The sequence below is a fragment of the Clinocottus analis genome, unplaced genomic scaffold (assembly GCF_023055335.1).
Source record: "Clinocottus analis isolate CAN_PGR_092001 unplaced genomic scaffold, fCliAna1.0.p SCAF_10, whole genome shotgun sequence".
NCBI lineage: Eukaryota > Metazoa > Chordata > Actinopteri > Perciformes > Cottidae > Clinocottus > Clinocottus analis.
In genome coordinates this window covers 11,102,503-11,390,860 of record NW_027175821.1, presented here as the reverse complement: position 1 = coordinate 11,390,860, position 288,358 = coordinate 11,102,503, and the positions used below count along the sequence as shown (strand labels likewise).

General features: G+C 39.4%; 1 protein-coding gene across 3 annotated transcripts; it reads left to right on the top strand.

Moving 5' to 3' along the window:
* The first annotated feature begins 117,171 nt into the window (after positions 1-117,171).
* On the top strand, positions 117,172-238,935 carry pcdh11 (protocadherin 11). 3 transcript variants are annotated; one of them, XM_068588398.1, is made up of 7 exons: positions 117,172-117,906; positions 123,483-124,049; positions 129,621-132,128; positions 169,169-169,228; positions 189,337-189,372; positions 195,615-195,813; positions 234,740-238,935. In XM_068588398.1, the coding sequence occupies exons 2-7, from the start codon at positions 123,510-123,512 to the stop codon at positions 235,198-235,200; spliced, it is 3,804 nt and encodes a 1,267-aa protein (XP_068444499.1). In that variant the 5' UTR covers positions 117,172-117,906; positions 123,483-123,509; the 3' UTR covers positions 235,201-238,935. The 3 variants fall into 3 exon arrangements, with proteins under 3 accessions (XP_068444499.1, XP_068444491.1, XP_068444506.1); XM_068588390.1 differs by having other exon boundaries at positions 123,469-124,049; XM_068588405.1 differs by lacking the exons at positions 169,169-169,228; positions 189,337-189,372; positions 195,615-195,813; positions 234,740-238,935 and adding an exon at positions 136,558-138,602 and having other exon boundaries at positions 123,469-124,049.
* Positions 238,936-288,358: the final 49,423 nt, after the last annotated feature.

Here is a 288,358-nt window from a genome sequence, read left to right as displayed (position 1 = left end):
CTTGTGAACCAATAGAAAAAACACCTGCTTGTTTGCACAGCTCCATATACAATGTACTTTCCCTGGCGTACACACAGAGACTGTCATACAAGTTCAAGAAGGCAAGCCAGTGGAAGATTCAGGGCAGTAGTTAGGATACGATGCTACCTAGTTCTAGCTAGGTCACTGATGCAGTTCTCATTACCCGGAACACCAACCCTACATACATACAGTATATGCACCAATTATTAAGGATATGTGTTGTAGACATGTTGTCATGAAGTTGTGTAGCTGCTGTGAGTCAAATAATCTGATGGAAGGAAACAGTAAACATCCATCACAGAAAGATAGTCCTGCGATTAGCTCATTTTTTGGGAAAATAGACAGAGGGACTAATTCACCAGTTTTGTTTATTTGTTTAATTCATACATAAATGATCATTTATGTTTTAGGGAGAGGTAAATCCTGTAACGAGCTTAATTCTTGAGGAGCACCTGCTGAGCACTGTGACTGCCTGGCTCAGAGACTTCATCTGGCAAGCAGAGCCGAAGTCGCTGCACTGTGTTCGGCGGATTGATACAGATAGTTACAGAGAGTAACTTCTCCTTAACCACAAATGACTGATCGAATGCGTTTCTGTGCAATTTTCTTGTGTTCAATTTAAACAACAATACACGATTAGTGAGCTTTTGAGGAGGAAGGCTTTTTTAAATTATCTTTGAGCCAGGCTGTTTACAGCTGCTTCTAGTGGAAAATGAGGGCATCTCTGCAGCATTTTGCACACTAAAGCAGTTGTCCACTATCCTGGTGATTAAACACGTTTGTTTGGCTGCTTCTCCAATATCCGTTGTCATATTCTCTTTCTTTCTCATAGCACAGGACACTTCATATATATCAATTTTTCATTTGATATGAATGCAGATATTGAGAGCAGTGTGCAGAAAATAATGTGGCTTATACAGATATGTCCACTGTGAATCTTTGAAAATCCCCAAATAAGACTTCACATCCCCACAGTAGTGCAAAGCATATAGACAATTTTTTATTCATGTGTTTTTTCCACCATCTGGCAGATATGAAACATAACACCTACTATACTATACTATGAGCAAACATGGCACAACACCACTGAAGAAGTGGTATGATAGGAGCCAGAGCCGCCCTACCGCTCCTATTACAACTGAGAAAAAACATGATTTGCCGTTGTGACTCCAGATTTAATAGGCAGCATATTGGGTTGGCACTGCAAGTGAATACCACATTCTCACAAAAAGCATGCAAAGCATCTCATTCCAAATAAGCTGAAATGCACAAAGAAAAAGTGAATTGCATCATTTGAACACAGTCTCTCAGGACGTTAATCTGTTTTTAAAATATATTCTAAATACAATGATTGTATTTGTTGATTAGTGGTTATCATTGAGTGTGAAAAGTTCTTGTTGGTGTTGAGTCGCAGAGTTCATTTGAAAAACATTTACTGTGGCACGTATACAATGTCACAAGTGGAGAGCTAAAACCATTGGCGTATTTTGCCCACTACCTGGCAAACCTCAAATCAATCATCCAATCAAGCAGAACAACCTTTGCCCATAAACGGAGCTGATAGCTGGAGGCAACTTTCTCTGCAAATTACAAACTGAGGCAACACATCTGAGACTCATGCAGAGTTGCTGCTCAGTATTTTCATTTCAATTTGCATTACTAATTGTTTTCTTATTTTTTTATTATCACTTGGAATGCTCTTGTTAGACATATTGCTCTGTGATTTATAATCTACCCATTATTTCATTATTTTGCAATCCTTTTAATAACTACACGAGTGCTGATTTGATACATACTCATTCACTGAATTAACCAAACAGGCCATCAGTTATAAAGACTGTGAAAAGTAACAACGCAATCTTAAAAAACAGTCTCTTCACGTTCCGACTATTGAAATAACCATACTCTGGCTGCACCGTGCGTCGTTTTGAGCTGAACTTTTGTTAGGTGCTGTGTTTCTAGCGATACCTGACGCTCACTTTAACATCACCGCAATGGATTAGAAAAAGCTCATTCATTCATTTGTTATGAGGAGTTATATACCTTCTGGAGAGAGAACACTTAAAGTTTCCCAGTACTTAAATGTAATGCAATTTCCATTATTACACTTCTGTTTTCTGTTAAAAAATTTGGAATTTTTTCTCATCTTCCGACCACTCAATCTTCATCCTTTCACACCCACTGATGAGAGGAGCTACCATATAAGGTGCCACCTGCGCATCAGGACTAACTAGCATTCACACATCATAGGTACAGCTACGGGAGCAATTTGGCGTTAAGTGTCTTGCCCAAGGACACATTGAAGAAGGACCCTGCTCTACCACTGACCCCCAGTAACCCTAAGTACTTCTTATTCATTTTATGAATGGTTATGTCTCCAGTTTGATCTCGAGCACACCGCTGTTATGACGTGTCACTCTCTTTACGCCAGAGTTGTCTTCCATCGTTACGGCCTTTGTTGAATTATTCCACTTTCAGCTTGACCTAACAATATATTTGGTTTTCAATTAATTAAAGGGAAGTTATGCATTCTGAGTGCTGCTTTTATGAACTGAATATTCATATATATGTTCTTTTCTTTTGTACTAATCCAATATTAAAATTTTGAATATTCGACAGCCTTATCAGTCAGCCTATTAAATTATTAGGTGGGATTGCACTACTGCCAATCGACAAGATGTCCTGAATTTAAATGCAGTATCACAATAAGAATGCTACTGTAAAAGAGCAAAGTGTGCAGGTTTTAAACAAAAATAATCACAAAATAGTTCAATGTTTACCAGAGAGGTTCGTTTAAACAGTGCAATGGAACGTGCCAATGTTCACAGATGCAAGACAAACAATCCACTAAGGCATTGTTGTCAACAAAACGGTAGCAAAAGCTTTATCTTTTCAAACGCTGGTGCCACAGTGAGGACAGGGCAGAATATGGAATTATAGCACAATAATACAGATTGGGTAGTAACAAGGTTAGGAGCTGATAGGATTTGAGGAGAACCTTGTGCTGCATTTCTGTGCAAGGGTGACTGGAGTATCAAGCCCTGGTTAAGAATAATGGTTTCCCTTCAGGAGGATGTGAAATTGGATTGCTCATACAAAGTGCTTGCTGAGGATAAACCTGTGTTATCCAATTATCCACCTAAACTACATTAAAAAAAAGGGGAAAAAAAAGAAAAGCGAAAGGTGTGGAGTCCTGGCAACATTGTTACTCTAGACTTGAATACTATGATAATAAACAAATAGAAAGCAAATGCAAAGTCATGGTGCCTTTATGTAAATAGTGAAAAATTACCCTGGAGAGCGTGCATTCATTTACTTTTCACATTAAACAACATAACAGTGGAGACGAGATGTCGTTCTCACAGTATGTCTGCTCTGATAACCTCCTCACTGCATGCCAGAACCAATGCAGATAGCACCGTTGCCCAACAGAGGGCAATAGTTTATTGCATAATGCATTTCAGACCGGAGCACATATTTATTAATTAATATCTCTTTAACGTTCACTTTCACAATGGTTATCTTTGCTGCAGCTGTTGATTTGTGTTAGACTGCTGACACTGACTGATTGATGCTACAGTATAAAAAGGAGAACAATCCGTGCTTGTAGATGTAATATAAAATACCTGCTCCACAACTAACATCAAATGCTTCAAACACATTGCTGCAACACGACCAGGGCCTTTTTTGACGTCACGAAGATGTGTCCACGGCAACACGCCCTGTTGCTCTGGCACATACTCACATTTTTTTTTGACTGTATTATCCTTAGTCAAGACAAAAAATAGAAATTCAGCCAATGACTGGAAAACTGCATACATCCCTGTATGCTAAGTTTCAAAGGGATCAAATCAAATGTCTTCTTTTATAACAATGACCATTAAGCCACAGTAATGATGTACATGGCGAGGCATTTGTAAGTTGCTTTTGCAGCTCATTTAGAAAAGGAATTTCCATTTCCTAATGAGAGTGATTCTCAATAGGAAATACAAAAGCCTTTCTACTTCTAAAAGAGTTAGTCAGCAGACATTTGCATAAAAGAAGCCTTTGATTATGATAGATATTGCCTGCAGTCTCAAAAACACTGGCCTGGGGTGGCTCTCCAGTCGGTTCGCCTCCAGTTATGGCTGATATTGTTCTCTGATATGAAAAATTATGCTCTGCTTGGTAACATGGAAGTGACTCGCTTTACTCATGTTCAAATTATTGAAGATGACATACTAATTAGATGGTAAAATAAACACTCGATAATAAAACTTTTTGTCGAGTTGTTGAGCATTTGCTTTCTACCACATGGGAGTGATAAGAGATGCAATGAGTTCTTAAATACAGTTTTATTATTGGCAGGATATATAAAACACCCGGCATGGGATTCGGCATCCAGACAGACTGACTGAAAAGATTAAAAGTGAGACTTCTAAAGTGGGAAATGAGATGAAAACCACTGGATTCTGAAAAAGAGAGAGGACCAATGAATTAGTTATCAACCATTACCGACAAAGTCTGCCGACTACATGCCTCTTAAAACGCAAAGAAGATGAGAGCATGTGGGTGGGTGGTTGGGCAGAAGAGGTGGCCGAAGGGTGGGTGTCAAGGGAATAAAAAATAAAATAGGAACAAATGGGTATGGGGAACAGTGCAACCAAAAGACGGCATCATAAGGGCAATAAAAACCCAACGCTGTGATATTTATTTTACTTTTTTTTCCTTCTTACTAATTGACAGTATCGTGGACCTCCCTCTGTATAATGGATTGTTGTTAAATACATTAATTAGTGTGTCTGCCGCTGTGAATACACATTTATTAAGAGTAGGGGGGCTTGGTTCCTGGGGAGCACAGGTCTGGCCCTGCCCAGGCCTTTGGCCCCCCCGCAGGAGCGCAAAGTGTTGGTAAAAATGCTCAGCCGGCAAGAGGAGCACCCTCTGTCAAGTATGATCGAGTGGAGAAAGGCAGTAGCGCTGCGAGGAGCTCTCTTTGAAGGGCGCCGCAGTAATGACCTGTCCTCACTGTGTGGCCTCCAGTGGTGCCAGACCCTGCCATTGCAATGCTGCTTTCAGATTAGGCCTGCGAGTGCCATGGAGGGGGGGATCACAGGCTCTGGGTCGCTCGCTCTTGTCACACTGGAGCACCAGGATCGCATTGGGCCTCTGACAGGTCTGGTGGAGGCGGAGGACATGGACGGGAGTCCAATCGCCCGTTGGCCCGTTGGCCCCTTGACACCCACCACCATGTAGACCCGTGATTCCCTGCAGCAGAGGGATGATTATCTGCATGACAGAGCCTGGTGCATTTGCAGCCAGTGACTATGATAGTCCCTGGCAGCAAGCATTTTTTAGTTCACTGTCTCATGCTCTTGTTAATTTCATGACAGGTTTTGCACAGCTGCAGGAGAGGGTGTGCGGTTGGATTTAATAAATAATATCACTTAGTTAAAACAATGCATGGGGGCAGATGTAATGAGAAAAGAAAAAGAAAAGGATAACACGGAAATCCACCACACTATGGAAAGGTTTTTAATATTGAATGTTTCTACTTCAAATTTTTACTTTGTTGCTCTTACCTGGAGGATAAAGCATACCGAAGGCTATGTACTGTAATGTGGAGGCTATACAATTCAAGTCCCTACAAACATTGCGTGAGCCCTCTAGAAGGGTGCACAACATCCTGGCAGCATGAAATTATAATGCAGCGACTCCTCTGCTGTGAGCAGTATTGTATAGAAGAAGTATAATGGAGTTTTCATACTGTGGGACACTGGGGAGAAAGCTGTAATCTGTTGATTTTTTACAGTTATTCAGTATTCTTTGATAAAGTACAGAAAAGTGGGAATGGATAACATTTGGTTCTAGTTTACAATGGTCATATTCATCTCATATTCCCTGATAAGAAAGAATTCATAGCAGCAAATCATCAAACGTGAAATGAAGAAGAGAAAAAAAAATGCATGTTCTGCAGAGTTATTCTGTCGGAATAAATCATAGCAATTAAATAATAGATTGTTGCATTTGAAAGGAAATGGGTTTATTGTGGGGAAGCGTCTCTGTGATTACAAAGAGATGAAATCTTTCTTTAGGAAGTGTTGTCACTTTGCCCAGGCTGCATATCCCAGACAGGTCATTGCTGGAAAATTCATTTTCCCGTGTCCCAATTAGAGCCTGGAGGATCCCAAAGCCCACTGTGATGTGACATGGCATCATCTGAGCTCAGAGGCAAAGCCCCATGCTGCACAACAGTGCGGGTATGAGCAGAGCATCAGCTTCTGATTATGCTCTCTGGTATTGCCCAGAGACAATCTGCAGTTCTTTTGAGGAGTTCTCTGGCTATGCAGATGTTTCAGTGCTCGCGAAGCCTGCGGTGATGGTGTGAAAGAGGACTGAGCCGCCACCAGGGATGGAGCATGTTTTCTCAACTATACTTTGTCAAGCGTTATTTTGCATCTCCGGCACATTGGAAGGCCTCGTGCTTTAGACTTACATTCAAATTTAAGACCCAGGAATTCAACAGGAGCTGGGCGGATCTTTTCCATGAGCAGTTGGTCTATCTTTTAAAACTGCTCACATGCGCTATTTTATTCAATATTACATGTGCTGCATGAAGCGAAAGGTCGGCATACTGTATTTCAAAGCATCAGTATATTGCTAATGTGTTAAACCATGATAACATATGCCATATATTAAAAATAATTAAGGTTGAGCTGCTTAAATGTTTCTCAACCTTTATGGTGAAACATCATTTCTTTGCTTGTGTTTGAGTTTAACGTCGCACTATAACTTGATCCTGTGTTTGCCAGCACACACTCAACTACTATTAATGTGGGAAACAATTACATTGCTAAGTGACAATGACAGTAACATGCTTTTTTATTGTGTCTTTGAAAAAAATCCTAAAATTTAATTTGTCTACGTGTTCTCCTTTACTTCCACCGGACCATTTGTTTGTTAATTTTCCAGCTCCATTTTCCAAAATGCCGCAGAGACCTTAAAAATAAATCATATTTAAATATATTCCTGTGCATGTTCAAAAGTTAAATCAGAAAAACGTGATTAAACAATGCCCACCAGTGACAGGGCTTTCTTGTGCATTGCTCTCATGTTGGTCATAAATAAACAAGTAATGCTGAAACACAGGAATCAGCTCGCTGAGAGTAAAAAGAGTTATTTGTGTCTGTCTGAACGATATCTCAGACAACATAAATGTGATTAATGTGGTTGACTAAAGGGAACAGTGTAAAATGGCATGCCACTAACAGTTCAAAAAAATATTATTGTGTAAAATGTTATTGTGTAGGATGCCTCCACAGTAAATGCTATGAAGAAGATTGCTTTACTACCTCAACAATGACTGAACATTATGACAGTTTGCAGTAAATGCTGGATGACATTTAAAAAGAAAAAGGGTCTGATAAACTGTGTAATGCATCTGTGTCAAGACTTATTGAATTCAAGTCAAGATTGTTTTATTTATTCTCATGAAGTTGAAGCTGATGATTAGGAGTGCAGTATTCATTATTCAGAAACTGATAATTGTATTACTCATATTAAGGTCTCAAGAGTGTACTCATTCTCAAGGCCAATAGAGTTCAAAGAGGTGAAAATGAATTAAATTCAAGTTAAATAGCAATGTAGGTCTCAACCAGCCAATTTATTAGTAGTGTCTGTCTTAGACCTACGCAATCATTTGACTCAAATTCATTCATTGAAGCTAATTTCATCTGGCACATTTGGCCTGGTGTCAATAATAATGTATTGGTACAAATTTACTGGCTTGCGGTGTTAGGAAAACAAACCATGCTGATCAAATAAAAGTCTTCTAAATCTATTTCCTGTATTCATCCTGGGAGGGAAGATAGAAGCAGAGTGCAGGGCGGCGATTGTAAATCCAGACAGTTACTGCTCGATACCATCATCGGGGGCAATGGAGGTATAAATGGTCCCAATAAAGGTTAGAGGTTTTTTACGGTTGTGTCTATGGCAACCGATTGGTTTGGGAACAAAATGTCTCTCATCATCTCTACTGTAGGGCTACTATACACTTCATAGCTTAGCGTTTCTTCACAATAACATCTGTAAATACTGCATGTTGCCATACCATCCAAGACTACAGTGCTTTACTGATGATACAGTAATAGGAAATAAAGCTGAAACCTTGAGCCCCTGAATTGCATTCCACGTCCCGGCATGTCAGACCACTTACAGTTTTTTTAATGTATTGTCTGGTGAACTCTGTGGGCTGATCTCGAGCTCCTAGCTATGTGGAACATGTGGCACAATAGCTAATATTCTTCCCGGGGCTTTAAGTGGGATTTGTAAGGTTGGGGAACACTAAGAACCACTAGTGGATTATGTGGTTGGGGAAATTACTTACCTGGAAATAACTGTCAAACCGGCTCTCACAGTGAGCTCTGACGATGCTCTGAAATATATTATGAAACGTTTGATGTATTTATTAAAGTGCAATCAAATGCTTTCTAGACCATGGAAAGAAAGGTGGTAGCAAGTCAACGTGTACCATCACTCATTCGACTGAATGTATACTGTGCGGTTGCTTTTCAACCCAATAGTGTTAAGTGATAGCATCACATTCTTTAGTCTATTGTTCTACATTGTTATTGTGTCATGCATAAATAAAATGCCTTGTCCAAACAGGCTCACAAGACACCATCATTTAGAGAAGGAGACCAGAATAGCAGCATCAATTGAAAAAAAATACTGAACAAATAAACCATCCAGATGTTTTTTTCAAGCTTAGTTCATGTCTTGAATTTGAACTGCTGTTTCATTTAATATCGATACTACTAAGTGCAACACAAGAGAACATATGATTCATTTCCAACTTACCCTTTTTCACACATTCACAAAACATGTACATCTGCCAACTTCAAGAAGCCAGAGGTAGAATTCTTACAATCTGCTCATAAAGCAGTGGTGTAGATTTCTCACTAACCATTTTTACAGATAATAATTAATTCTATTGTTTTATCAATATTTACAATAATACACCTCACTCTTTTTTCTTATGGAAAAACAAATACAATTAAATTGGAAATGAATTTAATATCATTTTTTTTCCCCCTGAAATTGAATGAATGTATTGAAAAGGCGTCATTGCTACCGAGCAAATACCTGCATCTTTCCATGCTTCCAGTTGCAGAATTTTACTTGAATCTTAGAGTGAAACTAACATATATACACATTAAAAAACACTTACAAATGACATTGTACAAGGCACAATATGCTTATAATACACTCTAAACTCTATGACATCAAAGGAGATTGAAGAACGATAAAATCCTTTGTTTTAGCCAGCGCCCCAAAGTGACTTGTGAGGAAAAAAAATAATAAAGTGTGTCAGAAATATGTTTTCATGTTATATACGTAGTGTTTTAACAGCAAACATCCTACCTGTGTAGAAGCAAAGTTGAAGAGAGGCTGCAGGCCAGTGATGCACTGCTTTTAAGGCCTTAATTGTCTCCTTTAGATTGAAAACTGATGCTCATGTTCTTCCTGTTTTAAAAAGCATTTTCTGCTGCACATCAGCCTTTTCTGTACTTTCCATTCTTACTAGCTTCAACTATTGTGGCTGCTATTGCTTGTCTGCAGACTCATTTTGATAGCCGCAGCTTACTGCCGGCTGTGTCCCGACAACTTGCGCATCAAATGGCCTTCAAACATACCCCAACACCATTAAAAAGCCAATTCAGACAAATGGAGAAACTTTGGCACACAAGTTGTAATCAGACCCAAAGCTTACGTAAAATAATATGTTTGAAAGAAAGTAAATACCGTCTCTAAAGATATCTAGCTATCCGTGAATCAAGAAAGTGTCCACTTTGGGTAAATATATCACAAACACAATGTCCAAACATAATTATTTAAAACTGTACTTAGGCCTAATGAATTGTTTTTGCCACAGTGTTGTATAGTTTCATTTGTCAGTTTGCCTCCAATAATTATTTTCGCAATCTGTAATGCAACAGCCTTTATTGGACTCAGAGTGAATATATGTTGAAAATATCTTATTTGGGTAAAACATGTTTTCCTATTTTATTACTGCTATAATTGCTTCACATCAGAAACATTAGATTAGAAGCCTAAACTCATCTGAGCTTAAAAAACGCACGAAACTGGAATTGGTGGGCGGTAAGACTGTGTGTACTGTGTACTGCCTAAACATAACTCTTTAACAAATTACATGAACGACAAATATTCAGGAGACGCATAATAATCACTTCAAGTGCCTAACATGACTCATTTGCTTAACAAGACTTGAGTGGTGGCACAATGGAATACATTAATTATTCATCACATTTTAGCTGGTAATTTGTAGGTGTTATGAATTTCTGCATCTGGATTATGCATGGCAGTTAAAAATACGTCGACGGTTACACAGTACACTCTGCAGTAGTGGATTTCGTCAACATGGCCTGTGGTAAATCCTTGGCTCAGCAGAGGCTACAGTTTATCACAAGCACAAATCTGCTTCCCTTTCTTACTTGATCCATTCACTGATACGCAAAGGAATTCAATCAGGCCAGGCTTCCTGACATAAAAAGGATTTCTGGTTGCAGTGGTGGGACTATAGTGCTGAACTGACTTCAATAGCTCGCCAGACCTTTAAGGATGGTCTTTTGTTGCACAACATTAAAGGTGACCCCGCGCCTTTATCCCAGTGATTGAGCAAGCACTAATGCTCATCATGGGTCTGAGTTGAAAGATTGCTTGGCAACGTCATGCGTCATTGAGAACACAATGGCCAGTTTCCTCTTATTTTCTCACTTTCCCACACAAATGACTGGAACGGTGTATCTTCCCTGATTTGAGTCATTATTATTGTTATGAAAAAGGGCAGTTTGTATAAACAAAGAGCTGGAACACGTTGAGTTTTCTGTAGGAGATCAAATATAAGGGAAATATACCTCCAGTTATTTAAGAATAAAAGTCAACACAAAGGCATTTGTGGACTTTTTAAATGATGTAGAGTTTCTGTCGAGCTACCTTTGGCCATTTTGAGTCATTTATCCGTTTAATTTGCAGAAATCACTTTTACTTTTAACAATTGTTACATTATTTGGGAGAGTCCCATATTTCTTTGTTAAGCAACAATAAGGATCATGTTTAACAAAAAACAGTGGGAGTACATCATGGAAAAGTACTTTCAGAAGCAGCAACATCGACTGGATATAACGCACGAGGTGCAGAACTGTCCATAAGAACATAATTCACAAGACACTGGTCTAAAATTTAAAAAATAAAGTAGTTGGGCATTTTAAGTCATGCTTTTTTAGATGACAAGAAATAATTTAGTGAAGAAAATCTAAGAAAATGTTTGCTTGGTATTTTTAGTTTAGCCTCACATGGAAAACATGATGAAACACTTAAAAAGCAACACCAGCAGACTACACAGAGAGTCATTCTTTACTACTAGAATCAAGTAATGTACCATCTACTTCTGTGTATTATACATGCATTATCAACAAGTAGGACAGCCACTGGCGATAGATGGATAGATGAACAAAGAAGGAAAACCAAACACCAGTGTGGTGACATCATCCGACACAGACTAGGTAAACTGCAGGGTTTGAATGTTGTTTGGCTGATTTTAGGTGATTGTGAGATGAGCAGGTCAACAAAACGTAGATCTCTATGTGTGTCTTTAGAATCGTAAAAAACTTGTATTTTCATAGTCGGCTCATCCCATGAGAATAGTTGCGAGTTAGACTAACAACTCCCATCGGCAATGACAGTGCTGGTAGACTACGGTTGTCTTTTCTGTTCTGTAAAGCATCCCTTTTATACTTTCCTTCCAGGGAAAAAGGATACACAGCTCACAGTAAAGCAGAAACTTCCAGCCTGTTTACATACCAGCCAGAAGTGCTGGCATTGCCTACAGCTTCAACATGAAAAATGTCTTTTCTTTCTACTTTTCTAAGTAGTGTGGCTTTCATTTCATGCCTCATATTTGGATTAAGCAGAACATGAAACTACATATACATAAGTTACTATTTCTATCATTTCTCCTCCTCACTGTTCATTCAGTAAACCTGTTAAACTTGACAGATCAGGTACCCGGTTCACCTCAGGAAGGAAGTTGCCAAACATTGTGATGGAAGATGGTCTATTTAGAAGATTTGCATGCCTGATTTGAGAACATGTAGTCTGCTAATGATCAAGCTCTGGTGAGCTGATATTCAAAAAGCCAGGTTTAGGAATTCAATTTGTCTTGACTAAAAGACGACTTCATAGCTGCAATTGTCCACCCTTGCCTTTGTTCAGACCGATTTCACAATAATACATGTATTTCAGCATTTCTCTGTCTTTCTGAAAATCATGTCGGTCCTTTGAAGGCCTTTTTGTCATTGAAAACGATAGCATGCCAGGTCATTAAGAAATAGCAAGCAGTGCACAGGGCACAATTTGAGGGCACATGCTGCATGCCAAAAAATAATTGAAGTTGATTGATATCAACTTTTCAATCAACTCCTCCTAACTTTATACACTTTAACAATGCAGATTCACATCTACGCTTTGACTCCGCTTGCCATTGCGAGATCACAGGATGTGGACTCAACTACCCATGTAGCTGCAGACCTTGAGCGTGTTCTGTGCTTGAAGCGTGCCTCATGTCCGTGGGGTGCTACAAATGTCAGAGCCTTGGACTGTTCTTTTGGCCAAAGGCGAGATTCCACTTTAACTCATAGATTTATTCACAGCGATGACAATATTTAACAATGGCAGTCATGTTGTCGTTAAGGCTTGCTCTCCCATCCCTGATCACACCATTTATCCGCTGAAATGTTCCTCCACCTCGTGCAAAACAGCAACTTATCTCAGAAACAGCGCCAAGTAGCATAATTTAATTGCATTAGGGCTTTGGCATTTCAAACTGAGTTATTCTTAACTTTCCCCTAAGAGATTGCATGCTGTGTGTGCCCTGTGAAAAAAAAAAGAAGATGGCACAACTTAATACAGCACAATTAATTTGCTCTATTAACATGCGATTCATTAACACACCATTTACTCAGTTCAGTTCTAAGGTCATAACATTGATGAACCACTAGCTACGAGGATACTGGCTGTGCATGGTGGTGGCACAAGAGTGTGATATAACCCCGCCATGATGTGCTTGAGAACAAAAAAAAAAGAGAAAGAAGTGAGTCTGGGGCTGAGGGGGCTACTGACAACAGTGCAGCAGCCGCTGCAGTGGCCACCATGCTGGCTTTATTAGTTTAGCGTCACCAGCTTCTCCCTGTAGAGAGTGTGTATGTGAAGTAATGCTTTTCCCGGGCCTGTGTGTGCGTGTGTGTGTATGTGTGTGTGTCTGGGGTGGGAGAGCATGTGCTCTGTCTCCTTGTATGGATGTTTGCATTCTCAACAGAAAAACGGTGCTTGCTGTACAGACATTATGCAGTTGTATTAATCTATTCTTTTGCGTATGTGTGTGTGAGGGCTGGAGTTTGTGTGTGTGTGTATTTGTGTGTGTGTGTGTGTGTGTGTGTGTGTGTGTGTGTGTGTGTGTGTGTGTGTGTGTGTGTGTGTGTGTGTGTGTGCGCGTGTATGTCAAGCCCTTTGATGTTCTCAGCCTGTTTCTCTGATGGACGTGATTTTCCAAGAAAATATACAGACGGTGACGCAAAGCCTTTGCAAAGTAACAGCCTGCAAGGACCAAAACAAAACAATAAAAACCTTTAAATGGCGAGTTCCACAACAATGCTCTATTATAGGGGGCTGACCTACTGAATTATAATTATTGTTTTCAAATGCCTCATTAGAATTTTCTGCAACCTGCAGGTTGGTTTCTAGGAATGGGGGGCTCACTGCAGCAGTCTTCCCGGATGTATATCTCTTAGGGGTGGAGACAAGGCACACGGTGCACTTCTTCAGGCATAAACACCAAATAAGAGAAAAGGTGGGGAAGGTGTTGCAAAATTGAACAGCAGCAATAGTAAATAAGGTTTATGTGGAAAGGGGAGAGCGTTCTTGCATCGGTCACCACGGTAACTGTGGATGTTGTTGATCCCTTGGGGAGGAAGAGGCGACTCTTTCTTCACACCAACACACTCTCACCTGCACTGCTCCAGCTCGCACTCTGTGTCCAATACTAATCTCAAGTGTTCAACTCAGATTTTCATTTCATAAACAGTGCACAGCATTGCTGCTCAATTAGATCAAGATTTATTTGGGGAAAATAACACTCAGGGAAATTTGTTTCACGGGGCACGAGAGTTCCTTGTTGACCAGGTGACAACAAAACTAAGAGACCTTGATTCAAGTGAGCTTAAAGCAGTCAAGCTGATATTAAACACGGCGTCGCTGCCAGGAGTGCCGCCAGAAAACGATCTTCTCTTCGAGACGTTTGCCAAGAAACTGGCGTTGGACCAGAATCACACTCTTGCTATGAATCTGAAACAGCAATTATTTTCAGTTTGCGGTGTGTTTTACCATGCGTACAGTGGTATATTTCCAGAAAACACAGATGGAAAAAATGAACTGTTAAGATTTTGTCTTTGTTTGATTCAATGACACCTTATTTGCTGTGATTTTGCTTCTATTAATATGTCATTGTCATGCAACAAACATTCCCCTGCTGAGGAGAAAATGGGGTGGCGATGGCGGGGTGGGGGGGATCCCTTAAAAAAAATTCAGCAAAGAGAGGGGAAACAAAATAGTCAAAAAGTTATACTCCGGCATACATATTTGACATAAAACTATGTGAAGTTGCCTTTCATTCGTAACTGCTTTTGGTTGGGATCAGCATTGACTGTCAAGTCAGTGCAGGGGAGAGCAAGAGGATACTAGCTAGTACAACTCCCCAAGGCGGAAACAAATGCTCCTCTTGTGTCCCTGTTGATCCCTCCCTGGTTGACATGTCCTGTTTTCCTCTCCAACTCGTTCAGCGGCTAACAGGCTCATTTGAGCCATTTCTACAGGGAGACGGGGATGTAGTCATTTGAATAGAGTTGCCTGGACCAGACTCGCGGTGGCATGGCTTCCTGCGCATTCAGGCCAATTCGTGATTGCCGTGCAGGGAGCCATTGTAGATTTCTCTACTATCCCTTTCAACCGGGACAAATCAGCCATTCAGTGAGCGTGTGCTTTTGAACTTCATGTACCCTTTGAATAGAATAGAAGAACGTGCCACAATAAAATGAGCCTGTTAAGCTATTCTGATGTAAATGATTGATGCATTTATGGGCAGAAGGTTGTGTGGTTTTATTATTACATTTTTAACAACAGGCCCATGTCTTGCTTGTGCTATTTTGTCATGTCTCTTAGTTCTGTCAGAGAGAAGAACTTTTGTTAAGTGCTGTCTAAACTTGCAGTTTTTCTGAGGATACTATGTGGAATGATGTGAAATGTAAAAAGAAAAAATATATATAGAGAATTCTATCTAAAGAATAAAGTATTTCTTGGTGTTTGCAGCATACCTGAATATATTATTATAGCATTCCCTGCACCAGCTGACCTAACAGCGCCTTTCTGCCCTTTCTATCAGTTTGCATTTCATCATACACTATACAAGCAGGGTCATATTGAAAGCTGTGAGCATGAACTGACATCCTGCCATTCAAAATCAAATTTGATTTCTCCAGATGTATCTTTGGAAAACAAATAAACTAGCCTCGAACATGGCCTGTCACCAGTTCTTTTGATTAATATTGTCTCTTTCTGATGTCTTTGGCTTTGGAGACGTGAATAACTGAAGGGACATGACAGAAAAATCCAACAGCTCAAAGTTGGGAGATATTACTTATATTCAGAGTATGTGAGATTAGTTACTGCATGTCACATAATTACAACACGTGACACCGGATGCATTTTCACCCATTTCACAAATAAAACATAATTATACGGGATTATGTAGTATTTACTATCTTGCAAGGAGCAATACACCAATATTGAATCATAATATTTATCATTACATCTATGGCAACACTAATCATTTGCATATGTATGCCATCAGCAACGTGGCAATTGTGATTCACAAGGTCAAAGCTCTGGGCCACACCTGCACACCTTAAATCACGGGATAATTAATTCATCACTATAATGATTCCTTTGAGATTACGAGCCAATGCATTGATACATTATTTATTATTGGAGGCGATGGAAAAAAACACCATTTTTGTGCATTTGGTTGAGGGACATAAAATTGCTCGCTGTTTAGAGCCTCTGGCTATGTTGTAATGAAAGTCCTGGCAGTCTAAATACATGGTAAGGAAGAATTGTGCTAAAAATTGGATTGTGGTATATCAGTGCTCATCTGACGATATGTTCTTCTTTCTGTGCCTATACGCTCGGCGTTGCTATGCTTTCAGGACAGGACAGGTCCAAATTAGACACAAAAGGTCTCTTATTTTACTCCTCTGCTCTGAGTTTACTGTGGGGGGAAAGCATTCATTTTAGAAATGCTGCTACATCAAATATCCATCATCGAGTCTCCTTGGGAGAGTGAAGTGATGATCCTAGGCTGAAGAGAGGTCCAGAAAGCTGAGGCATATCGACACATTTGAGTGCTGCATTTTAATAAAAAATCAAGTACTTTCAGGGTCATACATTTATTTTCAAAAGCTTTTAAGATTTGAGTTTTTCTCAAATCTACCAACTTTCAGGGATTTTCAAATTATGCTGAAAGCTTTGGGATATTAATGTTTTTTGGATCTTAAGATTTTTGTGCTCAGTGTTCGAAGTGCGTTACCTTGTTTGTCACATACTACAAAAATAAAAAGTTACTGTGATCTGTGAAATTAGATGGTACAGCGTGCCAGCATGCTTCTGCAGATATGACCTGGAGCCTCGGAGATAGGATCATTGAAACAACTGATTCTATTTCAGTCAGCATTGTTGCAGTAAACATGGCATACTAGCTTTCACTGATCCATCTCAGTTGTTTTATGCAGAGTGGAAGAACTATACAAATTCAGATTTCCCAAGCATATCAATTTATCTTATAAACATTCAACAAACTCATCGGAGCGTGCCCACGCTTTTATTATGGGTCTCAAACGGATTGCTGGAGAGAAAGCAACGTTATTAAAGAGAGTTCAGATTCAAATACAAGCATGTACTGTATATCTGTGTAGAATACTTACTGTATGTATATTAGCATCACACAATACTCTGGTTTCAACCCATTAAGCAACTTTCATTCCCTTACCTCCCTTCATACCTACAAGTCTGACTGTAGGGACATTAATAAAACAGAAATAAAAATTTGCAGCTTTTAATTGCATTGACTTTATTGCTGTGTTGTCATCACTAAACTTGAGTGCAACTTTGTTGCTTGTACTTCAATAATAGGCCAATAACGGATAACAGGCAGTACACACATGGCTTAATTGAATCTAACCGCAGCTTGTGTTGGCTGTTGCAAAATCTTTACTGCCTGCGATAGCATGTCTCTGAGTAACATGCTACATCTCACTGAAACATCAAAGGAGTATGGATTTTGTTGTTTTTTCAAGCCTAAACACATCATAAGTAATTGGTTGGTACATGTTTTAATGCAAGCACTGGCTGTCGGTGTTCAATCTGCTCAACAGAACAAATTACATGGAACAATGTCAGGCTGACTTGAGAGTCTAAATCTGGGTGCTCCAATTATTTGGGGTCATTATTGGATCAAAGGTACTTGCAATGTGTGTGGAGAGTTGTGCAAATGCATTTCAATCTGTGTGTGCGTAATCAGATTTGTAAAAGCATAACATTATCTTTTAAATGTGAACTGAGATTTGTGAATGTGTGTGTTTGCGTATCGGATTTGTAAATATGGAAAAAAAACAAATCTGCATATATATTTGCAAGTGTATTGAGATTTGTTTTGCTACAATAGTGCCCTCATGCAGAAAGCACAAAAACACAACTGAAATACACTGAACAATTATGTTTCTTTCTTGGGGCCATGATTTGCACTTTATGTTTTTCAAATGGTACAATAACTTTAAAAATGTTTGCCTCCCCTTAATTTATAATAGTTATAGTTATAGCAACAAAAAATTCTATACAGTTAAGTTTTACTTTTGGGACATTAAGTATGCTAATACGTTCTAATACTATGTTTACTCAAGACTTTTACACTGTAGTACTGCAAGGGCATTTTTTCACCACTGATTTTCAATCTTATCTTACTGACTGAAAAATACAAAAGAATTGACACAGTACCTCACTTTTTTATTATTATCTGTAGGCCGATGCAATGTGTTGTACACACCCTGTGGTCCGGGCCTGCAGTGACATGAAACAGTGACTTCACTCCAACAAGGCGGTGAGAGCTGCGTGTTGTTCCGATACGCCGACGGCCCATTAAGCGCAAACAAAAAGGAGACTGGAATGATGATTAAGTGCCTGGGCTGAGTTAAGGAGCAGAGATTAGCGGACTACCGCATCTCAGTCCTGTGAGAGGGAATCCAGCCTGACCAAAAAAGGCTTCAGCATAGAACTATTTTCATGATATGATCAGTATGTCAATAATTATTAAAAGTACGATCTCTGTGGGAAGCACACTCGCTCACACAAATCAAATGAACAGATTCATTGTTTTTTGTTTGAAGCAATTACTTTGCAGTCAGCAACAGTCAACCTTCTCTTCCCCTCTCTCTCAGCAACGACATAGAGCTCATTTTTCTGTAAAAATTTTAAAAAAAAAGATTTATCGAGAAAAGAAAGATGTCCAAAATCCACAACATGGTTTTATCTAAAAGAATATTTTTTTAAGTTTTGGTCCAGCCCTATAGTTGCAACTGGTTTCATCATTACGCTGTATTTTGGAAAAGGGGACACATTTTTTTGACGATAAACACGTTCAATTTAACCAATATTACACTTAACAACAACCACATTTGGTCCTTTGTCAGCCATGAAGGAAATCCCCAGACTCCCTTAAAAAAATCAACTCCGTTTTGTGAGTATTGACAACAAATTCATAATGATCAGTGCCTTGTTGTAAATTCAGCAAAACATAGGATATATTAAGAAATGTCTTACTTTGTGTAAAAAACTGTTATTTTGAGCCTTTGGTACAACCGCTTCAGCTTCGATAATCACTGCTTCAGCAAGATGCATAAACCATTCCAACCCATTTTCACATATGGCACGATTATGGGGGGGATCTCCTTTCAGCCAAGGACAGAGTAAAATCCCAGAGGGGACCCATCATGGATCGGTCCGGGCCCCATCGCGGCAGGAGGGGTAATTCTAGCTGGCCTCGTCTGTAAGCACTACTGTAATTTTTCTGGCATGACACATAACAAAGACAGAGTGCAAATAATGGTTTACTGGCAGAAGTGGCTGACATTCAGGGTTTTACTTTAGAAACCCCACTTTACTTGTGCCCTGGTGACATTGTTGAGTGAAACTTTGGTTTGACCTGCTTTCAGTGTGAGCGGAAACAAGAACAGTGCTCGAAGCCGTTCTTGAAAGTGACCTCTTCCCTTTCTCCCTATTTATTTTTTTATTTTTTATGATCCTTCTTTGTAAAATTTGTTCTTGCCCTTCTCCACAGGGAGGTCAAAGGGCAGAGTGCAGGGTCAGACATAAAACCTTGCACATGTAGGGAGGGATTCCGTGTCTTAATCGAGACACTTAAGCTGGGCAGGTCGCAGGGTTGATTATAGGATGGTCCCTCCCTCACCACAACGCCACCCTACTGACCATAAAGCTTACGATGACCTTTTGGAATGTCACATCCCAAACAGCACCACTCTGAGATAATGGGCTACACTGTCACCAAACTTAGCCTCAAATAAAAGCGAAAGCGTGACCGCAAAACAGTGCTGTCATGACAAACATGCAGAGAAAATGAAAATGAACCTGTGCTGGAAATGTTCACGCAAAACCTGACATGAACAGATCAATATTCAATCTGTCAATCAATCTAAGGCTAACAAGTCTATCAATATGCTGACACGGACAATGATCCAGACACTTGACCTTTTCCACGGCTTAAATCTCGGCACGGGTGTGTGAGAGGGTCTGACAGTCGAGTGCGTTGTGGCGCTGAGAAAGATGGGATGAATCACAATTTGGATTTCACTGACAGGGTCAAAAATGAGCAGGAGCGACGAGGAAAAACAAACTTTAAAGTTAAAAAAGATTACCATGAAATTAAAAAACTAAGTGGAGACCTATGCTCCCTAGTTGTAATAAATGCCCTCTTTTGTATTTCACCCCTTTCACAATATATTCAGTAAGCTGTCAAATATTTACATGTGAATGTGCCCACTGGGTAGTTTTGAGGTGATTTATAGCCACCTATAACAACGTGAATCTCTCTGGACAAGACCAATGGAGCTGTCTTCAAACCGAAAACAACCGCGCAGACACATACTGCCTGCAGCAAAAGTTTGATTTTTACTGTTGATGTAATGTTGCTATTTATGGCAGATCTTCAGTGTGCCAAATTGAAAGTGTGAGTATCAATATGCAATGCAATTAGAAAAAAGTCCGTTAAAAAAAAAGCAATATTTATTATCTTTTTTTAACATATATACATACAGAAGGGGCAGCAACTATGTACCCAGCTAATTCCCTCCAAACTCTGTTCAATCATTGTATTATTAGATAGTTCTCACAAATCACCCCTAAAAATGATCAACAGGGTGTGGACAAGGGGAAGGCAGATCCAATACGCGTGTGAGGGAAAAAGAAAACCCTCCAAAATTGACAAAAGGCATGCAGAAGAATATGATGATTTACCGTCAAAAGGAAAACTGGGCCATCATCTTCATCACTTTTATGTTTGCCTCCACCCAAAAGCCGCTACTTTCACCACAGTTAGACTTACACTAGTGTGCTTTGATTATTGTTTTCATAGCATATTCTAATTATATATGGGTAAGTGCATCCAGCCATTGCAGATATAGTTCATTGAGTGCATGCACTGACAGACACTTTGTCAATACAATTTAATTACATCATAACTATGCACCTGCACATGCCAAACAAAAGTGTTAAAAAAAAAGAAGGCAATTGTGTTCTTTTCATCAGCAACAAAGATAATGGCAGGAACAGAAGAATAGGATGTTGACGAGATTACAGTATTAACATGAATTTGTGCAGCTTTAATCGGGTGTTGCTATGGACTTAGTGCTGGCCAATTAATGTCATTTATTTTTTTCCAATCAACACGTGTACAATCACTGTGAGCTTTTCTTTTTCATTATTTTTGATGAGTTTCTTTGAGGCTATGTTTGTTGTTTATTGATTTCCAGCATGTGTTGCTGTCTGTTTCTTTCGTTCTTTGTTTCACAGAGAAATTGTGACCTTGAAAGTGTTTCTGTGACTACGTGTGTCTGAGCTTATAGAATCAAAGCTCTTTTAAGATAATATATCCTGATAGATGCTTTATATTACTGGGAGAGGCAACCTCTATGAGCACTTTGTAGCTCGGTCCTGTAGAACCTGTTCCTTACGAGAACCATTTAGATACAATGGCTCAGTGGACACACGCACACACGCACACACACACACACACACACACACACACACACACCAGAGAGACAAATGCAGGTAAATACCTGATATGACAGATCCTATCCTACTTGTGTAACGTAAAGAGGGATGGATAGGTGCAGGCCAAACAAAATATTAATACAGAGTTGTGGTTGTGAGTTTTGACAAGAGCTGTGGCGTTGCATTCATTCATCTTTAGCATTGCTTTTCCTCCAGGCCATAATATTTCTCATCAATCAGCAAGTGAGGTGTCAAGCGAGAACAATTCAGCACAAAGTGAATGTCAAGCTCTCTTCACTGCCCATTTTCCAATCTGTGAAATGACTGGCTCTCTGATGCTGATGAATATGTATTGATAGTGTAAAGACGGTATGCAACAGGGGCAGGACGACCTCACATGCTAATAGGATAGACATCTTCTCTCGGTGGAGGAACAAATGAAAATCTTGTCATCTGTAATAAGGGAATTTATATGCGTGCAACGATGTAAAAGTTAAACCCTTAGATACATTAGCAATGTCCCACGTTTAATGTAGCTTAATCACTGTTCCGGTACTGCATATTCATATATGAATTCAAAGCAACACGTGCACAGTTACTGTGCTTGTCATCAGGAACTTTGCCCTTAAACAGTCACACTGTACACGTCAGGGATGGCCTTATTGTTTAACTTTTAAATTAGCAAAGCAGAGCTTGTTTGCGTCTCTGCTTGATCGTCACTTTTTAATTATGTTTTAATGTTAACAATTAGTACTGAAGTGAGTCAGCAACACTTGATTTGAATCCTCCATAAACACGGCTGTCCCAATATGTTTTATTGTTGGAATTCAATAAGTAAAAAAAACACTTTCTTACTGTGGGAAATAGATGAGAAACAGACTGCATGTGTTTTTTTTTAGTAGACTCCATGTGTTTTGTATTTATTCTTAATCATCAAGATTTGATTTCTTGTGCAAAAATATTGGAAACTTCATCGTGATGAATTAAGCAACCCATAAAGATGAAAAAATCATAGCTTTAAGTAGACTTTGAACCGCAAGATACTCACACGCTGTGTGAATGACACATCGTCATGACTTATGCACTACCATCAGCACTTTGCAAAGCATATGAATTATTGTGCTGTTTACACATCAAGTTCTGCCAAACATCAATACTTTATTACCTGGGAAATTATTTGCAATCCATTTTGACGGTGATTATGCTGTTTGATTAAGCTAAAAGCTGCTGTCAGTGGACAACGACCCCTAACATCTTCAGCTGAAGCCTTCCCTCATATATCTCTGCATGGAGACCTGCAGTCTATTGCCCTGTCTCATTCCAAATCATATCTCTCCTTCTATTCGCTGTGGGTGCAGTGTTTATGTGGCAATCAATAACATATATTTTAAACCAAAGAGTAAATGTGTATCTCGGGATGGCCGTGGCCTTGACCGTTTCACGCACACCTAGTTATATGTACCATCATTCTTGAATTTGATTTGAGTGATCATTTCTTAGCTGTCAGCAACAGTACACTAAGGTTTCACTCATCACTCAGAAACACATAGATTGGAAGAGGAGGAGAGGATTGGTCCTTTGATGCTGTCACTTTCTTTTTACACTGCCCGCTTATTTCTCCCCGCGTCACTCCACAGAATAGCAAAGTAAGTGTCACCAGTGAAGTGTGGTCCTCTAACCTAACCGCACACCCACCGGTCCGCCCAACAATCCATCTCATTCATCCGTCCGTTCAGCCATGCAATATGTCATGTGCAAAAAAAAAAGAAGAAGAAAAAAAAAAGAGAATCTGACAATGACATGTCGACCATCTGTTACTCTGTTAAAATGGAAAATTCATTGTGTGTGACGATGGAGATAGTTGTTAAAGTGGAGGTTATGTGGTCCCGTATTATCTAATTCCATTTTAAAACATCAAGATATCCAAATCATTGTAGACATAAAACAAAAAATAGACATCTATCTACCCATCCATCCATCCATCTATCCATCTAGCCATCCATCTACATATCCATCTATCCATCTAATTTAGAGCCACCCCTCTTTACTAAGTGCCCCATATATATGATGTAATTTACAATTTCCTCACACCTTATTCCATCCCTGTGTAGCATGTTAGAGTGCTGTTGTCCAACAAGAAATGCAGTTTAGGTGGCAGTTAAAGATTAAGTGCAATGATTTTAATTCCATCAGGAAATGCTTGCTCTGTCTTTCTAGCAGGAGCAGTGCTTTTGATGGCCCATTTAATTTGTCACTGTTTCTCCATGCTCAGCCAATTTTCATTAGGTTGAGGCAGAATAGCCCTGGTCGACACGCTTACTAACACCCATTTCTTGTTGGCCATCATGTCTGAAACATAAGCATCCAGTTTGTATTCCTTCCCTCTGCCTTGGCATCTGCCTTGTCCGCTCACTCGCTCAACCATGACAGACCAAATCCCTCGCTTTTTGCTCATCTTCTCCACTTAACTTTAATAGTGTGAAAGAATAATTTGCATGTTTTAGATCCAGAGATATGAGAGAAATTGCAACAAAAAAAAAACAACCACAAACACGCACACACATCGTTGTCATCTGGTCCCAGAATACCTTACTGTTTTTTGTCAGCAAGGCAATATTCCTTTTCTAATTTTCCCTCCACTCCATCTGTGCTGTTGTCTGACAGATAAAGGACAACTCTTTAACAATGTATTGTGTTGACCAATCATAATATTCATTAAGATCTGGGTATATTCGAGGTGATTTGGTTCTTGAAAGAGAGAGGGCGGGATCTCCCATTGCACTTATTATTGATGACCACATTGATGATATGTACACAGCTCAGACAGTAAGTTATATATTTTTTACCCTTGCATAATTGTGCAACATCTAGCTACTCAGTGCTCTTAGTATCACTAATCTTTTGAATTCAAACATCACAGTAGAAACTGTACAAACTAAAAGTTAATGACCTAAATGTAACCTGAAATATAGGGCGACTACAACCCCATTTGTCATTTAGAGGTGTAACATGTTGTCAGTAGAGCGCAACACACTGTGTGCATCTCTTTGTGTGGTCAGTGTCATTTCACTGGACATGCCGTCCTTTAATTGTGCTGCGAACCAACTACACATCCTTGGTATGATATGTCACATAGTGGTCCTAATATTAGGACTATTTCCGTATGTCAGCACTAATAATAACTTACTTTATCAGAATCCCATCTGTGAACGTTAGGGAGACCGTTTCTGTCGAGCTTTTAGTGTTTCAAACTCCCGCGAGTAAAGCAAAGTGTGTTGCTAGTTGTTGTGAGCCACTGTGAGGAGGGAATGAAGCACCAAACTTGCTGGTTAACTTCAGATACTTTTCATGAAAATAATCAAGGTATGAGAATGTTGTTTAATGTTTCCAACGTGCTTTGGTGCAGACTGTATCATTGTTATATGTTGTAAAAAGAGGATTGCTAGCTAACCCCAATAATGTTAATAACATTAATAACTTTTTTATATACACAGTGCAGTAATGTATATGTTTGATATTGCTGTAAGACAATACAACTGTCAATAGTTCAACTCAAAACCAACGCCTTTTGTGAGTTATTTAAGGCATACAACATTTCCGTAACATGGGTAGATGTAAGCATCTCTATTGCTAGAATTGGTTTGGACTAGAGGCGGTACATACGATACAATTATAGATGTAATATACAAGTAGCTCATTATTGAGGCCATCCATGAACCACAATGGTTTCTTGGCAAATAAAACATACAGCCTTTGATCGTACTTTGGTGAAAACATATTTATCAGTCCACTCCTCAATAAACACTCTGCACTCACTGTGGACTTTTCTTTTCTTTGGTCCACTCACTTGGACACAAAAACAGCCTAAAACACCACTGAACAATAAATAAGCTTTATCATTGATGTTGGTCTGTTGCCATAATCATGCTTCAGAAAACTCAAGTCAGGACCAGAGGAGCGCGACAGCTTCGGGCCTGGCACCAGGCTCTGATTAGCAGGAGGAGACCTTCATTTTATTTTTACAGCCACGTTATAGACATGACACGTAGGCCATACAAAAAGCTCTTTTATGTGACAGCAACATTTTTTTTCCCTCAACATTCAGCTAAGGGTGCAGCAGGCGCTACTTACGTGACATGGTAACAACTTCAGTCATGGTTGCACAGTTATGAAATAACACCGTCGAAGTGCATGCTGGGTAAAGATCGCCCACTTATCATGATACTCCGTAACACAGGAGATTCTCCTCGACAGAGTTTGACAGGATGACCCAGCATGCAGTTTTCTGGTGTAATTTTATAAATGTGAAACCATGACTGAAGTTCCTATCCTGCTTGCCGGATCCTGAGCTGTTGCTGAAAAAAGTAAATGTTACTGCCTGCTGACGGTTATGGCAGTGTGCCACCAGTTTGACAAATGATCTTTACAATCACTTATAATTATTATTTGTAAAAAAATAAATAATTTAAATAATTAATATTTTTTTAAATATTACAATAATTATACTACTCGACGGGCCGGATTGAAACGGCCAACGGGCCGTATATGGCCCGCAGGCCGTAGTTTGCCCACCCCTGCTAAAGCCTAAAGTTTCCCCCTGGGTTAGAGCTTTGTGAGATAATTTGGGTTTGAGATTAAAATGTAATCCACAACAACAGAAGTTCCATCCTATACCCCTAACCTGGTTTTTAATCCCCATTTACATCTGTCTCAAAATAGCCCACTTCTCTTTCAACAGTGAAAAATAATGTGGAAGTTGAATTCAAACTTTTTGGTAGAAGTCACTTTTATGGTAAAAGATGTATTTTATGGTATTAATGTCATTGGCATGTAATCCTCTTTGAAACAGAGGCGAGAGAGTGAGGCAGAGGCATCTCATGAAAGCTAAGCCAATCCCATTGGGACTTTGCTAAAAACCTGGCACAAGTCTAACAAACTGACTAATAACTGCACCTTGCAGTTGGGGTGTTTCTAAGGACATCCAGTGTGTTGAAGGAGAAACCTCACATTCAGCAGATTACAGTAAACTCAACTCTTGAGGCTCAGTTTAGAGCTGATTCTTCACACTTTCAAACTGTAAAACTCTCCTTCAATACCTTCTGAAATTACTTTATTCACAATCTCGTTTGCAGACATAACCAATCATTACTGGGCCGAAGTGTTTCCATCAATCAAATGCATCTCTAATATGCAAGGGTCTATAAAAATAAACAGCATTAACACTCTGCTTAGCAAATAGTGAGTTGACTATTCCAGGAAAACAAAATGTGTGTATAGCTTTGGTCTGGCAGAGTGCTTATGCAGTTATACGCCATGGGCATGCTAGTAGGCAAAAATCCTTGGCTCCATTTTCCCTTCTACATTGAGCAGTGTATTGCAGCAGGCAAGGCCAGAGGACAAGCAAATATTGTCCATTTATTCTATTCACATGAATTATAGAATAAGTTCTGCATGAGCAGTTGAGCGACCCGATATATAAATTTGATGGGTAGTTTTTGCAGGTACAGAGTGAAAAGTGCATCATTCATGACAAATAAAGTAATAGACCGAGTATTTAAATAATAAAAGTGGCTATTATCTCAAAGCCCAACTTTGCCTCCTCAGAGAACAGTGGGGGTTTCTTTTGCCAAATGCAATTTCTAATGTTAAATATAAAAAGTATATATCAAACATTTTGTCATATAAAATGTTAGTGACATAAATTCACAAAAGGTTTCTATTAAAGGAAATGAATCAGTGTCACCGACAAATACAGTACGTTAAAGCAAGCTAGTACGTCATCAGCATATCTCCATAGGGAACTCAAATTGCCTCGTCCTTTGGAGTTCGAGGTGAGAAAAGATAGAATTGAAACCTTTCTCACTTTCTCTGCTTCACTGGTTCAAGATAACCATTGTGGAGACCAATGCTTTTGAAATCACTCTGGTTGCCCTGTAAGACTACCAATGCTGGGCAGTCTCTTGATTTAGGAGCTGACAGATGAAGTGAATACACACCCAAGCCTCACTGAGCCCAGAATAGACAGTGCATAACAAAAGAAGACCAGCGAAAGAAATCATAAGCTATTGATTGGTTGTATTCAATTACATTTGTAGTTAGTTGATGTCCATTCTAAAATTAAGATGTTTGACAAAAGTTGATCGTTTTCAGGAAACCTTGCTCACTGAGAGTCAGGTTTCACATTTCAATAATCTGAAGTGTACATGCACAACACAAGACAGCTCTTGAGACGTTTTCAGCTGTCTATCACTTGATTTAACACTTTCTTTTACTGGATGAGGTAAACGAGGATGTGGTGAAAAGAGATCCTAAATTGTCCTTTTATTTAAGTGTCCGAAACTTCAAAGAAGAAAAATGATGAACAGACCCTGTGCTTCAGTATGAGACTAGTGAAGACGCACAATGCCGTTTGGGACCTAAATTTAATCAATTCAAAAGCTGTTTTGTGGATGTTTTCAACAATGCCAGCCCAGGATGACAATGGACACATGTCAGTGTGCCTTCAGTCACCTTTTTTAATGAAAAACACAGTCCTGAAAAAGCCCATTATTATTTTTTAATATGTCAGACCGGTTGCTGAAATGTATATATGCATATTAAGAAATGAAACAGTGAAATAATCAGTTGTTTTGCTTGACAGCACTGATATGGTGGACAATCTTTGTTGAGGTAGGCAACACCAATGTCATTTCCTCTTGAATGAATGTCTGTAATAACAATTTAAATGTGCTTAAGTGTGTAATATCAGAACCAGTATGTTTACCAGCACTGTTTTTCAACTCGTGAGTCTCTGTCTGTGTCATCATGGCAAAATGTGGTCGTGGAGAAACCGTCTGCAGAAGCAAACTTTGCCAGTGTCTATGTATATTGTATATGGTGGAGAAGAGGCCATGCGTCCAGCCAATATACGGCACTGGCCCAAGTTTGCATGAAGGCTGGTGTGATCCCAATGTTTTTATTTATTTTGCTCTACCTATGAATGACACGTTTATGGTATACTGTTGCTCTGAAGTATGAATTTAAAGTGGGAAAGACTTTGTGTGGGAGACAGATTATATATATATATATATATATATATATATATATATATATATATATATATATATATATATATATATCCATCAGTCTTTTTATGTGAAGGAATAAGGTTAGAATATAGTTATGTAAGGGTCGGACCTGTTTGTGTCATTTTTTGTGCAACTCAAATGAATGGCAGCAAGGTATTTATATTCACCAGCATGTACTGAAAGCACTCTGTTGATACTGCAAGAGTCAAGTTGAGTTAGCAGGGAAACTTTCTTCCCACCTATTAGCAGTTGACTAATTGACTGTGTAGAAAATCACCACTAATGGGATTTGTGTGTGTTCAAAGCCTCAAAATTAAACTTTTTTTATGCACACTTAGCATGGCGAATACCAGCCGACAGCAAACGATCTGATAACTTGTGACAATTAAGTAAAAATGCACCTTTTGATTTCTTTTTCTTTTTTTAAATCATTTTTCAGAAAAGGAAAAAGGTGAAATGCCTGAAGTGTTCCTTTACTTCTCAGCCGCCTGGAGGGTGTGTCTTGTTGACTGTGTTTGATTGACAGCAGCTGGCAGGCTGCTGGAGTGCCGGTATGCAGAGAAGGAGAGACAACATAAACAAACTTAAGCTGTAGCTACAAGTGTTGTTGAAGAGGAAGAACCACACCAGCCCATCGACCCAAGTGGCATTTGTAGATATGTTTACAGGCTGTTTAGTAATGTGCTGCAGGTGAGCACCTAATTAGTTATCTAGCCTGGAAACTGACGATAGAAGGGCATTTTTCCCCGGTGGATGTTTGGTGTTGTTCAACAGCAGATATCTGCTGGAGCAGGAAAACATGCTTTTTATTTTCTGGTGGATTTACCGCTATTAATGTGAGGAAGTGATTCCAGTAATACACTAAAACACAGCAGCTGCTAGCTTGCCACGAGCACACTGCGTCTTGTTCACTAACTGGAATAGCCACATTATGCTATTAATTCGAGGCAATAAACTGGGTTATCTGAGGATACAAATTATTAATTAAAGTACAGATTATTTATTTAAAACACTAATCTACTAATTTGTGCACATTAATTAGTCATTTTGGATATACATTATTAGCTGTTATTCACCTACGATCAAAATGTTTATTTTAAAAAAAACAGACCCCATCCCTATGTTAAGTTGTGGGAATGTGTGCCATACATTACAATACACCACACAACATATTTAGCTTAGGTAGGTAACAATGTAAAGACATTTTATTGTGTAAATCAATAGCAGCTAGAATACTCCAGAATTGCATGTTTCGTGGCCATGTTGGGAGTTGAGAATTAAATTCTTTATCAGTAATCAGAATAGTATTTTGGGTTAAGTTGCAGGAGGGTAAACCTTGTAGTGTGAGCTGGTCTGGTGCTATCAGTGCTAGAAAGACAACATCTTCTCCTGTGTTTCTGGATTCATTAAGACTCTGGTGGGTTGACCTGAATCCATCTGGTTCACTTTGAGAAGAAATTTAAGAGGCTAGATCTATGAAAAACAAGTCTGTGCTCTATAGGTGGTGGGATGTAACAGCAGCAAGCACTCAAAGTGTGAAAGGGTGCTGCAGTCTCTTTTACCCGAGCCTTTCCAATCCAGAACGACTTGAGTGCTGTTAGCTGCGTCACCTTTACTATGAAAAATGTACAATGTGCATAATTAGAAGCTGTACTGGTTCAGTCCATCCACTGTTAAGTGTCATAACCAGTGATGGGAACAAGTTGAATTGCAACCTCCACAAAGCCAAAATGAACTTTTTTGAGAATCCTGAAAAACATTTTCTTGCATAATGTTATTTGTTAAGGATACCCAATAAATAATACAAAAAGAAAACAACACAGTCAGGAGGTTTTCCCACACTTTCCAGGATCATTTTGCAGATAAGAGGTTTTGCACAATGAATATATTCCATTCCATTCCCAGAATGTTTTTTTCTTTTTTCATGTCAGGGTCGTGGGGCGCTGGAGCCTATCCCAGCTGACATTAGGCAAAGGCAGGGTTCACTCTGGACAGGTCGCTAGTTTATCTCATGGCACATATAGAGACAGACAACCATGCACACTTGACCTGCTGGTAATTTAGAGTCTCCAATTAATCTAAGATGCATGCCTTTGGACTGTGGGAGGAAGCCAGAGAACCTGAATCTCTAGCATAACCCCTTTAATCAAGCAGTACTTTACCGTTCAGCATCCAAGATGCAACACAGGATTTTTCATCATTACCCGACCACCATCACTGGTGTGCCAAGATGCCTTTGCATTAAGAATTAAGAATGTAATATTGTTTCTCAAGTCCACACATAAGAGATACATAAATTAAACTAACAGCCGGGGAATTTTTGTTCCAAAACAGAGAGCGGGATAGAAATTGGGAGTCTTCTATACTAGAAACCCCACCACCTGCAGTAATCATTGAAACATTGGTATTGATCGAAAACTGTATAACACACCCTGCAGGTCAGTGTGAGGAAACGCACACAAAAAGGTTCGATGCATGAAAAATGCATGAAAATGCATAAAAGTAGTATTTGTTGTTCACAGCTGGTGCCAAATGCCACTTCTGCGCTTGTGTTGTTAAGCATTGTCCATCGCCTCTGGCTTTCCAGTTCATGCCAAAAGACTACATATGCGTAACGCCATGACAGGAGTTTGGGTTGATTGATTGACGAACACAAGCATACCCTGCTGGATAATGACCTCAGATTGGTCAATGTGTGTGTGCTGTGCTCTGACATGAATTCTGCAAAAACTAATCTGTTGTGACAAATGATGTGGTGGGAAAAGCCTTTCCTTTTCCCACAATTCCACAAAACTATACTTTTATTACACTTGGACGTACACATTACATTCCGTTTGACCTCACTGACTCTCCTCCCTCCCCTTTTCCCACCCCTCTCCGCACATGCTTTTACACACATGAGTGGAATAGAAAGTGACATTTTCCAGCAAGCTTTGTTACCCATCAGTCATTGTTAGTGTGTGTCATGGAGAGAAAACCCTCGGAGGGCAGAGGGAGTCTAAGTTGGAGTGGGGGACAGGGGCCTTTGATTGTTGGGAGGGGACAAAGGAGAGCTTGCACACATCCACCTGACATTGGCTGAAATTGGTAACTGATGGTCACCAGTTAAAGTGCGGAACAAAATGCTTCAATTTTAATGTTAAAATAATCTCATATTTCATGTCACTACATTTTTACCCTGATATAAGCAAGTTGAGTTAGCCACGGTGTCAAACATTTACTAAATATCAGGTCAGGTCGACAGCATATTAAGTTCTCTGCTTAATTTATTTTTTGCATCTTGCATACAATTCACAGCTTCGTTTTGTATGTATAGTTTCAATTTGTCACCTTTTTGTAACCATTTGTTAGTCACACACCCCTCGGGCAATCTGCTGATGTCAGACCATTAGCCAATTAATCATGTGTCACCAACTATAAAAAAGATGTAATGCGCTTAATTAGAAAATGCTCTTGTTTCGTCCATCCACTATTAAAAGGGTAATAACTGGTGACGGGATGTAACAAGTTAATTTGTTTATACAACCTACACAATAGCAAGTCACTTGTTTTCTTTCCTACAACAAATGATTGGCCTTTTTTCACTGGCATACCATTCCCATGTATCCTAAAACATACGGCATCGCTGTATTTCTGTGGGTCTTGCAGGGTGGATGTGGTTGGTCTGCCATATTTATAAGATCAGTTCATTAAAATAATATCAATCAAATTCATCAATGCTACAAGCCTTGTGCATTTAAGCAGTACCAACTGTCCATGGAGAATCACAGGCGCTCTCAACTCAATGCTTGAGGTTTCAAGTCTAAATACTTAATGAATGCATGAATACGTTGAAAATTGCCGCCCACAGTATATAATGTTTTTAATTTCATGAGAAAAACCATATCTTGATTCGTCTTATTCGTGATTACCACTAAATTGATGCATGTGTCTCTTTAATAAAGCATAAAAGCTCTCTAACCTCTCAAAGCCCACTTGGTTCTCTCACTGCTTCGTTAGCATGAGCAGCAGGCTTCTCCTCTCAAACAGTGGTCGACTAATATTGCCAAGTTACCGTCAGCAAATATTGGCAGCTTGATTGCTCCGATAGCCCCTTGCTTGTTCGTTCCTTCTGCGGCGCTCTCTCGCCCCTTCACAAGCGTGTACAGGTGTGCTTACCAGATGAGGAAGAGGGTGAGAAACAAATTTAAGATTTGAGAAGCAGGGAATCGAAGAGTCTTGTTTGCACAAATAACAGAGGAGGGAGGGGGAGGGAGGAGGATTTTGACAATAAAACACAGCGTCTTTGGATTTGCACATTGTTATCACAGCAGTGAGAGCGCTGTGACTGACACAAAGAAGACAATGCAAATCTTTACTTCTAAGCCCAGGCATCCTCAAATTCAAATTTATTTTATTTTTTTCCCCCAAGCCCACAAGTTCCATCCCTGGTGATAGCTACGTTTTGTTGGAAGGGGTGGGGGGATGGTCCTATTATTGAAAATAAATTAACATCGTTCAGCCAGTGAGACTGACACCCAGGCCATGTTATAATGTAAAATATGTTCTATAGTCAATGCATATGCACACTGCAATAACTGTAATGAAAATGAAGATAATAGTTCAGCCTGTAATGAAGATGGTGTCAGATTGCTGCCAGACCAGATCCTATCATCATTATACACCTGCAATAAAGTGAGTTTGAGGGAATGCAGGAGACAAGAGAGAAAAGAAGAAAGGAAAGATGAGAGGATGGATAATGATATCTGCAGCATCGACATTATTGTTGAATACATACAATCAAAGCCAGACAAAAATGGCCAAAGACCTGCTGAAGTGCCAGTACTTGACTCACCACTCTTATACCCCTCCATCCCTCCAGAATTCACTTTCATAGCGGGTGTACTAGTGCATAAAGTCTTCCATGGCTGAGACCTGACAGCCTCAGATGCCAAAAATCCATCTTCCAATGCAATTTAGCACAGAGGGAGCTGGGAAGATGGGGAAATTATACAGGACTCGAGTCAGAGTTTTAAGGTAGCAGTGGAGGCCCACAGACACATTTGAAATGATGGTTGCAAGGATTTGACAAGTCAAAAGTTAGTGACTCCAAAATAAAATTCCAGTCACTTTTTTGAGACCCTTGTGACAAGGGAGAGCATTGAGGTGCTGTCACCATCTCTTTGTTTCCATACGCTCAAGATAACTAGCTGTCCGAGCGATTTTCCTCTGAAGCCTTCTCATTTCTCACCTCAACTGACGAAATTGACAGAGATAAACTGGTGCCAATTGTTGAAAATCGACTCGAATGGAACCTTATTGTCAGTACAGTGTGAGACGGGTATGAAAAAGAAGCTTCATGAGTTTTATATGTTGTTGCATCTTTCCGAGTAGCGAATGTTTTCTCTCGTCTGCGTTGCTCATGGTTTTTGTGTGGCGTGAGCTTCTCTGTAGTTTGAACACAATTACAAAACAGTCATATGAATAATACCCCATTATTTTTTTCAAGTAACACATTGAAAAACAGAAGGTTCTCTGTTGAAATATACTTACTTTCACTGTAGCAGTGAAAAAATGTCTTCATACAATTTTTACTCATTACAATCTGAATTCAGCCTCTCAAGTTAAAGCAGCATCTCAGGTGGAGGATGTCCTTCAAAGGGAACTGTCCATAAATCTGTTCAGGAATTGCAGAAAAAAAAGACTCAATAGAGACATAATACATCAGGTTTATGTTTTCCATAACATAATGGCAAATATAGTGCTAAAGCTCAAAACACGTTTATCTGAAACATGGCTCCACGGCCAGTCCTACCGAGGAGCAAGATACACAAACATTAATGGAAATGTTTTTATTGTTGTGATGTATTTATCATTGATCGTGCCTCTTTTTTGCAGGATTCTATGTGTTTTAGGAGAGTGCTTGATGGTGTTCTATCATTTACATTTGGAAAAGGTATAATTTTAAGCTATCTCCATAATTTTGAGGATTTCTTTTAAAATATTTACTCAAATTATTTTTTTTATTAATTATTTAAACTATTGTGTACGCTCACCACATCGCAAGCCTTTGAATACCCTCCTCAGTGAAATATGTATTTTTATAATATTCTGCAGAAATGAAGGCGAAATGTCTCCACACAAGAAATTGTTGTTTGATGATGTGAGAAAGACGTTTTAAATATTTACTCCTGTGAGAAGTTTTGAAGAGATCTCTCCATTAATTCAAAGTCTGGATGCTTAAATAATACCAGTAGTTCATCATATTTTTGAAGGTGAACCGTTACTCATTTTCTTTCTGAAGGCCCCAAAAATGTTGTTCATTGCAGACAACAACTTAGCTGGTGTGAGTCCAGGCAATTACTGCAGATCTGAGCCAGAAAAACACATCACTTTACATCGTGGTGATAATGGCTGAGCACAAGTGGACTGCACACATCAATGATACAGCATGGTGGTGAATACATAACACTTACACACTAAAAACAAATTGATTACCCTCAATGGACTAACACACAGTCCAATGGCTGCTCACTTTAATATAAAACACAAGCTTTCCTTCTGGGGCTCAACGCAGCAATCTGTGAGGAAGCCAAGTGTGTGCAAAGTGTGCGTGTCCCTCAGAGGAACACATGGCCCAACTGTCAGATGCCAAAATGCCAAAAGCTTGATTGACAGTATTGTGTTAAACTGCATGTTTGAACTCATTAGCACATTAAGGCCTTGCTATCCCCCCCCCCCCTCACTTCCTCCACCCTTCCGTCATTGTGTATTAATGTTGTGCTCTTGACTCTTTCAACTTGTCACTGAATGCAGCACCCTTGTGGGGATATGGAAATGCAATGGCCATGCTTTAAAAAAAAACCCTTCCAAAAAGAGTCTTATCACTTGATTTAATGTATTGCCGCAAAGAAGAACATGTTGTATACTCTATAAATGTAACGTGCCTACTATAAATGCATAAAATGGTTCCCCTGTCCAGATAGACACAAGCACACACAAAGCGCATCAGTCAAAAGTCGACATGGGTTCTTTCTTCACAACAGCTGTAATTCCAGTCTCAATCATAGCACAGCGTTGAGAGCTCAACATCAGTCAAGCCTGCCCACTCCTATTCTCACATCTGTCACATCAAACAATCTTGTTGAACCTCAGGGTTAAAAAAAATCTTTCAATCTTCTATACAAAAAAGGTGGGCTGTGGATATGGAACAGTATGGGACATATAAGCATGTGTTTGTTGACAAAAGGTCAGATATCGGACAGAGGGGCAAAAATACACTGATAAATGCTAATTGTGGAGACGGTAACAGCTTGATCCAGCGCAGGTTACAAAAAGGGTTTGCTTTTCAAAAGATGAGAGCTTGCAATTTCCTTTTAAAGTTGTTACTGTCACTCTAATACATCTTTCATAAAAGTGATTGACGTATGCTGTTATCATCCTCAGAGGCATTCTAAAGAGGCCTGGTGGCAGTCTCAATGCACTCTTCATTTTTAACTAATAGGGACAGCACATGGTTGGAAGCTGTCGCCTTGTTGGTCCCTGATGACACTGATGCATTTCTTTCACAACTGAAAATGTGTGGTCAATAGCTAGCCGCAGTATATATTCCATACTGTAACATTTTTCTTTTTGATTTGTCTTTGAGCTAACGTCCTCTTTGGTGTTTTGTATCATCTGTGCAGCACACATTCATAGTGGTGTGTTGTACAATTCCAAAAAACAAGCTTGCCCCTGTGTTTTTTGCAACATGAATATTCTCATGTTGATAATAGACCTGAGGATGCTCAGGCAATTTAGTCCATTGAGTGACAAGAAAATGCCCTTTAGCATAATGAGACTTTGACAATTAAATTCCACTCTGACACACTTTTCCACCCAGGTTATAAATAATTAATTTTAAGAAGTAAGCAGTCAAGAAAATGTCACGTCTCATTTGGATGCACTGAGCGACAATGATGAGCCTGAAACATGCGGCTTAAAGGATATTATTGGAAGGTTGTTTGAGATATCCTGTTTCACAGTGATACCGATGTGTTAGTGAATCTTATTAAGAGAAGTTATGTAAAATGCAGTGATTCTATTTCTTCATTTCCCTGCTCATATTTTTCTAAAATGTAAACTCGCTTTTTGAGTTTCTAAATTGAAGTTTATGTGCCAGAGAAAATCCTCAAATAGCCAATAGTAAAGGACATACATGTCTAACTGATTAATTGTCCAGTTAGTTATGAATGTAATGTTAACACATTTGTATTATACTTTATATTGTTTCTCATTCTGTACCATTTTGTTTTCTAACATCACATTTTTCCTCGTAAAAAATACATTATATCATCAACTAAAATTGCAAGACTTAATATATATTCTCCTCTTACAAGGCTCAACAATTGAAGTTGTTGTAATCAAAAGCATATCAGCAAAGGATTTATACTGTCTTTCACAGTTAATTGTCTTCGTCCAACAATCATTCCTTGAAACAATCTCTTTCCCAAAGATCTTGGGAGTAGACTGACTGTATTGAGCCTTCACTATAGATGAACATCCGTCTAACCCTCCATTCAAACTCACAGTATGATGCAAGTCAATGCAAGTCAATATTTTACCGGATTTCACTGAAATTGCCATGCATGTCTTACAGGGTCAGCATACTCCCAAAATCCTGAGCTTTCCCTGCCTGTGTGAACGACAGATCCTGCCGTCCAACCCCTGCGATTTGGTGATGGAAATGTATTCCTCTTTCAGGCTGACATGGAGTATCATACAGGTCATATCAGTCTTTTGATCCAGCAACCATTAATAATCATGGGGCATGGAAAAACTAGACTTGCATATAGTCAGTCCCATTAATAAATGATCGCTCTGATCCAATTAAAAGGCCCTGCAAAGGAGGGTTTCTCAGGGTGTCCTCACAGAAAAATGTTTGAAAGCACGCAGGCCTGTAAATAATCAGGCCCAGGGCGATCCCGCCCTCAGTACCCAAGAGATGCAGGCTGTGTCAACAGCATGGCACTGTGCTGTCACCACATATCACTCCTGAGCCTTCTCACAGCCCTTAGTTGTGTGAAAACCTCACAGCCCTTATCATTTCCCTCCTTAACACTTCACCATGGTAGCCGTAGAGCATACACACCGAAGCCAGCCAACTATTCTGATTTTTAAACACCATGTTTGCCTGCTCCATTTGGCTTTCTGTTGTGTATTAAGCTGTGCAAACAGAATACAGCAGATATATCATCATGAGTACAAGTTGTGATATTGTAGAACTAAGCAACCTGCCCCATCTCTAATACCAATAATCCCCTAATTTTAACAATGACATGTGTCAATGTAATATTGTGATCAGTCACTGGTGAATGCATACATTGTTCTGATTGTGTCTCAGCCACTGTTCTTACTCATATCTTTAAGAACCTTCACAAGAAAATAAAACATGCGTGTGTTTAAGATTATAAGTAACGTGTCAAACTCTTTTTAGTTTACAAACATTGTCAACCTCTGAATCGGAATCACTGTGGGTTTAACGGCATAATGATTGTTGCACGTTACGCTTTTGTTTGGCTGCGGCTCACGAAGTGGCCCTTGAAAAAAAAGAAATGCACGGCGATATGAGACCCGAGAGGAAAATTCATGTGACTTGCTATCATTAGTGAAACGGACATGCTCATCCAGGTTGGCGTTTAGCTTTGTGCCTCAGGCTTGATGATGCCCTCAAATATGAGCCATTGTGTGTGTAGAGCAGGCTGTGACCTTCTTATACAGAAGCGATAATACTCCAGAACAATATGACGGAACATGGGAACAAAATTATCTTAATTAGGAAAGGAGCTCATTCTGTCTGACACCAGCAGAATCACCAGTCTACCAGTCCACTCTCCAGCACATTATTATCACGTAATGACTTCCATTGAATTAAACATGTCCGCCTAACTTTGAATACAGAATGAGAGACACTACTACAGTGGTTGGTGACACTGCGTTCATGCTGAGAGTGGGACATGAGCATAGAATTGTATTTATTTAACCAGGGCCATATCATTTGCATTTCTCACTTAACAAAACATGAACATCTATATGTTTAACTGTGAAGGACTGCCACTCAATTTGTCATTACTGCTGTGCTGAGAGGGACTTTGACTTTCAAATGAATCAAGTGAAGAAGTTTGTAATTTCTATAATGTGCCACAAGGTGCTGAGCAAACCCTGCAAGGTAAAACAATGAGATTATTTTTTAAATGTAATCATTTTGTTGGATTGACACATGAAGGACCTTAGAATTAAATATGAAAGCCATTGCACTTAACTCTATAATGACATTGTTTTCAAGGTCATGTGATAACTGTTATTAACAAAAGATGTTCAAGGCATCGTCTTCATGAGTCTTACGCCTGTGTTGCATTTTAAGTGTTGGACTGCTAGAAAGACAAATTCCATGTTTTTATCACAGTCTAACAAATAGACGTATCTTGACGTCACCCATCGGTTTGTGAACTGCCGTTTTGAATCCTTGATAGCTTGGATTTTGGCCGCCACCATCTTGACATTTTGCAACCAATGAACAGACGTTACCATCTTTGGAATACAGAAGAAAGATGAAGAGACGCTGCATATGTCTCTGGTAGTGGCGGCAACCTATCAATCACAGTCAACCCTTTCTGAAGTCTATTCTGCTTTTTGTTCTATCTAATTCGAGATGGGTTTATAACTTACGAAATGAAAATCATGTATACATCCAGTAGGAAGTAGGGCCCTTTTATCACATACTTAAACTTGTTTTTGCAACTAATGGAGTCGCCTCCTGTTGGCCAGTAGAGGGAAGGCAATTTTTCAGACACCTCATTGCTTCACTAGTCAGAACCGGAGGAAGCCACCTGTTTCAAAACCTGAACATAACTGCCACCAGGATTGGGGTTAATTAAAGTTTATAAAATTCAATTTGATAAAAAAATATATTCACAAATTGTAAAACCTTCAATGCAAAAAAACCACATCAGCTAACATATTTACAGGGATCTGATTGAGGAGAACGTTTGTTTACTGTGTAGAAAACACTACAAAGTTATCTTTGTTTTTCCTGTACATACTACGAGTGCAAACTCATTGCTATTCATGTAATACTATACCTGATTAGAAGTACACACAGTTGCAGGTTTCCAGTACAATTAAGATGCTTGCTCTTGATGACTTATTTGCCCTATATAATAATTGACATATCCCTAAAGTGCAAGCCAGGCATTAACTCAGGGAGAAAAATAGATGTATTTATTGATGAAATAATCATCAAGCTGCAGTTCATTAGACTCTACTTTATGTTTCGGTTTTAATTATTGGCCCTGGAAGATGTAACATGACAGGATCTTTAATCACCTGAGACAGAGGCTTGCTTGAAGAGGACACCTTGCTGACATGCTGGGCAGCGAATGTGTCTGCAATGCAGATTCACTGATCTCTATGACTACAAGTGTCACATCACCTTGATAATTAACAAAGGGATGTGTCAATTACCACCGGGCAATCGGGAAAGCCGTGGCTGCAGGTGGGTTCAACTGCTGGGGATTTCAGTTGCAGTTCAGGCATCACTGCTGCCAATGAAAGGTGTACTCACCTCTTTATATAGCTGAGAGAGGACCACCAGGACCAGCAGAATTCCCACAGCAAATATTCAAAGAAGGGCAAATTGGACTCAGCTCAGTGGAGCAAAGCGGGCACAGAGAGAACCCTCCTACTACCTTGTTGTGCACATGCATACGCCGTGTTTTCCATTCCCAGAGAGATAATCTGTATTTCAGCATGCTATGACTCACCTAAGACTAGAGGTATATGAAAAGACTGATAAATCTTAACCGGTTTTGAAATGCATTGCATCACGCGCAGTGATAGATTTCACAGGGAATCACTGTGAGATTTGTTTTTGTCTTAAATATTCTCGCACCAGAAAATGAGCTGCTTCTGCAGTCTGTACCTGCCACTGATGATCCTGCTGTGTCTGTCGATTGAGCAGGAATGCGGATGATCCAACATGAATAAGCATATATTAGTATGCGTTGCACTTCAAAATGAAGAGAAATAGAATTTGGGCAAAGCTTTGGCTGTAGAGACTCAGTTAAATGGGCACTTTGCAGTAGAACTATAGGGAAGCAGACGGGGAATGACGGTAATAGTGATGCAGTTACACTAGTAGTTTATTAGTTCTCGGAAAGGAGTTTCCAAATTGTTCTCTCTTTTAATGTAATCAGTGATTAGAATTTTGAGTTAACATTTTTGGGCCACTTCCTTCTAATCTGGGCTCTCATTTTGCTGTTGGCAATCCTCACCGAAATACATCTTTCCACCAAGATACACGGCATATGCGGGCTGCTAAGTTTGTGACCAAGCTTCCAAGATTCACAGTGGATCACATCACACTGTGGATCTCTATAGGTTTCAAGCACACTACACACTCTGTACGCTCGGCCATATTCTGGACTTACTCTTATCCTGTAGACTGCTGCAACCCCACCCTGCTTTTCATCCAGCAACCGAAAGTGCAACACAGCAGTGAGACATTTAACTCCAGTCAAGGATGACCTGATATCTGGTTCATATAATCTGAATGATCTGTGTGTGTTTGGTGCTTCGCTAACTTCCTCGACTACTCAGTGAAGTAGCTGCAGGTTGCAGAGGGCAGCTACGAGGCATTGTGTATCTCTACAAGCCTAGATGCATCACCATGGCACCAGTAAATTAGAGTAGCAGCGGTGATGTCACAGTTTTCAAACTGCAGGTTGAACAGTGTGAGACTTCTTCCAATGTCTGGGCTGAATTTTAAAAAAAAGGTCTCCGGTTGTTTAAGCATTTGCTCTATCTTATGATGCAGTGTGTTTTCGGGTGAAAATGTCGACTGTTTTTATTTAATAACAAATTTCTGGAATAAGAAAAAGTTTCAGTGAGAATCTGTTGTATTTCAAGCACTCATGGGTTCATGAGGCAGCTGTGTTTGGTGAAAAATTGCTTCCATGAAAAACCGTGCCATAAAACAAAGTAGGTTAAAATCATGCCTGGTTTATTTTTGTCAAAGCGATGAGATCAAAGTTGAAAGATATAAAGTTCATAGGCTTCATACACTTACTTCAAAATTAATTAAAATTTCTGAAGTAACTAATTAATTAATACATCATGAAAAACAGTAAAGTTGCATGTTAAGAAAAGGCTTATGGTTCATAGTTTTGCACATGTACAATTTTCTTTTAATGTATTTGGATGCAACTGTGATTGAACATAATGCAGAATATACAGCACAGATTACATGTTAAATAATGCATATCTTAATGAATTGATAGGTGACATCTTCATTTAGCTGATGGAGATGGTAATGAATACATGAGTAATCCTTAATCATAGTTCTCATTTATACACTGGTTAATATGTTGACATTTTAAGCAGTATATTTTGGTGTTTATATTATATTTTCCATTCCTATTTTATTTTTTCACAGAAATTGTTAAAGTTCTGTCTCTTTCTCTTTCCCGGTCTCAATCTCTCTGTCCCTTTCTTTTCAAACAATGTTTAATATTATTAGTTTACTGCCATGGATTTTTATGTTGGCTCTGACAATAAATCATTTTTATGAGTGGGCTCTTCAAATTCTTGATGACAACCAAGCAGACTAAGTTAATTTACAGTAGCCATGCAAGCACATAGATGGGCAAGTAGAAGCTATATAAATGGCCAGAGGTTATTACATACATAAAGTAAGCCTGCTGTGGACGTGATTCTTATTCATTGCTCCTTTTAAAAAAAAAAACAAAGGTCATTGAATGAATTCCAAACCTGGAGAGACGTTGTGCCACCATGTAGTCTGATAAGTCTTTGATCAAAGATCTTCACAAACTGGAAATATCTCACACTAGACATCATGTATATTTTCAAGCAGCTGTTGGATCATCGGAGAAGTTGTCAACTGGTTGTCACTAACAAAGACCACATCAATAGCGATATGAGTTTACAGATGTGTTTTTGTTAGATGGAACAAGAGGGTTGGATTAAGGAAGCAGAAAGGGATGAAGGGATGAATCGCCGAAGGGGTGCAGGAACCAAAAGAAAGAAGATTGCAGGGGTGCAATGAAAGACTGCTGGCGTCCGGTAGGTGGAGGGAACGGTGGAGGTGGAGACTCGTGAGTGGGGGCCGTCTCTTCTGAAGCTCTGGCAGTGCAGACCCCCGTTGACCCTGTAGTCATGTGGGAGGGAGAGAGAGAAATAGGAGGGGGAGGGATTCACAAACTATGTTTCATAAAAAAGTTATATATACATATACAGTGCAAGTTTCAGGATATATATATATATATATATATATATATATATATATATATATATATATATATATATATATATATATATATATATACACACACACACACACACACACACACACACACACACACACACACACACACACACATCCAATAGAGGAACAATGGAGGAACACAACAACCTTAGACTGTATATCTTGTGTATGGTCATCCAGCCTAAAAATAAAGGTATGAGGTTTGGTTCATGTTGCCCTCCTTCACACTATTGAATATTCTGTGACTATCTACACAACAATAGCAACTCATAAATTGTCAAAGACTGCAGTTTGTTAACAAACAAATAGCATGCCCATATCATTTTATTTCAGCGATCTTATTAGGAAAGTACAGCTAATCCTGTGTCTAGCTGCACTTTCGACTTACAACAACATAGAAGTGAATTCAGTACGATGTTGCATTAGTGGTAGGATCTAGCAGCAAAAAGCTAGCTGACGAGAAGGAGGCATATGGGAACGTGATAAATACGCTAAGTCATTTGAGTTGAATCTTTATTTAGTTCACGTATTGTCTGACACCTGTCTGCATTTTGAATGGAGGCCGCTAATCTGATTACCATCTGTGTGGGAAGACATTTGTCCGTGATGTTCCTCCATTGGATGTTTTTCACATTCAGTCAAGATTTAAAAACAGTAAAGTAAGAAATAAAGTAAGTCAAGATTGACCAAACCTGTTTCCTAGCGAGTCTATATAGGATATATGTTAACAGTAATGTGTGATAGTCAGAGAAACACATATAATTGACTTGAACTTGCGTGTCCTTAAAAGAAAGAAGTGTTGATGTACCAACTGGATATCTACTAATAATTGAGTAGACTTATTATAAGATGGCTGAGACACGTTAGTCTACTCTGGGGCTTGCTAGAAGAAAGAAAAAATGATTTTGGTCGTACTTGGTAACAAAAAACTTTGAGGGGAAATGTGGCACATTTCAGTGCTTTCCGAGCTATAGAGAAAACCACAGAACAACATGAGAAACATGCACTTCATCTCTAACAGTTACAAATGTGCTTGCTGAATAAACGACACAAGCCAACGGATTTGATATTTGGTGGTTTTAGCTGAGCTCGGCCACATAATATTTGGTTAAAACAGATTGCTGATGCTGTTTTCCCCTCCATTGTCCTCCATGAAGTTTGTTGTAATTAATGTCATGAATTTGAGTTAATGTGGAGAAAGCACTGCGTCGGACTCAGTTTATAAAGTAACCTTTTAAATGCACATTGATGTCAGCAACCAGCTTTGAAAGTGACATATTTTCCTTTTAAGCAAGTCCAGTGCAGTGGATTAAATTAATATGAAGAGCGGTTGATGTGAATTTCTAAAAGTAAGCGATACAAATGAGACAAAGTAATGCTAAGTATTACATGTTGAATTTGGTGGGATTATAGGTGGTGAAATGAGTAAATTTGGATATTTTCTTTTACTGATACCTACTTGCCATTCACAAAGGCAGACAGTTTACATAGTGGACAGGTCATTTCAAGAAAATGTAATGTTTGAGACATGAGCTGCAGTAATTTAAAGAAAAACAATTGACCTACTAGCTAGGCTAAGAGATGTCCATTCACACAAAGTGTCAAAAAAGAAGTATGACGTCGGCATCAAATTGAAGTATCACAATTTTCCAAACAATACCCGATCCTACCCTACAGTATGTACAGAAACCTATTAGGTCTTATGAATAGCACTGATATCAATTTGAATCAAGTCCCTCTTACATTCTTCTCTAACACTTCAGTGTGCGCTGTCCAGTAAACCAGAAAGCAATGAACTCATCTTAAGCATTTCATGTCACAAATCATTAATCATCCACTATAATTCTAAACAAATCCAGATACATTACAGAGTCCCCAGCTGAAGGCCTGGCTGCTTGCGAAGAGGAAAGCTGTATGTTTGTGGAGAACACAGCCTCATATACTCATTCTGCTTCAGGGGACAACAGTGAGCTGATGCAGTTTCCCATCTGAAGTGACAATCCTGACAGAATAAAAGTAATGGCAGCCTTTAACAGTGGGCAATGGATCTGACAAACATTTAGATGCTATCTCCCAGTTACAGTGAATTACTGCACTGCCACTTCTCCCACACCAGTGTAGCCACTGGCAACACCAGCCAGACATGTAATCCCTTTGGACAAGAGAGCACCTCATCAAGCACAGGCCCAAATCAAAGTAATTGACAAAAGCAGGGAAATGATGAATAGACCACGAGTGGATAACCAAGCATTTCATCGGAATAAAAGCTTTAGCTGTGTGAGCTGCCCAACGCAACAACAATGGAGATTTTAGATGTTGTGATTTCAGAAGTTAACATGGCCAGAGATGTACAAAATAAAAAAAAATGTAAATGTGTTTTTCTATTTATATTTGCCAAAGATATGATGTGTTTAATGAATATAAACAGTTATGTGTTAAAGTAAAATAAAAAAAACATATTTAATCTAATTTCTATTTCAGTGTTTGTCTTTTTTTAAAGATTGTAGTCCTGATAAATGTAAGCAATGAAGTATGAGGCGGAAATTACTTTTCTACTGCATTCTTTACTTTTAGTCTGCTTGTTACTCCACTGATTGAACCAAACAGTAAAGCAAACAATATTTCCTCATCTCATCTGTGTCCCCTCTGGGTAACACTCAGTATCTGGGCAAAGACTTCCTCACATACACAGCCCATTTACAGGTGCAATTTTATCCCCGCTGCTGCAGAGATAATTTTAAGTTGCTTACTTGATCATGTTTTCATATCCATTTTCATGTCTGCCTGCCCCCCCCCCCCCCTCCCTCCCGACAACACCCCCTTCTCCATGTCTGTCAGCAAGGCTGAAACTACATTTTAATGAGGTCAAAAAGTGCATAGCATTGAAGGGGATTTTGAGGGTCCTACCCCGGGGACATTTAGGCCATTTAAAACCAATTTCCTGCAATTTTACAATAGATTTGCATATTTTGTGTCCGTCACAACCTACAAAATTGACTTATTGTCCAAAAGCTCCAATCATCACAGTAGCCCATTGGCTCAGTAATTGCGGTGCCATTTGTTCCTTGAAGTTATTGTTCGCACCTCTCTAAAAGTTTGGCTTGGTGTGGTTACATAAAACATGTGTAATACTCTTTATGTAAGATGTATATGTATATGCTCTCTTGACATTCAGAGATCAACCCATGCTTAAGCCCAGTTTGTACTAAACATACAGTGTGTGCGTACACTGAACATCAGGCAGTACAGTACAGTACGAGTCAGCTCAAAGCTGGTGTGCTACATCAAACAACCTCTTCCCCAAACAAGAAGATCTTCATGTTCAGCTAAACTGCACCAAACTCAGAATATCAAAATCTTCATGTTCATTTCATTTTGTGTGAAATGTACACCATTATTGTATGATAGAATAATACAATTGCATTTACTTGTAACAATTAAAGCATGATAAACCACTGGTAAATAATTTACCATCCAATTTGACTGACCTCGTCTAGTCATCAGAAAGTGATCACATCAGTCTGTTGGTCATGCACCTTCAGGGTCAAGCCCTAAACATTACTTGTTAAACAGTGCTCGCCCCACTCGTGACAACATTCCTTAACAGCAGCGGTCCCCAACCACCGGTCTGTGGGTCCATTGGTACCGGGCCGCACAAAGAATGAATTACCGGATGCACGCGTCTGAGAGGGTCACGTGACACGTTACCCCAAAAATATATGTTTTAAATTTGCTGGTGTTCTGGATACAAATCAAATATCCCGCTGCCATTTCCCACATTCTGTCTTTGTGAAGCAGAGGTTAGGTTACGTAGTCGATAGGACATAACACATGTCGGGTGTCATTATCTCTCATCACTCCGAGACAGGACTGGCTCGTTGCAGGTAAACAAGCTCAGGCCTCTAATTTGGCGTAATGGTGAGTTGTATTTTTATGGCGGTCATATCATTTTATTACGTCATATTTATTGCCCACACTGTGAAGGCCGCTCCGTGAAAATATTGTCTTACATGAAAACAATCCGTGGTGTAAAAAAGGTTGGGGACTCCACAGGGAACCTTAAATATAAAGTCATTCTGGCATTTGCCTTCAATAGTAATCCAGTTAAGCCAACAGACAGTTACACCAAGTGCAGTCAATGAAATACAAATTGAATTGAAGCTAGAATTTGGATTAAAATACCTCTCCAATTATTTCCAAGAGATACCTTATTATAATTTAACTTAAATACATTTGCTTCTGATCAATTTAGTTATAGGCAAAGGGTAGTTCAAACTTCTCTCCAAACACCTGTAGCATTTACAGTATTAGAATAAAACACATTTAAATAATATATTCTCTCATGTTTTTACTGAATAAATGTTTTACAAAATGTTCATATTTGGCATGCAAAATGGTTGTGGGACTTGAATGACACCCTGAAGGTTGCTCCTTGGAAAGTGGAATGATGACAGAAAATAAAGTAACCTTGAAAGAGATATCCAAGTTTCCACTGTCAGCAAATGTAGAGATCACAGGGGGGTGAGGAGTCTCACTTGTTTCTCTGCCTCCAGTGTGGCTTTCATGCAATGTTTCACCTCATTACTGTAAATGTCCTCTAACAACTCAAGCAATCAACCCATATCTGTCTCTGTGAACGCACTGGTGCAGCAAGTTTGATACATTTTCCTTGCAAAAAGCTCCCGTACAGTTGCCTCATCTGCCCCAGTTTCAAAAGTTTCACTTGATGGTCTAAAATTGATGAGAGGGAGGACAAGAACCGTCAAAACAAAGGTTTTGAAGATGGCTCAGTTTATTTTTACATGCATGTTTGAAGGCAGAGCAAAATTAAATAAACTAGTTTACATAAAATGTACAAGCGCTTGTCCTTGAAAACAAAGAAGAAAACGGTCCAGTTTACTCATGTCCACATTTCAGTCCAGTGGTACCTCAGTCATAACTTCTGGCTTCACTAAAATAATCAACAACTCTGTCAACGGGTCAACATGTGTATTGGCTCTTTTAAATAATCATAATACTTATAGCAAATAAAAGATATTTCAAAATATCTTACTTCATGTAGGGGGGAAAATACAGAATACATGATGGCAAAAATAGGGCACCTCATCAATATGGTGAAGACTAATTTTGTTCTCCTATTATGATATTAATTCCAAAGTGGACAGATGGCACCATTTGCATGTCTACCAGCGCTCTTCGGGATCAAGCAACAATTTTGCACTTCACTGCAACTGGCTCATAAGAAGGTCATCCATTAAGTTATGCAAGGCTTTAAAAGCCTTTTCATGTATTATGAAATTCGTTTTGAAAAGGGGGCAGCATGTGTGTTCTTCTCTGGACGAACTGAAGCTGAATTACCACATTTAGTTGTTTTACACTGAAAAAGAAACAATTATTATAATACAACCATTAAGGTAGTCAGCCTTAAAATTTTTGCTTTATTCCAATAATGATACACTAGGTAGCTTAGCACACAGTGGGTGTAGCTCAGCAATGAACACAAAAACACACTGACCTTTGGAGACCTTTCACATCTATGTATACACTGCACCTATTTGGTGGCAATGTCAAGGACTTTGGATAATTTTCACTACAGAGGGGGAAATGTTTGGGGGCTCATCTTCATCTTTAATGATGCATAGTGAAATCTTATGAGAGTCACTTATGTCCCATAAAATTCCTGGACAAAGCTGTAAAATCAATGACCTGTTTTGTTACTTAATGAGTAGCTCAACTGTGGAAAGGTTGGACCTCTATGATTCTTGTGCCCCACCCCTTGAAATATAAACTTTGCTGTGTGGCATCAAACACGCAGTTTCATTATTTATTTATTTTATCTGCAAGCTTTGTATTTTCAATATTCTTTGAAACAACACTAGACTGTAGTCGATGTTGCAGCATTACACAATTCTTTTGAGGAAGTAGTTCTCAATTATCTCGATTATCATCAATTAAAGAATCCTTTAAAATGAGTTATTTAATACATTTTAAATTACATTTAAATGTAAGTTTATAAACTGAATTGTATATATTATATATTAAATCAGACACCAATGACACAGCACGTTTTTATTTCCTTTCAACCCGAAAACAGGTTGAGAACCACTGCTTTAAGGGATAAGGTATGGTCTTAGAAGCATTTTCCTTATTATCAACTGCAGCTCGAGATACTTTGCTGGTCATTGTACAACAGTGCTGTGGGTGTCTTCCATAATATTGTACCTTCTAATCTCAGTGGGGTATTAAAACTGGAATGATTGGTATGCAGCCCTAATGTGGGAGAGTTAAGAGTTAGGGGTGAGAGAAAGGATATAAAACCAACCAGGGGAAAAATTAATATGAGGCAGGGTAGTGGAACTGATAGTATTCTATAATGTGTTGGCACCGAGATTGGAGGAGGGGAAAAAAAGTCACAAAACATAAAGTGATGAAAGTTGTGGATTGTTTAGAACATTTTCTTATAGCACAAGAGAAAAATACCATGATGCTCGCTATTAAAGAAACTCTAAACTCCTAAACTGTTTGACAAAATCCAGTTCGTTAATTTTCTGGAAATACCTTATAAAAAGTGAACAAATAGTTTTTCTTTTCTTCTCTTTTTCAAACTTTCTCAGGGAATTAAAGGTACATAGTGAAGCTGTAGATCCAGGTGAGGAGTTATTATAAATTCCACCCCATCCTTGTAAATCCATAATCATTAACATCTGCTCGAGCTTTCTTTATTGAACTATTTCGCCCATGTGTGGTCCACTTATCCTTGTTAACTCCACTTTAGCCAACTCAGCACAGAGATCGAAGGATAGATAGAAAAGGAAAAAAAGGGAGAGACAAACAGTGAGAAGAAGAAAAGAAAAAAGGGAGAGACAAACAGTGAGAAGAAGAAAAGAAAAAAGGGAGAGACAAACAGTGAGAAGAAGAAGAAGAAGCTCTATTTGAAGTGTTTAGGTCTAAGCATGCTTACTACAGAGTTGGCTTACTCGCCTGCATTTTGTCCCAGGAAGTAATTCCTTAACCTACTCTTTTTTGACAACTGACCCATGGATTTGCTGTCTGGTTGCAGGCCGTCTTGAAATAATATCTATAATTGCCTCTCTACAATATTGATTCAGACAAGGTTAAAAAAAGAACACAGCATGTATATTGAGAATGTGTTGTAAATTAAAAACTCATAAGAAATCCCATTGACCTTGTTCCTCTGATGACTTAAAGCCACCTTTTTGAGGCAAAAACACAAACTGCTGTGCTAATTTATTGTTGGTAGTATCATTAACCGCAGCAGCAACTGTGGCACTCCGGCAGAGTCTCGTGAAGCCCACTGGGCCACTAGACACCCAGATGTGTCAAATCCCACATCATCCTGTGTGACCTATTGATAGCAAGCGACACTAGATATCAATGTGTCGCAGCTCCTGTCAATATCCACAACACCTCGGACAGGAGATGTGTCTCGGTGCATGCATGCAAAACAATCTCCTAATAATTACATTCATATGCAGTTATTTTGACATTACATTTTATGGGCCTTTTGCAGACTTGTGTAGATTTTGTGTAACACCATCACCCTCACAGTGTTAGCCAAAGGTGCAGATACCCACGTCGGTGGAAAATAATTTGCCTTTGACACCAGCGTCCTAGATTTGTCTCTCTATAGTCAGCTTGGACATTTGAATACACTTTGTTTGCTTATTTGTTCAAAATACATTTTCTGTGAATAATATAAATATATTGGTTAGTTTATGGTGGTATAATGTTTTAATGTTTAACACACTTTGATGCTGCTGGATCGACCAGGAGTCACATATGCATGGATGCAAAGTCGTTGTGAAAGGTATTATTTTGCCCTTTTGTCTTAAAACGAATTGTTTCCCGACAACCTATTATTGCTGCATTCATGAATGCCGAATACGTCAATGTGATGTCTCTGAGGAAAGAACCCCTTCACACTGGATACTAAGAACAGCGCATGTAAAAGCTTGAACTGACTACAAGCTGAATTATTTATGTGTTTTATTTCCTGGGGATAGAGAGAAGCAAAACATGCATTTATATATTTTTTAATTGTTACAAATTATCACTTAATTGTTTGACAGTTAAACTGGAATTATTCATCCATTCAACAAATACAGCATTTTAAGGCACGGACTATCGATACATCACAATTTTCTGTAATAGAAAAACCGTTGCACAATTCAACCTAAAAGCAATTACAGTATCACTGTACTTTCACACACTTCTCCTAAATTGCTTCTCAATTCAACAAAACACAAGCTTTGCGCAAAACACACACTGAAGTTTTCTCTCTCTCTCTCTCTCTCTCTCTCTCTCTCTCTCTCTCTCTGGTGACAAGGGCCATAACTAGAATATTATTTACTGGATTGGCAATGTTAAAGTTAATGTTGCAAAAATTCCCTTTCTACAGTCGGATTCCGGCTCTAATGAGGCAGCGATGATGGTTCTGCAGAGGAGACGGAGGAATGTCAAACACCTACCTCGACGTTCTTGTGTACCATCATTAGGGTCATTTAGAATTGCACTGCAGAAAGTGGCAGCAAAGAGCAGAAAGTCCATGAAAAATCACCTTGCGCCTTGCGAGTGCAAGGAGCTCAAAGTGTATTTGTATGTTCCAGAGGGATACTGCGGCCCGTGTCTGCCATTTGAGCTCTTAGTGCACACGAATGTATTGATTTGAAAGTCACTTCAGTGATCAGAGACACTTGCCGAGCAGCATTACATACCATGAAAGGTACTTTATAATACTCTGTAAGAGAGGAGGGATTTGTGCTGAAGTGATTTTCATGTTTTCTAACCGCTGCTTGCTTTTAGTGACATATATATTCAGTGTCATCGTGTTCGCGTTATACATTCTCTCACGGGAGAGAAAACCTTAAATGAAAAGTCTTTCAGGTATCATAATTTATGAAAATGTCTCCACTTGTTTGTATTAAGTTTGGTCCATTTGATCGTTGCGTGGCATTTTAAAGTCCTCTTGGAAGGCAGAGCTTTGACATCCCAGGTCAGCCGAGCTGTCATGACATTTTCTGCTGACAAGTATAATCTGGGAGGAGGATTGAGAGGCCGCTGACTGGCATTACAAATGACAAGCGGCTGGAAGAAAACACCTCTTGATGAAAATGTTAGCTGGACAGTCGGACAGTCCGCTACAAAGGTAATGTAATCTCCATCGCTCTTATCTCTTTCTTTTGGATTGACTTTGCGATTTCATTTTTCGATTTGCATTCTTTCCATTAAGTGCATTTGAGGATGGGAGCGACTCTGCTAAACCCCTGTGTGACCCAGGAATTCGACAGTTCAAAGTAAAGGAGGGCTTTAGGTTCTCCACTTTATATTCTTTGACAAGAAGTCATCTAAAGCAAAAATGGATTTTCTGTGACAAAATCTCAGTAAGGTGCAACCACACGATGTGTTTTACAGACATAACAATGGCACTGGCTTTCAACAACCTCAATTTCATCAAAATAGTTTGAAAATAATCAAAATGATCACTGACACAATTACATTGTATTCCCGTCAGATCTCATATTCCTTTGAAAGTGGAAGGCCTGGACCCCTAAGCCGCCTGTAGAGGACCCTCCCATTCGACACACTCACATTTCCTCAATTGTAATATTCCATCACCACGAAATTCATTGATATTTCGCTTCTGTTGTGGTACTACAGGTTTGAGGGCCATTCTTGTTGAAAACCTGCCTCTAAAACCAGCCCAAAAACTATGAGATCTGGGCCACGTAGGGCTTGAGTCAAACATGAGGCATGTATAAATCCTGAGAAAATGTCTGATTGATTTAAGTCGTAATCGTTAGTATCATTATTGCTCGTGGCTTACAAAGAAATCTTGTCTAGGTCACATGTTCTAGCATAACAAATTATCAGGTATTGCAAATAATTAAATCACTGTAGATGACATCTGATGAACAAAAATTGCCAGCATATCATTAATTACATGAAAGCATGGTATATCTGTTTTAAAGATCCACAGCTTGTGAATGTTTCACAAGTTTTAATAATGGAAAGGTCTGGTCTCCATTGCTGAAAGCTTAAGATCCTGTATTTCATTAATGATGATTTTAGAGCATTAAGAGGACGGTGCTAGTTCTGTATGAAGAGGACTTTGACGGGGAGTGAAAGTATCTGCATTATGATACAGTCTGGAAACGTTTCACCACTTTCAATAAAGCAGCTAAAATCCATATCCCAAAGCTTTCCAAACTTTTACCTGCTGGGATCTGTCAGAAGCATTTAGAGCTTTAGCCTTTACACTTCACAGAGAATTATACATGGGGGTTTTCAACAGTGTAGGCTCAACATCATACAGACCTGATACATCCATGTTAAATAGTTGTCAAGATTATCACTGCCAAATATGTTTACATATCTTGCCTTTGGCGGGGAGAGGAACATCTAAGCTAAGGTCTCAGTGTGTGACTTTGTGATGTCTCTGTGATATTGCTCGGCATCATGGGAACTCCTTGGCTGGTTGATGAAAAACTGCCAGTTCTTTCATTTTCCTCTCGAAATGCCTTGGCCGGAATTTCCCCTCCTCACTCTTTTCATGTTATCTGGGGGACTTGTGGCCAAAGTGAATGATCTTGCCTCGAGGCAACAACTTACACTTTCGGAAGTTTGAAACTTTTTACCAGCGAATATTTTAGTTTTGGACAGGTTAATTTATATCCTTGTAATGAAATTTAAAACCCATAGAAGACTGTACGTGTCAGCACTGTGAGTTTAATGTGCATGCTTTGTATAAGTGTGCTTGTGCCATTGTGTGTGCATGTATATCCCAAACACAATTTTCTTATGCCTCATATGCCCAAAAGCCATCATCACACTCTTTGTGTGTACCACATTGTCTCTGTCATTAGTCATACATTTCTATAAATATTCAATCAGCTTGACTAGCAGCCGAACGTCAAGTTCTCAAAAAACAATCTCACCTCCCTGTTACATTATTTATTTCTGTGCCCTCATATGAATTATTTTTCTTATGCCTTGCTTTTTTATGTTTTACTTTATAAAAAGTAAACATCTGGAAAATAAAAAACAAATCTTCAGGTTAAGAATTCAGACGTGTCTTTTCAACGTAAATGCTGCTCCAGACGTATACATGAAGAAGAATATTTTATTTATGTATGTTTTATTGCAACAAATATACAATAGGATAAAAGTGAATATATGATTTAACTTTGAAGGAGATCTGAGTATGTGTGTATGGTTCCTCATTCTTTCCTGCTTAACAGCCATTACTCTGTAACAGAGACAGACAAAGATGTTCATGTGTCATTTAGCTTGCCATATAAATACCTTTCACAATATGTTAAACCTTTGAATACGATTCACTTGTGTTTGCTTGTTAGCTCTTGTGCTCCATCATCAGTGGACCACCATTGTTAAAGTATAATATTCAGTCTAGCAGGTCATTATTCCCTGTCTGCTGTTCCTCATATTCAAAAAGCTATGTTCTTTTCATCATTCTGCCCATTTAAGCTTCATTTTCTCAAGTCATTTTTTGGTGATGAATTGGCCCCAACAGTGGCACTTCAATCAGGCCTGATTTTCTCTAACACATTAGAAAACGAGAGAGAAAATTATATGGAAATAAATCACATTCTGCTACTTGATCAGAACCAGAGTCTGAGCCTGAGCTGCTCTCTGCCTTGAGTCAATTACTCATTACACACGGCTATTGACCTTTCTTCTAACAGGAAGTTCAGTGAATATCTCTGCAAGGATTGTAATTGACAAGATGTCTCTTTTAATAGAAAAATGCCCACATTTCCTCACAAGTTAATTATAAATTCAATAGCGGACCCAACGGCCACGGCCACTGAGAAAGGTTAGTATAGACATTTGTACCTGCCAGACCACCCATACATGAACAAATTATTTATACCTGACAGGGAACCTATTAACACATGTACCTTTATGCCATATAATACTTGACAGTGTCACAATTTGAGAATTGACATCATTATGGAGTACATAATTCCAGGTGCGTGTGACACGCAAATAGACACTTGTAAGTAGTTTGTGCAGCATGAGGTAGCGTATATCCTGTGTCTGCATTCAATGTTAGACTGAGTAGGCTCGTCAGCACAGTGCGTACCTTACAGAGGGAAACTGATGTAATAATACAAATATTTTGTCTCAGATTTATGGTACAATTTAGAAGTGGCAGCACATTCCTCAACATAAGAAAAACATGACAAGTCCCTGCGCGTAGATCGGCACTTCATTTGCCCTACAACCTCTCCCTGCTGAGTAGCATGACTCACTCTGCCTAACAATTTGCACAAAGCAATTCATTCTTATCTATTGAAACATTTGGAAACATTCTGACAGGTTTAGTCCAAGGGTGCCGGATGTCTCTAAAATCATAAAACACCTCTCAACTAGAAAAACACAGATCGGTCGGCTGCCACTCGAAGCCGGACAGTTTTCAGCTGATTGGCAATGACCTGTAACAGTCTCATATTTAATCACCCCAAAATAGGGAAATAAGGAATAGTAAGCTTATACATCAACATTATTTATTACAAGTTATTTTCACACTAAAAGAAAAACATCCTCCTTAAGTTTGTGTGGTACTCCTGACTGAATGGCGTGATACAGGGCTCTGATAGCTGGCGCCCAACAGAACACTCAATCCGACACAATGCGCCGCAAGAGAACGTTTGTTTTTCCAGCAGCTCCATATCTAACTGAGATCTGTTTCTTTTACTGACTGAATGTCCGATTGAAGGTTGAGAGGCGAATGATCCTTGAAAAAGGAACTTTTCCTTTGACACCCTCTCTCCCTCTGTGTCTGAGATTGAAGCAGGTGGCCTACAGAGAACTTACTTGTACCTTTTGCTGTAAATTATAGTTCTTCGAAAGAAAATTTGAGGCAGAAAAAGATCGGAATCGGTAGGTCAGATATTTAAAACACTGGTATCGTCCAAGAAATCTCTAATCTCAACCTTCACAACCCTTTAGTTTATTTAAAATTATACTGAAGAGACAACATGAGGAGATTACAGATTGTGCATATTTAAATGCTACAAGCAAACCATAACAAAGTAGTTGATGGTGAATTTTAGCATACAACATGTTCCAATTCACAATTTCTAATGTTTTTTTTTTTTAGCAAATTAACTTTTTTTTCTATGATGGCAGTGCATTATTCTTAATCATAATGGATGCCACTTTGCTGACTGGCACCTCTGCATTCTTGTAACAGAAGAGGGTCAAAATAAGAAATAAAAAAAAATAGATGAGCCACAAGTATTTTCCGACAATTAATAAGAGACACAGAGGAAAACATTTAGCTATAATCACCAAAGATGACACTGAGCAATACTGCCCATGTCCATCGTTTTTCTTCTTGTTACTCAGAGACTTTTTAGCAAATGCATCAACAAATGTGAATTGGTCTGTAAAGTTTCTGTTGCCTCCTGTGTCTCACATTGTAAGATTCCATTCAGCTTTATCAAATATCCTGCTGATGGATATCCATGTCAACCTGCAGCCGTAAATCATCCATGCAATGTGAACTGTGCTCCATTTTTTTGTAGCAGTGTGGTATGGTTTACCATTACGGCAATAATTTTGATATTTGGCAGCAAAATCCAACTGGCACATGAATCAAAGACAGCGGCAAGAATAATATGATTCATTTCAGATTTGATAGCCACATTTGTCATATAAATAGTTTTGAGTGAATACAGATTGCCAGCTGTCCCTTGTGAAACAGTTTTATTTTAGTTTTACATAAACCATCAACCACAATGTCTTTTTATTGGCATGGATATTTAAAGATAGAATTTATGAACCCTAGTCAATAAACAACATTGGCTATTTACCATATTAAGTGACGTTTTAGTTGTCTTTCCAGAAAACAGACTTTGACAAAATCATATCACCCTATGATGCCATGCAAGGACATTGCAGGCTTTAACTTATGTCAGCTGAAAAAAGTTGCTGTGGTTTCTTCTCCTTTTTTTGCACTATTACGGGCATAGAGGGAGGTGCAACCAACCTGCAGAGCTATTTCAACCACTTTGGAGAGAAAAAAAGGTGTTTTATGGCGTTTCCTTTTTTTTGGTGACTTAGATTTTGTTTAAACCATAAGTCTCTTCTCGCAAGGGTTATGGTATTGTGGCAATTTAAATGAAGTTAAACAACTATGTGGTTGCAGAGATAATTAAAGTGCCATTTTTAAAAACTTTTTTTTTTCCAGATAATGTGGCGCGAGGAGACACTCCGTGGAGCAAGTATCCAACCTCGCCGTTGCTGTGTTATTAAGTCCAAATCAACAACCAGTCACATTTAGTTATGACAAAACAATCCAACAAAACCGCAGCACTGAAACACTGCACACACACACAAGACATCACCGGCGCAGCTGCACATCTTGCTGAGAGGAGAGGCACGGGACCAGCCCCAGTCCCGGCCAGCAGCAACAACAGCGCTGCTGTGGCTTGTATATGATTAAATACGACTTACGACGAGCGCATGCAGGGAAAATCCACATAAATACATGCTTAATCATGCCAAACATCACAATAGTGTGTGGGCTTTTTTCTCTGCGACACATATTTGGACGCATATATGAAAGAGAAGTGATGGTTCAATGCCACAGTATAGCGCGGCGCTATTGCTAATCAGGTGCCTCCCTAACAGCATGAAAGCACTGCAGCGGAAGGATTGTTTCAGGAGGGGACCCAATGCTCATGAACAGAATTGTCCAAGAACGGCTCCATGAACACGACTGTCAGCGTTCTGCAACACACTGCCCAGTCACAAGACTCCAATCCAATTGAGCATCTGCTGCATGAGAGTGAACATTTGGGGTAGAGATCTTCTTCGACTCAACTTGATGCCACTGTGGGAAGAAGCACTGGCAACATTGGCGGGCATCCCTGTGAAACCTTTTTGACAAGATGAGGAGGTTATTTCCTAACCAGCTGACACTGTGAAGGGGGCGAGATGGGATGTGAATGATGATTAATATAATATTCTAAGTGTTTGAACCATCTATAAATCAAGTGGTGGAAACACATCTTACATAATCAAAGTGGAAAATATTGTTTTTGTTGTTTTTGAATACAAAAAGTGTTTAATCCCCAATGGACTATTTGATATACTTTAAGAGATATCTCAAACTTTCACCAAGAAAGTGAAGATGTGGATTTCCAAAAATGTGTTATGTAAAGCTGCAAGTGTCTTGATTAAGAATGTACGTCTACATGTTTAAAGGGTAATATTTACTCATATCCAGTACTTCTGAATACACGACAGCAGCAATAATATGTGCTGTACTTTGATATTGTGATGACATCCAACAACAGAGACTAGTCTACTCTCAGTCATATACGTGTGGTAAAATGATGATGCATCATCAATTGCATACTCTAGAAATGCATCTCTTGGGAAGTTTGGGGAACCTCTTGACACGCTGTTTCCTCTTCATTACCCAACCAGCTGTTCTTCCTAATGAGCCTAAAGGCAATCTCTCGTTCTTTTTTAGCCATAAGTCTTGTGCAACTGGTGACATATAGTCTGTCCAGAGTGTGGACCAGCCACCAGAAAATGAAGTTTGTTGTCACTACCAGTTTGCTGGTTGCTCAAGTATTACTTAAGTGCAGAAAGAGGTTTCCTAAAATGGATTCTTAATACAGGCGGTGTGGAATGATTTTAAATATATGTAAATAATAATATCAATACATTATATAATATAAAATAAAAAAGATGACATCTGAGGAGTTTTCGCCATTTCTCTAAGAATTTGTATATGTTATACACACACACACACACACACACACACACACACACACACACACACACACACACACACACACACACAAAGCTCAACTCACTGCAACTTAAGAAAACACAGACCGAGACAACAAAACAAAATACGCGAGCACAAAAAAAAGAAGTAAAATTCACTTAGTTGAAAACATTTAGACACACTTAAACATTCACGAACCACAAACCAGAGAAACAAACAATGTGTCTGGTTGCAGTATGTTTCTTGTTTTTGATTGCGTTTTGTCACTTGGTTTTTTCACTAATTATATTGTGAAGCCCATCAAGATTCACGATTATAACAGACTTAAAAAGAAAACTTAAAAAGAAGCTTTGAATGTAAAAAAGCACATATTTGATATTTGTCACTGCTTTGTATTCCTAATTAATTTCCACAAATTGATATACATACATCTCCATAGTAAAAGGATATTTCCCCACACCAATGTTAATTAGTGTTAAATACTATAAATTACATTTTGAACTGATAATAAATGTGCAATTAATTTGCGATTAACTATGGACAATCTAATAAATAGTGGTGCAACAGATCATAAAACTTACAGTTCAGATCACGGATCAGAGTCACGGATCAGATCAGCACAATACTCATTTCCACTGAACAGAGCCTGAACGCATCATAATGTAACTAAGTGGAACCTTCGTTCTCCTGTCCAATAAACAGGGATTGGTCGATAACAATGTACGATTATTAGAGATCAGCAACAAGAAAAGCATAAATGCCGACAGTGGTCTGTTACACCACTAATATTATAAATATAAAGAGTGTGGCATATATATATACATATATATATATATATATATATATATACATATATATATATATATATATATATACATATATATATATATATATATACATATATATATATATATATATATATATATATATATATATATATATATATATATATATATATATCTGCCACACTTTGGTGTTTTTGCTGAACAATCACTTCTAATATGACAGAAAAGGGAGTATGTTGTCTTGTAAAGCGTTTAACAGCCATCTCAGCATACTGACACAGGAAATATAAAAGTGCACAGCCGCTTAAAGCCAACATCATTTTGAAACGTTCACACATGAAAAAGGTCACTTTAGAATGTCATGCTGAAAAATGATTTAATGACGCATTACCTTGTACCTTATTGTTTTGGTGCAGGCGATACTCCCTCATTACTGTTTACATACACAAGAACAATGCACAAAGGGAATATTCTCCTCTGTACAGTTTATCTTCAAAGACTGTATTGGGAATATTGACACCTGAGCAATGTATCTAGGTAGTCACACACATCTCTGCAAATTATCAGCACTGGTTCCTGACAGGGTGCTGCAGGTGTAGATTAGCTCCCACTCAGATTACAGCCGCATGAATCCTCATAGATAGAGTATGTACCCTGACGCCAAGTGAGTGAAACTGCTTGTGGTGTGCCAGAGGAGAATTACTCCCTGATGTATCACATTAATATGTGATAAACAACCTTGCATTGCCAGATTACAATAAATAATTCACTGCCCTTCAGAGGATGTGATATGTGCCTGCACAGATTATTTACAGCTTTGAAATCATTCTTTTAATCTCGAACAGCAGCCAAGGTGAACCCGGAGTAAATAATGCATGTCAAAAGTTTATTCCTGCTACATATTCTTTTTTTGTCTGACTACATTTTCTATTATTTTTTTTACAGAATAACTTGAGAAATTCGGGAGTTTGTACGCCGGGTCTTCTGTGTTCTTTTGTTTCTAATCGAGCTGGGGATAATTTGGGGATTATTTACTATTCTTGTGAGTTACTCTGCAGGGTTCATGCACGGTCCACAACGAACAGAAGTGTAGAAAGCTGAATACAGATACTCTCCCAAAGAAAACATATTGTGGTTTATTTTCAACAAAAAAGTGATCATTGGGTTTAAAAAAGTGCCTCTGAATTGTGAGTTGTAAATTGCGGAAGAAACACACACACACACACACACATATATATATATATATATATATATATATATATATATATATATATATATATATATATATACACACACACACACACACACATATATATATATATACACACACACACACACACACACACATATATATATATATATATATATATATATATATATATATATATATATATACACACTATGTTGACAAAGTTACACCTTAATGTGAAAGTTTCATACATCAGCAGACCTTTTCCCACCGTCCTAAAATTACTCAAAAGTGCTTCTAAACCAATTGGAAAAAATGAAAAAAATATCTCTTTCTGAAGAAAGAGAATCATCATTGTGTAGCACAAAAGTGCTAACACTTGTTATCGATGTGCTACATACTTTGCTAAAGTTAGCTTTAGCAAAGTAGGTTTTTGGCTACAAACATTTTAGAAACACTTCTATATCCTTTCAGCGTCTCCAGGTGAACAATATCACTTAGCGAAGGATGAAATGTAAGGTGTAATGACCATACTTATATAAACGCTTGTCCGTGTATGTTCTTGCTATGAGGCACAGATGTGCATTGTTAGTTCACTCCGACTCTTCATTTGGTCAGTTGCTACTCAACGGCTGCTTGAGGCCGACGCAAACAAAGTCCTCAAAACCACCTGCGACACTGGAAACCTGTGGCGTGTGTGTGTGTGTGTGTGTGTGTGTGTGTGTGTGTGTGTGTGTGTGTGTGTGTGTGTGTGTGTGTGTGTGTGTGTGACTGCTGGATGCTTTGATCTGAGGAAACCTGGTTTTCCACAGGTAGGATATTCCCCAAATATAATCATTGAATAGCTAATTTTGATATTTAAACACAGCTAAAAGGAAGGATACTTTATAAACGTAAAAAAAAATGTGTGGAATGTATTTTGTGCATTAGCTAAAATAACAACATAAAAAACGTGGTAGAAAGAGTGGTAGTTTTTAAATGTTCACTTATCACAAAGTGAATTCCCTCGCGGCTTAGACTGACCGGAGAATAAAATCAAGCCAGAGCTTTACAGCCTGCCAAAGCCTGAGGCTGCTCAGCTAGTTATATCACCCACCCAAAGAATCTGTAAAGCAAAGCATCTTTTCTGTTGCCTTTTTTTATGTACAACTCCGTTGGTTGTTCGGTGCCTTTAGCTACTGTGTTTTAACTTCAGGAAACACTGCTGCCATGTTTCAAATCTTTCAGATGGGAAGATTAGTGTGTTAATGCCTGAGGATTACAGTCAATGCTCCATCAGCAGTTCTCTGTCTGCAGCCATTTACCTGCATGCTACGAGTGTTCCTCTCTTCAACAAGAACACACAACAAGAGATTTAGAGATTTACAAAGGAGCAGGCTGTGTTGCTTTGTCAGGGAAATGTTTTCTTGAATCTACTGCTTTAACAGCTTGACAAAACTTTATGTTAATATATATATATATATATATATATATATATATATATATATATATATATATATATATATATATAAGTTTAGATAATGGATTCAAATTCAAAATACAGTTCAGTGCATCCAAGCAATGCTTCGCAATTCATTTGAAACACTTATCCGCCAGAAACACAGTTGGAGTTTCATTGAATTGAAAAGTTCCAAGGACATTTGCATACAAACTAATTCAGTTGCATTATCAAATGTGATGAAAAGCCAACAAAGGACATTTATCTAATTACAAATTAATTAGATTTATTTGATTAAGAGTCATCATCCTGGTGCACTTTGTTGTCATGGTGGCCTCTGTTCACACAAAACTTAAACTCACAAAAACATCCTTAGAACTTCCTCAATTCCTCCTTCTACTATTTGTGCGAGGACAGCATTGCAGCAAATTTATTTTCTCATCAATGCAATAATTAGCTCGTTCAACCATCCACAAAGTATAACTGGTTTAGCTTCATATGGTGTTGAAGGACATTGTAGAGGTGAAATATGTTTTATAAGTCGTCACCAGAAAAGCTGTCGCGTTGCTCACTAGTTCCAAATGCTTTTAATGACTGAACCCGTTAGTGTTGTGGTGAAACTAACTTCTCTTTCTGAACATCAAAGGTGGCTGTATGATATTATCACACAAGCCAAAGCCTGTAAAACATCTCATGAAGGATCAGGGTGGATCCTTTGGTTCCTTTTCCACATTAGCAAGGTCTGCAAGTACTGCATATGTGCAAGTTTGCATGATAGGTCGGACACAGTAACAATTAGACATGCCAGTCTTTGATACTTATTCATCAACTGCTGACACGAAAGATTAATTCCCTTTGCCAATTTTAATTAGTCATCTCTCATAGTTTGAGCAGCCTTGCTATTGCCGTATGTCTCTTTTATTAATTCACATAGGTTCCTCTAATGTCAGCATATAAAGTCTTGACAGGGGAGTCATGTTTCACTTGGGAGTAAGTCAGACGGTTATTAAAGGGATATCATTCATATTGTCAAGTGGTAAGAAACGTTAATTCAGCGTTTGAATGAAGGGAATCTTCTTTCATTATGTACCAAAGGGTAGTTCTTATGATGATAGGCATCTCGGATCTGGTTTGGTGGTGTATTATGTTGTAGACATTATTCTTTACAAGGCGCAAGGTGTATAATCTTTGTGGGACATCTTCTTTTGGCTCTGAGACTACTTGAGGAATAATGTACAGTGCATTCAAAACTTATTCTCAGCCAGGCAGGCCAGGCCAGGCCCTGCCACTTTACAAGACACTTTTCTGGCCTTAAAAACAGGAGAACAGTCGCATCTCCAAGGGCTTGACTCTTCAACGTACCGCCTCAAAAAATGATGACACTGTGATCTATGGAAAATCCCAGACCTCAGCATTTTTTTGTTCAGTGCAACTTGAATTTGATGGTAGCCTTTCACAGTGTGACAATACAGCACAGGGGGATCCTTTAAGAGTTGGGAAGGAAAAACAGGCCAGTCATTGTAAAAGCACACCTCTGCATCCAAACTGGTCATTGATCAAATATTTAGATTTAAGTGACTTTTCAGGTCGCCTTTGAAAGCATAGCATGTGAAAAGGAATATAAATCTTTCACAAATCGCCATAAAATCATCTGTCCAGTGCTTTAAATATATACTCCATGTGCCATTATTAATGTTTTCCATCTATTTATCATCTCATCATGTATCGTGTGTTTTAAGCCTCAGGGAACAGGAAGATGAGTGCTCTCTGACAGATGATTAGCTGTGCTTCATCCCCCAAGAATCCATCTTTCTCTAATAAAGGTAAAATTACTGCTGAATGGCTTTACAAGTCAATGTTCAGCTTTTTGGTGTTTCAGAATCCTTAACAAAATCTACTCTGGTGAAAACTATTATCCAAGAGAGAGCATTGTCATTCAGTGAGTCACCTTCTACAAGATTATTTCATCTTTGTGTCTGAACATTTGAGGTCATTCACCCACAGACGTTGCTACGGTGCATGTGATTTTAATCACTGAATTTCATTGAGAGAATCATACACCAAATGGATCAATGATACGTGCATGCCAGAGCAAAAGTTTCTACTCTTCTTCACAGCCGCTGCCAGGATAAGACGGCTGACGGCAACATCCATACAATCTTCAAGTACAAATACAGCTAAGCCGTTAAGCTGATGATTGGTGTGGGAAGTAACACAGTATGTAAGCAAATGACTTTGAGGAGGAGGAGAGGGCCCTGCTGATTTCTCAATTATACTTCCTCCTCAGGCTGGGGAGAGACAAAGAAGCTAAACTGCATCATTGACAGTCAACTGGGCCAGACCAAAGTCTTACCCTGCGGTATTGTGGTCCAAAAAAAAAACTCAATAGAGCTGATTCAATGTAAGGAAGGCGCACGATGCTACGGGACCACAAAGAGCAAAGTCACCAATTTGAACAATGCGACAACTCGCTTTAAAGATATATTTTGTGGTGCATGGATGTGGAATGATCTGAGAAATCTGAAACAGTTTTTCCAAGAAATAAACACACACAAGTATGTATCCTACGGTGTTTGTATTGCACAGGATAAATATGTGGGGTAAGAAAGCAGACATAAGGAAACCAGAAGACAAACAATCACCACATGACATACCTCAGATAGCAGTAGACACACGCAACCACTTGTTATTTTTCCATTTCTTTTTTTCATCAGGCCCCTCCCCAAAGGAGTAATCTGCACTGGAAACAGACGAATGAAATTTGACTAATGTTTTAAACATGCAGGCACACTGTAATAAACATCAGCATTTGCATTCATACTGTGGTGATAAGTAGGTTACACTAGAAGAGGAATACATCCTCTGCGGTGAACCATTTTTGTTAAATACTTAATGGTGCTGCCAGTATCTTCAAGCAGCACCTGTCCCCTTGTTTTGTTAGTCTGATTAGAGTGTGAAAGAGCTGTAGGGAAAAGGAATCAATAGGGAGCTCCCTGTAAAGTCAACTCTGCGTGAACATACTTTAGAAAAGGCATATTTGTTCCTACAGAGAAAAAGAAATCCACCACAAGTGTTTTTAGCCATTATCTCATCAGGTGCTAAAGAGCGTTAGCGTTGTAAATAAGAAAATCTACTGAATGATAATAGTCCTGAATTAGCGATCCAAAGCAGTGCCTGCATCAAAACAGACACGTCTTCTCAGTTTGTGCCTTGTGATGCTTGTCGGTGTAAAATAAAGGTCCTGTGTCCACCGCTTGTCAACTAAAAGGGCCCAAAGTGGGTTTTTTATGTTTCTGCGAGAAATACATCCTGTCAACATATCACCAGCCTAACCAGCATTGTATGATATGTTACCATCACTTGTTTGCTTTGTATAATCTATTTGGGTTACTATCTATTGGTTTCACACTATGAACGCCTAACGGAGGACGTCTGCTTCATACATTAGAGCAAGCGTGTCAAGGCGTACGCCGTACGAAAATAAAAGCACAACACTTACTCCACCCAGACAATCTGCTCTTACAAATTGCCGTTTAAAGCGCTCCGTGAGGCCGCACGGAAAAGGCGCAAGACTCAGCATGCGGCCGCATATGCTCTCTCCTCGTTGGGAAACGTTGAAAAAGAAGCTGGCACTTGGCGCCATGTGTCACAGGTCAATGTTAAAGACCAGTGTGGCATGTCCATGCCATGTGGTTATAACTCACAAGGTCCCACCCTTTATTGGTCCGGATGTTTAATTATGTCCTCCAATCATGAGCATGCATCCGGAAAGATAGCAAATGTGATGAAATGGCAAAAACAAGATCACACCCACAAAGCATGGTGAACCAAATACCTCAATATTGATTTTGCAACAATTCTGTAAGGTTGACGGTTAGTTAGCACTTTTACGCATATGCAAATTCTCAATGGGCGACTCCACCTGTGCTGAGAGGACTAGGGTTACAATATAGTAAGCTTTACTGAATACGTTATACTCCTGCCAATTGACTGATTACTGTCTGTTATTGTTTATATATTATAACAGTCACAGCACCAGAAGATACATTTGCATGGACAGAGTCAGCTATTGGCCACGCTTTAGAGTCTTATTCAAGTTTAATTACACACATGTGCCTTTGATATCCGGTGATACAGTGCACTGTTGCTATGAATAAACCAATTAATAGAGTAGTCATTTCTACCCAGAGATGCTCCCTCCATGTCGACACCACTTCAGCAGAAAAGTATGAAAAGGTTCAGCTCGAAGCCAGACTCTTAGAGCAGGAGCTTATTTTGTTTATTACATTCATAATCCCAATAGTAAAAGAAAGAATTGCTGTTGCAGTGTTTTTGTTGACATTAAACTGTGCCCATGATGCTTTGCGAATCTGATTTTAGAATAACAACAAAAAACAAAGTGGAAGGAATGAGACAGTAAGCGGTTTATCAGGGAGCGACCAGCATCTTAACCAGGTTTTCATACTCAAACGGGAGTTATTCTGCGTTATGACCAAGACCAGCTTACTACTGTAACTGGGCTAAGAGCTGCATTTTCATATAAATTTAGCAATGGAACAGCAGTAGCAACAATGAGCTCATATCCGAGATGTATGCAGTCCCACTACTAGAATCGTCTTTAAATGTTGCATCACTTTAATCCAAAACACTTCTTTCATTTGCGCTCTACCCGTTTAAGTGTGCAGAGACGTGCATTTGCTGCTATTCAACAAATCAAAATATAATTCAAGTGCACAAAGGTGCAGAATGGAAAAACGCAGCACCATTCAAACACCCGGTAGAAAGTACCTGCCATTCTCCCTCTGTGAAGGGTGTGGGAGTTCTCTCCCTCCCTGCCGAGCTCTTGTCTATTTTCAGTGATATAGTTTCCAAGCCAGCAATCACATAATTAAGGCCCTTCATCATATTTATTCATCCTCAAAGATTTCTGACAACCTACAACTGTTTTCTACCCCCACTGCTAAACCTTGTACAAACATGAATACCCTTGGCAGCATCTTGATAATTTGATGCATTTTGTCTCTGACTTGATTCATCTTTATGAGAGCAAAAACACTTGCTCACACTGTATATTGACAGTCCTAATTTACAGATGAATCCGGGATTGTTTCTGTCGTCTTTGGCAATGCACAATAAAGTTATGTCGTGCAGGACAAGTCTTCTCCATTCTCAGTTTGCATGTTCTGTAATCAGAAGCTGCTTCACTGAAAGCCCCACACTCAGCTGGCTGGGAATGGTTTCAGTACAAGACTGACCTAATAATTAATGTATAATTCCAGCATTCCATCAGAGTAATATGCTATCATTGTGCTTATTATTAAAAGTTTATAAGCCTGTGTCAATGGCCACCTTAAGAGCTTTCATATATTATTCAAGCAGTGCCCGGGAGCAACATAAAGCCAAGCCTATCAACTTCCCTCTCCACAGATGTAGGGTGTCCATCTGATGCCCCTGGCATGTGAAATATTGAACAAAGTTCATAATGGACTCTGTGGACGTCTCCAGCAACAGCCTGCTGACATCTGTGCATCTTTTATGTCTGAGTGCTGTGAAAAGTGAGAAAGAGACAGTATGTACAAACGTCTTACTTCTATCCTCAGTCAACCTCACGTAAATATGGAGACATGTTATAAAAGACAAAGGAGAGTCAAGAGTGAAAAGGAAGTCTGTGGCGGAATTGTGACCTCTCTTCTCTATGTTATTCTTTTTTTCAATGATCATGATGTAAGAACGTAGTCAATCATCGTTCTCTGTTTACGTAGTGTGGGAGTACTTTGCGTGGGATGCATGTGTTTGTGAAGCTGGAGCACGAGTCCAATCACAGGACAATAACTGAGTTGGTGGTGTGGGACAGCCTGGTCGAGCCGTAAACCCAGTGCAGATGCATTACAGTGCAGCACTTCAACCATCTGTGAAGCCATCGGAGGAAAGTCCTTATTTATATTGTCTAATGTAAACAAATTAAAACTCAAAGAGCAAGTTTGATATAATTAGTGTGAGTAGTTCACAGGAAAAAGCGGCACACATAGCTTTAATGACTGCTGGGTAAACGACTGGGCCTAAATAAATATGCAACGTTTAAAAATGAGAGTGGGTTCACTTCCAGTTTTCTAGTGTTGAGCGCCACAGTTCTGGTGGCTAGGCACGCTGCCAGCAGAAACTCATGAGGGTGTTGTGTCTCTAACAAACAAGCCCCACACAGCTCCATTCTTTGCCTCCTACAATTTAAAACACAAGATGGGAGAGTGTGCCAATGATAGAGCAGGGAGTGATGCCAGAGACTGCACAATGTGGGGGGGAGTGCTAATGATCAACAGTCCCTCCTAAAACACACAGCTGGAACGGCAAGAGACGAGGGAATTGTAAAAAAAAAGAAAAACCTGTCTCGTTTTAATTCATGAATCTATTAACTCTTAATTGTAAAAATGATGTCTATTTGCAGTATCTAACCGTCGACCTGTCTATCCATCTTCCTTTCTTTTTTCATAGTCTGTGTGTGTGTGTGTCTTTAAAGAACAGGCATTAAAAGTATGGGGACATGTTTGACAATTGTAGTTGCCTTCATCATTGAATTGAGAATTAACTCCATTTTAATTTCCAAGCGATCTGTTTTGTGTGTTTGTGGAAAATCAAATTCCCTATCGATGAACCCAAAATTGAAATTCAGCAGCAGCTCAGACTCCCGATCTTAATTGACCCCAGCCTCACCCCACATCACTTGTGTTTAGTCCTCTCTCTCAACAACCAGCTATTTAGGGCAATTATCCTGGAGGACACAATTGTTTTCCAAAACAAAAACAAAGTGAATTGCCTATTGTTATGAACAAGACACAATTTTCCAAAACATTTGATAAATAAAGGAATACAAAGTCCATGAGGCCACTGACACGTTTAAATAAGTGTTTGCTGAACAACCACCATTTACTTTGTCTGGATTTCTAGTAAATTACTACGGTGCACTAAAAGCAATTCTTGTAATTGAGATAAAGTTAATTAGAAACAGGTCTTTTGTAAGTTGGATACAATGTCCATGGTATCTATGCTGTAACAGGGACAGCCTTCAGAGTAGAGGGACTCCAGGTCTATTTCAGCCACTAAAGAAGATGTCTGTTGTGCTGCTATCATAATACAAAATAATATGAAATCCTCAGCTTCACACCAGCAGACCAATACAGTGGCTGGTGAATTTATTATGTTGATAAAGTTCTTGAGTTATAACATTCATCTGTAAAGAGCTGTATTGCATCTTGGTCAATCAATTCTGCGTCATTAAAAGTCACTCTGCTTGTTACTGTGTGAGATGCCTCCTAATATTGCATTTTAAAAGTCAATTACACAATCAATGAGGAGAAAATGTTTCAAACAGGATATTGAGAAAGATATGATGCCAAATAGTCAATATTATTAATGGGACCGTTGCTGTTAATAATATAGCTGTGTCCCCATGGATACATTGTTAAATTTAGTGAAATATGAATCTACTAAAGCCAAACAAGGATTCTGTGGCTGGCTGCAATAAACAACATAAACTGGTTGCACAGAAAAGTCTTTTCTTTAAAAAATTCAAGTATATAACGTTTTCTCCTCATCTTGGTCTTAAACTTAAAGAATCCCTTGAAGATAGTTAGGAAACACCTTGAGGTCCCTCTCTCTCCATCATCTTTATCTTATGGCAGAGTTTATGGTGATCTGTGAGGGCGTCAGGATGAGGCAGCGCACACCACTGTTGGAAAGGTGCCGCCCACGGTGAAAACAGCCACCATGCAAAAAAAAAAATGTATTGATTTACCAACCGTTTCACCAGCTTGACAGTCTCCTGTCTCAATACCCCAAAGACGACTCTAACGTCGAAACGTTGATTAATCATTAAATCGATATTTTGCGCTCGAAAATGAACGCATCCCGACAAGATATCGGGAGAACCCATTAGATACGCTTAACGATGAGCAATTCATTTTACACTATAGATTTCACCGGCCGTCAATTCATGATTCGTCCGACCTTCTAGACTTGGATAACTCTACTTTCCGCAGCTGTGCTCTTGCAGCCCATTTGTGATTAATGACTGCTCTGAGCTTTTATACTACAGGATCTTTCCGGTAGGTATTTAATTTACAGAGTTTCAAATGCATTTTACCCTTCTGCTGGGAGGCGGATCAGATAGTGGCGCACTTCTCTAATGTTGCCAGCTTCCCAGAAGTGTGCGAGTGTAAGCAACAAACAGTCTCCATGGAAACTAAAGAGGTTTACTGCTGTATAATCTCTCAATCTTTCAATGCAGCATATACACCTCAATGTTTTTCATTCACTAAGGAACACTTTTAAGGGATTCAGTGCAACAACCTCAAGCAAGTCCTTCAGCAAAGTAGAAATTATGTTAGATGTCAAACTTTGGGAGAACATTGAAGGTGTTTTGTTCAAACGGCCCCTCAAGCTTAAGAAAAAAAAAAAAAAAAAAAGGTTCTCCAAACTCTGCATGGTGGCTCTGTATTGGCTACGGTTATAACAGAGGTTCATACACTGTAGAAGTCAAGCTTCTTCCTGAGCATCACGTTTAATTAGTAGGATGGACTGGGGGTGAGGAATGAACTTGTGTTTAAGAGTAAGAGTGTGGTAGTGACACGCTGCTTGATCCCTGGCCCCAGTCATCACCTGAGGGAGTCCCTTTATAAGACACAGGAGGTGAGAAAGTCTACTGATTGCCCTCTGGAGGATCACAGTGGCTCGCCTGCAGGACTGGACATCTTGTTAAGGCTCAGTGGCTCACAGGAAAAATGAATAGCCCCCCACAGTTGAGTGGGAATTTCAGGGATAGAACCCTGGCTTTTTAACAAGCCAATCACAAAAGCCAATTAGGACTTGGGGATACAGAGATTCCAGGGCTTAGGGAAGTGAATCTCGCCTTGGCCGGACCCAGTCTATAACCTGGAGGAATGTTTCAGTGTTGTCTGCAGGAGAACAAACTCTGGATCAATCTCACCAGTGGACCAAATCAGATTTCCCTTGGTCCAGTGTGCAAAGACTGAATGCAACATTACTTTACTTAACTTAGTGTTTTGACACTTGGATCTGTGTGTGTACTTGGGTTTCTCAGTTTCGTTCTAAAGGACTGTTATACAGAATACAGTAAAGTATCGGTTTAATTATACAGAGTCATGCTGTTCTAGTAGTCAGTCTTGTATTCACATGAAAGCTTGATATGTAACGATGTGCAGTTATACAATATTTGATTTGACACAGATCACCCCTTTTAAAAACTGTCCTGAGGGTAGTAACATCATCAGTAACTTTTCTGCAAAAGTTTAACCTGCTGGGTATTTGTGATATCTTCTTGGAGATTTCTTAACCTCAGATGTCTCTACAAACTATAACAGAGGGCCCACTGGAAGCAGACTTCAGGACACACATATGCGTTTGTGGGTAGAAGAATTACGTTTCAATGTTTGCAAAACAGAAAGTTACAGTGCACAGAGAACACACAAGCAAAACAAAAAAACTAGGAACTAAACCATTTTATTTCTACCGTGAATTGTATTACTTTACTTACTAAATAATAAATGTGTTTTTGGCACACAGATTTAATGTACTACTAAATTGAACTGTTATGGACTGTAGTCACACATTCTGTAAGCTGTCACTGATACTGTATCAAAAAACAGACGTAGTAATGCACTTGCATACATCGGGGGATTCAGCTCCACACTGCAGGGTGCTGAGCCCCATTTTATGTATTCTGAATATACATCTGCAACCAGACTGAGCATTCACCCTGTGGTTAGAAAGTCTTGGGGGCGGTTCAAGTGCCACAGTTACTGTCAGCAGGTAATGCCTTCCCTGTGACGGATACCTTTCTAGAGTTGATTTTTAAAAGTCAGTTTGTAACAATTTGGCAGTTCTCCACCTCTTCTAGTGTGTGGTTGTTAATCTCTTCAACACAGTCTTTAATGATTGAACAATAACTAATAATTAATTAACTTCCTGCACTGCTAAAAACCGAATGCTCCTCAAAATGAAGCATGAACCTGTTCTGCACACAGCCCTGACTAAAGCTAATGGGGCTTGAGCAAATAAACAAGAATCCACTGTGAAGTATTCCACGAATCGCATGGCTACAGTGTGAGACTGAGTAGTTATAAAAGCAGATGAGAAGTCAATTAACTTTTGCTTGAGTACTATATTTTGGTGATTTGACTGAACAATATATAAAGCAGGGTAAATGTGGCATCCTCAACCCCTCTGTTTGATCTATAATAAAACTGCATAGGGGCTAAGAGCATACTTGGTTCTCTTTTAAGTCCCTACCTGCATAAATAATAATAATTTATAAGGAAGTGAGGCCAAATGGTCTGAAATCCCTAAAAACCTTAGAGCAGCAGCATTTTGGTGTTGGCATTACTAAAGTCTTGTTATATAAAGCATTCAGCAGCAGGTTTGTTTAAGACTCAAGGACAAGAAAAATAGTAAGATGACAAAACTGCTTAACACAAGACTTCAATCAATTTACCTAAATTATGTAAACACACACGACATACCATATAATATCACAGAGCATCCCTTGGTGTCTATGCTTTTAGTTCTTGTATTATTCAGTCTGATGTGAAGATGTGTGTCACAGAGACTGCTGCTGTCACCCCAACACAATTTAAGTGAATGCATGTTGTTTAAAGCAATGAAAACTGACATTTGGAAAGTTTAACATCAATGTGCCATTCCATAAATAATGTCTCAGTTACTCGTTATAATCAATAGACCACCATTTCATTGGGAAGTATTTCATATGAAACATAACAAGTTAACATGGCCACGGCTGTTCCATTCTCTATCTTCCGATACTCCTCTTTTTATGCAGTTTCTGATTTTATGTTTTTTTTTTTATTGCTTGGCCATTCCTCTACTGTTCACTAGACACCTTATGTCCCAGATCCCCTGATCTTCATACTTGTTGCCCATTCTTATTTGTTGGGCTGGGTTTAAAAACAAATCTCAATGATCCGATATTGATTCATAAAATCCATAGATTGATTTTTCAATACAGGAGTCACTAATGGCCGGGCCGCAATCTAGCTCTGGACCCAGACGCCGTTGTATCCGGCCTTTACGGCATTTGTTCACCAGTCATGGAAACACCGCGACCAATTACATGCGCTGTAAATCATATCACATGATGCTCCTCGGCCAATCAAATATGTGTATTTCATTTAGCGTCGCAACGCCAATAAGACAAACACACACACACACCACGGGAAGAGAGACTCAAGAGTTAGAGAAGTACGTGAGTCAAAGTCATTATTTCACATAGCGTGGACAGCGAGACCAGAGCCTTGAAACAAGAATGGACAGACTCCTTTATGGTCATTCTTCCCATGGACAGTTCAAAGCCAGTTTGTCTCATTGGTTCAGAGACCGTGACGATTATTAAAAGCGTCAATGGGAAACTACGCTACGAGACAGAGCACAAATCTTTTGAGCAAATAAACCCACTCGCATCTCAATGAAGGCACAGAAAACGATCAAACGCAGATCTCAATATGATTAGAATCTGCAGGGCTCTCAAGTGTCACGCATTGAGCGTGACTGTCACGCATTTCTGTCTTAAGTCACGCCCTCCCGCCACACATCGTATTTCTCAAGCTGAAAAAAAAAACAAAAAACTATGCTCCCCACCCCTTCTCTGTCAACGGCTCCAGGGGGATATATGTCACGCTTGCCTGTCTTCAAAAATGCACGGTATACCTATACTAAAAAAGTACCGCACTACCCGTACGTTAAAAACAATACGATTTTGCATATTTTAAGTATTGGTACTTTCTGAAAATAGCGCTTCCTTAAAACTGCTCTACTCTCTCTCTCTCATGCTGCATTCAGAGCGTGCATGGAGACGGAGCTCAGGGGGGCGGGGCTTAAGGATACCAGTATCATATTGTATGGTATCGTATCGAATTCTAGTATCGTATCGTAAGTATCGGTATCGTGATATTAATGGCAGGTATCGTATCAAAGTCAGAATTTTGGTATCGTGACAACCCTACTGCCCGGCAATTATGTTAACAGAGAGGGAATAGAGCTGAAGCAAGTGGTTTTAATTACCACAGATCATTTTTGTCCAAATGTCCTGTCCCTGGACACACAAAGAAAAGGATAGGGATATCGTTGTTACGGTTGGTTTAGGCAGGTCCCAAGAGCGGACATGGCAAAGTCAAGAAAGGCATTTTATTGAAGGATAGCTGGTGGTCTTGCAGAGGTGAACACAGGTAGCAGGGCTGGGGTGCATGCATGGGAATCCTTGGCACAAGGAGCAGAGGTGAGTATAAAGTCAATACGAGAAAAATCACAAAAATACTAACTTAGTCGTTGCAAGGACTTTAAAGTGACCGAGAGTCACACTACCATTGCGCTGACAAAATAATCCTGCCCTAGTGAGAGGGACGCCAGGGTATTTCAGTGAATGGGTTTGATGAGTGGAACGTGTACAGGCGGGTCAATGAGCCCAGGTGCTGGAAGCCACGCCCACACAGAACACAGAGGTGAGACACAGGGAAAACAGGGAAAAGCAGAAAAAGGACTGGGGTCACAGCCAAGCCGTGACAATCGTGGCTTTTTTTAATGACATCACTTCAGACCTGACTTAACTGAATTTAAAGCTGCAGGGCAAGGACAATTAAGTTAAATACTTTTTGACAGTCAGTTGTTACTACATAGATGCTTGTTCCAGACTTTTGCATCAGGATATTCCTTCTAACGGCACCTTGTTGAATTTTAATTGAATACCCCTGTTGAAATATACGCCTTTTCCCTTGCATGCGGGATGGCTAAAGAACCTCAATTGAATCTGAACATGCTGGGAGCTGCTCTGCTGAAGGCACCACCAAGCAGCAGGCGCCAGTTCATTTCAAAAGGGGGGAAAAGTGTGTGTGTGACACCGCACATTTCAAATCACAAGACCACTTTATGGCGTAGTTCTTCTCTGTTTCGATGGCTAAGTAAATGTAAGAGTATGTAAAGATTTGAATTGAATTTAAACCAGGTCTCTGCAATGTTCACAATGTAGTGCTGCCAGCATCAAAGTCGGGACAGGGGCGTAAAGTGTGTTCTTAATGTAAACATTAATATGTTTAATAATGCATCCAGTTAGAGGGGTCTGTGTACAATTTACAGCATTAGTATCTCTTTCATATCCAGGCAATATTTGTTTTGGAACTGAATCTAATCAGGACCTTGTCAATTGGAATAGAATTGATTCTGGAAATCAGCTACCTATCCCTTCTATCAGTGTTGATCTGTTGCCTGCCCTGAAGGCAGCTCCTAATTTTCAATTGGTGTGTGTGTGTGTGTGTGTGTGTGTGTGTGTGTGTGTGTGTGTGTGTGTGTGTGTGTGAACATGTAGATAGATATAGATAGATATGTACTTTATTAATCCCTCAGGTGAATTTTTTTTGTCAAAGTAGCGTCCCACATTTACAGACATCAACATCAATGGAATAAACTAAACACACAAGATAATGAAATAAAATAAAATAAAAAAAGAACAGGGATGGCAGAAAAATACAAAATAAAAATAGAATATATATATATATATATATATATATATATATATATATATATATATATATATATATATATATATATATATATATATATATATGTACAGTGAAAACTAATCCACAGATCTGGCCAGAGGTGATTTATTGAACGGTCGTATTGCCGTGGTCAGGAATATTTTCCTGTAGCGGTCCTTGTGGCAGCGGAGCGTGATGAGTCTTTTTGAGAAAGTGCTCCGCTGACCCTGCAGGAGCTGGTGGAGAGGGTGGTCCGGGTTGTCCAATATATCCAATGTATAGACAGTTTGTGTTGTTTGCCAGATTGTCTGTGAGCATTTTGTTTTAGTGTTCAAGCTATTTCTATTTTCATGAAACCTTCCAGTTATGTGCTTCCTGTTCTAATAACCCATTGCTGCTGTCACACCTTCCAGCTAATCCTCTGACTTGTTTTCTGCCTGCTTGGTACTGACTGTGATCTTGAACATGGACCATGTTAATTGCCTTTCAGGAAATCTTCAAAGTCAGTGTGAGCACTTTGATACACTAACCTGTTGCTAGGCTCATAAATGGTTACGAAAATGGCAACACATTTTCACAGTGTGTTAACACAGAGTGCAATGGATTAGTAACAGTGGTAGAAAGCCGAAAATAACAATACAGCATTCTAAAAGTAATGCAGACGAGCCTTAGTCAAAACCACAGGTAAATACCAGTCCTTTTATGCAAAATAGTCCATAGTGATGAATGAAACATGTTTACCCACCGGGGGAAAACGATGGAACTAATTATCAAAGTATAGTGCATGATTTCCTAATTTTAACAGCCGGGGTCCCACTATCATGGTGTCTGTGTCGTGTTAGGATATTGTATTCACCAGTGCCAATGTAGAGATTACAGACATTCTTAGCATAATCTATATTGTAGAATGTAATACTGAAGTACTTGCAGACTGGACTAAAGTTTTCTTAAACCCTTGTCGCTATGTATGTAATATATGTTGATGTAAAGTTTAATTTACATAAACTTTAGACATAACCAAAAATAATGGTACTGGCATCCGTAGTATGGCTCTTGATTGGTCATTTTTTATCCGTCAGACAGGTCCTTCTCTGTTATGCTTGGAGATTTCTCCACTGACGGTACTCTCTTTTGATGTGTCCCACAGGGGTCTTTACCAGGTCCCCTCCTATTTACCATGTACATGCTACGCCTGAGGCATGCAAAGACACAACATCCATTACCATTGCAAAATTGGATGATATTATATATTATATTAAAAAGTAAAATGCTGTCTCTTTGCCTGAATAGGCAGAGACCTATTGATGTGGCATATTGATATGTCCACTTTACACATGCATATAACAAATAGTCTCTAACATTAGTTGGGCAGACAAACTGTGCAAGGCAGAGAGTGAGAGAGAGAGAATGCTTGAGAGAGAGAGAGAGCTTGATGTCAATACAGTAGTAGAACAGTCTAGGCTACAGAATGCACAAAAATGTACCCAAACACAATAACAAACAGTGACGGCATACCAGTATAAAAGACAAACTGAAAAAAATGTTGGGTCAGTGCACCAGTAACTCCAATGAAATGTGCATCAGTAACCACACATATCGAGTGCCTGATGACAACACACTAGGAAAAGAAAGAAACAAAATCTGAGATATTGGTGTCAGCATACAGTAGCCTAACATCTGACCAAAAGACAATTCCAGAATTAAAAAAATATGGATGAATTAATGACGTATACAGTAAATAACATACTTTATGGTTGTACCAAATGTAAGTTTTCAGCTAAGATTGATTTTTTTTTTAAGAAATCTGACATGAAATGTCAGATGTCAGAATTGTGACAATGCTTTCGCTCGACTTACAGAAACAAATGCAACGTTTACTGTCATTGAATATATGTTGCGACAAACTATTGTTTGCAAAAATAGTTTGCCAGAAGGTTCTCAGAGGGTCTTACACCTTGAAATAAAACGGGGGTACCTTAAAACACTGGGCGCAACATGAAGTGGGTTTTGCATGCTGCGGATTGATACTGTTGGCCTACCTTGTGTACCCTGGACGCACATCACTGCACATAATTGTATGTTAAACCCTGTTAATGCCCTTCATCATTAAAATTAAGGTCTAATTAATTTAAATTTCCTGTCATCGAATGAATCCAAGTCATAAATAATTCTAGTCTGGGTGACTTATCTCATTATGTTAAAATCGGAGGCCATATTTTTGACTCAGAGTTGTCTTTTATTGCTCGGGTCAAGTGTTTCAGCCGTGCTTTGGCCAACTGAAACAAGTTAAAGAAGATCAGGTCATTCTTTTCATCTGCAGATCTAGAAAAGGTCATGCTTTATTCTTTCCCCAGTTTTGATGACAAATGCAATATTATATATTCTGGTATCAGCAGGCAAAACACAAGAATAACGCAAACTTCTTTTTTAAATCTTATCTTGAATTTCACTTAAAACCTTTTGTTGACTGCCGCTACTTCTTTTCTCTTGTTTTACGTCTAGTGTTTTTGATGTAATTTGCTTCTGCCAGTATTGATTTCATATTTTCTTCATACGTCATTCCTACTCTTAGTCATTCAACATTCTGAAAATAACTGAAAAGTAGTTTGTTGGTTCTTCATGCTCCCATTCATATAATACAATACAATATATTGTGTTTGAATCATGTCATCTCAGGCTAAACCTATTTATGATAGGTTGTGCATATGTATGAAATTCCTGAAAGCGACGAGCAACAAGTAACATGAGCTTGGAGCCTTTCCTGGTGATGCCACACCACATTACTCCCACTCTGATGGTGGATTATCCAAAACTTTGTTGTGGCCCATGAAACCCACTCAATCTTGTTATCGCTTATGCAGTAACATCTACTTAACAAAAGACTTCCCAAAGCCATTGCCATGGTTCAATCTTAATAGTCTTAGCAGAATTAGACTGAGCGCAGACACAAAAGGAAGATCACTCTTCCTTCCCCCACAATTAAAAAGAGATTTGGGGCATGACACAAATCCACTGTATGTTTACAACATGGGAGGCATGCTGAGTGTGCCTGTTTTACTGAACAGAGGAACTTTATACCAAAGAAATGTTGACATAAAACTGTGCCTTAATACAACTATAGGTAAAAGAGATAAGGAAATTAACATTTACAGGCGATAAGCTGATGTGACCCTGGGAATTTCATTTGAAAAAAGTATTAACCTATATTTTCTTCCAAAGAAACAAGCAGCAAATACAGGGTTGTATTTGACTTCAATTGAAGTTTGCTTGATTCAATGGCTGACCTTACGTTTCAGACCCAGGCCTTCAGTGACTGCCGTATAGTCCACATCACGGGCGGACTGTGGGGAAAAAGTGTTCCGGGAGTTAAGAAGAAGCAGAGGAACAAATAAAGACAGCTGTGCAATGAGAGAATAAGCCAACACCATTTTAAAACATGTAATGAATTTGTGAATATATATATATATATATATATATATATATATATATATATATATATATATATATATATATATATATATTAGGGCTACGCAGGGGGAGCTAAAAGGCAATTAGCACCTTACTAAAAAAGTGATCTTGTAAGTTTTCCCTTGCTTTTTCAGCAAATAAATCAGAGCGATAAGGAGTCCAGCAGATATCAGGGGTTTAGGATTTTGATGACGCATATTAGAGAACAGAAACTCGTATTTGAATATCCATTGAAAAGGTCATCAATGGGATATTTTTCCTTGAAAGGTTTGAGAGCAGCACCTGTTTTTTCAAGCACACACTTAAATAGGGGATGCATCAAAAGGACAGTGTCAGTCCTTATTTAACTGCTATACAAGGTCTGTCGTTTTTGTGTCCCTCTGTGCCATTCGGGAGAATTAAGGTTACTTTGACAGCTTTCAAGCATCTGTAGCCGTATTTGTCTCTTAATTTAATCAAAACATATTCACAGGTGCTGCTCTTTAGAATGTAAACCAGCAATAAAACAGAGGAAAACATGAAAGGGTGAGAATTCCCTGCATTTAATAAATAATCATTTTTATCATATACATTTAACAAATCTGCTCTGAACAAAAAGACAAATCCCGCAATGGAAACCAGGGACTGCTGATGGTGGTGGCTGATAATTCTGTTGGGACTAATCGTTGATGGGGAGATGGCGGGATATACTAGCGTGAACGTACCTGGTGGTGGGGATGGCTGATGAGGCTGATAGAATGATGAGTTAAAGATGAGTAGGTTCAGGGGTGCATAACAGCAACATGAATTAACTCAAGGTAGAGAGACAGTCATATTTAAAAAGAGAGAGCAGCCAGATGATGGGATAACAATGTAGGTGTGTCACTGTCCTATTGGAAAGATGTTGATGAGAACTGCTTATATCTCATTTGACAGCTGCAGACAATGACAACAAGGAAATGATGAGTCAGAAGACTAAATGGCAGGATGTATTCTGCCTAAGAATGCAAAAATATAGATTTCCTCACTGACATTTAGCTACTACTAAATATTAACGGTTTGAGGGGTTTGATTATACTAGAACTAAGACTGTACTTTAGTTTGGGTTATTTTATTTATTTATTTTTTACAGATATTGCAAATACTGTAACAATGCAGCACAACAAAAACTGCACAAATTACCTATAACTTAAAAAAAGCTCTTACCTTTTTCAAAAGCAATATTATTGTATATATTTAATATGTACGTAAATAGTATTTCGATCATATTGTGTAAACAGATAATTATATTGTGCTGCACCTCATATTTTCTTTGAATAGTGTGTGTGCGTGTGTGTGGGTACTCTACTAAAGTAGCCCGAGTGAAAATGAATTGACACATTAGTGCCGGGGCTCTTTAACGATTTGTCAAAGGAAATTAGAGCGACTGCTCTTTATGATGGTGCTGCATAGGAAAGTAACTGGGGGAGAATAATTCAGTCTCAATTCATTTTAAGCTGAAGGCAGGTCAGGGTTGAATGGCACCATTTGGCTTTCGAAACTAATGCCCATGCATATCTTGATTGCCTGAACAAAAGCGCAGGGTGGCCTTTATGGGTCCTGCAGGATGGGTGTGGGGAGGGCTGAGCCTGTAATGCTCATTGCTGGAGATGATCACTGACAGCTATAACCTTAAGGCACTATTAACACCAGCAGCAACCATCATTTGGTTATTACATTCAACAATGTAGTCTAATGGGTTTGCCATCATAGCTGCGCTACAGTATGCTGTCTTATCTGTGTAGGCAGTTGCTGACATCTTTGTTTTCCCTGACTGAATACTGCAAGCGACTGTATACTGCTTCTTGTGAAAACTTAGGGATTGTATATGTTGCTGGAATTAAAAAATGTTAAATGCTGTTGCATAATATTTGACTAAACAATTACTTGGCTGAAATCATGGTAAAAATATTGGCTAATGGTTTAGAGCCTAAACATTATATATTAAGCGAGACTATTCTCAAATATTTTAAAAGCAATCTGGGGTCTTGTCCTTTCTGCTTCAGCACATTTTATTTGGGAGACGAGCCATCTCTAAGAGGACCATAATGCAGTCAATGATTAGAGTCACCCTTCACATGGTATGGAACAAGACGGTATTGACTGCTTTCACTTGAGTGGAGTTGGTCGAGATTGACACACAACGCAGCCGGGAGGGGAAATAAGAAAACTCTACATGCTTTCTGTGTGCTTTGAAACATTTGATTTATTTACCATTTTTATTTACCATTAACAGTAGTTTAAAAAAATGTCCACCATCATTGCAAATACATAGTTTAAAATATAGCATGCATGCTCTAACCCAGCTCACTGACTCCTGTGGAGCAGCAAACTGATATTTTCATCTACTTGCTAATCAGGATTGACCCACCAAGGTGCACTTGTACTGCTTGTATGAATGATTATATTACTCAGCCAGCAAAGTCACACTAGAAAGAAACACCACCTCTTAGCATCTCTACAAAGGGAGCCATTGGGGTTGGGACTACAGCCTAACCCACTAGTGTACTGGGTGTACACCTCACCATAGGAATCCTACTGTCTTGGGGTGGTACATTCTAAAGATGGCCAGCAGTTGCTATTAATCATATTGACCAGCAACAAGATGGAGGCCAACTTTTTTTGCTGATCTTATATTAGGATGTTACAGTTCTGTCAACCACAGGTACCTTTAAAACACCGAAACCTTCCTTGTGCAGTGGACTAAGCAGGTTCAGCTGACCACACATACTGTGCTGTCTAAGAAATTACTTATCTTCTGCTCAAAGGAAGGTATTACCTGCTTACCTGCAAGCCATGCTGCTGCCATCCTGGCTGACATAGATACATTGAGCAGGGTCATGTTGCTGCTGGCAATAGCTGTGAAGAGGTAGATTTTATCCTGGTATTGTACCACCTCTGCTCTACTGAGGGGAAAGCAGAACATCTACTGACCAAGCTAACTGTAGTAGGGTCAGCCTACACCAAGATGTCTACTTCCACATAATCAAGACCAGAGTGGAATGTCTTAGATTTGCTTAACAGTCCATTGAAGTCACAAGGCTACAAAGTCTCCTGCCAGACTTACTCGACTAACTGCCAAAACATGGTCATGAAAGGAGCATGAAACACAAAAATGTTTGAAGTCTGTCTGAAACATGGGGCCAATTTCTGGCAGAGATCAATGTGCCGGCACAGCTTCTACTGTTGCTGGGATATTAACTGGGAGGTATTTCCATGGACAGTGGGGTAAACTGTGAAATCGAGTACAGGAGGAAGGGGGCCTTGCTGCCTACTTCAAGGTCATCATCTTCTGGACAGACAGCTGGATGCTAGTAGCAAGCACGGACTGTGGAGAAGCAAGGAACTTTGAGTCATCATCGTTATGCCAAAAGATCTTTCTACTGCTGCAGCTGATGAATTTAAAGAAACAGTCTGCAGTTGGACTCTACAGGCAAAGCTGTGGAGCCTGTTGGAGGGTGAAGCCTGCGTGAAAGAGATGCATTAAACGTCTATGTGATTAAACTCGCAATGTATGGCACATGGGGGTCTGAGTGATAATTACATAAGAATCAAGGCAGACCATATTGTGTAACGGCATATGAGGGTAATTGTAGGGAGAAAAAACATAATTACGGAGCTGCGGAGAGGGGTAACATTCAGAGAAATAGTACATTTACAAGAAAAAACTCACAAATTTGCAAGATTATAGTCATTAGTTTTTGAAAAAAAAGCAATGAAATACTGCGACGCAAAATGTTGAATGTTAAAGTCTGCCGTCTGGATTTTGTTGCTCCTAAATTAGTGCAATTATGGTATGGTTGGCCTCTGAACGAGGCGAAGGTCTTTAAAGATACATACATGTTTTCTTTCATATTATTTCTGTTCTTTTTTTAACAAACTTATACTAATACTGGAGAAGTTATTGGAAAATATACAATGAACAACTTCTACTCATGACTCCAGAGCACAACAGCTAACGTTGATACGATCTTGCTTCAAGCTACACAAGCTAAAATTCTCGTAACTTTACACTTACCGGGATTCTATAATCAATAAATATATAAAATGTTGTGCTAAAAATAGTTAAATCAACATAACTTAGAACAGATTGAATCCATTAAAGAATCGCAGCTCATTTGTCAATAATGTTTCATCTCTCTATAAGGAAGCTGACCTTCTGTCTCAAATTAGTGCAGGTGATACAGTCTGAGGTGTAATTAAAAAACAATTAGGAAAATGTGGCAAGCTAAGATCACCTTCACCTCCTCTCAGCAAAACGAGGTCATTAAGCATTCTGGATATAACTTTTAGGCAATAACCAGGTGTGTGTAGGCAGAAACCATCACAGTTCTTCAAAGCGCCACAAAGACAAGTATGTTTGAAAAGCATATTTTCTGCAATAAAAAAATGTGCTCTTTTTAAGCTTTGAATTTAAATTCTCTCAGAGTGAACAGCAGAGCCATAATAGATAAAATAGTTTAGTTTATTGTTTTTGGACCAGTAATGGTATTGTTCATTGCAGTCTGTATCTGTCTGCATTTGCACATGTGTGAAAATGTTGATTTCAATGTTTAAGATGCCTATCTTTAAAAAGAAAAATGTGAACTACAGAAATAATCTGCAAATTAGTCAAATGTTGTAAATCAGTGTTAGTCACAGATTATAATCCTCTAACAACATACTGGGCGTTTCTGCCTATTATTTTTTTTTTCAGCTTTTGTTCATTTGTTCACTTTTTTTTCACACTTTTCTGTAATATCCATATCAGTAACAGGTTGTTATTTCAGCACTTGTTTGCATCCAGGTTAAAGAGCAAAACAGATTATTTATTTGTGATTCACACACATTATTTATTACAAATTAAGCACTTTGAGAGTACATACTGATACTGATACTAGACTCTGTGTGTTAATACATATGCTTCTTTAGCATAACTGGACAATGAACAGCACCTACAATTATTTAAATCAGGAAAGACCAGTCGAGAATAATTGTTTATTGTCAACAGATGATATGTGATGATGAAGTGTCAGAGTCTTTGGCGCTTTGACTCTCCAGGAAGATTGTAATTGAGGAGCATCTGCCCCGTCAGCAACAAGATAAACCCCCCGTGGAGTCCAGACATGATGATGATGATGATGAGGCTGATAGAATGATGAGTCGATGAAGCTGATGGATCTGCAAAGATTCGTCAGTGATGGGGAGGTGGAGGGTTGCAAACAGCAACATGAATGAACTGAAGGTAGAGAGACAGTCATGTTTAAAGAGAGAGAGAGCAGTAAGTTGATAGGCTAACCATGTAATTGTTTCGTTGTACTTATTGGACAGAGGAGACCAGCTGATTCAAACAGTTGGTGTCATGATTGACAGCCCTGAGCAATGACAGCAGGTAAATAATGAGTGAGAATGCATGAGAAGTGATTGGCAGATGTATGAGAAATAAATGACGGGCTCAGGCATGCAAGAGTATGTTCTTCTGACTGAACTTACACCATAGCTTTATAAAGGCACATTCATATTACTTGTCAATCTCATGCATTGCTTGAAGGCATTTAACATTATCTTTGGAGACTTTGTGTTGAAATCAGCTTCCTTATGTCCATCCTTGAAATGAAGAGAAAAGGTTTTATTACTCCTCTTTTGTCTGTTCTTTTTGTTGCTGTCTTCATTCCCTCAAGCTCCAGTAAGGTCCATAATTTCACCGTTGTATCACACAGCCTTTTCTGTTTACTGGCAGTTCTTTTTAAATTAAAAGTCACAATCTGTCTGTCAAGCAATTGTTTGTGCCTAGTAGCAATAAAGTCATCAACTATTTTAAATGAAGATGCCCCCTCTTCCCTGTCAGTGCTCTGTACGATTAAATGGCAATTGTCTGCCAATATCACTTTGCATTAATTAGACTGTAGTCGGAATTTGGTGGAACACAACATATACCCACAAACATACCCACAAATTGGCTCCTGTGTTTGTGTCCGCCAAGCTCAATACACTTCCTGCACTTTCCAGTGCAGTTTTTCAATGTCACACTACTGCCTACTGGCTTTTTCTAATATTATACTGTACTGTCTTGTTTGACTTCGGGTTGGCGTACAGATCACAACTTTTGTCAGTGATGTGTTCATGCCCTTTAAGCCCCTATCCATCCACACAGTGTGACCTGCAGTATGCTGACATGACAGTGACATGACTGGTGTTTCACAGCGGGGGAAGAGGCCTACAGGGAAATCATAATATCGCTCTACTTTTAAAGTCAAACTTATTCTGACACTTTCACACATGAATTAACTGTTATCTGTTCTCACAGTAATTCACTGTTTTGTTCGGTGCATTTTGAGAACTCTGTGGAGTAAAATATAATGTAGTAATGATTATATTGCAGTCAAACCCAGTTAAAGTCTTAAATACTTGCAGAGTATGCCACACATGACGATACTACTGCAACACATTTACTCCTGTCGCATATTACTCAATACCTGAAAGCATAAACTTAAACATGATTGTATTGGTCTTCACAGTAACCCGTATGTGTCTGAGGGTCCACCGCAGTGGTTCTCAACCTTGTTTCAGTGACGTATCACCTGTGGAATTTTATTTTACCCCTAACCAGCAGAAAGCATTTTTGGTTGAAAAAAACAATGTAAAACACAGCGCTGAGCCATCAGTGTCTGATTTAATATATCATATGTACAATTGAGTTTAATATACCCTTTTATTGAATATTTATTCAATATTTTTTGCTATTTAAATCTCAAGTACCCTCGGGGTACTAGAGCCCCCATGTGAGAGCCACTGGACTAAAGAATGTGAACAACACGTCAGCGTTGTACAAAAGGTGATTGCATAATTATATCAGCTGCTGTGGTTATCACAAAATGTTTCCGGTTGCCATTGAATACAATTTGATTGTTTGCTGGAAGATGATAAACATGGAAATGTTTCTTTTTAACAGCGTACTGGTCTGAATAACATCATGATTTAAAAAGTCTTCACTAGTTTGGTGCATGAACTCAGGACGAGGAAAGCGCTTCTACACGTGTTACCACGCAAATGATGCAAACAGAGAAGCGCTGAGGATGTGAGTGGGAACAAGCAAACGTCTTGTGTTTTCTCATCTTCCTTTTCTTAGGAACCTATGTCAATGTAAAAGGATGCGCACACCAAAGACACTATAAGCTGCATCTCGAGGTTACAGAGCATCTGACGGATGTCAGGGTTGGTGACACGTATCAACCGTGTAGGATGTAGAATGAGTGGAAAACAACAGGTTGCAATTATGAAGTCAGAAGATCCACAGAGTTACAAGAAGACACAGGCTCTTGCGTCATGTGCTGCAGCCCAGTGGAGCCAAAATAAACACATTTTTCTTCTTACCAAACAAATAGAACCAATGTATTTTTCATTGTTTAATTGCCTTTCATGATAAATAAATGCTCTCAAATAAAATAGGCGTGTGTTTTGAAAGCATTACACTTTAATTGACTATGCCTTATCGGAGGCCATATTTTGCTGTGTGTGCTTTTAATTCCCTCAAAATGCCCCGCAGACTTACCATATTAATGTACAAATTAGGTTATCCTTCTTTCAAGGTCTCCAGCCTTAAATTAATATGACATCTTTGGCAAGGAAACCGGAATGGCTTTTAAAAGAATTTAATAAAAAGCATCACTGATGAAATTAGCTAATGCCCATTGACATTTTATCCTGAGCATTATAAGAATAACTGGATCCAGTGATCATATTTCCCTTGGTTCCTGATGCTACCGTCTTATAGATTTCAATTTAATTTGTAAGTGAAAAGTTCGTCTTAAGGTCAGGTGTGGCACCAAGGTTTATTTTGAGGCAAGCAATAATGCATCTATTGCATTTTAAAAGTCTTGGAAAAGGATTACCCCTTTTCTCCGGCAGTGTTAATCTCCCGCCAGCTTTGTTTTTCTGTTCTAGTGCTGAAATATTGGAAGCAATTTAATATTTCGTCGGGGTGATTGTCAGACTCAGACTGTAGGATTTCACAAGAGTCTCTCCCTGATACGATGATACATGACAATCTGATCTCCAACAAACATGTATTGTGTTCAATACTTTGGGCAACCAGCAATTAGGAAGATTAGGACACAACTGCCGTTTTCTGTGTCTGAATACGGTTTTAATCTTACATTCTCTACGCACTAGACAAAAACTAGTGCAAATCATTTTCCTTGTTCCATATCACATGTCAGCTTTAATGATGGAGGCCCACACAGAAGATTCCAGCAGACACAAAAGCAGTAACCGTACGTCTTGGTAAACCCATAAGAGCAGCAGCCTGTGAAACAAAGCAGCTTTTATTTTTATGTCCTTTCTTCCTCTCTGTGGCGGTTGGTAAAGTTGTGAGTAAATTTGCCATTAAAATGGCGGCAAGAACAATAGTTTTTTTGTGCTTCTCAATCCATTTGAAGATTTTTTTTGGTGTATAATAGCAGGCTTTTAATATGCCATGCTGTTGCTCAAGGATGGATGAAAGTGCTGCATTTTTATAACATTATTTATTTTGCCCACGATATTTATACATAAAAAAATGATGTGTTCTTCAGCTTGTTCACACTTTAAAGACACTATTGTTTCATTGTGATTAAAATAAATAAAGTCATGACGAATGTGCGAAAAAGGATACATTTAGAGATGCCTGTCCGCTGATCATTCATCAAATATCATACATGGCCTGTAATGATACACCTATGATGTAAGTGTCACCTTGTTTTTTAACAAGGTGACACTTTTTGTATGCCCAAACCTTTTGTGACAGTAAATAAGAGTATTGTTTTGAGTTAGATGACACATTATCTAGATATAATACTGCTTTACAGCATCTTATTTTTGCCTCGCTAATAGCCCTATAGTAACATTGTGAAAATAGTACAATTAGGTTTGTCATTTCAAATACAGAGAGAAAAATCAACAGATTTCTTTCTTGTATAAGACTTCAAGGAGACCTTATTAAAGCACACTTCAGCTGTATGGTTAGCTGACTTTGAGCCATCGAATCAAAGATTTTGACAACTCCCCTCTAAACCTGATTCTACAGTCACTGCCTCACTGAGAGTCCAATTAGTAAGAAGAAAAGCGTCTGACATCGCGGTTAAAAACAAGCATTATGAAATACAGGATAATAATACATGTTCAGCTCTCTAAAAGGGGTTTGTTCTTAATTTTTCAAAACAGAATTTGTATCTTAGCTGCACTATTTAACAGCAGTGATGTTGTCTGTATGTAGCAGTGGCTTCCAATGTGGCAACAGATTAGGTTTAAGAGGAGGGAAGGTAACTGATCTGAAACTAAAATGCTGAGTGAGTTTAAATATTTCTGGAAAGAGATAAATATAAAATGTCAGCTGCGAGTCTGGCAGTGAACTAAGACAGGAACGTTTGCCTTGGTTTTACTGACTTCTTTTGGGCTTTATTATTAATGACAAATATGCAAATATTAACACTGTATCTTTTTGGACAGTATTCCTGGCATATCATTTCTCATTTACTAGCTCTGGCAGCTGAGCCAAAATAAAACAAATTTGGACACGGTCGCTTGGCAAGTTCCTCCAGTGCCATCATTGACCAGAACAAACACAGTATTATCGTATAAAGCAGAGAAGTACTGAAGTCAAACTAGTGCTACAAATAATGATCTTTTTGACTTTTATGAGGTTGGCACAACACACCACAATGATATGGAAAAAGGCTCAAATTCCTTGGTTCGGAAGTCAGCTTTGTTGCTATCTGTGTTTTCTAGTTTTGGATGTGGGTTTCTTCCCTTGCTGCTCAGGCGCACTCCCAGTTGTCCATGTGTGTCAGTCGATGTATACGTCCTGCGATGGACTGGGATGGACCTTCTGCCCCGTGCGTGCTCAACAGCCAAACTCAACCCCTTCAGCAGCCAGACTCTGAATTGGAATGAGCCAGGAAAGGAAATTAAGGAATACATGCGATACTGAGGTATGATTCAGTGGTTAAATGAAGAGTGTGAAGTGACCTGCTGCTAATTCCCACATTGTTTATTTTCTCTCTCTTTTCCTGCCATTGGGTTCAGGATGGACACTATCCAATTGGGCTTTTTGTTCAAGTGTTTGTAGAAAAACAATTTAAATGCTCCATTCAACAGACAAAATAGCAACTATAAAGATATCCTGTAAAATCAAACACTTGTGCATACGTTTCTAAATATGTTCAAGGTTCTTGTTTCTTGGTTGCAAAAAGAAACCGGTATCAGCAATGAATAAATTACCTTCCAGAAAATCTTGAGCTCTGTCTCACTCTTCTGCAGAACAAGACAACACGTAATTAACACCAGTCACAGAAACCAAGGTACCCTCAAAGCCGTTATAATTGCTCATGTGAGCACATGCTCATCCGAACAGACAGATAATGTGACATTATTATTCTTATTATCACCGCGGCAGACATGAGTGCCTGAGTGGCTTGGAGTTCACAGTGAGGTAAGGGCTTTATTTCTACTTATGATGACCCGCAGAAAAAACACGGTGACAGTCATTTTGAGTGAAGAGAAACACCTGAAGAGTCTATTTGTCCAAATGTAATTATGTACGAAAAACAGAATGCAGTTAAAATACCACTTTGAGTCTAAGGGCGGAAGTCCTGGTGGACGGAAAGCTGTGCACAACTTTTTTTTAGTTATCACAGACTACTGGTTTTTTAGAGTGAGTTGAATACTTATAAAAGAATGAAACATCAAAATATGTCTCCGCCTAAAATAAATGAACTTTAGATGCTCTGATTAAAAATGGATAATCCCCAAACTTCGGTTTGATAATCCAATTAAAACTGCTAGCAATTATGCTCAAGGGTAATTGGCCTTTACTTGTTCAAGATTAAGCATGGATTTACAGTACATGTTTCAGGGCACTTTGCTTCAACAATTTTCTGAAACAGCACTTGATACTGAATATAACTGAAACGGCAAGAGAATAAATTCTTTGGTTCACAAAACAAAAACTCAAAAGTCAGCAAATTTGGGAGAAAACGGTGGACGTGATAAATAAAGTGGATCGAGATATTGGCATATTACATATCATTTTAAATGCACATTCAATGCAGGAGAGATGATCGAGCAGAAGTCTGGAAATATGTTCTTAAGGGCTGCCGCTCTTTTCAACTTAGTACAAATGGTCTGTATCATTTAGGGTCCATTCATTGAGAGGAATAAAAACATGTTTTCCTTGAAGGATCACTTTTTTGTCCGATATATATCTAGATATCTATATCTATATATCTATATCTATATCTATATCTATATATATATATATATATATATATATATATATACAAACAGTATATGACTACTGGTCCGCTATCAAGTCTGAGAAACAGTTTGCATTGGGCCCTGTTCACCAACTGTTCTTAGCCAACTTCTTAGGTCTTTGGGAAGATTCTGACATTCAACAATGTTTTCTTATTTGTGATTTGTTCTAGGGAAAGAACAGAATCTCCTTCAGTCCAGAGCACACTAACGCACGTCTGAGTGCTGACCTGTTTGTGCCTGAATCAAAAAGCTCGGGACAGAATTCCTCCTCTAGAAATGTTGTTTTAATAATTTGCTTACAGTAATCAAGAAGTCTGCTGACATTGTCCATTTGAGGTCTTTTCGTACACTACACACATGTAATATATATAGATCTAGATATATTTATATCTATATAAATATATATATATATATATATATATATATATATATATATATATATATATATATATATATATATATATATATATATATGTATTATAAACATGGTTTAAATAGTTGAAGCTGACACCACCATGAAGCTGACATAAGATTTTCTTCTGACCTTTCTTATGAACATATTTTAAAAAAGAAACGTAGGAATATATTCTTGAATAAGGCTCAGTGTAGTTCTGTTGTTCTATCTGAACTGGTTTGCAGATGTATTGTTGTTCAGCTTGTGTACACTAAAAGAGAAAGAAAAGTATAGCCAGTGGCAGACTAAGTAGGTTGCCAGCAAAGATGTAACAGGCCTCACAGTCACAGGGATTTTTGGACTCCAATCTCTTTTGGTTGTTTATGCAGGTCAGTTTCTACTTATTATTTATTGTGGGTTTTTTAAATTCTTTTTTTAGACATTTCAACTCGCTTGCAAAACGCAGATGGCAGGAAAACTGTAACCAGACGTAGAGTCCTCAGCATTACAGAATTTGAGGTCATCTTTCATTGCGCTCATCTTGCCCTGGTTTCTAAGGAAAGCGGAGGCCTTCATAATCTGCAGCAAGACACCAGGTGTGAAGGTAGTGGTAGATTCCAGAAGATAGATTAAAAGAAAACATTCACAAACAGAAATAACTGAAAAGAAAAAGGCCTCTGGGCAAATATCTGTTTTACACAGTTTGAGCCTCTGGGCCGCTCCTGGCAAGATACTCACCAAATGACAGCATTTGGTTGGTTATTTTGTGGCTTCGAGGCCATTTGCCTTCATGTGACAGGTTATGTATCCTTCTCCACATTCTCAAGAATTGACAGGCTTTTCTTTTTTTCTAAAATCAGCAGGGGATTAAATGACACACTGGCAGATTTGTTTTGCATTTGCCTTATTTTCGGTTTGAATTTTTGTTGTTGCTGGCTTTAGGTCAGCTAAAGGTCAACAACAGAAATAACCTTTAATTCCAAGTCCTCAGGTCATAGTACAGCTCATAGTCTGTCAAACGTCCAACCACAAGAATCACATTAATGTGCCAATCAAAAGAAGAGACAAGAGACTCAAACATTATGTCTGGTAAAAATCCACAAGTGAGAATTATGTGAGAATCATTAATTTCCTTTTGAAAAATCCATCCACTTGAGGCCTATTTTAATTACCAATCACACAATGAGTAGAGCAGATGCCTCTATAAGACCATCAGATAAAACGTTTCAAGAATTTCTTCAAACATTACAAAATCCAACACAGCATACATATTCACATATGGTGCCATGAAAAAAACACAAAAGATGCATCAGGCTGCGTGCACAAACAGCCAAACACTTGACGACTTCATAGAAAGCCAATAGTGGCTCTTAAATGGGACACTGTGGGCAGCAACAGTGACCATCCACCAGCAAAAAATTGAATCAGCGAGGCATTGTTCCTCAGAGAAACTCTTTCTGCCTCTGTGCTTCTGTCTTTCTGGGGACAAACATTAGATTTTATGACCTGGCAAAGGTTCCGCAAATACCTCCCCTCCAGTGACTCACTTACACCCATGCTGTCTGCAATAAACAGGATAAACAACATCCTGCAGCATGGAAGTATTTGCAACAGCATAGTGTGAGCGTTGTGGTAATTGGCCATACTCATAAAAAGTATGTACATCTACATAGGGATAACAATGATTTAACACTCTGCTTTCTTTACTAGCTCCTACAAACAAATTGCTGCTTTCTTACAGAAGATTATACAAAAAATATATAGATATGAAAAAAGCCATGCTGTTTTCTTTAGCAACTTCAGACGCTAATCACTCTTATTTTGGAGCATGAGCTCAAACGAATGTTTTAACAGGGATCAATCCATGCATTTAAACTCACAAGGAGTACATTAAATGCAGATTTAAATGCATATATACAAGTCTTAAGAAACAGACTCATTCTTGATGAGCAGCAGCAGAGTCAAGTGGTGAGCGAGCTCAGCCAGTCCATTCATTGCTATACTATTATAGCTGCAGATCATTGCCTGCTGTAGCTGGATAGAGAATCCAGCCAGCTGCTACTCAGCATCTGACATTGTGCTCCAATCTTGCAGTGTGGATGATGTGCCTGCGCTTCAGATTTCTATTCTCCTTCATGTAAATTAGATAAAGCTGAGACACACGCGTGATCGTCTCACACTGGCTTCTGCACATCTGTATGTAAACCAGCAGGAAAGGGCTCGGGCGTGTAGATCAGCCAGACGCACAGTAACCATTGTCACAGCTGCAGGCCGAGTCCCTTAGGGAGCTCTCCACCAGCCACCCTGTAAAAAAGTGCCAGAGCACATCTGGGTCCCAGCAGGAGCTCTGCAGTCCCATGATAGATTGTCCTTTGCTGCTAACCCTTTGGACTGGTGTCCTTGTGCATCCCTTTGGAGATTTACATTCAGTCTGAAATGCACCTGAAGCATTGGGAGGAGGGCGAGAAAATAGAGGATAGTGTGTGCATAAGTCTAAGTATTGAAGCAACGAATAACTACTTTGGCGGCAAACATATTATTAAAGGAGGAATATTTTATCTTTGGTGCTGATGATAGAGATTTGATTGTATTGACTGAAGGCCAAATATCAGTCTTGTAACAAGTGCATTTCATCACAATGTTTTTGTGTGTGTTTTTTTCATCTTTTTTTTGACGATTAAATAATCAAATGTGGCATGCTGTCCCCTGCCACCCATCTATGTAAATTATAATATTGTTGTGTCAGGAGTTTTTGGCCTTTAAGGACAAACTGTAAACATTGTTTACATTTTTATTGGAGTGTGGAAAGGACAAAACAAGGATAGCCAAATGTCATTCTCTCTCATCATTATTCTGTGCTGCCATGTGCCAATATCATCAGAGATAAGCAAGTGCAGAGTAATTGCAAAGATAACATTCATTTAAGCGAGCTCTAAGACTTTTCTGTGGTTCTTAATTGTATATGTACTCTGCAGAATGTCACTGACCTTCGCATCGCCAGTGAAACCATGAAAATGATAACTAAGTATCTGTGAGGAGCATTGTGAGAAATGATTGATTAAGGAGTCACTGCGTCTAAGTTATTAATTTACAAGAGAACAAGAGCAAAATTGTGGGGGATGTGCAATACAATTAATTGCAACAAATTAGCTTGTGTCAATTTGTTTGTTGTTTACTGAAAATCAAACTATGAAACAATTAATTGCCTTTAATCAAGAGTGTGTTCCTACATTAGTATTTTCTTTTGATATATTTTCAAAATAGCAGTTAACTGTAAGAGTTTTAGCAGAGCTGAACAGGTTGATTTTTAAGTATGCAAGGAAAATCGTAAATGGATTAAATAGCACAACATTTTATACAATTGCAATCATTGGACTGTGTGCATTGGGAAAATGTAGATTATTGTACAGCCAGAGAGCTGCCAGCTTGCTGCTTTTATACATTAAGTATTTATTAAAGGGAAAAGTCCAGTGGGGTTGTTGTGATCAGTTCATGCATGTGTTGTCTCTGTTACAAATGAATATTTTCAGACAAGAGCGCCATTGCTATTGGAAAATTCTTAAAAACAAAACAACATGAAAAAAAGACTTACTCAAACTGAACGCATAAAGGAGACGACACTCTTCAGGCAGACTGTTCAATCAGGAAAGAGAAAACAAGTAAACAAAAATGCAGATGTTTGAGTTAAATAATTCAAACGTCTTTGACATCAGTGCTTTTGTTAAAATCATGCAAAGATCCCCCACGGGGCGCCTTGGGCAGAGGGGCAAAGCAGCATTTACCACAATGACACTAAAGAGAGACACTATAGGTAAATAAGCTTCAATATTCTTCCCTTAGTGATCGCTGGTCGCCACAGGAGACTGTGAAGACATGCGTGCTAGTTCATTGGATAATAACTGAAAGGTGGAGACCCAGAGGAACAAAGGAAATCAGAATGTGATTTGTGATTTTGCCTGTCTGCACTAAATACTTTATAATGTCATTCGAGGAAACAGCTGCACCTCTTTTAAGCAAGGTCCAGGTCCTATTACTTAAGATTCTCAATACATTTTTATTTGAATGGAGAAAAAGTGTATGTTTTGTGATTGTCTAAGAGTCAAAAATGTCTCATAACAAAAAGTGTATCCTTTTCTTGTGACCTATCCTAAAATGCTGCACATTAAAATCGTCATGGCTATCTAAAAAGCAGCAAAGTGTTGCTTGTGTTCTGAAATGTTCTTTAGAAGGACGTGCATGCATATTCCGTGTGGAATTAACATCACAGGTTGTCAGAGGTGGGTCAGTTACATTCCCACTGTGAGGCGGCGCAAGGGTGTCGTGAAAAAATGTTTTAAAATAGCTAAGTGGATTTTGATTTGAGCTGCGCTCTTCCACCGCCAGGTCTGAGAAAAACACAGTGTATGTTTGTGCATCTGAATCCTCTTCCCTTCAACTTGTCTGGGCTTTGATTTCTCGACATATTCCCTTGCTGCGTTTTTGCTTCAGTGCTCTGTGCGCTGTGTTGTCTCCCATCTTCTTGTATCCGTCTCCTATCTCATCCCACATGTGCTTCCAGGCAACGCAAGGCTCACAGCCCGCTTTACATAAAGATAACATTGCTGAGTTAAACAGATGGGGTATAAATGTTCTCTCAGTGATAAGTATTAGCTTAGATACACCAAGAGATAGAAAAGATTATGCATAGTATCTTGAATCTTCTACAAAAAATATGAAATCTTGAGTACAGTTGGCTGAACATGTGCAGAATGCATGTTTGACGTGTTTCATGTCAGTATTTTCATCACCCACATTCCTAATAGGGGAACACTCGCACCCCCTCTGTTTGTGTCATGTTTGTGTCTCTTCTACAGCTAAAAGCCACATTTTACATAAGTGCTACTGTGCATCTGTGTGGTTGCAGTTGATAGTCTATATATAATATAGACTATCAACATATATAATTCTTCAACAGTAATACAAACTTGTATTTTCAGATTATAAAATACCCTGTTAGTGTGGCACTTGATCCACATTACGCATTACATTCATGTGTCTTGATCCACATTACACTCCTGAGACACTGTCAATCCAGAATTCAAGGGGATGATCTGTATTTAAGTTAATTTAAAAACATGTTTTCTGAGCATCACAATGTTCAGATTTGGTGGTAGTAGTGGTTAAGTGTAGATCTATAAATCTGAGTGAAAATAGGACATGTAATAAATATGTACAGTATCTACAGTGTAGCGAAGGCCACATTACACAACTGTCCTCCTAAATCCCTGCTGTGGTGGCATTTTTATTCAACACTGGTAGTTGCAACTTAATTCTAAGTGTTACTGAACTCCCTGTCAAACATTGATAAATCTCCTGGTTATACTTAAATCAATATGGGGGCAAGGTGGTGGGTGAAAAACCTTTATAATCCTTGCCCTCAGCAATCCTTTGCACGCAGGCCAATTTCAGTGTGGTTTTATCATTTGAGGCTGACAGTTTGCACTATGTTGAGTGGACCCAATCCATATCGTTTGATACCTCTCTTGGCCCACACCCATTAACTATTCCAATCAAAGTTGCTGGACTGTGATTTTAGTGTCAAAGGAAAACCTCGTTTGTTTATGCACTTGTAAGATATCCACATAGAATATCAATGTGGGAGGCAATTGAGCAAGTACTAATCAATTTCTGCTAACATAAAAATATGTAACACTCGCCTCTTTAACGACAGAAAATATGATTACACTCTTAATGTTTTCATTTAATTACTTACAAGACATAAAGCAATGACACAGAAATGATAATTATCTGTAAAAATATATATCCTTGATTAAAGAACATAAGACAAGCTACTGGACTATGTTTTTAATCATCTAGTCTTTGACTTTACTTTAGTGATTTAAGTAAATTACAGATTTTATAGTTTACAGATTGTTAGCATCATTTATAGCTTTACAATCATTGTAATGTAGATTCAGTGCCACAACACAATGCCTCATCAGATTCTCTCACAATTATGTCAATAGCGTCTGGGAGACGACTGTTGATATCTAGTTAGGCCTTATCTAGGCATGTACATTAACGATATATTTTACTGATGCTATAGTTATTGTTCCTTGTATTCTAACTCCAAAATAATCCCTTCTAATAAGTCTGTTATTCATCATTCCCAAATTATATGACATTAATAATTAGTTCTGGAAGTCCGACTGAATGATATGTCAGTCAATGAATAAAAATAAATTTAAAGTGAGGTAAAGTAAAATAAATTGGGGGATTTCAAACTATAAAATAGTTCACAATTCATTAGCTGTCAAAGTTATCAGTTATCAGCAAATAAAAGTGAAGGATTGATGTCAAAATAACAAGGATGTCTTTCAGTTTGACATTGGAAAGGCTAAAATGGGTCTTTGAATTATATATTTCATAGGACACAGCAGGTAGATCTACATCAAATAAAAAGCTGCAGCGGTTGGGCACAGTGAAAATGTCAAAATGAAGGAAGAATTTCATGTTAAATGTACTGACGAAGGGTCGGCAAGCCAAATATGTAATGGTGTGTTCTGTGATCCTTCTCAAACGTCTGCAGGACACGCTCTGATTTAAAATTGCGCTCCCCCCTTTGAGACTTTGTGAACATGAGGAGATAAATGAAAGCTGTAAAAAAAAAACATAGAATACTATTACGCCAACCACACATCACATGAAGTGACAAACACGCCTTTTCTCCAGATGTCAAAATGAGACAATACTCCATCTCTTCTGTCTCATGTAGATTATTTTCAATTGCTTTGAATGTCTTCAAGGCACTATATTGAATATCATTGGGACATCTTGTTAGCATTCCTCCGATTGAGGCCCATCTCACAGGTTGCGGGAGACAGAAACAATCTTGAGAAGCTCCACCTAGGCGGCAAGAAGCAGCATCAAATGCGTGAAACATCAGCACACCAACAGTTAGAGGGAAGCCTCAGGGACATGTATAAAATTGGATCTGCCATTTTCTGAAAGATGTACTGTTGATTTGATACTTTGAGTCCAGGTTTTGTTCCAGAGGATGTCCATAATGGTTGATGAAGATAAATTACAGGTTCTTTCCAGTAAAGGAAAAGAAAACGAAGTAAAAGAAGGCGAAAACAGATCTCAAGGACCACGGTCTGATCTCTCTATACATTCAGAAAAGACTGTCCATTCTGCTATGGACACAGAGCATTAGTCCACAGCTGAATGAATAGATCTGAAGAAAGGCTTATTAAAGGGTGATGTAGAGAGACATTAAAATCTTCATAGATTATTTTGGTGTCCCAGGACGGTTTGGTTGATGTCGGTGAACTTGCATCAGTCTTTCCCAAAGCTAGAAATCAGCGGCAGAGCCCTTGAAGTTGTGATGTCACTGGGCTGTAAAATCGGGGCTGCTTATTTGTGGGCGCTGACTGCGTGCAGACACTCAGTTGATAAAATTTTAGCTCTGTGAAGCAGAATGTGACCCTTGTTTGGGTACAACATTCTTATAACAGCACAAAGTCAGTATGCCATTTAAAGTCAGCTTTTACTTCAACGGTCCAAGGGCAAACAAATAACACGCAGTTTGGAAATTTCTAAAATGTGTGCCATTCCACTTTGAAAACCCCTACCATAAAATGAGTTTGCTAGCTGTTGTGTACAGTTGAAAAGGAATGTGATTCCTTTGAACTAGCCCAGTCCAAGTCAATGGGGGTTAAATTAAAGAGAGATGATGCCCTTATGATACTTTAAGCTAAGACTTGGTTATTCTTCAGAAAGGAATGTGTATACCCATGGAAGCTCACAGATAAATCCTTTTTTGTATGCTTGTGCAAGCGTCTGTGCCTTCTATAATTTTCAGTGCTGATGTGTTTGAGTGAGAGTCTGTGTTGTGGCTGACAGCCTTATTGGCATTTTCTACGGTGATTTCTATGAGCTTACTCTATTAGAGTCACAGAGGGCTTCCATCTCGTCCGCAGCAGCCTGCATGCAAAAGAAGTGTCCCCGGAGCCTCTGTTTACCAACCAAGTCGGATTCACTGCTCTTATAAGCAGCCAGGGTACAGCTCAGCTAACCAGCAACCCCCTCCAGTGTCCCTCCCTCTGCTCTCGCCACCAACACCCCCACACACCCATCCACCGGTCCTTGAGGCTTTTATTTTGTCGCACATCCTTAGTTTACTTTTCGTCAGAATCTGTTCTAAACTTTCCAGACTGCAGGCTTTTATGTAAATCTTGTGGCACAAAAAAGAAAGCCATGGTTACAAGCCAAATCTGCATCCATGAAAAAAGAAAGGGGGAAAACACTTCAAAGAGAATTGTTTTAGTCTCCAAATAACAAAATTGAAGAGGGATTTTATTGTTGCTTTGACAAAGTAGAGGGAGGGACTTCAAGAGCTTGTTAATAAACATTGAATACAAGCCATTTTGCTAGAGTGAAAAATGTCTTCAGTCTGCTTTAAACTAGAATTCATTAAAAAAATGTTTTAGGTATTCACAAGTTTGAAGAATTTGAACATGTGGCAAGTTTTTATTTTTTGAATGCTGTTCTTTATTCTTGTGCTTAGATATTCCCAAACAAAATATTTCTCACTGTGTGAGTGTGAAATACATGTTTGTCTCTAAGAATTGCTTCTTGATAAAAAAAACACAATCCAACACAAGACAAGACAACAGGGGATGTGTCCATCTCATGAGCGCACCTCTTAAGGGAAGAAACTTCTCACGGTTAATAAAGTTATTCACCAGCGCTGTACTTTTGCTGATATGAAGATGTCATATGTACATTTTTTCTATCACAAACATATTGTATAAGGGTAAAAAGAATAGAGTTCATTTGAAACTGTATTTAATAGGGTATGCCAGCATTTTATTATTAAATCCAGTGTATGGGAGGTAAGGTATGGGAACTCACAAGAAGATAACAACAATAAGGTGGCTGAAATGGACACAGCATGTTGACTTTTAGTTCTTAGTGAGGGTCAAGCTCCTCAGATACAGCATCCCAAATTTTCTATTGTGCATCGTGATAGTGTCTGTCATTGAACATCTCTTCATGGGTATTAAGGATGACTTTCCCCTTGAAATCAAGAAATACATTTTAAAAAATCATGTTGTTTACAAAAACAAAACTTCAAAATGGTACAAATTAATTCTACACTTCTAGAAAGCTTTGTTTATCACTTCTTTTTGGCAGCATATATTTAGCATATAACTCTGCAACACAAACTTGGCTCTACACAGCCCGGCCTCTCTATTTGCCCTTATTATAAACGTCTGACCTGGCAGCCAACACACAAAAACAATAAAAAAATAAACATCAACAGTCAGAGATGGCAGCGTACCAAACATGAAATCAGGACAAAAGTGATATCATCATTTTCATTATTCTTCTGATTTTTATTTTTTTTTTCTTGGCAAGAAGATGAATGTGAATTTACACTGAGCTGTTGTCTTGGCATTCATGGACTGGCACTCTGCCATAAACCTGGCATATTGCTGTCATTCTTCTGATCAGAAATAAGCTCGAAGATAGTTCAGTGATGCTACGTTAACTAGTTGGCACCCAGTGTTCGTATGACATTGTCACGAAGAAATTACTTTCCGTCTTTACAGTAGACGTCTGCTTGATAGTTCCTCTGTGCAACTTCAAAGCTGTTTCTCTTTCAGCTTTTGTCTGTCACCAAAACAGAGCTGAGTCACCGACTGTCACTTCCAGCTGCAATCTGTGGGCTCTCCAGACATGAAATCAATACTCAACATTTTCCATCTGATGGACACATACAGGGGACAGACACATTTCCCTCACCAAGACCGCACTTGATTGAGCCCCACTTAGATTGCTAATGTGACTGATGGACTGACAGAGACAGCTCTACAGGAAGTTACTGCGTGATCTACTGTGACAATCTCTTGCTGACAGCAAGGGAGTGTATTTGAATGAGTCTGTGCTGTTGTCTTCAGCGGCTGAATGCTCTTTGCTTGTGTGCTTCCCTTAACATCCTTTTCAAAGGTCAAACTCATGACATGTTGGAGAGTTTGGTTACAAATCCGGTCACATATCCAATGCTCTATTTGTAGTTTTTATCATTGCTTGTGTTGAAGAGACTCTCATTAACACAAACGCTCAACAAGGGCCCGTTTTTATTGCTTTATTTAATTGAGTCCAACAACAAAATAACTGCACACAAAAACATGAAACAATACAGGTCTTCATCTCAAGTGAAGCAAATGAATTGCAGAGTAAAATCCATTGTTTGAGACATTCATTAACTACAGCATCTGGCAGTGTGGGATGGGGCCAGGACTGTGTTGTTAAGTTACTTACAGGCAAGACTTTTCTTTGGGTTTTGTTTGTGCAAAAATGGAATACAGTTTGGCCCCTTGTAGGATTTTGTACATCAACATTTTGATATGTATGATGTGTACAAATACAGTCTGAGAAATTATCTTTGGGTGTTAACTAAGTTGCTCTGTAGCAAAAATGAGAGTACCGGTTTGAAACCTTTATACACTTTCTGTCTCATAAGTGGGCGTGGTCAATGCATATTCACCTCTCTCCCCCATTCACCTATTGGTGTTTGGAAGAGTTTCTGAACTTACACTTTGTCATTACATTTGTCATATACGTAAACTCGGTACTTGAAATTGGATTTAACCAAGTGGCAACATTCGGTTTTGAAGAGTGACGCCATTACATACATTTTCTTTCTTTCAAATGTCCATCAATGGGCAACTAATCTGGTTGCAAAAAGAAGTCATATTTTATGGAAGTCTATGAGAAAATTACCCTACTTCTTACTTGATTTATTAACTCAGGAAACATTATGAACAGTTTATGGTTTCAAGTCGTCTTCAATACAGCATGATGTTGATTTAGTAAATGATGGTCCCGTTTAGAGTAAAATAGACCATAAAGCAGAGGATGCTTTATACCGGGGCTACTTTGTGATTGACGGGTCATTGACGGGTCCATTGATTTAACTCATTCTCCAATTTGAAATTAATCAAATCAGTACCTATAGTCTTCTAAAGGGGCATGGAAGTGGCCAAACTCACTACTAAGGAAACTGACTCACAGTGGGGTGTGTACTGATGAGCCCCAGCGTCCCCAGCACTGGGGGCAGAATTCTTTATTTGAGGTCTTTCTCAGTCCACATTTACACATAGCCGGGTATTTACAGAAAGTAATATTTCTGCCCCTCCGTATTAAAAAATAACGTTGTACACACAAGATTGTTTTCCGAAAAGTTTCTGTTTACATGAACCCGCATGCCACCGAGCATCGTTATAACTAAGCCAAACATATAGCACAAGATTAACAGCATCCATGATCAGTAAGCAAACTGTGAACAAAGGACCCTCATATATGATGTGATGCATTTTTAGTTGCATACAGTGACATTTGAGGACCTAAAACTCTGTTTGACTTAGTGCACATGCAAACAGAGTTTTCATAGAGCTCCACTTTGGCCAGAGTTTTTATAAATGATCGTTTTCTTGATAAAAACCTCTGTTTTTGTGCAAATGAAAGGCCAAACTACATGAATATATAGATATATATCTATAGATATATCTATATCTATAGATATATATATGCGTTTTCCCTCCGTGTAAATGGGACTTCTCAAAGTCCTCGTACTCCCATGAAATGTCTCAGTTACCAGAGCCATTGATGAGACAAGGGAATGAAAAAATGCAGTTTGGCCTTACAAAACCATATAAGTCCATTTTACATGTTTATAACACAATTCAAAGATAGAATTTAACAAAAAACATGAATATGACTCAAGAGGACTAGGAAGTGACTTGAGAGAGAGCTCCCCAAGTTATAAAAATATTAATTTTCATATCCCTAGCCTAATACTACACGTGATCGCCGCACCCTTATGGAAAGCTTACGACCTACAAAATCCGCCAATTGCGCCAAATCCACTGTCAGACAAGCCTCAGCAAGATATTAACCACATTCAAGCCCAAAAAATGAAATATGACTTACTTATGGATGAATATGTATAGTTCACACAGCCTTGCTTGGTATGTATTCGTGCAGCTGCTTAAGCAGAGACACTCTGTTGTGGAATCAGAGGACTCCAAGGTTTCAGGAAGAAAGTTAGGGCATTTTTGCTTTCAGCGGACCTAAACCTACGGTTCTCGAAATCTGCACTAATTCAATTACGAAAAATATTTAGCTTCACTTCATCAAAGTAATACTTTGCAGCGATACTGTTAACACATAGTGCTATTTTATAGTAGAAAAAGCAATGATATTAATTAAAAAGAGAAAATACATTTTTTTTCTTTTCTGTGTTCTGTCATCAACCAATACACCATACATGTATACTGCTACCTTTAACTAGTCTCACAAGTGATTGAGGAGGTATTCTGTATTTAGCATGGGTATACAAAACCATTTGGATTTTTTGAGAAAATTGTCTCGGGCTTAACCGGTGTTAAAAAGATTATATTCTGTCTCTAATTTTACCAGCCCTGTGAGTCGCTGGCAACCTGTCCAGGCTGTACCCCACCTTTTATACAATATCAGATAGAATCCGCACCCTTGTGAAGTGGGTATAGTTTATGGATAGATGATTTCAGTACTTTAGGTTTTGACACTTTCTTAAGAGTGTAATACAAATGTCACACTTTTGAAAGTTTACGTAAAAATAATATATTACTGCATTGTAATTTTCGGCACAGTTCATCCCGAGAATAGGTATTTTGAGACAAAAGAACCCATGATTAAAAACACGTGTCTTTTGTGTTGAACAGGATACCAATGATTGTCCCAATTCCTGTTCATTGAATATTTATTAAAGTACATCTAAAGCTACTGAATATCCTGTGTAGCTTTGAAGGTGTTCATCAATTTCACCCACTTGGAAATTCTGGGATTTTACAATGAATGTCACATGAAAGGCTATAGGTAACATGGCTGCCAGTTGAGACTCGTCAGTTACATGGGTTCGTATTTATAGCATAACTGCAACAAATTTGGAAACATTTGTAGAAATAAAGAAATGTTTTTTTTTGTGTGTTGTGATATAACATCTTAGGTGCTTCATGCTGAAACACTGTCGTTTAAATGTCAGTTACTTGTTTAGTTTTAAAAAGTTTATCTACAGTAGCTGACATGATAAGAGGTTGAACCTCACCAGTGTTAACCTGAGAGGGAACCGAAGTGGGTGCAATGCTTCAGCCATGACGCCGTGGGTTTGGGCAGCATTATTTGCTGAAATTCCCCTATAAGTGCAGTGCAGAGTGGCAGCCATTAGCTAACCAGTGGAGCACACACTGGAACTCAAATACACTCAAATGCACACGTAGCCAGACTGGCTACATAAACAAAGCACAGAAGCTCAAATTTCAAATACACAAAGAGGGAGAGCAACTTTATTCTTTGCTTAAGTGGACATTTTCCATTACATCTTTGCATATTATATATTTGTTTGCTCCTTATTAATGGATTTTAGATGTGGCACTTTTGAGTGGACTGACTGACAGTAATTCTGTGGAAACTTACACTAACCAAAACTCTTAGCATTACATGCCGAATGTTGTAGGAACAGTGTGTAGGATTAAGCAGGATTTATTAACAGAAATATAATATTATTAACTAAGTTTTCTCTAGCATTTCACCTGAAACTGAGAATAATTGGGTTTTGGTTTGCTTAGAATTAGTAGTTTATATCTTTACAGAGTCCACCTTTGCGCCACAATGTTTTTACAGTTGCCCAGAAAGGAAAAACCAAACACTAGCTGTGGGTAGGGCCTGTTGTTTCTTTACGTGACTACATTCAAGGCCAATGTCGTTCTCTGTGTTTAGAAAAGGAGGGGTGAGCAGAGGCTTTTTCAGTTGGATGCAATCTGAAAGCTCACCACTAAATCTTACAGTCTGCTACTTTAACCAAAATTCTACTCCTCACCCTAATTTCAAAATGCTTTACCTTGTGGGACCAATGTAGACACAAATGGGAGTAAAGTTCCAATTATGTCATTGTGCAGTGCAGTAGGATGAATGTATTATGTAAAGATTTGTGTTGAAGATATACACATAATATTTTAGCTGTCACAAAGTAGCAGTATTATAGTTCAAACCTTTCTTTTGAATTTGTGCCTATATAAATGTATCATTCATTTGAGCTCCACACATCTTATGGTTTGGTACACTGGTGTTGACCTCAGAGAAATATGTACATACATTTACAACTTACAGTGATCGCCTTCTCAGTCATCTCCTAGATTTTAATAACGCATATTATCAATTCCTATGTAGGAAAGCAACACAGATGGCGTCAGTGTCCCTGAAGCCTTTTTTTCTGCCTACCGTAACAACATTCTCTAAATGCCATTGATGCGGACACATTTCATTCATTTGGTCATCATTGTCCTGGCAATGGCATTCAGCCTGCTACCCTCCCTCCATTCTGTTACCATTCCTCTCCCACTCTTCTGTCACCCTCCTGCTATTAGACCATGTCAAACCAATGTGGGTAGTTTTGAAAATGTTTCTTTTTTTCTGTTCTGTTTGGCCGTGACTTTGCACTAAGCTGGCATCATACAACATTGATTTTATCCAAGGTCCTAACACTCAGGAATAATCGTTTGCCTTGGTTAGCAGGCAGTGTGCTACAACCCAACCCATTAAGTCATACTTTTATTGCAGTTGCGTTCCAAAAAAAGACTTGTCAAGGAAAACATATATTTTACATGACAGTCTTTCAAATTTTGTTCCCATAATTTTGCCATCTTTGTCAATCACAATACAGGCTCTTTGAAAAACACATCAAGACAATAACAAAGATGTGTAAATGCCAGGATGGAAGTCAACACTGCAAGGACAAACAGAAAATACATCCATGTTCTTTCTTCACGCTCAAAATGGCCTTGACCACTCTCCTCTGTAGAGCGATGTACTAAAATGTGCAAGTCCTAATTTGGCTAATCAAGTTACTGTCTTTTCTCAAGGTCCTGAAGTATACTATGAACCAATGGGCATTCTCTCAGATTTTGCAATGGAAATAGCAACAGCATCTTCAGATGACTCACCCTATTTAAAGCTGTCCTTCCTGTCCAGGTTTCACAATGACAGGTGATCTTCATTTAGCCTTTAACATCTGCTCATCAGAGCTCAGCTACCGCTGTCCAAGGCCATCAGTGTCGTTTGGATCCCTAGTCTTGTACCTCACCTTAGGATCCAAGTGGGGTGATGAAGCTTTTAGGGGCATGTTGACACACACAACTCCATTGTCCCTGCCAACAACTCCATCTCACACTTCAGCTATTGTCAGGGAAATTATACGTGGGTGGAGGAAGGTGAGTGTTCTCCCTTCCTCCACCAGACAAGCCTCCACCTTAGTAGAATGTTTTTCTCTTGCAGTGGGAGACGACAGGTCCTTCTATTACTGTCTCTTGTAGTTTTCTATTTTTGTTTTGCACCCCTGCTGAGCAGCAATAAGCATTTAGTCTGAGGAGAACTGCTTTTCTCCCTCACTCCGTGCTAGCATCAGTCAGAGCTGGAGCAGGTGAACTCAGCCATTTTGTTGGAACCCTCGTCTTCTGACAAATTTCCCAGACCAGGCAGAGTGGTAATGCACAGACACTGAAACAAACATGCTTGTATTCTTCCCAGGAGAATCTCCGGACTGCAGAGTGACACCCCACTGTCTGTTTCACAAAGGGAGACTACTTGTTCCAAAATGTTTTATTTTTTTAGCGGTACAGCTATCTCTACCCATTTGCAGCCATCGGTTGTCAGAATAGTATTAAGCACAGACAGTGTGTGTCCTACGCTGTACGAGGCTTCAACTTTGTTTGGCAACTTCTTCTGACTCTGTTTATCTAATCCTTGGAAGGTTTTCTTCTGAGTACGAGTGGCAAGTTTCTTCATTGTGCACGCTGTTAAATCCTTTTTGGACTCTCTGTTCAGCAAACCTCTTTTGCTTCTCTTTATTTTGCTAAAATGTGTTTGTTTACCAAGAATCTAAACCGCTTACTGAGTTTTGATTTGCTGGTAACCTTTTTATCCATTATATCTTTAATAGCAGCTTTGTGTGGAAGATTTTCCATAAACACATTAGTATGTCATGTTGATGTCACAGTTAGTGGTGCAACATATCAGTCTCTCATTGAAGACTTTTCTTAGCCTGTCAGGGAGAAACAGCTTTGTAAAATATACACCATTATATGTGCAGTATAGTACCAAGTGTCACAAGAAAGGACTTATCATATTCTAAGGTGCATGTTACTGTATTTGTGGTCTCGTCTTGTGCTCATAGAACTAGTGTTACAATTTGTAACACTGGCCACACGTCTATCTTCTCAACCATAATTATCAACGGTTGCGGTAACACACCACTTTTGTGTTTCCAACTGCATGTAATATAAAGGAGGAATAATATATGTTTTGTATTGTTGTGACCACTCATTGGACAAGAACAGAATAAAACATTCCAACATGTTAGCATTTGTGTTAACATCATCAGTCAGTTAATAACTTAAGGCAAGAGAGATTCATTTCACATGTTACTTAACATTATACAGTTGTTCTTATCAGGGGGAGTGTAGACATGTGGATGAATCATTCATAATCAGAAAGAGTAAATAACTTTACTGTATGAGTGAATTTAATAAAGTCTTTTATGTGATTTTACATGGACATTTTACGGACAATTAGGAGCATTTTCCAATCTCCATTCTTGTTAAACACGGATACACTACATCAAAATGCAAGCACTGAAGCCACATTTGCTCCCATCATTACACTCCACCTTGAATTTAAGATTAATTGGATAATCATTTTTGCACATTTTAGCTGCTCTCCTTCTGCTCCCATGGTTTTAACAACTGCATTGTAGCAAGTGAAACAATAAAAAAGTCTTAAAGTTCAAGTTAACTGTGCGCTATTGGTAAAATGATACCTGTCCACCCAATTTCTTTTTGAAATGTTGGATTAAACATGCTGATTCTCTCTTAACCACACTCCTTGTCAGGCTATACTTCAATTTTCCATTGAGATGACACCACCTTAACTGTATTTAGTAATACTTTAACATCTTTGTGTGACAGTAGAGATGGAAGCAGAAACCATTTAATCATCTTGTGGGTCATTATGAACTGTGTTCATCATTAGTAACGTTCATAGATTAGATTAGATAAACATCTATAAACATACATGATCTCTCATGCAGACCTTAGATTTCTCAAGGAAACACCTTGTCGAGTGGGAGAGCCAGCTTCTCCAAAGAGAAGATAGTGGTCTGAAACCGTAAAGAAAAATAGTTTAAAAAAATTGATATAGTTATTTATAGAATCTGTTAATTACAACCTGATATCAGGCTGATGATCAAATCCAAGCATTTTAACCATAGTGTTCAGAAGTAGTTAGACTGATGAGAATCCTCTCACTGCTTCAGGGTGGGATATTCATGAGCCGATTATCGAAGTACAGTCTTCACGTTGGTAATGTTTGAATCAATATGTCTGCATTTAGCAGATGATGCCATCTTTCTGACGTCACCAAAGTTTATATTGATCCACACAGAGTGAGCCTAAGTACACTTAATGAGCAAAACTAAGCACATTTTGTATACACCAGAACATGATATGTGATGGTTAAACAACAATCACAATACTAAGTGAATTGATATGCCCAGTTTCAGGCAGAAAAGCTAGCAATAAGTATAGGAAAAACATCATGAATGGGCTTAGTTTAAGTATCTACACTTTAGTTTGGGCAGACTAGACTCAGCTCACATACCAGCTCCATCAGCTGATAGCATCTCAAGACAACCCAATCTGCCAATGAATCAACTGATTCCAAATATTGCATTCAATTGGTTTGTTCAAGCTGCTTTAGCCTGCCTACCCTTGCTGCTTCATCTGCAAGACGCTTGTAACCGGCTCCTCCTTTTGATGATGTGTCTGACCTAATGTCATTTATGTTGCCATGGATGTTCTGTACCCTGGGGGGGTCTTTGCTGCTGCTCTCAATGGATCACACAGAGACGCGTGGCAGGCGTGGCCGTTTCAAAAACGCCTCTTTGCAAGTGTAAAACCGCAGGAAATATGTAAATAACAAGGACACATTTCTTCAATGCAGACATCAAGCTTTTGCTGTTGCTCTGCTGTTCAATGAGGGGGAGGGAGAAATTATATAGTTCATCGTAATTTACCATCGGTAATATCAATGTCCGTTCCCACCACATCTACTGGCATCAAAACAGGAAGTCAGCGGTGAAGTAGTAATGCCCGCTTCTTATTTCGTTTGATTGGCTGCCTCGATCAATTGTAACATTGCTTTCCACTCTGCGTCGGGAGCTGAAAAGTTGAGAATCTTTCAACTTTCAAGCGTGCAGTGCAAGAGGAGCACATGGGACACAATGGTTTCTAGTGATGCATCTCAATTCCATTGTATGCTCGTGGCTGTGCATGGACCTCCCACAACACAGGCATGTCGCCAAATATACATTACTGCAGTAGAAATCAAAGTGTTCGGAAGTGGTGCTGACTGAATATAGGTCTATCAATAAAAACGTAGTATGGTTTAGGAAAAGAATCAGAAACGGTTTGCAGTTTTAAAGCTAAGGCTGTTAGTGTCACTTGAAATGCATACCATTATTCTTCAATGAGTTTGTGTATGTCTATTTGTCCAAGATTACAGTGATAGCTGCCTCGGATAGTTTTTCGATTCTAAACATTTTCAATAATTCCACAGTGCTGTAATTTGCAAAAGTCATATAGTATTGAAAAAAAAGATGCATTTAATAATTTCCAGTTGCTTCATTATATAAATGTTACTGTTAAGCCATTCAATACAGTTAAATATACTTTGTATAGTCCGAAATCACAAATTTGCCTCGCAGGCTGTGCAATCTGTACACAAAGTCATCTTCTGTCCCCGGACCCTCACACTAGTTCAGGAAAAACTCCCCAATAAAAACTTTAAAGGCGAGAAGAAAGTAAGAAACCTTAGGGAGAGAAACAGAGCGGGATCTGATGAAGATGGACAAAAGTGCAACAGATGTCATGTTTACAGAATTAACAGAGCTACAACCCATTCAATGCCTGACATGAACAATTAAAATGATAAAAGTAGGAGGCATGATGATAAAGTTACGCTGCCAATAATAATAATAATAATAATAATAGCAGTGGATGTAGTAGAATAATAAAAGCAGTAATGGTATCGAGAATAGTAATAGCAATGCAATTAATAATAATGATGATAGTAGCAGTGGGTGTCAAGCAGGACCACGATCCAGATAGAACTAAGATCCATATAAACCTGAGAGGTGAGAAAGCAGAAAGACTCCGGCGAAGAAGCAAAGTCAGTAATGTGCAATAATGGGACATGAGTTCATACAGGAGATAGAAAATCAACATTTTCTCTGCTGTCAAAAACTGTGAAAATATGAGAACTGACATTCATGGATATTTTCACATAAAACAAACCGCAATAGAAGCTTCAAATGTAAAAAACAACAAACAGAGAAAGTACAGCCGTAGTTGGTCCTGCTTCATGCTTCTTGTGTGGAAAGACGACAATCTGAGAGCTCTGAAGCAAAGGCGTCATTTATTTCTTGAATAACTGACGGTCAATCTTCAGCACCAAGGACAATTCTGAAGCCATTTATTGATACTGTGGTATGGTTTGAAACAGACTTCAACGGAGCTTTAAATGTACACCACAAACGGATCATCCTGAAGTAAGTTTGTGTGTATGAAACATGGTAATACATTTTGCATTCGTTAGTCCTGATTTGAACGTGAAAAGATTCCTGAGGCTTTTTTTGATGGGAGGGAAAATCTTCACGAGCAAGGACAAATGCTTTGTAACAGTCTGTCAACGGAGCTTCAAATGTACCCCACAGATTATCCTGCATTAGTTTGTCTGCAAACAACTTGGTAATAAAGTTGGCTTGTCCTCCAACTTTGGAATGGACATGTACCATGCTCACTCCAGACCCAGGTCGAGCTAGAGGGACTATATTTCCCATGAAGGGTGCGAAGTTGGGAAACTGATGCTGAAAGTACTACTTGCTGTGTTGACACTGGGATTTCCCCCCGGAGACACGATCACAGATGCATGACTTGATGAATAGATGGGTAAAGCGTTGTATGAGCTGATTGATGAGTTCAGTAGTTGGAAGTATGTTCTCTGTCAAGTCAGGGGACAATGTGTGCACTGCAACAAGTTAGCCCTAATCTGAGGCTCATGCTAGTTTAACATAAAAACATCATGGTAAATGGTTATTTTTCTGTAACTATCATAGCTTTGAAGCTTTAAAGCATGTAAAGGTTCTCTGTTTTCTCTCTACATAATACAGTCTGTTTCCTCTCTCAAGCCTCAAGCTAAAGAGCATGAAGTCTCAAGAGTGTGAAAGAGATGTCTGCACACATTGTCTTTGCAGTGCTATGTCTTTGGCAAAGGGGCATCCACAGTTAACAAGGCTTGCCTTCAATTTTACTCATCAAACAATGGGTGTGTACACAGCCCATTCAAGGCAGGGAAAAGGCAACACAACGTGACAAGAACATCAAGCATTCGGCCATCTGGGGAGGAAGAGTGCCAAACAATGACACCTTAGTGAATATGGAAGCACTATTCTTTTTCCCTCCTGTCACACCCCCAACAATTGTTAATGAAGGAGAAATATGTGTGAGTATTGATCTTACCATGTGTTCCTGTGACATTGGTTCGTGAAAGGGAAAAGAGCAACATGAAATTTTTAACATAGAGGGTAAAAAAACGGGCTTTTAATTTCAAAGACGGTGATTGATTTTAAACCCCTCCAACCACCCTTAATTCACTTCCGGGAAATGTATTTTCCACTTGCTTTTGTTGCCACCAGGGCCAATTCCTGACCTCACAAAGGCTCCTCATTAAGATTGAAATCTTCACCACATTAAATTTTTATTTGAAATCAATTCAGTGACCTTCACCATGCAAAGGCAAAGGCATTGTCAAACCCGTCCCGATTTGAGGCGCTGTGTTAAACGAGTGTTGCATATCTTGATTAATAAGTCCTCCGTGAGTGATTCTGACGAGGTTAAAACTTCATCATGTCCATTTTTTTTTCACTTTGAGGGATATGTGTGGAATGAAACTCCACCGAGGAGAGGGCCTCGGACTTGTGTGTGTTCTTACAATAACGGGTGAGCAGTATGAATTACCAATAGAAGTGGAAACAAGTTGAATGATTTTTTAAATAAACAACTCAATAGAATAGGCACCAGGCAGGATTAGTAAGACGTGCATAAAAAAACAAGCTTTGTATGAAACTATTCAAAGATCTAAGTGTTTTCTGGATGATAGAGAGTCATGTCGTTGACAGGCCGCTCGTACCCCAGTCCAGTTTCTGCTTTCTAGGCTAACTGCCAGCGACCTTTATCCTTTCTGCTTCTCCGTTACGCTCTTGCGCCGCTGCCGTGGCCCTAAAGGAAGGAAATAGTACTTTCTCACCCATCTTCTCACTTTGCCGCTCTCACCCTCTGTCTGGACAATGTGTCCCAGCTGACCCGACCGTGTACGGCTCGCCCGGGTGAGTGCGCCTACAACTTCTGGCGCCGCTTCCTTGGACCACCATCAGGTTCGGCTCTGCAGCTCCGTTGGCCTGCTCAATCCCGCTGTGTCTCTGCTCTCTCTATGTCTCTGTTCTCTGTCCTCTGGGGCTTCGATTTGGCCAGCAGTCGTACCCTGTCACTGTGCTCCTGCCCCTGGAGGTGTCTCCACAGGTGGGTTCAATTTAGTGGACTCAAACAGAAGCTACACACTAGAAGAATTCAACACAAATACATGCAAAAAATGCAACCCAACAAAGTTCAATCTAAATAATTATGATGACATGCAAAAAACAAAAACCAATATGATAACACAGCAAACCAAAATATAACTGCAATAAAATAATTAAAGACAGCAGCCCTTTCTAAAAGAGATTTTTTTTTTTATCGTATTTGCCAGTTTTTAATAGAAGCAATCAGAGTAGCTTTTCTTGAGGGTTATTATGTTTTCCCCAACTATGGTAGGAAGGAATGAATGCCCAAATGCACATGAATCTTTATTCAGCTGATTGTACAGGATACAGCCAAGAAAACCATTCTCGTCTGACAGTGTTGCCCTAGGCGCTGTTTCACAGTAGACAGATGGAAGGAAACATCACCACAGCGTGTACAATCGCCTTCATCAAACAACACACAAAGGCTGTTTTAACAGTTACTTCTTCAGAAAGAGAATGATTTCCAAGAAAGCGGAATTACGATTTAGGCATCCATCTTCAAAAGGCAACACTGTCATGTTGATATCTGTTGATGTTCTGCATGTATTTTGGAGCATTTGTAATATTTGTGTTTATTTTGAGCAAAACGTGACAGACAAAAGTGAGTAGGTGAAACATTTGTTCTTCTTTTGCTCTACAAATTGATCTTGCACTGTACTGCTACAGGAAGGAGATGTCTGATGTACGGGGAAAAATATCAAATTACTACTGTGTCATAATTCAGGTACATGTGTTGTCATTAGCTGCCACATTTCTCACATTTAGTTTATAACACAACACGGAACACATTTTAACACAAAGGCCTTATTTTGTTGGGTTTGTTGGCTGTACTTATTGTAAAAAAAGGTTTGGATGAATTGTTTTGAAAAAAACATGTACAAAAATAACATAAACATAACATAAAAATAAGTAAAAGTATCGTATCTGTCATGAACAAATATGACATGCCAAAAACCAAACAGAAGTCAATGCTTGTACATGCAATTAGAAGTTGAACACACATTTGAATCAGCTCTCATTTAACAATAACCTGTACCACACACACACACACACACACACACATTAATTTGCCAATGGAACATTAGGCGATGACATGTCAACTAACAATAATGGTGGTTCACAGTGCTGGCTGTAGTCTAATTGGTGTGTTGTTAATACATGTCACTCAATGCAAAACTCATTAGCCTCAAGAGTTGAGTGACTTTTGAGGTATACTGCCTCATACCGCTTTGGCCATGCTACAACTTCTGACTGGATATTGTTGACAGTGGTCTTCTCAGCAAACATGTTTTATGTCAACTTATGGCTGATTGATTGATTGAGACAAGGAGACGTTTCATGTTTCACACAATTAAAATTGTGCCGAGGACAGTTTAAGATCATGTGCAGGTCTCTGCTAATAATATAAATTAGAACGGCAACCCATACCCTTCTTTTAACGTGAACAAAATGATAGATCAGTGAGCATTTAGGATTTTTATAGTTACGCATCCCATGGCCGGCCAAGGTGTGGGTTTTAGTTCCTATATGGTGTCACTCACTGACATAATCAGGTACGGAGGTTTTGTTTTTTGTAAAGTTATTAAGTTAATGTTTCTGGGATATGTGTTAAAATAGTGCAGTCACATGTCAAAGTCTAGAAAGATTCCATAAAGTAACTTTTAATTAAGTTAAATTTATAGAAATGATTAAAAAGCTGAAACAAAACTTCAATATTTTTGTGTTTGCAGATTCCACATATTTTAAATGGTGGATAATATTTTGAGACGGATGCCCTCGGATTTGTATCTTTGTTTTCAGCCTCCGACATGATAGACTGTAATTGTCTTGGCTGAAGGATTTTTTTTCTTTGCTGTACTGCGCTCGACAAAACCACCGTCATGCACGCTGCATATTCATATTGTATGAAAAAAGTTCAAATATTATTTCATTCAGGGTATCTTTTTTCTGTCTATCTTGGGTTTCTACATCTTTTCTCTGAAATTCTACCTCTGTTGCCAATAAGGCAAAAGCAAATATTGAATTGTCCTCGCTCTGTCCTCTCCTTCAAATCTGTTCTTTCTCCAGAGATCCTTGAGAAAGTGGGAGAGAAAGAAACATACAGAAATAAATGGCACAATAAGAATAGTTTCAACTTGTGTTAAATCTCAGTGGCTCTTGGAAGTTGCCATGGATACAAACCCAGCCTGAATGAGCACGACAAAAAGACGTTTTTTCAGGATGTCTCCAACTCTTTAAATGTGTCTGCTGTATTTCTACACAATATTATTTGGACACTTTGCACTGCCAACTTTTTAAGTAATTTCCTTCTTACTGCTTGGCAGACACATTTACAATCCAGGCTCAAATCCTTAAGTATAACAAAAAGAAAAAAACATGGCAACAATTAACGAATTGATGAACAAATATGTTGATTCAGCAACTAGTTCATTGTGGTCTCTTTGGACAACTTGTGCTGTTAAGCTGAGGGATCATAACAAACCACAGGATGGTATTGAATCAAGTAGGCAAAGAATCTATCCTTTCTCAAAAACGTAATACACGGCGACCTTGCAATTTAGCTTGACTACCCCTTCCTTCAGCCATCCCCTTGCCCAGCTGTGCCACACTGATAAGATATATTAGTGAGTGTGCTCTTTCTTCCAATTATTTCTTTAACGTGTGCACGACAAGTCATGGATTCTGCGACACCACGTGTGATTGAAGGCAATGTTGAGAAAAAGGTCTATTTGATCATATCTTTAAAAAACAAAAGTAAGTGTTTCATCTCTTCATTTCCACCACTGAGTCCCGCAGCAGGGAGCCATTTTGATTCAACAATGTAGTTGTTATATTTGACTATTTGGACAGAAGACATGTCACAAGAGATGGCTTAAGTTGACTCATACTGATCAACCCTTTAAAAGAGAACAGTATGTCCCCTGCGTCTGCCACAGCATGAGATGTGCAATAGCTCTTCCATATTCTGATAATTCTAAACTAACTTTTAATGTTTTCAAACTCAACGATGAACTGTGTTGTGTTTCAGAAACGCAAGAAGTAGCTAGGGGGACATGTCAAGTTGGAACTATTTACGAGAACAAGAGTCTGTGGTAAGGGTCAGTGAGTGGACTTTTTAGCTCAACGTCTGCTTTGGTTAAGATGCTACAACATCATAGCCAAGGATTTATTTTTATGAATAATCAACCAACGGTGAAACAGTAATCTCCACCAGTGTTAGACAGGTTTTACACATTAATAGCTATATTTCAGTTTGGTGAATAATAGCAGCCCACTGATGCATCCTATAGGATTTGACACAGTGCATGTAGAGTTTCAGTTTATTATGAATGCCAAAAGTTTCTTCTCAAAGTTATTTCTTAAAATATCACAATAGCCATATGCATCATGCATGAGGAATTGTGAGCCTTCTGACAGATAACACTGCTTTATGGCTGTTAAAAAGAGGTCTGTGAAACATCCTCAGAAACTAACAGTAAAATTAAGAAAACACATATTGTTTGTTGCAATTTCCCAGCAGTCTTTTTTTTTCGATAAAAATATTCTTTGGCCTCAACAAAACAACAGTCATCTGGCCCTACCCCAGTCTCCTTGTCTTCAGGGATGAGTGTTGTGGCATGAAATGATGTGGGAAATGGTGAACAGGCGGAGAATGCTGTTAATGAAACCTTGCCGAGGGCTAAACTTGTTAAAATGCAAAGTTACAGCCATTTTTTTTGGTGATGGCAGAGAGTAATCAGCAGTAGCGTGGTGGTGGTAACGATGTGACCTTAGAGTGACCAAAGCCCTTCATGACCCCCATAAAAGCACCTGTTAGAATCTACTTTACACCCATTTAATTAAAGAGGAAAGTGACAACTTGATGTTTTGTGATCAGGGATTTTTGAGCTAATCAATATGTTGCGTCGATGCCTGTATACCATTGTGCACTTCAGCTGCAAGCAGACTTGTTGATGCTTCACCGCAATACGCTTTAAAGTCTGAATGACACACTGCAAACGTTTAGCGGTTTGCTGAATATCTGATTCATACTTCAGTATCATTTTAATGAGACATTTAAGTTACATTGTCAATTTGTATACAATGACATTTGCCTCAATTTTCCAAGTAATTTCTTGATGCCATTTCATCATTCCGTGCATTTCAAGTGTCCAAGGTTCATACGCTGAACTGCAATAGGCACATAGACCCCGGAATTAGGTTATTTGACACAATTTTATGCATAGAAACTATGGAAATTGTGAGCAAACCCATTATCAGGCTAATTTCTCTTCTGATCCATGATAAGAGCTCTGCCACAGCCTGTTGACACTCTTGGGATTGTCTGAAAATAAATTGAACCTTATCATTATTCCGAGGTGGCAATGATACAGTATAACTAATTGGAAAGGAAAAGCAAAAACAGAGCTCGGTATAAAAGTGAACAGTGCCCCCCTCTTGCTTTCAGGCGGATTTCTGGAGCACTGTGGCGGCTGCAAACAGCAGAGGCATCTGTGGTCCACACAGAGCTCGCCATCCACCTACATCTCAATGCGAGCAGCTCTCCAACGCAGTGCGGCTTTAAGAGGACCAGGGCTCTTAAATCTGCAGTTGGCTCCTCCTTCCGCCATGATGTCAGTCGGAGGGAGAGCGAGAGGGAGAGAGGTGGGCAGTATTGAGGAACTGAGTTCATACAATACTACTGAGACATCTACAGCTTAGCAGACAGATACGGTGAACCGCCTATCCCGACTCCTGTAAATGATGCTGCGCTGAAGCACACTTTGATCCAACTCCATTGGGGGGCGATGCGCTCTCTGCATCCCTCCTTCAAGAGTTTTTTTTGGGAGCGTGCACAACCTCGAATCAGTCAAAACAAGTGGTTATAAAATAAATTAGGCTTCAGATTTCAGTTTTTCATCAGAAGTCTATTTTTGCGCTCTCTGGATTGAAGTTTTACGCGCTGGTGAAGAAGCGTTTAACGCAGACGTGCAAGTGTGGTGCCAGCGTTTGTAAGCTGATAAAAAGAAAGAAAAAGAAAAGTAGGACTTTGAAGGCAATCGTAGGCTAGGGATACAAAGTTAATGTAAAACAAGCCGGGATCGATGCCTATCGTCGGCCGTGGGATTGCGAGCCCAAGACACCAGAAGAGGAATTACAGCGTCCCGTTCAATCAAAGTTGATCGCTGTGCATGATTTTTTTCTTCTCTTGCACATGAGGACCACGGTTTTTTTTTAGCGCCTGGATAAGTTTTTGTAGTGGATAAGATTTTTTTTTTTCCTACTTGCATTGCGTTTTGCTGCCGCTCCTGATGAGGATCCTCTTCCACTTCAGTTTAATTCGTGGCACTTCTCTTTTTGTAAATCAGTGATGTCTCCACGCGACGGTACTCACGGTTGATTTCTCATCACATTCGAGCGGAAAAGGTAAGATTTGCTCCAAAATCACGACTTTACTGTTGAGATCACTATGATGTTGTTGTTTTCACTTTCTGGTGGTCTGTGGCCATATGTGTGCACATGGCTTGGCTGCATCCTGAGCGCATTGTGAGGAGCGGGAGAGCGTCCAACAGCCTAATTTGTGTGCTCCGTATAAATTCAAATTGACGTTTCAACACCGGCGAGGACCTCCGTTATATTAAAACCACTCGGAGCAGCAGGAGCCGGGAGAAAATGGAGCGCTCGTCTACGGCACTTGGACAAATCACTGTGTTGCGATAGTGGGTCATTTTGAGGTTCCGTGGATTTTCCTAGAGCTGCTCCACAGATTTAACAGGCGTCCCGACGCACCTGATGTAAATAGAAATGATCCACGGACACGGTGCTGAGGAGAATCTAAGCCGAGCTGTCGCATTATGAGTGTGCGTATCCGCGCCGTTGGTCACGACTTCGGGCGTTATTTAGTTTTGCTTCACACTGATCGCTGGATAGATAGGCCTACTTTCCAAGAGCATCCAACTGCGGGGACTTGTCAGTGCGGGTTTCTCAGCAGCTTGGCCGTGGAGCTCGGTGCGTGGGTGCGCGGTAGCAGCGCGCTCCTGGTCAAGCGGTTCAGTTGTCACAGACCGTAACCTCAGGGGCTCAGTCTGTTCACGCTCAGACTCTAGGAAAATACATAAATATATTATTGTTTTTTTTCCTACCGGAAATAGTCACGTCGTAAATCCCCGTTGGCCTAAGGATTAACCGCCACAGTTGGTTGTTTGAGTTCCTAATGCATTATACCTGCTCACAATGCAATAGATTATGACTGGGCCTGCTTTTAAAGAGTCCCACAAGGACGACTGAGCTCCAGGTTTGCTGGAGAATTAAATCAAATGGTAATGTGAACCATCCCAAGGCGAGCGGTATATTTTGGCTTTAAGATGAGGCATTTATATTGAAAGAAGAGTCATTGGGTGAATGTATAAGTATTTGTTTGATTTTAAATGTACAATTACTATGTGTACATCCACATCCGCATTTCAATTAGGTACAAAGCAATTCATCAAACATATTGACTGCATAGGGATGTGTTTGGCGGTCAATAACCAGAAATCTGTATGTGCTGTAAAGAGTTCATGGAGTAACTGACTTGTAGCCTCAGAGATGCTTCCAATGTGTTGAAGATGTTGGTTGTGCTTTTAGTTTAATCTTCTTTGTATGTTTGGTTGTTCACTTTCAACCTCCTTCAACATTCTGCCTTCACAGTTGCATTTAGTTTATATAAAAAACTTGAGCCCATCTTTAGTTTGAGATCTTATCCTCTGATATCATGATATATTTGAACTTCCATGTTCACTCCCTATAAGCGATAATATATTGAATCTGACTTCCCACATTTGATTGAACCTACTTCAGAATGAGCACAGATTTTCCCTGAAATATGATCACATTGATATATATATATATATATATATATATATATATATATATATATATATATATATATATATATATATATATATATAACAATGATTTTTCAGTATCAGTAAATACATGTATATATATTAGCTATTAGTTATAATTAGTTATCGTAATATTTATTTTTTGTTCTTTATTTTAATTAATTGTGTGGTTTCTCTCATAATTTAATTGTCCATGATTTAAGAAATGTGTCACATTTTAATAAAATAAAATGGATTTTAAAGCTAAGTAAACATTAAAGATGATGTACAACTACACCAAAATGATCAGAGTTATATTTAGCATTAGGATTACTTCTGCATGTATGGACTGCCCTCTTGAGGTCCATGATTACGGCGTTGTAAATTAGTTCGTCATTTTGCTAATGCAAGAGGGTCAGAAATATTACTTAGCGGCCATTTCATTACCCAAGTAGTACAACTCTTCATAATCCAAGTCTATCAAAGAATGAAAAAAACTGCATGCAAAAAATTGTGCGACAAATTATTTGTCAACATTTAGATATATCAGCTATTTCCTTGATCCAAGATAGTGCGATGTGCAAATCCGAGTCAAATTTGAACTCTAATATATATATATATAAATATCTTTCATCAGTACTAAATCTACAGTTACCATTGTCAATGGGGTTGTTTAAGTCGAGCATCACTACATTTACAACCCATCACAATTGCAGGTGATATAGTAATGGTTTCCTAAGAGAAAACAACTTGTTTTCCTTCACCGTGTTAAGAGAAGTGTTCTCACTTTGTGGACTGAAAAAGCACTGACTGATCTTGACAGAAACCTGGTCTGTCAGGCTGTCAGCGATCCTTAAAGCTGTTAAAAGAGAAAAAGTCCAAGACAATCAAAAGTATTACTTCTACCAATGCCCTCTTTTGAAAATCTCTTTGGATCCAAAGGCAGTATTGATAGATACACCAGTGGTGAAAACCTCCCTTTGACAGTTAAAGGACTCCAAATGTCTTGGTTCCCAGCCTCAGACTCACTACACAGAAAGTTTCCAGTTGAGGGTATCTTTAGGGGTGAACGTAGGGGCTGACAGTAGCTGTATGTCACCCCTCTCACTGCTACCTTCAGCGGATGCAAACAGCAGGAAGGCCTGTCCATCACACTGTTGTGTAAAGTGATCCTGGGCTGGCCTGCTCCTCTTCACTGTGTCTCCCAAGGGGGAGACTTGAGTTTGCCTACTGGATTCAACCTGCTGTCTGCGGCTCAAAATAGCATTTCAGGAGACTAGTGAAATGTAAGCAAAGGAGACACTCTGACTGACACCTAGGATTTCTTTCTCCCTCCCTCGTACTTGTTCCCCCCTTCCAGCACAATTCCTCCTCTCACCTTGCCTATCCCTCATGGACAGGCGTATAAAGAGTTGTGACAAGTCAAACGCCATGCGAATGTAGGCAAAAGCACGGTTACGAGAAAAGAACAGTATTAAGTTAATATAATAAGAGTAAACAAGTTTGGCCATAATGTGTTGAAAGGTGAGGATCTTGCTTATAAAATATCGAAAAAAGAGAAAAAGCTTTATGTATAGATCTTCTACACTACACCACATGTGTATGTTCTATACCAGACAGGGTGTTTCTTAACATCCCATTAGCATTGCCAGGGTGTCTTTTGTGTTACTACATGTGTACTCCTGCGTGTACTTAAAAACAGACTACACCCCTTCATCCTGCAGAACATTATTGTCACTGATCAGGGAGAGGAAATCTAGATCATGCTTTTATCCTTTCTTTTTTTCACTTGGCTGAATCACATCCCATTTAAGGATGTAATTTAAACTTCATTATGCGTTGTGCGAGCTCAGCCTTGGACTGCCCGGCGATCATCACAGTAAAGCAATTGCTGCTCACTCTCAGAAAGATGCATACTTCAAAGTAAAGGGTGTCACAGTAACTAATGGGATATATCACATCACTATTTTGACATGACAGCACAACACTGCCTCCACCATATGTGAAGAAGGAATAACCCCTACACTGATCAATGTCAGAGCTGTTTTTTCATGTCCAACTGTTCTTTAATGAGTCTCATGTGACTGCTTTATGAAATGTGTGAAAAGAAAGTGTCTTTACAGGCTGCATGCATGCCTTGCAATTGTTGCTGATTCAAAATCAGCTTAATTAAATTCTTATTTTTAATCAATTCCCCTTTGTCGGTAGGCCGAAAGCTTCAATGGATAAGAACGCTGTTGCCTTGGCAATTTAGAAGACCCCTGTGGTGCAGTTTAGGTCGTCATACCTTTTCCACGGGATATTGTTTGACTCGTGTAAATGGAATGAAATTTAATAGGAAATATTATGATTCCCAAACAGCTATTTGTGGTCCCTTGTTAGTATGGGTACATATGCATTTTCAGCACCAGCTGTACATCGTTTCTGTGATGGCTGTCATACATTTCTGCCATACTTTGAAGAAAACGGACGTTTGATTTCAAGGCAGCTGCCTTATGAATATAAACCAATATGTTGAGGGAAATCATGCAGTTGATAAACACTCAGGGGGGTGGTGGACCTAAATACACAGTGGGATATGAGCAATGAAATTATATTAGTCGTTAAATATATTGCGCTGGAATACACATGGGGAGCTAGGATTATTATGAGAAGTAAACATAACTGTGTCTTGGTGGCTTTGCTCTGATTCGCCATTGCACACTTAAACAATCTAAAGACCTGTAATGTAATTCAACTGAAAAAAAAACACACTGAACATGAATATACTTTGATGATTACACTATATTACCACCACTGTAATGCCAAAAGCCAATTAAAGTATGCGTGGCCAAGCATGTATCGAGCGATATGTGATTGTGTTGAAAATGATGGAATTTAATTTATTAAAGATATCCAATAATTGATAAAAATGCATGAACGAATCCAAATAGCAAACTACATGCAGTGAGTCCATAGTAACTTACTAAATATGTCACTAACTGGTAAAAAGTAGTCAATATTTCATGCTAGCATGTACTGGCAGGAAGGCATTGCAGAGTATAACTCCTTCATCATCTTCCAATGACCTACTTGGGTTTTGGCAAATGGGGTTCTTGCCCTTTGGCAAGCATTTGCACTTATAAAACAGTTAAAGATTTTGTCAAACAACAGCATGAAATAAAGTAGCAACCAAAGATAAGTAGATATCTTAGTACTCTTCAGTGATGCTAAACCCATCTGCACAGGCTTTTTCTGTTAAGGATATTATCTTAGCATGGCTTGTCATTCATTCAGCACAAACTGTAAACTGAAAGCTGTTCATGTTGATGTTGGGAAAACCTATTCATCAAGATGTAATGAAGGTTATGATTCAATTTCACTAATTTGACTTATGCCGGCACCCGCAGTAAATAACACATTGTTGTCTCCTTCCACGGCAGATACTCTAAACAGCGCTGTTATCGTTCTGTGTATGTTTACACACATGGGCGTTCGAGTAATATTTGAGAGCTCAATTGTTTGCATTCAGAGCAAATGAGGGATTTCAATTAATGGCTGCTGTTAAGTGGCACTATTGTGTGTGGGTGTGGGTGTGTGAGTGTGAGTGTGTGCATGGAAGAACTGATGCTTAAGGGTCAGTTGGGCTGCCTCTAAATAAGCTGAACTCTGGATGCAAGGTGCAGTTTTTAAAGACACCGCTGCACCGCGTTGACTGACATTGATCCAGATATGAGTTAAATTTTGATCTTCATCACATTTTGTCAAGGTAGTTTGTGAGCAAGCTTCAAAGCAAATAATATTATCACAACACCGGATTGCTTTCATACTTAATAAAAATATGAAATGGCTTATTGGATTGATGGAATATGTGACCTACTAACCTTTACATGTCTGCTTGCTCAATGGATGTCAGCAAAGGTTAATTGTGTAAACCCGTCATTAATTTGCTCTGAAAGACATGAGCGCACATCCTTTGTATAACTCGTTAGGATGAACAGGTCATGTTGAAATGTCTCTGTGAGGGGAAATAGTACTAATTACAGCAGAACTCCAATGCCATATCATTTTGTGCACTGACATTGAATGTTCTGTCTTCCTCCCTTCTTTTTTCTCTCTCTCCGTCTCACCTCTCTTGTGGCAGAATTGCTGCTGTAGAAGTGAAGCTCCCATCCACTCTTGAGTATGGACTTAGCAAGTCAGGCCCATGCGTTGGTGGTCTTGCTCGCCTGTGTGGTCTTGCTATGTCAGGCCCAGGAGAGGGACTACACGGTGAAGGAGGAGCAGCCGGAGAACGTCCGCATCGGGAACCTGCGCAAGGACCTGGACCTCAACCTGGACCCCAACATCAGGTTGTCCTCACCGCTGCAGTTCAAGCCTGTGTACAAGACAGGTGACGTGCCTTTGGTGAGGGTGGAGGCCAACACGGGGGAGATCTTTACCACCAATCACAGAATTGACCGGGAGAAGCTGTGCGCAGGGGTCTTCGCTGAGAAACGCTGCTATTATGAGATCGAGGTGGCCGTGCTGCCGGATGAGATCTTCCGACTGGTAAAGATCCGCTTCCTGATTGAGGATGTAAACGACAACGCGCCCCTTTTCCAGTCCACTGTAATAAACATCTCCATCCCGGAGAACACAGCCATCAACACTCGATACCCGGTGCCCTCAGCATTTGACCCCGATGTCGGAATCAATGGGATCCAACATTATGAACTGGTCAAGGTGAGGCTCACCCCTGTTTCATCTCTCATGAAGAATGTGAAAATGAAGAGTTATTTGTTATGTTTCAGGTTGGCTTTCACTATCCTAATTTTGAAAATAAGTAATTATCAACTAGTGGTTTAGGGATTAAAACATGTAAAACATCTTAATTTCTAACTTAAATTGATATTACTGTATCTCACAATCCTCATGGCTGTTTGATTAAATATTGAATGAGTGAACAATATTGATAGTGAATGATACGGGCCTGAGGCCTCTACTGGTACAGTACAACATTACTGGTTTGCTTCATGGACCTAATAGAGTAAAATATTTTTTTTGTCTCATGAATAGGAATTTTAGAAAAAAAGTACAGAACAATTACATCGGATAAACTAAGGACCATTGTAGCAATATGTCTTGGAGAAACAATTACAAAGAGATAAAATGGTTGAGAAAGTATGAAATTAACTGTCTTTTTAAATAACTTGATGAAAGGCAAGCAGAATTGCAGTCTGCTCATAATATGGATGATCCTGACACACTACTATGCCTACAGCGTGCCATGAGTCTGATTGGTTGACTATTCACCAAGTCTTTACGATATTTACTGTCTTCAGGTTTTTCATATCATGTTTTGCATGTAACATAATTCAAATTCTGCAGTACAGATTCCCCTGTGAACCTGCTGTATTGCCAGTGTCGTGCTGTAGTGTGTTTCCAAAAAATAAATTAATTTTGACTTGCTGAATATATGACCTACTTTTTCATGAAGTAGAATATGTCATAAGGCCTACAATGTTTTATACCAGCCATTAATATTTCCATATGCTTTATTGTATAATGAGAGAAGACTATAAAGAAGTGGAATATTTCACCATGTACAGTAATATCAGAGAACACACATTCAAAAAGTGCACACAAAGCACATATTGCATGTACAATTTCCAACATGTTCCAACATCAGGTGCTGCACAAAGTAGATTTAAACATGTGAGAAGGAGAATACGCTATTTGTCTAATAGGTGTATCATGCAGAAGTAAGAAAAGCCTTTCTTCATCATCTAAATTATGCTTTACTAAACTGCAATGCAATGCTCCTTTCTTGCCCAATGGAATCAGCCTTAAATCCAGAAATGTAGGATGATATCATGCACTTTTCATTTGTAGTCTAGACAACCCTCGATGCGTTGTGGATAGATGGCTATCAGAGATGACATGAGCTCTTACAAATGAAGTGTAATTAAAAAGGCAGATGCAAGCACTCTGGAGGAAACCCTAAACATAATAAATAAAGAAAGGTTAGTGGATTTTGAGTGCACGGTGCAAAACAGAAATGACATGTCCATCTTGGAGTCTCAGCTGAAGTTAACAGTGGGTTGGAATGAACAGAACCGTTTCCCTCCGTGTCTGCCTCGAATACCAATTTACATTTTTAGTCCCACTGCCAAGGCCTCTTCAGTGCATCGTGAATTGTTCATGCCTGGAAAATCACCAACCAAATGTTCTGCTCATTATGATGATCATCTGCAATCATATTCTTTGCCCTTTTCACAATATAAAGCTTTCTAAGACCTTCGCCTGGACTGTGGTTGCATTATCGTATGCAGAGAATTTATCTGAGAGAATTCTCGGTACTGTGTCCTTGATTCAGTTCTTCTCATTATATTCCCATTGTACTCCAGATTAATGTCCTTGTGTTCCAGGTTCCATATAAGTAAAACACAAGGAGAAGCTTTAAAAGAACCAGAAACATGTTTAACCTTTGGTATCTTGTATTTCAGTAGTGCATTAGAAATCCAAGGGTTTAGTGGGGAAGGAATGTGCAAGCATTTCCTAGAATAGCTCTTGGCCGCTAAGCCACCCTTGGACTATCTTTGTATGGTCCTGTGAGATTTGTCTCAGAACCTCCCTCAGAAGGATAGTTTGTCCAGTTTCCTTGTGTTGTACACGGACAGATGCTGAAATTGCTACCATTGTGTAGCACAGTCAGACATTCTCAATGAGCCACCACTCCACATGTAGCATGCCGGAATTGTCAACATATAGAAAAACTGAAAGAAACATTGTAGCCTTTTTTTTGTACAACATTGTCCCTTCCCAAAGTTAAGAGGGACAACCTGTAATTTTATCCAACACAATGCTCCGGTATCACACATAATGGTGTAATCACACTTTAAGTAAAACGCTGCCATCAGTGCAGTGTGTGTAGTGGTGTGCTGCGTCACCAGAACTGCAGAAGGCGTCCCAAGAAATGGTCAAGGTCAGAGTTAACAATAACATGCATGGATGGAAGATGATCTGCAATGAAAGTAGATTGGATCACATTATGTATTCACAGGATAACACAGAAACATACTAAAGACTCTGCTCTTCACGTTGCATGGGACTTTGAGTGTTCACAAGCAATGGCCTCTTTCCTTTTTCCAGTGGTTTATAAGTTACCAGAATCACACACTACATTAATCCAAGGTGCATCAATGTCAGCATCTTTAGACACATTTAAGGCAGACATCATGTTCAAGTAGGTTCATGTTGAGCCATGTTCTACAGATGAAGTGGACGATGAAGTGGGTGTCCACATTTTGGTTGGGCAATCTGGAGGGCTTTTAGCTTTCACCTTTTGCCACCTTACCGAGCTCATCATTTCTTTCTGAAATGCACCTGAGATTTTTGAGTGAATGGAATGGTCTTTTTGCTGGCACTCCAAGCCTGGGCTTCAATAATTGTATTCCTAAACTAACGCTAACTTTGCATTTGAAGATACTAAATTTATTCAAGCTCACTTCCCAAGTAGCAAAAAATGTTTATATTAATGCATTGCATGCCACCTATAGGCAGTGAATAGGGTTTATGGACAGAGAGCTCACTGTCAAGCTTTCCAGTTTTCATTAGCATCCTATTTTGACACATTATCCTCTTCTAATGGCGGACAAAAAAAAGACAAACAATTCCCAGCTTCTTTTGTCTTAATTATATGCATGAGATCATGGCCAGGGGCAAAAGTGGTTGAGGGATGGAGAGGAAGAATGAGGGAGGAATGAGCGAGAGAGAGAGGGTGAGTCTCTATCAGCATTATAAAGAGGTGCTATAGTTTGTGATGAATAGCCCTCCCCAGTTAGCCCTATCCATGGGCATCAGCGTGACTAGAGTCCTCCTGATATATTCACAGCCCAATCTCAGTCCCCTCTTAGTTTTAATAAGGTCATCAACTTGACTGAAAGATGCATCCACTGATCAGGCACTGTCTGCAAAACGGGGTTCAGTGTCATCCCTCCCTCATCATCAGCCACCACTGTTCCTGTCAGAATCCCTTTTCATTTATATTAACCATCTCTGAATAGCTTGTGTACCACACACATGCCACATATACAGTGCCATGATCCCTCTCTGATTGCTGCCAAACCCAGTCATGTGGAATGATTGACAAGTCATCAAAGTTCAAGAAAACATGTACCTGTACAGTACATGTCTGGTGCAAGAGAAAACTGAATAATGGGCATGCTTTAAGCCGTTTAGAGAGCTTCGTCCTTCTCGCTCAGCCTTAGGGTTTCCAGTGAGTGATTCATGCTAGTATTTGGCCTTTTCTTAGCCTGCCCTAGATCTTATCACAATCCACCAGGCTAATTCTGCATTCAGGAGGAGGCACAGCCTGAAAGATAGCTACCTTCAACTTATTGAAATGCGCTGAGTGCCGTCTTGTCAGTTGTAAAATTGTGTGAAACCAAGACAAAAGCATAGAGGAAATGCTGGCTCATAAATCATTGTGCAGCATTCCCTTTGACACATTCTAACTCAACATCCTACTATTAAATCAGGCTTTGCCAAATATCAGTGCAGCAGATACTCAGATACTGTGCAGAATCTGTGAACTATTCAAACAACTGGGGATTGAGGAGCTCTGTGTGGATGGAGTAGTGCTTAGCAATAGAGCCCCCAGAATGTTATCATGGACCTTTTGCTGATGGCAGAAATAGTTCTGAGAAGTGCATGAAGATTCACCACACTTCATCCATAAAACAGTCCCTCAACATTTCCACACGTATTATATATACTGCTTATCCCTAAAAGACTTTTGCTTGCCAGAAGGATCACAAAATAAGGTCTGAAAGATCATTGCTGCAGTGTTGGCTGATTTAAGTAGTTCTGTCAATCACTGACATGTTGACAACATTCCCTTGGCAAGCAGTTTTTCAAAGTACATAATAATTTACATGCTGCAGCTGCACGTTTTCTTGTGTCGGCTACAACACTACGCTGGCACAAGGACGGTTCAAGATTGTAAAACCTACTGAGGACAATTTGGTTGAAATGTTACTTCCTTGAACGAGGAGAATGTATATATCTTAATCTCATTTGATAGCTGTGCCTAGACAGAGTAATCTCTTCCAACATTATGTGCAGCATGAAGCTTATCTCTTTAAAGAGGATGCTTTTTCTTGTTTTACCATGAAACTACTTCTGACTGAAAGAGCTTCAAAGGACTTCTTTGTTTCATAATGTGCATGCAGCTCATTCATGGGCTTGATCTTCTTCTTCTTTCCTCCCCCTGCGCTCTCTTTTTCTCCTTTTCTTTCACTTGTCTCCCTCTCTCACTTTCGTCCTTCCTTTCCTTCCTCTCTTGTCTAATTTGAAAACATGTATGGATCCATACCGTACCCCATCTGAAATTGTAAATATTAGTGCTAGTTTTTTGGGAGGAAGGCAATTACTCTTAACAGCCGGTGCCAGTTCCCCCGGTTTCTCATGGGGATTACTTATGCATTTGTTTTCAATTTCCTCCGGCTTTACTTTTGCCTAGATTTAGCCGTTCTTGAGCAAAAAGCCTTTCTAATATGCAGGGTTTTTCACTCCCTTCTCTTAATCTGTGGTGATCTGGTCTTGCAGTGTATTTAAAATGGGAGCTCTTACTGTTATGTCTCCATTTCCAGCGTTCTCTCTCCTATTATGAAGTAAAATGTTGCAGTGCTGCCTGCTCTATTCTAACTCAACACAAGATAGGAAGGTAGGAGGAAATCTCATAGTGAAGGCAGAACAAAAAGGAAAGGAGACTAAAGAAATAAATTAATCCCTTCAAGCAGTAGTTGCAAAGAAGGGTGCAGGACTTGATTTACTCCAATAGTTGGTCACATTTGTAAAATCATGAATAATTTGACAATTTCTAGGTTTCTGGGGCAACCATTATAAAGTGTAGGTGAGAAATTAGTAAAACAATCTGCTGATTAGCATGTTTGAAGAGGATTTTGATTAACAGGTGCCATAATGAGCGGTGCAGAGTTAATAACCAGCTGCCTTGTTTAAAAATATCCTGGGTCATTTAATTTGCTTTTTACATTCATCACTGCCTAAAAGCTGGATCTCAACAAGGCTTACAAACGAACCAGAGAAACCTAAGAAAAAAACTCAACGAGCTGTTTGGATTTCTAAGACGATTGACAAATCTACAATTTAAAAACAAAAAGCAGGAGGAAGAATGCCTAAGAATATGTCATACATCACCTTTTTGTTGTCGTTAACAAAGTGAAAATGTGAGTAAAATGTTGTCAGTGGTGTTTACATTTGAATATTAAAAATGTTGTCTTGTCTTTGCAGAGCGTCAGCGAGTTTGGCTTAGACATCATAGAGACTCCTGAAGGGGACAAGTGGCCACAGCTTATCGTTCAGCAGAACCTGGATCGCGAGCAGAAGGACACCTTTGTGATGAAGATAAAGGTAGAGGATGGTGGCAACCCTCCCAAGTCCAGCACTGCCATCCTCCAAGTCACCATTTCTGATGTCAATGACAACCGTCCTGTCTTCAAGGACACTGAGCTGGAGGTCACAGTGCCAGAGAATGCCCCCATGGGGACATCGGTTGCTCAGCTTCATGCCTCAGACGCAGACCTGGGTTCCAACGCACTGATCCACTTCGCCTTCAGCAACCAGATCTCTGCCTCAACCAAACGTCACTTTGCCATTGACAGCTCTACAGGACTGATCACTGTGAAGCAGCCACTGGACAGGGAGGTAACTCCTGTTCACAAACTCATCGTCCTTGCCAGTGACGGCAGCTCCACGCCCTCCAGAGCCACAGTGATTGTTAATGTAACAGACGTTAATGACAATGTTCCCTCCATAGACACTCGCTACATTATCAACCTGGTTAATGGGACTGTTCTGCTTTCTGAGAATGCTCCTCTCAACACCAAAATAGCTCTCATCACTGTCACTGACAAGGATGCAGATCTTTATGGTAAAGTAGCTTGCTACACTGACCACGATGTTCCTTTTCGATTGAAGCCTGTCTTTAATGACCAATTTTTACTAGAGACAGCTGCCCCCCTAGATTATGAGACGACTCGAGAATATGCAATTAAGATAGTGGCCTCGGATAGGGGGACGCCTCCTTTGAACACTTCAGCTATGGTTTTAATTAAAATCAAGGATGAGAACGACAATGCACCCATCTTCCCCCAGCCGGAAATCCAACTTTCCATACCGGAGAACAATGACCCCTCTACACAGTTAATAAAAATCAGCGCCACTGACGCAGACAGTGGACATAATGCTGAGATTATTTATACTCTTGCCCCTGATGCGCCTGACGGGTTTAACATAGACCGACGGTCTGGAATTCTCTCCGTTGGCAAACGACTGGACAGAGAGAAGCAGGAGAGGTACTCATTCACTGTCATAGCGAGGGACAATGGCTCCGCGTCCCAGCAGAGCAATGTCACTGTCAGGCTAATCGTCCAGGACCTTAATGACAACAGCCCAGCTTTCACACACCCAGAGTACAACTTTTATGTGCCTGAGAACCTGCCTCTCTACGGGACTGTGGGCTTAATCACAGTGACGGACGCAGATGCGGGAGATAATGCGATTATAACCCTGTCCGTTTTGAACGGCAAAGATAATTTCATCATCGACCCCCAAACCGGTGTGATCAAACCCAATATCACCTTTGATAGGGAACAACAAAGCTCCTACACATTTATGGTTAAGGCAGTCGATGGAGGGCAACCTCCAAGCTCCTCCTACGCCAAGGTCACAATCAATGTGGTAGATGTGAACGACAATCGCCCTGTGTTCGTCATCCCATCCTCCAATTACTCATATGACCTAGTGCGAACCACCACCACCCCTGGCGCAGTGGTCACCAGAGTGTTTGCCATTGACAATGACACAGGTATGAATGCTGAGCTGCAGTACAGCATTATCAGCAGCCTCATCATCACATCTAGGGTCTCCCCTCGAGGTCTCTTTGCCATCGACAAGACAACGGGTAACATAACACTGCAGGAGAAAATAGTGGCAGCTGATCACGGGTTGCACAGGCTGGTAGTCAAAGTCAAAGATCTCGGTCAGCCTGAGTCATTACATGCTATCGCACTTATTCACTTGTTTGTCAATGACACTGTGTCAAATGCTACCTTTATCCAAGAGCAGCTGCGAAAAAGTATGGAGACACCCTTGGATCGTAACATAGGGGACAGTGAGGTAACACCTCAAGCCAATGGATATGTGATTGTTGTCATAGCAATCATAGCAGGGACCATGACTGTCATTTTGGTGATATTTGTGACTGCCTTGGTGCGGTGCCGACAGACGCCCAGACACAAAGTGGTACAGAAGGGCAAGCAGAGTGGCGAGTGGGTGTCACCCAACCAAGACAACCGTCAGATCAAGAAGAAAAAGAAGAGAAAGAAGCGATCCCCCAAGAGCCTCCTCTTGAACTTTGTGACCATCGATGAATCCAAGCCTGACGACCCCACCCATGAGCATGTTAATGGCACACTGGATCTCCCTGTGGAGTTAGAGGAGCAAACCATGGGGAAGTACAACTGGGCCACAACGCCAACCACCTTCAAACCTGACAGCCCAGATTTAGCCAAGCATTACAAGTCTGCGTCCCCTCAGCCTACATTTCAAATCAAACCGGAGACTCCAGTGGCCCCAAAGAAACACCATGTGATCCAGGAACTCCCCTTGGACAACACGTTCGTGGTGGGCTGTGACTCACTCTCCAAGTGCTCATCGACTAGCTCCGACCCATACAGTGTCTCAGAGTGCAGCTGTCAGGGGGGATTCAAGACTGCGGGGCAAATCACCACCCGACAGGTAATTCATGACTTCCTTTTTAAACCCACCCACACTAGTCCCCACTCACACTCCCCTTGCTGTCCCATGGTAGGTGATGTGAAAGGGGGAGGGTGGCAGCATGGAGCCAAGGGATTTTCCCACACAGACCATGACCATGTCTACATGAATGTCATTTGTACTTAGAAATGAAAAAAAAAACACAATTTGTCCCAATTAATGCAGCAAACCTGTCATTTCAATGTTATTAATTGTTGTTTTCACCCTCCTTCATAAGCACTCATGATTGCATAATCATTTATAAAAATGTGCAGGTTAATTTCATATTCAAACGCTCGAGTAATGGCAGCAGTGCACTTACAATGGCTAGCTATTTTAATTCTGAGTGGTGTGTGGCAATGTAGTCTGATTTAGCACAGCATGGGCTAGGTGGCAGTGATTGAACTTTCTACTATTCGATGATGTATTTGAGGTCAGGGGTGAATGATGCTGTGTGCTAATATATTGGATTGACATGTTTAAAAACGGCATAGCAAAAAAAATAAATGAAAAAGTGATGTTCACGTCCTTAGACAACGTAAAACATATTAGTTGCTGTCTTAGCCTTTGCCAGTGAGGTTTTGTGGGAGAGAATGCTCATTTGAATGCCACCGTACAGCAAAGGGTTTATGATTTCGTAAGAGATATGTGCCAAATGCGAAGTGCCCCAATAAATAAAAGCTAGCGAGGGAAATAAATGTAAATCAGAGGTAAGGAGAGGTGGCCTTGCTCAGTAATGACTGCCAGAGCAGAGCACTGTGGGGAAGACTGAGCACTTCTCGGGGTAGAGGGAGGGGGTCACAGAGATCAAGGTGACGCAGAGCCTTGAGACCAATATACTTAAACACCAAGGGAGCAGTAGTCCATAAAAAGCCTGCTCCGCAGACGTTGAATTTAGCCAATAAATGCTCTACTTTAATGACCCCCTCCCTCCAATTATTGTTAGGAACGGCATATAAGCAGACATTCTTTACATTTTTAAAATTACCTCACAGAGCCTGTTATGACATCACAACAAAGATTTTCTGTAGTGATGTGTTGTAATTTACGTTGGAGAGGATACTGAAGATCATTTCATCCATAATACATGGCAGTATGTACAAGTTGATATTTGACCTGCTATCAGCAGCACAATGGACCTAATCAAGGCTGCGCTCAGGTAGCAATTTATTTATATGGATATGTCTCGATCCATATTTCCCCTCGGTGTCAAACTTCAAGTTCAATTTTTGTTGCCATTTTCCCCCATTTTTATTTCTCACTTATTTTTTAGGGTTTTGTTGTTGCATTGGCTTTTGTTTTTTGTTACTGTTTTGATCATAATTATCCCAACTGCCATTCATCCAATTCTGGGTCAATTTCATGATATTGCATCAATAATTGATTTTGTTTGATGAGGTGCTTGCTTTTGTTTGTGTCTAGCCTCATATTGCACACAGTTTTCAGATCTTTGGTTCGTGTCTGTCTTTTTGCTCCCAGTACGCTTCTGTGTGACATCTATAAGCATTCAAATTCCTCATGGCATAGTTTTGATGAATGACTGTTGATCCTGTGAAGTATTGTGCTTAGGATAATTTATGAAGACACCCACACAGAGTTGATAGTCATTCCCTTCATCCACCTTTTATTTAAAATCCTGGTTAAAAGCTATCTGCCATGGTACATTATACATAAGCCAGCTACATGCCCTTGGTACCAAAGATTAAATTCATAATGTGTTTATACGACACAGTGACGAGTTGTCAGGATGATTTCCCCCTCTTACTGGTAGTGACTGCCCTGAAATATGCAGAAATATTCAGAATGTGTTCTACAATTCTGAATTAGTTTCTGTCATGAATTTTATGCATCAAGGACTTAAATTGATTTTCACTTATGTTGCTGATCAGAGTGGAGTATTTTTGTCAAAATAATTTAAAAATCAATGAATATATGATTAGTAAACATCCTACCAAATCTTCAAGCTCTATTTGAATCCATTTATTTATAAGGTACTGTATACCGATTCATATCTCAAAGAGAGGTCAGGTTTAGTCAGTTTAATATTCTCATATTTCGGTGCCACATGCTCCCAGAATTTGAATGTTATCAAGAAAAAATATGGTCTCATTGGTTCTAGTCGCCAACCATATCATCAGTGATGTTAAGCTGATAATACATCATTTCTTTCTGTCCCCTTGAGCAATTGAAAAGTGAAGCCTCCCACTTTAGACATTAGATTTCCCACCAGTTTTAAGTGTGCTTATTTAAAGCCTGTGTCAAGGAAAAAAAAATAGCATAAAGCTTTGCTTGATGAGAATTGGAGGCTGCAAAGGTTAATTAAATGCACTAAAGGGTTAATCACTCGTAGTACAGTATGATTAAAATCACCGTAATTAGGTTTTGAATGAGGCTGATAAGAAGAAAAAAAGGCAGCCATCATTTAAGATTATCAGTGATGCCACGTACTATCTTTGGGGGAGTCATGTTCTCAGGATCCAAAGTAATGTCACAATAGATGACCAGCTGTCCTGTTTATCAAAGCTATTATAATTTCACTGCTGCTCAATTTCATCTTTGTGTTCCTTTAAGTAAATCTATTTTCAAAGTCTAAAGAAGAACACTTAAAAAAAAACAGCACTCCTTCAAAAAGTGTGGTTTGGGCTTTCATCTGAGGAGTTTAAAAAATAGATTTCTTAAGAGATTTTTTCAAACGTGGTTGTTAAAACAAAAGCTGCATTTGGTTTGTCAAGATCAGCAGTCTCTCTGTAAGCCTAAACCTAATACCAGAAGTCCAAAACTAAAGATCACAGGCGGGTCTTTGTGTTTTCTTTTTTGTTCATCAGAGTGACAGATGGTGCTTTAGGGCCTTTACAGTGATCTCTCTTTGCCCTACACTCTCCTACGCGCCTATGCAGCTGGAAATAACGCAAAGACTAAAAGCCTAGCCGTGGAATAACGATGCGGAGGGCACAAAGGAGGAGATGATTATGGTTGAAGGTCACCAAAATGTTTTCACAGACTTTACAGATGTAGCTGATAAAGAGTAAAATACTTCAGAGACCACCGATTTGTGTCACCATATGGCTTCATTATTCAGCGAGAGCTGTACTTGCAAACGCAAACCTCCTCCCTCCCCTCACCACTCTGCTCAGTTTTTACGCATCTCATCGTTTTCTTTTAACCCCTTCCCCTGTGATATTAGAGGTCAATCTGCCTCCAGTGATGAGGAGCTCTTGTGAGTGTATGTTCTTTAGCGGAGGGAGATCAAATGATTACCACCCTGCTTGAGTGATCTCAGACATCACTATGAATATGCAGGGCATAAAAAGGCTAATACATTCTTTTGTTTGGCACATAATTCTGGGCACACAGAGCACATAGGGTCACTGCTTAACAAAACTCCTCCTGTGACTCAATGTAAGAAAAGCTGCTGTTGGTGTTTTTGTAGTATCACACACACAAACACACACACACACACACATGCACGCACACACACACACACACACACACACACACACACACACACACACACACACACACACACACACACACACACACACATTGCACCTTTTCACCTTAGACTATTAGAGTTATGCCGTCTTTAGAATGCAATTTATTATATTATCTTCATGAAAAAAGATGACATTATAAAAGGATTGGCAGCATTGAACTCAACCTTTGCATGCCGTCATTTATTTGTGTGGGCGACGGTATGGGCCTTTCACACTAGCCACCCGTGGTCTGATGACGAAGCGCTTGTGCTGACTCATAATGGGTGCATAGCCAGGGGTAGAAGCCATGATTTCAAAAGGCTAACGAAGCTTGTTAATCAAATCTGATAGTATTAAATCTTTGCGACTGGCTTTATTTCATTTTACTATCATTGTTTTTTTCTTCTTTTTTTCTGTTGAGTCATTGCATCTGTGCGTCTTGCTAATGTAAGCACCATCAAGTCAGATTCTTCCTAATTCAGATATTGGCAGATGTGTTGCTAAACTCTTAGGAACAGCAAAATGTCATATTCTGTACATATCAGAAGACCCACTGGCAAGGGTCCGAAAGAAAGAGTGAACCCAAATTGATCCAAATGGCTTTTTGAAAGGGGAATGAAGAGTGCTGCACTAGTGTGGTGGGAGACAAAAAGACAAATTGGGAGTGATAATTGGATTGCATGCTCTGATAAGTACAGGAAAATGCACAAGCATGTGACACTTGTAGCATTCTTCAAGGAAACCTGACAAGATAATGACTTGATTGCCAGCCGTGCCTTGAAGAATGTTTTTTTTTAATCTTCTACACTCTCTTCAGAGATTTTTTATTCAGTGTTCAGTGTAGCCTCACACTGATAAGGCTACAGCTTAGGCTGCTCAGAGCTCGATGATATTGTAACTACAATCTCCCTATATCTGTCTGTCTCTCTATATTTCAGGAGACGGCACTGAAACCACCACACTATGGCACACTCTGTGGCACAGGTACAGCTCGCTCCCACAGGATTAAAATCAATCTCTAGCTCCCACTACCTAAAGCCAGAAAAAGAGAGAAAAGAAAGAGAGAGGGCAGAGGGAGGGAAGAAGGAAGGAAAGAACTGAAGAGGTGAAACAAGTACTTTACTGTCTCTACAGCCTCAAACCCCATCTCTTCATACAATCGAGAGAAAAGATGAACTTGGAGGGGAGAGGCGGATGGGGGAGGGGGGATCTCAGAAAAAAAGAGAGACGCTTCATGTTGCCTGGCTGAAACTTGACAAAGCTCCTCCTGTGAATTTGAAATGCTTTATTGAGTCGTATGCTACTACTTACCTGTGTCAGTGAGGACGATGCTGTATGCCCTGGACCCTCCTCACAAAATGTCCCTCTCCAGCACTCACTCTGTAAAATAGGTGTTAAATACAGTCAGTAGATGTGTAAATTATGTTTATATTTATGTATGTCACAGAGTTGATGGTGTTTATATTTATTGATTCCATTTCTTTGCTTTGTTTTCAAAACTGCCTGGTGGCCATTTTATTTTCTTACTTTCTGATTCTTGTGTCTTTTCACATTGCTCTCTGAGCTTGCTCATGGAAGTAATGACTTATAGTGTATTTATGCTGCGAGGTCTACAACCTGTAGGCTGCCATTAGTACTGAGCCCACATCACAGTGTACCTTTTCTGTCAACTTCGGCCTCTTTCTGTACCAAGTTTGATGCCACCGGTAGCATTTGTAGTGAAGAGTGTTGCCAACGTTACGGAGCAAGGCATGGCCTCACAGTACCACTTTTGTAGTGATTTACAACTGTGCTACGGGTCGCCATGCTGTTATTAGAGTGGGACGAATGGTCGGACAAGTTTAATACTTTGAGCTAAGCCACAATCACAAGGGACTAACTGCTAGGGTTATAATCAAAAACTGTTTATGTAGGGCAGATTTGAAGACCACTAAGCCTGACCTTTTGTGTTTTGCTTTAAATTTGGATGTGATTTAACCTGTGAGAATAATAATAATCCTCGGGCAGTCTTTAAAATAAGTTGTTGGGCTTGAGCAAAAAAAATACTTGACTTTATGCACATATTTACATTGACAAAATATATTTTCTGACGAGAAGAACATTGAACACCAAACTGAAAAGGAAATCCAGGCTTTGGTTTAAAAACAGCAATAACTTAACATTTGACAGAAAATCCACTATGGACGCACTACTTCTGAGCCGTTTTCTTCAGAGCATCGTTTTGCTTCCACTGTTTCTTCACCTATAAAATCATTATGGTACAGTTTGTCCTGCCTAGAATAATTTCTACAGTATACACCAATAAATGGCTTGATGGGTTAGCAGCATTGTTGTTCAATAGTCCTGTTAATTGGTAAGCTAAAGACTGCTTTGATAGGTAAGGCATAAAGACACCTACAGCACATACATATAACCAAAAAATTAGAGTCATTAAAATAGACGTAGCCTGTGTATTGAATTGGAAATGTACAGATGGACTCCACCAGAGGCCATTTCCCATCTTGTGAGAGAACTATATATAGTTAAATGAAATTACTGCACGGACTGCCTTTTTGATTTTGTCCCAGACTTAATATGTCATGGTTCTACAGACTATGTCTATTTTAAAGCTTCTAATTTTATGATTGCCTCTTTTTGAGGCAAGTTGTTCTTGTTGAAGGAGGTATATTCATGTAATTATGGTATAAAATGTATTCACTACTGCGTAGGAGCCACAGTATGAAATATACATAGCATCCTAGCTCTGTGTAATGATTAGATTTGCCTGATCTTTGGGGAAAAGAAGAAAAAAAACTCACACATGGGGAGAGCTTTTGTCCTTGTAAGGGAGACAGACAACCTCACTTTTATTCAATGTGAAGTACAATATGCACCTTACATGATCTTTGTAATTGAATTTGATTTGCCAGTGTGGAGACAATTGTAAATGTTTTGTTTATGTATGTGTGCGCTTCTGAAATTTATTAAAGTCTTTTGCATTGTATTGCATTTTTGACGACTCTTCTTATTCATTGCTTTGAGCATACACTATAGTCTGCATCACTCAGTCAGTTCAGTTTTCTGCACATTTGACTGTATCTACTTTATGAGAACAGTAAGACTAAAGGGATGGCACAACACACATAACAGAATAATCATTTGTTGTTCTCATAAACAGTTAGCCAGGAGCATATAGTATATGTCAAACAGGCTGTGTGGCCTGGAGATGTATATGTGCGGCTGCGTTGGTTTGGACACCATTAATTGGCCCATTTCAGCACTCGAGAAGCGTTTTTCCTGCTCTTTTACAGTTTGCAACGTACTTAACTTGGAGACTGAGATAGAGAAATAGTGTAGATATACATCGCTCATTAGGAACAGATTACAAATTTTAAAAAAATATGGAAATTTGGTTGGAGCACATCCTTTGAAGTGCACAGACATAAAACAGCAGAAGGAAAGCTTTTTTTGGAACCACACAATATTTTTTGGTTTCTCCTCCATGAGAGCTGATAATGATCATTTGATAATGATAACCCTGCTATTATGATGTACAGCAGTACACAAACACAGGGTGTTACACATCTGAGAGGAAGATTGATGCTGGAGGATGCAATAACTGCTGCTCTAACATTGTGTTATGCAGTGTTTATGCGGATTTGATCCAAAAATACAGACTTGAAAGGCATAAAACAATGCCAGAGAGGAGACAACTAGAAAATGTTTAATTGCTTATCAAAGTTACCTCATATTTTAAAACTGAGAAAGAGATAATCAGTTCCCTCAGGGAAAGCGTCCTTGGTGATTTGAGAAAATTATGCACAGTCGAGTCGAGCATTCTCTTATGGAGAGTGCATAAATGTCAGCCTTCTATTAATAGATAAATGTAAACCTGCTAAATGCCCCGTTCTTTCTTTAAAAAAAAAAAAAAACAGAGCTCGAGTTGATCACAAGGTAGTTGTATCTCTTTGAGCTAGATAAATTATGATTACCTTTTTCTTGTTCTTCATAATTAATTAATGAACTGTTTTCAAATGAGCCATAAATATATAAATAAAAAAACTCCAACAAAGCCACAGCGTTAATGAGTCTTAACATTTGTGCGTGAAGATAGAGTAGGCGATAAATGCATTCTCCTTCGGCTTCAGTGCAAAGTTAAAGGTGAGAAAGAAGGGATGGCAAGAAAAAAAGATGTCGTGGAAGCAGGAGTTGCTGGTTTAGTTTATAACAGAAAATGTATTTGTCCTTGGACCATTTTTTTGTTGCTCCTCTGTAGCCACAGAAATGTGCCGTTTTTACGGGTCTCAGCTTGCGCTTGTGACTTTGGTCATCTTACGTTAAGAGCATTTCCAGTGTTTTTACCATCTATAAAATGATTTTTAAAGGTTGGCCCATGGTTGTATTACAGTGTGTCACTGAGCAAAGTAATTTCAGAGTTCCTTCATGACATATTGATTCATGATTTAAAAAGTCGCAGTATTCAATTACATTGAACAGACCAGGATGCTAGTTATATATATTATGTTTGATTACATTTAATGCAATGATATGTCTGCAGATGGAGAAACATATACAGACCAGCACAGAAGAGCTTGCACAGACACACAAAGCAATATGCTGCAGTGGTGAGGCTATCCATATGGTCTTCATTAATTGTATTTTTCATTGTTTTTTTTTGTTTTTTGTTTTCACAATTTTCAGTATGGCTACTGGGCTTTTTCAGTAAAGCTTGTGAGACAGTAGTTTTCTGTGATATAAAATCTTCAAAGGCACTACAATTAATTATCAAGCATAAAATGTGTATGTTCAGTTGTGAATAATGTATTTTAAGATGAATAAGAAACCACATATAAAGTTTGTCATGTGGGAAATAATAGAAGTGGTGAAAGCCCAGTAACCTTCCACAACCTTGAGAATGCAATCAGTACAATCAGTACCTCACTCCTGTTACCAATTCTTCCCCTCTGATAAATGTAACATAAAACCAGAACCTATTTGTTATTCCATGGATAACACTGCAAAGAAGCTATCAAGATGGCAAAACCCTTTTTCCCCTTCACATTACATTGATTTTACAAGTCACTGACATTGTCCGCTGAGATCACAGTCATCTGCCGCAGATGGTATCAAATGACAATTACAGATTACAGATTGCAGCGGTTGCTGTCTCAGCTAACTTTTTTAAAAGCAATGTGGATTGAGTAATCTGAGCACCACTAAGGTTTAAAAAAAACAAAAACATTTACAACATTTCTCTAAATCTCATTTCTCATATCGTGTATGAAATCAGTGTTTGAAGGTCAGTTTCTTTTCTCCCTCTCTTCAAGTTATGAATTTGATAATTTTGGCAGCCACTTACACATTCATAAGATCCTAACACCTTCATACACAATCCTTGTGTTTTCAGTGGTGACATCAGATGTATTCAATTTCAAAGGGGCTTTATTGGCATAAATGTTTCAAGAACAATGTTCCAAAAGAATAAAAATACAGATTGATAGTATATTCTATGCCTGTTTAGGACGTGTGCTGATGAATGGTTTGTGTTCAGGGAAGAATGAAGGGGAAGGCAATAACAGCTTTATCATATATCCAGTTAACAGTAATGTTATGGATCAAACTTATGGAACAGAATAATTCATTCAGTAGTCATCTCTCCGATTACATTTCAACAGATCCCATCACACTGTGTTTTGTGTGTCTCGGCCATTTACTATCCCTCATGTCGGGGTCTGTTGATTCATATTGGGCAGCAAGATGTAGCTTGTCTCCTTTATCTCTTAAGTATTTTTTTTATTTTGAAGGTTCACGCTCTTTGAACTCTGAAATTACAGAAATGAACTTGTCAAAGTAAAATGGTCCTCATTTCATCGAATGTTTTACATTTCTCTAAAAGTGCTAAATACAGGATTGGGCGAATTTATATTGCTTTCAACATGACTCGTGGGCGTTACATTATTCGACTGTGCTCTGAGGGACAACTGCTGTACTGTGCAGGGCTAGTACATGTTGTAAGAGGGCCGGGCTTGTTTTGCTCTCAAGACTTTCTGCTAGAATGGGTTTATTTCAACCTAAATCAAAATCAAAGTATTTGTCCTTACCTTTAACAAAGGATATCTTTGGCCGATGCAACTTCTTGTACATGCATTCAATTTCTGAAATCTGTGTCCCATGAAGGGTGGAATGAGTAAATTAGCTTGCTAACTAACTAACCGGCAGCTTAATGAGTAAAATTGATCGACCTAATGATTCATCTACACACTTTACACCGACGAAATACACACACTATCGCCACATGAGTGACAACTTTGTTTAGGCTAATTTTCTGTAACTAGTGTACCAGAAATGCTGCAATTGTAGATTAGCTAACTCACCGGCTCCTAAATAAGTCACATTTCACAACTTTATCCCAGGTTTCATGCTCATCAAAATATATTGTTTGTACACTGGTCACAGAATAGGACAACACACGGCTACCACAAGATAATGTGCCAATCACAACGCATTAAGGCAGGACTAAATAGATCCAAATCCAGCTAACAGTGCTAACTGTGCTAACAACGCAAAGAACAGCAAAAGTATTGAAAGGGCTAATCGGAGGTGGGTTATTAGCTGTTACCACCAAATGAGCGCAGCACTTGCACAGTAGCAGTCATGCGCTAGCTAATGGGGACCCCTCACAAGCACAAACATGCCCTGCTTTGTGATGAAAACAAGGATAAACTACCCCTACACAGGGAGAGCGACTTCATTACATTTGCCATTCCTCCACTATATCTTGACGTAGAAAATAATACCATTATGGTGCTATTATAATACTCTAAATATCGAGTTTCCTTTATTCAAGAAAGTGGTATTTTGGCGTACTTCTACTAAAAGCAGTGTCTCTTGTTTAAGTGTCGTATGAATATGATAAATGCTTTAAATTGATCATTTAATGCTATGGATGTCTATGGAGAGGTCTAGGTCAATTAGCCCAGCAGCGAGCATACAGAGTATGATGTGAAGTTGTCCTGAAGCAATACTGACTGTTTAAGCAGGGGCTATTTATGCATGTGCTGTGCAGTGGAGCAGGAAACAAGAAGATGCTGTCTTTTTGTTGCACTCCACTCAAGGCAACACTCCACACAATTGCTGCCAAATCTCTGCCAAACTGAATAATTCAATCATCCCCCATAGCCACGGTGGTCTAGCTACCTTTGTGTGTGCAACAATCAAATCAGTGTGGAAGCCCGCCGAGTGGTTCTTTCTGAGACACTGAGTAGCTCCACAGCCCGGAGATTGTTTTCATTGAAAACAATTCTGTTGATTAAACGAGGTGTGACTGTGGAGCGGAGATCAGAGGAACATCGATTGCTTGTACAATTGTTTGTTCCTTGTTAAAAGTGTGATCTAAAACAGTAGTTGCTGATACTGTGCAAGGAGCATATGGTTTGCTGGTGTGCTTGCAAGACAGTAGTGTGTATCTGTCTTCCCTAAAAATCCCAGGTAGAGCAATCCACCGTGATCGTTCGTGTAGGATTAGGAACGCCCTCACAATTGACAGGCATTCTACATGTTTGGTGATGTACTTGCTTTGACATGGTTTTGCAAGTGCTTGATTGTTTTGTTGAGTAGATGTTACTCCAGTTTTTACATTAGGGATAAGTGAGCTTTACAAGCACTCTTTAGGAGACATCCGCTACCCTTCACCCCACCCCTCTTTGATCACAAGGTTTCAACCATAGTTTTGCCCATGCAGATTTAACACTAATCCCCCCCAAGCACACAACCAAAAAACAGTTAAAAAAAAAGGCAAAATGTATTAATACTTTTTGCTACGAGGTGTATTAGCATTCTGTGGACTCCTGCAACGGCCATATAGAGGTTATTTGCATTGGAATTTGCCCTCATTTTATCCTCTTTGCTAGACAGGTTTTCCACTGTATGCTTCAATCAATCATGCTGCTCAGGCTAATGAATGCAGTTTCCAAACCTAGCCACGTCTTACTTAGGGTCATTGTTCAATACTTTGTGGTGCTGTCAATATTGTAAAGCAGAGGCTCTTTTCTGAAGTGTAACTGAGCTGTATGACTAAATGAGTTTCAACAGTCTCAAATTATTGATGCTGCACTAGTTGTAGTGTGAGGCAGAATGCTAACATTATTCCATTCATCACAAAAACAACCATTCCTGAAAGTGTTGTTTTAACTCGAGAGATTAGGGTTAGGACAATGTCATGACAGGATGCAGTTGTTGCATGCTTGCATGTTGAAGGTAGCCAGACTGAGAGGCTGCAACTTAAGACATTGTCCAAGGAGAGCTGTGTCTGTTTCCTCCCTAATCCTGGTAATCCTTCTGCAGAATTCTTGATTTGCTTTTGTAAAAGAGATTGGGAGATGATTAAGATGCTCGTCCGCCTCCTTAGAATAGCTGATAATCTGGTTTGAACAGAGGACTCAGAGGGTATTTAGCCTGCCTTAACATTTGCCCAAGCAGATGGCATTGAAGGGGGAAGGTGCAACCTTAGCCCCCAATCCTCAACCCCCTCCCTTTTCTGCATGGTCCACTTTGAAAAAAAGAAGAAGAAAAAAAGAACAGTGGAATGATAATCAATGTTGTTTATTTTGCTGCTTGACTCTTTAAGTACTTTCAGCCAGATTATAGGCTTTTGCTGGGGATAATCGGGAGACCTCAGACAATTGCCTTTTTCTATCCTGACAGTATCCCCCACGAATGCGTAAAGAAGGCGATTTAAAGTTGATGCCGACTCTTAATTCCTGATTAGTCCCATTGCAAACCCCGTTAAAATTAACTGGACACTGCTCTAATCACTACATTTTAAACACCCTCTGTTCTGGTGCAGTGGACCAGCCATATCCAGACACGAGACGACATGCCATGAGTCATATCCCCATAAGTACTCACGTTTGAAGCTGCTTGTTGCTCAATGTGATGACACTCACACTACAAACCCAGAAATCTACTCCAGGGTAACTGTAACACTTCACGACTGAACAGTGAGTGTGCTGACTTCTTCTGACTACAGCTGAAGGCAAGCCCTTTCTCTTCTGTGTTGTGCAGTAAAAAGAAAGACACAAAGAGAGAATCACAATAGATGTCAGGACAACCCTTATTTGCTAGAGTTCACTTCATATTATTTCACTGTGGCAACTACAAGATGCAGTACCATGTCTTTTTTAGTAACTGTGGCAATGCAATACTCCTGATCACATGCAGTATGTAAGTATGGCTACATATAATCTATTAACCATTCATAGGGCACTCATTTAAATGCTTTGTGAGGAAAATTACCGTATATGATTACTTGCACGATAAAGAGCTACGTTATTTGTATTGGGTTTCTAAGCCCACATCTCAAACCTTATGCCTGTGGCTATTTTCTAAGCTTGGATTGGACACTTGCAACAAAAGAATTTGTCTGATGAGATCATGAGCCCATTAACTAATTAGAGCTTCCCATGACATAAGTAGGATGACTGGAGAAGGGTTTCCACATACAGAAGGACTATTTAACCAGAGCATTTGATGCTTTCCTTTGTCCTTTGTGCGTTTGTGTTCTATAACAGGATATTGTACATGGCTGTCAGGCTCAATCTGGGCCAGAAACACAAAAGACAAGCAGAGGCCCCAAATGCATCCCGCTCAAACATTTACACAGTGCAAGTTAATCCAGACGTACACAACAGCATGCTAATTTTCTTTCTGTGCTCTCACTCCATCCAGTGACAAGTAAAATGGTTCAAAGTAAATGCTTGAAAAGCACTCTAATGTGAATATCTGATTACATTCAAAGCAGTTTGCACAAGACCCACGAACGGTGCACGTTATAATTGCAACTCCATCCACAGCTTGATATCTTTGTGTCATAGTTGCTATGATTAATGCCGTAATTAGATTTTTTTCCTTGTCATCAGTGCTGTGCTTTGTAAGTGCTTCCTCATAATAGAAACACACTGCATGTCATGTGCTTGAGATGTGTATGCAAACTGCACATCAGCTTGGAGGTATGCAAAGAGCCATTAGCAGAGAATGATAGATGGTTGACCACAAAAAAACTAATGCTAGTCGGTGGTAACACACATTATACAGCTCCTTCTAATGGCTTGAATCTCTACCTGTATCAGTGTTAGGACACTATTGGCTCATTGAGTGGAAACCACAACACAACAAAACAAACAACCTTTTAACAAGCTGTTTACAAAGTTTTGATCAAGTCACTTTTCTCCATCAGAAGCAGCTATACTTAGTTTTACTGAATAGTATGTTTAATAGACACTATCTAGTAATGTAGAATATAGTTTTAGTACCCTGCATCATTTTCCACGATACAGTGGAAGTATAGCCAGAGCTTGAAACATGAAAGCATCACAGAATCAGATACATTTTGGAAGATTCTTCTAAAATAATGTGTGTGATGTTCACTGATGCTCATAAAGAATGTATGTGCATGAAGTCTTCAAAAAGAGCAGTAACTCATTCCCAGGATCAATCAGACAGATTACATGTCATTTTGACATTTTTTTTTGTTGCAGAGGTCTTTGTTGCTTGGCCAGACAGTCATTATGAAGTGAAATGGCTTCACGTCATGCTGCGCCATGAATTTTGAAGGAAATTGGTGCGTCCCACACACCCCTTGAGATGCCTCTTTTGCAGTTATGTCTTGGTTATAACTGAAACCTTTTTTTTTTAAAGACCTGACTTCATTTCCAGTTTCTCCCGGGTAAGGATATTGCAGTTTCTGCACTATCTTTTACAAGTAAAACCAATGAAACACAAATCTGACCACTTTCCCAATACTTATGGTTTATGGTCTTTCTCTGCAATAAATACATGTGTAGCCAAGCCAATGGGATTAGGATAGTTAGATCGGAAACACTATTAACCCATTTCATCACCTTATTTTCAATTTCCCTTCACCTCTTCCTATTTCTAAGATCACATGTACAGACTCCTAGGTTTTCTCCAAATCAGTTTTCCTCTGCTTGTGGTTCACTGTGATTGAGGTTACAGTCTCGGTTTTCAGCAGAAGGAAAAGTCCCAGGCATCCAGGAGAATTGCACATGTATTACAGACAAATTCGTGACATATATTATCAATGCTCTACACATACAGACAGGCGCTCCTTGTGATGGAGCACACGTGTTCAAGCCCAGAGGTAATGGACAACACTTCAGTGAATTGTGCCGACCTTATTGTATTGTGTGGATGATTGTGTTATGCTCCCTCAGATAATGACTGTGCCCTACTTTGACTTTGAGGCAGTGACCTGAAATAAGGCACACAAGTGAAATCCGAGCCTGGATGAACCTGAAAGTGATTAAGGTCACCCAGGCACACCACATTTGTTTGACCCCCACCGCTCGTGACTCACCGACCAATGTCTGCAAATCATTGGGGAGTCTTTTGTTGGATTCCTCCTTAATGCAAACATTGGCCATTTGACAATATTTTTGAAAAGTGTCAGGATGATTAAAAACACCTGCGAGGACAGACACAGATTTTTTTTTAAATTCCCTGTTGTCCTGGGAGGTGCAAGAAAGCGTGTTGTTTCCTTTTTACATGACATACGGTCTTTAGATTTCTGGTGACAAATTTAAAACAAGTTCACCTCCACAAGTAGCCAAGTCTTCCCACACATAATCTTCTGGATGCAACCAGTGCTTGCACACAGGAACCAGAAGACTCATATTTTCACGCTTCAGTTGGCCTCATTTGTTTTCAACTGGGCAACAATATGATATATGGTGTAATCGATGAGAGGTGCTCAGCATGCTGCTTCTCATGAGTCCAATACTGCCATGTACTCACTGTGGGTGCTGACTGCACAGAGGGAGAGTCACCGAGGTCACAAATAGTTCAAAGGCAACTATCAGTGAACGTGCACTGTAATGCAGATAAATGGCAATAAATCAATGCAATAAGATCAATGAAAATGTATTCATAGTTTCTTAGGGAATATGGAAATAGATCTAAGTATTTAAGTATGCATCACATACAGGCGAAATAAAACATCCAGTGAATGAAGTGCCTCAGATGATGCAACACTGAATCCTGGATTTGTTTCAAATTAAACTCCATTTGGCTCCTTGATACATTATTTAACATGACTGAATAGGCTGAGTTTCCCAGACCAGCTCTCATTGACATGATGCATATATGCCGTCATGCTTTGGGGGAAACATGGATAACATGAGATCATGTCTGCCTATTGAGGTTGATATGCACTGAGAGGATCTCTGGCATGTTTTTGTAACCTGCTATTCTGCTGAGGATCAGTACACAGCTCCTTTCCACAGCCATGATTCCCAGATATAAATGTTGCATCCTCTGGTGTGCATGTAAATCAGAGTGGGGGGAAATAATGAAATAATGAAGCAAACCTGCTTTTTTCAAGAGAGACCGTTGGGACCAACTATTTTTAGACACAACAAAAAGATTGCCAGGGGTGTCCAGTTTCTCCCGTTAAGTTATGTAGTTTCATCCACTTGTCAATGTACAGCCGCTTGTCTCAGGGCTTAGACACACGCTGGGAAGAAATGGAGGCCAGTGTCTCTCCCGAGACAATGTAAATTAAGCCTCTGTGGACTTCAATAGATGGATGTGTCCATGGATGGACATTCTGTCCATACTAATAGATGATGGACATTGTCAGTGAGTTGATTTTCACACATACAGAATGTATCCATTGGCCGCATGGTAACCCTGTATGATGACCCTCCTTGCCAGCAGGAAATGCTTTGTCACTCAGACAAATGTGGCAGATGAATACTCAGCATGATCCTGGGGTATTTGTCATCTGGTGTTCTCTTTCTAATGGGTTTGCTGCTGATGATCCAGGTCAGAGAAGGACAAAGGGCTCCACACCAGAAGTTAAGAACAGATTATTAAGAAGGATAACAAGACAAGACCTTAACCTCTCAACCTTGTAGATTTCACAGTGTAAACACTAATCTTATTCTCACTGCGTCTTTAGCCTTAACTCCCACCAAATCATTTCCCTTTAGTGCATGATGCTCTTTCTAAATTTCAAGGTTGTTACTGTCCGTACCAGGACATGCTTGGTTGTCCCTCCTTATTTCACTGAGGACTGCTCAACCATTGATTTATTCGTCTGGAACTGTGTAAGAGATGCATTCCCATAATTTATTGTAACACCATTATCTCCCACATATTCTTGATACAACATTTAACCTTGAAAATATGAATTTGCAGATGCAGCTAGACTGGATCTTTGCAAAGTCAGATATTTTCTGGCATTCTTGGCAAGGAGGAGAGGGCAGTAATGCTGCCATGTTTGCCTTTTGGAGATAACACCTCTGAGGTCATTTGAATGACTTGGTGTAATTTGGGTCATATGGCCATATAGCCTTAAACGCACAGAGCAACCAACTGCCTGGCCTGTGAGATATTTCCTCCCTGCCAGGTTTTTATTATATGCCTGTGTCTGGTTGCTTATGTATGTATGATCACTCCGTTGACTATTTCCACAGTGCAGAGTCCCACATATGGGACTGGGTGATAACACAAGGACCAACATGTACACATCAGCTTGGTTAAGTGTGAAAGTTAGAGCAATGTCTGTTCTACTTCTATAGGATGTCTCGTAAAAACATACTTCATGTCACGCCAATGGAAACCCATAACTGCATCTTTAACATTCAGGATTAGAACGCCTCCAAAAGTAACTGCCCTTGACTACTTTAAAGGAAACACATAAAAGGCAGCACATGTCAAGACACACATTCCCAGCAAAGTGAAAAATCCTGCCTCTTATCTGTTTGATTTTGCACTTAGGGATCTTTTTCTTCATCTTTTCTCTTCAAACATCAAGTACCAAAGTCATTTACATGTGCTGGGGGCAACCAGAGTTAAAACACAGACATACAACTTACTGCTGTCTTGAGGCTGTCTATGAGGAAAATAAGGCAGTTATAGGGATGGGTAAAATAAGGAAAATTAGAAAGGGTAAATTGAAAGGAAAGAGAAAAAGAAGGAAGGCGGAGGAGGAGGAGGAAGAGGAGGAGGAGAATGATGTGGGAAATGAGGACGTAGGGAGTGAGACGAGTGAAACACAGACAGGGTAATTCAATTTGACTAAAACTCTGTCGCTTCATACAACTGGGAGATTGGTCTAAACACTGGAATGAATTAAAATTCATGGACTACTGAAGAGTGAGCTGCCAGTTGAAAATGGATGACATGATACAGTTTTGAAGCAGGGTATTATTTTTTTTTTGCAATTACAAATAAATTAAGCTATTAGTTTACCTTAAATTAATAGCAGGAGGGTTCCCGCAGAGATATCTGATCCCATGTGTAACTCATTTAAGACTTGATTCGAGCCCCTATTGAGCTGGCAGGCAAACTGAAATTAGTGCAGCAGAGCATCTTAACTGCATAGCATTGTTTAACTCCTGCTGGCCGAGTGCCGTTTCTTTAGCTTGGAAACACAGCTGACGGTTCTGTACTTGAAAATCATACCTGTGAAGTATACTTTGGATATAAAAAAACAAAAACTTCTGGCATTCTTCAGTTTCCGCACTCCAATTTGTACGCTTACAAATTCATGAATGTCGTCTACTCAGTGGAATCTGGCACAGGAAGAACACACGCAGCTCGTAAGGCTTCCAAAACCAAATCAAAAGAAAATCCAGTGTTTGACTCCTTCCACAATATAAATAACTAATTTATCAATTGTGCTTAAAGAGGCATACAATGGGCAGAACAGAGAACATTGTGTAGCTGGGATAATCCCTTAGAAGATTTATCCTGACGTTGCCTTGAGGGGAATAGTGGGAGCAAGAAGCAGATCCCATTCCCGCCTCCTCTGTCTCTCTATCGCTCTTTCTCTGGATCCACAGTCACTATCACAGCTCCTGATCAGCCCTGTTTAGTTACATTGCATTGTGTTCTTTGATATTCCATTTAATCCATGAAGTGAAGAGATTTAGCCCAAGATTACAGTGATCCAATGAACTTCTAATGATACACTACTCATGTGTGTAGCCCTAAGGCATTTTCCACAATGCACATTTTGTGCACTTGTATGTTTGTGTGTGTTTAGTAAGGTGGCTGTCTTCCTCTCTCATGTGGGTGGACTGTTACAGGTTAGAGAGAGCGTTGCCATCGCTGGTCTGACATCCCCACAGCTTCCCTTGAGCGACTCAGGAGCTGCTGTAGGCTTTAATGTGAAAAACAAAATATTTTTTGTTTTGAGTAAAACAACAAAAAAAACGCATCTATATCCTCGCAGTCGAAATAAAATGTGATCCCAGACACCTGATTTCCTGTTCCGATGGAACGGGTTACAGGTTCAGACCAGCGACCAAGTCCAGAGTGGATTTGTTTTGTGGTCTGGCTGGTGAACCGAGGGATCTGATCTATAGGCAGAACTTCAACAAACGGACCACAGAATTGTAATTCCACCTTCAGACCGCCCGAGACCGTCTCGCAAATTTACCGTGCATATTCTAACGCAAGGTGAGACGCGTCGCCTGGCAACACAGCAAACAAGCCAGCATAGATTTAGACAACATCTGGTTGCAGTTCATGAATTCTTTCAGTGGGAGCATTCTGTATGTGCAATTACTTGAACCAATCACATGCAAAAGCTTTTTCAATCTGGCTCCCTGAGTGCTGTCACTAGTGATTACAGTGTGTGCTGTTTAGCAAAAGTGCATTTGCAGTTTGAAGAGCATCCCAAGATATTAGTGGCATCTAATTGCATTACCTGGAGGAGACTGATGGCGCCAGTTAAAATGGCTGGCCCCAGTTCAGGCTGTGTTGAAGGCAAGTGCTTCTTTACAGGTTATTCATACGTCACGTTTCTGACTGGAATCTTTTGTCGACTAAGTGATTTTCTGACAGCTTTAAGCTTCCACTCGGCTCACCAAATACCCAGACTCCCTCAGCGAGTGTACATCTTACTAATAATCCACTTTTATCCATGTGAAACTAAAACAGTGACAGAATGACAATGGAAGGTAACGCAGCCAAATTATGATTGCACAGGTCAAGATTCATATTCATTAACTTGTTTTTAATTGATTCATACATTCATTTTTGTTTACCTTGCAATAAAGTGTCCCAGCCCAGCAATCCATATTCAGGCAGCCCAGCTGTGAGGCTCACTGCAGTACTCGTCCATGGAAGCTTTTTTTTCATCTTTTCTTATTCGAGCCATTTTAAATCACCAGTGATCAAATCTCTGCATCTCTGTACCGATTCATTACACTGCTAATATTTTCTGCTTAATAGACTAAAATCTCCATATAGCTCTTCTTTGCCAAAGTAACAAAAAAAAATACAGTTTCTTTAGGAAACAAAAAAAGTCATCTCATGGGCAGCTCAACATCATTTTCCAAATGCCACAGGCAAATCCTGATGACTGAGAATACAATAAGATGAAAACTGCCAAGTGACCCTCACAGGATGTGTCTCTAGCACCTTCTGTCTCCCACTTCTAGATTTAGTAGCAACTGGAGGGGTTTTTACCTCACAGTCCTCACGTAGTCCAGTGGGACTCTCATCTTGGGAATAGCATGCGAGTTTTATTGAGCAGGGAGTGGCAGTGGAGAGAGACGATGGCCCTCAGAGATGCCTTGATGTTTTCCATATTAAACTGCGGAGAGAGAGAGAGAGGCTTAAGATCTCACTGGTGAAATTACTTTTTTATATCAAAATGCCAGATAAAATAGCATAATTATCGAGTCTGTGACATATCTATCTGTTGTTGGTGTGAGATTTTACCCCACTCCCACCCCTCCTCTCATTTCTACCCCACCTACACATTCCTCTCTTCCTCTTCCACCCTCCCTCTTGCCCCCTGCTCCCTCCCATGCGCCAGTACCCCTCTTACTAATTCCCCGACCTCTAACTCCTTCTTTTTTCTGCCTCACTTCCTACAGAGAGTAAAATGTCTATGGGCATTTATAGTCACATTAATATGAGCAAAGGATGTGGGGTAATAAATCGCTTTCTTTCTCCCAATGAGCCATAAGAAGTGGTGATAAAAACAACTTTTCTGTTGTTGTGCGCTTTTGCCTTGTGCAGTGAAAAAAATAAAAGCCGTGTTTGAAGTTCAGATTAGTCTTCAGGGAGTCCCACCTATTGGGACTGTTAACCTTTAGCCATTCAGCTATAAAGCAAGTGAGTTCCATTAAAATACATAATGCATGAAGTACCGAGATTGCATGCCATTGATCAGCACTTGAATAAATTGAGTTGAAATCCTATTAACATAACCAGTTACACATAAAGTGAGATGAACAAAGTGCAGTATAACACCTGCAAAAATTAGCCACCATCAGCCACAGTTTTGTGATGGTTGAAGTAATCAGACTAACTCAAGTCAATTTATAAATTAACGGTAATGAACCATAATTTCAGTTATATGTGCAATGGGTTGCTCCCTTCTTACCATTTTTGTTCTTTCGTTGCATTTAGGTAGAAGCTTTTGAATTTTTTTTTACACTGTGGGTTTGAAATGCTGTCATTTGGCAAGTTGTAGATCAAACATCCTAAATCCCTTTGTAATCCTCACCCTCAGAAAGATCTTGTCGATTTCTTTGATTTACAACAGGACAGATGGTGACAATGTCACAATGTCAGTTCAAATATGCCACAATGTAAAATGTTAATTTCTACCACGTGTATCGTTTTTACCTCTTCCTTGTTGTTTCAAATGAAACCATTTTTATTGTTGTTGTTGTTTATTCGTTATTGCCTGTTCTTTTGGATCAGTATGAAAAGTTGTCACAAGAGACACATCCTCACTGTTTAGCAATTTGGCATCCGAGGCAGCATCTTAACCGGTGGCGCCTGTCTTCTTCAGTGTGTGCATGTGAGTGTTTGTGGGAAGACAGATGAATCCCCCTCCCCCAACCACCACACTCCACTCTTCAGCATAAAGCATGTGCATCCTCTCCCTTTTCAAGCAATTAAGGGCTGTGCTGTCATCTTGACAGGTAGCCTCCATCTCTCTCAAAGCATGCGGGTCACAAGTTTTTGTGGAACACACATGCCATACCATTTCATAAAAAAACAATTTTCTGTCTTGAACTCCCCCTCTGTCTTGTATCAGGAATAATTAGGTCAATTAATTCAGGTGGATACCCAGTACAACATATGCGTTTTCAGATTAGGTGCAAGGGAGGCTCTGTCACCCGACCTCGTGCAGACTGGGAGATGACCCAAATTAAAGCACGCTTCCTCCCCACCCACTGCTCCCCCTTCCTCCTCAGATCCCCCCGCCAGCGCCCCCAAACCCTCATCCCCCACCCCCCTTCCGGTGCCATGCCAGCCTCCACACAACAATGCCAGAGAACGCCTGCCAATGGCAGCAGCTCCTTAATGAAATAGTAATTGTGACTGTGACTTGCATGCATCAGTTGCTTTCCTGTCCTGTTCTGTTTCGTTGCACAATACACAGAGAATTCGACGGCGTTCCAGCTCTGTAATTTCATTAATGCTCAGTGTCGCACCTTTGCGTATAGTTTGTTTTCATTACAGCTTTACATTAGCTGCGAGTGCTTTTCCAAGTCTGTTGCCTTATTGTTCTAGGTCTTAATGTCTATCTAAGAAATGTTGCACACAGTATACCGCATGTACCTGGAGAATCACATTTACTGGTGTTACACCCAATGAGTGAGATGCATGAAGTTCACTGAATATTCCCTTAAGGAGCTGCGTAATGAGATTTCTGTGTGGCGGCAGTAACAGCTGTTCAGAGAGACACAAGAGTGTGAAATATTTAAGATCAATATATCATTTATTTCAGCGCGAGTCTATAATGGGCCCACAATTGTACGCTCCATTACTGGACACAAGGGCCTAGACTGCTGACCAATCCCATCTAATGAAAACAAATGTACTAGCAGGCTGAGGAAAAGAAATACACTACACCACAGTTCATGTTCCAGTGTCATTTAGTATGAGGACTGTGGCCCTGGTCTATGCAGAACATCAGGCTTAACAACTCAAGTGTGTCATTATGTGTGGGCAAGCCAAAAGTGTCCTAATAGCAAGCCTCTGCCCGAAACTAAAAACCAGATTGTAGGTATTTCATAGCCTTGTAACTGCAGCACAGAACAAATGAATTACAAATAACAAGCACATCTCTCTCTCTCTCTCTCTCTCTCTCTCTCTCTCTCTCTCTCTCTCTCTCTCTCTCTCTCTATATATATATATATATATATATATATATATATATATATATATATATATATATATATATATATATATATATATAATTGCAGAAATCTCATTATGTTATAGCATTAAAATCTAGATATGTTGAGATGTTTCTCAACGATAGTTTCTTTTATAGCTCTTTCATCAAAAGCACAAATGCGATCAGGGCTATTATTTCCAAAGTGACCATGCTGATCCAACATCAGTTTAAGCCTTGGATCATGCTGAAAATGGAAGAAAAAACAAGGACATATTTAGTGATCCCAGATCAGCGCACCTCCACTGAGAGGACTTTGATGAGTGCAGCTCCCGATTAGATTAAAGGCCTCGACTGATGAATGTGATCCATCATCTTGTTAGTAATGGAAATTCATGACAATTTAGTTTCAGTAACTCTGTCATAAGCCGTTAGCTTTTACTTTTCAGACTCGCGTAACTACAAACAGACTACAGGAGTACAAGTGAAGGCTTGTGGGGCTGCATCGTTCAGAGAACTTGAGGGATTTTGATTTGTGACCATGACAGAGATTGAAAATACATCTTTCTATGTTGAAAGGGCCTTTTTTTCTTTTCCTCGTGTTTTGTCTCTTTGAATCACCTTTTGCCTTCTCACTGCAGGCAAAACAAAATGTGTGGCAGTTCCATTTCATCAACTAAACTCTGAGATAAAACATGTATAAAACTGGCTTTTTGTGAATGTTTCACCACTTTATTTCAGTTTGAGAGACGACAACTTCTTTGAACTTGATTTTCCCCCCATGGTGCAGCTACTGTAGCCCATGAAGAGCGTATTCTTACTGGGCACCGAGGGAATGAGCGGATCAGGCTCTCAACACAAATCTTTTGTTTTTGTTATTCATGTCATCTTTCTGTCAGGTGTGGCAGCTCATCAAGCTGAAATAATGAGGCCATGTTCCATTGTGACAACACTCTTTAGATATTTATGTGATTATAAACTGTTTCTTTAAACGGTTTCAAATAGTTGGTTCTTGTGACTATTTAACCAAAGAAACTTTTTTTTATTTTTACCATGTATTGGTATTGTTTAGGCTTATAATGCATGGTAGATTATATAACCACAATACAATACTAGCAGAGGCTAAACATATGCATAAACATTGAAATGATAGATTCAGCAAACTAATACAAAAGTGGGCGTATGAATTTAATTGAGGCAGAATCTGTTGGGTGACATGATAGAGGGATGTGGGTGGGGCGTTTTAGCTGCTAAAGAGTTTAAGTGTTTATCCTTTTTTGGTTTTATAATTCCTAATACCCATTAAGTGACATGAAATCATTTAATTTGCCAGAGGAAAAAAAAAAATATTCTAATACTGAGTTTTCATTTCCCCTGTTGTGTGATTATGGCATAAATGTTGTATGAATAGCAGTAATAAGCATATAGCTAATCTCACTGAGCACCGTGGTTCAGATTAAGCTGCTAGTAATAAGAAAACAGTGATAAACGTTGGTTAGTTTTGTCTCAAACGTATCACAAATTGTGATAAGAAAAGCCAAACCACACATTCATTCAAGCGTTTCAAAAAGTAAAGTGCAGGTTTTGGATGAACTCTTTGTATGCTGCTTGCACAGACAACAGCTTGACAGTTGGTTTCAAAGAACGTCTCAGGACCTAAAGGGAGGTGTGCAAGGAAGGAGAGAGAATAACAAAAGTGGTTCAGTCATGCACATCACATCGTTCTTGTTTTTATTAATCCCTACTGTACATCTCCTTAGCACTTAAAACAGACTTTAGCTAGCACCCTCTAACTCACATCAAAGTCAGCCCTTGTTTGTTCTGTCATCCTTAGAAATAGACATTTGCCCAAACAACTGACAGTCACGCTTCTTATTATGCAAATAGGCAGGTTGGAGTTTGTGTTGCGCTCAGCGCTGGCAAGTTTCACATCAGATTACAGGTGGAGGAAAAGTGATGTACTGGGTGAATGAGATTATCGCTTCCCAAATGTGATTTCCACAGTTCCCGCTGACCTAAAAACTGAAATGATGTAATTTGAAGTAGTTGGTCCTCTGTCAGTTTAAACCACGGAAATCTGAGTACCTGGGCTCCAATACAACTCATTTATAACAGCTAAACTGGGATTGCATCTGAATGATATTGAACCAGGCGTTTGTAATCCATTCACGTTTGCTTATAAACACTGTATGTATTGTTTTGGGCACTGACTAAACCATTTACCTTTCCATTTGACTAGATACTGCAGAGGTGAAATGTTCTTGTAATTGAACTCTCTGTGTCGCGTCATATTTCAATAATGGCTGATTTGAATCATATCCCTTCAGTTTGGTGCACATGCCGCATTAAAACTTAATTAACTCACCATCCACCTCTGTGTGGCGGATGGTGAGTGATGTGGGTCGAATGCCGATAACGCGCAGCAGGGAGAACTTTGCAGAGCATGGCGCGCTAAAATCACACTAATTTAAATAATTGACATTATACATGCTGTGTTGAATAAATAATTAAATAAATAAATAACACCTACGGATCATAGCTGGGTTTCTCATTAGAAGGCAAGCTGTGCAACTTCGTGCTCAGGAATGACAGTCAAGTGAAGCAATTGCAATAATTACAGCAGCAAGAAAGAGTGAGCGTGCGTGTTGGGAGGGGTGGGGGCTTAACGGAAGGCAACGAGGAGGGAGGCGCTGACTGTCTACAGGTGCCTCTGATTAAGGGTAATCTGGGCAGCCCTCCCCTTTCGTGTCTCTGCAATGAGTCCCGTTGCCTCCGGTTGCCTCGAGCTTCATGGCTGCCTGGTGTAATGAGCTCAAGAGCAACTCAGTGGCTGGCCCGCAGGACAGTCCCTACAGAGCCCTAATGAGCACTCCAGTGTACCGATTTGTGCTCCCCACCAAAGGCACCCCGAAGACCGGCTCCCAGCCGACATGGGTGGGTACGGCTTGTTCGGCAAACCTCCCACAGCCACGCTCCACTTCAGCTCCTTTTCTGAGGTAACGGCATCCCCTCTGGGTTCAGTGTGATGTCCCTGCGTGTGTGGTAGGAGGGATGGCCCGCAGCCCAGGCTTGGCATCAATCACTTTACATCGAGAGTGAGGCGAGAGGCGGTGATAGGGATTGAGCTGCAGCAAAGATAGAGGGGAGGCACGGGACACTGGGATGGAGTGCCGGCTGAAAAGTGAGGACATCTGAAGTAGCCGGGGTTGAGAAAAAGGTAAATGATGGTCACGGAATGGAGAGGGGGAGGTTACTGACAGATGGAATGAGTGTGAGAGAGAGAGAGAGAGAGAGAGAGAGAGAGAGAGAGAGAGAGAGAGAGAGAGAGAGAGAGAGAGACTGTGGGTATAATGAGGTCTATGGAGGAGGAAGGGTAATGAGAAGGGGGAGAGTCAGAGTCCAAGGTGAGGAAAGATAACGGTGGGAGGGGGGGGGGGGAGAGAGAGAGAGAGAGAGAGAGAGAGAGAGAGAGAGACTCCTTTGCCAAACAGCGGTCCCTCTGTTGGTGCTGGGTTGGATCTGCGTGTTTAAGAAACTGCACCGCTGTGCTTTTGCTCTCTTAAACAACCAGGAGGTGGGTGAGAGGATCGACGGGCCTGACCACAGAGCAGCGCTTTGAAGCTGCCTCACACTGAGAGAAACTGTATTGGATTTAGAGAGACTGCCTTTCAAAAAGAAGGGAAAAAAAGAGGAGAATAAAAGACACAAAGAATTGGAAAACAGAAATGAACCATAATGAAGAGAAATGCATTTAAATAATTTATATATATATATACAGAAAATAGAATATATATATAGTTTAATGATGATCTTGACGTGTCTCATACGTGTGCTTTTGTTTGTGTATATTTATCTCTTTTCGGAAGATTAGCATAACAATTAACAGTTTCCACGAGCCTGTATGCAGATAGCAATATGGCAATCACAAACATAGTGTAGCATTCATTAGGATTATTCACCATCATTAACTGTGGTCATGAACAATTTCCAGGGTTAGAAATGATTCCATCTGTTTCCAGCTTTGGTTGTCTTTTGCATTAGAAAGGAAAAACATAAAGCGCTCGTCTTCAGTCGTATGTTTATCCGCGTTTTGCATTTGTGGATGTGTTTCTCTGTGTGAACGCCTGCGCATGTGTGTGTTCTCAGACTCTTGTGAAGTCCAGGAGTAAAAAGGCACTCATCATCTTTCATCTGTGCTGCATTTATTCTACAGTAGCACTGCGGCAGCTGTTGCAGCCATATTTTCTGTCTTTTTTTTAACCCCCCCAACGTGTTGTACACTTGGTATTTTAAAACAAAAAATCTTGTGCTTCTACGATGGCAGCTAGTCAGACCAACGTCACACAGTTTGGCATCTGAGAATAGGTTTTCATTTTCGGAAGAAATTCACTTGGGAATGGAGTGAGAGTGCAATAGTATAACCTGATACACAATAGATACGGTACAATGAGAGTTTGTGCTCTACAATAGCTACGTCTTTATCAGAAAGGATTAGCATGGTGGGTTGGATTGGAGCATGTGTCTTATTTTAATTGCTGTGTATTTCAAATCACTACCCCATTGCTCTTCTTCTTGAATAGAACCTCTGCAGGCCCAACAAATTCTTTTCGGGAAATTCTGCATCTGGGAATAAGGATTACACTACTACTATTATTACTGTTATTATTATTATTATTGTTGTTGTTGTTTTTATTATCTTAAAAGGGATTAAGGATTTGTCTTAACCAGTGAGTGTTGCACTGCAAAATACATAAATCGTAACCCTGTGTCACGTCTTTTGTTCAGATCATGAATATATATATATATATATATATATATATATATATATATATATATATATATATATATATATATACACATTAAATCCTGAAAAGGAGATGTTTTTCATCCTCCAAAGAAGAGCAATGTGCTCTTTTAATAACAGCATGTCACATAATTGAGTTTAAAAAAAGACTGATGTTTGCAGCAGAGTTCAGCTACCGTTCCAGTGACAGTTTTCTAAAAAAGATATTGCATTTACAAAACTGTGTTTAAGCTCAAATTTGCTACTTCTGTCACATACGAGTTAAAAGATGAATACGTTCAGGAAGTTGCTATCTGGGTGACAAAAAGCTTATTGACATTTTGTTTCCACTATCATCCAAATTTATGACAGCCCCTTTTATCTTTGTATTTGTACAGGACACAGGATGCCACTCACTGGCACGCAGAAAATATAAATATGTATGTTAACACTCAATATTGAGTGTGCAGCATTAAATTGAGGACTTAAAACTTGAAAAATGTCCACACAATTGGTATCATTTCTACTGTTCACATGAGTCTCTTGGCTTCAGGGCACTCTAAACAGAGAGGACACCATAACAAAGCACTGCCCACAGCCACAATTGACCTTTGGGGTTCTGATCCCTTAATGTGTTTCTCTGTGTTGCTGCTGATAAAGCCTCCCTTTGCCTCTGTCCAAATCTATAAAGCTTTTTCCAAAGATGCTGGTAATGCGGAGTGAGAGACACAAATATCCGCTCATTCTATGGCCATAACCTCTGCCTCTGCCATCGATAGCTCTAATAGGTGTTTAGCAGGCCTTGTATTTCTCTCCTTTTGAGAGCCAGCAGACGGTTCGACATGTCATTCAGAGAAAACGGTTTGTGTTGAGGGGGACGGGGCGGAAGCCAGACAATAATTTTTTAGTAAGGGGCCGCCGAGATCTGAACTGCAGAATGAGGACACCTTTTCAAAACCAATCTCTTTTTAAATTTGTAACACCGTAGATTTGCATAATTCATGTATGTCCGGCCGAAACAGAAAAAGAAATAGATTTGCAATTACATTCGTAGTCATCGCTCCAGTTAATATGTTAGAAGCACATGTGGGACTTGACGGGGCATAAGAAGGGCTACTGGCTACTGATTGATTTCCGTGCAACACATGTTAGTTATTGACCACGTCTTTACGACAGTATTTCATTCTTAATAACTGCAGTTCACTTCTCAAGAATTCAGACATTATGCAGTAAGACCTAAAACATTACTTTATAAAACATGTTTTGTTGTGCTTATAAAATATAGAAGCCACAATTTAATCCTATACATATTTGTATGTAAACTGCTATTTATGGAATTACTGGGAATGTGAGGTTTGCTCTTAGTTGGGTAATACTTGGTTGGTAATTCCTCAATTCAAATGGCTGGTGTGAACTATCATTTGTGAGATTTCTATCTTTGGCTGTGGAATGAATAAAAGGTGACATTTCTTTGTGGAACATAAATATAAAGTGAGTCTCATAGCTTCTCCCACTGCAGCAATTACCCCTTCACCAAAAAGGAGGATTAAGTGGTGAATTTAAGATACACAAGCTCATGTCATGTTTTTCTTGTTGGAACAAAATGTAATGATGTATGAAGTTCATTTTTCTTTTGATTTATTTGATTAGTAGTTAGATTTGATGTTTAGAAAGTTTATAATCATTATTTCTCGCTAACGACAATGTAGCATGTTTTCTTAAACACCATGAAATGACAGGGTTTACTCTTGTGTGATTCAATACTTGACAAAGGAAAACTAGAGATTATTTTCTCGTTTAATTAAGTGCTTTAGTGCAAAACAAAAATCTGATTTCTTGATTATGAATATCTCGCGATATGTTTTCATTGAATGACGATACATTATTATGACCTAGTCCCAACCGCATTGTTTTACTCATGAAGAGTGCTGTGATTCATAATATTAGCTACCTACTGTCTTACCCTGTGTGCCTTTTGCACCGGTCTTCAGCAGCTGGCTGCTTGGACAGAAAAACCCTCCGCTGAGGTTTCACGCAACCAATGAGATTATTTCTGCTTGCATAGCTGCTCTGTCTCTGAAAAAATGTTTGTCTTGCTTAAACCCCGATCTGCCCGATGTCCTGGTTCATGTGTGGCCGTGACTCCCCAGACTTGGGGTTTGGTCGAGGCAAGCTGCCTGCTACTAGTGTGGAACACATGCCTGGCACAAGCAGTGCCATGGGGGGAATGGCTCACAGCTGGTTTGATTGAGGCTCTGGCCTTAATCGCCCATGTCTCTGCCATCAGTGCTCAAGGAGCAGTCATACACATGTTAACTGTGCCCATACAAGGGAAACTGATTGGAGCCTTCCAGATTCATTTCCAATCAAATACTGGTGTTACTTTGTGAGATGGGTATCAAAGTCTAATGAGCAAGCTCGGCCGAAGCATTCCACAAACTACTTCAAGTCTCATTGTCATGCAGAAGCGTGGAAGGGGGTCTTTTTGTGTGACTGACGACTTTTGGGGTCGGAATGGTGGGTAGCAGTCTACGCACTCCAGATGAGTATGTCTTCTTCTGTGAAAATGCATTCACCATGCATAATTTAACCCTAAACACTATTTCAACCAAAAAAAACACACAGGGGTTCAGAAAGGTCGACATCAAGCACCTCTGCAGAGAGGAGAGTAGACTGCTCATCAAAACAGAGCGGCTTCTCCGGGCTTTGACAAACAGAAAATGCTTAGCATACGTTTGCCAAATGGACTTGCAAATAGTGTTACATACTTTTGTTCCTCAAATGCGCTGTTTTGTATCATCTCAATCAAACGCTAGTAAGATATTTACCATTACTTTCCTCAAAAGGGCATGCCTCTGCATGCCTTTTTTTGGAAGCTAATGCTAAATACCTCAGTAGCGTGGATTTGCGACTGCATAAAGCACACTGTTGGTAATTTCACTTGAGATGGCATTTATTTTCATTTATCAAAATAAAGTTTTGCCTGACCCTGAGAAGCAGTCAATAACAATGCACAGCTAATGTAATTTTGAACACACTTAATGCACTGCTCACCCGACTAGAGAGAGAACAGCGGTAGTAAATTGGTTGACTGTTGCTGATAAGCTTAACAGCAAAGCGGCCTCCAAGCATTTGAATGAGGGCATTAACGGTTGTAAAAAAAACAGGAATAATGAAGTGATGAACGACAGTGTTGTGTAGCCTTTTGCTCTTGAGAGGAAGGTCTGCCAATAGAGGAACATGGTGTCAAGATTGACTTCCAAAGGACCTCTGCAGAAAAGTAGGAGGTCATCAGTACTTAGCGAATACTATAATTGAGAACCCAAAAAAGCAAAAAGCTCAGCCTCATTTCAGGATAATTGTGTCTTTATATAAAAAAGCGACTTCACACACTCTTATGCATGCACACACATATATTCAGTCATGCACAAACACCCATGCGTACGTACACGCAGACCCCTCTTAATCTTTCCGACACACACACATGTGCACGTTCATGCACACTTGCGCACAAAATACACACAAGCACAAATGCAGTGCACAAACACAAAGCAAATGTCCCCACAAAGTAGATGAGCTCCACTCTGTGTCGAATTGAAAGCATCTGCAAAGCCAGTTTCTCTCGGCCGCGGAGGCGTGCATCAGCCGGCAGAAGCGCCTGCTTGGTGTCCCAGGGTGGCTCGCGTAACACTTGGCCTGCTCCCTAGCCACTGCCTGGATCAGAGAGGCCCACTGCTATCATCTAGGCGCTGGCAGCAGAGAGGCTAGGCTTAGAATGACAAATTGGTTAGAGGGAGTGAGTGACGAGAGCAGGCCAAGAAATATACTTTGAAGAGAGAAATGCATTCCGGGTTGTGACAAGCATGCCACATTATATGGTCAAGTACAAGTCTGACTCCCGCCATGTGGATTGATCCAGATCCCAAAGACACTTAAATGAGGCAAGGCTTTCTCATCAAGACAATGCCAGAGTATTTATCTTTAGAAAGTCACCCAAAATATTACTGGATTAGAGAGCTTTTCAGCACGTAGTCTCTCTTCTCGTGGCCTCAATTTGTATCCTCTCAAAACTCGCTGAGCGATGGCGATTCAGTAGTGTTTGTCTGTTATGTCATATTTTTTTAATAGACGGTGGCGAAATATTCACAAATATCGAAACACACATGTTATTTAGTCCATTTCAATCTGGCGAGACCTATTCCTTATGAACCAGGAAACTCACCTCAAGATAATTCAGTAAAATAATGAGCAACAAGTATTTTTGTTTTATATTTGTATATCATGCAGATAGGATTTGCATTGATTAATTATGTGTTACTTGATCATTTCTTAATGTTTTTTTCCCATCATGATCTGGCAGCAAATAATGCTTTCTTTTACAGTTCAGCAGGAACTCGTCTTATAAAACATTCTTGGAAACCATTACCCTGTTTAATAAATGTTGTTTTTTGTTTAGTATTGAGGTAGAGCTTAATCTTCAGTACAAGCGCATACACAGCAGAGACTTGTGGCTTTTGTTGGAGGTCAAATATATATATCTTTAAAAAATAAAGTCGCCCTCTCTCTCACCTTAAGGCCATGCACTGTAGCTGACAGCATCAAGTTGAAATATGAAAGCTTGAATCTAAAAAGAAAAGAAACTGTGTGACCTGATTTTTAAAAGCTATCATATGCTCAGGCAAGTACACAAATCTTTGTTGAGCCATTTAAATATGCTATGCATGTATTGTGGTACACAACAATTATATTGCCTAATTTAAAACCTTATCAGCCTGTGCTTTTTCTCTAGGTATCAGGTTTCTGAAAACTCAATGTTATAATGAAATGTCATAGAAGTTGTAAAGGCAGTAAAAACAATATTAAGCTTTCCCGACACATTTAGATTATCATAAACCCACATGGTATGAAATCCTGTTCTAGTTAATCCACAGCAATATTGCACTTGTCAAAACAATCCATGGCACCAAAGACTATTTAAAAAACACTAAATCTCCACTGGTGATCGAGTAGATAGGGACTGACAGCTTAATGTTGGAGATGTATTGGATCCTAGTCTACTTGAGGAGAATAACATGTACTGGATATTCTGCATTAAAATGCATTCGTGCATGAAAGAATGAATCCAAAATGCCCTTGAAAGCTGAACTTTGATTTTAGTGTATATACTAATGAATGCGATCCCACCAACATACAACATATTGTATTATACCACATTCTGTCTATTGGAATGAATGCTTTACAAGAATGTGTTCCTGTTGTGTTTAGAGTGAGTTAGTTTTAAACACACCCGCTTTGTCAGTTGTAATTACATTGTTTTTCTGCAGGCTTGTTGGCACCTTGGTCAAAGGCAAGCTCCTGGGTGCTTCTAGGACTCTCTCTCATGTAAATTAGGGCCTTCTTCCTTGCCAAAGCAATCATGACATTGCACTGGTGCAATGCTCGGTCTGCAAATAAGCCATGTCAGAAGCACACACACAAGACACCGGATGTAACCCCCTTGAATTCCCTCTCCGAGCAAACTGCAGAGCCGCACCAGTTGGCATCTCCAGAATTTGGTTTGAAGTTGTAGAGTATTTTACTTTTGTTGTCAAATTGCTTTGCAAATGAGGCTCACCCTGGCACAATTTCAAAGAGTGTGTGCTATATGTGCAGCTTCCTTCAGGCACTAGTTTCTGAACCTTCATCATTCTGTATGCATATGCACAGTAGTGCACTAAGCTCACACTGAAGACTAGATACACATGCCAAGCAGGGACGGAGATGGAAGGCAGCATGCTTATGTCTAGTTAGCCTGTCTGTATGTTTTTACTGTGTGCCTCAGCTTGACTGACATGCTCTATCTAATAACATGGCAGGTAGTCAGTATGAAAGCCTTGTAGGTTTTTACCCATTAAAATGATATTCAATCATTTTTTGATGGGCTTTTTTTTGCCTGAAACCACGCCTTATAATGATTCAAGGTTCGAGTGCCATTCACATTGAAATGTTGTGTTGCTTGAAGCCACATCAAAATAATTGTTTTGATATGTCCTGTTTTTGTCTTGGCAATGACATTAATAGGGGGTGATCGCACAATGAGGATAAAGAACGTTTTTGAGGTATGTTGACTAAATTTGAGCCACGTAATCCTCTGGCTTGCAGTTATAAGGTTTTAGTCTGGGCATCATGGAGAAGGCATTTCTTTGAATACAAGTGTTGCACATATTGCGTGCCCCTTTGATTGCATGTCCAAGTCTGCCAGAAAATAATAATGCAGAGATAGAAACACTGCAAAATAGCCCAAGGCTCAGGAATTGCTAATGAATAGCAGCAGGGTGCAGTTGAGGGTGCGGTGGGGGGTTGAGGCATCTGAAACCTTACTTCCTGTTTCAAAGACAAACAATCTATAGTTGCTCTCTTTTATATTCAAAACATGTGTGTCATTGCATAAAATGGGGAAAACAGTACATTCAAAATGGACTCAGTTGGCTATGAAAGGACTATATAAAATCCATTCTTGGCTAACATATACATGCATCTTATTCTCCTTGCACATTATCAAAGTGCTAATCAAACTTCAACACAAGACAGCTTTATCTTGCATAGCACTTGTGTTTTTACGCATGTTACGCTCTCTTTTTTCACTGCTTGTCAAGAGGTTTTCTCGCACTGTAGAACCATCATGCAAAGGGAAATCCATGGAGAGGGACAGAGACAGAAGGCAAGAAAAAGAGAATATATTTGGTGCTGTGTGCTGCAGATCAAAAACATGGCAGTCACATGATCAAAGGCATTTGATAATCCTTGAACTATATTGCTCCTTTAATCCTAGTGAGAGTACTATATTTTATTGGGGTGTGGGGCTGGGAGGACAATGTCAGGGCGGCACAGAGTAAGAAAAGCAGTAACTAGCTGCTGGAAACGCAGTTTACTAAATGTAGCTTGGCACTTTTGATGTAGCCGGGGAAGAGGACAGAATAAAGCCTCCTTGTGTGTGTGGAGAATGGAGGCTGAGCTGATGGAGCTAGAAACACAAATGTGCCACAAGTCCCTGTCCACTCAGTACTGAATAGTGCTCTTGTTTTTTTCAGTGGGACTTGTAAGGGAAGTTGGCTTGTTGAATGTGACCAGACTACTATGTACTACATCTGGCACATAGAAACAGAAAGGAAGTTATGCAAGGTTTGGTTGCTTATTTCTTTTGAAAAAGCTTGAGTTGGACAGTTCTATTATACCGAAGGGTTTACCTACATACTGTATGTTATACCTACATGTTAAAAAAGCACATAATTAAAACTTTGTTAATTTGTAGTTTAGTTGTAGGCTCAGAATAACGCTAAAGAAAAAACAAAACGAATTGGATCCTTGCTAAATCAGCGTGTATCGAAGAAATCAGACAAAGAAACATCATGTTTCAGTTATCTTTCCGTTTCCTCAAAAAATAAATGTTGTTGTGTATCATAGCCTTGTGCTCTCTGGGCCTCGTCAAATTACAATAACCACCTCAAGTGCTCTGAAAAGACTAAAACATCAATATATGGTGTAATCCAAGGCCCTCAGTTGCAAGCCTTGTCAATAATGTTTGCCTATCAGATGCAAAATGTTCCAGACCAAAGGTGAGTTGAAAAATGTTTTTCCCTTCCATTCCATTTCTATTCTTGATTTATCACCTGCTAACATGAGCATCATTGCATTTGGGTTTGCTGTAAGAAAACAGGGACTGTGACTTATTGCCCACAAAGCTGCGTGCTTTCCGTATTGATTAAAAAATTAACGACTAAAAATTACTTTTTACACTGGAGCTGTGTGACAAAGGAACATGGCCTAAATGAAAAGTGATGTTTTGCTCTGCTCAAAGAATAAAATGAGATTGTAATGGGGGGAATCAGTAAAAAATAAAACAACACTGATTATAGCCTGGGGAGATCTTGCTATGTGATTGTGTTTATGTCCAAGAAAGGGAATAGGATTTAGATCTATTATCTGTGGTTGGCATCTTGCTTGAACAGGCGCCTTTTGTTATATGAACCAAAGCACTGAATCCAAGCAGCAACACATTATATTTGTATTTGTAAGTATTGCTTTTTTACATCATGTGTGCCTTCAAATCGAAGTCGTTGACGAAGATGAAATAGAAACCCTATTTTTTTGCTTCTAATATACGGGCATAAAATATATTCCAACATTTGCTGCTTAGTGAATTAAGCAATGTTCTCTTCTGATCTCTGACAATGATTACATAAAATACTTAGACTTTTTTCTTTTTTCAGTAGCACGTCAGACCATTCCAGAATAAATGAGTTTATGGTTATATTGTTACCATCGATTGTCAATGCTGGTACAGAATCATCTGCATATTGCAAACGGTGGGGGTCAGGTCGTTAGAATGTCTTCAGATTTTTTATTAATCTCCATTTGAATATGCAATATAAAAGATAGAAGTCACAATGTTGGAGACTGCCTGGAATCAAGGTCATTCTGTTTTCCTCACTGTAAATCACGCCATCCTCACACATGCACTCAAACGCAAATTCCATTTATTGCTCTCATCCCCAAAGAAAATAAGTCATGTTTATTTGTCACATCAATTAAGATATCATGGTCATGTAGACTATTCAATCTGTAGGGAAAATGTTGTCTACTAATTCCATCATCCCAGCAAGGCCCATTTATTCATTTATATTTAATGATGCAGTGTTTATGCTGCAGTGAAAGCCTGGCTGTTTCTTTTTTCCCTCTCTCTGAGATGCCTCGGCCACAGAGGTGTTCTCCTTCTATGTTACAATAAAATATAGATGTTAAGAGTCTGGAGAGTTGAGTGTGTCATCTGTCCTGGTGATACCATAAGGCAGCCATTAATAGTGTCAGGGAGCATCAGACATACCACAGGCACATAATTGGATATGAGGGCATAACTGAAAGCACCTGCTTGGAAATCAACAGGGCCTCCCCGGGAGGCAGGCCCTTGGTAGATTCCCAAAAAGGTTTGCAGAGCTCATCCACATCCCTGCTGGGTTTGCAGAGCTCATCTTTCTTTTCATTTCTCACTGAGGTCAACTCAAGATGGCTTCTTGCTTTTTCTTTTTTTATGACGGCATTGTGAGTATGCAAATACTTTGAATCTTTGCATAATCACAAGCAGCGGGGCCATCTGTTGTTGGCTTGTTGACTTACCTTGCGTCAGCTTTTTAATGGTGTTTTCTTGTATGTGAGTGATGTATTGGTGTATTAACAATGTGATAATCATTTAACCTTAAAAAAAAGAGCTCAGGCGTGTATACAAAAGTCTGAACATATGTTCAGTGAAATCTTCTCACAAAGAAGGATTTAAAATCTTTGTGGCGGGACAGAAGGAAGAGAAAACTGGAAAACAAAACAAAATGCATCACTATACCCACTCGCATGGTGGACGATAAGATGATATTGTCAAGATAAAGATTTAAAATACAACTGTCAACAAAAGCTGTGCTTTTGGATTAGTGGGCTGCAAAGATTGCGAGTCGCTTAACCCCTCTAACATATATTGCAAAAATGCTAATGGTAGGACTGGGAAATAAGCTGCAACTTCTGTCACTGAAGATTTGCTGGGAGATGCCCTCCACAGAAACATGTCCCTGATAATGTGTTTTTCTTGTAGAACCTGAGCCAGACACCAGAGAAGTCTTTCAACTCACCGCCCCCCATTTGTCCACATAAGGTAAGCTCCGGTTGGCTTTCAGACAAGGGACCAACAATATTATGCAAAGCAACAACTGCTTTAAGCATTTATTTATCTTATTAGCTTTAGTTTGTGTGCTTATTCACATCTAACATTAGTAAATTAGCTTCATAGCATGTCAAAACTATTCTCATGTTTTCACGTATTTTATGTTCTATGCAACACACTTTCACAAATCAATTTGCCAAAGGATGTGCACATTAATTGGCTTTAAAAGTATTCTAAAACGACTATTTCTACACCTAAATAACAAGCATATTTTAATCTGTCCCTGCTGTTTTTGTCTCTGCATTTCATTATTATATTACATTTATTTGACAAGAGGCGAGAATGACAGATTTATTCAATGATAATTAGTCCTGTACATGCACAGTCAAAGTCATCACTTCCCTCTGATGGTCTCAAGTCATTTCCACACATTGAAGTAACTTTCCCCTCCAGTTCCTGCTCCTGGTGCATGGCTCTTGCAAATGTGATAATGTGCTATGTAGTGAAATTCACACGATTTCAGTTCACTTAGCACCAAATGTGTCAAAAATGCCTGTGTCCTTTTCTGGATGAATGACTGGTATGGTGCAGAGTGGCTTGGTGCTAGAGTGGACCTTGGTAAAAGGAGCCCAATAGATGGGAGCTGTCTGACAGCCTGTCATCAACTGTTCAAAGCCCAACACTCCTCTACATCGCTAATGCACAGCTAGCTGTTGAAAATGACTTTGCTGGCATTGAAAGCTTTAGATGGTAGTCGTACAGTAAATAATAATAAAACATGATACGCCTCCCCATGTCTGTCATTGGTAAATCACATAGAAGGCAATCGACTTATGTTTGGAAGTCTGTCAGCACTGCATGTCCTTCACATATCACCTGTACTTTTCATATTTAGTTTGCTTCAGTCGGACACAGTCTAGTGTAGGTGACGTTTACCACAGGAGTCCTGCTTTCTCTTTCATTCCAGTATGTCTGCGTTTGTCCCGTTATTTCTGGCCGCAACATTTCCGTCTCGCTCTCTCCCTCGCTTTCTCGCCACTTCCATTTTCACACAGCTGATCAGGACTGATGTAATGGGGGAACACCGTGGGTTTGCGGATCGTGTTATTCACTTTTTAGCTGTTAGCAGCGGAACATAATCTCCCTCTAGTCAGCTCACATTAGTCTCCATGATCCGCACCAACCCAATATGTGCAGTGAATGCAATGGGCCAGCTGGGCTAATTTAGTATGTCAGTCAGCTCTGGAGGCTGCTAAAACGAGTAAATGGCTGGATATGATTTATATGAAAAGAATATTCTGATTATAATGGCTCTCAGAATAGAATATCCTCTGTCTTTTTACACTTCTCTTCATCTGCATTGTGTGCATCCCCCAGATAGATAGTGGAATGAACAGAGGGCTTTTAAACCGACTACTCTGTGATTATATTAAGAGTGTGAGAGCGAGGAAAGACAGGGGAGGGAGGAGATCGGGTGCCCGAGCACTAAGTATATATAATTGCTTCTTGACACATTGGCCAAATTCTGCAGTGCCAGGATCTGAGCGAAGATGATTAACGGCTGTCCGAGTGGGTGGGCACTGCAGGTCTTTCAGGGCCTTTGGTTTCCATAGCGATCCAAGTCTAAAGGCCATACATTGCATACTGGAAATCCCAGAGGTCCACACGTTGTTAAACTACAATTATAACTCACATCAAGAGCATTGTCTGTCCACAGAAAGCGATCTTTTTCATCCACCAAGCGGCTTGCTGCTTTCTCTCTCGCTCTCTTTTTTCCTTTATTTCCTCCTCTATTTTTCTTAAATGGTCTCAGAGCTGGCGAGAAGATAAAGAGTGAAAATCTTGCATTCTGTGAATAATTGATGAGTGGGCGCACCTCAGAGCATCATTACAGTACGGCAGTCAGGGTAAGAGGTGAGGGTAAGATCATATTTCTGACATTAGGCTTCAGGCAGTAGAAAATTGTGTCAGTTTTTCACAAGGTTTTCTTCTGAATCTACAGCGTGAATAACCCTTTCTCATTACAGCACAACAGGATAGCAAAGCATCTTGAAGACGGATGTGCACATGCACACACATTCCTGTACAATTTGTCGCGCAGATGGTAAACAGAAACCTCTGAAATCAGACAATTGTTATTTCTGTGTTCGTCAAAAGGTAATATATGAAATATTTAGTTGGTATGATATTGGAGGACACCGTTCTGGCTGATAGTATTGTAATAGTGTTACGTATGTAAGAAAGTGCATGCATGCATAGGTAAGTAGATGTTATGTGGCGACGTGAACCGTGCATTCTAGTGGGGTGACAGATGGAGAGGGCCAGGATGGGGGTGGGGATCAAGCACCTCTGACAGTGTGGGGCCTGCACTGCACCCTGTTCCTGCCAGCTCTGAAATTGCTAGGAAAACTAAAGCCGTTCAGCTCCAAGCTATTTCACAGTTTTACTGAGAGCAAAAGATGAGAACCGCTCCTGTGAAATGTCACCAACAATGTAAAAGTTGAGTGGCAAACATGCGAGACAGACACACAGCTTCTTGAAGCACACTTTATCCTTTGAGGTCTGATTAGGGTGCAAACGCAAACACGCTGATTGCCACAGATAAAATGCTGAAAAGATCCTGTGGGCAGCAGCATTTTAAAGCCAAGGAAAGGCCACTGAAGAAGCACATCTTAATGATGATTCATTCTGTATAATAAAATAAAATCCCTCTGGCATCCAAACAAGAGGCTAGTCATGCAGCAATTAAGCTTAGTTCAAGGCATCAAGCTGACTATGGGTGGCTGGTGAGACATCTTCCTGAATACGTATGTCCACACACATGTCCTGCAAGCACACAGACACACACATTCACTCACTCAACCCGTCTCTCACACACACACACACACACGCACAATTCATACGAGGCAAACGTGATCTCAAAAGACAAGCGGCGGCAGCCCACGGCTCCATCAGAGTGCCGGGGGTTGCATTGGTAGCCATCGTCAAACAAATAATTCTTTGTGACTAAAAAAAAAGACAATCCAAAGGTCATTTGTGACCTCTGGGACCAGTACTGTGCAGAATCTGTCACTAGCAAGCACCACATGTCTGTGTCAAATGGCAAAAGGTATGCGGCGCAGCCCGCCTGCCATGTAACAAAGACGGTAGGCCCATATTTATGTAGCATCGCTGTCACAGTGGCATTAACAGGGCTCTGCAGTCTCCTGGCTTATCTACAAAGCATCCAGCATGCTGTACTGTATACATGACTAACTTAAAGGAGTGGTCACAGTTGATAAATTGTACAAGATTTCTATTTAAAAGCAGATTTTAAAGCCACACGTGGAACACCATATAGATACCATGGATTCACATAATTTGACTGAAAATTCTCTTAATCATAATTATCATTAAAAAACATGTTTAACTACTTTTTAATGAGATATTCAAACCTTCGGATGTATGCCTAATTTAAAGCAGAATATATATATATATATATATATATATATATATATATATATATATATATATATATCATTCATTAATGTGTGTGTGTGATGTATGTGTGTGCTCTTCTGATTTATGAGGTAGAGGTAATTCTCACTAACAATGATCAAGCATGCTTGATATTATATATCTTGTCAAACAATTTCCACAACGAGGGTTAATAGTGTCAAAAATGCAGGGGGAAATTGATGAAGGAATATATAATCTGTGCCTCCCTCTCAGCCAGCTTGTTGTGCTCATATATCTGCATCAGACCACACCTTCATGTGGAACAAATCAATAATATTCCATTTTCAGATTCCTCTTTTTGAATGGTGAAATCCCATCTTCATGGACACACACAAACAAATTGGATATCCTGATGGTTGCATTAGAACAAGAAACTGAAACAGAGATGTCATGGGTGGTTCTGTCAGAAAAAAATGTATATGCCTCGCATATCTGTGTAGAAATTACATATCACACAACATTTTGTGAGTGCAAATGAGGCAAATCTCTTTATAATTCCCAGATCTCCTGCACTGTACGCTGTCTTTCTCACTCTACTCTCTCCCCAACATCCAGCTAAACCAATCAGGGATTTGAGGGCCTCACTTCCAATCAATTACCACCCAAATCAGTGCAGAGGCCTTTGATATAGAATAATTTGTCAAATCAGTGCAGATGGCTGGGGTCAGGTACCCCTGTGCCATAGGTCACACCCACATGGAAATCTCGGCTCAGGGTGAGCTTTCCCAATGCTCTGCAACCCATTAATGGGAAGTCATTGTGTGCTCCAGGACTGCTGTCCAGCTGCCTGCTCCCCTAGATTGCTAAGCATCTTAGCCCGACCGGTGGATAATACTAAGTCCCAGGGTCTGTAATGATGATTTGGACTATTTTTAAGGCAGGCTAAATTTGACTCTCAGAGATCCTAATTGAGGTGTTCATATAGACTGAACAAAAGCTGAAAATATGTACCAAAGTGCAGCTTCATCACATTTGACCTACTGCGACAAAATAGTTGAAAAAGTACAGACGTTCTATATTTCAAACACACACACAAAAATAGTTGAAATGTAAAATCAAGAGCACCAAATTCTGAAAATATAACCTGATGAAGACATAATCTGTATGGGTGTCTGAATTGAATCATTTAAATGACACAAAATTAAAACTAGTTATACGAGTAAACAAACGTTAATTTGAGCAAAATCCCTTTCTCAAACAATAATAATAATACAACAAAACATAATTAAAATCATGATGGCATATGTAATATACATTTAATGAATGTAAATGGTAGCTTCCAATGTGTTTCATGAAAAGAAAAGGATGTAAAACATTCACCCCAAAAACTATTTCTGAGGAAAAATCCATCTCCACTTGTTTTTTCGGTGCTCTTCATGTGAAACAATAATGCCCTGTGATACAAGTAATGAATAGTTGAAGGGTTTACAGCTTTAACTCAAAACTGTATATGTTGCATGTGTTGGAATCCATGATCCAAATATAATTAGATTTTCACAATGTCAAGAGAAAAGTCTGCACTCGCAAACTGCGTCTGGTACGGAGAAAGTCTCCAAACATGGGGCACTCCTCCTTAGATTATGCCATTAATGCGTGATTGGTTCGCTCATTACATAGGCTTGGGAGGAAAGCAATTTGCCACTGTTTGTGTAGTGTTGAGCAGTAGGATGAATGTTACACGTAAACTCTGGCATATAGTGTAAGTTATACCAGTAAAACTCCAAGTAATAAAATACACTAATACATAGACTTTGTAGGTGTAATTTCTTATGGGTTTTAATGCATGCAACATCCAGATGGTCCTATTTCTTACATGGGCTGATGCGGTGTCAGCTACCTTTCTGTGAATAAACGTCCTGTAATATTCAGTTACTTTTTTTAGATCAGTGTAGCAGGGCCTGTTCTACTTTTTTTTTTTTGCTCGGCTAAACTATGCCGATTTCTAAAGATGACATGTTCTAGGGTGATGAATCTTACCAAGCCTTATGTGTATAAATGTCCTAGATGGATAGGGGATCACTTCAAATTGTGCTGTATTTAAAAAATTGTGCTTTTGTAGTTTAACATTCGTCCAGCTGCATCATCGACACGAAAAGAGTTGCATGAATATTATTCCATGTTTTGTGATGTATAGCCTTTACATTTGCACATTTTAACCAAGTAGGAAAATATATTATTGTAATTAATGAACAAAGAAGAACTTTAGCTTCCTGATAGATGTACTGTAACAGGGTTATGAAGGTTACATGTATATATATGTGAAAACCTCCTGGCTAAAACATGAACAATGCAACTACATTAGTTTTCACTGACATTGATTTTCTTGGCCAGGTTGTTTTGATGCAATTGTTTGCCATTAGAAGAAAACTGTGTAGTTAGATTTCCATGTTTAATGACTTAAGCAAAGCCTCTGAGGCTTCATTAGTTTGCACAGTGGTGCAACCCGAACTAGATTGTCTTAAGAAAGCGATAAAGTTAAAGCAAACAAAACTTGTGTCCTCAGGTGATCTGGCCCATCAAAATGGGAATACAATTTAAAAAAATAAATAAAATAAAAACATAATTTTAATATTTAAAAAAAAAAACACTTCAAAATCTAAAACCTTTAATTTATAGATGAAGCATTAATCATAAAATGCTCAAGATTCACAGTTATGGTCCAAGTCATAAAAGAGCTTATTTTAATGATTTTATTCATGAGCAAAGTATTATTCAATACCTTCATGTTTCAGTGATGTATCCTGGCCTCTTATTTTTCCCTCTCTACCATTATAAATCAGTGCAGTGCGGTGGGATGACATGGATGCCAGCCCTCAGTTCTTTGTGCACGAATCAGACAAGTTCTCTGTAGTGTTTGAAACACATTCTTTTAGAATATGTCTTCAGATCAACACAGCACAACGGTGTCTCTGGCAGACAGAACAAAGATTGCCCAAATTAGAAGTGGAAAATAAATCTTGAAAAAACTCAGAAAGAGCCAATGACCAGAGGCATACCAATTGAAACTACCTCAATGTCCGGTTGATATCTGTAGACACATTCTACCCAGAGCCATATTTTAGTAGCAATCAACATAACCATCAGCAAGCTGCATTTGCAGATTGCGCGGGTGTGTCGTCGGGTTCACAATTTCACAATCGTGAGTAGCAACACTTTTTGTTGTTAATGAAGCTGCATTTCTAATTCAAGTTAATATGTGAAGTTTCTCCTTGATTGTCATCACATCTATGTTGTATTAACTAAAAAGGTTGTTAATGTTTTTTAAATAACTAATGTGTTCCGAGGCATCAGTTCAATTAACTGCAAACATTAGATGTCTTGTCACAAATATTCTGCTACACTACAAGAGTTGTCTCCATGTACCTCATTATTTTTTGGTTGCTTTATACAGTACTGTGTGCATCATTGCCATGAGTGTGTTTAGATAATAGTGAGCGTCATCTCCCAATTTTGCCCCAATTGTTAAGGATACAATTTGTATGCTTTTATTCCTCGACACAGATTTCCTGATCTCTGAAAGGCCTAGTATTACTACAAACAGTAAAAAAAAAACAACAACAAGAAAAACAAAACATAATAATAAGAGGAAATTGACGTTTGGAACTGATTACAAGTGTGCAAGCTCTCTAGGCAAGAACATGCTGCATTGCTCAGGATATTTTTCTCACCCTCTGCCTTTGCATATTTCACACTGGCGTAGTCTTTGGAGATGTAAGTCATACTGAGAGAATGTGACTCTGCATGCTAAAAAGGCATAAATACGAGAGCAAAAAAGAAACATAACCAGCAGATGACCTTATTACGCTCAGTGTGTACCATGCAGTAGCTATATTGCCTTTATTTGTCATTATTACCACCCGCCATTACTGTGAGTGGGCGGAATATCAATTTGACAAAGATGGCCTCTGACTAAATTTTAAGGAGACCCCCTGTCATGTGAGACACATCCCTACTGTTCTGAGTGGGCAGATATGGCTGTGTTTTACTACTTATGGATATTCAGTGGAAAAGCACGGAGCGGGTCTCGCTTTAATAAGGCATTTACCAATGCAGAGTAGCACTGTGCACTGTTAGAACATATGTTAATGCACTTGGTTGTGGCCAGAGAAACAGCAAGAGGTTCGGGAAAAAAAGCACATGGGACTGGCCTCCTGGAGCACACATTTGCTCCCTCCAAAAAATATGAACATGACTCAGTGGTAAAAAAGGATAAAAAATTACCCTGGCAGTGAAGCAACGTTTGTTTTGGTGATGGTAATGGACCCCAATTGGGTGAAGCAGGCTGAGGAAGAGAGACAACTCTGTACTCAGTGGCTTTTGAATTATATCAGTGGCACACTTTTAACTGACTGCAATGCCAGATAAACTGACATCAACATTTGAGAAAGATATGCATGAAGCAAATGGGGATATGACTGTGAGCCTTGTCTCCGTGCTTTATCAATGTTTTACCAAGTCTGTGCCACTGGCTTTGCAAGAAGGGTTGTCTGTGTTCTCGCGCAAGAGTTGACAGTTACAGTACATATTGGAACGAAGTTGTCAGAGAAATATTCAATTAAATGTATGCTGTTCATATAAGTCACCATTAGCGAACGTAGAAGGGGAAATTATGCAGTTTAACGGCCTTTTTACTGTGTGCTTAGAAATGTGGAACTTCCAACAACTGCCAACAATATGTAGATTTGCAGAGCTTGTGTAGACAAGGATTCACTGCCACCACATACTCGTCTTGCTTCGCTTTCACATTCATATGAATTAGTGCAAAGACTGTTAGGAGCCTGTGTCGATTACTTGGCCACCAAAAGTTTTCAAGAACCTCTCATTACTCCAGGAAATGAAGCAAAGTTTAGTAGTTACGTTAATATATTCAGCATCCAGTTCACAACTGCAACGTGAACTGCAGTCAATGAGCAGTGCAGTAGAGGCCCACTGTGGACAGCCCACATGTGAGAAGTGTGCCGTCAAGGGCTTTCTGACAGAAAACCCTTTCTTCCAAAAAAATCTGAGATCATACAGAGATGTCTTACTTTGTAGTTAGATTACCTGAGAAACTATTCATGAACTTGACACTTGTCTCACCTGAGACTGTGGAAGATGAAGTCTCTTTCAGTATATTGACTGTAAATATTTTATCAAGTGGAACTAGTTATTGTGTGATGGGTGCATTCAAAGTTGCTGTTATTAAGCAACAATTTACCGGTATAGGCAGTTGCCGAGTTTTTTTTCTTCCAATAAACAGCATCGTGCAACACTCAAAATGCAATCATGAGGTGGAATAAGTAAAAAAAAAAGTGTTGCTATTGCTAAAATTAAATGTAGCAAGACTGCTGCCACTGTGAGTTCTCCAAAACGCAGACATGACAGACTGCTGCGAACAACGATATATTTATTCTTTCAACTGATAACACACACTTTCAACATTAATATACAAGTGGTTTCCTGGCACACGTGGGCCAGTCGCTTCCAAATTCACAGTTCAGCAAAACTATGTTTACAGTCCATGACACCAGCATGGGCAGCACCTAACTGCACTTAAAGGGAGAGTATGATTAGACAACGAGCAACAGCTGTGTCAATCAACTCATCTGGCACTGCTCTCACTAACCTCACTCTAAGCACTCTCAGTCTCCCTCACACGATGCCAATCATGAGCACTTCCACGAGCAACAATGAGAGTTAGTCTAACCATGCTTGTAGTCTCTCAGGTAAATTAAACTTGAGTAATCTGTGGCTACCCGATGGCCGAGTAGTTAGGGTTAGCTTGTTAAGTGAAGAAATCATTTAGGCTACAAAGATAATTAAGTTCACACATACATATAACTTGTGTAGTTGGTTTAGTGTGTCCCTTCATTTAATCATGGTAAGAAAGGCTATGACCGCTATTTGAAAAGTGTACATGAGTAAGGGCTAGTCGTCTAATTGGAGATTTCATAGATTATTTATACTGAGATACAGCACACATAACAGCAGTGTTGTTCTGACTTTCCACCCATAGTAAATGGTTGAACAGTAGGTTCCAGATGCACATATAAGGATGTTTCTATTCATCCCAATGATAAATATAATCTCTTACGATAAAAATTGATCTCAGTGCAATGGTCAAGTTACATATAGCTCTTTAATAAGTCTTTTTGAAGTGAGACACATCAACAATTCAGCAGGGAGAAGGCAATTATTCTTAGAGACATTAATAAAGTAGTATTACCGCTTGTTCACCGCCGTTAGAATATTTAATGTTTAACAAGCTTCTTTGTGAAATCTTTATGCTTGTGTGGATATGTGAAGAATGGCAGTGAATACATTTTGAAACCAAGATGAAATTAGCTAAAAGCCATTATAGCTAACCATTTGGCTATAAACTGTGTTTTTAAATTAAAGTCAGAAGCAACTCCTAGTCTTCAGGAGATCATTTCCCCGAATGTTCTGAAAACATCATTAATCAGTATCATCATTGTGCCTCATATTTGTCAGTGAGTGACAATCATTCTGGCTTTGCTTGAAACATGAGCCTGTGATACAGTATGTCATTGCACATTACAATCTATGTACAATGCCTCTGCCAGTCTCAATGAAGAAAGCTGTCAGATGTTTCAATGAGAGATCAAACAGATGAACAATTCACGTTACGAGCAGATCTTGATAAACTGAAGTTTTGACACATCAAGGGGGCTTTCCATTCTCTTTTCCACCACGTTTCGTCTTTGACAATACACTTAGTGGCCACTTTATTACACGTACCTCCCCATTAATGCGGCTTACTCCTCCAGACACTGCGTCAAGCCTTTTTTGACTCACTATGCAGCAGACAGCAATTGCAGACGAGGTGGTGAGGTTCACTTACTGTCCAGCTAAACCTGTAGACGCCACACATTTGTTACCGACATCTACAGTATATCTATTATAATTTCATATAATGCACCAACTTTTAATTTCTGCATGCGTGCGCTTGCGTGTATTGTGAGTGGTCATGACTGTTTAATCCCGTTCGTGACTGCAGACTCCACACTACTCTTAACCAGCCGGTAGCGGCCACAACAACTGCTTCAATTTGGACTATTGTTTCCGCAACCGATTACGAATTGTTCCTCAGCTAATTTTCCCAATTCGATAATACATCTGTGTGTAGCAGTGGCAGGCTGTGAAAATTGTCATTACTGCAGCGCCACCTAAAGTACCGGAGTGTGTGGTGCAGGGTATTTTTGTTCTCATTCGCACAAAGTGAGTAGGATAGAACCAGCTAGCAGGCGTCACCGTGTTTAACCGGCGGAGAGAGAGAAGACATAAAGAAGAAAAAGAGACATAGAGAAAGACAGAGGTGAGATGTGATTGGTCAAAGAGCCTTAAGGAGCATGTGTCAAGCTGGCCAGCGACCTGGCTACAGAAACAGAAAGCAAGGCAGCAGGAGCACAGACAGGAGTAAGGAGCTGCTCAATCAGAACATAAACTATTAGGGAAAGATTATTATACATGTAGTGTATTTGTGAAAAAAACTATTTCATTATAACATATATATATAACTTTTCATTATAATTAAAAAAATATATATATATTTTCAAATAGCTATAACTTTGTGATTCTGTTTAGGCCAGCAGAGAAGGCCTAGCTGGCCCTGACGGCCCGCCACTGGTGTGTAGGTATGTATAACCTAAACCGAGCACTGACAACAATGGAGCGCTGCTTCTTACGTTGGTAGAAAGAGAGCTAGTTAGCTGTTAGCAGAGTGTGGGAGTCCCAAAGTGTATTTGGCTAACAGAGCTCACAGCACAGCACGACTGACAGTTTCTGGTTAGAGGAAGTGTTACAGTAAATATGAAGCGTTACACAGTGAGCTGCAGTTTAGCTAAACAGAGTCATGTAGGCAGCTGCATAGCCAATATGAGAACATATCTGTTATTTTAGATGTGCGAGTGAAAAACGCTACTAATACGCTTGCAGTCTAGACCGGGGGTTTTGTATTTATTCAATCAGACATTTCAGCAGCACCCATTGCGGACACACCTGGCACCGATCTGCACTCTGCTGAGTACACTTTTCTATTTTTTTTACTGATTCTGATACAAAGTGCCCTATTTAGCAAAGGAAATGCTGCAGTGATAAGGTGGTTTGAAAATCGGCATACTGTGACAGATGGAGGACCCTTGTACTGGATAAATGTGACATTTTGCAGAAGTTTCAGTGTAGACACATGGTCATTAAAACTCAATTGAGTTGTTTGAGCCTTCCGCCCACCACATGAAGAGTGGAGAAACCTTAACTTGTCTTAAATTTGAACATGCAGATTCTCAAAATCTAATTTAACTCTGAGGATCTCTCCTATCTCGTATCAACATCAGAGGGCGTTGTTGGGTTTAATTGTAGTGGGAAATGTTTTCTTTGCACAATTGGGCCCCATAAATATCAAAGATTTCTTTAAGCCAAAGCAGATTATTCTCTTAGCAAATGGATGCTGGAGTAATCTTTGTCCAGTGTATATTTAATTTAAAGTTTACGTAACACACACAAGCAGTTCAGGCTGGTTTTGATTAGGTTGTGAAAATAAACAAAAAGCAAAACAAACTTTTTAATAGGGTACTTAAAAAGACTATTCCCCGGGACATGGCAGAACCTTCTGTTGAGGCAGTACAACTATTTGGTTAGGTTTAGGAAAAGATTTTTATTTAAATTGCATAGATGGCGTTGGTACATAACAAAAATAAAGAAATGCACATTGCACGTACAGTGAAAGCTTACATCCACTAGGTCTGCCTTGTGTCGCAACGTTAACTTGACAGCGGTCTCCTGGATAGAAATTGAGTTGTTTGAGCCTTCCGCCCATCACATTTGTATCCCAAAGTGGACCGTGGCGATCTCTATATTACGTCACCTGACTTCCTTAGTGACAGCCATAATGGCTTATGATTACATGGGTTGTATAAGCATTACAGTGCATTGCTGGCAGTGTGGATGGGAACTGTGATATGGGGATGTTGCACAATAGTACAGAAGCTTTTTAGTTGTATATTGTAACTGTTAATGCAATATGGATACACATAAAGTAAAAAATTTGCATGCTTCGCTAAAGCATTAGCTAAGCTGACCATAACTCGGGTGTGATTGTATGTGTTGTTGCTATTGGTGGGCAAGGTGTTCATCTCTTTAATGAAATTAATAGACATTGTAGGAAACAAATAGGAGCTTGCATGAAAGTAGAATAAGGGCTTCATATCTTCCAGTACTTGATGTGCTTATGATTATGTTGCTTCTCTAAACACAACCAAGATTGTCGCTGACTAGGTGCAACCCTTCATATTGACAGGGTACTGTTTTTTGTCGAGGGTATTTTCTAGCAAGATAACGTGTCGTTGTCTGAAGAAGGTTCCAGGAAATTACTTCACAACAATGGTCTGCACAGTCCCCAGATCACAGCCTAATAAAACACTTTTGGTATGAGGTAAAGTGGAATGTTCACAGAATTCAAGCCACTGAAAAACTGCAAAAACTAGACTGTCAAGTCAGTATACATCACACCTATTGATCATTTCTTGTACCTTGTTGAATCAATGCCTTGCAAAAAGGTTGTTGTTCTGAGGGTCAAAAATTGCCACACACCGTAATACCAAGGTGTAACTGGTAAAATTGTCAATGAGTGTATTTACAACAGGACTACACTTCAGTCAAAGACCTCCGGCTGAAATATTCCTTCCCTTCCTTGGCTTCTTAGCATAGACACCATGACATCCTGAATTTGCATAGTAGTAAAGATCAATGTAGCTCTTGGAGGCTGGTGTGACACTTATTCAAAACAGTTCCCCTTTTTCCCTAGTGTAGTCTGGAGTGAACGGGGGTGAGCAGGCAGTGAGTGATGTGGGTAAAGAAAGCCAGAAACTTCCTCAATCGGAGTCAACCTCAAAGAGCATTTTGTCATGTATCTTCTTTTGGTAAAGTACCTGCAACCCTCTTCACATCACCACTGAATCAAGGTCTATTTCTAACTATTTGATGCTGTTTGATGTCGATGTTGAGATGTGAAACAAGTAAAACTGGCAAAGCCTTATTTATTTAATTTTTATTTTAAAAAAAAATCTATCTTCATCTTTTAGCCCATGAGTGATTTTTAGTAAGCGATAATTATAAAGTTAGATGTCACTGCATTATGAAGAATGTCCTTCAAGCCGCGCCTGATTCCAAGGGACAGCTTGACAAAACTCACTTTGAATTTGGTTGAAAGCATGTCTAATTGAATTTTGATACGTAATTAAATCAAGCAATAAATCAGCCCAGATCCCACTGCAACCGACAATTCAACACTCCCGAGCACCACAAGCTAATTATGATGAAGTTATTATCTCAGGCAAAGGGAGTACTCTGAATGGCTCCTGCATCATGTAGAATCTTTTCAACTAGACTGTACTCAACCTTGAGGAAAGGGCATCTCTCATATTAAGGATCCAGAAGATCCTATAAATGTCCCTCACTTAGTTGGAGCTGTATCCATGTTGAAACATTGTCCCACTTTAAGGCAGGTGATTAAAGCGCTCTTAGTGAAATGTTTTTGACTCACTTGTACACATTAACACATTGATGCACCGAGCCAGAAATGATCTGATGTGTTGTAAATCAGCAATTACAGATGGTAGTAATTTCTCTCAATAATCCCTTGATGTGTAGGAAGGGACTATATTGATTTGACATGGAATTAAGAGCACCGTCCTCATCATCTGATTCCCACTCTCAAATGGTTAATCAATTACGCTCCCCTGCGATTCAAGTATGCTTTAGATGCCATGCACCATGCATGTAATCTCATGACATATGGTATTAAATCAAGTCTAATTATAACTTTGCAGCTATGTGTCACGTAACACTCTTATACTACCTTCCTTAACTTAAGACAAATTGGTTTGTTAGTAAATAGGGCTGTAAAACAACAATGTGTTAGTTATGTCTGTCACATGATCCTTGTAAATCCATATGCATACATGACTAAAGTGTGTATTAATGATCAGCCTGCTTGAAACTGAGACATCTTTTCCAAAATACATGAAGACGTGAAAAATGGCTAAATTCTCCAACTCCCCAGACAACCATACCAGATCGCGCTGGTATGGTATTCGTAAATGAATCCTCTGCAACAATTACCAGAGTAGCCTCCTTCTGCATAATTTGATGAGCAAAGAGAAAATTGATGAACATTTTTTAATTATTACGCCGCTTGGGATTCTGACACAAGCGCCTCAGAGAGAGGAGGGGGTCCACCACTACAGCTGCCAGGGAGCTTTTTTTTTCTTTTTCTTCCTTTCCCTCTTTTCCTCGTCCTACCGCCCCTTTTTTTTAATTCACCCAATTTGTCGGTCCAAATGAAACAGCAAAAGGTTAGAGTGTGGAGTAATTAACAGCAGCTCGCCTAATGAAATCAAGGGGGGGCGGTAGACTGGAAGGATCAATACCTCGCTAAGAGTGAAGCAAGAAGGGGGATTGTCCAGGGGAAACACACATACAGACCACTTACTAATAATAAGCTGATGAAAAGGCAACATGTTGACCACTTGTAAATCAAAATTGGTTCAAACACACTGACGTTATTGCTGTCTAGTAATTGTGTTAAAGGAAAGCTGCTCCTTGTGCACACTCATGAAGTGTACAGGATTTACACCACTCTGTGTGGTTTGCTGAGAGGGTTTCCCTTTATTGAATGTCAATAAGTACATCAATACACTTTGGACAACTGAACACCAATGCAGAGGAAAATGGGGATTCTATTCATCTAAGGCTACACTTAAGTATATTGAAGACTTTATTAGCCCATTTTGATGAGGAGGTGTTTTGTTTGCAACAGTTTTATCACGCTGTCTAAGACATGCTGCGTTTGCCAGAAATAGAAAGGGATGCAAACTTGAACTCCACCCACTGTTACTTGGCGGAGAGGTCCATGTTTCGTGTGCATGCACACACGAGCAGATGGCATTCACGTCTAAGTTTTCCACTTTGGATATTCGTCGTATGCGTGCATATGTTTGAATGTGTGTGACTGTGATGAGGCTACCTGACAAAGCTGTCATTTTTCTTCCTTTGATGAGTTCAGCCTCATCCATCTCACCTATGGGAATAACCACTTGATAGCAGGCCACATGCTTTTCTCCCACCTTCCCTGAACAGCTTAAGTTGCAGACTGTGGCACTGGCCAGACATTTCTGGTACACAGAGCCGACCTGACAAGTCCTGCTTGACCATTATTTTCACAGACTTCATGCAGGAAGACTAGCTGAATGGAACAGCAGCACGGCGTAGTGAGCCTCTCCAATGAACCCCTGAGTCAGAGTCAAAACAAATGTGAAATACGCAAGGGTGAGCTTTGGCAGCTCTAGAGACTATGGCTAGCTAGCATGCTTCCTGTCTCTTTGCCTCGCTCTGTGCTTCTCCCCACCTCCAAAGGTATTTACACTATGAAGTATACTGCAATGTGGGATGAGATCGGAGCAGCAGATCTCATTAGTGTTAAACTATTAGGAGCATGAGGACCTCTGGGACAAGGTTTTTTTTTTTTTTTTTAAAGCTTTCAGTCTAGCTTGAAGTTATTACATTATACATTCTTTAAAATATTATTTTCACAAACTGCAGCAAAGCTTCTCCAGGTACAATTTCTTTAGACTTTGACCTGACTGCCAATGGGTATAACTCAACAAAACGTTGTACTTTGATGCTGTCCTAATCCTGAAAGATTGATTAGGTCAGCTAATTTAGTTGGGACGTATAAAAATGTTCAAGCGCTAGGTTTCATTTCCTATATGATAATAATATAGTGGAATACGTCCTTCCTTGTGAAGCCAACTCATCATTTGGACACCTGTCATTGTAATTGCTGAAAATGAGCACAAGGAATATGAAGTTGATTGTTATTCCTTAGTTATCTCGAGTTGACAGGGCTCTGTGTCATGAAGCTCACAGAGGTCATGGGGAAAATCATATCAAAGAAATGGAAATAACGAAACCTTAGAAATGCACATGTAGTTATGTGATTGTCTATGTGTTTTAAGGTGTGTTTCTTTGGAAGCAGCACCTCTGGCTATTTTTCCTTGGATACAAATAATTTATATTAGTTTGACAAACAGTACAGAGGCTGCCAGCTGTGTTTCTGTGCTGTTTAATTGTTCTTGAATCCAGAGATTGATAAAATAACCATCACTAGTAAAGAGCAGGCATTCCTGTTAGCTCCATCTTGTATTGCTCCTATATCACAGCATTGGGTTTTCTTTAATGAAACACAACCCTACTAATGAAATTACTAACTACCAACTGTGCTTATGTTGGCAACCAAATAGTTGTGTAAAATATATTGCTTAGCTTTAATGCTCAGTGGCATACAAAGTAATACATACATAACTGTTTGGCCTGTTGTTCTAAATTAGAAATCGAGATTAATACAGATTTATTTTCATAGTCTAAATGTACTGAGGGAGATTTACGAGCGTATGTACAAAAGCTGATGGAAAATTCTCTTTTTAATATCTGTGGTATGCACACAGTGGACTCATTGTCGTTCTTTTGCACACTGCAGGCTTCACCGTAGATATAATATTAGCTACCCTCCAGCAACCTATGCACAGCTGGAATGCACTCTCACCTACCTTTTGACTTTAAGCCTTTCCTTTTACCTCTGTGCCATAGTTTAGATCCTCACTGGAGAAGACAGGTTATTGCAGCCCTTCAACCTGTCTCCAGTTGATACTTTAAGTCAGTGCTGGGAAACAGATAGATAGTGTTTTACATGTTACAACAATAGAAAACATATGTGCGTATTGTGTGAAAGTATAAAATACAGTGTTACAGTATTCTACATGCTCCTACCTACCTACATACATACATTCATCTCAAAATTTGGATTATTTTGGATACAGAAACATAGCACAATAAGGTCTGGTGTTTTTAATCAATTATTTATCCAATATTTTAATGATCAGAGTGCCTGGGGTGATCAAAGGCTCGGTTCGAGCTCCACTGCCTTTGCTCACTAAGTCATCCCTCTTTACTTTGATGTGGTTCACCAACAAATGCACTTATCTTAAGCATAACTCTCTCTCCCAGGCATGCATGTGGGGGCTTTGAAACCGCTAGTTTAAGAGGCGTCCATAAAGCGAGAAGGTCATTGACCAATCCATACTGAGGAGGAAGAAAAGAGAAAACAAATTCATGCTCTCCAGCAATCAGATGTACAACTGCTATTTTGAATGTCATCTAACTATGAGACAAGCACAGGTCACCTTCTCAGATCCCTCATGTACATTATCATATATTTAATTGGTTCGCTAGGTCTCTGACTTGAAGTATGTGTCACGAGATGCTGAATAAAACATTACATGGAGAAGAAACAACTGCTTGATGGCAGCCTCAAGTAAAAACCTGCTTTAAATGACCAGTCACTGGATGCAAATGAGTTCTGACAAAAGTGTGCTCATTTATGCAGAAAAAGAAAAAGAAAAAAAAAACAAATTTATATATTTTTATTACATTTATTTTTTAAATAAAGCTGCAACATTTTACATTCGTTATTCCTTTCAATTAATTTATAGGTGCTGTAACATGTGCCAGCCTTAATGTCAGACTGCAGTGTGTAGTATTCAGTTGGTGCAGCCCAAACATACTCACCAGCTTATGACAAGGTTATACGATCTCTTTAGACATAACCTATTTATATTTCCATATGCAGAACAGTCCTGTGTTAGAGTGTCTGTAATGTATAATAAATGGTATGCCTCATATAGAAAAGAATCTAGACAGCAGTTAATTGTTTATATAAATCCCTTCTAATGTTAACGATTATGGTAATCATACTTTTGAGATTCTAATTCATCGTTTTAGTCTTTATTTTTTATGAATACACCACCAACCGTATGCAGGGACCTCATAGCAGGGCAGTTCAGCTCGCAAGAAAATTACTGAACTGATGACTTTGAAACCTACATCATCTTTTGTGCTACATTATATAATATTGTTCAACGTCACCTATTTCAGACAATAACCCTGCATTCATTGATGCTTCTTCAACATGGACACAGCCAACCGTAAACTCAATATTGATTCGTTATGAAGTTATTGCAAACATGTAAGAAGCAGTTGCCTATTTTCACATCCAGCATACAAAAAACATTCATTAGGAGTCACATTTCTCTCCACCTGGCAAATGCAAGTCCAATGTTTAACCAAACGTTAGCTTGCTTTCGGTCTCCACCTCCTGAGGGAAATATCTTGGCTCCTTAGACGTTAAATGCTCACCTATGTCCCTCAGTTGGTTGCTGATTTTTTTTTCTCCATGAAGTAGTCGTTAGGCGGTTAGTCAGATTTTACAGCCCCTCTAATGTGACATGTTTCAGGTTGGTGATAACATAAAGTTATTGTTAAGTAACAGCCACACTTACAAATCATATTTTTCAGAACAGAGCAACAACATTACCGGTAAGATGGTTGTATGGAAGCACACAGTCCCATCATGACATCATGAATGCTAAAAATGATAACTACCGTAATACAAAAATAAAAATGTGAAAATATGAACCTTGAAACTGTTGGTATTAATGTTAGTAATATTTATAATGTTCACAGAAACATTGCTACTCATGTCAACAATATTCAGCATGCATGACTCTAGTTTGACTAACTACCTCACAGCAATGCATTTATTTAATGTTTACCTGTAAACATTTCTTAAATATGCCCATCTTTATGCCAATCTACAATACAATGAATTTATGGTGCCAGGCAGTTATTTGTGATACGTTTGGTGACCATTTACTTTAGTTGTCCACCAAGAAGACCCATTTTGTTGTGATGAATAGCTTTGGGTGTACTGCTCGATGGCTCAGTTAGTAGCGGCATCCCATGGTGAACAATTATAGTGGGATAATATGTTGACATGAATGTGTTTCCTGTTCATTGTTTCTACCCCAGCAATCCTCTCTGATTCTCCCTCTCTAAGTGCCTCCTCACTGCCAGATTTCTTTTATTTTCTTTGAAAATCAAGTCATGTACTTAGATTATTATACACAGTACAAAGAAAACAAAATTGGTGATTAAAAATTAAATACTCTTATCTCTCTGTGAGTTATCTCAGTCCCCAGAGAGCGGATGCTATTTTGCAGGCTTGCAGTTGTCTTTTGTTCCCAATTTAGAAGCTTGTCGCTGTTTATTGTTAATTTTTGATGCTTCATTTGATATTCTTTTCACTTTCCTGCCTGACATGCAGAGAAAACATCTTTATCAAAGTGTCAGTTGTATGGCTTGTGCTGTCAGGATGTCAGGTTTGCCCTACTCTTTACATTTCTGGGGAGAGGCTGTGTACTCTTCAGCCCGGTTTGTTGGCGTGCCAAGTGAGCACGGAAATCTGCTTCACAAACTTTGTCCTGCAGAAGAAATCAATATGTATCCTAAATCTCAATTCCAACTTAAAAAAAAAGACTTTAAACCACAAAATCTATGAGGTTGTCGATCGTAAACTCTGACTGACTTCAAGATGACTTGAAAGTTCCCAGTGCAGTTTCCTTTGTTGGCTCCACATATACATTTCCCTTGTAAATGCTCTGTAGAGTTCCAGTCAGACAGTAACGTGAAATGTGCTTCTGTCTTTGCAGGAGGCCTGTCAACTTGGCAAGATAATGTCTGTGAATGTAAGTCTGATCTCTGCTCCTTCTTGCATGCATATTTCCATAAGCATAAGGTCTATTGCTATATTTTACACAAGAGCCACCTACGTTCATGTTAATCTATTCTCTGCTCCTTTTTGCATGTATATTTCCATAAGAATACGGTCTATTATGTTTTACACAAGTGACACCTACGTTGACATTCGGTACAGATTAAGAAACGTCTTAAAAATAGAATATCTTATAGATAAAAGGTTTTCATCCAATATCGATACTTCATCATGTTGTTGTTTTTTTTATATCTTTCTGTAAAGTTATGTCGTGACAATATTTTTGCATGGCTTCTTCCATCTGTGTAGTATTTTATGGGAAGGGCAGTGCCCGTTTGAAAGCATGCCTGTTCAGAACTGGCTGAATGCTTGGCCTGTGGTTTAGCTTATAGCAGTTTTCTCAAAAACTGCTCATACAAACTTTTTATCTGAGCAATAATACACCTGTCAATCAGAGTTGTGCCAAGTCGCAGCCTCTCAGGGTGAGAAACAACAGAGTAATACACTCACATTAATGGGAAAAAAACTCCAGAGGCAACCTTTACATTAGACAAGGTTGGCAACTGCCTCGCGTCACAACTAAAATGACCCAAAACAGATATAGATTTATTATGATCTTTAAATATGAAAAATATTGAATTATGTTACCATTCTACGTCATCGTACCCTTAAATAACTTAGAAAAGGGCCAACAAGTCTCTTTATGCTAAGTTTATAGTTAGGGCTGTCCAAGGCCAAAGAAATTATTAGTCAACTAAAACTCATACAATTCATTTTTTGGATTAATTGATTAGTTCATTTAATCAGAAAACCGATCTTTAAAACTACACAAAAAATCACAAAAAAGCATCACTTTTTTATTCTTGTGTTAGACAGTGTTGCTAAAATGTGATCGGCTTCTTATAAATATGTCATTCAGGATAAAAAAGCATAAAAAGGACATTATGACACAATCTTTGTTGACTGAGACCAAAACAACCCAGAATTGACTGAACGACTAAGAGGTTCTTGACTTGACGGAAAAATGTTACTGCAGACATTTAAAATGCAGTATTAATAATTATACTAATATGCTTCATATTAGAATTGAAAGCATTTTGAACAGAAGTAAATGTAATAGGCAGCAGAATTTATTTATTTTTTTTCTACTTTTGCCAACACCAACATTCCCAGTTAGAAAAATGCAGAAAAGTAAAGCCAGATGTTTGGTGGATGTTCGCTTGCTTTGACATAATCACCGCGGTTATAAAGTAGAGCATGAATTTAATTAGCAGAGGTATTTTGGTGGTGGTAACGTTATTACTGTCTTACGCCAGGGAAATCTAGTCCTACCCACGAGGGAAACACACAACCAAGTTGCCGCATACTGACGGTCAGAAACACCGGTCACACGCATGCTGGTTCGATTCTTCTTCCAGTTGGCTATCCGCTCGTATTGACTGCAGAGCAGTGAGGAAGAGTTTGGTTGGAGAGTGAAGTTCAATCCATGAGCTGTGGTCTAACATCATCTACTCGGTCTGCAGAGCCCTGAAGCCCACACCTACCCCCCCTCACACACACACACACACACACACACACACACACACACACACAGAGCCCGTTCACTTGTTTATTCAAAGTCTATTAATATTGAACATGTCATGTGACCAAATTGCACCAAATTCGACACAACACTCCCTTAGGTCCATACATGCATATCCACTCGCTCGTTTTGCTGTGAGCAAAAATGTCTTAAAAAGTGTCTGTGTCGCTTGCTTATGTAAAATATTCAACCGGGCTCAAGAGCGCACTTTACACTTCCTTGTATGATTCTATTAACATTAAACTATTTTGTGTTGTGGCACGTGACCGTCATGTCATCTCTTTTCAATGTTTCAGCTACTCTCTTTATCCTGCCGCTCATGTCTGCACAGAGGCATTCACGAGTCTCTGGTCAATGACAGCAGGACTGCACGAGTTCCTCCGACTCTTTGCACAATAAAATGTTCTTCAAACTTCCTCATTTTCAATTGACTGCTGCTGCGCACCACGGCATGTGTGTTTGGTCCCTGCTGTAATTTTTAGCAGTCCTACAACAACAGTTGTCCAATAGTGTTGAATATTTCTGATATTATTTGATGTGGATTTATAAAACAATTGATATATATATATATATATATATATATATATATATATATATATATATATATATATATATATATATATACATATATATATACATATATATATATATTGCTTTTGTATATTTTCTAGCCATCAAATGATCAAAGTGTTTCAGTACTCAGAGGAACATTATAGTTCAGTGTCAGACTCTGCTTTGTTAGCACCGGAAATTGTTACTAATACTGAGAAGATCATCATAGCATATGACTCAATAAAGGTTAAGAATGTTAAAATTTGAATTGTCAAAACTCACCCATTAATCTCTCAACCCACTTGCTAAAATCACCTCCTTCTTCCATGTTCCCGCTAACTCATCATTTCACACAGTGGCATATCACATCACACAAAATAGGCTGCACTGGAACAGCATGTACAAAAACAAAGGACGCACCCACAAAGTGAAATCACTAACACTTGACAAGATGTTGCACAATCTTGGCATTATGCAGAATAGGGACATTTTTGCATTTTTAGGATAAATACATTGTTGATTTTATTTTACCTTTTTTTTCTGACACATAAAAACATTTGCAACACAAAAAAATCCCCGTCTCCTCTGAACAGATTTATGCAGGTCTAGGTGAGCCCACAAGCTGATCTGTATCTGAAATGGCAGAGTCAATCTCCCCTGATTCACTCCTAAGTGGTCCTTGTTTATCACTCAAAGTGAGGTGGTTGTCAGCCGAGTCCTCCTCTGTGCAGCACTGACTTCTTCTATTTCTAGAGAGTTTTAGTTCGAGGGGATGTGTATATATAATAATACAACACAATGGAAAGAGCTGTGGCCGAGCAGAGGAAGAGGTTGTGGCCACATGGCCTCTCCTCCCTCTATACCTAAACATAACAGACTTCTAATCCGGTAACCTGGGAATCCAGCCCTATCTGTCTGTTGTCTGGGTGCTTCCCGGAGGTAGGGTTTTGGATTGGCTTGCATGTTGTATAGTAGAACTTGGCATGCATCTCTCCTGTTCATTTTATCGCTGTGCACATACTTCTCAAGGCAGTGTTTTATCTGGCTGAACGGGCTTTGTTTGGTCTTGATATCTCTTACCGCAGCTTGTCTTTGCTTTATGGATTTCTGGCAGCTTCTTCAAATAAGTGATAATGCTTAGCAAAACACTCCCCTTGACTCCTTTGTGAACGTTTGTTTTTGTTTGTCATGTTTATCTTTCAACATAATGTTGAATTTACATTAATCATTCAAAACCTTTCATTTATTTAAGACCAATTAATGACATTTAATTGTAATTAATATTGTAGCTCTATACGACTTAGTATTGAGTGCATCGTGAAATCAAATTAGACTTTTCTTAACATCTGGCAGCAACTTGAATGGGTTTGAAAAAACAGCCATCTAAAAAATGAAGACACTCCCTTCCTTATGCAAAATGATTATGTCCTAATTGTCACGGACAGCTGTTTGTTCTAATAGATTTTGGATGCCATTGTTGGAGCAAGTTTCCAATAATTAGAGTCATGTAGAGAGGAAGCAGGCTTTTTGTAGAGCTGCCAACCTCTCATAAGTGGGCTCTTTCTTTTGCTGGAACCTGGACATTGCTTTTTGCGTACATCCTCCAGTAATTTGAGAAACAGCTGCCAACGCTGTTTGAGAACAAGTAGATATTTACACTACTTGAAAGCGTGGGCAAGCGTGGAACACTCATATGATTTTGCCAACAAGGTATTCATCTCTGTCTTAGAAAATGAATAAAACCGCGCAAGGAATGTTGGAAAGCATTCTTCATTTTTTATTTAGATTTTTTTGTTTATACAGAACCATATAAATATACCTCATGATTTGGCAACAGAAGGTATCACAGCACATGCAATAAAAACAAGATGCATTTCAAGCAGTCCTGCATCACATATTTGTATGTTTTTCAGAAATATGTACGGTGCATGTTTTTTTCTTATTGTCCTAACACAAACAACTGCAACAAAAATCTTCTGTTTTATGGTTGTTATCTCACAAATGTTGGAGGTTGTGTGTTATTTCTGTTTGTCTTTGACTCTACGCCCCTTTTACACTCCTATTTTTGTTTCTGTCTTATACTTACTAGCACACACACACACACGCACACACACGCACACGCATGCACACGCGCACATACACAGCGATGCGTGGCCTCCGGATCTAGATGAATCAAGTAAATAGAATATTTAGCTAGCTGTTTCAACATCACAGCATTGAAAACCACTCAGTGTTGCTTTCAGAGTACTAATTGTGTGGATTTAGGTTAGTCAACCCTCTCTGATAGTTTTTAAATGAAGCATTTTGTGCATTTGGTTTTTGGCAGCGTGTCCTTCATTAGTGCCAGACTTCATTTTACTCTCCCTCACTCCTATTTTCCAAGCCCTGATTCAGTCTTATCTAAGAACAATAAATGCTTATCCACGCACTATAGTGGCAAAGGAAAAATATGTTCGCACAGAGACATCACCTCCTCCTGAGCTTCAGGGAGCATATGTTTATGATGTTTTTAATTCAGGACTCACATATTGCTCTTGTTGCTACAGTGATGAGGACAATCAAGATAGTAATTTGCGCTCCAGTTGTATTCGCTCTTGAAAAAAAATGAATCTCTTATCAGCTTGAATAATGGGATGAATAAAATTCACAGCAATAACATAGCTGAGGGTGTAATTATATTTTATGTGTTTTATTGTCCTATACATTGTGTTGCAGTATGATGCTGCTCAGGGAGTCATGAGATGACATGAAAGTATATTTCACTCTGACAATTTTACAGATACTACCTCAAAGCCAAGTCAGATGGCTTTCTCATTTTTTTTATTTTTTTTTATCAAACTTAAAGTAAAAAATGAACATCAGTGGTTTCTCTAGCACAGTTTACCCACCATGCCTCACAATGTGCATTATTGTATGTGTGTGGTGTGTTTTCTGAAGGAATTGTTTACATGTTAGCAGACAACACCACACACACAGGATGTGTTTTATTTTTTAGCTCCAAAGAAAGGTTGTGACATGAACTTCTGTAAACCACCAGAGAAATCAAAGAGGCCTGCACCTTTCAGAAGAAAATGCCCATACTCCTGTGATCTCCAAGACTTTACAAATCAAAGTCTCAGCCTCCACACACATTTCCACTTCTTTTGTGTCTAAACTGGGTGAGATGGAAAACTAGGACATAGTTCAACCTGTTCATACGCATCCCATCTATTCACAGGACAATATGTTTCAATTATAATTCTTTTATAATCTGAAAAGTAACTCACTAAACTCAACAGACCAGAAATGATTTTTGGGTTATGAGGTCTCTGTTTCAATTAGTCCCCTTGGTGATAGGATGAAATTTTGGCTTATTTTCATATTAAAATCAGACATAGAGTATGAATGCAGTGCAGGGCAAGTAACGACAACACTTGATGCAATCAGGCGAGGATTTCCCTTGTAAACGCAGAATCTACTCATTCATGCATATATGAGCATTGTTATCGCCACTTATATTGATAGTCTTTGTTTGTCAGAGCTGGTGTGCCAAGACTCCCTTTAGGAGCAGGAAGAATACCTGTAAAGGATACGACCAAGGTGCATTCATCCCTTGAATGACTACATGTGATTTTTTTTTTTATACCTTTCTCTGGTGGTTAATTTTGATAGAAATACAATGTAACACAAACTGAGGCCAAGGGTCAAACATTGAATTGATTATGACATTGTGTTTTTACGAGCTTGGTAGTAGTAAGTAGGTTGACTTGGTTTCACACAGGACACAAACAAGCGGCCTCCTGGTTAAAAGTCACATTTTAGTTTGAACCCATTTATCTACATTTTCCCTCAGCAGACTTTCTGGCAGCTACACATTTTAGGGCTTTTGAAGGTGTGATGCATCTCACTGGTATTTGGCCCTTTTAGAGCTTTTGCTTCTTCACCTCAGTCTTTCGCTGTGACCTACACTACAAGAGGTGCTCACAATCTCCCCGAGACTACATTTTATGTTCTATATTAATTTATTTTTCTCTCACTTTTTAGGCGTTTTAAACAGGACAGAATTTCTAACCGAAATTTCCTTGTTTGTTGGTGTGCTCCAGACCCAGCGCCGCGTGACGTTCCATCTTCCAGATGGTTCCCAAGAGAGTTGCAGTGACAGCGGGCTGGGAGACCCGGAGCCGAGCAGCACAGCCAGCACCACCCAACCTCTTCCCCTCAGCTTCCCCCAGGAGGAGTACTATGAGCAAACATCTCCAAACAGCCGCACCGAGGGAGATGGAAACTCAGACCCTGAATCTAGTGAGTACTGCATTTTGCCCAGACAGCAGGCAAATCTGTTATTTTTATGTTTTTATATTGCTATAGTGACCATCTGTGTTTTTAGACATTCAAATAAACTGAGATTTTACTGAGATTACAGCTGTGATTGTCCTACAAACGAGACATATCGTGTTCTGGTAAAAAAAAATAAGAAAAAGGAAATGGTAGTTATACAGAAAGGTTTCACAGTTTTGTTGCATGAAAAGTCCACTGAGACATCGGGGTGCATTTCTGAGAGAAAAATGAATCCCTGTAAGTTTTATGTGTTGAAATTTAAAACCAAAAAACATCTCAGTCACATTAGAAAAGCAAATTACTTGGATTTGATCAAACCAAGCAGTGAATCTGTTGTCGTGGGAGTGCAAAAAATTATATCATTGACAATTAATTTTGTAAGGCGGAATTTTGTAAATGTGGTCCAGTGCGATGCTGTGGGAGGTTAGGGAATCATAGCTCTGAAGTTAGAGCTGAATTTATTCAAATGATTCACAAGACAGCTGTCACGGCCTGGCTTACTGCCCAATGATGTTCTCCATGAAATGCCCCATTGAACGCAGGAAAGCAACACTCCTTCCTCATACATATACAACAGATTTATTTTAAACGCATTGCTCAAATAACTGGCTGAGGGAAAAGAAGTGTGCTTAAGACACACCACAGAGGATCCTGGGTTTTTCCACAGTGGTAGTGTAGATCCAAAGCCGGAGCACCAGCAGCATGCCAATGATGCTGCTGAAATGATTTTGCTCCACCTTAACATGAACAAGGCTATTCTGAGTCTCATATCCCTGTCCTTGTCACATACCAACCCCCTACACTTCAAGCTGGATATTCTAGTCCTGGTGGATTGGATTTTATTTTCTGGAGGTAACCCTGCATCATATATTGTCGGCTGGATCCAGGCTCGCATCGGAGCAGACCTTCACTCCTCCTGCGGCCCGTGTGTATCATTGCTAGAAATGCTTTAGCCATTGCCCAGAGTTACATGTCAAAAAAATGAGTGTTTTTTTTTTCTTTCTTCCATCCAGCAGAGAAAATCTACAAGATAGGGAGAAATAGATTGGTTTGCATGCACCTACGTGCAGTATGGCCTTTGTGTCATAGTGTGTAAGTGAGACAACAGTCCTTGGTGCATCTGCCTCCCCAGCAGCTGCGCTGACAGGTCCGGGGCTTGGGTGTCAGTGTGAGTGTGATTCTGAATGCGTTTGTTAGGCATTAGACACGATGGGTGACATCCTGGTGATGGCTTCCGGTTCATTTACATGCAAAGGTCCGTCCCATATGAGGACAGACGTTTTTTTTGACCAGGGGATATTTCAACAGTCAGACACAACCGGCTGACCTCCATATGCCCCCCCACCACACACACACACACACACACACACACACACACACACACACACACACACACACACACACACACACACACACACACACACACTGTATATCTGTACCCCATGCACGTGTATAAACACATATCCAAACATAAGCAACTAATGATCAAACCTCTCCTTCCCAGCTGTTCACTTTAATATATTCACCATGGTGACAGCAGTGATTCATATATGGGATTCATTCACATACTGAAGCAATTGCTCATCATCTCATTAATATTCAGTGACATAAACATCTCATACCTCATAAACGTACTGAAATACTGCACTTATTACCCACTTTTACTCTGGGGTAATATTTGTTGAAGTGGATTAGTTTTAGATAGAAGACCATGCAAATGTGGAAAATGCATGTGTACTTTTACAAATTGCTGCATTAAAAATCAGATTGAGAGTGTTAACAGACTAACCAAAAGTGTGCTCTTGGAGTCTAATATTAGTAGTTGGATATTAGAAAAGTAATATCTGTTATAACCTTATCACGCCGGACGATGGTAAAGTCAATATAATTTTTACTGATGTTAAAAAGGGAGCAGATCATAGTGAGGGTTGTACAAACACAATATGAGAAGGGATTTGATTATTTTTACATACATATGAAATATATGTAAAACCATGCAGCTTTCACATATGTATTGTTTGCCTTTCCATCCTGATAAGAAATACAAAAGTTAATATATAATATTACTATATTTAAAATAAATCCACTTTACACCCCAAATATTCTCACCTAAAGTCAAGAAAGTTATTTTATTTGCTTTTAGATGCTGCTGATTTAACACACACTTGCACAGTCGTTCCTACATCATTTGAAGACAGAGTGAGAGACGCCAGACTCATCCAGCTCCATTTTCTCCTTCCAGAGGTTTAAAGATAAACTCTCACTCTGTACTGCTCCGTTCAAAAGCAGAATTGGATCCTGTGCATGTTGACCGTCTCAGAGAGGAGTGCGTTGGTGACAGAGGGGGTCCAAGATGGATTTGATATGGTGTTATCAATGAGCACCAGGCTGGCAGGGCGGTGGCAATCTCTTATTATGTCGATTGAATTTGTAAAGCAGAAAGAACAAGAAAAAGGGGGGGAAGTGGGGAGAAGAGATGGAATGATTCCAAGTGAAGAAGAGCAGATTGAGCTAAGAGATTGAATGACTCGAGCATTGAGTGGCTAGAAAGAGAATTTCAGGAGTCAAATGCGGTATTGTTTTGTAAAGGTGCTTCAGCTTGGACCCGAATGTCAGCTTGCACTGAATAATTGTCCGTGCCAAAGGCAAGCCATGTGGCCTTCTTATGACAATGAATTTCTCAACTCCTCTTTAAACCTGCATCTTTATTAGGCCACCCACTCTTGAAATAAAGTTCATATGACATTTTATGTTTCTATTATTTATGAGTTAGGCGGCTGTTCATTTTATAGGCTCTTGCTTCCCCCTCCAGGCTTACTTCACCACCCGGCATCAGTCTCTGCGCTGTCGCCTCTTTTGTCACACATTGTTCCAAAGGTTTTGATATTTCCTCCTTTGCCTCGACAAATAAATAAAAGCAGCAAATTAATATCATTAGCATGTGTGTTTTTAGGTCCAACCCCCACACGTCTGACAGCTGGCTTTTACAGAACTACACATCCAGAACAATTAGACATGATGAAGCGTACCTGTCCCTTTAGGCCACATTGCAACACTTCCTCAAAACATCAAAAAACAAGAAAGCATAATGATATGCGATGCATCTCTTCCCTCAAATAAGAGATATGCAGCATTTGAGTCGACGTTCTCTCATATAGTGGCTCAGTGCCGTTGCATCCACAGAGATTCCCCTCCCAGGCATCAGACATGACTTTTGCTGGATTCACAAAGTGCAGGAGGTTCTGTTGTTTTAACAGAGAGCGCTGGCCTTGTTCTGAGTGACTTGAATGCTTTTGTGATCAGTTAAGATGTGTTGACACTGAATTAATAAATCCTGTGTATTAATTTTGGACGGTCTGTTGTTGACTCGATGATGTCCTGAAAAGTTTTTCTTTCTCTGAATGATGGGAATCATCATGTCATGAACAGCACACAGCGCTAAGCCCTCAGACAAAGAGCAGCAAAGTGGGAGCAAATCCCTGAGTCTAAATCCTTCACATTTTTCAAACAATACACAATTTTGTTCTCTGGACGATTTGTAATATACTTATTTCTTTCCCCTGTTGTTGGAGCTGAGGGATTTAAGAGCTTGTGCTTTTTGCCCACTTACAAGCAGCTCACTACAGGCAGTTTTTGAAGCAGTGCATTAGTCTCTGGAAGAAACATGAAAAAGCTGTACAATATAGTGCCGTATCTTAATCTGTGGCATATGGCTTTCAAATGACCAGCTTACACCTTGTCTGTCTAAGATCTAAATCTGCTATTAAAATAAGCCAATCCTTTTTAAACACTGCAAGTATAATAAGATTATAGTTTTAAACGTGCTGCTAGTATATTATAAAAATACAGACGTTTTACAAAAGGGAATTGCTTCATCAAATAACAGATTTCTATCAATGATTGTGTTTGATATTTCCTTTTTTTTTATTTGTGCCATTTTATATCCAGGGCTTTTATATTTCATTATTAAAGTTCCTGATGCCAGTAGACAAATAATCAGATTAAAGGCTTGCTGGGTTCATTCTTTGTGGGGGTTATGTTCCCAACTCTTTGATTTCTGTAGGTCCAATAATTTGCATAATAGCTCTCAGACGGAGTTTCCAGTTGACTGATTTATAACTGCCTTTTTGGGAAAAATCCAGTGTGCAGGGACCACTTGAATTTAAATACTTTTCAAACCTCTAACTTAACCCAGTGTGTCTGGCCACCAATGCCAAGCTTGTGCTAAGATTGGAATTCAACTGTCTAGACACAATCTGCCCGTAAATAAAGGGATTTCAAGAGGACGCATAAAAAATAAAAAAAGTAAGTTGCTTGTGACTGGAACTGTACGACTAAAACTCTTGAACTGCATTTTGTCATACATGCCGATAGTTTAGCACATCATTATGTGACGCCAACAACGTCACAATGTTCAGTTGAGTAAGCTACATTAATTATTCATATGAGTCCAATCTTAGTTTCACTTTGAGGGTTCTCAAATGCAATTAGAAGTAATGAATGTGCTTCTTAATTACATTCATTTGTGCAAATTTCCATTCCCCATTGAATTTTTCTGTGGAAACATTGTGACACTGACCAATGGTATATCATTTGCAATGTGACTAAATCCATTCAGCATAGAACAATTAGCTGTAATTAGTGTTTCAATGTCATCGGCGACCAGGGGGAAAGACTAAGCTGACATGCAAAGGAGAAGAGGACCCGTGTTCAGAGAGTTTGAAGTCCAACGTAGTTGCAAGATCCAGATAATTGGCTGACAGGTTAGAAAGATGATGAACTGTTGTAAGACTCTGAGGCTTCCCCCCCAACTTTTATTCATGTAAGCTGAGCAGGCACTTTCTTTGATAGTAATGCCCTTCTTCACATTAACACTTAGTGCAACCTTTTACTCCTGCCTGCCCCTCTCGTCATCTGCTACTAACAAATGAGCAGCTTCAAAAGAGTAATTGAGAATGAAGTGCCTTGCTTAAGGGTACATCGCTGGTGGTTGTTAAAAGATGGGAGGACACATTTCTAATTCATTTCACACCATGACCTTACAAATTGTCATGTTATCAGTGATATTCTGTCTGCGGTGTGTATATTTAATTCATGCCGCACATAAAATGGTAATGCAGCCTATTCCTTTTCTTGCAGTTATTCCACAACGTACAAGATAACTTCTTCTAACTCCTTTTTTTCACATCATTTGCACCAGTTTGCTTCTAGCTATATATTCTCAATATAAATAAATAAAAGCTTTTGTGCCTTCTAGCTCCCAGAACTTTTTGCAGCTGCCCCAGTGGGCCTGCAACAGAGCTAAATGAAGCAACAGTGAGTATTAACCTACATAGATTGGACCTCTCCTTTTAAATGATTTGAGATTTTTTTTTCTTATTTCCCCTCTCCTTTTTTTGACCGCTGGGGGTCTAGAGCTGAGTCAGGAGGGGATTTAGATGGACTCATCTGTATCCTTCTCAACCGATTGGGATTTGGTGAAAGTGCTCAGTTCTCAGAGGTGAGGTGGAGGGGAACCCTTGTTTTATCTGGTTCAAATGCCACAACAGTCGTCTCAGAGAGAGAGAGAGACAAGCTATTGATCTGGAGGAGTCAACTCAGCTCACAGAAATCTCTCTCCACCCTATTTCAAACGACTGAGAAGTGTCATGTTAGAAACCTCCTTTTCCAGAGTATTAGGCCCCTTCTTTGTTGCCCTGCCATACTCTTCTGTGAAGTTGAGATGGAGGCTTTCTGGTACAAACATAAAAATCTATACGGAGCAAGCTGGGGAAATATAGGCTATTGACGGATTGTGGAACAATCAGGGCATGGTATTTACTGTTTCCATACCATTAGTAATGCTTTTAATGTCACAAACAGAAGAAAAAAAACACATGTTTTGGAACTCCAACACATTATCACAACGTTGTGAAGCTGACTAACAAACTCATTGAAACAGATGAGCAGTTGAGACTGAAAACAGACCTTTAAGTCAACAGCACATTATGAGTGACAAACACATTTTTGGTGTAAGAGACGATTGTTGTAAGTTTTTTTTCTTTTCTTCACAAGACAAATTTACCATTTTAATTAAATTTTTTAGTTATTTTTTCAACTATTTATGGAGAACAAATCACTTTTTTAATAAGGAACATTTTGTTGGTGTTGCTAATGCATCTCTTAACATTTGTTTATTTATTTTAACACGCTCTTGCATGCCCTAAGAGATGTGATTTGAATACTTTGAGTTCGGCTTAAAGAGAAAAAGGAGAAAGTTGGCTGGATTCACCATGTTTGACTGTCCAAAAGTTGCTGCTTCAAATTCGCCCAGCAGCACTGTGACTTGAGTGGGCCTTTTAAAGACCTGTACAATTAAAATACTCATTCCAAAGTTGTTAACATGTTCAGTAAGTCTTGTGTCTGGTTTGGGAAGGGATCAATAGCTGCCAAGTTTGATCTTGTCTCTGGACAATGTATTCTGAACTCGGCAGGGAAAGAGAGCGACTTCAAACAAGAACGGAGGCTCAAAGGCCCCAGCCAGCAATTCACTTTCTTCCATTTCACTGACTCTGTGATTCCTAAACTGGAATATGGCTTGGACTGCATATTAAACCTGTGAAATGCTGGGATCAAGAGAGGTGAACTACTTTAGTCTTTGATTCCATGTAGCTGATAGGCTCTCAGTAACATCAAACACAAATCATTAAAAACAACCGAAACACACCTAAAATAAAAAACAAAATGGGCAAGCCATTTTATTGGATGCTGGTAGTGTTTTTGGCATATGATGCAAAAGTCTGTGTATCACATCATGTTTATCCTTGTTTTATTATAGTTGAAAATAAGCAGTCATAAAAAAACAATTAAGTACTTTTACTTATTTGAACTTTTAAACTTTGAAATCTTACTGCAAATCTGGACACCACAAACCTCCCAACATTTTGCAAGAACCATGCTGTGCTTTCAGTGTGATAAGCTGAGGTCGTATACCTGTCTGAAAGAGCAGAAACTTTCACTCCCTTCAGAAGCATGGGGGAAACATGGGAAGCTATAAAATATAGATGTGCTTATGTTTTATTCAAGGCCATTTGTTATAGATAGCTTTTTATAAAAAAAAAACCCACTGCTTTTCATTTTTAGTTTGAGAGCTTGTTTTTGCATTAATAGTTTCCCCTGCAAATTGAACTGCTGCTGTCCCTCCCATCTCACACAACATGTACACTAACACATTCAAACACTGTTTACACAAAGTGCATACCTGCCACTTCCCAGCTCAAACTTGAACTCAAAGCATTACATCACTGTGTGTAATGGGGATTGGTCTTTCATTGGCTTTCAAACAGAAAACAAAACAAGAAAAAAAATCTCTGATTATGAAAATGTGTGAACATCCCCATCTCCTAATTTGAGAATGTATGTTCTGTAAATTCTTTCATAAGGTCAGAGATTAGCCTGCTTCATATTTCAATAACGCCATTATTCTCCGGCTTAGAGGTGATGCATTTTTGTACAACCGATGGTATGGTTTATTGTTAACAACTGCATTAGTGAGGCTGAGACGGGGTTAGAGGAAGTGCATCTCTACCCCTCCTTCTTTCACTCCCCCCACATGCTCCATCTCTTCCCCCATCCCTTCTTCCCCCCTTTAAGATAGAGCGGCATAGACGGATTAAAATGCATGGTCTCATCTCTTTCTCATTTTTCACATGCAGTCGGTCTCAAGGATAAGGATGGCCTCTGCTCAGAAGGACTTATTGACCAAAATAACTGTGCATCAATATGTCTCCTGAAGGCTGAGCAGACCACAGCATCACAGGGGTTGTATTTTCACCGACTCTTTCAGCCTTTAATGTTATTGAGCTGGGTTGTCTTGATATGATGCAGAAAAGCATGGCAGGCTGGACAAATACTGTATGCCAGAGACATTTTTAAGCTTCAGTGTCCTAAAAAGAGCTCATTTGGGGATGTATCAGAGCAAAATTAATATTACAAGTATGCTGACAGATAAAAAAGAGGAGCAAAAAAAGGCATTTCACAAATGTAAATTCATATTGTGTTTTTCTCTGGTTTATTTTTTATTAAGAAATCACTGAGAAACTGTAATTTTGGTGAGATTAAATTTGCCACGATAGCTGCAGTATTGCTGCAGTGACATCAATGATATGATGACAGACGGCTAAAACTATGATGCCATCGGTCTATATTTCACGTATTAGCATATTTAAAATAAAATGTGTCATTCACAAAGAATGCAATATTTTCCTGTGAAATCATTAATTTCACAAGCACAGGCATGGAATCGCAATACATCTCATGTTCTCACATACACGCATACATACATACATACATACATACATACATACATACATACATACACTGGAATTCTGATGAAGTTAACAGTCATTAATTCAATTGGTTGGAATATAATAAAACATGCCTGTTGCAGTTTGTTTTTTAATCTGCATTCTGAGTTACCGCTGGTATTTAATCCAGGTGTTGAATGCACACCCATCAACAGAATTACTCCCACATGTGCTGTATCATACACGTACTGTACCGATCAACGTATGCACTGACTGGTTGATAAATTGGTATTCACGGACAAATGGAACATTTCAGAAACCACTCACAGGCCGGTAACTCTGACAAATGGAGTGAAGGTGGGGCGAGGCTAGAAAGGAAGACTAGTGCCAAATGAACACAGGGAGGTTGAAAGAGTAGGATGTGGTCTTTCAGATGGGATATGCTGAGGGAGTAGATTTCCAGGTAGGCCTCGCAGGACATGTTTGACCTAACTGAAAATGACAGGGGGCTTTGAGGGTCTTGACACTGAACACATAAACCGGGTTGTTTTGTAGCCTCCTCAGCAGGCGAGCTGAGGTATTCATCACACTCAACGTGCTCAAGTTTGCGGGGCACTTCTGCCCGGGCTCTTTGTGAGGCATCTGTGGGGACCTCAAGGCAGTGGAGCACTCATGAGGTCAGTCAGCTGTCTGCCACTCCATGCAGAAACAGAAGCAGACCTGGTGCTTAATCTTCGCCAGGAGCTCTTGCGAGCCGGCGGACCGACTGTGTCCCTTTTGTCCCCATTTCCCCCAGACACCTGCATGATTGCATTGATTTGTCCTGATTCCATTTAGCCAGGGGTCCCTCTGGATTTCAAGTGTCAAACATCTGTCATACACAGGCTCCCTCATGCCGACTAATACATCACTCTCACAAAGCTTAACCCTCACAGAACTGATTGAGTATACAATAATATTTGGATTACCCGAAGGAAACTTGTATATTTCCAATATTTTGTGGGGAAATCTTTTTTTTTTAAAGTTTCTAAAACACATTTTTTTTTTATCTTCTTTTTGGTAAACATAGTATCTGATGTCTTCACAGACATAAATCTGTTTTTCTTGAAGATATTCCTTGGTGTTCATTTAATATTAAATGGCTGGACGAGGAAAGACATACAGAGTGACAGAAGACAGAGTGAGTTCACAGTGTTGGCAGAAAATAGACTGTAACGTTTCCTGAAGCCAGTTGCAGGCAGCAGTGGTAGCAAAGTCTTTGTTATGATAAAATCAGGGACCTCTGTGAGCATGCCCTTGATTCTGCAGTTGGCTTAACTCGGCAGGTCACCAAGGGGAGGCAGATGTTGTCTCGAGGCATGTCCCGCTGCCTCGGCAAGGGCTCCGGCTGGTGTCGCTGAGCTTACAGGTGCACTAAGCCGTCGCTCAGCCGCCACAGGCCAGCTCTGGGGTTGTTGAAATGAGCGGATATGCTCATTTTGATCCACTGAGGTATAATAATTGATGATCAGCCCTGCTGTCGCATCTGGGAATCACTGGTCTGTGACATAATACACCCTTAATGCAACACATGGTGGTGTGGACGAAGGTGCCATAGAGTCTCATGCTAGCTTGCATTTCATGTGGTATGAAAGGTGATTGAGGGAACACAGGCTCAAATAAAATACCATATTAAACCATCTCTTGCAACTTAACTTCTTACACATGTTGGATTCAAGCCTGAAGTCAATGCATTTGATTATTAATGCTCTCATTATTGTTATGCCCATCTCAATGCAGCTGCTTAAACGGCAGAACATGTCGAACTGGGACCATTTTAGTCTTAAAGTAAAATAAATGAAGTTAAGTATAATATAGAACTGAATGTACCACACATGTATCTGTGTTCTGTAAATAAAAACACTTTTTGTGTCTTGATTTTGTATTTCGATGAATCTGTAGAAAATCATTTGAGGGTTTGGGGTTTTGGGACGGAATGCTTATCTTCATCTTTAAAGTCCAACTTTATCGTATATTCAGCTTAAAACCTGACCTAATTTCTTTCCCTCTTCTGTACAACTGCTTTTATTCTATTAAACAAAAGATAGAATCCTATTTGGTTACTTGATTTACCACCATTACTTTCACAGATGCACAGCGCTTGCAAAGACTTCAAATACAAGCCACATGAAGAAAACATGCAGGCATACAGAGGCACACACATGCACCTTGATCTGAATCTAGCAGAACAAACCTTTGTATAACTAAGAAGCACAAAACACTACTATTGACAACCTAAGGGTCTTTGAAAGCCTCCACTTGCTGATCCTTCAGTGTGGTTCTCCTGCTGCAAGAGATCAAACACAAACACAGCAGCCACACTACTCAGAACTCAAACAGAAAAGTCTCCCAGTGTGTCTCAATAACCGGGTCTCACAGAGCACCACTGCCTCTATTCAAAATGAACGTGAAGTGCTGAAAAAGTTGAGGTTTCCGAATAAATTCCAAGAGGATCAATAGGCTGCCATTGTGCAGGCCACACTAAACAACATTGAAACCACTGAGCGGCTTTGCATGTTCAAAAAAAAGGAGCTCTGTTCCATGTTTGTTGTCATTGTTGGTCGTCAGTGATCCGATCAAATTTTAATCACACTATTCAGCCTCATTGATTTCAGTTTACCACAGATTGGGTTGAATGAAATATTGTTTTTCTCCATCAGTGGCAATTACACAACAATGAGAGCTCGATATCACAGTGCAGGCATAGTGTTTGTGAAACACTGGGTTCAGGCTTGTCAGCAGCTGCTAGGATTTGAATAAGAGGCATACGTGGATACAAATACACATGTGCAGCAGACAGGCCTTTGTGCTCCCACCCAGCCGCTCATTTACTTTAGTATACGTTTTAATACACCCACTCATCCGATACTCGCACGGAAGATAAATGCAGACATCAGACTTATTTTTATTGCGTATCGACTTCATGGTTCAGGACAAAAGCAACCATAAACTCCAGTCCATCTATACTGCAGTCTCCTGAACTGTCTTCAGTGTTGAAAAACATGTTTTGTTGTAAAGGGCAAGAGTGCAAGGACGTCTTTGCTTCTGGTTGATCAAAAGATAAAATGCATTGAATGCATGGTGTATATCCTGGAATACAATGTATCCCATCTTTTGTAAAGCTTTATCTTGTTTATTATTGCAAAACATCTCACATGGAGGACTTTTAGTTTTAGTTTAGTTTCCTTCATTTCAAGGTAGGCATTACAGTTTTTATTGTTGTGTTGCAAATGATTAATATTAATTTTTCCATAGTGAAAAATGTGCATACTTTCACAGAACACTGGCAAAATCCATCTGTCTTACCTTTGGAGCATCTGCCATCGCTTACAGGGCCGTCCACCTCACGAGTCACAGAGACGTAGGGACATCTGTCCCAACAGATAGAAAATCAGGATAGGGCCATCCATTCTGTTAACGCTCCACTGAACTCTGTGTTATGTTCACCATAATTTGCTTTTGGTTGCTGCAGCATCCTGGAATATTGCTTTGCAGCAGCTCAGACAAAGAGCTGCTGTTTGTAATGTGTCCCTTTTCGGCCATTCTGCAAGCAGATAATTTGATAAACCCCCAGACGTAATGGCTAAGCTGCATCCTGATAAATGTGGCTAATATGACAGGGGACAGAGGATTTCCCTAACAATTTTTGAAGAGAACTTTAGCTATTAGGATGATTTGATATTTTCCGGAGAGACTACATTTCATCTGAAGGTAATGTATTTTGTTGGCATTCAGTGTAACACTGTTTGACTTTTTTAGTTACGGGAATCAATGCATATATTGCCTGTGTTGTTTTAGGCTTGTTTGTGAATGTGAATGTTGTATCTGGATTTGTTAAGGCAATATTTCCTTTTCAAGTAGTTTTTGCAGTTTCAGATACAAAGCCCATATTCCACTGGGAAAACTTTTGAGTAGGGTTACAAATACAAAGTGTTACACTATTCCCCATCTTGTGTCAGAGTGCCATATGCTCTTTCTCTTCTCCCAAGCAAGAACACCCTTCACTGCACACATATTACTCATAATACCCTCTTATATATTCTTGAAAACACAAATCAGAATAAAGTTAGTGAAACTGACCATACAGTGACCCAAAAGCTCACGCAGCCATTCCTCTTTCTCTCATCTTGCGTTCTCTCAATCTTCTGAGGGTAAACGCGTCAGCTGTTCCTCATATGGTAAAATATGCAATCTGTGCCTGCCAGTCTATGAGCGAGTTTCGGGTTAATCCTCATGAATACGTGACTTGGTCTGCATGAATAAATAAAAACCTGCTCACTGGGTAATTGAGGTGCTGTGGCACTAACAAACGAGGACACAATTTGTAAATGGGAATTCCCCCAGCCCCCTGAACTGGACTCAATGTTTTTTATTTCACATTAAAGCGCTGACCAAAATCAGACAATATACAAAGTAGATGCGACATTGAATTGTTGTACTCTTCCCTGAGGACTCTAGAGAAGTTTTATTATGTTTCCCTGATAAACAATTTGCTTAAATGTTGTTGAAGCTTCAATGTAAAAGGAGTGTTGATTGCTAAATATGCCTGGTGGGAGAAAACACTGAATAAACCTTGATTTAAAATGATTTAAGTCAATATGAATGGGTGACAGTAAGCCAAACTCCGTTGAGTAGTCTGATTCAAACATATTGTAATCAAAATATTTTTTTAATATATATAAGATAGTGACAATCATAGATTCAATAAGCTAAATAGTGATGTTGATTGCCTTCTAAAAATGTTCGTGTGGGCTCCAGAGTGCAATGTCGTACAGAGATGCAGTCGGCAGATTCGAGGTCACCCGTGATTCCATCATGTCTGGTTGCTCTTCAGAAATTGTTCCATTTTGTATTTAAAGTGGTCTCAATTATGGTCAATTTTGTGATGTGTGCGTAAGGGATTCCATATGTTCCCCCCCTTTCATAGAAAGAAAAGCCTGCATAGAAGGTTTTGTGACAGAGCACTTTGCAATTTCCCACAGCAGCGCCCCTGGTAATTGAGCCAAAAGCCCAAAAAGGTTTCAGCATGTCACTAAGAATCTCAGCAGCCAGGTTATGTAAACATTTAAAGAGGACTGTAGTGTTGGCAAATTTAGAGCAATTATCAGACCTGCAGTTATTTGGTAAATAATGTGTATTAAGTTGCATGCAGCAGATTATGTTGAACAGTTAACTAATGTATATGTATTCAATATTAATCTACACACACAAATTAAGTCTTTTAAATCTTAAACCTCTATAATTTGATCATTTCATTTGTTAAATGCTATCTCCTGAATACCAAAAAATATTATTGTTTTTTTAATTAACTTGGATTATGTATGGAGGTCAGACATGATGTGACATTTGGATGTATACATTTCCTGTTCCGATAAGCAGCCCACTCACTCTCCAGTGTGTCATATACTGCAGCTCAGGGCCCCTCGGTGTCTGACCTCAGTGCACGGAGACACTGTTCAGTGTCTATGCGACGCACACAGTTTTTAACCAATTCCAATGTACACACACACCTGCTTCCTTATGCGCACTCAGAGTAACTGTTGTGTTGGATCGTCCACACTGGGTGGGTCAAACAAACACAGGACTTTTGTCCAGGGAACCGTTGTTCGTGTCCTGTGCGAAACTGAAAGTTATTTTAATATGAGACGATTGTGTTGTTAATCACATCACTACTGTAAATCGATAGTCACGTCAATGCCAACCACGCTCTTTTGCTAAACCTAACTAAGTGGTTTTGTTTCCTAGACCTAACCTCCTGTGAAGACAGAGGTTTATTTTTAGTTGTAGTTTCAAGCTTAGAAGCACGGAAGCATTTGACAGATTGAGGTGAGAAATTACATTACATAATGACTGTTAAAATGTATTTAGGGAGTGTGAGGATGAGAATAACATATTAAACCTGGTCAAATGTATTTTAAAGGTGCTATGAGTAACACAAATAGGGGGCATGATTTCTTCTTTCACCATCCAACTAGTGACAAACCTTGACAGGTTTTTTTCTCAAGGGTCAAATCACAACACTGCTTCATCCGAATATGAAACTGGTGGTAAATGAAGGTTAGACTAAAAAGTTTAAATTATATTGTTTTGGTGCATGTTGTTTGTTTGCTGTTGTTATTTTAATACCTTTGGTAATTGCCTTGGACTCCAGTTTACACTTGCACAGGGACTGACAAAGCAATTAGCTTCTTTTACACAAGAAGACCAGAGATGTATCATTTCTTCTATCTTGGGAGACAAGCGTTATAATGGTTGACAAATGGGGTTGCATTTACTGTAACTGCAAAAATATACAACTATTATGATACTTTACACACAGGATCCGATGACGAAGAATGCCTTGGGAATGATATAATCAAACTCAGATAGGGCACCTGCAGCTTTTAGGCCGTCATTAACGACCACAGTACACTTTTCTGGTGTTCGATATCCCACCAAAGCAAGCCTTGAGAAGTGCATTGATTTCTGTGGGGTCCTCTTTGCCGGTCCTGCCCCTCACGCCTCGTGCTTGACCCACTTATTTTCTCATCTTTCCCTGTTTTCTCATGAGAGTTATGCCTGCACGCTGCTTTTCCTATTCTAGTGTGAGTGGAGGCAGGCCAAGTATGATTGCATTGCATAGTCTGTCTCTCTCTTGCTCATTCTGTGCGTGTGTGTGTGTGTGTGTGTGTGTGTGTGTGTGTTTCTTTCTCTCTCTTTTTGACTCTCACACACACACACAAAGAACTACACGCACTGTCTACCTGAATGAGTTAGGTGATACCAGCTCAGTTAGCCAACAAATAAATCACCGGACAAATTGACATATGTGCCACAGGAGAGACAGTCTTTAAAGGACTCGTTGAACACTGCATGGACTATACGATTTTCAGCTGGGATGGATATTGATAAAGCACTGAGTTTAAACCAAACCAAAGGCCACACAAATCCAATAATTCCACAAAATATCACTGACCCTATGGAGCTGGATGGCGCCTCAGCACCACTCACTGTTTGGAGGGCTCTTGCCAATTGAGTGCATCGTGAAAAAAAATTAAATATATTCCAATCAATGTTGAAATTTTACACAGCAAGTTAGCAGAGAAGCTTGTATACTCAAGGTTTGAACTCTGTCTGCCTTCACCCTAACAGAGAGGTGCGTGCTATGTAAACGAGGTTTTTTGATGAGTTCTACACGGTAAACCTAAAGGGTTGGCTCGCTACAGTTCAGTGCTGACAAATCAGCTGTTGCATTACAGAAGAAACTAATCAGCAGTCTCATAACCCTGGTTATATGCAAACCGAGGAAAGGTAACTTAGCAGATGTACTTGTAATCACTGCTGTTTAAATCAGAAGAAGGTTAAAATCTTAATCGAGCTCACAAGGAAAGAGCTGCATGCTTTTTAAACACAAAAGGCTCATAAGTAAAACCCACTTGCATTCTGAGCCGATTTTCTTTTGTGACATGTAATGACGAGTCCCACAATCTGCCTGAGGCAGCCTCACGTATATAGCTGGAAGCCAGGCAGAGCACTCTTCTATGCAGCACTTTTGGGATTTGGTGTGAGAGTGTGAGAAAGCTAAGATCTGTATTTTTCCCCTTGTTGGAGGCACATCCAGGACCTGAACAACTTTTAGGCATTTTGTTGTACATTTTGCCTAGTTGTGCTCAGGGCTAAATCAAGTATGTGTCCCTACAGGATCCCTATAGGTGGCCAGTGTGCGACTTATTATTTTATTATAGCCTTTTTTTGTTTAATGTACTGTTTAATGTACTTTCTGCATGGACATCTGTCAAAGATAATCATTCATTACTTATTTGACGAGTACTCTGAGATTTTCATCTCAGCCAGAGAGGATGAGGCCAGGGGAAGGCTTGCAGGCAGCAGAGTTTCAGGCTTGAGTTTAGGTTTCGTTGGAAGGCTGCATAATATTTGAAAGTGAGCTTGAGGCAGGTCTATGGGGACTCGCTATTCCTCTACTGGATTATCATTTTTAAGCAGCTTCCATGAGACGATCCAGAATGAGCATTATGGAAAATAGACTATACCAATTTAGTTATTTTACCAATTTACGTTCTTTCATTATATTTGCAAAATATACTGCCCACCCTCTTCTATGTCAGTTCCAAGGGCATTGTGAGCTTTACTCTGTTGTGCCAGCTACTGAGGCTGACACATTCAGCCTCTGCACATTGCTGTCGTATCCATCATTTCGACTGAGCAAGGACGGAGCCAAAGCTGTCATCAGAATAATGCATTTAGAAGCTAATTTGTTATTATTGATGAAGGAATAACAATATCCTACCCAGTGCTGATGCAAGGAAGTATGTTTTCATTTTCTTAAATAATTCATATACACTTCAGTTGAAAAGACTGAGACCTATTTTTTTGGAAACGTCTATCAGCGGTCTCTCAATGGACCTCATAGCAAATATCAGAGAGCCATCCCACTTTATTGTTTTATGCAGTTGACATCCATTGAGAAGCACATATGCAGCGCGGCAAATCCTTGAGAGGAAGTTGCAATTTCATATTGAAACAGATGGTGAAATTACAATTCAGTATTACTATTGATCCTCGGTGAAAGCTGCACTACAAAGGATCCATCACGCGGAGCGGTTGCATTTCCAACCCTCTGTGTCATAACCGTAAGACAAAGCCTGTTCTTATTAGCTGCGAAATCTGACCTTCTTCAGGTACCTCTCTCAGATTTTCTTTTCACAGCAATGGCATTTGCATTTTTCAACAGAGGCAGGATTTCAGCAAAGACTGTGATTGCTCTCTTTGCTAGTTAAATGTTTAAAGAAGACATGCAATTTGAATTGCTGCAGAGCTCATCAATATGAAATTGGACGAGTGGAGGGAAACAAAATGTAAGGATGCAGCCTAGCACTCGGGTAGCCCAAATCCAACACTCAACCCTCCAACAAATCAAGCACTATTTTCCACCACAGCCACAAAGGGGTGGAATTTCTGGGGGAAAAGAAATAAATCCTTAGGCTACTACCTTTTTGAGGATTTTTCTTGTTGTCAACAGCATAAGTAACTTGCAATACTTTATCAGAGCATCTGCAGGGTAAATCTCAGAAGAAAACGGAAAACAGCTTTTAAGAGATGGAATGAATGATTAATACATCATACATATTTAAAAACATATGCAAAGCCTAGTTATTGATCAACCAAACTGTATTGATAATGAAGTCAGTTTGTCAATCTTTCACGTTTCCAGCCAGTAGATAATGTGTTTTAATGATAGGAATAAACTGTTAACTATCGTTGAGCATATCCATCTGGGGAAAACTTCTTTGGGCCTCCGAGGTAGTTATCTGTCAATCAAAAACCGACCCAATAGCATTCATAGAGCCGCTAAAGCCCACCCGTGTTTTTTTGCCCCCAAATCCTGCTGCGCTTGAAGATGTGTCGGCAGCAGCAAATTATTTAATTGTATTTTTAATTCTCAAGGGCTGTCAGCAGCCTTGCAACAAAATAGAGTTTCCCAATATAATTATGATTACTCGAGGGAAGGTGAAAAAGAACTGATGTGAGGCAAATAGGGATGCTCCCAGCAAACTTGGGGGCTGAGCACTTTTGACAAGTACCACCTCCTAGGTTCTTCCTCTTACTGTCAAGCCAAACCCAAATTACACTAATAATCAAGCTCAGTCCTAACACAAACCTTGCTCAAAGGAAATAAATAATTTGTATGGAGAGAGTCAGAGTGCAAAAGACTTTCTGTCATCGACTCCTTTCGCTGATAAAATGCACAAGGCAGGAGGGCAAAAGGGAGCCATTTGCAGTGTTGACAGATTCCATCATGGGTAACTTTAGCCTACCTTAGTGCTGCTCTTTCTCTGCCTTCTGCAGGTCCTCTGCAACCGAAAGAGTGCTGAAGCAGGCTTTAAGAGCCTTTAGCATGCTGGAGAGGTCAATCTATGAGAATAGCTGGTAAAATCTGACATAACTTCACCGGGCCCTTTTAACAAGATCGAAGCCATCCTCCACCCACAGTCCAGGCTTCACATTTGTATCCTTTTATTGTACTTTGCCCTGATAAGTTGCTCGTTGGGTTCCTGAATAACTTACTTGGCTGGTACAATAAGTTGTAATGGAAAGCAAATATATCTCCCAGCAGAGTTTCTGTTCTGCCCTGAGTTGTTTCCTGACTTTTCACTGCTGCTTGCAGTGATGGAAGAACAGTGGCCTCTGATCTCAGGCTCAATTATGGTTCGCTGTTTAGTTCATTGGCTGATAGCCATCATACTGAACTTGCCATAGAATCTTTACTTTGAAAAAATGAACCAAGGGAGACGAAGAGAGAAAATATAAGCAAATTACACATCATTTATTTCCTCATGTATAATACAGTGGCTGCAACAGGAGAAGAACATAATGCTCCATTACTATCTGCAGCTGAAGAGTTAATCTCTTTGAAATGGTCTACCTTTCATAGCAAAAAGCTCCAAAGCACAGAAAGGCAGGTAAAAACATATACACATACAATTATCACAACATTGGAAAAAAAAATCACAACTGAACATATGCATGTAGTCTGTTTATAAGATAGCACAAATGAAAAATTGACTGCGCGTCAAATTGTAAGTACAAAATATTCCATTACATGGTAAATAGGCAATAATGCAATAATGCTTATATATATATATATATATATATATATATATATATATATATATATATATATATATATATATATATATATATACATATATATATATTAATATATACATATATATATATATATTAATATATATCCTTTTTTCCAGATATTTTTTAGATTTTACCCCCCCCCAAAAAAAAAAATCAGATGTGACTAAGTATGAACATGGTAATCATATTCACAATGTGACATATTTTGCATCACAATCCTACCTATATATTTGAATTGTCAATAAGGTGGACAGCTGCAGCCCATGCATTCTATTTTGAAACTGCACACGTCCTTCTGTTCTGTCCCCTTCTGCATTTGCTCTGTTTCCTTTACGGTGTGACTCGTTTTGCTACAGCGTGATTTTGAGAAGTTGCTGTTACTGTAAAAACATCTTAATTTCTATTTCTATATGCTCACCGTGTTGCCCTCACAACAGACATAGCTAAACCATAGTTCAAGGGGCACAACTGCTGGGCCACAGAAAAGGGCAGCCCCGATGCAGAGGAAAGGTAATATCACCTGGACTGGGGTGTCTGATGTCTCTTCACTCTGATCTTCCCTTTGAATATGTTGTTGATGTTGTGAAGTCACATTTCCGCACAGCTTCGCCACGTGCACGTGTGTGGTTGAGGTGTGCGCGTATGTGCATTTTGCCAGTGGTCTGGCAATCATTGGGAATAACACAGCATGATTGCACACTGCCCTTGAAAAAAAAATATATTCCCAGTTGAACTCAAAATAGCCCAAAGCCTTTTCTCACCTAACTCAATATTTTTCCTGTATACATACTGCGATAGATGGACAAGGAACATAAACAAAACGAAACAGCAGTATTTGTGGCACTGAATTACAGAAGGACATGCATTGTATGATTTTACTATGATTTCCTTTTTCACTGAGTAAGAATGCAAGATTACAGTACCACATCAGTATGTGATCACAACATATCCACATGTGCGTTGAAATAAGCTTTTTTTTTATTAGAACACATGTGCGATTGTGCATCCCAGGTTAAGTGTTATTTTTATCCACATGTCAGTTGTTTTGGTCTTTTTTTTCTGGAAGCATTTTAGATCTGACATGCTTTCTCTTCTTGTTAAATGTCACTGACAGGTTTTGACATGAAAACTTAAGTTAGCAGTATCCAACCTGTCATACTATATTTGTAAACAGCTTACATTTCCTTCTCCAAGCTTAGGGGAAAGGAGGTGAAGCCTGACAGCAGACAAGGGTTTTTAACAAACATCCCCACATGCATACATAATGCCCCATTTCAAAAAAGAGAAAGTTTGCCGCTCCATTTAATGCGTATATTTCTCTGAGCGCCCAGAGGATACCTTCTGTCCACAGCTTCTACGGGCTGCATGCACTACACTTAGCAAACTTGAATCTCACTGTATGGCAACACAGTTTACCACGTCTTCGATCCATGCATCAAGGGAATGAGTGATTTAGTGTAATGAGATTATGCCTCCTGAGGAATCCATGTGCCCATGCAGAGTCAAAGTTTCTTGCAATAATCCATCTCATGATGAATTGCCTCGAGTTTTTGTGGGATGGACTTTGGTTTGCTGGGCAAACTTTAGACGTCATGCATTGGCTCCATCAGCTGCTACATGCTGTGTCCATGTTGCGGGGATATTGATGGATGTAGCTAAGTAGTGCGATTGCTGTCCTACACAGAAGCAGACAAGGCCAATATAAATCCTGTGGATTTCTGTGGCTCAAGCAGGTTTAACTCATCAGCAGAATGGGGATCTCCTTGGTCCTCTGGGAGTTGGGCTTGGGATACATCAAGGGCAGGTGTGAGGGGACAGGTGACCCTTGAACTTTGCCTTCCGCTATCTGACCTTGGAACAAGCTTTCTGTCTCTGAGCTCCGGCTTAAATCTTCATCACAAGATCAATTTGATGATGTATTGAGGGTTAGCTAGGAGCTTGGGATAAGAGCTCAATATATAAGTATAAAGACACACACGGGACACAGTGTATCTGTTTAATCACCTCTGTGTTTTCTACACATTCTACACATCTGCTTAATTCAGCAAAATTACATATTGTGCAGCACTGGGAAATATCCAGACTTTACAATAAATGGGCAGTGTTTTGTTCAGCACATCCTAATACATTATTTGCTTTATGAGAAGTATTCAGAATTGGCAGCTTCAATCCGCTGCTTAAATTCAACAGATAACCCAAAAGATGTGAGAGGACCTGGACTAAAAAGATGCTTATTCCTTAATTCAGGAAAATACTGAATTATTAAAATTTCCACTGAGACTGCTGACAAATACTGGTAGTGATCCATTAAGGCTCGTTCTGTTTGTATGTGATCATTTAGTCCACCAGCTGAATAAACAACTGTAATATGCACACATTTTAAATGTCTTTTTGCATTCTGTTCCCAACCAGTTGCTCTTAAAAAGCATTACTAAATTGACCACTATAAATTGTAAAACTTTTTCAACATCCAGCATTTATCAGACACATCAGATTATTATTATTGTGTGTAAACCCCATCGCCCACCCCAAAATGTGTTGACACAAACATACACAGAGAGAACATTTGGTCACATTGACTTGGCAACTGGATGTGACCAAGGATTAAGGATGGTTTGCTTGTCAAAACGCAATCTCTGAACACAGTGTTGATCCATAAGCAACAAGACATCCGTTCAGAGCCAGAACATAACTTCCTCTCAGTGGAGGGCTGTGACCACAGAGGAAGAGCAACACATGAATGACTGGACACATCATATAATGAGCTGAGGAGTGAGGCGGTTTTGTATGGCCTCTTGGCTAATCTCAATCCTGTTCAATTTGTTTCTCATCATCAATCATTGTATAGACCTGTGGTTCTCAACCTTTTTTCAGTGATGTACCCCTCAGTAGAATTCTTTTCAAGTCCCCCCTAAACAGAGCAGCGCATATTTGGTTGAAAAAACAATGTAATTCACAGCACTGTGCCATCAGTGTCTGATTATATATAGAATATATACAATTGAATATGTATTAATTAACTATTTTAAAGGATTTTGAATTAATGCTAATTTTAAATATATATATATATATATATATATATATATATATATATATATATTGATTTATTTTAAATTTCAAGAACCCCCTGTGGTGCATTCAAGTACCCCCAGGGGTACGAGTACCCCCATTTGAGAACTACTGGTATAGATTATTAGTCTATACCAGTATAGACTATTAGTCTATACCAGGTATAACGATGTATGACTAAAAATGTGACTCCATGAGTCACTTTTTTAACTCTCAGTGTGTAACTCACCAGTTGAGTCGGCTGTTTCTCCTTTCTTCTCACATTCAACATTTTTATAAAAAACTTAACGGTTATCTTTAATACCCGTTCAGCATCTACAATACACATATTTAGTCATTATGCGAATTACACAGCTAATTTTATTTTATTTATTGACTTTTTTATTGCATGTATTCTATTTTTTACACAATATGTACAGTGGTACGAGTGACTTGGTGGCACACGTGGCTAAAACATCAACCAGGTGGTGATTTAAAATGTCTCACCTTTTGGAAGGAGTGAAAGTAAACAGATGGCAGGCCTTTAGGGTCCATAGCACATTGTCGACAATGAATTACAGTCCAGAGGGGAATGGGATGGCTGAGAAGCTCCATCCCATGTTCCATCTGCTGAATTCTAAGCAAGGACACTGCATGCAGACATGCAAACCCAGACACTGAGATCTCGCAAGCTGATGAAGAATTGTACAAACGGTGAATCAGGGAGAATTATTCATTGTTTTTAGGATGAGTTATGTAGCGCTCCTGGAAAATGTGTATTTCAGTAGTACAGTATGCCATAATGTAACAAAATAACATTAAGAATTGTGCAGAAATTCTTCGTTAATTGTTGGTGCAAAATCCAATATTTGTTAAATTATAATTCAAAATAGTGGTAATTGTTCTGATCACAACACCTGAATAAAAGCTGAAAATAAAAGAGTGATGATGATGTAACAAACGACAGGGTACAGCCATTCAAAAGGAATCAACCTGGCATTTGTACCTTCAATACAAAGCAATCTCTTGACTGCTTCCAGGACGTCTATTCAAAGCCCCTTTGTATGGCTCTTTGGGGTGATCTCGAAAGAAAAGAAGCAAAGGCAATTGTCAGAAAACACATGCAAAGCCTGTCTTTTGTCCAGTTGCAACAAAGTGGTTCGTCATGTTCTGTACATTCACCAGGTTTTCAAAATAGGATTTTAAATCCTATTGTGCCAGAACAAGGCAATGTTTTCAGAATCAAGTAGAAAAGGAATAATGTTGTATCTAATTGCAGTCCCTTCACTATATTCTCCAACTGGGTTTAATCTAGCTCCATTCATGCCCGTTGTAATCACAATTTAGTCTGTGCTGCAGAATAACCGCCAAACATAATTCAGGCTGTTATAATTACACAACAGGCGTTAGCATCGGCCTCTGAAGCCACAGATGTATACGTCATAGATACAGTTAGTTGTTTTCATTGATGTCTCAATATTTGGGGGCTACAAGGAAAACTGCACATTTAAGAGTCACTTTTTCCAGCTCCATTGAAATAGCAACCAGTGCTGCAGCCACTCACTCACTCAGCACAAAACCTGCTGCACCACTAAATTGTGTAGCCTATTTGTATGTGACGGGAGGTCCCCTCTCTCGCCACGCTGAAGACTGTTACAGAAATCAAAGCCTCCGCTGAAACAACAGCTGTTTCTACTTATGTAATGGCTGCAGGATGACTGTTCATATCCCGGCTCTTTGAAGCTGTCACAAATCATTAATCTTGGGTCTGTCTGTGAGGCTACACTGTCAAGTTGTTCCTGGACATCTGTGGCTAGACCAAAGCAGGACACATCATTTAAGCGGTCGCCTCACACATTTAACATCTGATTTTAAAATAATCTAACCTCACCTACAGCTCTTGACACATACACTGATGTATGTTAAATACGTGTGTGTGTGTGTGTGTGTCTGTGTATATACTCTATATGAATACTTGATATAAAACACACAATATACAACCTTTTTTTGTTGTTGCTTTCTTAGGCATTTGACTGTTTTAGGACTACTATGAGAAGAAAACACATAGAAAGCCATTTAGCCAGTTTATGTCTGTTGTTGGTGTGTTGCTAGTGACACATGTTGTAGGATGGATGTATTGCTGGTGACACTGCAACAGAGCGCCCTGCAGAGCTACCTCAGACCAAGTGAGGCCTAAGTAACTTTTCATGCAAGACATTGAAGAGAGACAACTGAGGGAGATGATGTGCCCTCTACTGGCGGATAAAAGCAAATAATTGAGCAGCTTCGTTCCTTCCCTATGTGTTCACTTGACATATTGTGCCTCATACTAATGTTCTAGTTTTTTTTTTTATATAAAAAAGGTACACAGTACACAAGTAATGCATCTTGTTTAGTCTTGACCTTCAGAGGCATTAACTGCAGAGATGATTACAGGTTACAGGAACGTGTTGTGGGTTAAGCAGATTTAATTATGTCTAAGTTGAATAATAATACATATTTGATTGTGACTGGAAAGTGGAGATTGAGACGCATTGTTCAATGAATAAGGATGTTTAAGTGTTTTTTTTTTCATTTACCTATTGCTGATATTTGCAAATTGGAATAAATTAATTATAAAATAATTGAAGCGTTAAAGTGAGATGTACAGTTTTGCCCAGCCCATAATTGCTTTTTCAAAGACTAGCCTTGGAAGTAATTAAAGGTCGCACTACAAAACACTAACTATTCAGATAATCAGCCTGCCATTAACACTTTAGGGGCTGCATTCTGTTATCAGCTTGACCCTACTTGGAAAATTGACTTGCCCTGCCTGATTTTGCTTCACTCTTTAGACACAACGTTTTGGATTGATTAGTGCAAAGGTCGCCATACTCCCATAACTGTGGTCCAGGAAGTTATTGACTAAACAAAATGGTTGGTCTCATACTTTTCAGCAAGACTGTTGTTTAGCAGCCCCATGCTGCGCAGAGTCAACTAATTAGGAAACAAAATCTCCTTTTATTGCCTGACCTTTCTAATGGCAGCCATTGACGGACTTGTGATTGAATGTTAATTCCATTATGGACAGAAACTCTTCTTTATTTTTTATTAAAGGCAGGTTGCAGGAGGAGATAAAGTGATGACAGGGGTATTTTTTCATCTTTCCGAATTAGCTTCGCGATTTGGTTCCATGTCGACACTGAAAACTGAAATCAGGTAAACCATACAAACTGTCAAACATTTTACATTTTTTGATTTTAGATAATAAGGTGACAATGAGAGGTACACATTAACCTGTATCAGACACACCCTTTGGTTGTTTCCTGACCAATATGGTCAATGTTCATTTGGCAACAGGCATAACGTGCAAATAACTGTGAATAATATGCCCGATTTCACCTGCCAGCTTTCAAACAATACTTTGCTTTCAGTAAGAAGTCATGCAGTTTTATTTATGGTTAATTTAATGTATTTACATAATTCCAGCTTCAATCATTGATGCACCATCATGGATCATTCTTTTCACAAGGAGGGAAGTAAGCATCCTATTTATTATTTTTTTCCCCATTAAAAACCTGAGAAAACATCAAAGGCAGGATGATTTAATTAACAATGTGGAGAGTCTGTGTACAGCCGTCTGTATTTTGCAAATTACCCTTTGCTAAGAATAAGAGACTTATCAGGTCCATACAGACATCGCTGCACACCTCAAAAGAAGTTGTGTTGACACAAGGAAAGGAAAAATGCATGTCTCTCCCTGACAGAATTATCCACTTCATAGGTATTTCAGTTTACAGTTTACAGGTTGGAAAATGAATACCCTTTCTTCTTCTGCCAGTAGAGTTTACAATTCTTTGTTGTGTGCTCTGTGAAGAGTGGACTGAACGAGAAATAGACGGGGAGTTAAGTGTCGTATATATGGAATATCAGTGTGTTTTATTCCTTGAGGTGTTTCAATTCTTGATAATTGTTTTTGACAGAAAAGCGTCTCCAGGAAGCTGTTTCTTAATGATTATTCCACTCTTGCAACTTGGTTTCGGGAGCTTTCAGTCTGTTTACTCGTGGCTAAAGTGTAGACTAGTCTGGCAAATGCACAGAAGTGCCCTCAACATGTTTAATATTAAACATTTGTAATATTTAAATGGAAATGGAAGAAAATAACAGCGGAGGCATGTGAACCATTTAAATGGTAATTGTCCCACCTTGCCCTTCGAAGACTTGTGCGAATCAAAGAGCAATTGAAAGAAAGAGACTGTGAGGAATGCATCTGGCTCCCATCACCTAAGTACTGAGCACTTTCGTTTTTTCAGTTGAGCTCCTTTGTTTAAAGTTCCCTCACACAGTGCTTTCAATGTTGTTTTAAGCTGAGGTATGATGTCTGATTGTATTTCTCTGATGAATTATGAATAAGAATATCTCGGGTCACATGTTTGCAAATTAGAAAATTAGTTTATTCTGCTTGTCAACGAGATGGATGGTTAACATCCAGCCTTCCTTCAGTCTGACTTCAATGTGTTGACTCTGTAGGAGCCACTGTAAACAAATAGCGGAGTGGAACAGGGATAATGAAGAAAAAGCTTCGATCCCTGCTAAATACAGGAAACCATCGCCGGATAATGTCCAACATAAAGTCTGCCTATTTTTCTTGTTGTATTGACAATCTGCAGAGGAAGTTGCCTGATGCTTTAATACAAAAACAAAATACCTGAAGTCGTCCCCTCAAGAAGAGAAGGAAATCTGGAGAAATAAACAACAAGAAGTGAGTGTGTGCGAGAGCGGATAACAGGAGATGGAGATGGAGACAGAGATGGAAGGAGGGGGATAAAATCACTTCATTTTATTTAGGGATGACACTTCAATATCATACCTATATTTTGTTGCACTTTTCCTCCTCCTGCTTGACATTTCTGGGTTAGAAAGAGCCTATTACAGCTCACCATTGCCATGTTTCACATAAAGATATTTCCACAGAAATGATCTTTTTCGCTGTTGAGGAGCGATCTTGCTCTATTATTCAGGGCATGAGCAAGCCGCCACAGGTGAGGGGAAAGAAGAGCAAGGCAGAGTAGTGTGTTGATAGAAATGTCACATTTGATAGAATCACACTAATTACACGCGTGTACTAAATTGTTCTTCGATGCCTGCACATTGTGTCGGCTAATGCCATGCTTTGAATGACAGTCTAATTCTCAAATTATTTCAGCGAAGAGTGAAGAGAAAGTATCTGGTGCTTCATCATTTATTTTAATAATCATTTTAATTATAGCTTGAATCAATCACGGACAACCTTTAGTAACATTCGATGAGCAGTCGGTTTCTTGCAAAGAGAAACAATAAAGCCATCAAAACATGGTGACAGAGGCTTTTAAACTAGCTTGGAACAATACTAATCAAAACAAGACTTTGACTACTAGTACTACAACAATTATCACTACTACAACTGCTACCACAACTACCATGCAGCAACCACTCATAATGACAATGATAATAATTTGAAATGTAGATCTTGCTTGTTTTCTCTTGATTTCCTCACCCAGACTTTTTAGTGCAGATGGGTGTGTGCGTGTGTGTGCGTGTGTGTGTGTGTGTGTGTGTGTGTGTGTGTGTGTGTGTATGTGTGTCAGTGTGTGTGTGTGCGTGTATGTGTGTGTGTGTGTGTGTGAGATTGTCATCAATCAGCATTAACCATCAGCTCTGAGATATTGACTGATGATTCACCACGGCAGAATCTCCTCTGACTCTAAAATGAAAGGCAGCAGCGGCAATGTGAGGCAGAGACACTCACTTGATTGGCACCTCATTGAGTCTGGCAGGGGAGCCTTTGATTGCACTAGCTGTCAATATCACATAATTGTTTTTCTTACATACATGGTGCCCTCTATTTTTGCAGCAGGCTCTGCTATTCCATTTGCTATTATGCTATTGTGCAGAGCTTCATTTTGATTCATTATCATGAAGTCCACGCATTTGCGGCCCATACAGTGATTTTATGGCTACATTTTCCCGCTTGTTGATACTGTGAGCAAAAGATAGTGTTTGTACACCACCACCATCCAATATGTCATTGTACCATCAGTGTATTAAGATTCGTAACCCATCCTAGACAGCTAGATTAGCTGCATATGGTTGTAAATCTGTCCTTCACAGCTACCCGAGGATGTTCCAGAGTAGCCAGTTATGCCTTGAAGCTTTAATTGGGCCCCGTTTTAATTATCACATTAAGTGTGTTGCTGGATTACATATACTGAGCACCCTTCTGTCTTGACAAGGGTGAACTCGGCTTGTATTCACTGAAGTCAGGCTGAAATTGTGTTAAAATTTCTTCTTAAATGGCACCCATAACTGCCAATGAAACTGTTCAGGGCTGAGAGAGCAACCCCTGTTCCCCACCTCAAGGTCAGCGGAGAAGACGAGATTTAATTGAAATTGAAACTGTCTCCCTGATAGTTTGAAATAATTAGCATTATCAGAGTGGCGAAAGGAAGAGTCTGGGATGACGAAAAATAAAGAGGACGCCGGCCCTAGATAAAAGTGGCAGACTGGTGGCAAGTCATCACTTCTAGTGAATTGAATGTCACTCTGATTGACTGGACTTGACTCTGCATGTCACACATGAATCTCAAACAGGTAATGCCAACAAGATATATGGGACGTATGACGCCTAAAACTTTGCCAGAAGTTTAGAGGGGTGACTCGTCATTTCTATTTTCTTGCAGAAGGCAAGTGTATCATTGGAACAGCTTTGACTCGGGTGTCATGCAATGATCACTAAACGTTCAGCCTCCTGTCGCTGCAAATCCGTTGTTATGGAGGCATGGCTTAAATAATCATCTGCTCTGTACTAGTAGCTTTCTCCTCCCACCCGTAAAACAAACTCTGCCACCCCGATGGACTTTAGGAGTCACTTCTGCCGGGCCCAACATTTCCGCACCAGTTAATAAAGGGGAAATGAATTGTATCAGTGTTGCTGTCTTTGCTCATAGTGAATAGAAAATTATCATAGAGATGGGTATTGGTGCCTTCACACACTGAATTACATAGAGGGCGAGCCGGTTTCTTCTTGCACGCACTCACTCACGCGCACACACAAACCCAGCAGCTTGAAATAAACTGCAGTATAAAATTGGCTATCGTGATGTCATTGTAAGAGTGGTGGTGGCGGTGGTAATAAGCCAGGAAGCACAGGCAAATTCCTCCCACAAGTCAACAAACACCTGGGCATGTTAGTAAAATTCAAGGCTTTTTTCTTTTTCTTTATTTGTGCCAACTTCCTGTTTCTCCACACCTTCCCCGGGCTCTGCTTAGACCTGTCAACATGAGAGTTGATTTCAGGAAGGAGAACAGTGACATACCCTTGCCTCTTTGTGGAGAGGTGGATAAAACAACTGACACAAAGAGGATGGCACCCTGGGACAAACAATATATACAAGTGACCTCAGGGCCTGACAGGCACGCACAATCAAAGACGCAGGGAGTTAATATCTGATAGTTAGTGCTCTGGGCTAAACAGCATGAACTACATCAAGTTCAATGGGTTGCTGGCAGTCTCCAGAGCAAACATAGTGAAGTGGCTATTTTCCCCGTCTCCTCCTCTGTGGACTGTTGTAACCATTGGAGCGTCATCTTCATCAGCACAGACAACACAATCAGCAAACATTCTTTTATGATTTTGCCCTTGATTTTAAACATCTATATTTTTCTTTGGAAACCAAAGTGGAGCTGTTGGACTTGCCACACACTAAACTTAAGCAACGCTGAAGACAGTAAAGGAGCTTTTGGAGGCCAAATGGTTTGATCGCCCTGGGATTAAAACAGCTAACAATGTATTAAGATAAAACAATGACAGCAATCAATTAATTGAAATGCAACTAATTATTTTTTGGACTTGTTATGGACAATTCATTATTATAATCAGTTATTTAATATTCATGTTTGCAATTTCTCAGAACATATGTAGATATTCAAACTGAATGCTAATTATATTCACTTATAATTGCATTTGTACCTGTGTGGCAATAGAACTATGTGATATCACTGGCTGTAATGTCAATTAATTGTGTTTATGTAAGGTGTATGATGAGCCAGCCATATGGTTATTTGGTCTGAGAGTGTAACCGTAATGAATGTGTTGCTTCACTTAAAGTGCCAGCTCAAACCGCAGTGCAATGCTGCTTTTTCATTTTTATTGTCTTATACATTAATTAAACTTAAAAACTTTGCTTATGTTTCAGCAACCCAGCCTTTCACATCTGTATCTGTCATAACATATCACACCGTTGGAAACGTCAGTTGACAATGTCTGCACTCAACACACCCCACATGAAGTGCGTAGTGACAGAAACATTAACACAAGCCACTGAGTACCAGTGTGATTTTAGTGAGAGCATATCCGTCAGCAGGGCCTGGAGGAGTGAAATGCATGTATCTGAACTTTCAACAGCTGGTGTTTGGGTGGAGGATTGTGACAGTCAACATCAAAACACTAAAAGTAAAGCTTTGATTTATTGAATGTGCCGCTTGGGTCTGCTTTCATGTTTGCTAGCGATACATTATATGACTTTTCTCCTGCTTTCAAGAACATGGCGATGCGGATGAATTAAACATGTTAAGCAGGAAGAGGTCTCTCTCTGAAAGCCTTACCCTTTTCATGATAACCCCTTTTTAGACATTCAGTGGACTTATCACAGCGTATAAATAGGACAGAATTCATTATTCAGGGGAGGTTTCAGTGAAAAATTAATAGTTGTCCCCGGAGGAGGATCTGTGGCGCTCCGGAAAAGGAAAACCTTTAAAGTGTACATGCACAGGGGGGATCTGTAAAGAGTCTGCCCCTCATGTTAAAACCTTTACTATGCAACACTACCCACTGATATTGCTAATATAAGTTTGCTCAGCATTAATGACTGTGACTAATACCGTATACAGACTGCATTCATGCCTAAGCTGTTCTCATAATAATATGAAGAAAAGGGAAGAAAAGTAAGCAAAAAGAGGGACCGCATGAGTGTCTGCTTCTGAAACCGTCCGCTCATATAGATTACACGTTTTGGGGATTGCCTGGCAGGACGAGACACTGAAACTTGAGCTGCTGACATGTGAAGAGCGAGTCCCCTTTTGTGACAACATTGAAAGATTTCACTTGACTGTACAATAAACAAACACCCCAGAAAAACACAACACAAACTGTACTGCAGGTCCTCTTCTGAGCTCTATCATGGAAGAGATTACAATTTCGACCATGCCCAGATCACTCATGCACTGAAATCTTGCCGCCGCTGGTGCTGAGTGGTTTTCAGCCTGCCAGTTATCCGTTGAAAGATGGGCTTCACGATGCCTTTGTATCCACTTCCTATCTGCCTGGCCATGGAGGCAATAACAGTAATGTATGGCTAAGGGAAAACAGAGCTAATCATCAATGACTGCAAGATATATAGCATATGCGGTGGCACCTTGTTTATTACCCTCTCTTCTCCTCCTGCCGAATCCATCGGCTATACAGACAGGCTGCCAGATCCAGGAGCTTCTTCAATGTTAATTTGATTCATTCTTGTTTTCCATAATAATTGGGGGCAATGGGTCAGTGTGATGAATTTGCTTGTTACATGACACAGGATGTTGCACAGTGGTTGTTGTACAGTGTGTCTGTCTAGTCTCTCCCATCACGTGAAGCAAAGGCCTGATTCTTATTAGCTTTTATCTGAAAAAATAATCCATTTGTTTTAGTAGCTCTGACGCAACAGGTTTTTTCCTCTTCTCTGACAACCTGCTTATGCTTCAAATCAGCTTTTAATTTGATGTTAAAAGGAAAGCAAAGAGTGTGAAGTGACATTTTTAGAACAAAGTCATCTACAAAGAAATCATGATTGATTTGATAATATTTTTGCTGGAACAATCCAATCTTCTTGCAAATATCAAACAGCTTTGTCAGGTCCCACTTAATCTGCCTATTTCCTTTTTTATATCCCCCTACAAAAATGTAACTTCCTTTTCATTCCACGCTCTTTATTTTCATTTCCCAGACCTCACATTATCTACAAAATATGGAAATGTTCAGACATTCATTCTTGTGCAATGAATGTTAAGGCAGCTTCACATTTTTAATCTTATAAATATGCATTTATGTATTGCTTCCTTGTAAGGGACAGCACACCTACAGCATATCTACAGCATCGATGTGCAGACTTACAAAGAAGAGAATGAATGGCTGCTCTTGTGTGATATTTCAAAAAAGAGAGCACTGGTGTGTGTGTTTGTCTACATGAGCATGTCTTGTGTTTCTACCCCCCATAGAAACTCTGTGCCTCCCTCTCTCTGTGTTATTGTGGTGATGAGTGCTGATTGCAGATTGTTATGGTGTTTGCAGCCCTCATCTATCTGGCCCACGCTGGGTATTTGGCCAGGCCTGATTGTGTTGATGTTGACACCGGCATCTTGTCCTCGGGTGGGGAGGCCCAATAGTAGTCCGCACATAATGAAGGAGATGTAATCAACCAATGTCACACACAGAAAGTCAAGTGTCAAGAAGAAAGCTGTTGCTGTGTTCCACCTCACCACCTGTGCTCTCTGTTGATGGAAATCACACAATTGCCACTGTTGATGCCAGACTTGCTTTTCTTGTAGACATTTTATGCTGAGGCAATATGACAATTTTAGGTGTGTTTTTCCTCTTTCTGACAACAGAAGTGACTTTGTGACAAATGAATTAACATTGAATTAGGTCTGTACATTGTGTTGCTGTTGTATATTCACAGCGGTGAAATGGGTGCTTCAACCTACAACATGCTTTTAATCAATGGTAACAAAAAGAAAGAAGCAAGTGTTTGGCACAGGTTTGTTCGAGGGATCCTTTCTCTCTTTGTGCACTTTGTCCTGTCTCTGTGCTTTGTTATTTGTTTTGGTGTTCTAATCTCAGCCAAGTCAATAATATTCTTTGTTGTCTGAAATTGTGTGTCGGGAACAAAAGGGCCTCCTCCTTTTGTTGAAAGTACCTGTCTGTGACTTTTCACTCTCTCTCAGACTCTCAGATAAAGTAATCATTAGATGTTGTTTTCTGCCTGCAATTACTTTCAGTTACAATGGGTCAAACACTAGGAAAGCAAAAGGGGTCGAGAGTAGACAAGGCTAGATGGATTACAGGCGAGGAACTGTATAGGTCCCACAAGTGGTGATAAATACGTATGTGGCTCAGAGACTCGCCACGTTCAACGGCGTCTCAGTAAATGCATCAGAACTAATTAGTCTAGAGTATATATGGACAACCTTGCTCCCCTCTTATCTGCGTCACATTGTCTCCCTTAAAAAAGGCCATTTATTGCATCTGGCACTATTTGTCTTAAAATGTAAAAAAAGAAAGAAAGAAGAGGAGCAATGGCTTTGCCATTTCTTGTATCTCACTTTGTATTGCTGCTGCAGAATTGATCTAAAATGTATGTTTCAGTGGGAAAATCTTCTGAACTACTATCATTGGTCACTCATTACCATTCTCAGAGCATGTGATCTCTGAGGAGAATGGCAATTAGATGCAGACCGGCCGTATAGCGGTATTTCTATTGTTTCATTCACATTCTATATTATAATCTTGTTAATAGAATTCCACAGTAGCGCTCTACCCCAGCACGTCTCCTTAGATCTTAATCCATGTCAGCCTCCGACATGGCACCACTGACCTCTACAGCTCCAGTTGATATTTTCCTTCCAAAGATCATGCCAAGTTTTTTGCTACAATGAAATATTTACTTATTCTTCGATGCCCTTGTCAGCTCTGACAATGACAACTATTATTGCCTTGGCAAGGATTATACTGTACCTTTTCCTGATAAAAGCAAAGAAAGCCAAATAGCATTTGGAAAGTTAATTTTCAGTCTCATTGCCATAGAGACAGTTTTTTTCCGGAGAAGACAGGCAGTACCTTCTCCACGAGTATGCATTTTCGATCATACTTTAATGTATAAGCAGGACTTCTTTCCTACAGTTTTCATTCCTTCAGAAAGCAGAGTCCCTCTTGAATAGAATCTTGAATTTAAGTTGGCTGTCTTGTATTTGTAATTCTATGAGACATTAGTCTCTCCTTCAAATGATGATTGCCAGAGCTGTGATGAAAGTAATGACATCTCTCCTTTCCATGCAACACCAAAAGGTTTTAATAGTGCTATTATTATTAATGACCATCCATTTGCTTATCCAGATTGTACGTTTGGAGTGGGTAAGGCCGACTGAAGTGATGAAGCCTTTGTAATTACAAACCCAATTATTTCTACTGTGATTCTATTTGTTTGAAAGAATCTTCCACATTCTTGTCTTTCTGTCTTTTGGTCTCCCCCCCATCACCTCTCTCTCTCTCTCTCTCTCTCTCTCTCTCTCTCTCTCTCTCTCTCTCTCTCTCTCTCTCTCTCTCTTCTCTCTCTCTCTCTCTCTCTCTCTCTCTGTCTCTCTCTCTCTCTCTCTTTCTCTCTCTCTCTCGGTTTCATCTCATCCCATATCACACAAGAACACATGATATGATAATGATGATATTTTTGCACTCATGATAGCTGCAGTACTTGTAGTATTCTAGGATGGTGCTTTTACGCTTGATGAAAGACATGTTTGTCCTATACAGCATCTATAACAGCTAAATATATAACAAAATATCTAAATAAGCTTATTTGCTTTTTTTCTGGTTCATTAAGCCTGTTTGAATTGACACTGAGAGGGACAGAGCTATATATGATAATGCTTTAGGTAGTGAAAGGTTTATTTTCTTGGCATGGTAACATTCTGGAATATGTTGGAAATATGTGACACATAAAACAAGCACATCTAATTTAAATATGGCACTATACATGCTTACATGGAGGAAGTCTGCAGCACGTGATAAAGCTTTTATATGACAATACGACTGAGTTTGAGGAATATAAGTTTCAGGCTAAAAGAATGAAAAGACTGCACCAATTAACAGCATGGAATGAGTCTGAGGCGTAGTCCACCTTCCTGATGGCTGTTTGAGGAATTTAATGTCCTAGATGCATGCAATTATCCTTTTAATTAGCAATAATGAGTTTGTGCATGCTGAAATAATGAGTAGAAACGTGATATGTGTGCAGACCTTAATGTGAAGCTCATCAAGATGTTACTAGCTCTGTCAGTAAATATCATCAACTGTCATGTTAAATATCTCATGCTATTATACTGGAAAGCCAGCCAATAGACATCCGAGCTATGTACATGTGTGCCTGCCTACCAGAGCTTGTGTTTGCATTAGTGGATTTAGTGGTCATTAGAGAAAGAAATGTGTGAGATTTGAAGCATACCATAAAAATAGAAAATATAATGCATACCAGAAATGTGGTTGGTAGTGTATCACTTGAACAACCTCATGGGTTTGAGCCTTACACTGTTTATCATGGCTAAACAAATAATGACATTACCTTGATGCCAATGTGCAAGCGCTTAGCTTTATATTGCCAACTGTGTACAGTAACTTATTAACATGCAGCAGCCTTGGCATCAAAATGTGAATTACTGCTTATTATTTCAGCATTAAAACCTGTATTAATATCCAAAACAGGAATGGCCATACACACAGCAAATATCCCCAGAATAATCCTATATTAACCACTGTTATAAAACGTTGTAGTTGAGACGCTGGTGTGCCATGCAAAGCAGTTAATTGTTTTAAATTAGAACGTGAATTTGTTTTCTGGGACAGTTCACCATCAGAGCTGCACTTAAAGGGACATTATTATTGATGAATCACCTGCATGTCAGCTTGTTGGATTATTACAAAATGTGTTACAAACAGGGGCTGGTTACAAACATATGAACACATTATATTACAAGCTAGTACAATATTTGTACAATTTTTTGGAGTAGGTTTTCTTCAGACTGGTTCAGGAGGGCTTTTCTTCAGCCTTGACTAGGCTCATGGCTGCGGTGGTGTACTGGGCTGCATTAGATTAAAAGAGGGTGATGTCACACTTGTGCTCATGTTCTTTTTTCCCCCTGCTTACAAGGACACAAACTAGATAACAAAGTAATATACACTTTAAAAACTTTTGGCAGGCCAATAAATTGGATTGGATTGCAAAATAATGCAGTATTAAAAATATTGTGTCCAACCCTCTCGTCTTTTTTATTTTAAGTGCTAACATTATAGATTAGATCCAGTCGAATTTTAAGGTGCATTTCCATTTAATGCAGAAAACATATTCCGGTAATCTTTTGCATGCCATGCAGCATGCTCTTGCCTCTCCCTCTTACACATGTCCAATGTTTATACAAGCTGTAATGTTTGACCGCACAGATGGAAGGTCAGCTAAAGGTGAATGCAGCAGTGTTCAATCTGTGGCTGGCCAAAGGATGTGTTGATGTTGCAGAACAAGACTGCTCCACGCTACTGCTGGTAGTGGTATTGACCTTGCATATGGCCACAAGATCAACTAGAAAACCGAGGACGGTGGCACTGTGGGGCATCTAGAAATCCACAACAAGACCATCTATAATAGTTTACCTTAGGACAGAGCAGTGTTATTCGCCTGCAGGCTTTCTTGAATAAGAAGATGATTATCACAACAGCAGTCTGCTAATCAGGTTGATTGCAGGTGAACTTGTATTAGAAATTCAGTCAAGTCTAGTGTAGAGTAACTAAACAGGTATTTCAGTTTTGTTTCAACCACATCACCAGTGCCTCTCCGTGAAGATGACTCTTCTCAAATGAAAACAGTAGGTGTGATCCAAGCCATGCCGTCTATCAGAACCAATTGTTTGCCATTATCCCCACTTGTCTGCCATTCAAATTTCCTTGAAGGGAATGTAGAAAAGAATGTTCTCAGCATCAGGGGATCCATAGCGTCAGTGATGTGTGATTCCTCCCGAAAGCTCCGCGGGGTACAGTTGTTTCCCCTGAATACAAAAGACAGCGGCATCACAAGCAGGCTGCGGCATACCTCTAGCTGACGAAAGCAGCCAGAGCTGTCAGCAACATCACTCACGCCGCGCCCCCACCCTCCCAACCCCGCCACCGCCTATCCAAACTATCCCGCTGGAATAGAAAATAGTACAGACCCATGTCATTTTTAGAAAGTCTAGATGTGGAATTTTGCATGCAGAATTCGTTGGCACTGAAGGCTGTTGAAACATTACTGCTTTGAGTTCAAACGGTGTGAAGTCACAGAGCCACAGACTCCCCTTTCATTTGTAAAGTACGCAACGTTAAAGACAGCTTCACCTCTGGCTGCACTGATCATTTAAAGTTTAGTGTGTTTCTGTGAGGAACATTTATTTGTGCGTCAGGGTGCATGCTTGTGGAATAAGAAGTTCATGCTAATAGCATTACCTCATCAAAAACGACAGTATCCTGAAAAGGCTTTACCAATGGCAGAAAACCCTCGGAGAGAGATTGAGTCAGGGCACGGCCGAGACTTGGCTCGGCCCTATTGTGCTAGCTCAGATAATAAGAAGGCAGCATCCATTTTTTCCTTAATGAAGTTAGTGACCCTTTGAAAGGTGACACATTTACCGCCCAGGGGATTTATACACTCCTGCTCCAAGGCTCCAGTTCAATATGGAGAGGACAGATTTGACTCCATGTCAGCACTCCAAATATATCCTCACAATTTATACCAGGTGATTCATTTTCAGACACTGCTCTTATAATTAAAGTTGACGCTGTGCTATTCAATCTGCGGCCGTGTGGAAATTAAAAAAAAAGAAGGAAATAAAGAGCGCTTTGGGCCATTATACAACATTCTAGATAGTTTTAGGAGGCCGAACTGGTATCACTACCGTAATCAGAATATTCATTTATATTATATTTATATAAGGTGGCGAGAAGATTTGCAGATGTTTGTAAAATCGAATTACACGAAGCATGCAGAACTTGTGTGCGTAAAGGAATAGCCGTCCCTGTGTACTAAGGTCTAAGAACACTTTATTATTTATAGCATCCTTACTTATGCAAATATACTAAATAATTTCTATATGACAGCTTGAAGCGGAGGCCTCGAGGAGCGATGTGATGTTTGAATGAAGGCCCCTCTCTCTTTTGCATGGCCTAGGAAACAACACTGCAGGCTCCTAGTTGCCTTGGCGCCTGCTGTTTTACATTCTAATTATCTGGCTTGACAGGCTTTATTGCTGAAGCTCAATGCTGAGGCCTCATCCCAGACTCATTCCACATGTGATGTCAGTGCCGGGATAATGAGATAAGATAGTTTGAGTGCTTAGCCTTGCTCGGTCACCTCCTCATTCACTTTTTATTTGTGTCTTCCCTTCCACGCATGCAGCCTAAATGCTGCTGCTATTAAGCATGTATATTAAATGTACCTAAATATGCTCAAGTTGCTCATGGGATCCTGGGGTGATGGGATTCTCCGAGTTTTCTTATTTGACCAGATTTATTTGGGATTGTAGAAGATCAGATGGGTTTAAGGTGTGCCACATTGACAGTGATTAAAATAAACAAGGTTTTGTTAAGGTGTTCATTAAATATTTAACACAGCAAAGCCAACACGAGACACAGACAGCAAGACATTTTTTTTGGAACTCTAATTAAGCTACAGGGAATTCCTTGCATATTGTAGGTAAACAGACAGAGTCATGGGAATACCAATGGAAATTAAATGCTCTGCTGGTGTTTTTCTCATTACAAGATGAAATGAAACATTTATCAGTGACTTTCATGTCTTTTAACGGCTGACATTCTGTGGTTCAACTGCTGATAAGATGACAACTTTCTTCTACTTAGATTATGATTCATGAGTTCATGCAGTGGTTCTCAGCACCCTGGTAACATTGTTGCATTCCAACTGCACTCTCTGTATATTGTTGTTGGATTAACTATGTCGTTAATTCTTCTTCTTTTCCTCCCCCTCCTCCTCCAACTCCTCCTCTTTTTCTTCTTTTTTTTACAGCTATTGAGGTGAACCTTCAGAAAGCCTTGGCTGAGGCCTCTGAGACCTGTACCCAAGAGTGTCTGATACTGGGCCACTCCGACAGCTGCTGGATGCCCCCAGCCCTGGCCCAGTTCCAGGGTCCTGGCAGTAACAGCCCCACCTCCACCCCTATCACCACCGCCATCACCGGTACAATGGCCTCTTTTGGCTTCCAGCAGAGCTGCGCCCGGGGAGCCAAAGCTAACATGGTCAGCATGGGGGTCATGGACGGCCGCCATACCCTCGGCAGGTCTGTGCCCAAAAAAGATGAACTGGACAAAGGGATCAACCGGCCACAGTTCTACAACACCCTGGATAGACACTGCAGTAAGAAAGAGGACCCCTTCAAGGTCATCCCCCTGGCGAGCTTCTCCTCTCCTGGGCAGCAGACACCCACTGGGGGGGGCAGCGGCTCTTTCTTACATGAGCACCAGCTGTAAGAGTAAAAGACAGATCTCCATCACCCTGACATACATTTGACTCAATCCATAGACGGCTTGTTGTCAGTGGCTTTATGATCAGTATGTATGCGTACGTGTGGAGGTATGCATTGTTTGAATTGACCAGCTCCGGCTCAGTTTTACTCATGAATACATCTGAGAATGGATTCGATCATGATGACGATGTTGTTCAGACAAAATCATAAGAGGGCAGTCTTTCAACTAAGGTATTTCAAAGGTAATGTAAGTCTCAACATAGCAGGCCCATGTATAATAAATAAAGGTAGTTTTATACCAAAGTAGTTCCATCAGAAAAAAAAAAAATCAAATAATTGCTTTCAGTTTGGTGATGTTTGCTTTGTGACAAGAAAGAGCAATGTACGCTTCAAGCCCCTTGGTCCCGGCTTAGTGGGCTCAGGATAGTGACCGTTTCTTTGCTTAGAAACACTTGCAAGTACAGTATTTTGTCTTGAGTGAGCTAAATTGCGCTTACTGTTAATTATGAGCTTTGAGTGGATGATGTTTCTGTTTAAGTTCTAGTGAAGTATTGCTCTGTATAACACGCAGCACAAACTCTTTTGGTGGTGGAGGATTTTTCTTTTGTCTTGCCTGAATGTGTTTCAGAAGTCTATTTTGGTCAGGGGACTGCAGAAGGATAAAAAAAAGTCTACAAAGCATAAGTAGGCCAATGGTAGACAACACCGGCAAACTTTTGGATTCTACATTTTCATCGTGGACACAAAATATAACAGAGAAAAAAGTCCTGCATATTCACACACTTACCCAAGATGCTTCCCATATGGTGGTTGCTCCATCTCTGCCAACCCCATTAAGAAAATGTTCACTTCTTGCATTATCTCAGCAGCTTAGCCTTGAAAGATTACCACTTTGGAAACATACCCTTTATTTCCTTATTTCTTTTTCTCACATTTTGCTGCTCAGAAACACTCACATTCAGTAATAACAGCTATGGAGCCAATTATGAAATTCTCAGTCTAATTACTTTGATGTGTGATCTCAGCAGCGACCCTCGTTGTGGTTGGGAATTGTTGGCTCACAAGAAACATGCGCCGCATATGCGGAGGCGATGAAAAGGTGACAAAACGCAAGAAATAGCAGCTTTAAACACTCCCTCTCTTCCAACCCTATCATTGATAACATCTTTTGTTTAAGCTATTAATTATTACTTTATGTGTTTTTATGCAACTCGTTTCAGCAGCAAATTTTCTTTTATCAATTTTGATCCTGTGTTGGCACTGGAATAATAGGAAATAGAAAACTGACCACAAGTCTAACTAAATTATTAATGGTAATGCTATTTTTGTAGCTATCATAAGGATCGGCATTGGCAACATTTGAAAGGCCCCTCACCATCGTTTCTTCCTTCATGCGCTGCATCTCTGCCTGTGTGTGTAAATTGTACCGATAATGATAACTACTTCAGACTAACATGTTACTGTAAAAGATTGGGTGCAGTATCATCTATTGCTACAACAATATGTGACTTTGTTGATATCCATTTTTACTTTTTAGTAACATCAAAGCTAGGTGTCTACATCATCAGGTGTATGATTAATGCAATTCATATTCTCGTACCATCTTTGCGAATTGGGAACAGGCCTAAATCTATAATGTAACGCGACATTCTCGAGGGAAGTTGTTATTGTGTTTGCATGCTCTTAGCGACCACACCTTTTCTCTCCAATACAGGATTCTTATCATTATAAAAAAGATTTATCTGAGAGTCTGTAAAATTATCCCTTAAAGGAATAGTGTGTCAAGGACACAGAAAAAGGGCAATTCAATTTCACCTCAGTCAATTACAAAAATTAATTCAATTCAAAACAAGCACCGTAAATAAATCCTCCTATAAACAATGATTCATGAAAGTTTCCGGAGCCAATTTCAGCTTATTTGATCTTTTTTTTCTCTATTGCTTTTCATCTAATTTTATTGTTTTACTACAGACATAGATCACCAAATGGGATAAATCATACATACTTAATCAAAAGGTTCACATATCATAGGGAACATACTTGATGGTGTCAATGAAAATTGAATGTGAATCCAACACATTCTCTTTTATCAAAATGTTGCCCCAAAAAGTATTTTCAGTATTTGTTTACAATTTTTAAAAAGTAGGGCAAAGAAATTCCTGGTTGGATCTTTTTAATAAAAAGAAATCTGAAAAATAACAATGAGGTTTTTAAGAAACTTTCTCATTCACTAACAATAAGAACAGACGTTCTGCGTTTCAGTGTTTTTAGTTATGACACAGGACATCATGTCTTCCCGCATACCATGAAGGGAGAGAATATCCATGTAATATGTATGGGATAATACACTGTCACACTTTAATGAAACTCTGATTGTTTGAAATAATTTATCCGAATCACATGTGTACAGTAAGCACAATATTACTCATCTATAACCCTCACTTGTTTGAACTTATTCTTCCCACATAACTCATGTGTATTGTAATGTTGCAGCAGCTACATTAATTGAAAGACAACTTCAAGAGGGAATACTGTAGAATAACTGCATGAATGTACATCTGTCGGATGTTGGTTTTGATACCAACGTGACTTTCTTTGTCTGCTGCTCGTCCCACTTTGTTCTATTGTGTGCCCTTCTTGAGGTAAAAGTAGTGGTTTTGTACTTTTATTTCTCAAACAAAGAGCATACCATATGATTTTTTTTCCGTCACCTTTCATAAAACACACAGTGAAATAAACAATGTGTAGGATGATGACAGGTTCTCACTTTGCATGATCCTGCTCTTCCTGTTACTTTCATATGTTTCCTATCTCTCTGCCCTAAAAGTAAAAATAGTATGCATCAAAGTTTTTTTAATTTTCTGAATTGTTCTTTTGAAAATGTGTCATGATTACCATGCCAATCTGTGTCATAATTTGCATGAACTGTTTGGACCTCCACAAGGCAACACTTGACTATGTAGTTCATGCATCCATCATTAGATTCAGTGTCAGTATCGGTGTTTACTGCTCTAACTGTTTGTGTGTCTTTCGAACAAAACAAATGTTACAGTGTACACATGCAAACGTTGTAAAGAGTGCGTACCACTTTTGCCTCTACGTACACACAAATATCTATTCTGTCAGGTCAACTTGATTTTAAACTGTACATAGCAGTACCCCTAAGAACCAGTACAACAATGACTAACTGGAAAGACACAAACAGTAAAGACTAAAGGCTACAGGCTAAATACTGGGAATTGTTAGGTTGATTTAAAGGAAAAATGGAAAACATAAGAAGTGATGAGATGACAATCTCTCTTGTAATGTAAATGGCTACATATGCATAATATTGGTGAGACTGTGTTTGAATGTGTTTATAGGTGAACTTGTATGTATGTGAGGGAGAAATTGTGTGTCTCCTTGCATGTATGAGCGTGTGTATGTGCACATATGTGTGTACTGGCATGCAACTTGCCAGAATATTTTATGTATACAAATGTATCTTGTACAAAAACTATATCAACATATGATATAAGACTTAAGTATATGCCTGTAAATTAGTCATCAGTGAGTCAGGTCAAGTTTTGCTTTGAGAAAAGGCTTTAATCCTTGCCAGCAAATCTGTATTGGTCAGTTAAAGCTATACAGTCTGTGTTGTCATGCCTTTGTAAGATATCCCATTTAAATATATGAAAAAAATGACCTTCCATATGGTGAAATGATTTTTCTTGTCATTGAATTTTACTTAAGCCATTAAATATTGAGTCCTCAAAGTATGCACGTATCACGCTTGTCCTTCACTTTAAGTTGTTGTTTGATTAGGTTTTTCTGAGAGCATTGTCATATCAGTGATAGATGTGACGTGAGAGCATACTGTCAAAGTATTTCAATTATGGCAATTACAAGCTCATGATATAAGACCCATCAAATTGGACACGGCATTTCCCCTTCATTTCTCAAAATTAATACCGCGGGGGAAACAACTCAACCTATGACATATATGTATATTTATGGAAAAAGAACAAAATGTGTAACCGTAATCAAACACGGTGCACAGCCATCATGGAGAGTGGGATCTGAAAGGGGTTTTACTTTCACAATTACAACAATGGAAAAAGTAGCTTTTTGAACAGAATATCTCCTTTAAGAGTCGCCAAGGGCTAAACAATGTTTGTTTGGTTTTCTAAATATGAAAATAGTAATTGACAAATATTGAAAATCGAAATAACAGTTAACACAACAGAGTGATTCCATTAGCCTCTATGATAAACATATGGGGAAAATACCACAACACAAAGACAATGTGTCAGTGTGGCGACATACCGGGTACATACACACACATCCAAATCTCCAGCAGTTTTCCCCCTGCCTTCAGGGGCATCATCTTAACCTGGAGTAGATCGTTGTGAAGATTGCCACATTCATACAAAAAATGAAATGCAAAGAATAACGGATACCTGAAGTTCTTCATTCAGCGTAGAACATTCCAATTAAAACCACAACATCTGGTTCTTTGTTTGATTTGGTCCTGTCTTACTGTCTTTACTCTTTATAACTCTGTTTTTGGTCTACTGAGGGATATATCTGGCTTTTTGGCTGCTTAATACTTTACTATCTCTAGTTAGTCACTCAATGCTTTGGCACTGGGCTGGAAACATACAGTAAATTATTCACTGATAACAGCTTCAGCAACAAACACAATTTCCTGATCAAAATTGTAGTTTTCTTTATAGGAAAAAGCAAAACAATAAACTGAAAGACACTCTGAAAGGCTCTGCGACGCTGACAGGAACTGCAGGTTAGGTCGGATAATGATTTCCTGTGGGTTGATCGACCCATATTGCATGCAATTAGTCATGTGATCCATTGCAAACATTGTTCCCATCACTACTTATTATCATGGTGCATGTTTTACTGACTAAGGCAATTCAGTTATGTTTTAAACATTGAGGCAGTTATGATGAGAAAGAAACACAAGCTATTGAAGTCAAACTCTAATCTCAATATGCCTAAAATGTATGTGATCCAAATAATAAATTGTTAGGCTTAATGTAGTTTGTGGCACTTTTAGAATCTAAAGGGCACTTTGAGGGTTCCTGTTCATGAAGGGCAGAACACTCATCGATCTTTTCCTAAATGTTTGATTTGATCCAACAATACAAATCACTGAGCTTCCCATCACAAGGTCACACCTCTACTCATTAGGCTGTCCAGCCATTATCATATCAGAGTAGATCATAGACTCTAGGAAGTAGCTTATACATTTCAGAGGAAAATCAATAGAATGCAGTAAACCTTAATTTAGCATTGTGTTTTCTAGGGCCAAGAAGTAAATGTCAGTTTAAGCCAGGAAAAGAAAAAAGTATCTTTTTTATTCATTCGTTGTGGCTGCTCAGAATGTGAATGTTGATTTACTTGAATCATCTCTCAGCATTGTTAGTAATACCTGGAGGCTATCCACTCTACATGTGGTCATTCGGCCTCAGATGTAGAAAGCTTTGTATGTGGCATTTTATTTTTATTTTTTACCTTTTTGGCCATAGCTTGTGTCTCTATACATTCATCCATCATCTATGTAAGCCATCCACCCATCTATCCATCCATCCATCCATCCATCCATCCATGAGCTTTGATGCCTCAAAGGCAAACTCTGCAACAGTTTCGACAATCCCCTTGGGCTACGTGTCCTACCTGAGGCCCTTCTGCCTTAATGCTTTATCCACAGTTCTCTGATGAATATATACAACCCCTCAGAGAGGAAACCTCAAGCTTACAGTGTGTGTAGAGGTTGATGTTCGCGACAACAGGACATGACAGCATCTCTTGGCACTGACTCCTAACTCGCGCAACACAAAGAGCCATGTCATGTACCTCGTAATGCGCCAAAGGCTTGCTGGACTGTGTCATCTTGCGACATCTTCAGCATATGTTCAGTCCCCAATCTCCTTATGAGACCCGGCTGTGACCTGCCCCATTACATTTCCACAGTAATTGGCTAATAATGAGACAGTGACAGTGCAGAAGATGTCCACACTGTCAAAACACATGCTTACCCGACTGCATTTCCAGTAATTACTGCATATTTGAACAGAATGCACTTTGTGATCTTAACAGCGCACTCAATGCTTGTGTCTTTTCTCCCACCCCACGCCCTCCATAACCATCTGCTAACAAGCCAACTTATTGTAAGCCTACTAAGTTCTCAAGGTGTCATCTGTTGAAGTATCATGAGAACATATAGAGATTGTCAAATAGTACACTCATTTCAAATTGTAATTAAACTGGCCATCAGGTACCTTGCGGCTGTTTAGTCAACAGCAGGATACTAATTACTATAAGATGACCTTTGGAATAATATCTTGTGAATTATTCATAGTTGAGAAAATTGCTTCGGAGACATGCCAGCGACATCCAAGGGACGGCCGTGTGTACACATTCAAAAAATTCCACTCAAAGATTTCCGCCTGGCCACGAAAATGAGGTCAGCAGATGGATGAACATTTAACTTATTTTGTGTGAGAAAATGAGATGGTTGTGATAAGCCCAGAAAGATAAAACGGACATTTTATCGACACAAAGAGGAATGTTACCAACCAGAGGATAGACTGACTCATGTAAAGTTAATGTAAAATATTTTGCAGAGAGTTTGGAGAGAGAAGATAGCCTTATCATAGGGAGGCTTAAGAAGCAATATTACCCTGCTGTGCAACTTGACAAGTCTTTATAGTGGACTCAACTCCGCTGACTGCCGAATAAATCCTTGTACTCATGGTTCTAACATATTTTAACAAGAAATACATATTTAGATTCAAGTTGGATCTCGTAGCATGCAGGAGGATGTCAAAAACAACTCCACAAAGAAAGAAAATACATATTATTTTCTATTTATCCTTTGCTTATTTGTATTTGAGAGAGACAAAAAAGATCTTTAGTAGAACATAAGGAGAACTGTTGCAGAAGAAATGCATGAGTGGCGATAAGACAAAAAAGACAAAAAAAGGAAAAGCAAAAAGAGAAAGTGAGAAGAAGCAGTGGCAACATATTTCAACACATTCATCCTCCTGCGGTGACTTTCAAAAACCACTAACAGCATCTACTCCCTCCTGCGTTAAATGTTTCTGTGGGGTGTTCCGCACAGAGGGCAGAGGTCTGGAAGAGTTTCTTTCCCATCTCTGCCATACCTTAAGGGACGCTTTGCAGAAATTACTCCCGGGACCTTAAAGAAAAATGTTCTCCATATCTCAAACACGCATACATAAACAGAGGGGTAACTAGTCCTCAAAGCTACACCAACATGTTGGTCTCAAGCAACAACAAATGAACCTGATAAGACATCCAGGTGACATGTGACTAAATCAGTGCTGCATATTTCAATGCACAACGTATTTATTTATTTATTTCCCAATACTGGCTTCATTTCATTTGACAGTGTCTCTGTTATGAAGGCACAAGTAGTCACCCAGCGGACTGGGCACCATTACGATGACGTTAACCATATGGCATTGCCCTCTGAATAGCCTCATTCAGTATGATCTCAGTTAAGTATTTATAGGAGGTTTTGAAAGAGGGTCAGAGAAAGTGCTCTTCACTGCCATCACAGTAGTCCCAAATGATTAGCTAAAATTTTGGGTAATTGGTAGCAATTAACATTGACCTTGTCCTCTTGGACATTAGCGAACCGAAGTCGTGCCAGAAAATGTCCCGCTGCCATTACAGAGCAAGATGGAGACAGTAGACCATACAGCAAAATAAAATCTGTGTGGCTGCATGTGTCTTTAATTTAGGAAAAAGTATAAAAATGCCATGTCCATATGTATAGTATGTACTTTAAAGATACTGTATTGTTGATGCTAAAGAGGCACCTCTGTAATGCCTCTGGATTGCCGTTCCTCGTGTTTCCAATATTTGCAGTACAGTGACGTCTTGTTATTCGCTAGTTTTGAATACAGTTTTATTTTTTTTATGTATTAGTTTGGTAGCCATAATGGTAACTTAGTTCTCTGTTTACTTCATACTAATATTTGTCATACAGTTATATTATTTTATATTATTATATTGTTTGCCCAGATTATGATACCAGACCCAGAGCAAATAACTTTCCTTATCTGAATTTACACACTTGCAGCTCTTTGCAGCTGTACTCATACCGCGGTGCTTTGAACTAAATGCAACACAGTGATACTGTTAACATGCAAAGGTTTAGCACACAATTGACTATGTTCACTATTCAGGTTTAACACAAGGTACAGCTGAGGGGGATTATTTATAAAAACATTTCAAAAGCCTACTATTGGTACAAGGGAACGTTTGACCAGTGGGAGAGTTCTGACGATCATTAAATAGTTGAAATATACACCTACACAGATATTGTAGGATATATTTCAGGTATATTTCAACCTAGACCAAAGGGTTTGGTGGCTATAGGCTGTCGCTCAGGCCCAGGTCTACTACGGTCCAGGAGAGCTGAAAAATAGAAAAATAAAGAAAAGAGAAATGTACAGGTATAACAATGTTGGTGACTTTTAATTCATTAATAACAACAGCACTCTCTTTAATTCTCTCAGGGTTTTCCTGCTTGAGTAAACAATAAAAAGAGAATATATGTATATTGTTGGCTTGCCTGATAGGTATTAAAGAGAAACTAAGTTCATCTCATGCCCCTTTCGCAGTGAGGAAGTACATCAGAGAAACTGCTTTTACTGCGAGTTCTTTGTGCGAATCTAAAGACAGTATCACAGGGCAGCCACTGTGCCTGACAAGTCTGTTCACGTTCAGCACACACGCGGCTTTCCTGCAGTTAAGGCACCGAGTCCCTGAAGCTCTTCCTCCATGGAGTTTATTGTCAGAGTCTCGATGGTAGGACTCCTCTCCCTCCTCTTTGAAATCCGGAAGATCAAACAAAACAACAGTGTTGACGCAGGGTGTGCTGTGTTTGTGGTTTGAATATATAATCAATTGCCATGGTTAGAGGTTTTTATTTGTTGTTGTATTGTTGCTAGATTACTAAATGGATAATGAATGTGGTAATATACCCTACTATTATGTATGTGTGTGTGTATGTATGTATGTATGTATGTATGTATGTATGTATGTATGCATGTATCTATCTATCTATCTATCTATCTATCTATCTATCTATCTATCTATCTATCTATCTATCTATCTATCTATCTATCTATCTATCTATCTATCATTGTTTTCCCACCTTTTTCCGTTTTCTCTATTCCTTTTCCATAAACATGACAAATTGAACATGTGAAAAAGTTTAAGTATCAGAAAACATATTGCCATGCAGTAATGAAATGCGTAGTAACCTGAAATGGTTCCCTGAATAGAATAAAAAAAGAATTGAAACTACAGTTTGCCTTTCCAAAAGCATTATTATTCTACCCAATCAACCTTTACTTTCAAGAACATCTATTGAACAATAACAAGTGAAGGCATGGTGGGATGAAAAGAGGGAAGCAACAGGGAAAATCAATAGAGCAATTATGTGTGCAGATAATGGACATCAAGGTGTTATTTCGAGTGATCGAAAAGAAGAGATGACATAAAGCCAATTCAAATAGTGCAAACATTTCATTGTCTCACATGTGGACCTATTGGCATGGATTTAGTGTCACTAGGCTCTAAAAAACCAACAGTGTTTTTTGTTGTTTTCCTGCATCGCCACAGCTGAATTAGCATTGTTTAGCACGATGTAATCATTGGGTTCTTCTTTATGTTCCCACACAATCACCAGTCTCTGTTAGAGCGCTGTTAGCTATTATGTTTTTTTATCGGCCGCACAAACCCTGAAAACACAAGCAACAAACACAGCGATTAGCTAATTGAGATCTCAGACAACAAAAGACACACACACACACACACACACACACACACGCACACACGCACAAAACAAAAAAGAGAGTGACATGGAGCAAGTGTGGGAGAAAGAAGGACAGGGAGACTGTACGCACACACAGTCACACACACACACACACACACACACACACACACACACACACACACACACACACGCACCCACACAAGCACGTATCCCCGTCCTACATGCTTGTACCTGTTCAAAAGAGGTCACCTCCAGTTCTGTCAAGCTGTACAGGTGTGTCAGAGATCTGGATATTTGATAACTGGAGTGAGTCTAGAGAGCAGACATTTGACAGGCATGACAATGCTCTGACAGCCCTCATTGGGCCATGATTAATGACTGGCATCCCTGTCACTTGTCTCGTATAGAATGCAAATGCAGCACTGGGAGAAAATTACCCTAATGTGGCCCGTAATTGGATGCAGGAAGTATCATGTAAAGGAAGAATACGATGGGGCTTTTTTTTGCTGCTGAAACAAGGCTTTATTATGGAGAACACTGCAGCGATGACCAGAGAGATGCTGCAGCATGATTGAAAATGACTGCCAGCAAATCCTTTTCATTTGTACTAACACATTGACATTTAGCACCGAGTCAAGGGATGAGCGGAGTTGATGTTTGGTGTCTTGACTTGAAAAGTCCCTCCGAAGCTGGCGCCCACGCCTGAAATAATCAGTTTGGTCACTAAGTCGGGACAGCAGGTTTAAACCAGAAATTGTAACAGGGATTTCAATAAATTGTAATAATTAACTCTATTTGTATCACATAAAGACACATTTTCCAAAGTTATTAGCATGTATGCAACGTTTTGGTATTCAGCAGGTTCTCCTTTAAAGCAGCTGGCATCAGATCTTAATGTTTGAGCATAACGGACATGATGCACTCCGAGTTCATTTTATCTTCTCAAGGGCACAGAGTTACGATGTAATGGCTTTTGCTTAAAAAACAAAGCAAGTTTTGAGTGAATACCTTCTTACTCTTCACACAGGCCCTGAATATATTGCATACCTCCTTCATGCCATGCCACTGTGCTAAAACAGTTTCTGCAGATGCTCCTTCAAGTTGTCGAGTTGTGTTGCTATGGTGCTTAGCTTGGGTGTAGCTTCATTCAGCCATTCAGCAACACCTCGTCTAACACTATATTAATTAAGCAAGTTCCGAAACGAAAGGACTGAATTCACAGACGCGAATGGATGCGAAAAATGCAAATTTCTGCCGGGTCGATGTCCTGCCATTGTTGAATCAAACTGGCTACCGGTTGGTCTCAAATATCGCTGGAGGTGGAAGTCATTCAGACACAGTTCCTGCAGAAGTCGGTGAAATCCCCCGAATTGTGTGCGGCTACAGATACCAAGAAAGCATGAGAAAAGAAAGCAAAAAAAGTGTCCCGTGAGTTACTGTCACAGACTGACCCACCTTGTGTGGACTAGCTCTGAAGCTCCTCTGTTGTTATCGTCGCCAAAATCGCCGCCACTGCTTCCTTCCTTGTAAAGTGCGTCCTCACATGTTCTCTCTCCGTTCTGTATGTTTATAAAGCTCAGGTGTGTAGGTAGATCCTTTGTAATTTCTTGAATGTCCATTGGTCAGTTTTTTTAGAAAATGTCAACAGACACACAAATCAAGAAATCACGGTGAAGGATTTTGTGTGACGAGTGCTTTCCTATCGCTCTGTGTGAGTTGCCTTCGGGCTCACAGGAGGAAGGAAGCGGAAGAGGAAAGCCTACTTATTCCTCTAAAATTCGAAACGTACTTCTGTGCCGTACTATCGCGGGGATATGACTATTTACAAAACGCAAACATTGTAAAACGCTGATCTGCGTTGCGAGTTTCGGAAGTGTTTTTGCTGATTGCTTCAGTGCTTCCACTGGAAGATAGCATTTTGATACACAGCGTGATAATCAATATTGTTTTACTCTCTAAATAACATTTACATTGAGAAGAATAGAAGCTTAACACAGATGTTTAAAAAAAATGTAAAGGGGAATCAACATGTCTGACTTTTGATGTACTCATCCATTGTACATGCTGTGGCTTTACTGAAATGAGGACAATGACAGCAATCAAAAATATAGAGGCAAAAATACAGAACAATATCAGTACAATCTGTCATGATTTGTCTTTGATCGTCTCATTTGCAATTAAAGAGCAAACTGTAAACTATGAAAGCCGCTGGGATGAGAAGTTGAAATAATTGTCACAAAGCGACCTGGTGATGCTGTCGCGGGGAGGAGGGGAGGGGCACACTTCCATGACACCCTCATTCTAGTGGGAATAAGTGTCAAAACTTAACACTGCTTTTGAATAATGCAGCATTCATAAATTCAAACAATTATGAAGAAAGTAAAGATGTATGTAGAGCAATGAGCAAACGGGTGTGTGTTATTGCTAAAAGCAGTCTTGAGCAGTTCCTCATTATCCTGATTGTATAATAGATATAATCAAGCAACAATGTCCAATTACGAGTGCAGAGACATGCGTCTTTCTAAAAAATGAAAGGGATGAACCCACAATTGACACTGTAAAGTTGTTTGTATGAAACACCTTCCTCATCAGAGTGATATCGATGAATCCCGGGGCTTAAAGAAAAAAATAATAAACTTTGATGTATATCTGTGATATGATGGAGGCTGTGGGATGTGAACAAACAGTCCTTTCCAGGTGGTTTGAGTGATTGCCTAATCCCCTGTAGCTAGATGATTGCTGAGCAAGGTCAGTTTGAAGGCTCAGACTGATTGAGTGCTGTCTGTGGTCGGGGGCTCGCTCCAGCCTCTGATGCCATTAGATGGACAGCGGCTGAAGATTCACTCTGGAGTTTTTTAACACTTGAACCAAACCTGTCCAAACTGAATGACACTGGTGTGCCAGTAATCATTGGGGCATACCGATGGAAAAAACATATAAAAACAATCACCAGGGCTGTGTTATCGTTAGTAATCAGGAGGAAAGAAGGGAAGTATTTGAATTGAGATCAAAATAATAGCAACAACAACATCATGCTCTGTGTTTTTCAAATCCTGTCTTACTGTGTTGTTGTCTTCTCGCTTTTTATTTACTTTCTATCACCTTTTCTAGCGCGGCGGGCAGAAAAATACAGGATAATAACCATGTTATCTTCCCCAACTGCCTTCCCTAGTTCTGCCTGATTTTCATTTGCGTGGCATCAGACATCAACCGTTTTCTGCTAAATAAATCCTGTTGTCAGTGCTGTCGAGCTGCATCTTGTACCTCATCAACACCCATTTATTTGTCAAGCTGTCATTTTGTTACTAAACTGGGTTTGAGGCGTATCGTTTCCTGGGGCTGCAATTGGATCACCCCCCACCGCTCTGTACATTGAAATGCCGAGGGAAAGTTCTGTTCTGTATATCAAACTCCACGAGTCTGCAGCAGAAATCCTTTGTGCGGACATCTCTGTGACAGCTCCTTGGCAACTTGTACGCCTGTGTGCCACAAGCTCCCTAAGCTGACTGTTTGGATCAAGTGGGAAGAGGCAGCAATCCCAAAGAGAACAAAATAGCAGATCCCAGCAGCTTCACAGCCAATGCTAAGAGATTTACTAGACTAGAGAGGAGGTTGTGTGTGCGTGCGTGTGTGTGTGTGTGTGTGTGTGTGTGTGTGTGTGTGTGTGTGTGTGTGTGTGTGTGTGTGTGTGTGTGTGTGTGTGTGTGTGTGTGTGTGTGATGGGGAGGGGCGTACTTGATGTACTTTGAAATCTTTTCAAATGTCAGACATACAAGAGTCACAAGAGGCATTATGTTTCCATAATGATGATGCGGTGAAGCTTAAGTGTAGCGTCAACATGCAAATGGTTAAGGTAATAAACCAATGACATTTCTTTTTTTGTTGTTGATAGGCTTAGAAAACGGATGAAAGCCTTTTTCTCCCCCTTTACTATCTGCACTTTGAAGTGTCAAGTTTAGGATTTGTTGCAAATTACAAACATATTTGCACTTAAAGCAAATAAGAAAATGTTTTAAAATTACATTTAAAAGGTAAATAACCATATTATGTAAATAGTGCATATTTAATTTGATTTTGAATTCCATTATCTTTTGTCAATATGCATTTATTATGTATTATTTGGGCGTAGAAACTTGTTCGGGACAAGTCGGAGAACCAGATCTCTCTGAAGCCCATCTCCTATTCGAGAGCTGCTCCTTAGGCGCAGATCAACAAACTGTTTATAGAGGGGTGGAGAAATAATGTGCAGGATGTAGGGGGATTTATTGACAAGAATAGATTATCCGCAGTGTTAATCTACCGCCATGTTTCTCCACGAGCCCACCGGAGGAGCCAAACACTGGCTCTAACAGCCTTTCACATTTTAACCTGAAGGCCAACATACATCGCTAACACGCCTGGATAGGGAGGGTTGATCAGTTGGATATAATTACAATCTCATCACAAGATGCCCTAAATCCTACACACAGCTCATTTAACTTACCCTCACCTTAAACCAACCTCACCCTAAAATGTTATAATTTACGTGATGGAGAATTTATGGGGGCATTTTGTCCCAGAAAGGAAGATGGGTCCCCACATGGTGTCATAAACAAGAACACACATACAAAACACACACACACACACACTTAATTTACACACACAGTTAATTTGAGTCTAGTTATCCTGCTTGTCAAATCTTTTATTGGATTGTTTGAGCACCGGTCACTTGCATTGCACTGCTTGTTGGTCACTTGTTTCCTACTATAAACAAAGAACATTTCAAATGCAACTATCGTTTGACTAAATGAACAAAAACACAGAAATAAATACCTTCCCCCATTCAACATCTAAATACAGAGGAAATCAAGGATGGTTTTGAGCATACACAGCTTTGTTTACATCCATTTTTCATCTCTATTTCCCAACCCTCACATAATCCCCTAAACCACACACAGGTCCACTCTTCACTGCTGATTCTCAGGCAACTGAGCTTTAAAGAAACGAGCAGAATTGGTTCCAGTCCAATGGACACTCCACATCATTTAATGTATTCCAGTCTATTAGCACTTTTGTTCTGACACCTCATTCTTTTCCACCAATATATGTGTGGGGGTCATTCAATAACTGACACTTCTCTTCCATACCGTAGTCACATCTTTGTTGCTGTTTGAGCATGTGTCACAGCTGAGAGGCCTGAATTTCACGAGATAGATTTGCTGACAGAGATATCCCATCACTCGTCCGGCTGAGGCTCGTGCAGGAAATGCTGCACTGTAAAGGTGCAGTAGCCTTGTCACTTTCATCTGAGGTAATTGATCACAGCAGACATCAGCTGATGTGTGCAAGTCAATTGTAGGGGGCAAAAGGATGCTGCTTATTCAGATAAAAGATCTGTAACATTGCCATGAGTCACTCTAACTGATAGGGAGCCATCAATATAAGCAGGAAATCCAATATGACCATACATGCATTACTTGTCTTTAGCGTAAACTTATTTCTAACCATTTAACATGTTCCCATTAGGACGATCCTTCATCACATACTTGACAAGCTGTCCATATGATGTACTAGAAGAGAGGCATCTCGCTGCCAAAGTGCAGGTGCACTGGGAAAACCATGCTGACTTAAAAAAACAAAAACAAGCATACCCTGGGACTTCTCAAATGCCACTTAGCATTCAAGGGCTTTGTGATTCATTAGTAGCCCAGCAGACTGGTTAGATGAAAGCAGCTGTTATCTGGTTCCATTCCTTATGCCATCAATGTCACAAATAATCACATACAACAGGTGGTTTAACAGCTACAGGTACTTTCACAACCAGCCTGCTGCGTTACCTTCCATTATTTGATGTTAATTATGTATACACAAAGTGGGCATCATCATATTATTGAGATTAAAGTGCATTTTTTTATATTCATGTTTGTGTGTTTAGTGTTACAGAATGGAGCTGAATTGATATACATATTTGTGATCCGTTTTTTAAGATGTATATCTTCAGTAGGACTTAGTTGGTTTGCAGCTGAGTGCCACAGTGAGGGACTCAGTTACTGTTTTGTTCTTTTTATGTGATTGTTTTGACAAGAACAAAATATAGAATAGTGCCTGCCTTGTTTTCTTCATGTTTATCTAAGTCAGTGAGAATGTATTTAAGCACACCTGCTATTACAGGGTTGTACACTTTCATTAAAAGAACACTTGAATTTGAAGTTATCCAGATGGCCGAAGAAATGGAACAACACTTCCTTAACACATACAGATCAAATTCAGTACCCAACATAATTCAATACCCACTCTCCTCCTTCTGTTGATTAATGCCATAATGTTAAGTCTGCATGGTACAAGGTTGAGGAAACAAACTTATCTAATTTGAAATACCCACAGCAGATAGCAGAGCCGTTTATGATGCTATTTATTTGATGTTTATTTACACAGGCTGGGTCGGCTGATCATAGCTCTTTCTCATGAACACACTGCTTCTTATTCTCCATCACAAACACTCAAGTTTATGATTCATTAGGACCGCGGCAGTGGAGCAGTGGACAGCCTTGCTTCAGACGGTTAATAATGAAGATTTTACAATTATGTTTTGTTTTTTTTTCCAAACTGTCTGTTGAATGTTTATTGCCTCTTGTGTCATTCTGCGAAAGATACTGTCCATTTCTCTGGCCTTAACACAGGTTGAAGTGATGGTTTCTGACCCATCTCAGCACATCCCTCCTGTTGAGAAAAGACATCATAATTAGCAGAGGCTGTGAACTTGACACTCGTCCCCTTTTACATGGGGAAAATAATGGAAGTGAGGATGCATGTGGAAGTCTTTTTTTAACATAATCACATCGTCTTCAGAACCTACAATTTATTGTGACAATGCACAACGGGGGGCATCTGATAAGTGCCAGACGAGATGAGAAGCAGGAATCCATTTTGACATGCATATTACTTAAGATCCTTAGCTATTTTCTCTGATGATTAAGATAAAGGAGGATATTTCTTTGAAACTTGTGCAATTCGTAAAAACATTCAAAGAATATTTCATGTTTATTTTCCGTTATTTCTTATTGCATTAGTTTTATTAATAATTAATTAACTTTATCACACATACGCAGCACGGTGAAATTGAACCTTTGCTTTTAACCGACAGTATTAGGAGCAGTGGGCGGCTACTAATACAATTTGAGAAGTCCTGACACACGTTGGTGTCATGATCTTGGCTTTGGTTAAGTTTTTTTGTTTTTGTTTAAGTTCCCTACCTCTCGTGTACAATTTGTTTTACTTCCAGTCTCTGTGGTCTTATGTCTGTTGTTCATCTGCTATGTTTCTTGTTTCCATCCATTGAGCATTTGTCCTTTTTACCAAATCCAGTTTTACTCATCAGTTACTCACTTTTGGACTCATCTGCATCTAAGTTTTGTTTTGGACATTTCTTTATCAAAATCACTGATATTCATGCTCTTCTTCTCCATGTGTGTCCATCCCCAGTTGTCTGTTCTTGAGACCGTGACAATACGCAATTACTAATTTCTATGGTCTTATCCCGTGTAGAGAATTTGTTTGTTTATAATCGCTTACTGACATTTCAGTCAAAAAGCAAATTACTCTAATCTATAGCTTTACTTCAAACGCATCCCATTTGTTTTGATGTATCATAATCAGTATGCACTGCTGATCTTAGTTTTTGACCGACCTCTATATTAATGGTCAGTTTTCTTAGCTATAAACTAACATACATTTAAAGAGTGATACGATATTTTTTCTGTGGAATTTAGACAATGCAGAAAAAGGCACACATGTGGGCATTATTTCTATGACACACAACAGGGTCTACAGCTAAAATCTGATTCCTCAGTTTTAAATTGCCGTGGACACAATAGCAATTTCAGGGTTGTTCAAGTTGAGACGGTGCAAGAGATCTCTCAGGCTTGTCGACCTTTATCTCAGCAAACATCAGAATCCCTATACAAAAAAGCAGAAAATGAGCTATTGATTTTCCGTTTTTCTTTTTCCCCCTCACTTTCTTATTCCCCTCCGGTATTGTCATTCTATAGTCTAAATGAAGGTCAGCATTGGTTTCCTTGTCACTGCCACAGAGAGACACAATATAAATATAGCAATCCGTGTTTTTGAAAGAAAAAGGTCTTGCAAGATGGGAAGTGGTTGCTTCTGTCTTTGGGGATTAATTGGGTCAATACAACTTTTCTCTTTAGAGCAACACAGCTTTCAGTGTCCTAGATGTGCAGAAACAGTGTGCAACGGCACGCGCACACATGTGCACTGAAAGAAAGAATTTGCTGTGTACAAAGGAAAGAAACTCATCACTCAATAACAGAATTGTTGACTTTCAAAGCAATATTTTTTAGAATCGGCAGTGTTTCATAAACTTTCTGAGCAAGTGTGTAAAATCAAATATATAACCAAGTTGTTATCTCAATAAACTTGAAGCCATCAGTTTCAAACCTTCAAATTATGATCTGCAATATCACAGACGCTAAGAAGCGGATAAGCACTTCTGTCCTCTCTTGCTGTGTGAGAGATATAAATGTTTCTCGAACGTACACTGAACTGTCCCAGCAAATAAGGACAACAGCAGGAAGTGTCTTTCCTTTGAGGCTGAGCATAAATACTATTTCATCAGCTATGATATCTACCTGGAGTTACTCCTCAGACGTATTGTAAGATCAAGTTGTTTGTTACCTGTCGTATTCTTTTGTCCTGATATGTCTGTAATCTTTTTAAGCTTTCTTTCTAAATCAAGCTGAGAAAAAAGAACAAAATGTGATGTTTTCTTTTACGCATTCAAACCCATGGTGCAACCCAATCAACAGCATTGTGTTTCTTTTGACCCGGGAATTTATTTCTTCTCATCTCAAAGGTGATGGCAAAGATTCCTGTCAAGATGTTGGGTACATCAGTGGGATCAAACATGTTCTTAAATCTGCGGTGACATCAGTGTGTTTGACTTGTCGTGCCTCTCTAATCTCAATTCCTCACCTCTCCAAGGTGAGCACGCTATCTTGCCAAATCCAACTCGGTGTGCAGCGAAGAAGCCTCTTTTGCATATTCTTCACACTTGTTTATGGTTTACTGAGCAGGTCACTTCCCCTGCTTGCTTGAACAGCTGCTTCCGTGATGGCCCCCCCCCCCCCTCCTTTTCTAACAGGGGTTGGAAGACGACTCGTGTGCTGCTCCCTGTCAAGTTCTCCTTTGCTTGTGAGGCCTGCTAGTGACCTCATGCACAGCCTTTACTGGGACCATATGAATAATGTATCCTTTGAATTTGGCCCATCCCTGACATTTCGATGTTTGATGCCCACAGGCTTTGGCTTTAACAATATAGATAGTGCTCCTTTCCTCTGTGCATCATCATCAGATAGTGTGAAAGCGCAGCAAGTGCACTTGATATCAGAACCATGGATATCAGGGATGCTGTATTTTCCACACACAGATTTCCTCTTTTCACTCTCACTGCAATATCTACACCCATACAATTCTACTTTATATAGATTAAATATATTTCAAGTTGAAAACGTTGTGTTCTGTCAATAGTTAGTGAAGATGGAAATGAAATCATCGCCATGAGGACTTATGAGCACTCTTAACAGGATGCGTTGAGGAAAGAGCAAAATAAAGGTATGTACACATATACATAATAGGAAAAAAATGACATTTACAACTCGAGGACTATACGCATGAATATATGTGCCACAAAATACAAGCAATACAGCAGTAAAAGCAAAATAGTACATATTGTATTCAAACATTTGACACTAACTCTTGCATCCATAGACACAAACGGCAATACCCTGAGCGCTGATCTAGAAACAAGAGCAGACTGTTGCATATACCAAAGTCTCCTTCGGAGGATCAGGCTGTGCTGCCCTCTCTTGCACATTGTCTATTTTTGGTTAAGTCTGTCCAGATTTGCTGTTGATGTACATGCCCAGGTGCAGTACTTGTAGGTCTGCAGCATCTCCACCTCTTCACCCGCATGATGACAGGTGTCAGTAGCTGCTTGCTCTGTTGGAAATTCCCCACCAGCCCCCTTGATCTTACTGACATTTAACTGCAGATGGTTCTCTTTACTCGACCAGACACCCATTGTAACGAAATCATGAAAGAAGTGGCGTGCGTGATCCAGAACTGTACCTGACGTAAAAAGAGCAGTGTGAATCACAAGGGAAAGAAGCATGTGTGTAGTTTAGTAAGTAATGTGTTTTATTGCAAATGGAGAGATACAGTTAAAAATAATTATAGAGCAAAGGATATTTTGAGCATCATTATATTGTGTGTACGTTCAGAGATTACGGCTCTGAACGTATTGCATCGGACTTCACTTAACTATCATTTCTATATATGCTGTAGTTTTCTTAAAAATCTTTCTTAAATCCTCTCATGAAAAGACACAATTTGATTGACTGAATGCCAGGTCCTAAACTAGCAGCCACTCTGCTGATATAATGAAGAAGTTCAGTTTGCTCTCAAGGCATCTCACATTAATATCAGGTAGCTCATGACAGCTCACATGGATTCTTTTCTTCATTGTTCTTTCGAGCTAATAAAACTCCCCCTCAGTTTACTTTCTGAAAAGACTTTGAGGGACGTTTTCTAAAACGTTGTACTCTGGTATTTTCTCAGATCTGACTTTTTTTTCTCCCCAAGGACATCTCCTCCCGCTGCCAAGACCTGTCAGGCAGGAGCTTCTCAGAGCAAAGGGGTGAGAGGACACCAATTAGAAAGCCATCCTCGGCCAAGAGAGCCAGCGGCACAGCTTGCCACAGGAAGTGGGATGTCGGACTTCCTGCATGGGGTCACAGCTGTTTGCGGGGAGGTTACCGCTACCAGCTGATACGCGGTACCGTTTAGCGTCTGACGAGGAAGGCCTCATTTGAATAGCAAAGAACCATCTCAATGTCACCAATAAATTTACATGATTTCTTCCCTGCTACAGCTGGGATCAGAGTGGGGACTTTGCAAGAATTAGGGGAGCGTGACAATGTCAAAAGAGCAGGAGAAGCTGGTTTCAAGTTGGCTAGTTTTGAAGTAAAAAGTATTACTTCATTTAGATACAGTTAGGTAAAATGTGTACACATTAAAAATCAATCTAAGCATTAATATGTACACAAAATTACCATATAACTTGATGCACTGTACTTTTCAACTGAAAAATATACTCTCTTTTTTAAATCACGGTTTACAGATTAGATTTTTTAAAGGTATTTTGCAGTCATTTTAAAGAGGGAGGAGAACCAGAAGAAATGCAGTTACACACTTTGCATCCTAAACCCCTAGAACACCCAGCGTTTAGATATATTTAAACAAATAAAAACTGCTTCACTTTTTTTTTTATCTCATACAGTATGAGTAATACATATCAGGGGGCCATGGGACTGTAAAATATATGGTTATTTGATATTAAGTGTTATACATTTTCCCTAGAAATTGAATTAATGTTACAAACACTGTTTCAAATAATAAAATGGCTATTCAATAAAATCTTATTATTTTGCAAGTAGTTATTCAGAGGGATAAAAATAACATTATGTTTTATCTGTTAAGTCTCTGAAATAAATAATGTTTAATATTGTGAACAATCTCTTCAAACATCAGACAAGTAATCAAAATATAAAAGCAGCTTCTCGAGAGCAAGAGAGATTTAAGCTTGACCTGAGGTGGCGAACAACTGGAAGCGTGGCAGGGATGGGAGCGCGTGATTGGCTCCTGCTATGAGCAGCTGTCTAGAATGCCCATATTTGGGCTCAACCCAATTACATCCTCTGATCCCGTTCACTGGGCTGATGCAGTCAGAACCATTAATCTCCTTGGCTGAGCGTACCATGCTATGTGCTAACAGCCAAGACCCCCCCTCCCACTGCCAAGCCCCAACACCAAGGTTGAAAGTCATGCCAATCATATTGACTCCTTTGACTCTGAGGTCCCCTTGGGCTCATCGTGATTTTATGGACAAACCACTGATAACATTGGAGAACACATAATGTTCAGTAAACAGGAAGCACTCCAGTCAATGCCTGGTATTTCTGGACCGAGGTTCAAACTGGAGTTCTGATCTGTGGTGCAGGTGTGCTGTGCTGGAGAGCGAATGGGAGGAGGAGGAGGAGGTCAAGAACATTTTTTGGGGGATCTAGGATGTTAACTCCAAAATATCCTGGAGCTGTCAGAGACCAATTCCAACAAATCATTTTCAAAAGGGACAGTAGAAAACAGTTTTTTTTTTGTTGTGCTACTGCCTATTTTAGAAAAATGAAAGGCACTTTGAGATCACAGTCTGGCTCCCCGACAAAAAGGAAAAAGAAAGAACAAAAAAAAGTTATCTTTACTTCGGCTTTTCCGAACTGTTTTTACTAATTTAATCACAAAAACCTTTAATTTAAACCAATGGTTGTGTTCATGAACAATACCCAATAGAAAAGCAACCCATCAGATTGTTTTGACCTCTGATTGGCTTCTGTAACCGTGATTAATGCTCATAACTAGGGGAATAGAAAGCCTGGCTAATGTAAAATTAGGGAGAAGTGGCTTAATCAGGGTCTGAATTACATGGACCCTCAGTTCCAGTTTGGTGAGCCCTTTTTTGTTCACAAAGATTAAGGGAGGAGTCAGGCAGCCCTCCATTGTTCCACTGAGAAAAGAAACTCATTTGCTTTGAACGATAAATGTCTTTCGAACATAAATCATGTTTCCTAATCCCTTAACCAATGCCACTTAATGCAAATTGTCTCTCATTTACAGATCACACAAAAGAGACAATGGGGAAGTTTGCACACAGAGCTCGTAGCATTGTCCTTCCTGCTGAGGACAGATGGACTTTCACCTAAGATTGCAAGATAAAAGTTGTCTGTTGGATTCCATCCAGTGTGCTCGTTTTGCATCTGTCTTTGTCTAAACACTTCTCACCTAATTTCAATTAATTTGCTGCTGAGACACCAAGGTTAAGATAGATAGTTTGCTTTTGTATGAAATATGAAAAGAACGCCAAGACAAAACGATGTGACTCTTTTTATTTTTATAGGCCAGCCTTTAACAACTTAGGTCTATTACACACCTTTCTTCAGTCTCCAAGCACCATATGATTCACTTACCCAAGGGAGGGAGGTTGACATTTATTTGACTGTGTGCATGTACGGCATTTCTATTCCCATGACAATGGTGACTTTACAAAACATGCAAGCATTTGAATTTCTAAAACGGAAAAGGGATATCAAAAAGGAATAAAAATGGTCCCATACGAGCTGCTTCCTCATTAAGAAGAAGCAAGCAGATTTCCAAAGTTTTTAGAGCATGCATGCATGATTTTTATTTCATGGTTTACCTCATTTTAAAACCAACAAACCACCACATGAAAGTGAAGTGCAACACATCCATACAATCTTCGGTTTGGAATAGAAATTGGGGGTACATCCGACAAGATTACATATGATATCAGTGTTAAGGACGTTATTTTTTCGAGAGGAACTTCCTGTCTGAAGAATGGTGTGACCTTACCTTTCATACTAAAATAAACACCACAGGGCACGCTGAGCAGGTTTTATCGACAGCTCTTCGCTGTGTGATGTCCGCTCTGCTATAGCGCCTCTGAGGATAAAACGCAAACAAATAAAGCTTGGGTGTTGTTTTTTTTGTGTGCCAGCAAAATCCCATTGTGTATCTGTGGCTGTATTTGTGTGGCTGCTATGAAAGTATATAAAAGAAGTATATTCATGTGTGTGACTGTGTGTGTGTGTGTGTGTGTGTGTGTGTGTGTGCGTGCATGAATATGTGTGTGTGTGTGTGTGTGTGTGTGTGTGTGTGTGTGTGTGTGTGTGTGTGTGTGTGTGTGTCTGCGTGGCCTACAAGCAGGGGGCATGACCATGCAATATATTAAGATCAGTGTGTTAGTCTGTGTTTTGTTTGAGTCTGCCTCCGTGTGTGCTTTAGTTGGTCCTCAAGGATCACATTGTTTTCACAGGGCCTTGTGTGTGTAGCTGCAACATCTGCTTTGAGCGGGTGATCCATCTCCTCTTAGCTGCCATATAACAAGTCATGAGGGATTTTATTCAATGAATGCCCAACACAGAGGGAATCATAAAATTCACTGTCTCACACGGGCATTGTTGAGGTTTTTTATTACGTCCTACACCAACGTGTTAATTCAAACTGGTGGCTTTCCAGTAATTCTGTAAATAAAGTAAATGTTATGTCTTGTTCAGAAACAATGCTCTACTTGTGGTAAAATCATTCTTTACTGTAAATAGCATTTTCAGTTTGTAATAAGCGAGTCTCAGCACTGTTAGGTAATGTTCCCTGCTGCTTATTATCATTAGTGTCATTTACAGATGGTGTACATTTCAGTATGTTTGCACAAAACACAGCAAAAGTGCACTTTCAACACTGGCAACATAGCAGGAGTTAAAAGTAAGCTTTCATCCCTTTGGATGGAAGACTGTTTTTAAATGCCCCTGGCTTTCTTCCAAGCTCCTCGCCTCAAGCCTACGGGTCTAACAAGCATGATGCTTTGAGGATTGACTTGCGATTCAACCCAAATTTACAAGCTGATTACTAAGCAGACACTGAGTCGAGCCGAGTACAAAAATCTGCTCCTTATTTTTTACCAACAATCTTTTGGATGTCCAGATAATTAAATGGTGTGCATGTTTTTTTGTCTGTTTGTGTGTCTGTGTGAGCATGTATTTAATGGACACCAGCAGAAACTTTGATGTAATTGATAAAAGAAGCTGTTCCCCTAATCCTAATGGTACAATTCCTTATGATCCTTTATGCACAGACTTGCAGAGGATCAAAGAAACAGAGTTTTGCCCAAGGCGATAAAATATGTATAAAAAATTAGTTTGAAGGATATATTAACAGGATAAAAATCCTGCAATTTATTCAATTGATAAGTTCAGCATTGCCTCTAGTTCACAGACTATTTTCATCATTCAGAAATAAAACTCCTTTAGTAACTACTAAACCAACTGTTCTTTGTTATGACTAGAAACATACTTTTCTCTGTCTCTAATGAGCTGTTTGTCAAAGTAAAAATCACAACGTACATGGGCTCCTCATTTGTCCTAGGTTCTCAACTGGATGATACGTGTGGGACTCACCACATGTATCATCCAGATTGGGCTACAATCTCTGCATTTGGTGATTTTTTTTTTGAATGTGCTGGCTTTCATCACCCACAGGAACAAAGAGTAATTTCAGACATAAACCAAATAAGATTAGGCCGTTGTGGGACTCTCTTTTGCTCTCTGCTGGTGCCTCTTCCCACATGTTGGATCTGGATCTCCGTCCTCTCGATGGTTAAGCCTCACCTCTTGTTACTCTCTTTCTCTGTGTGCTTGTTTCATTCTTCGACCTGTGTGAATGGCGTGCTTTAGCTTTGCTTCTCGCGTGCCCGTCCTCTTGCCAGGACATGACGGAGAGGAGGTTGTGAGGCTCAGGCTCTTGCTGTTTAACGACACCTGAAAGCTCATTGATATCCTCCTGAAAGATTTCCTTTGTATATGTTAAAATTCAATGTATAATTTCTGTAATTTGGATTGTCTATACTGTAATTAAATTATGAATATTCTATACACACGTCACTGCATATGCAGGGTAAGGGATCGTTTTCCTTTATCCAAAGTGAGGGTCATAGGATAGAGGGTGTCTGTAACGATTGTGCACCTCTTCAGGATAATTTATAATTCTGGCTCTATAAATAAAATTGACTTGACTTGAAATATCACATGCTCATATCAAGACACAAGCAGTGAAAGCAAGCGATCCAAATGTACCTTCCCAAGTAAGTGCAGATGTAAGGACTAAGCATTTTACAACAAAAAAACAAAAGATCCCACCTTAATTAAGAAAATGTATAACTGCATGTCTAGACATTAACTAGAAGGGGGAGAGATTTTCCGATTCATGAGCACAATGCCTGTGATGTATTAAAAAAAAGAAGAAGAAGAAAAAGCATACGAAGCTCCATAGAACTAAACTGTCTGCGTGGGTGAAAAGAAATCACACAATGGTCCTGGGTAGCGTTTTGTCTTGAGTCGAGTGATTCCAGTGGCTGAGGAATAGAGTGAGACAAGTCCTGGTGAAATAGGGTGCTGCTCCCTCACAGGTGATCTATAGTTTGTCAGCACCAATCAGCCTGGAATGGGAGAGCAGTCCATTCATCTCTCATGGCTTATTGAAGAGGGTGGGCTGCTTCTGAATGCATCAACCCCACGGCTCCTTCCAGAGGCAGTATTGGATTGAGCCTATTTATCTTCCTCTTTATCAGTTGAGAATGCACTTTTTGATTTATACTTCCATATGATTCTCCTCACTGTGAAGAATACCCCTACACACAGCACCAGGGCTAGAGCTCCTGAACATGAGCAATAGTTGCAATGAATATGTCTTACTGACATCGAGTAAATAGCAACAGGAGGTCTCTGCAAAACATCTGTAAAAGGCATTACCTCAATATTTCTTTCAGCCTAAAGTAACAGTGATTAAGAAATGGATGATTTCATACGGAGACAAAATATGGTGTTTTACAGGCTCTGAAATGGAGCTATAGATTTGCATTCAGAGGGTCTCAGTATAACATCGTAGCACTTCCAGTAAAATTATTTCAGAACCACATGGTTGCAGGTGTTATGTCCATGAACTCTGAATATTTTAGAATGCATTGAGCCCAGTTTTACACCGATCTCCTTTGCCTGAATGCACCAAAGCATCCTTAATAATCTCACTGCATGGTAAGTTAAATAAAGCCACCAGACACACATGGGCAAATGCACGGTAGCTATACTATACTATATAGTAGCATGCACTATAGTAATAGTACTATAGTAATAGACATTCATTTCAAACATCATCCCAATCTGGATTGTGAGCCCAAAAATGACCATCCTGTTTTCTTTGGAAAAGCCATAACATATATTTAAGATTTGATTCATGACATGTTGATAACCTGTTTTCTATTAAATGAAATAAAAATGTGTAAATTAATCTATTTTTGTCCTTGTGGGCAGTTTTGGTCAGTGTGGGAATTTCAACTGATCCCACAGAATGTTTGAATCAGGCTTTCACCAAAGGGACGTGATCGCACACCTTCAGATCCAACTACAGCTAACATGAATCCTCCTTAACATTGCACATGAATTAAGTCTGTATCAAGCCTGCAACCCTGTTGTAGAAAGATTTGTAGTGGAAAGCAGGCTCATTGCAGCCACTGAGACTGATGAAACTGGATGGCTCACACATATCTGCACTCATTTTGTTTTGCAAAAAAATCTATCATTGTTGTCCACAATAAGCAATTCTTTTTTTTTTTAACCAAATATTAGTTATTGTTTACACAGATATAACTTTATTTGCATTGTCCTAACAAAGTGATTGCACATTTAATGTGTTTTTGTCTGATGGAGCAATATGATTGAAAGTGATTGCAATTTTCTTTGTTCTGTTATTCATAAAAGCACAGATGGAGGAGCCACAAAATGTTGTTATTGCAATAAAAATTCTGCATTGACCATGGGCGGTGGTGCATGAACATTTTTCTTGACAGAAAAGGTTTGAGACTCACTGGGCTAAAGAATCCCGTCAAGGGCTAGATTCATGAAGCCTAAAAACTGAGCCATGGGAATTACACTGTGTTCAAAGATTAGTAAGGTTTGCCCAATAGCTCCAAAAGTATAGTGCCTGCCCCAGCTTTAATGCATCCTAATTTTTGCTGACTCATAGTTTGTGGTTAATATGCTGTTATATAATGTGTCACTTCAGCCAAGTAATTTGGTCAAAGATGTGCTCTAACAGAGCCGATGATTTCCATAAAGCACAACTAGCCATGCTTTTATTGGTTGCCATGCCAATTCTTGTGGAAACCACGGAGCTTGTTAGTAATACTTTGAGCACCTCTTGTATATTATGTATGTGTGTGCTGCCTCCTTCAAAGCCAGCCTTTCCTTGAAACATGTGTTTGGAACAAACATATCAAAGTCACCAAACATAGTGAAAATTATATTGAAGAATATCCATTAGCTATGTATTTATAGAACCACATGGCGAGGGCAGTGGTTTTGCCCGACATGTAACCAATCTGGTGTTGCCTATAACTGTTTTAAGGTTTGGGTGTGATACAGAAGATGTTCAATTTTTCCACATTTGCGAAAAAATGGTTGGTCATAGAAAAAAAGGTAGATATGGAAATATGCAACTGGTTTTATTTACTGAGTTAATACAATTTCACTACAATTTCAGTAGTTATTTTAATAAATAATTAAATTATAATGAATGCTGTTTGCTATTCATTTACAATGCTGTACTTTATGTGACATAGTTCTTTGTGTCAAGCTCTGTAAAAGCAGGCCACAGTGCAAATTGTCATGGGTATAGTGGGACCGAGTGCGAAGTTGAGAAATTAATTAGCCTATGATTGAACCGCCGTCTTGTTAAATATGATATCTGGAGCTAACAGCCAATTGCAATTTTTCAGGTCTGTACATAATAATATACATCGTGAATGTGCAGTGCATGGCTGACACTTACAGGGACAATTAGATTAAACGATTAGCCACCATGTCAAAGAACAGCATAATGCAACAAGATAACAAAAATACATGCAACAATATCTAAAACACTTAAAATGTTCAGTCAAATGATCTAATTGGCCCAATAAATATTTCTCCTAAGTTTTGTTTGTATGGAGACAGGCTGCTACATTCTTCCTTCTTGTCGGGAACCCTGGAGGTGATTATGTTTTTATCATGTGGTCTCTCAGTTTCGTGTCTAATGTATGATATAAAACTCATAATTATGGCTAATTTAATGATGCTGTAGGCGTGACGTGATGCCAATACAAACCCATAGTTACGAATGCCCTCCCACGTAATAGCTGCTGTCCTTTATAAAACTGGCATCATCATCAGCAATGTGTCCATTTATGACATCAGGTGAAATGTCATCACCCCTCATCAGTCATTTAAATCCGGAGGCACTTTATAGTCACCTTTATATTTCATGTGTGTGTGCTACAGGGTGTTTCAAGGCAAAGCAACCAATGAATGCTGCGTTTTATCAGCCTCAGCGTCATTATTGTGCTGCCACGGAGACAGCTTTTGGAAAGCACCTGGATCTTGTTTTGAAGCTAAATGTGTTAATCAGTTCAATAAATTCCTCTCTGAGACAGTCGTCTCTCATTGTGAACACAACCTTAAACCACATCTCACCACACTGTATCTTCCAAAAGTAGGCTGTTCCCTCTGTGCTGCCCAGCACCAACCCTTTTAAGTAATTTAAGATTTAATCCAAAAAGAGTGGAATTTATTGCATTGCCATTAAAGCAAGCACTACCAGAGAAATACAATGCATGTTCAATAAAACAATATGAGATCATAAAGAGACAGTTATAATGCATCTTGGAGGCAGATTAAATGAAAATCAGGGAACCAATAAGACTTGCTGGCTATAAATGGGGCAGACATTTTTTTCAAAAAAGAAACAAACTGGAGATTGTATTGACTTCAGATAACATGACCTACATGTTAAATCAAGTCTGGTAATATATTTCTTCTTTTTCGAAATAAATAAGTATGATAGGATTACTTTATATTTCCTAAAGTATTTTAATCAGACACGATTATTTGTCGTACAACACAGGCTCTGTGGGTTGAATGTCGCCATTTCTAAAATCATTTCATGAATAAGGTTCATATCAGTCTTACATCATGGTTTAACAAACAATGCGACGTGGTTAACATTTTCAAACGATTGATTATGTCTAGACAACAATACTTAGTTCACGTTAGAAAAAATTCTTGTTTTGTGGGAAAATAATAACATGAGAACGTGACCTAACACAATAACTACCGCAACTAAATTACAACAGACCTTAGCAGAGTCTTTTACGTATCAAGCTCAACGTAATGTTATACGTAACAAACATCGACATTTAGTTCTTTTTTCTAATTTGTAAAAAACATGTGGTTTGACCATCACTCGCCCTTTGTAAACTTTAACAGGCTGCCCCACATATGATGCCACACTGCTCATCATTGTAATACATCACTCGTGCAGCCCACATCCAAACAAAAACGTCCACATAAAGAAAAAAAGTCAACATTCTACATATCAAAAGCCAGCGTTTCCCCTGGTGACTGGGCCGTCCAGTCTCTGGCATAAACTTGCACATAACTGATACATGGAAAAGTAGTGTTCGAGTTGAGATTCGATAGGTTTGAAGGTCATCATGGCATAAAAAGCATGTTAATGGGAACACTATTCTCAAGGTGCAAGGCCAAGACACACATTCATGCAGTCTCTCTCAGTCTTCGTCATTCCACGCCGAGGTATTAACGCCCTTCTCTTTGTTGCCATGGAAATATTTTACCCTTTAAATTTCCTATTGTCACTTGTGTTTTTTGTGCTTGTCCATCTCAATGAGGCAGGCTTCTGATGGTATTCACCGTGAGACACTTACAGCAGGGTCGTATCAGCTAATGAACTCCGAGACAGACGTCAAGTAAGCCATCGTGGGACTTTGGCTTTGGGAAATAAACCTTTATTCAAAGAGAAATTTAATAGAATAGTGGACAAAGAATACACATTCAGGAAAACCAAACTTGGATCTGGAGAGATGTGATCTGTTTAAAATAAGACCTTGTGATAAGGTTCAGCAACTAATGTTTCGACATAACGCAGGTGTTCATCAGAGGGATAGTCGTGGTGCTGTAGACATTGAATTTGCATGTGCCCACCGGTCTCACAAGCTGTGGACATTGCTTATGTTCAGCCAATGCTATATGTATAGCACAGCATCCATCCATCCATTATCTTAACCGCTTATCCTCATTAGGGTCGCGGGGCGCTGGAGCCGATCCCAGCTGTCAAGGGGCGAAGGCAGGGTACACCCTGGACAGGTCGCCAGTTCATCACAGGGCAGACATATAGACAAACAACCATTCACACTCACATTCACACCTACGGTCAATTTAGAGTCCAATTAACCTATGCAGCATGTCTTTGGACTGTGGGAGGAAGCCGGAGAACCCGGAGAGAACCCACGCTGCCACGGGGAGAACATGCAAACTCCACACAGAAGGACCTGCCAGACCAGTATCCGAAACCCGCCCCGCCCGGGATCCGAACCACAGACCCTCTTGCTGTGAGGCGTCAGTGCTAGCCACTACACCACCGTGCAGCCCCATAGCACAGCATATCACAAGACAATCTAAATGTCATATAAACTATCAAACCTTTGAGGAAACATCAGAGAGCAATCATAAAAAACACAATGGACTTGTTTCTCAGAAAATTCCTTAAAAAAAAGACACATTTCTGCTCTAATTAAATCCATATGGCTCAATTGTGTAGAATCCAGTAGCTTTCTCTGTGTTACAGTTTGTTTGAAATGTCCCCTCCTCTAGTGGATGAGGAAATATTTTCAATACCCCAGAATAGCAGGGTAAAGGCCGATCCATGATTAGTATTCTCGGTATCCTCAAGATTCTATGTGCAAATAGCAACCGTATGTTCTGCAATTCTACGTTGTAAGGTGTCTTTAGTTCAGCCAACATACACCAGACTGCACAGACATTTCTGTTTAATATGAAGATCTTGACTGCTACTGCAGTTTATAAACCACCGGATTTAGAATTTCTTCCCATGTGCGTGGTCGCACAAACTCTTTTGCATGAGTTGAGTTAGGGCAGTGAGCACAGTGACCACACGGATAAAGGCCTGAAGGAGAAGCTCCATCCAGCTTCCCATGGCGCTGCCTCATAACTGCAAGAGTCTGACACCTCTGATTATAAATCACTTGGCCATGACCCAGCAGATGATGTCAAAATAGAGATTTTATTGACTGCTATACAAAGAATGTTGGATTACATAAAGACAAACACAATTCCTTTGCATTGAAATCCAAGCTGTCCAGCTTTTATGGCTTGCCTGAAATACACAAATCCCGACTCCTTTAGGACCATTGTGGCTGCTATTGGCAGTTTAATTGAAACCTCTGTCCCAATGTGTTGATAATTTCATCAGATGATAAATCACATTTATGGGTGACACAACTGATGTTTTGAATTTTGGAGATTGTGGATGCAACAACAATGAACTGCTTGTGACTTTCGATGGACAGAGTTTGTACACTTCTCTCCCCCACAACATTGGCCGCTCTCACGTTATGGTATGTGACGACCCCTCTGGTGTCAGTGATTTACCTGCACTCTCTGCAGGTGATCGTTGAAGCAATTGGTGCAGCAGCCTTCTCTCTGGCTGACTCTCCACTCTGCTGTGGCAGCTTGACTCTCCTATTTGCTTTAATTTCTTACTTTGCTTTTTTTTTTTGCCCCCTTACACATTCTTCACTCATGCTCCCCACAAAACGACTGACAGCATTGATTTTCACAGTGTATACGGTTCACATTTGAATTTAATTTGGTTTACTTTGATTTAATAGAGCTTCTTTTGTTAAACTGTGCCGTGATGTGTGAGAATGTGAGAAGAACAAGAACAAGAAGAAGAAGGATAAAAATAAAAAAATAAATAATAGATGACATACTTTTTTAAATTCCTTTTCGCAAAAAATAAAATAGAAATGCTACTCATTCGATCACTAATGTTTCACTCTGTTGTTATTTACACAGATTTGCACACACACACACACACACACACACACAGACACACACACATACACTAGAGAGTGGGATGGTACTGGGATGGTGCTCTGGGCAAAGGTGGTTTGGTGCCTTGCGCAAGAGCACCTCTCCTGCTATCAGTCCACACATTGCACTTTGGTGTCCAAGACCCCAAGGATTGAGCTACTGTTGCCCCAAACCTCCTCAACTGTTTATAACCAGTGTTTGTACAGATACAACAAACGATATCTAAATATTGGCTCAAATCTATGAGGGATATCTTTACTAAACCCTGACTAACCACAATCAGACAAGCGTATCAATTTAAAGACTGTCTTGATTTTCCAAACCTCCATTGTCCACGTGGATACCATCTACCGGCAGTTGGTGTGGTCACTGTGCTCTAACTCCACTGATGACAAGGAGTTTGTGCATCTACACATATGGAGGGATTTCTAAATCCAATGGTTGATACCCTACCATACTGAAATGTCTGCGGGCATGTGGTCCAATGAGGGATGTATGTTGGCCAAACTAGACAATCTCTAAAACTGCAGGACTCCTATTCACACAAAGGCACACATGATGGCATGATGTGAATACAAATTATGGATCTGCCTCTCCCCTCATCCACTAGGGTATTGAATATATTTCCTCCTCCACTAGGGGAGGGAACATAGTAAACAAACAATTGTGCAGAAACAGCTACTGGATTAAAATACAGATCATGGATGGATCTATCTACAGATCTATGGATTAAATGAGGAAAATAACGTATCTGAGTTATAAAAAATGAATTCACAATGCTTTTTATGATTGTTCTATGTATTTACTGTATATTATTTGTATTGCTCTTGAGCATCAGCATTTGTCAATCATTGTGACATGCTTGTCAATCACAAAGACAACAGGGAAGGGTATCATTTAGCCCCATTCAGCAGAGCTTTTCAAGATGATTACTGAGTGACTCATTGTTTTGTTGAAAATTGGCCATCAATTGTTGAAGTATCCATGTGTGTGTGTGTGTGTCTGCATTCGTCTATCTTTCAAAGGAAGAAAAAATTAAACTTTAACTCAACTTTGAAAGAAAGTTTTTAGCATCATCTAGGCAAAAGATAAATATACCAAGAATTGCATATTTGCTGTAATCAGCTGATATCATGATTGGATGCATGCCCTGAGGCAATATCTCACAATGATTGTACGGTGAAATTAATTGCTTTGAGAAATCATTACATAGATGATGTAAGGGCCAAATACAAAACCTACCAAACCATTGAATGCCATCAACAAATGTGTCGAGTTAGGTTTACCGGAGATGAAGAATTTACACATGTAATAATCCTAAAGGTATAAACCTGTTAGGTTTAGAGATTGAAATAACTTCCGAGACAGCTCACAAATGTCTTCGGACATGGATCTGATTTTGCCAAACGATCCAGGGATCACATCTATAATTCCATTGTGCCTTGCAGCTGCATTGGAGAAAGCATGACATGCATCACTGAACACAGAGTCTCATGACTGAAAGAGTTGCTGCTGCTTTTTCCACTGAGAATCAACACTCCAAAAACACTTTGGCCTATAAGCTCACACAGGACTTGTCACCTCTTGATCAACTTCAAAAAGGCATGTGGTGTGCTCACATTAATGTGGATGTCAAATTAGTTTGCAAAAATATATGCAGCAGAATTGTACGATTTTCACAGTAGAGAGGCCTCGCTAATTACTGTCCTCCCAATCAGAGCTGCAATCCCTTGTTTAAATTTATATCTGGATCTAGGTGAGACTAAGGGAAAATAAAATGAAGGCATGGCAGAGAAAGAAAGTCAAGGACAAGAATTAAAGAACAAAGAGTGTTTAAGGATGAAAAGCGTGAATTTCTGGATGAGAAACAAAGTGTCAGACCTAACTTAATAACTAAAAATGCGTGCTTAACTTCACCTCAACATCAACCATACTACATCATTCAATGTGTTTCTTCATTTTACAAAGAAACTCATTCCAATCTCCCAAGGGGCCATCCACATTTTTGTGGAAAATACAAGCTGTGCTGCTTTCTTCCTTTTAACCAAGATACTTGGGAGGTTGCGCTCCTGTAGCGCCTTTACCAAGCAACCAAAACTTACGCACTGTCAGTCTGGAGACAGATTTTAAAGCTCTATGTAGGCCTGCACTAAAATGATTAACTTCTCTATACATTTACCGTAAACTGGTAATTAAGAAGAAAGAAAGACAAGCTGGTTCCTTGTCACATGACTCGATATGCGCGTTGCAACTTTCCATCAGTTAAATTGTGAAAAATAACAGTCTAGGAATGCCTGCGCAAAATTTGACTAATGGCATCCTATGAAGAGTGCAGCGATACAACCCAATACACAAATGAAGATGTCAATGTCAATGGTGACGTCAAGCTAAGAAGGTCCAATCTCATCTCTTAAGACAAAAACATGGTCAATCAAACAGTTGTCTTCTTAATTGAGTCAATAATGTGGACACACCAATGTTTACTGAATTTTCTATGTTTTTTTTTCCTTTTTATAAAAACATTTTTTAACATAAAATACCGGCTCGTTTGGTAACATTGTTTTACAATAAATGATAACTTATGGAGTAACCATGCCGTGACTGCAGTCACATTCTGCAAGGTGTCATAGGTTCATTGGAGATGAACTACACTTTGTCTGCTAAGTGAACAAGAGCAGGGAGTCAACTTGGACAATTTTGCCGTGAAAGAATACACAGCAAGTCAAAGAAACAGTTAGATCCGGCCTGTAAGCTACTTGTAGTTTACAGACTTTGTTCGGATTTATTCGTATGTTTTTGTAAATATATATTTGTGTAGAAATGTGCATGTAGCTGCATCATTAATTATGCAAGATATTTATTCAGATTAGTCTATTACATTACTCATTATGCTATTAGTCAAGATAAACCCTAGACTAATAGCTAACAATTGAGCGTTAAGTAATACAACTCCACAAAAAAATAGGTTTCCTTACAAAAACGTGGTATTTGTTGTCGAACCTATAGGAGCCAACGAGATCATTACAGTGATCTTCCAGGAGTACAGCAGTCATGCAGTTGATGAAGAGCAACTGCGGTGGCTGGCTCTATAAACTGCGACCGTCTCGCTCTTAATCGTAATTGTAAAACGTAATCATTGACCACGTGTGGATGATGTCAGAGCAAGTCGGGATCCACAAATCTAACCAGCATGCATTGTGCGCCGATCGCCGATGCGTCGATTCTGCGCAGGAATGGCTCATCTTGAACGAGACTAATACTGCAGCAATTGATGTGAATGATAGTAATAAAAATAAAATGGGTCTATTGAAGAAGCAAGTATTCCCAAATAGAGGGATTCGTTGATCTTGAAAATGTTTGCAATAATGGTGGGGTACCTTCAAATACGTTTCCACCAAACTAGGTACCGGACAGCGCTAACGCCAGCCCTCAGGTGTCAGGCATGAAAAGATAAGCTGTATTTGCTCTCTAGTCATTGTTTAAGTTACTGTAGTGATGTATTTGCACTGGTGATATTTTGTTTAAGGATCTGAAATTGGATCATTTGAAAAATATAGGATGGTATCGTAACTCTGGTCTAAATAATTTGAAAACATGTGAGCACACTCATGGTTGCTGTGTATTGTATCATGTGAGGGTGTGGTTGATGGTATATGGCACTCTGCAAATAGTGCGATGGCATAATTGTTTTTTGCGTAGATATTTTTTGCTGTACGTAGGAGACAAAATGTTGTCATAATGACCAAAATCTAATTGTCATTTACTTTGAGTACATTGGGGATCAGTGTGCTATCATCCTGGGCTCAGATGTATATGAAGGATCTGAGGCCCAACATCAAACTAAAGTGAGTAACCAGGTCAGGACATATCCGTAGTCATTGTAATAGACTCATATAGCACTATTTAAATGCCAAAAGGCTTGCTTTTATAATAGTACAACTCACGAAATACTTTTATTGGATGGATCTTTAGATATGTTTTAAACTTCAAACTTTTCCTATAGTAGTTTCAACACAACTTTAATTCGCAGTGCTGAAGGTCAAATTTAGAATATTATAGTATTTGAAACTTTTTAACTGGCTTGCTGCTAATTAAAAATAATAATGTTATTCTGTTGCAGCTGCTCAAATGTTGCCATCCGCTCTATCTTCTGTGTGGTAACTTCATCCATTTCTTCATTCATGAGATGTAGATGTAGAAACAGGTTTCCACAGCGAGAGCTTTGGAGAACTCAGCTGAAAGCTGGATGCAGACCCGGAGATAAGCGCAAGCAGGGGGTCTATTAACGCTTAGGGGAGCCAAGCTTGACAGCTCCTTACTCATCTTGCCCCCCTAGGGAAGCTTGTTCTCACTGCGGCACGGTTGTGATGGTCAATACCGGTGCTTCCAGGGACACCTGGATGTGGGCTGGGATATTCGGTCATTGTAACAATACTGCTCCATTTGGGATGTATGCGATACAGGAGCATGGCAATCATTTGTTGTCATTTTTTGTTGTTGCTGAAATCAGACAAGAGCAGGAGGCCATTGCATGTTAATGTAAGTAAAACGCATGTTGACCTACACATAGGCTTACAGTGCAATTGAAGACTGTATTTAAAGCAATATTCAGGCGTTATTAGACCATTAATCATATTGTTCTAGTTATGCAGAGACTGCTACGGTCGGTGGATCTAACAAGGTGATGTTTGGTTGTTTTGCTCTGCATGTTACACTTGTGAATCAAGAACAAAGACACAATTGTTGTAAGTTGTACAAAGTATTATTCTTCTGTTGAAAAAGCCTTGATTTGTACTAGTTTGTTCATTTTTCTTTCTTTCCTTTTTAGTTTCATTTTAGTATTTTTTTCATTGGGACAAATACTCTCTTAACAATGTGATTACAGAATTCCTCAAATTAATTTCAGCTAGCATATAACTAATAAAGCAACGCCAAACAAAAGATAAATTAAAGAGATATGTGTGTAGATCATAATTTGTCCGTAACTAGTATTTGTTGCTGGAGTGAACAGGCTATCTCACTAGGAGTTGCTGAGCCTGCTAAGTAAAACACATATATAGTTGAGTTTTGATAAGTTAAGAAAACTCTTTTACAATATATTTTTGTCCTGTATTTAGTCAATGATTATTCATTTCATCATCTGATAATGGTCAGTTTGGAACTTCATATTTGTGTACAATTCACTACCTAAGCTAGGTGACAGCAAGGTTGCCACATGACTGTGAAATATAGAAATATGTCTCTATAGTATGTGTATTATGAATTGTATGTGCCATAGGTATGTGCATATGTGGGTGATATTTTAACTTGAGCCAATGTGGCAGTCCCCGTCACTCAATGGATTCAAAAGGGAGTTCATCCTTGTGTCATTGCAATCCATCTCACCGAGCGCTTTCCAGAAAACTAATATGCCTATGAATATTTGCTCCCATCCTTATGTAGATGTATCTTAATGGACTCTGACAGCTGTGTGGCTATTATGGATGTCCCTGCGAAGCATAATGAAAGTGAAATCACTCCTCAACAATAGGTTGCAGCTAAATAGTGAAAAAACATTCGCCCCACTCTGACAGGTTAACGTGTATCTAAAAATTACCCCACCATAGCTAGTCTGGAGTAATTAGTGAAGTAGAAACATCAAAGGTTTTTTTTTTTTTTCCGGAGACGCTTCATGGAGATATCTATCTAATGTAATGAGTTGCTGCTGTATAATCCACTGGGCGATCTTTCCCGTGCAGGAGGATTTTTAATGGAACATTCTTGGACAGATATTCAAAATAAGCCTTGCACTGAATAAAACAATAATGGCAATTTTGTAACTAAAGTTGCTCATTTGCAAATTTACATACTTCAACGGAATGCAGGTGGCAGGCATTGAAATTCTGGGCACCTCCCAGCTATGGTCATCGTTAATTAAGGCGGCTGTGTTCTGACTTATTGACCCCCGTAGCTCAAGGGATTTTGATGGGTTATGGAAGAGCTCATGGAATCTGGCCCGTGGCCCAAGTTCTTTCCGTTTTGGTCATCCGCAGTGTTTGATGCATGGCAATTTAAATCCTTTCGTCTAATTAAATGTGATCTGCACTTGTGCTAAAAGACTTTTTTTTTTTTCCTGCTCGCTGAGAGATATCAGCTGCCTCTCACACAAGGTGACATTCCACTTTTCCATTATGCAGGATTATAACAGGTAGGTAGGACTTGGAGGATATAGTGTATGTAGAGGGCTGCTACCACACTGGAAGTCCCTTTTTTTATTTCTGCTGAATGAGTAATGGTGATGAGCAGACTGCCAGCCACGGGGAATCGAAGGGATTTGGGGCTTAATTCACAGCTTAGCTACCCCATCTCTGGTGTCAGCACAATGCAAAGTTCAGTACTAAATCATTAATAAAATAATGCCATCAGTCAGCTAACAGTCAACGCAAAAATGTTGAATTCTAATACCTTTTGTGGTCAATACTTGAACTCTGGGACGAGAGAGAGAGAGGGGGGGAGGGGGAAGGGGTGTGATACACAATTATTAACAAGATGTATAAATATCCCCCAAAATGTATGGAATATTTTATATCTTTTATGTATTGTTATTTAATCATAAAAAAACTGTCAACTTGAGTATAGGCATAACAATTACAACAGGTTTATTCATGAAATGTTGTTAAAAAAACATAGGCAAGTCAAAACAAGATTGATGTTAATGTCTGACAGCAAACGTGAGCTCTTCTCTCTATCTCTAAACCTGACAGTACAGTGCAACGACTAACGCTTGTGAATGCAGTACGGTGAAACACAGTCGTAGTTCTGCTTAAATGGATTGAATAGCATATGTTTTCAACCACATGACAAGCACAAAGATAATAGAATAGTCTCAAAACTCCACACAATGTAATCAAATTCTCACTTGTCAGCACATTCTATATGTCTGGAAAAATAACTTGCACATTTGTAACTATATAACTTTTTCGAGACGTAATGATCGAAATAAAGACTATTTAATTAAGCATTCGTAAAAATCAAAAGTATTTGTTGATTTACATGCTTTCATGATGAAGGTCTATTATATGGGAAGTCTTTTTGGGCCCAATGGCATCACATGACGCACCTGGAAGTTATAATGATACCGTTTACTATGTCAAATTTGCCTTGAAGCTCACCGCCCGTCCTAGGGCCTTAGTCTCGCATCACTTTTATTATTTTGAGGACTTTGTTGGGGGCCTTATTTAATGTAAAATGGGCTCCTACCTTGTGGCAGACCTACCCACTCATCACTGCTTGGTTGAATTTTAATGTGTGCTGATTCAATCAGGAAAGACCTATGGGATTGCTGTTCAGTCCATGCCATAATATGGTCTTCATGGCCAAACCTCATCAGTCCAACGTCCTATGCCAAAAAAAAGGAACATGGAACAAGCTATGCTGTGACAGTCCACTGCTGATATCTCTGGGAACAAACAACTACAATAGCCCATAAAAGTATTGCACATCTTCCTCTGTTTCTCGTGTAAAAACATGAGCAGTGGGTTAAGTGCCCTTCTTAGATCTCTCTCCATTGGCCTATGGTGCAGTGACCTTTCACAGTAAACCTATTCCCGTTGCTCTTATGCTTAAGCTGGTGAGCAGGAAAGAACAGGCTACTGAGCTTGGCCCAGCAAGCAGGGCTTTTTCTTCGGAAATCCACAGCCAGCTATACTGAACCGTGGCTGGGAGTGCATTTGTAGAGCACGAGGGTGTAAGCAGCACTTCTACGTCTTATTAGGAAAGGTCATATAATTGTTTGCGAAGGGAGAAAAAAAAACGTTAAAAAATAAATAAATGAAAACTTCTCACTTTTACATCTAATAGTGTATGACAATCAAGAATATTCATACTTTTATTGTAATTAATGTGTAATCATCGAAACTAAGAATGGTAGTGTTTTCGTTGGCTGAGAGAAAGATATTTTTTATAAGGAGTCCTCTTGCACAGTAACCCAGAATGGATCCTGGTACTGGTGAGAACCATTCACGCTTTGCCTTAACTGAAGCTAGGGATGCGTTCCAAACCCAAGTCTGAGGTCATTTTTTTGATTTTACATCCTTTCTTAAATTAACCTTGCATCTAATACATACTCATGTGTTGTATAGCAAAATGTGCAGAACACTCTCACCATTGTCCAAATGCACAAGTGTAAATAGATAATATGGCCGCCCTTAAAGCTGAAAGATTTACTAGTTACTGTTTATATAATGTCCATATTTCAGTTTCAGTTGAGTTTTTTCAAGAACAGGAGCAACATATGTACTCTTTATGCATGTACTATACTCTGTATTAGTGCATGTCCACGTGTTGAATGACACAGAGTAATACTGAACAGCTGATCTGATCTGAGCTGATGTGGCTTGCGAAAAAAACATGTTTTTTTATTGCAGTGAAGGTGGGTAGGTCCTTAGGGATTTCTTGAGTGTTCATTGGTTAATTTCACACAAACTGTCAACGGACACACGAATCGACAAATCATGGTGAAAGGCGGACGTCGACACAGGTTGAGTGGCTGAGTCACATAAGATCCTACAAAGCAAGGGTGCATAAGTCAAAAGATCCGGAGCATCCAACAAAGCTGAATCATATTTCTGTGCCGTTTTGTTGCGGAGCTATTATAGATACATTGCGTAAACACAGTGGCGGGTCGTCAGGGCCCCCTAAGCCTTCTCTGCTGGCCTAAACAGAATCACAAAGTAAAAGCTATTCTAGAAAAAGTAATGTATTCAAAATGTTACCAAGTTGCATGCCAATACTGCGCTGGTGTGCGATGTTAAACAACTAGTTGAATGTTGTAATTACGTCAAACCGCATCACACCATCACACTATAAGGCCATACATAGTTCAGCTCTATTTTTAAGTGTTCATAAAATATATACAGTACACATGTTTACTGCAATATGTATTATATCATGTCACAATATATTGTATTATGATAGGTGTATCACGATACATATTGTTGTGTGAGGTGCTTGCCAATACACAGGCCTATTTAATAACATGCTGTAACATTAAAAACGGTGTGACCAAATCCTGCGCTGGTTCGACCGACTGGGAAAGTTGCTGGCACCAAAGCTGTTAGCAGAGTTAGTTTGAGGCCCTGTCTGAGATTTAAATTTAAAAGAGCGGATCTGAGTTGTGCGTCAAACAGACTCCATCCTTCTTGTCTGAGAACATTTAGCTCTAACACATCAGCACAGTGCACTCAATCCTCCCACCCATAAGGATGACAAGGACAGTGACAGAGAGGTTGCATAATTTGTCCTGGAAAATGGCAGACCAAAATGGGATCCTCCCACAGCTGTTCGTGCGCACTCCTCAAGAAGTGTTCAGGCATCAAGCCCTGTTCACTACAACTTGTGTGAAGATGTGTAGCTAATTCCCCTGTACATTCATCAGATGTACCTGCTGGACATATCTGGGTTTTTCTTCAGGGCTGTGCTTAGAATTAACACTTTGAAAACCAACCTATTGTTAGGCTTCTGCTAAAAAATTGCATACTCAAACTAAAAAGGTTGTATCTGTACAACTATTAGGGCTATTTCAATATTGTTTCTGTTACAATAAAAGGCTACACATGTCAGATTTTGTTTAGATGTGTAAATGTCAGTATATATGTTACTGGTTAAGAGTAAATGAAGATGACACAGCAAAAATTAAAAAGTTTCAGGTCTGTCTAGAAAAAAAAGTGTTTATTTCTTTATAATAATAAATAATTTAAAAAAAAAATCCAAATACAGCAGTTTGCTTTTTTTTTCATAAAACAAGCTATTCACAGTTTTATATGACAATCGCTCAATCTGTTGGTTTTCGATGAAGATTGAGTGAGACATTTGTGTGAGAGCATTGAAGTACTAATACACTTTCATAAGCTCAAAGTCTTCTTGAGTTCAGTGCAGTGAACCTTATACTGTGTGTTCAGTATGAGGGCCACCTTGTTGTTGTCCACCTTCTGCGGAGGATAGGGTAGGTGTGACATAGCATTACTGGCCAACCTGTTACACTGTGTCAATCAGGATTTCATGCAAACTGACAGGATTGGGTGGATTTTGTCCCATTGGAGGCTGATGTTTTAAAGATGTGTTCGGACATCTTTAACCATCAGAGACATATCTAAAGAGCGCCTGTATGTGATTACCACAAAGACCCATTGCACTTCCAAAAAGCTGGAGACATATTTGCTCCGGGTGCATTGGATCAAAAACACATGCATTCATCTAAAAGAAAATCACTTTTATTCCAAGATTTTATAACAGTTTTATGATGGTTCAGTTACTTTACAAATTCACGTTTTATTATAACTTAAACTACCAAACAGTACACACTAGTACAGCTAAAATGATAAGTTGATTATTCAATTCCCAGAAAACACATTGGCTACTTTTTAAATAATGTACTTGAAAGTCATTATATGCAAGAACATTAAACTTTTCTTCTTCATTTCTAAAACAAGCAACAAACTATTAATTATGAATTATAATGACTTCAACCTGATAACAGCAAAGAAAAAATACCCCCATCTCAACCTACAACAACAGACAAATCCTGCTTTTTCATGAATGCATGCAAAAGTCTATTGATAAAATATATTATTTGTACAACGTGCACAAGAGGCTATTTTTCTGCATCAAGAACTTTCACTCTTATTAATTTAGGTAGATTTTCCTCATCATACATCCAATTGTGATTTAAATGCAGGACTTTTACTTGTAACAGAGTATTTGAATGATGTGATATTAGTACTTTTACTTAAGTAAATAGTCTGAATAGTTCTTTCTCTCTGCCTGCCAGAAATCATTAAACTGCAAATGTGTCGTGCTTCTATTATTATATAAAAGTGGGAACGCTGATAAAGAATAAGTTATCTGTTGCTTCTCTTCACAGGACCACATGTTGTAGTACTGTATACTTATTTGTATATTACTGCACAATACATTCAGCACTGGTACATCAAAGCCTGGAAACTTAAAAAGCCTAGTATTTGCCTTACAGTGCATGTCAGTTGGCTTTAATCCATTTGAAAGAATTGCACATCACAAGACAGTATTTTCAAAAAGGCACTAAGAAAGCTTTTGTTGCCCATATGAAGTCTACTTTATGATAATGAAGCTTTATATTCTTCAGTGTGTGACGCACCGTACACTTTCTTTCTTCCCTTTAGTTCTCTATCATTGTCCAGCAAAAAACTCAGTTATCTTGATCATACTCTCTTTTTTTCTGAACTTTTTATGGAACAAAGCACTGTTTTATTCTCTTAAGGGGATTGAGATGTGCTGGCGGTGACTATGATGCTATAAACCTCCAATATAATGGTAACCTGATGCACAAGCTCTATTGTTGTGAAACCATTCACACAAAGCGGTGGAAATGATACTCACTAAATGGAATGGCAATGTACAACTAACTCAAAGGAGACACATCAATTGAGTCAGAATGTGTTACATTTTAGCAGCTGTATATCCAACTAGAAGCACTTGTAGCTTGAAGTGTGCTTAGTGTCGCTGCCAATTCTGAAATGAATACCCCCTCTGCGTCCGATACCAACATTAGCAGGCAATTGGCTAGAGTAAATGGGGAAAGTGGATAAACATTATTTATCACTTTATGCAAACATAAACAGTCTGTTCACATTACTGCTAAAATATTTAAAAAAGAGTACAGCTCACCTCTAAGTAATACCTTTGAATATTCAAAACAGGACACCACCAGACAAAACAACATTTAATAGTTTAACTCAAAGTGTTCATTCTAGCCATTGCTTTGACTTTGAATGGCACTTGTTTCTGAGCGGTCAATGTCAGTTAAACAAAAAGGAAATGAATGGTTGGTTTTAGCGGCACACAATATCCTTTCACAACCAAACCTTTGGTTGCGCTCCAGGATTTGATTAAACTTGGCTGACCTGTATGCATACTAATGTGATGAAGTGCCTTTAAGTGTCCAGGCTTGATTGCAATATGTATTTTGATTGCCATTACCCTCAACCGATAATCTTTTACAATTGAAGGGTGGCATTTTGTTTGACATATATTTATGTGATGTTTGGTAGTTCTGTTGCACTTACACCGGTACTGAGGCCATTTTGGATGCAAAGGATTTGAATCAGCACGTAGTGCCTAGGGAAACAAAACAAATGGTCTTAATTCTAACAAATTGTTGCAACGCCAGTGGGCTTCTTCCCAGCGGTTCTGTTATAAATTGGGACATAATGCAGCGGTAAGTCAAAGCACCCTACATATTTTATGGGACAAACTCGATGATCTGTGTGTGCCAAGTGTGGGCGAGACACGCACACACACATTTACACCTACACAGACACTTACACCTACACACACACACACACACACACACACACACACACACCTACACACACACACACACACAAAAGTACACTCTGACTCTCTCAGGCACAAAAAGACACTACACCTGCAGAATTGTAGGCCGAGCTCGCTGGCGATAGTGGGAGGGGATATAAATGGCCCATAGCGGATCCATTCCCAGCGGGCAGAATGCGATAGTCAAGCAAGTTCAAGGTATAATCTCTGTTGGCCCATGAGGGGACTAATGAGTGACTGGAAGAAGGGGGAGGAAGATGATTATACTTTACATACTAACCTTGGCAACTGGGCCTGTCCTTTAATGACGGCATAATTCAGCGTTCACCTTGGGAGACTGCCACGGGTTTTGGTTTATGAGGTCATCCGGGTAACCTCAATCATTCAAGTGCATGCTCTGTCTTTGCTTCAGTGACTTCCTTCAACACACACAAAGGCACTCTGGCACACACACACACACACACACACACACACACACACACACACACACACACACACACACACACACACACACACTCTGCCCCTGTGTTACAGATAGGCTGTGTGCCACAACCAGGCAGGAGAACGGGTCAGATCACAATCTTTCTTTACCATCCTTCTTGCAGTTATGAGTGGAATGATCGATGTGCATATAACTCAGGATTAATCTTTTGGTTTGAGTACAAGGCAGAATATTGACTTCAATAAATGGATTGAGTATATAACCCATACCACTGTACATTTAGTGGTGTTCCAATTCCTTCCGAGATGATCATTTTGTCATACAGTGACACCTCGTTTCCCATCAAAAAACGTTGTTTACTAGAATAAAGAATAACCATTGTGTGCACAAAAATCACACGATTGTGAATAAAACCAATATTTGTAATTACTGGATTTATTGTTATGCCAGCAATTATTTTGTTACCTTTTCAGAAGTTGTCTTCTTAAAGATGGAAAAGTCTTGATGCACTGTAGAAAACCTGGCACACATAATTCCTCTGATCAATAGAGTGCTTATAGTTGTGCCACAGCATAATGATGCAGTGAATCTAGATATTTCAGTATTCTGCTTTCATAGTGAAACTTTTAAATCCTTATTGTGGGATTTGTTTATCGCTGCTGTTGCAATGATTTTTTTATGTAATTTAGTTACTTTTAGTGTTGCCACTTTTCTGCTGCTAAATCTCGACCCTCAACCAACACTAATTGATACTAGATCTTATTACATATTGATCAAAAACAGGCTGCGCCACGTCCGAGAACATCGTCTAATTAGATGATGTATATTTCATATGGCTCTTTTGCAATACAATACAACGCACTGATGTATTAGAATATCCATTATTCATACAGTACGTCAATACATTTGACATATTTATTTTTCAGTCTGCTTGGGCTGCCAAGCTATTTCAGAAGATGCATGCGTTTGACACTAATTTTTGGATGCATTGTGCGGGTGGGGCAAAGTGGCTCTCTTGTCTACATTATTAAAGGCCTCAGATGTGTTTTTCTTGTTTTCAGCTGATGGAAATATATTATCATGAAGCTGTGGAGAGCTGGAGCCGCACCGAAATGTATTAACAGCTCCTGACTTGCTCTGGTGCAAAGTACAGGATGAGTATGCTTGACTCTACAAATATTGCTTGTGCATGCTCTGTCTTTGCTTCAGTGACTTCCTTCAACACACACAAAGGCACTCTGGCACATACACACACACACACACATACACACACACACACACACACACACACACACACACACACACACACACACACGCACACACGTGTATACAGGAGAAGAGGCAAAGCTTGTGTGTCTGTGTGGGGATCAGAGCAGAGTTTAAATTTCAAGGGTATGAAATCATCATTTGCACTTGTTACGTTAACTCTGGTAAGAGTACAGAGCTTCATATGACCAAAGGGTCAAAATATAAGGGAACGGGGAAAAAACATTTTGCCAACCAACAAAGCAGGTTTTAGATGGCTAAAAATATGCTGCAGAAGTTGTCAATATTTTTTTTTATAGTAAATAAGGCATTTTTTTAAATGTAAAAAAACACCCATTCGGTCCTGCACATCACAAAGTGAGGCTGCATTAGAGAAGACAGTTCCGTCCCTTACTAATTGAAAATACATTGATTTGACCTATTTTTTGCTCAGATGAAATGCTGATGCTGCTGTGAATATTTCTTACCATACCTCTGTGCAGAGAAAGATAGACTAGCCAACAGTAGATCCTTGTTTCCCCATTGTGTGTCTATTCTATGAAGCTAGTGTATTGATAAACATCCTTTTTGTACTTACAGATTTTGGAAATGAACTCATCATTTCAGCTGCAATCGGGAGTCATCGAGAAATACAGTTATAGAGTGAAGCTTTTACTCTTACAAAGGAAATTTGGGACCATAAATCAGGGCCATTGGGATGCATCATGACGATCCATAAAAATTGTACTGACCAGTTTTTGACAATGAACATACTGCACAATGACAGTGAATTTCTGAAGAATTACAGCTTACTATCACTCAATCTCCTGCCATCTCAATTACACTCAGTACTTAGTCTTGTCAGATTTAGCCATGCAGAGTCCCTTTAATGACGACTTTCAGCTCCTCTTCAGAATTTACGGAGAGCTTTGATGTGGGTTGCCAACTCGGATTGCATTCAAGCGCCTGTCACTTTTCCACATTCAAAGGGGGGGATGGAGAGATGTACAGAAAGAGAGAGACCAGCAGGTGTGTGCTAAGCCTAGCAGTGTAGACAATATACTGTAGCCAGACACGAGCCAGAAAACGGCTACAGGCTGCCATCGACAGAGTGGTTGTTATCATTATTGGCGAGTGCTACTCCTCAACCAAAAGTTCCACTTATATTTGACCAAGGTTTGGGCAAAACAGTAAAATTGATCTGGAATTGATCAAAAAGCCCGTACGGCTCTCTCATCTAAAGGGGATTTCATTGATCTGCCAAAGTCCTTCTCTATAATTGCTTCAGTGAAGTGTAGGAACAGCAGTTTCAGGTGGGTAGGTATCACAGGAAAGAACACAGCTTGGACAATTTACAGATCCTTAAAGTAAAAAGACCACCTCATCCCCCCAATACCCACTGCAGCCCGAGCGCCATCCTTTACAACTGCATCGACAAACCCAGTGATCTACTGAAAAGAGAAAAAAAAACAAACATTGATTACCATAGCCAGTAGCAATGTTGACGTATGAAACTTTTTTATTTTTTAATTGTTTGTTTTTTTTCAAACCAAGAATCAAATTATATATTCTGAAAAAAGCTGTAAAACAACCAAATCTGGTTAATCCACGTTATCGGCTCATCTCTCTGCTGTTTTGATGTATGTGTGCAGGCTTCATCAGCCAATAGGTTTTATGTTGCTAGACTGCCACCTAGTGAATGGTCTTAAAAGCTCCCATCTTGCTTCCACAGAAGAGACTGATAGATACAGCTGCTTTGAGCGACGTGTCCAAGCAGAACCTTTTGATGGGAACACATAGAGGCTGTTGCCAACGGTAGCATAAAAAATGTATAGTTTGTTTCGAGAACATCACTAAGGAATCACATGTTTCCCTTGGCTGCATTGTTATACATTTTAGTATATTGTGAAAGAAAATGTAACTGGAAACTGTTCTATTCAAAGTGGAAGACGTGTCCGTCATTTGAAACTAATCGTAATGTAAAGCTAAAGATGTCGAAATCTGTGTTTAATAAACAAGATTCATGTTTCAACACCAATTAGAACTGCAGGGTACCCATCTGTCATACTCAACATCGAACACTCTCTATCTCCTGTTTCAACCCTTCTTCCTTCCTCATCCTTCTAAGAAAAAGGAAAAAGTACACTTTCCATTAGTCCAATCCACAGCCAGTGGAAGAGTTGTCTAATGGAAAAGGCACAGGCAGTGGCTTTAGAGAAATTGAAATTACTCAGCACAGCTTTTATTAGGTACATAAACCACAGTGAGTTGGCTCTGGTGCGCCTGACAGAGTCTCATAATACTTGTCAAAACACAAAAAGGAGGGAAATATACATGAGCAGGATAGAGGGATAATATCAGAAAGGTCAGTGACCCTTTGTCTACCAGTGAAACAACGGTTACCCCTCCACTGAAGCGGAGCCTTTTGATTTTTGAGCCTGCCTCAGAACAGAAAGTACATATACAGTTTGTACAAACTAAGTTCACAGGTCCAACTTTTTTTTATATGAGAAAAAAAATGAAAATCAAAACGCAAAAGAAATACAAGACATTGTGAGAATTGTTGTTTCCAGCTTGTCACTGCCACTTGGCAGTAAAAACAGACATTTTGTATTTTTGTGGCCAACATGTGAGCTTAATTAGACAAGAGCTAAGAGAAATAACTAATATGTAGGTGGCTTTAATGAGAAATGAAACGGTTTTCAGATAGTTTTGATGAATTTGGATGATTTTGTATCCCTTATTCATAATCAGGCGCCATCGGATTTGGATCATTTATCAGTGTATGTGTCCCAAATATGCAGAAAGTGGTCCCTATCTTGTAGAACTGAGTAATGACTACCATGGGTAAGTATTGTTAAGGGACTGTTATAGCAAACTCAATGAATTGCACAGCAGGGGCTAATTGAGAGACAGAGGCATGATTGTTGCATTCTCTAGGGATGGTTTTGTCTGAGGCCAGGCAAACAGGAACGTCGACTTGCCTCAGCTTTGATTACCATGCGTCAAAAGAAGATTACACTTATACGTATTATTAGGTTACAGACGTTATTTATAATAAAGCAACATTGCTTGGCAGCTGGATTACTCTCTTAAAATTAATCAGACTTCTTTTTCATTTGAATTCCATTTCAGTTTCTAAAATGGATCTCAATAATAGATGAGCTATAGAGCAACAGAAAGAAATGGAGAAAATAACATTTAATTGTGATGCTGGTTCTGGTTTGTAATGTTGTGCTGCGTTGATGGGGTCTTTTTTGAAGGCTTAAATCAATTAAAGCGCTTTGAGGGATGAATTACCCAGCTTTTTACTGTAAGCATATATTCTGGCAATCTATTGAACAATGGCATTTGTATAGACATAATTTAATGAACATCTGGTTTTCTGAGGATGCCTAATGATTTCACATTCATCTTCCTCTAAATGGCTAAAGTGCACGCAATTACGTTTTTAATTATCTGTGAATATGTTTCTGCCAGTTGGAGTGATTCATCTCTTAAACATGAAATGTATCACATGTTTTTATAGAAAGGGTGTATTTGTTTGTCTTCTGGGTCAAAAGTTCTGTCATTAGAATATAGGTCTCTGAGAAAAGCATCTCTAATCATTTTTGATATTGCTGTGTGCACCATCTTTACACAATATTCATACAACATAAAACATGTAAGGACAGGAACACAGACATAGCTATACAGATAATCATTGGACGTCCCAGCCCGGCTGATAAACCCTGCTGTCTGTTGCTCAAAGCAAATCAAGAAAGTCTCCAGGTCCTTAATGAATACCGTTTGGCACTTCCCATTCTCCGGGACCTTACTGACTCCTCAATGTGTTGCTGACAGTCATTTCTTCTGGACCGATCACTAATTCCTCATTAGAAATGATGAGCTTCTTCATCACCTCTCTTTGGAAAAGGTTAGGCCTGGGCCCAGAGGAGAGGTGGGGAGTCCTTCACTCCAGACCTGACGGAAGCTTCACAGGCCTGCAGCTATTGATTGGGGGCTTCAGGTTGCTTCTCCTCCAATGTAGGGGTCTGCACTGCAGCATACTAAGCTGATGTGTAATCAATGACTCATACCACAGTTGGCCTCTGTGCACAGACCCGTCAAATTATACAGTAGCCATCCAATATCTGACATAGTGTGTTTTAAAACTGCCTTTCGGAAGAACGACGCTCACAGTGCACACACACAGCAATGCACACAGGTAAATACACTTTGGAGCGCACACAAGCTGAACGGTATACAAGGATGTGCATACATGGGCAAAAACTTGCAGATACTCACAAATACCCCCCAAACACACACACACACACACACACACACACACACACACACACACACACACACACACACACACACACACACACTTGGGAATGCACAGACAACCACTGGCTCCTGCAGGGCTCCTTTGATTTTTTTCTAGCTCTGTCCAGATGAAATGTTACATCTCCAATACTATATGAAAAAAAAAAAAATGTATATACAAGTTATAAAACCAATTCCTTCTTAGAAACTGTTTCCATCGGAGTCTAGGAAGCAGCAGCTGTGTGACGTGGCCTATCAGTGCACTTGGCCTGGCAGCAGCTCCAACGTGCCCACCTCCTCTTCATGGGGCTTAATGATATGCACAAGCACACGCCGGGGCCAGTTTCCCAAAGCATTTAATCCACAGAGATATGATACTATTCTGGATGTTGTGTCATCCATCACAATCTCTCCTGTTTTCTTTTACTTCTCTCCCTCTCGCTCTCCCGCTCTCTCTCCCTCGTACCATCGCGCCATGCTCACAGTTTGATTAGATGCTCTCTATCTGTCAAACTGACCGTCTCATCCATCAACTTTTAATTGATGAAGTAATCTCACTCCTGTTGAAGTTTAAATTAAAGACATTGCCAATAAACTGTTTGTGTTGTTTTACTTTGCTGCTGTCTTTGGTGCCAAGTGTTCTTTGCTTTGGTGTTGTTGAACTAAGCTCCCTAGAGGTATCCTCTCAATCAAACACTGTGTTAAACAATGTTACATCTTTTTACTTTGATTTCCCATTTTTACTGTTAGAGTTGCTGTATGCGGGTTTCTTTTTTTGCCTGCTCAACCTTAAGTGGGAAACTCCGCTCAGTATAGCGATGGAGTTCTTCTTCTGTTACATTTTTCTTGTGAGATTTTTGTTTTGTCTTAAATAAAACCTTTGTGCTTAGAACAGAACGAGTAAAAGCGTATGTTAATATTATGTTCGGATAACGGATATCCAAAGTCAGCAGATTATTACTTTATGTGGATGCAAAAGCTTTGAGCTATTCCTGTATTTACGTCACACGAAAATGCATCAGTTTCACTGGGAAATGTTTTTGCATTTATCAATATAAATTTTCCAGATCAATATTGTTAAGTCAACACATGGCCATTGACACAATCCTTTGTCCATTACATGTTCCATTACATTGTCCCTACGGTTTACGGACAAGCCATTAGGTAACAAAATCTCGCAATGGAAACCCAGTCTCCTCCCATCGGTCAGTTTGGAGCCTCCATTACAAGCTGTTTGCCCGCCTTCCTCTGGCTTTAACAGCTCAGTATGAAAGACAAATGGATATCCATTAGTAGTGTATTAATTACATGTAGAGAATGACTTTGTTCATCAATCAAGCAATTTTTCCCTCCACTTGTCACGTGTAATTTGGTGACACAATGAACAGAATCTGGTCGGCCTGTTCTGATCTTGGCTGCTAACAGCCTGTGTCGTGTTGACAGACTGGAACACTGAATGCATCTGCCTCTCGTTTCTTCTACAGCAGCACACCACCGCACCATCCTGCCGAGCGAAGGTTCACAAAAACACCTCAAATAGAACTGACGCAAATTATCATGTCAAGTTAGATTAATTGCAAAGATCGCTGAAGGACTAATGATTACCACTGTCAGAATGCATAGATGTACAGACACAGCAGAGTAACCGCTTTTTAGTGGGCATCATATACAATTATCTGTTCTTCTCTGCAAGAATGAATGTCAAAGTAGCAACGCATCTAAATCCAAAAACCACAAATGATTAGAACATGAAGATTTCGAGCCGTCATTAGAGAATAATGGGGCGCTGAAGGGGGAGCGTTTCTGAGCTCTTTTTATAAACCACTAAGTTACTCAAACTGATTAACATGACTATGCAGTCCCTTTGGAGCACACAGATCATGTGGAGTGGGCGATATGGTGCATCATCAACTGGTACACATAGTATAGCGTTTCAGAAAAGATACCGAGGACAAATAAACATGTCAATGTAATATGTGTAAGTGAAAATGGCATAATTGTATGTATTTATATCATATAGTATGATAAAGCCATTATCTCATTGTGATGTTCTCCTCTTTAAATGGGATGAGAGGAATAATTACTTATTGTGGCTGCAAATAACCTGTTTTGCACTGAATTTTCAAGATAATAACAATAACATTTAACCTGTGCAAAACAAATTTAGTGTGTGAGCTTTCACATTATATAAGTACAGTATTTGCAGTGAGCTGCTTTCCTCTGCAAATATTTCTTAAACACGGTTGTAGATTTGATACAGCCACTCTCAACTCATGCTCAATGTTGGGCTTAGATCTATATTTTGCTTTGAGAGACGCAACAGCAGAAAAGATTACCTTGTCGAGATCTCACGGGGGATTTATGCATAACGGCAATATTCGAG

Coding starts and splice junctions, on each gene's coding strand:
- pcdh11 (XM_068588398.1), top strand. CDS start 123,510: ATGGACTTAGCAAGTCAGGCCCATGCGTTGGTGGTCTTGCTCGCCTGT. Junction 169,229..189,336: donor CCCCCATTTGTCCACATAAG/GTAAGCTCCGGT, acceptor CTGTCTTTGCAG/GAGGCCTGTCAACTTGGCAA. Junction 195,814..234,739: donor AAACTCAGACCCTGAATCTA/GTGAGTACTGCA, acceptor TTTTTTTTACAG/CTATTGAGGTGAACCTTCAG.